The sequence below is a fragment of the Miniopterus schreibersii genome (assembly GCF_964146895.1).
Source record: "Miniopterus schreibersii genome assembly, chromosome: 14".
NCBI classification, from domain to species: Eukaryota; Metazoa; Chordata; class Mammalia; order Chiroptera; family Miniopteridae; genus Miniopterus; species Miniopterus schreibersii.
In genome coordinates, this window is record NC_138114.1 from 37,353,868 (window position 1) to 37,609,395 (window position 255,528).

A 255,528-nucleotide genomic window follows, 5' to 3' on the forward strand; every position below is an offset into this window, starting at 1 on the left:
TTTTTTTTGTTTTTTTTTCCACTTAGCATAATGTCTTCAAGATTCATCCATGCTGTGCCAGTACTACATTCCTTTTTATGGTGAATGATATTCCATTATATGAACAGACAACATTTTATTCACCCATTTATTAGCTTATGAACGTTTGGATTGTTCTGCTTTGGGGCTAATATGAATAATGCTGCTGTGAACATTTGTGTACAAATTTTTGTGTGAACACGTTTTCAATTCTCTCAGGAACGTACCTAGGAGTGGAATTGCTGGGTCATATAATAACTAACATTTTCTTATGTGTGCTTTATCATAGATCCACCTGTCTTACCCATCCTTCTATCCACATACGAATCCATCTCATTTTTGCGCACTTGAGAATAAATTGCAAACATTAGTATACCTCATCCCTACACTCATCAGCATGTCTATTAACCAGAATTTAATATTTGTTTACAGTTGTTTCCCTTCATGTAAACTTTATGTACAATAAATACAATGAGTTTTAATACATGCATATACCTGTGAAACCCAAATGAAACTACAAAGATACAGAACATTACCACCAGCCCTGAAGTTCCCTCAGGCCTGTTCTGACTCAGTCTTCGCGCTGGCTCCACCCTCTCTAAAGGCAATCAGTCTTCTGATTTTTTTCCCCACCATAAATTAATTTTTCTTGTTCTAGAACTTCATATAAACAGAATCATATGGTATGTGCTCTTTTTTCTCTGGCTTCCTTTTCTTAAGGTACTGTTTTTGAGATTCATCCATGGTATTGCCATGCAGCAGACACTCTTGTTGCTAAAGAGTATTCTGTTATCATATTATGACTGTGCCGTAGTTTATTCATTCACCTATCATGGTAAACACTTGAGCTGTTTCCAATTTATGGTTTTATGAATAAAGCTGCTATGATTATTTGCCTGTAAGCCTTGATACACATCTGTTTTTATTTCTCTTAGGAAAGGAATTGAATCACAGGACAGGTGTACATTTCGTTTTGTAAGAAACTATCAGATCTCTCTCTGAGGTGATTTTTCCCCCCACACAGTGTATGAGGCTTACAGATTTTGAACCAAAGAATAAAACACAAATCGTAAACTGCTATAATTATTTTCATCTAAAAATTTTAAATAATTAGGTTCAGCTAAGTAATATTCTAGCTAATAAATGGCTGCTTTGACCATACTTTCAAATTAACAATGATTTAAAATGAGGGAATGAGCCCAGCCGGCGTGGCTCAGCAGTTGAGCATTAACTTTTGATCCAGGAGATAGTGGTTCAATTCCCAACATGCCCAGGTTTCGGGCTTGATCCCCAGTGGGTAGCGTGCAGGAGGCAGCCGATCAATGATGACTCTCTCATCATCGATGTTTCCATCTCTGTCTCCCCTCCCTTCCTCTCTCTGAAATCAATAAAGATATATATATTTAAAAATAATAAAATGAGGGGATGACATTTGCTCAGTATTTTAAAGTAGCTAGCTCCCTACTACCTGGCTTCTGTGTTTGTGTGTGCGTGCTTTGTGGCTAGTTTTAAAAACAACTTTATTAAGGTACAATTTACATATAAAATTCACTCATTTTAAGTAAACATTAAATGATTTTTAGTAAATTTACCGAGTTGTCCAACCATCACCATAACCCAATTTTTAATATCTTCATCACCCTGCTAATATCCCTCCCCTGGTTGGCTTGTAAAAAGGCTGGTCCACCAAAAGTCTAGTGTTTAGAAGCTAGGCCTGAGGGGGTTGGGATTCTAAATAAAGGTCTAAAACCTCCAGGCAACAGGACAGGGACCGATTGAGTTTTCTGCCCCTCCGCCTTTTAAAAAATGAAGTCGGAGTTGCAGGCTTCATCGCGGGTGGGGAGGTGGGGGGCGTGGCATGGATGCTCCGCGCTCTCATTGATGTTTCTCTCTCTTCCTTCCTCTCTCTCTTAAAAAAAAAAAAAAAAAATGAAGTCTTGGTTAACCATTAAACTAATCATGATATCTGGAATGGAGATCTGGGGATCTCCATTTCCATCCAAACAGCCCACCACCCTCCCCTCCTGCTACCCTCTCAGAATACTCCCCTGGGGTGAGGCATTCCTCTTAAATGAACTTTCTAGCTCAGAGACCCGTCCCCCAAGACTGCAACCTTGTCCTCTACAGTAGTGCCAGCCCCGGTCCAAGGCCCCACACACCCATACTCTTGATCAAGAAGCATTAATTCGTGGCTTTTTTTTTTTTTTTTTTTGGCCAACTCCAACTCTGCCCTACCCATTCGCACCGAAGGGCCCCTCTTCCTTTCCTGGCAGCCTCGTTTCCCCAACCTCCAGACGAATCCCTAGCCTGAGTCCTCCTGTCTGTCCTCGCCTGCCTCGCCGGGTCGTCGCTGCCCAGACGCCGGCACCAGGGACCTCAGGAGCGCCAAAGCCAAAACCAGAGGAGCGGACGCGCTTGGGGGAGGGCAGTGTGTGGGCGTGTAAGTGTAGGTGTTGTGTGTGGAGGAAACCAACAGAGCCCACGCGGGAGTCCATCTGCTGGAAACGCCAACACGCCCGCCTAAGAAAGCGAGGGTCAACTGCCCATTGCGCCCCCGCGCACGGCCTTCGGGACCGTGGAGCTCAGAGGGAGCGAGACCCCACCCCGGACCCGGGCCCAGGGGGAGCCCCGCCCCCCCCGCGTACGGTGCACCCCCGCCCGGGCGCGGTGGTAGCGCCCCGCGGCGACGTCACCCATTGTTTACAAATCAACCCGAGCCGGTTGGATTCCGGCTACCGCGGCTGCAATGCGCGGCACGAGTGCCTGCCGGTGCCCGGCTTCCTAGTCGGCCCGGCCCCGGCCCCGGCCCCGGCCCCACCTCCGGCCTCAGCACCGCGCCCGGCTTTGCCGCGGCCCAGAGCCGCCAGCGACGCCCGCGGAGCTCCGGGTGCCCGGGCTGGGGACCATGCCGTGCCGGAGGGAAGAAGAAGAGGAAGCCGGCGGGGAAGCCGAGGGGGAGGAAGAGGAGGAGGAGGGCAGCTTCCTCCTGCTGGAGCGGTCGGTGACGCTGGGCGGCTCCGGCGAGGTGGACCGGCTGGTGGCCCAGATCGGCGAGACGCTGCAGCTGGACGCGGCGCAGGACAGCCCGGCCTCCCCGTGCGCGCCCCCCGGGCCGCCGCTGCGGCCCCCGCGGCCCCCGGCGGCGGTGCTGGCGGACAAGGCCCGGCCCCCGGTTCTGCCGCTGCTTCTGCCGCCCGCGCCGGCCGCAGAGGTGGACCCGGCGCCCCCGGGGGTCCTTCGCTGCGCCCTCGGGGACCGCGGCCGTTTGCGAGGCCGGGCTGCGCCCTACTTCGTGGCCGAGCTCGCCTCAGGTCCCAGCGCCCTGTCCCCACTGCCCCCTCCGCCCAGCCTAGATGGGCCTTCGGGAGCCGACAAGCGGGGAGCCCCAAAGCCGCTGTCGGGCCCGTGCCGGCGAGGATGGCTGCGAGGGGCCTCCCGCCGCCTGCAGCAGCGACGCGGGCCCCAGCCGGAAGTCCGCACCGGCGACGACGACCCGCACCGGCTTCTGCAGCAGCTGGTGCTCTCGGGGAACCTCATCAAGGAGGCGGTGCGGAGGCTTCATTCGCGGCGGCTGCAGCTGCACGCGAAGCTCCCCCAGCGCCCGCTCCCGAGGCCCCTGCCGGCGGCGGCGCACAAGCCCCCGTCGCCGCGCAGCCCTCGCGCGGCCTGCGGCCACCCCGGCGCGGCGGGAAGGACGGCGCAGCCCCGCGCTGGCGACGGCGTCCCGGTGCCGGGCAGCTAGTGCCTCGGGAGCGGTCCCCGCGCCTGCCTCCGCCCCGAGGACTAGGGCTTCCCCTGAGGGCCGCATCTCTGCTCAGACTGCTGAATTCGCGCTTTTGGACGCGGGGAAATAAGCTAATTAGGACGAGGAATCGAAAAATCGCGAATGTTTTCGTGGGGAACTGAGGTCAAGCGTCCTGATGTTGAAAAACAGGACTCGGTTGGCCCTATGTCAGGCAGATTACAGAGCGCACCCCAAGCCCACAGTCGGTCGGACTCTTTATTTTTGGCGTGACCATGCTCGCAGGCACGGCGTGCAGTGCCACGCAGCCTCCCCGCGCCCCGGCGACCGTGGGGCCACGGTTCCTGCTTCTCAGGATCGCCGCTCGCCCCGAGGACGACGATGATCCCAGTTACCTGTTTTTTATCTTTTCAGGGTTGGTTCCTGATTCACTTTGGGGGGAGGGGAACATGAGTAGACCATCATTTCAGGGAGTACTTCAAACTGCCAGACTTGAAAATTTACGACAATGAAAAAAAACACCATGTTGTGTCTGTTGGGGTGCTGATTCTTAAAACACACAAAGGTCCATGAAAGGCCCTTTTCTCTGCCCCGGCTTCGCGACTGGCTGCGGTCCTGCGAGTGGCCGGGCGGGCGAGCCTCGGTGCGCCCAGGGCGGGAGCGGGAGGCGGGGCGGCGAAGGGCCGGAGTCTCCTGAGGACAAGCGCGCCGCCGCGGGTGTGGGGAGGCTGGGACCCCGGCCCGCTCCTGCCGCGGGCCCCCGCACCCGGGCTTTCATGGAAACTGCCGCAGCCGGGGCCTCGGGGCCCTGCTCTCCCCCTCCGCGCTGTTCTGCTCAAGAGGGTGGTGCTGGTGCTCCTGGGGGCCCGGGCTGGGGGCTGGGAGACACCACGTGACGGGCACTCCAGGGACACAGCCTCGCACAGCAGCTTATAATGGGCTCTTCGGGGCCATTTGTAATAACAGCTGCAATTCCCTGGGTGGATGGAGTTGATTTCCTCCCTCTGCCCCTCCCCCAGCCGTGCCCGCTCGCCTTTGTAAGTGAAGGAAACCGAGTAGAAAATGTGACCTTCCGAATGGAGAAGCTGCAGACTTTGCCAGCGTGAACCGTGGTGAAGTATTTGTAACATGCTGTTCACTCACTATGAGAGATTTGAGACCGTTCAGTTGGTGTTTTAGTTTTATGAGATTCAATGGCTTCTTCATCGTCCAGATGTGGCTATTGACATATCTACACTTCGCACCGGAGTGTCTGGAATTGTGGCTGTCCTGATTATAGGATTTTAACTTAATCGAAATATCTGTTTGTAATAAATGTGTTGCGTTTCTTGTCCGGTTTTATTTTATACTTGCTGCCGGTGGGAAAGATGCACAGAACACATTTCTCTGATCTCCATAAACATGAAAACACTTGAAATCTTTGTCAGCCCAGCTTGCAGATGGTAATTAGAGTGCCTTTGTGTCTGAGCGGCTCACTAGTTAGGGTCTGCACGCCTGGATGTGGATTGGCGCTGGCATGAAATTAAATGGAAGTAAGGTCAGGTTTTGGACCAATCCCTTTTACAAAAACCCTAGATCCTTTGGATTACTAGTCAATGATGGAGATGTTTTATAAAGCTGCTTCTGACGATTTTAGCAAAGAACATCAGATCAGTCGCTGCAGACAGGGAAGCTTATCACTTTTTTTTTCTTTCTGCTGTGGTCATTCATAATGTGGACTTGTTCCACAAGGTGGCCCTAAATGTGAGCAGCTCTTGTTTAGGGGTTGCTCAGGGTGCAAGCCTGTGGTGGGAGAGCTGACTGGGAGTGCATTAAAGGATTGCTCTCTCTGCCCTTGGCATGTTTGCTGCCCTTCTCTCCCGAAGAAGTGACATAACAGCCCATCTCTGTCCCTCCACTTCTGAGTCACTTCAGTCTGTTTCCTAAAGGAAGGAGACAGGGTGTTCAGATCCAAGTTCACTTATTAAATGGGGACCTTGGACACGTTGCTCAATATGGGCTTCCATTTCCTCACCCGTACAACAGATGAGAAGTGAGATGTGAAAAAGGATTCATGGTGACTGGAGATAACACTCTTTAGTCCCTACCCCTTCTTTCCCAGGACACTCCCTAAGTGGCTAAATGATCCTCTGTTTCTCATGAAACAAGGGCATGCCATGATCCCAAAAGTCCTTTCCGGATTGATTAGAATCCTGACCTTCTCACTCCCTTTTGCACTCAATGCCTGTTGTCTATACCCCCCATTCTCTCAAATACACAGTTCTCTAAATACACAGACCCTGAGGGTCTAAGAGAAGTACCTCCAGAACACGCCAAGCCAGCCAACTACCCAGAAAGGGTTGTAAGGGGCTCAATCCAGTGCTGCCCAGCAAGGGAAGAGTGGTTATGGAGGCTCTAACACAAACTAAGGAAAGGGGCCTTCAACAGTGCAGTGGCCTATCATGCCTGGGCACTGAGCAGCAGGGGACTTGCCCTGACATTGGAGTAGCCCTGATGTCCTTGGCCTGCTTCTTAGCTGGAGTGGGATTTCCTGGAGGTCAGTGGGTTAGGAGCAATCCAGGGCCAAACTGGCCATGATTCAATGCCACTCTGAAGTCATTTCAGAGTCTAGAACCCGGGCCTCTTTCCAATAGCCTGGTATCATCATACATAGTTCAATATCATTCACTGCACAACTCCACTCATATACTACAATGTGAACAACACCCCTACAGTTGTCCAACATGGTGGCCCTGCAATTAGGGCCACCAGACCCCTAGGCTAAGTTATGGATAGCTGTAACCATTTTCTTACAAAATATTCAGCATCCTATGAAGACAGCCACAGAAAATGGCCTGGGTGAGATAAAAGGCCAAAGCTATAAACTCAATGAAAAACATACAAAATAAACAAAGAAACTAGCAAATAAGTGATTTGGAGAAAAGAATGCTACACTTCACAATGAACTCCAGAGCCTGCCACCCCAGGATTTCATTCTAAATTAGGCATAAATGCTACAATATTTGGATTCAATTTTTACCCTTTTTTGCTCTCTCGTTTTCCAGCTCAGAAGCAGAAACATGGAGTGAGGATCAGACACCACTTTCCTATCTAGCAAAGTCTGTGTTGAACCCTGTGATCCCTTCCTTCCAATCAGGAAAGAGTTACCCTGGCAACCAAATTACTAACGCACTCAATTAGCTCCCCCCTCTTCCACCAATGCTCAGTAATCACAGAATGTCAGCCCTGGGAGAGCTCAGCCTTCGGTGGTCTAGTGCTACCGCCTCATTTAGAGATGGAAGCCCAGGGACGTTTCCAAGCGGAGGTGCGCTCCATTTGAACATCGTGAAGGCTGGTGTAGGCAAAGGGGCAAAAACTCTCCTATACAGCACTTCCTCCTGGTTTTCCATCCATAACTGAAAGAACAGGTGACCTGTCCATTACAGTGTTTCCCCGGAGGCATAATAGATGAGCGTGGGCTCTGCAGGCAGCCCTCCATTGCTAGCAGTGTGATTTGGCACAGGGTCCTTCACCTCAATAATCTCAGTGAACTCATCTGCAAAATGCGGAATAAAAATAGAGCCTACCGCTCTGACCAGGTAGCTCAGTTGGTTAGAGCATCATCCCAATACCTCAAGGTTGCAAGTCCCATCCCTGGTCAAGGAACATACAAGAGACAACCAATGAATGCATAAATAAGTGAAACAACAAATTGATGTTTCTCTCTCTCAAATCAATAAATACAAGTTTTAAAAAGAGAATAGAGCCAACTTTGAAGAATTGGGTGAAGATGAAGTTAGATAATGTATGGGAAACAAAGAGCAAACAAACATTTAAATAATAAAACATCATTCCTGGAAGCTATTGCATGAAGGCCAATACTTTAAGTCCTGCCTCTTAAGGAATTCTTCAATCTGTTTCCTCTGAAGATCAGACCCGTTTCTTGAACATATACCGTGTTGTATAGGTAAGCGTTCAGGAAAGTGCGCAGGAAGGGAATCAGTCTAGAAGAGGTTTAATCAGAAAAGGGTGGAGGTCCCCTTCACGCCAAATCTTGCAGGTAGCTCAGGATTGGAACTGGTGGAGGAGAAGAAGCAGGGGATATTACAAAGGGGAGGTTGTGTGGCGAGGACTGCCTGGGGCCACAGCTCTTAACTCCTCTATTTTCCCTCAGAAAACCCATCCCCTTCTAATTCTAATTCAGTGCTCACCTGAAGTCCTGTGTGCCTTACCTGTCCACTCCTGTCTATAATTTACACTGAGAAAATCATGCAATTTCTTCGCAGGAAGGGATCTTCAAATTCATTTTGTTCTCTCACTTTATTTACTGTCATTATAGGTTTATCTCAGGAGCTCATATGTGAGTGTCTTTTTCCCCCTAAGAGATTATATATTCTTTGATGGCAGAGGAGTGACAAGATGAGGCAGATTATCAGGTGGCACAGCATGGGGGATGGACGGAGGTTGAGGGCGAACCTTTATGGTCAGCTAGATCAGTTGGATGGCTGTTAAAACATCCAGGCACCAGGTGATAAGGGCCAAAGAGGGAAGAAAGAGGAAAAGACAAGATCCACATTCTGAAAAGAAAACCGTAGGCCTCAATATAGTACAAAATGCTGGCTCTGGAGCCAGACTGCCTGGGTCACAATCCTGGCTCTTCCCTTTAAAGATCTTTCCTGTGACATTGGGCAGGTCGCTTCATCTGTCTAACCTCACATTCCTCATCCACAGAGTTTGACAATAAAGTCCCCGCCTCATAGGGTTGTGAGGATTCATTGAGCTAATACTAGTAAGAGTGCTTAGGCCACTGCCTGAAATGTAGCTGTATTTAGTAACAACCCTCGGTATTGGCATCTAGTAAATATTTGCAGAGCAAACAAATTGGGCAATTTTAACAGACTTGTGGAAGCTAAGGGTGTGGGGTGCTTGGGGCAGCGATGATGAGTTGTGGTGCCTAAAAGTTCAAAGAAGATGGAAAACAGGGCCAAAGGATTTGTTCAACCAGGAGAGACCTGTGCTTGTCTGACTGTGGATGAGAAACTCAAGGGAAGATGCTGTAAAGGACAAGGCTCCTTGAGGTGGGAGGAGGTGGGGTTCCTTGGGCTGGACAAGTTTGAAAGGCAGGGTTCAGAGGGATTGTAGGGGTGGATGTCCCACGTGACAGCATATTATGTCACAAACTGTCATACCACAGCAAGGCCTGTGGCCTGATGGTTGGCTGTTGAAAAAACCTTGTATAACCAACCCTTCATGCCTGGAATGACTATGTTTCTGTTGTTATATGAATGAATCCTTCTTCTCTGTACCTTATACTACAATAGAATAAAAACGAAATCTGATACCAAGAAATTTTTTAACTGCTCCCCCTTATCAATTAACTGACTCATAAGAGATAAAATTCACAACCCCCAACTGATAAGTTATTCAGGCAGTTTGTTTGACTTATTGATTTGGGTGGGTTAAAAAAAGTCACAAGCTGATTATCTCATCCTGTTACCTTTGCCCTGCCTTTTGCCCGTTTCTTTTTTTACGGTCTAAATCAGATTCCATAGCGTAATATAGGTGAAAAATGGTTTCCTAGGCTTCCCTAAAAATATTCCCCAGACACAGGAATCAAATCACCTTTCTCCAGATGAGCCATAAATTGTACTTTTTTTCAGGTGGGTTAAGGAGGGGAAGAACTCAGAGTTCAGATGTTCAAAGCACCCCACTTAATGGTGCTGGTAAAAGGAATTGAATAACTTTAGGGTTCAAAAAAGGCAATGAAAGTCACTGAGCAAGGTCTGATCTTAAATACCCTGGACCTGACCACAGAGGACATACAAAGAAATTATATAGATATACATAGCTCTGTGTTTGCGCCCGAGCGTGTGTAGATACACACATATCCACCATCCCTCAGTTCACTTTCCAGCCTACCTTGGTTTCTCTTGGTTCTGCTCTCACTTTCTGTCTGATACTTTTGTTTACTCTTCCTCTCACATAGATTTGATGAGCTGGTCTTTATAAAGTACTTAGAACAGTGCCTGGCACAAAATAAGCACTTGGTTCATTAGCTAGCGTTATTATTACTTCCCAACTGGCAAGGTTGCTGTCCTTGTAAATTTCCACGTGAAACTCCTAATCAACCCCCTCAGCCCCTCCACCACATACACATACACACAATGAGCCTCTCTTTACCACTTCCCTATTGCTCTGGTCCTTCTGGGCTCAAGACTTGCAGAATGTTACCAGGGAAACCCAGCCCCTTCAAAAGATGGAGTTGTCTCAACTCTGCCCACGCCACACGTCCCTAGTTCTATGTCTATCCCCTCCGAAGGGTTAACGATATCCCAGCCACAATCATTCCTGGGCCAAGTACTAGAAATATGCTATCCCAGATTGCAACACCTTAGAAAGGACCATTGCCTCCTTGACACAGAGACACTTCCCCAAGCCCAGGCCCAGGCCCAGGCCCAGGCCCAGGCCCAGGCTCTCTACAGCCTTTGCAAATGGCTGGCTGATCAGTAGCAGGGACTGGGGTAAAGAAAGAAAGGTATATACGTAGACTCAGCCTGGTGGCAAGAGGATTACCCTTCGAGCCATGAGTTCAGATCCTGCCCTACCACCAATAATTCTTACCTCTCGCCTTTGAAGATACATCTTGTGAAAGGTGCCTGCAGAGTGCTTGCCTATAACAGGGCCCAGTTCCTTTTCCCTTTCCCTCGCTTCTCAGGTCCTATAGCTCTTCCCTCCTTGTCCATAGTGTCCATTCTAACTTCATTCCTGAGTGCTCAAGAGGACTTGAGGGTCTAAAAGCAGCAGCCATATGCCATTGGTTATCTGTGCTTCTCTTATGTAATTCCTATTACCGTATATGAAGGTCTTGGCCCCAAGCCTGCTTATGGGTTCTCCCAGTATTTCTGAAACCCTGCCTCATCCCAGAAACCCATCATCTTCCACATATGTGGCTGATATACAAGAAAAGTTTGAGAATGGTGATGCTATTGTGTTGAGGTATTTAGTGGGTCAAGATTTGTGGGATGCTCTTAAGAACTTTAACAAATTCAACATGGCAGAAAATGGTGTCAAGAAAGTCTCATGTAGTTGGTACAGTATGACTGGAAGATCTGGTTGAGGGAAGGAGATCCTAGAGCCAGACTGCCTGGGATCAAATCCCAGCTTCACCACTTAAAAGATGGTAACTTCAGGCAAATCACTTAATCTCCTTGGTCTCAGTGTCCGCATCTATAAAATGAAGAAAACAGGGCCTACCTCATGGCAAATAAAGCCATGACATAATGAGACGATCTAATGATTTAAAGCACACAGAACCGTACCTGGCACATGTGCTCAGTAAATGCTACCCCCCAGAATGAAAACAGATACAGACTGTTTGGAGGGTGTATGGAGGTGGCCTTCTGGAAGGAGTTCAGGAAAAGGAACTTACAGGGCACAGAAACAAAAGGGGAAGCGACAGCTTGTGCTCAAGGTGGAAGAGAGGGGGGTGGCTGAAGTGTTAGTGAGGGTGAGTGGGGTACACTTAGGAGGCAGATATGGGCCCTCTGAAGGAGGAAGGGCCAACGGTGGTGTCAAGAATTAGCAGCTATCTGCCTGGCTGGGCGTGGCTCAGTGGTTGAGCATTGACCTAGGATTCAGGAGACCTCAGTTCAATTCTTAGTCAGGGCTCACACCCGGATTGTGGGCTAGATCCCCGGTCGGGGGCATGCAGGAGGCAGCCGATCCATGACTCTATCACTGATGTTTCTCTCTCTCTCTCTCTGCCTCTCTCTGGAATCAATATATATTAAAAAAAAAAAAAAAAAAAATTAACAGCTACCATTTTTTGAGCCCTTAAGTATCCCAGACACCTTAGATCCTGCAAACCTCCCAAGTACCCTATTAAGTATTACTGTTTTGTAAATGAGAAAGGGAAAAGCACAGGACATTGACTTGCCCCATGACACAGCTGGTGAGCAGGAGGGCTGACTCAAACCAAGTCACTGAGCCTTCCCCTGAAGCTCCAGCGTGGGAGGGTGCTGGGCAGGAAGAGGTCCCTCAGGGGACTGGTTAGCTGGGCTGTGCCAAGAAAGGCTTCCTTGAAAAGGGCAAGGAAGTAAGTAAGAAGGGGCTCCACAAGGGTTCCATTACTGGGGAAAATGGGGCTGAGGGCAGGGCAACGTGGAGGGGCCACTTCAGTTAATCTAACCCCTGACTACTAAACCCAGCCATTTCCCCTGGTGTGGCTCGGTTGGGTGTTGTCCCGTGCACTCAAAGGTTGCCAGTTCCATTCTCAGGGCACATGCCAGGGTTGCAGGCTCCATCCCTAGTAGGCAGCCTGCAGGAGGCTGCTGATCAATGTTTCTCTCTCTCTAAAAATCAATAAAAAGTCTTAAAAAAAAAATAAAGACACCCAGCCGCTTCCCTACTAAATACATTGCTGTAAAACAATTTCCTTTCCCTACGCCACAGCTCATGAACGGGTCAATCTCTTAGGGGAGCACAGGCTGGCGTTGCTGTGCCCTCATCCTTTACACGCACAAATTCAGATGAAAATGCTCCCTCAACCCCTCCAGACACAAGGAACTTGGCCTCCGCCCTCCAGCCAGAAAGTGTTTCTGGATTATGTTCTTGTTCCACAAAGGGAGTAGAAGGAGAAGCCCATCTAGCAGCTTTTAAAAACCTACACTTAGTTTTCTGATCTTGTGGCCCATCACCCCAGAAGCACTGAGGTCCTGCAGGGCTACCAGCATTCTGTGCTGAGCCTGGGTCTCCCCAAGGGCGCGCTTCATTATTAAATGTATCCCCAAGTTTTCTTCCCCCCACTCCTACCAAAAAGCCAAACCATGCTCCAGAACAAACAAAAAAAAACCCAAAAATCAAATGTATTCAGCAGACATTTTAATTAAGAAATCCTATAAATCAGGACCACCACAATTTCAGACACTCCGGTGCGAAGTGTACGTCAATAGCTACATCTGGAGGATGAGCAAGCCATTGAATCTTTTTTAAAAAAATGGGTTTAGCTACCTTAAAGTCTGGCGGTGGCACCTTACTTAAAGCGCCATCAAGTTTTACAAGGGTAAAGCCAGCGGTTTCTCCTCTCGGAGAATCACATTTTAAAAACGGTTTCAGTCACTCACAAAGAAGAGTTGGTGGTAGGAGGTCACTGTGAGGGGTAAGGACCCACGGAGGCTCAGGCCCACGGATCCACAGAGGAGCCAGGACAGAGCAGAAAACAGCCAGGGTCTCAGCCGCCCGTGCAGGAACCAGAACGGGTGGATTGAGAAAGGCGGAATGGGAGGACCGGAGATTCAAGAGTTTGTTTATGACTGTTTCTGAGAAAGCACATGGCATGGCCAAGAGTGGCCTCATGGGAGGAGGAGGAGTTCTGGAAAGAGGAAAGCACAGGAAAAAAAACAACTCTCCCCACACGTCCCTCTCCCCCCTGTCTCCTAGGGAGACACCCAAAGGTAGGAAAGCACAGACTGGGCTCTTTTTGTAACAAGAGAAAGGACATGGGGGTGAGTTAGCCCTCCCAGGAACCCCCACAGCCTTCCACCTACAGGAAACCGTGACCTTGACCACAGGTGGCAAGGTCAAGTCATTTAAGAGTTCAAATTCAACTACAACTCTACCCACTTCAAAATTCTCCACCTCCCTCCCACCCCCTAACTGGAGTTCACATCTCCCACCTCCACCAGCGGCCAATTCGGTGGGAGAAAGGGGGCGAAGGCAACCACCCACCACCAAGCTTTTACATTCTTCTTCCCTCCGGAATTTCTTTGCACAGCAATTGTAGCACCATTTTCACTAAGCTCTTCCACCGGAAAATAAAGAAAATGTATTCGTGTCATTGAGTTTTCAAGTATTGTTATAAAGCCCTCACGATTCCCGCCCCTTGGGGCCCTATCTTTAAACAATCCAAGCACACGACGCCCCCAAGGGTTAAGTCGGGTACAAGTCCGTAAAAGTAGCTGCCATAGTTCTCCCAGTTTATCCCAGGTCCTTGGCCCCAAGGTGGCCGGGGAAATTCTCACGGGGCACGGACGTTTCCTGGCCCGTGCATTTCTCCACGTTCAAGTTTTCTCCGACCCTCGCTGGGGCAGTAACTTCTCGGCTTGAGGTCTCCCCCACTCCTCCCTGCTGCCAGGCGCTCGCTCCCGGAACGGCGACGGCGGCTTCAGCTCAGGGCTGGTGAGGGCAGGACGCTGATGGGACTGCACAGCGGCCTCCTCTTCCTCCTCTGGGGCCCCGGGTCAGTGCAAGGCGCCCGAGGGCTGCAGGACCACGGGATCCGGTCCGCTGCGGCCGCCCCCAGTCCCGGAGGCGCCCCCGGGGCCTGTAGCTGCGACCGCGGCGACCGCTCTCTGGAGCCTCCGCACGGCCTCCTTGATGAGGTTCCCCGAGAGCACCAGCTGTTGCAGGAGCCGGTGCGGGTCGTCGTCGTGGGCGCGCGTCCCGGCTGGGGGCCACCGTCGCTGCTGCAGGCGGCGGGAGGTGACGGCGCCCCGCAACCATCCTCCCCTGCACGGCCCGGGCAGCGCGCTGGGGCCTGCGGCGAGTTGGGCCACAAAGTAGGGCGCAGCCCGGCCTCGCACACGGCCGCGATTCCCGAGGGCGCAGCGAAGGGCTCCCGGGGGCGCCGGGCCCACGGCCGCGGCCGGCGCGGGCGGCAGAAGCAGCGGCCGAACTGGGGACCGGGCCTTGTCCGCCAGCACCGCCGCCGGGGGCCGCGGGGGCCGCAGCGGCGGCCCGGGGGGCGCGCACGGGGAGGCCGGGCTGTCCTGCGCCGCGTCCAGCTGCAGCGTCTCGCCGATCTGGGCCACCAGCCGGTCCACCTCGCCGGAGCCGCCCAGCGTCACCGATTGCTCCAGCAGGAGGAAGCTGCCCTCCTCCTCTTCTTCCTCCCCCTCGGCTTCCCCGCCGGCTTCCTCTTCCTCTTCCCTCCGGCACGGCATGGTCCCCAGCCCGGGCACCCGGAGCTCCGCGGGCGTCGCTGGCGGCTCTGGGCCGCGGCGAAGCCGGGCGCGGTGCTGAGGCCGAAACCCGGGCCGAGGCCGGGCTGACGCGGAAGCTGGAAACCAGCCGGCACCCGAGCCGCGCGCTGCAGCCGCGGTAGCCGGAATCCTACCGGCTCGGGCTGATTTGTAAACAATGGGTGACGTCGCCGCGGGGCGCTACCACCGCGCCCGGGCGGGGGGGGCCGCGCGAGGAGGCATCGCGTCGCGGGCCGTCCGGGGCAGCGCAGGGCCGTGGCCGAGTCTTCTCTTGCCTGAGCTCGGTATCCACCTATAACGGGATCCCGGGAGCGGGGAGACCTTCGTAGGTCCCTGGGCCGATGAGCGACATAAGAAGATGCAGACTCCGAGACGACCTGAGTTGGTTCCTCCCACTCGCAGACACACCCACCCACACGCCTAACCCCTCCTCCTCCGACGCCAGCACCCTCCCCACGTGTCATCAACGCTTGGGACTGCCCCGTTCCTTCCCCGCGCGCCCGCCGGCACCCGGGCTCGGGGGCGGTGGGGGATGGGTGGGCTCGGGTCTGGCTACCGAGAAGTGGGGGCGGGGAAAGGGAGGAGAGTTGGGGGTGCCGAGGGGCCCGCGCGAAGGGGGGCGGAATCGGTTTGAGGTGGGGTTTCTGAGCTTTCTCCCTGCGCCCGGCCCTCTGGCGCGGCCGGAGAAGGACGCGCCACCGTATGGCTAGGGAAGAGTGGACTTTGTTCATTAAAAAGAGAAAAGATTCAAATAGAAATGTAGGGCGATGAAAAAAACCTCTCATAATCATCGGACTCAAACGTGGTTCACATCATAACATCCCCCCCCTTCTAGCCTTTTCTATTTGCGTTATACAAACAGCCGCATACAGTGCTGTGCCCTTCCCGCTGGGCGTTACACCATAAACGGCGTTCGTGGTGTTGCAGGCACTTTGAGAACATACAGTGATTACGTAAGAGGCCATTAAGCGGCTGTACCATAAATTATTAACCAATTCCTTCCATGTTTACCGTTTACTTAATTTCACCGTTGTAAATACGTTCGTGACTGACATTTTTGTGCGTAAGACTTTCCATATTGATGCTTTTCGTAAGAACATATTCCCAGGAATGGAATTTTAGGTCAAAGGATATGGATATTTTAAGGTTTCTGATAAATGTGCCAAATTGCTTTCCCGTTGGGTAAATTTCCTCTCCCATCATGGTGTGAGCATACATTATTCATTGCACCTTTCCTAGTATTTGAAGACTATCGTTATTTTTTTGCTGATTTCCTGGGTGTAATTGATAACTCCTTTCAGTTTTTATTTCTTTGATTTCACTAAGATACAGCAGTTTGCTAAATATTAACAAACTGTACTTCCCTTTTTTGTGACTTGTTCCCTAATCAGTTTTTCCTATTTTTTCTCAATTTGCATGACTTCTCTACATCTCAGAAGTTAACTCATTTCTTTAATATTTTGGTACAAATTTATCTTCAGGTTTTTTTGTTGGCCATGCACAGTCTTTTTTTCTTCTTCACTAAAATGTAACCAAGTTTAATGTAGTCAAACTATACAATCCCTTTCTTTGAGACTTCTAATATAGTGCTAAATTTAGAGTCTTCTTGCCTCCGGAAGGTTATTAAATACTCAGTTCAAATTTTCTTTGATTTTTCTAATGCCTTGATTTTTTTCAAATCCAGCTGGATTAATTTTGCTCTTTGGTGCAAAGAGATGATATGAATTTTTTTTTTAAATTTTCTCCCCAGAGAGCTTGACAGTTAGGGCTGTATTTTTTCATCAGGACAGAGGTGTGTGAGCAGTATAAACACAAGCTCTGTGGTGGTGAGCTCCCAACTGCTGTTAAACTGATGAATGTGAGGACTGGGTGGGGCTGGGAATATTTTGACCAGCCTGTGTGGTGTGAAATCAAAAGAACCCTGAACAGGTTGTACAAAGACCTAGATTCAAGTCTCATTCCCGCCATGTCTAGGGTGTGTGGCTTCTGGCAAATCAGTTTACAAGTGTTTTCACTTGTAAAATGGAAAAAATAATCCCTGCCCTGCCTCCCTCTGAGGATTATTTTCAGGATCAAATGAGATAATAGGAACAGGCTTTGTCAGGCATTACACAAATGTAATGTGGGATTAGATCCAATGGTTTACTAACAGAGGCCTGGCTCAGTTCCAGCGATTTCCCCAGGGAAACAGCTAATACAGTACTGATGTTCCCCCTTGCAGCCCACTAAGTAAAGCATACCCTAAAGGCATTAATTCCTTGAACTTGCCCAGTCCCGTGTATTCTGCCTCACGTCCACCCAGACCTGGGATTGTTTAAGGCCCTCTTGAAGTCAGCCCAGAAGCTCCCAAGTCCTAAGGTGTCACCACAACTAGTTCTGCAGGTTTTGGTGCGGGATCCTTTCCTGACAGGCAGCCTTCCTCCTCCATCTCCGTGGAGGGCTCTTCACACAGTTTACTGATGAGGATTGGAAACCATTCCCCCTAGAGAGAGTGATTCTCATTTTCATTCTGATGGTACTTACTGGAGAATTTCAAGGGGAATGAAAATTAGGGGAGGGCTTATGGATTTCAGCAGAGCAAAATGGTAATTTTTTTCCTCCTCTCTGTAAGATGATGCCTGCCTATAAGTAGAGAAAGGCAGTTTTATGCTCCATTGACTTTAAACATTAATGGGGCTGGTGTTATTGTCTCTAACCCAGCATCCCTGGAAGTCGTTTTTGTCTTCTTGTCAGGGTAATTCCCATAGTGTTACTATAGGAAATGGAGCTTTGGGATGGCATTCTTTTAAAAACCTTCCCTTTGTAATGTTGCTGCGTGTGGAGATTGCTATGTAAATATGCCAGGAACTTGGATATTATACTATTCATTATAGAGATGAATTCATTACCGAAGACCAACTTCTCTGGAGAGCTCTGAGAGAGGGAAGTGCTGTGTTGGACCAGTGGGAGGCAGAGAAGTGCCCTGGATTAGGAATCAAAATACAAGATGCTAGAGAGGCTCAGATGCAATTAAAAGTAATGAGAGGGTATCACAAAGGGAAGCGATGAGAACTGTGTGCCTGGCACGCTGGCTGGCTGGCTGCCTGAAAAGAGACACAGAGGGTGTTCACAGTCACTGGTGGAAGGACACAGAATTCATCAATTTTCTGCATTAGTTTACACTGCATTGGAATCCTTCGACGTGGACTTTGTTTTCAGTCATTTGCAGTCCGAGACACCGGCTGGGATGAAGAAGGATGGACACTAGGCTTGGAATCCCACCTGGATCCAGTCACTTCATTCTTTCGTGCCTCAGATTCCGAATCTGTGAAAAGGTGGGAGGGGGTGGTAATCCCTTCTTTACAAAATTGTTATATTACCTGAGATACATAATGGAAGGCTTATCATGCAGACCCAGGGGGTGATATTAGAGTTAGGTTCTAGGGAATAGAAATAGTCTTAGTGATGTTCAAGTCCAAAAAAAAGACAAATTCTATGCTGTGGTCCATCGGTGGGTAAGTGTGCAAACTGTAGTACCATCCGCCGGAATATCAGTCATAAAAAAGAAATGAAGTGCTGGTGCGCTGCAACGCTATGCTCAAAAACACTATGCTTAGTGAAAGGAGTCGGACACAAAAGGTCATGACTGTGATTCCATTCATATGAAATATCCAGAATAGGTAAATCCATAGAGTCAGAAAGCAGATTCGTGTTTGCTTAGGTCTGGGGGCCTGGGTGGGGGAGGGTGACTGCTAATGGGCATGAGGTTTTCTTTTGGAGTGTTGAAATGCTTTGGAATTTGACAGAGGTGTACAACACTCTGGGTGTACTAAATGCCACTGAATTGTACACTTACAAATGGCTAATGTTGTGTAAATTTCACCTCAATAAGAAAATACTATGCTGTATCTGGTATTTGATCCAGTTCTTTCTTTCTTTGGCCTGGCAGGGCGTGGCTCAGCGGTTGAGCATTGATCTAGGATCCAGGAGATCAAGGTTCGATTCCCAGTCAGAAGCATGCAGGAGGCAGCCGATCAATGACTCATCATTGATGTTTCTCTCCCTCTCTCCTTTTCCCTTCCTCTCTCTGAAATCAATAAAGATATATTTTTTTTAAAAAAAGTGTAGTTCTTTCTTTGTAATTGTGACTGTCATCTATTTGCTGACATGAAGTAATCCTGTCTTCACCATGCTTCCAGTGCAAGTTGCTGATCATTTTCAACTTTGAGATCACACTGAAAATGCCGGGTCACCTGGTTCACTCACTCCTGTTACATGGTTTTCTGGCTGAGGTGGATTGGATTGTTGCTTTCCCTCAGTATGGAAGTGAAGGCCGGCCCTGAGGCAGCCAGGGGACTGTGGTGGGCCTGCAGTAATCCTTCCCATCCCAGAGTTTTGTTATGTTTACGTGCCTCTCTCCTTTGGGCTAAGGAGGTAGGTTGGGGAAGTGGCTACAATATAATCCATAAAGGGAAAGGGAATCTTTTTAATGAAATTGCTACCTAGGTAATCATGATTAAAATTTGTCTTGGATAAAATTATAGGTTCAGATAATAGATCAGTGGTTGCCAAAGATTAGGGGGGTGGGGAAGGCTGTTACTACAAAGGGGAACACAGGTGAATTTGGGGGGGTGATGGAACTGTTAAGTATTCTGATTGTGGTGATAGTTACATACATCTATACAGGTCTTAAAACTCAGAACTAGACACAGGAAAAAACAACACAAACTAAACACACACACTGTATATCGATTATGGTGGTGGTTGCAGAGGTATATACATTTGTCAGAACTCAATGAACACTTATAATGGGTGAATTAATTATATGTAAATTATACCTCCATAAAGTTGATTTTTTAAAAATTTGCCTTGGAACATGAAGGACATATGCCCTATGAATTCTCTATAAATCTCATCATTTGGGGAAGTAGAAGAGATGACAAATGGGCTGCTGGCTGTGTGCCAGACCAGGCTTCATGGGGAGAGAGAAATCCTGTCAGGGACTCAGCTTAGGAGGCTGTAAATCCACCCATTCTATCACCCAACACATTGAAGAGCACCTGCACTGTCCCAGAAACTCTGCTGGCTTCTAAGGCCACAGCATACAAAGGAGGCAGTCCTCAGGGTGTATCAGTCCCTGGTGAGTAAAATAATGGCCCTCTAAAGATATTTACGGTCTAATCTTTGGAGCCTATCAACATGTTACCTTAAATGGCAAAAGGGACTTTGCAGAGGTGATTAAGTTGAAAATCTTGAGATGGGAGATGATCCTGTACTGTCCAGGTGGACCAATGTCAACACGAGGGTCCTTATAAGAGGGAGGCAGTCAGGTCAGAGAAGATGTTATGATGGAAGCAGAGGCCTTAGTGCCGTGACTGCTGGCTTTGAAGGTGAAAGGGGATACGAGCCAAGGAATGTAAGCAGCCCCTGGACACTGGAAAAGACAAGGAAACAGACTCTTCCCTTTAGCCTCCAGGGAGGAGCACGGCCCTGCTGACACCTTGACTTTAACCCAGTAAGATCCACTTCAAGCCTCTGAACCCCCAAACTGTAAGGTAATAAATTTGTGTTGTTTTAAGCCACTGTTTGTGGTAACTTTTTTTTTAATCCTCACTGTAGGATTTTTAAAATTATTTTTATTATTGATTTTAGAAAGGGAGAGAGAAACATTGCTGTGAGAAACATCAGTTGGTTGCCTCCGGTATGTGCCCAACCAGGGATCGAACCTGCAACCTGTGGTAATTTTTTACAGCAGCAATAGGAAACTAATACACGGTCTAACACAGAAAAATGTGTAAATAGGCAATTAAACATGGGTTTAATTTATAATCTTAAACATGGGCTATAAAAGGATTAGGTACCAAGTGTGGTGGTTCAACCAAGGAGCAATTAACCTAGCCATAGGAGTTAGGAAATACTTTTTGTGAAAATAACCCAGGCTGACACCTCAAGGATGGTGTAGCAAACTGTTCACAAAAACCCATCCCCTCTTCCCTGGGAACACAGCTGGAATGTTTCCCAGACTCCCTTGCAGTTAAGTCCTGCCAAGTGACTGATTTCTAGCCAGTGAAACATGAGCAGAAGTGGTGCATGCTCAGGGCAATCTTGGAAGCTATATGTAGAAGCTGGCAAACCCTCCCCCTACCACCACCATTGCACAACATCTGGGAACACCAGTACAGAGTCTTATGAGAATCTGAAAACAACTTGGAGTTAAGCACTGAAATTTTGAGATTTGTTACAGCATCTAGCATAACGCTAATACAGATGGAGAACGGTTAACAGGGAAAAGAGATGTGGAGAGGATAGCATGCCAAAGCAACTCAAAAGAGCTCAGTGTGGCTGGAGCGGTGTCTGGGGGAAGTAAAAAAGGGATGTGTGAAGGACAGGGTGAAGCCTGAGCCGCACTGTTAAACACTGGGTTGGAGTGTGAGCACAGGTGGGCATGGGGTCCTCATTTGCATTTTAAAAAGAGCAATACCCCAGGGGTACCATGGCCCAGAGGCGGCAAACCCCAAAGTAGTAAACATAGTGGCCAGGTGCCAGTTCGGACTGATGGTGACATACAGGCCTTCCTGCAGTAGAAGGGCTCCACGGTCTCATGGGTGCGTCCCTCACCATCCTTCCCACAAGCCGAGGTGGGTTGAGCTACTGCTGGCCTGGCTTCTCGGCTGTCCACAAGCGTCTCACAGGCCCTCTGCTTCACGCAATCTTAGTTGGTTTGTCCTCAGTTGCTTTAATTAGGCCATTCTGAGTTTTCCTCCCCAAGTAGCTTTGCTTCTGGTCTCTAGGGGGTGGGGACAGGTGAGTCCATGAACTTGTAGACTCTGACAAGCAAGGACACTTGGGGCCTTCTCTTTTCCATTTCAGACTCCTGCAGGCAGACACCCGGGATCTCCTTGGAGGCAGTTCTAGTGGTCTCAGCCACAGAACCACGGGACCTCATTTGGGAAAACATAAGGCCCTCCCACCTACCTGCTCATTTGGAAATGCAGAGTTGAGGACGCTGAATAGATTCATCCTTACCTATCACAGGCCTCTGGCCTTAGGCCTAGAGAGCTGTCTGTGGCCCACAGCCTCCCTGCCCAGTCCTGACCAACTTTAGAGGGGCCACCAGGTTAGGAGTTGGGTGGCCTTTGTTCTAGTCCTGGTTCCTCCAGTCCCCAGATGCCTGGAACAGCAGTCCCCGTTCTGGGCCTCAGTGTTCCCATTTGCAAAGCTGCCCTGGCTCTAAGATGCTGGTGAACAGCTTGGCTGTTATATCCAAGCCTGTAATTTCTAGCCCTTCCTAATTTCCTCTCACGCAATTAGGATGGCCATCCTGAAATAGCCGACGAGAGAACAGGGAGACCTACTCTGGTTCCGGCTCCGTAAAATGGAGCATAAAATGAGCTTCCCAGCCTCCAGTACACCATGGCTCTGCTCTCTTACTCTGGGCCCACCTATTAGTCTTGATTTGGGGACTCATTCTTTTCTCTCTTCTACTGTGTGGTTTTAATATTTTCTCTTCCAGCAGTCTTGCTGTATTTTTGGCTTTTATTACATAAATTTGTGGATGTAGATGGACTATGCATTTAAATAAATAAAAACTACTATCTCCCCCAAAGGACAAACACACCCTGCAACATTAAATTAAATAAGAATTTAGGTACTAACACCTGACATTTATTTGTAGTTATTACATGCCATGTACTAAGCCTCCCGTCAGTTCTTTGGAAGCCAAACTCTTTTTGGCTCCAGGCGTCTGCACATGCTACTTCTTACTCTAGAGCATGGCTGGCTCAAAAGCGGGTAAGAGGAGCTTCAGCAGTGCCACCCCCCCACCAACCCTGACCCCCCTCTCACACACACACAAACATACAATCTAAGTAAAAACAGTGAGCTTGGGGTGCAACAGGGTCTCAAGACAGGTCCTTGCCAGAGCACACTTTCCAACCAGATCGCTGCCCTTAGGCCCTAGGGACCCGGAAATTTTGGAGTCTTGGTTGCTTAGGTAAACAACCTAACCTAAAGCCTGCACAGCCTTCCAGTCTAGACCATCATTCGCTTCGAGAAGCCCTCCCACCATGGCCCCTTCATGGTATCTGCACTTAGACATCAAGCACCATTCCAATCACGTGTTTTGTTTCTCTATCTCCTCGTCCACCATGTGAAGGCAAAGATCCTGTCTGATTTGCTTACTACTGTGTCTCCCATGCCTCACAAAATGGTTTTTGGGAAGGAAGTCCTTTGCTCAGAATAAATGCACAATGCAAGTGTGTGTGTGTGTGGGGGGGGGGTAGGGGGGAATAAGGAATGTGGAAGAGGAAAATGACAGAAAGGAAGAAAGGAGAGACGGGCAGGCCAGCTCCACCTGCCTCCTTGAAATGGGAGAGGGAGCAATACCCAGCAAGCGGCCCCACCCCGCTGCCCAGCCCCTCAGTCCTCAAGAAAGTTAGTCCTCAAGAAAGTTAATCGTGGGACACCTCCTCCCTCCTCTCACCAAGTATGAAGAAACCTGTTCTATAATTGGTTTTAGTGCCTGTTGCAGGGCCTGCAAGGTGATGAATGAAGGGGAACAGACTCTGGTGTCCCAACTGCACCAAGCATTTTGAAATTCACAGCCAAGTCTCTTTGCAACACCATGTTCTCCAGGGCTGCCACCTAGGGTGCAACCACATGGGTTTGAACTCTGGAGGCCTGGGAGCTACCTTATGGCATCTGCTTAACTTTGCCTTTGTGTTCTCAGCTGTAAAGTGGGATCATGTTCATAAAAACCACAATCATAACATGACCATCGCGTTATGGGGATCAAGATGATGCTTGTGACCGTGTTTGTTAAATTGGAGGGCTCTGTACAGCCCGAGTTGTTATTGCTTCTGTACCTGCACAGGAGACTCAAATCTGACAGGTGTGGATCAGGTGTGACTGCACCCTCATGTGAAGTCCTGAGGGGTCCATGTGAGCCCTGTGATAGTCCTCATGTGGGCAGGAAAGGAGTTTCTTAAAATAAATACTGGATGTCAGCTTTGCTGTAACAGGTAATAATCCTGATTACTTGTTTAGGAGGTGTACCGAACCTACTTGCAAGGAACTGAACTAGCTCCTGGAATGATCAAGGCAGTCATTTTTAGGTAAGTATTATCACACAACGATCCAATCAATGTATGTGTAAAATCTGCTCAGGTAATACTGTACCTCGTCATTTTATGAGCATATTTACAACTGAGGGCTGGTCCCAGGTTATCAGCTTGGTATGTACTTCAGGCTCAATGGCCTTGATATCCAAGATGTATGGCGCAGCACCTGTTCTGGTTCAAAGCAAGACTTTTCAAGAGCTTGCAAAACCTGCAGAAGAGCCACAAGGACTGTACAGGCTATTCCTGGCACCATTCACAAATCCACCTGCCAGCCATCAGTGCCTCAGATCCTCCCTGAAATTCTGATCTAAAATCGTATCAGCTCTGTCACTGGTACCTATGGGTGATATCCCTGGAATCTGGAAATCAAGCTGCCCTCTACAAGTTAAGCCCTGCAAGTCCACACATTATGGGTAGGATGTTATCTGTACAAGGTCCCAGAGGGAGCACATCTCCCTGGTGAAAGCCAGAAGAGTAGGGCTTAGAAATTCGATCCAGGCATATCTGCATGTGAAGGAAGCAGGAGCCAAATGAAATCTCAGAAAAGCTTCTGAACAGCAAATAAGTTGCTCCCCAAAAGTCTAGAAGACAGAGAAGGATCTGGCTGGTTCTGCAGAACCAACCAGAATAGAGGGGGATCCAGTGGGCAGATGTTTTCCATCTACCTGAGAGCCATCCTACCTCAAAGACATTTTTAAAGATTTATTTATTGATTTTGAGAGAAACATCGACTTGTTGTTCCACTTATTTATGCATTCATTGGTTGATTCTTTGTGCCCTGACTGGGGACTGAACCTACAACCTTGGTGTATCAGGACGACACTCTAACTAACTGAGCCACCCGGCCAGGGCCTCAGTGACCCTTGTATGATTCCCTTTTCCCTGCTTCATGCTCACTGAAGTCTTGGATTTTGACTTCCTATGTAGGGGAGAATATGTATAGAGCAGTCACCATGACACCAACTCTTGGGCCCCTTGACGGTTATATTTCTCATTAGAAATTACCATTTTGACTAGGCCTCTTTGGAGCTATTTTTTTCCTCTCTGAACCTGACCAACTCTGATTTTAGACTCGCAAAGCTGATATCCAGATCAACCCCAGAATGACTATGTAGCCTGAATACATGGAAGCAGGGGACCATACCCTCCACCCACATTCTTAGTATCTACTGATAATTGACCACAGCCTTAAAATCCTGTTCTAGACCCTTTTGTGACCAATTAGTGGGACTTGGGAGAAAACCTTCTGCCACTGCAGCCATGGCCCTGGATGACTTGGCTAGCAGCTTGCTAAATGTTTCTGATGGCAACAGCTACATTAAGTATGATTTCAGGAAACAGCAAGCCAGCTTACATTGCCCCAAATCAAGGTTATTTTCTAGAGGACAGTTATCTATCTATTCATAATAATGTATACCAAAAATAGAACAAAGAGCAGTCATCATGTCACTTTCTAAATATTGCTTTGCACATGATCCAGCTTCTAGTGATGGCATTAAATTCCTGTGTACATCAAGGAGCAACACACAGATCCGTTGTAAATAAACTGAGCTAGGTCCACAGGGCAGATGTTTAAGCTGGGACATAGAAAACAATGTTTATGAAGTATGTACATGGGTAAAAACTTTGTGATAGTCAAACACAAATTTAGAATATAAACTTGTGTTTTAAAGCTCTTTGTATCAAAAAAAGCCCTGTGTATAGAAAAAGAAAACAGTCATGAGCAAATTGCCTTTGCATACCCAATGTTGACTGAACACAAGGGTTGCTGTTTTGGTGCAGTCAGGTGGAGTGGTCTGTCTTCCATTTCTGAGTAGAGGATGGACCCCAGAAAATAAAGCCCGAAGAAGTCTCCCAGTCTGGCATTGCCAAAAGCACAATGGAATTAAAGTGGTAAATCTGGATCTTGGTGGAGGCCCTCAACCATTGTAGTTGCCCTGGAATGAATGAGCCTTGGGTTGAACACTCTCCATTCCCTTTCACCCCCACTGTTGAAACAAGAGCAGCACTGACTTTCATAACAGAGGTTTCAAACACCTAAAGATTATGGGCCAGATTAGTTCTTGCCTCTGCATCAAGATAATTTGCACCTGAAGTCTACTTCCAAAAGAATACTTAGTTCAGCACATCACTAACACCAACCTTTTTTGGTCACCTGTCCCTCCCACCTTTGAAAGAAAACAAAGCTCCTGAGAAAATACGCTATAATAAGCAAGTTGGCTTAAAAAAAATTTAAAGACATCAGTACTGGGCAATTGGCTCATATCCGTACCTACTTACATGAAGCCCCTACTGCCTGTGGTCATACTTCCTAAAAGAAACAGTAAAGGGATGGATAGGCTTATCTGACCCACCTTGTGCCCGGAGTATAACGGTGGGGTCACGGTTAACCACCTTTGCAAACCTCTTAATACCATCCATCTCCGGTGACACCCTTCTTGCTTGCTGACCAGTTCCACTTTGGGTGAACAAGGCATGCAAACAGCGCCACCTCTGGGCAAAGTGTGGTTCCTTTAAGCTTCCTAGCCCAAAATCGGCAGCAGGAAATGTCCTAATTTGAGGTCAAGACTTGAGCATCCTCAGAGGATGAGTGGGAAGCTGCAAAGGGCCTCCTGGGAGCATCATCAAAGGAGAGGGAATTTAAGCCAGAATGAAAACTATCAAGGAGTGTTTGTGGTTTCATCTCAAATGAAGAGATTCTGAGATGAGGAAAACTATCAATCAAATGCCAGTGGACAAAGCCTTCCTCATATTTGGGGACAGGGAATAGGCTTGGGTTCTTTGCTTCTTTACTTACTTGTTTATTATTATTACTATTTTTTATCTTCACCTGAGGAATATTTTTCCATTGCTTTTCAGAGAGAGTGGAAGAAAGAGAGAGAGAAACATCAATATGAGAGAGACACATCAATTGGTTGCCTCCTGCACGAGCCCCAACCAGGGCCCGGGATTGAGCTGGCAACCGATGTAATGTGCCCTTGGCTAGAACAGAACCCAGGACCCCTCAGTCCGCGGACGATGCTCTAACCACTAAGCCAAACCCACTAGGGAGGGTTCTTTGCTTTTTGATGCCCACTGGGAAAGCACACACAAGGGGAACTGGGCTGATGGACAAGTGACCTGAGGAGCAAAGGAGGTGTGCACCCTCCCTTCTCTGCTCCAGATCAACAAAGCTGAGGCAGTAAGATTCACACTGCTCTGTGTACCACAACTGGATCCACTTGTCTGGAAAAAAGAGAGCCTGAGGGTCAGACAGGTGGGTGATCAGGCTGTGCTTGGCAGACGGAGGGGCTCATAAACACTTGATTCAGTGAACAAAGTGGCTGGGAGAAACTCGAGCCCAGGGCAGCCTGTGCTGTAGCTCCCTTTTTAGTCTGAGTCCTAGATGCTCAACCACAGCTCCACAGACTATCCCTGGAGCATTTGCTGCCCCTCCTGATCCCCCAAATGTCACCTTGACTGGGACTGTAAAGTGAAGTCAGGAGATGTCCTGAAACAGGTGGGTCTCACTGAGCAAGATCCAAAGCCTGACCTAGGGCTATCATGCTATGCATTAGACCTGATGCTGGGACTGAGAGGAAGGGGTCAAGGCACTGTTGCCAATGACCAGACACTGTTCTTGTCCCCAAAGGGGGTAGGTGATAAGACATAATGTTTCTAGGTACAATGCATGGTGGTGCATGTTTATTCTATGTCTGGTTACAGCAAATCGCACACACCTAGATGACAGCGAGGCTGAGAATGCCACATGGCTATGAGCAGCTGGAGGAAATGGGAAGCTGCCTACTCTGTTGCACATGGCCACTCTGGGAAGTGCACTGATGCTGGCCTACTCAGAGGCACGGAGGCTACAGTCCCATATCCAAGTCCCAAGGACATCTCTAAAAGGCGATTCCCATGTGGAACTTCCAAAATCCTGGGCACCTCTGGGAACAAAGCCCTGGTTCCCACAAATCATTCTGAGTCCCGGCTCTGCCAGAGATTGGGCTGCAGAACAGCCCCGGGGGCCCTGGGTTCAGGGCCGACGATCCCTTCTTCGGAGCTTGTGTCCCACCTGGGATCCCCGCTGGGCAGCTCTCACCAGGCCTTTGAACTGTCCCTGCAACTTCACCTTCTTCCTGCAGGGACAAGGAACAGAAGGGTCACATCTTACTGAGAAAAGATGGCCATCCCTCGCATAGTGTCAAAAGAAAGCTCCTCCCACAACAGCAGGAATAGGGGAGTGGCGGGAGTGCTGCCCGGCAGTGGGCAGTACATGGTCTGGGCAGACCATGAGCTACCCATCACGTTTAAAAGGGCGGTTCAAGTTAACAATACATGTAGGTACCAACTACATGAAGGTGCATGTTAAAAAGTAAAAATTAAAAATGGAAGAGATTTGAGCACTCGAGCTGAGAGTTTAAGGAGAATGAGGCCTCCAGAGCACAGCTCCCCACCCCGCACAGCACCATACCTGCGGTTGAGCTTGGTTCTGTTGAGGGGGATGTAGGCATAGGGGTCGAGCCGACCTTTCTTCTTCATGTCACCCTTTGCTTTCTGCTCACGCAGAGAAACAGAGTCAGCTAGGAGGGTGGGGTTCCCCTTCTACCCACTTCCCTTACTTAACAGACACTGCATCCCTGCCCTCATTCTGTGCCTTAGGTGACATCAGACTTTCAGTGGCTCTCGAAGGCCAACCAACAAAGGTCTGGACTTTAGATGCGAACAAGGCCTCCATGAGACCCTTAGTCTGGCTCCACAAAGGTGCCTCTCCAGGACGGTGATGGCAAAGCTCCCCAACCCTTTCCCAGATGCTCTGCCAGGAGACCCCTTGCCCCCACTAGCAGCTCTTACCTTGGCCTTGTACTCAGCCCCAGGTGTAGCCTTCTTGCCCACAGGGCGATGGATGCCAGAGCCTCCAGCTAGAGGGGAACACAGAGGCCAAAAGTCAAACAAAGCCAGGGCAGCCTCCTCCTAAAGGTAATGAGCACCTTCTTTTCAGAGAGCTGCTGGGGACACAGGTCATGGCCAGGAACCTGGCTCTGTCTCTAACAACCAAGGACAAATATTTCTCTCCAGAAGGGCAGTCCAGTGACCTCTGGGAACATATATTCTTCACTAACACAAAATACCACACACGCTCCAGAGCTAAACTAGCTCCATTTGTTCTAGGAGAAAGAACACAGGCTTCGAAGTCAGACAGATCCAGGTTCAACTCCCTGCTTAACCTCAGGCAAGTCTCTCAACTTTCTGGAGCCTCTTAACCTCATCTTTAAAATGAGGCACTATAGGCGTTCTCTCATTCAGACTTCACACTAACACTGTGAGACAGATGGCAGCTCTTAGTCCACTGTACAGATGTAAAAACTGCGGCTTAAAGAGATCAGGCTACTTCCAAGATCAGTGTCATTTCCAGCTTGCACTTTAACACAGCTGTGGATGGAATCCTACAAGGCCGACTTAGAAGGATGTATCTGTCAATTTTGCTGATGCCAACTGAGTGCCACCAGGCCATGCAACCTCGTGGCTCTGTCTGAAGCAAACCCTGCCTAATACAGGTGACAGAGAACAGAATTCAAAGAAAAAAAGAATGGAAGCCTCACCTTGGTACTGAGGGGGCATCTCTAGCTCCTCGTCGTCAGCCTCTTTCTGATGCCTGAACTTCTGGTGTTTTTTCTAAAAAGGGGAAAGCAAAGTTCGTGAACAAGGGGATGTGGTCATCCTCACTAGTGGTAATGGTAAAAACAGTCATAACCTGAATTAGCAGGAAAAGCCTCTGCCAAGCACTTGATCCCCTACTTGCAGATGAAGACACTAAGACTCAGGGAGGGTAAATAACCATGCAAGATCACATAGCTAGGTAGGGCAGAAGCAAGGTTCCAGCTCTGGTCCTCACTGCTGAGCTTGTCTCGGTTTCTCCACTGCTCTTCCTCTCCACACTGAAGTCCCCCCACAGGGCCACAAGTGCCCTTCTGGACACTTTGACCTCAGCGTAGCCCCAGTCTTCCCAGCAGGTAAATGAGGTCCTCAGCCTCTTTGGAGAGAAGAGCTTTACCAGTTCTTTGCCTCACACGAACTCCACTCTGCCCTCCCTAGGAGTCAAACACTCACTGATCCCCTACTAAGTGCCAGTCCCTGGGGACACAGGGCACAGCACCAACTTTCTATGGTCCAGGGGTTCTCAGGCAGGTGGGAGACCCCTGATCACACCAGTCATCACTGCCCTTCAACAACACTAGCATCCCAGGAGCTGTGAGCACGGGGCAACGGGACAGGTCAGCTCGCTCAATTATATCCAACAGGAAGTGACTCAGCACTTACTCCATGCCAACACTGAGTTAGGTGCTCCAAGGGGGATTGGTGGGTCTGACTACAGCCCAGCCCACTGGGAGATCTGAGCCTAGAAACTGACAATCAGGCCAGGCAGAGGAATGTTGTGTAGGAGACCTCAGATCAATAGGCTGGCTGCCATGATGTGGTCTGTGCCACAATGCCCGGAAAGCCTCTTCAAACTACAGATTCCTAGGGCTCAAGCTCTTCAAGGGATCCCCAGGCAGGGGGGCTTCAGGCCCCTACTCAGGAGCATTCACTGGCTTAAAGGCCAGGTAGAATGGAAGGTGTGTCAGGTAAAGGGAACAGGCTGGAGCACACACAGGGTGTGTCTGGGAGATGGGGGCACCAGTTCCACTCAGCAGAGTGGACTGTTAGTAGAGAAACAGAAACTGGCCAGAAATGGGACTTTGGCTGCATCAGAGGGTGACAGTTTAGCTTGTTCTTGGCTCGGCTGGCACCTGGCCACAGTTGTGCTCACTGGCAGCTGTTGTCACTTGTACCCCAGCATTTAAATGATGTCATAACTGCAGACAGAGGAGTGGGACTTAGCAATTGCCATGAGAAAAAGCCCCTGGGATCTCAATGGCAGGTGATGATTTGCCGTGAGCCAACTGTGGAGCGTGGCCACCCCAGGTCCTTCTTAGTGCTTTGAGACAAGGAGCCCCAGTCCTGCTATGCAGAACCGTGGGGCCTTCCTCAGAGGGGTGGTCAGTTCCTGTTTGCCAGGAGGAAGAGTAGGTGTGAAGGAATGTGAAGATGCGCTGAAGCAACTAGGGAGGCTTTGGCCAGACAGGACTGCCAGGAAAAATTCAATAGAAGAGCCACCACTTATTCAGCATCACTAAGTTCCACCCACTTTACAAAGAAGCCAAGATTCAGGTTCAGCCTGTGACCTTGGGCAGGGTACTCTCTTGTGGGGCCCTCAGCACCTCTCAAGGTGGATGCCCCGCCCTGTGCTGGAGAATGTAGGCCAGCTGTTGCCCTTGCAGGCTGCACAGCACTTGTCCTCATGGAGAGACAGGGCTTTATCTCTTCCTTCAGCTGGACAACCCAACAATGGAGGAAGCCCCAGGTGCTTCTGAGAGCACCAAGCCCCCTCGCAAGCTCCACAGAGGTGTCAGCTATGACACGCCCCCAGAAGATGTACACTGAGCCCAGGGACTGCCTGCTGTGCACATCCCTGAGGCTCTGCTGAGCAGCCAGGAAGCAGCACAGGTGAGACAGCAAAAGGCTGGCAGGCCCAAGGCCTCGGTTTGAGGGCTCCGACCCTCCCTTCACCCTCCCTCCGTCAGCAGGAATCACTCACATTCCTGACGCCCAAGTCTTCCATCAGGTCAGCCATCTCTTCATCCCCTCCTGGTGCCAAAAGGAAGAGAAGCCTGTGAGCACTCAGAGGGGCCCCGTTTCCCCAGAGCCCACCCACATTTCATCCTGCCCCCCCAGGCTCGTCAGACTGAGGGAGCTGTCAACCCCAGCCCCAGAAAACCTAGGTCCTTCTGTGGGAAACGAGACCCCTGAACACTGACCCCTTCTCCTTCCTGTCCTGGGTCCCAGGAACAATAGCGCTTCAAGGAAGTGGTGATCCTACTTCTGAGGTAAATAGTTTTCTCTGCAACTCTAAGGAAACCTCAGGTTTCCTGGGGAGCCAGGAGCTCCTGCAGCCCCCCATACTCCAGGACTGCTTTATTCTCCTCCTGAGAACTTTCTGTTTTTGCCCTGTATGTGCTGGGCATTGTGTGGGGAAATAAAGAAGTATGAACCAACAAACTGGTTCTACATTAAGAATTGGACTACATTAAAATTTACAAGTTTGTGTCAAAGGACACATAAACAGACTGAAAAGGAAACCTACGGAACGGAAGAAAATATTTGCAAATCATACATCTGATGAAGGGTTAATATGCCGAATATATAAAGAAGCCCTACAACTCAGCAACAAAAAACAAACAATCCAATTAGAAAATGGGCAAAAGGACTTGAGTAGACATTTCTCCAAAAAGATACACAAATGCATGGCAAATGTAAAAAGATGCTGCCCATTACTAATCATTAAGGAAATGCAAATCGAAACCACCATGAGATACTACCTCACACCATTACCATGGCTACTATCAAAAAAACAGAAAATAGCCCTAGCCAGTTTGGCTCAGCGGTTGGAGTGTTGGCCCATGGACTGAAGGGTCCGGGTTCGATTCTGTCCAAGGACACGTACCTTGGTTGCAGGCTCCATCTCCAGCCCCGGTTGAGGCACGAGCGGGAAGCAACAAATCAATGTGTCTCCCTTAGGTCAATGTTTCTCGCCACCCCCCGCAAAAGCAATGGAAAAAATATCCTCGAGTGAGGGTTAAAAAACAACAACAGAAAGTAACAAGTGCTGACACGGATGTGGAGAAATTGAAACCCTTGTGTCCTGCTGGTAGGACTATAACACGGTGCAGAGCACTGGTTGGAAGGCTGCGGTGAGTCAACAGCGCAGGAATCATGGCAGTGGGAACCAAAAAAAAGAGGAAGACAAATCTATTTTAGAAAACCTAAGCTTTTGTGATCTAATGGATGATATGTGCACAGAAGGAGCAGGAAAGACAAAACAGTTCTCCGAGATGTTACACCTGGGTGGCTCCTGGGCAACAGGAGACATGGAAGCAGAGACTCGGGAGTGTCTGAGTCTGGCTCTTTCTTCCTCTCAATGAGATTCCGGGCCTCTGCCAAGTTTACATTTTTTGGGGGGGGGAAGGAAGAAGAGGAGGAAAGAAACAGAACAAAATAAGAGACCAGCAGAGTGCAGAGCACATGGTAAGGGGAAGTACTGTGTTCTGAAAGTTTTGTCTGAATTATGTAATTGTATAAGTGGCTGCATTACAGCATAAGATTTCTTAATGTGGTCAAAAGTTTGAGAAACTCAACAAGTCTGAGAAAGTTGCCTTAGATTCAAGCTGTTTCTACCTTTGCTCCCACGACAAACAGTCTGAATGAACGAGTGAGTGAGCAAATGAGCGAGCGAATGAACGACTGACCAAGCGCGGCCCTGGCGCAGGCCAGAAGCAGCTGCATTCCCAGGCTGGGCGGCCCCACCTTTAGCGCCTTCCTCTTCCTCCGTCTTGGTGGTGGCAGCATCTTCCTCCTCCTCCCGGATGATCAGCCGGCCATCGGCGCTCACCTTGAAGCCGTGGTCCTTCCTCTTGCCGGGGCCGGTGCCAGGCTGCGTGGCTGGCAGGGCAGAGTCAGGCAGTGAGGAGAAGGCCAGTCCTAACCCTCTCGCACCCTCATCATAACCAACAAGACCAGGTCTGCGCCCCGGACAGGTGCCCAGAGCCCAGTGGCGTGCATGGGTCAAGGTGAGGGGTGCCCGCTGGCCTCCATGAAAGTCACCTCCACCCCGAACCTGACACCAAGGCAAACTTGTTTTCGGAGCTCATGGCTCAGCTGCTTCCTGCTTACCTAGGACTCGCTGGGCCACCTTGGGGTCCAGGAAGTTGAGGGGCTCGTCCCCGCCACCCTCCTTCAGCCATGCCCGGCTCCGATGACGGGTCAGCCTCCGCTGTTCCTTGCCCCGGCTCCTTTCCTCCTCACTGTCCTCGTCCTCTGAGTCGGCCAAAATCTCCTCGATGCTAAGGCAGAGGAGCCCCAAGTCAGGCGCTCCCAGGAGAGGCAGGGGCAGCTGGGCATGGCCTGGGCAGCTCCGGGCTGGGGAGACCGGGCCGCTAGGAGCCCACCATGCTTCTCACCTGTCACCTTTGCCTTGGGCAGGCTCCTCCTCCTCCTCCTCCTCTTCTTCGGCAGCCTGGTTCAGAGCACGGTGCCTCTTGGCCCGGGCCTCAGCTTTCCTGATGTTGATCAGGACTTTGTGATACTCTTCGGGGAGCAGCCCCTTCACCAGCTCAAACCTGACAGGGAAGCAAAGGGCAGGTGAGGTGCACTGGCCAGAGCATGCCACCCAGAAGCAGCAGGTGTGCAGCCAGAGCCTTTCCAGCCACAGCGGAGAGACTACTGGTCCCCCGGCCCTGCCACCTCTCTGAAGGGTCCCTGGTGGGATGAAAACCCCTCACCTCCTCCCCTGCTCCCCCCATTCAATGCACAGACCCAAACTTGCGGATGAACTTGGTGAACAGGTTCCGAAGCTTCATGCGGAAGTGCCGCCGCATGTCATCTGAGAGCTTCCCGATGGCTTCCATCTGCAGAGTGGGGCACCAGGGTTTCAGGGGGAGGGCGCCTCCCGCCCTGCCTGCCCTGCACTGCTGTCCACACCAGGGGCATGGGAGGACCAGGCCTGGCTAAGAGGTGAGGGCAAGAGTGGCCCTGTTCCTAGCTCAGCCCTTGGTCCAAACAGGCTCCACAGTCTCAGCAGCCTCCCATCTTCCCCCTAAACTCTCCTCCATGATAATCCCTGACCACTCTGCCAAGATGACAGCCTTAGAGCCTTTTGAATAGTGTTCAGAACCTTACATGCAGTATCTCATCGAATCCTTAGAACAAGCTAGTGAGGCAGATATTATCATCATCCCCAATTTACAGATGAGGAAACTGAGGCACAGAGAGTTACGTAGCTAAGTGGCCACAGAGGAAGGAGCTAGCCTAGATCTAATTCCATGGTCCATACTTCTAAAATGTAATCCTCACTCAAGGGTTATTTTTCCATTGCTTTTCAGAGTGTAAAGGGGGAGGGGGAGAGAAAGAAACATCAATGTGGTAGACACACTGACTGGTTGCCTCCTGCACGCGCCCGACCAGGGCTGGGGATGGAGTCCGCAGCAGTGGTACGTGCCATTGGCCGGAATCAAACCCGGAATCCTTCAGTCTGGAGCGAACACTCTAACCACTGAGCCAAACTGGCTAGGGCGCATGCCCCATATTTTGCCCCCAACACCAGCAGGTTTCTCTTGGTCCCATATGTCCCTTCCATTGCCCTGAGTTCATCTCTGGATGTCCTGCCTTTAAGCTTTCATGTGGCCTGGTTTGGGAAATGTAGGTGGCAAATATTATCAACAGTGTCTCTCAGTGGGCTGGGGAATAGGGCCCCATCGATCCTTTGAAGGGCTTTTGTCAATTCTAATAACTCCAGAACAGTTCCCCACTGTGGCTGTTCTCCCATCTTTGATCTTTAGTTAGCCTGATGGCTTATCCTGACTCTCATATGCCACTTCTCGCCTTGACCCAAGGCCAGATATGAAGACGACAAGCAAGATCTCCCTAGAGGTCTGATGCAACTCAACCAGCTGGAAGAGGGAAACTGAGGCAGTGGGTGCAGCAGCAAGAGGGTCTGAAAGACAGTCCCAGCTTGCTGCATGTCTTATGTCGAGCAGGACAGGGCTAGAGGACCCAATACCAGAGGGCTCTCCCAGGGCCTTCTGCAGCCCAGCAGGGGTGTCCAGTGGAGCCTCCTCACACCCAGAAGATCAAAATGCAGAGGCCCAAAAAAAGAGAGATGAGGGCCCTGCTGGGGGAGAGCCTAGAGTCTCAGTTCTGAGCTTTGGGTTCTATTCCCAGGGCTGCTCTCACTAGCACTGTGGCCTGGGGCAATCTCTGGCCTCAGCTTCCCCATCTGTAAAATGAGGGATGGCCCTGGCCCTGCCCACTGACCTTTGTCCTGTGGAGCCCTTGCTTCTGTGGAGGGGCAGAGGGGAGAGTGACAAGAGGCAGCCTGTGCACTGTACCCCTTCCTCCAACAGGCTGCCATTTCCCTACTGGTCCCTTCCAGGGCTCCTACATGACCTTCTTTTGCACAAGATAGCATGTATCTAAAAGAATACTTGAAACTTGCTGGTATTGAGGCTCACTGGTTCTGTGACAGCAGCCTGGAGGCCACATATCTACCCAGAGGGGAAAGGAGGCCCTTACCACCAGCTGCACATGCTTGGCCAGATGTATCACGTCCATGACAACCACTGCCACCTTGATGAAGCCCAGTGCTGATTTGACCACGTCACGGGTGCGGGAGGCCAGAAGCAGGCACACGTTCTCCAGCAGCTGCTCCACTGTGCTGGTCCCCATCAGACCTGTGGTGGCCAGAGGGCCACTGTCAGGGACATCCAGAACCCTACCCAGACCAGAGGCCCTGCCAGGTCACAAGAGTAAGAGCTAACACTGGGGAACTTCTGTGTGCCCGGTACAGTTCTGGTTACTTGCCATGGAGTATCCCCTGTGGTCCTTCAGCCACCCTAGGAGGAGGTGCTGTTTTTCTCCCCCATTTCAGAGGTAAGAGTCAGGTTCCAAGAGGATTGTACACTTGCTGGTAAGAGGTAGAACCAGGACTGAAATCGGGCACGGGACCCACCTCCTCCGATCCACTTTGAGAATGGGATGTGAGGCAGCTGTGGGGAGGTAGGAGGGTGGAGCTGGGCAGCAGAGATGGGAGGTGGCCAGGTTTGGCTCCAGCTTTTCACCCATCTTCTCTTGAACTTTCCCCTATCTGGTAGCCACCCCATCCTGACCTCCTGGGCATTTTCCTACTCTGAGGGCTTCTGAGGCCTTCAAGAAATAGCATTTACCTTTAAACTCGAAAAGGAGGTGAGTCAGGGCCAGGATGCTGCAGCTGACCATGGTGACAGCGCCCACGAGGCCGGGGTAGATCAGGATGAGGTAGCGCTGCAGGGCCTCTGGGAGGGCAGAGGGCAGGACAAGTTGCACCACGGCAGAGCCCAGCCCACACACTACATCTCAGGTCCACCAAGGAGGGGGATGCCCACCAGAGGGGAGCAGCCTGCCAGGTCCAGAGCCAGAGAGCGCTCCCTACCTTTTCTCTTTGACCAGGGGTTTTGAGGGGTGCTCCCCAGGCCTGGGAGCAGAGCATCCACCCCAGCCCTACGTCATCCAGGACTCACCTTCCTGGCTCGGGCCAAACCGAAGGAAAGCGTGGCCCATCTCCACCAGCAGGGCGAAGGCATTCTTCCGAGCGCCCACCGACACTTCCTTGGTACACAGGATCACCTGCCCAGATAGCCCCATAAGCACGCACTCGCAAGCTGGCCACCCTGGGGTTGGTGGCCTAAAGCAGAGTGGGCAGGTTAGGGCACCCACACTCACTGGCAGTGAACCGAGCCCATCATCACCCCCAATACCACCTTCCCCTGATCCTGACAGACCTTTAGGAGCCACACTCCCAAGGAACCCCTAAAACACACATCCAACCCCCTCCTGTACCCTCACCTCCGGGACAAGGGCAGTGATGAACTCCTCATGCTCAGCTGTGAGCTTTTTCACGATATGTATGAGGCACTTCAGACGGGGCTGCAGGGCAGGGGGACAATGATCAGGACCCCTCAGTGCCACCCCAGCCCCCGAAGCCCACTAAGCATCTCCACAGAGGTCCTCTCCCTGTGTCGGCAGAGCAGGGGTGCCCTGGAATGCTCACCCTCTTGGCAGGAGAGGAAGTGGTCCTCAGAGAGTCCAGCAGGGTCTTCTTCAGGTCATCCAGGTGGCTCTGCACGAAGCGGGCCCCAGGGCCCTGGGGGCTGGCACACACCTCTTCTAGCACGCGGTAGGCCTTCTTCTGTACCCCATGGGCCTTGCTCTGAGAGGAAACATGGGGAACAGGGATGGGTGAAGAGGGGGCACTGATGACATTCACGGAGCAGACACCATTAACTGAGGCCAGCACTGGAGGGGATTTAGAGATGCTGGCCTTGCCCTCTGGAGCTCATGAGGTCCTGCACGAGGGCCAACAGAGTATGGACAGCAAGGGGCCACTCTGCCATCCAGAGATGCTGCGGGGAGGGAAGCCAACCCAGCCTTCCAGTCCATCCCACCGACCCACCTCTACGTGACATTCACGCCAGCAGCACAAACTCAGTGCCTGGAATGCACCAGGCCTGCTGTGCCCACTCATCTTCCTACTGTCTCTCCTTCTTTGCCCGATCCCTTACATTTCCAAAGGTGCTCTCTGTCATTATCCCCACGACCCCTCTCCTGAGGTCCAGTGGCTCTGCCCTGGACTTCTGGGCCTGCCTGCATGTTCCACCCAAAGCACTCTCATGCTGTTGGGTAACTGCTTATTAAACTGTTGCAGGGTGACAGTTTTCAGGAGGTCACTGCTGGCCTGAGTGTTGCTGGTGACTGCCACAGCAAGTCAGGGAGAGGACCTAGCAAGTGCAGAGGTACAGAGGGGCCCATTATATCTGGAGCTCTTGAAACAGTTTACTGAGGCTGGAGTGGTGGTGAGAGGATAAGTGTGGGGGGGGGGGGTAAAGGAGGATAAGAGTGATTGGAATGAAGATCAGGCTGGGCTGGGATGGCCCAGTGAGCAATCCAGACAAAAGAGTACAGCCGTGTTTCTACCAGAGACACCTTGGCAGGTGAGGCCTGACCACGGCTGTGCACTTTAGTCACTGTGGCATCTAGGTGACAGATGGACTAAGCAGGGTACAAAGGGCAGCCACACCAAGAGGAAGCAGATGGAAGAAGACCTAATCTTGGGCAGCAGCAAGGAATGAAGAAGACGGGCCCCACCTTCCGAAGGAGCCCACTCCCCCAAGTGTGGCTATGTGGGGCTCCCATCCCCAGGGCTCACCTCTAGGTAAGGCCGGATGGTGGAGTACAGTTTGCTGATGGCAGCTTCGTCAGCATGGGGAGCCAAAGCCACGACCAGGTCCAGGACAGACAATCTGCTCAGGCAGGAGACCAAGGAGGGGCTTAGCGAGGGCTGGAGAAGGGAACAGACTAACAGTGTCCTTATGTCTACTGGGTTGGGGGCAGGCGGGAGAGTCAGGAGGAGAACAAGGAGCCTCGAAGGAGCCTGTGCCCGATAACCACAGCTTGCCCTAACTGAGTATTCATCAGGTACCACACTGTTCCAGGCGCTTTACAGCAACAGCAACCTGCTGCAGGTACCGTGAGCGTGTCCATTACATGGACGAAGACACAGAGGCAAAGGGGGTAACTGACTTGCCCAAAGTCACACAACCCATAGGTGGTGGAGCCGGGATTTGAACCTGGACAGTGAATTTCCAGGGTCCTCACCCTTCCCTAGTGGGCTATATTGCAGCTCCAAGAAAAAGGAGTCAGTTGGGTCTCGCAGTAGAGCTGGGACATTCAATACCTCAAGCCCTCCCTCAACCATTCCAGAGAGAATCCACAGGCTTCTGCTAGACACACCCTCTAGCTCCCTGGGCTGCCCCAGCTCAAGTGGGACATTTTACCTGGTGAAGTCAGAGCTGGCAGGGTCGAGCACCTTCTCACTGGCTTTTTCCAGAAAACCATTCACCAACTGGCAGCCCCAAGGAATGAGAAGGAGGGAGTTGTTGAAAAGAGAAATACAGAGCAGCAGCAGGTCCCAGAGCTATAGCTCCTCCCCCTCCTGTTTAGAAGCCCCAGTCCCAGCCCGGCCCAGCAGCCACAGCTGGGATCTGGTCTCCTGTCCTCCAGGTAGCACAGGCCCAAGTGAGCCCTGGTGAGTAGGGTCTTTGCCTTTCCAATACACCCAACCTAACACTCACCACCTGAGAGCTTTCCTCCCGCATCCACAAGCTCACCTGAGGCTCAGTAATGGTGAGGTAAGTTTTGATGGTTTCCAGCACAGCCCGGCGAGGGGCTGGGGTGTCCTCAGCTGCAACAGGCTGCCCATACAGGTTGAAGAGGATTGGCAGAAAGTTCTTGGCAAAACGGCTCACTTCAGCACGGTCGGCCTCTGGCAGGAGGACCCAAGTTTGCATAAAAGGGGCTGGAGATGACTCTGCAGCCCAGAGGCATCCTTTTGGGGGACCCGTGACAGGATCATGGATGTGGGGCCTCTCTATGGGACAGGAGAGGCTGAGGCCAGAGCAAAGAGAATTAGGTGCCACCATGGTCTACCCTAACTCCATGGCTCCTGTCCTGGGGGCCAGTGAAACCCTTCAACAGCAACTGGGTAACTCCCTAGCTGCCAGCACATTGGGAATAAAGAGAGAAAAGGGGTAGTTTTTGGTGTCCTAGGGTCCCCAGCAGAAGCCCCAGGTCCTTGCAAAGGATGAACTATGGCTCAGGCCGTGAGTCACAGCAGGCCAGGAGATGGGGGTTAGGGGACTTGTGCCACCGCAGCCATCCTCCCACCAGCCCCCAACCCCAGAGCCCACATACCCGCCTCACAGCCCTTGGTGATGAGAGTTCGCAGGGCCTGGCACACCGTGACCCTCAGGTCTGGACGATCACTGATGGCTGTGCCTAGGGTCCGTGCCAGCCCTTTAAAGGAGGTGGCTACATCTGTGGGCCTCGTGCAGAACCCGGGCAGAAGGGTCCAGATCTGAAGAGGGAAGGAATGGTAAAGGAGAGTAACACCCAGCAACCCACTCTGCTGCACTGTGCAACACACATCCCCCCAACTGACCCCTCACCTGCCACTGCAGTGTGTCGTAGATCTTGGACTCCACCGTGCGGCCCTCCTGGGCCAGGTCCATTGCTGGAGTGTGACAAGGGACACAGTGTAACCCTGAGCAGCCTCCTAGCCACCAGGCCTCATTTTCACCAAAACAAAAAGCCCAGTGATATGGACAATATTGGTGATTCCTTCCTCCCCACAGATTAAAACTGTTCTTTCTAAAAACCTAAAAAGACCTGTATAAAATAGAAAGCAATGTCTCCCCATAATCTTACTCCTTCAGGGAATGCGACTATCTCCTCTAACTTCCTTATGCTTCTTTAAACAGACATACACTTTAAAAAATGTAAACAGGATGTTGTATACATATATTGTTCTGAAACCTTGTTTTACTTGACAACTAAAATTAAGCTGGTAACATTTGTGGAACAATTTCTGTGTCATAGGCTGTGTAATGGGCACTTACATGATTATTTCACTTAATCCTCAGGTCACAATTATCATCCTCATTTTACAGATGGGAAGCAGACCCAAAGGAATTGAATACACTTGCCCAAAGTCAACAAAAGGGAGCAGCTAAGCTGAGATCTCAATCTGACCTGTTCAACTCGCCATCTACTAAACACATCCACGTCAGGTCTTTTTCTTTGTAATGACCACACTGTGTCCCACAGTGGGCTTTCCCATAACTAACTTCACTAGAACCCCATTGACAGATGTGTAGGTTAGTTCTTGCTAGGTACATCTCCGCATACATATAAATCGCTGCGTGCTTGTGTAATTACTTCCTTCCTTAGTGGGACAGGAGGCCAATGTCTGCCTGCCATAGGGCAGGCTCCTATAATGGGGGAAGGCCGGGCCATGCCTCAGAGCAGAGAGGAGGGACAGTCTACTGAGTATGGGACTCAAGCACTGGCTAGCCCCGTTTGGCAGAGGGAGGCTGCCAAATGTCCTAGGGCTGGGGTGCTAGACCAGGAGCCCTTCCCAGCCCCTTCCAGCTGAGCTCCAGGACTTCGGTGGGCTCCATACCTTTGCTCTTCAGGGTGGTAGCCAGGGGCAAGAAGTAGGTGGTGAAGAAACCAAGTCGTGTTTCCCGGACATGGTCCCGGATGACGGGCAGCAGCCAGCTCCGTGGGAAATCCAGAGTCTGTCTGGGAGAAGGCAGGAAGGGCTCAGTGCAGAAGAGTTGACAGCCTGGAGGGGAGCATACCCAACAGCGCGTCCTCTGCTGAGCTGAGGAGCGTGTCGAGCCCTGCTCTGGCCTCTTTCGCTGACCCCCACATGGCACACAAAGACCTCACCTGAGAGAGTGGACAACCTCCTCTTGGGGGAAGAGCAAGCTGTCTGACCTTCTGGGGTTCGTACAGAAGGCAACCAGGGTCACACTTACTCAGAGCCATCAATTTCCAGAGGCACAGCCTGTAAAACCACCTCAGGTCCCATGCTGGCCACCGCAGCCCCCACTGCCTGGTCCAGAGCTGCCGTGTGGGGGAAATGAGGGGAGAGGCGCAGGTCACACAGGGACTGGAGACACTGGAGCAAAGAGATGAGAGATTATACATCAAGACGTGCTTGCAAAGCAAGCACCCATGACTGAGTCTGAGCCAAAGTCTCTAAGAGGATGAAGTCAGGAGTGTGGGCCTCGGTTAAGCTCTGGGTCAGAGGTCACAAACCAGTAACCAAATGTAACCCAATGATGTGTTTGATCCCTCCCCAATGCTCCAGGATTAAAAAAAAATTCTGTATTTGTTAGTAACATGTAAAATTCAAGAGATTTTACATACAAATGTAGATTTCCAGTTTATCTTGAAAAATGAAAAGGTCTGGCCAAGGCAAACCTGTGTGCACCAACCAGCAAATGAGCAGGCACTGAGGAGGGGCTGCCCCTCGAGAAAGAGCTGCACCTTTGGGTTCACCACAGCCCCCAGACCCTCTATGAGCTTCACTCCTCATGGACCTCTCGAGGAAGCCAAATCTGCCAACTTCATCTATCAGAGCCCAGGCCAGGCCCCCAAGGGAGCCTGCCATCCTAGGTGAAGGGAGGAGGGGTGCCACGAGGCCAGGGGCTGCTCCACCTGCTGACGAGGTATCTGGGGCTTGTCCTCAGGTCCCACGCTCTCCCAAAGCTGAGCCCTGATCCTTAGATGGTTTATTCAGGCACCTCCCCGAGACCTAAGGCTGCTTAAAACACTATGCTCATTTAATAAAGAAAATTCACAGCCCAGTTGGGCATGGCTCAGCGGTTGAGCATTGACTTAGGATCTAGGAGATCACGGTTCAGTACCTGGTCAGGGAACATGCCCCGGTTACTGGCTCCGTCCCTGGTCGGGGGCATGCAGAAGGCAGCTGATCAATGACAACTCTCACATCATTGATGTTTCTCTCTCTCTCTCTCCCTTCCTTTCTCTAAAATCAATAAAGCCATATTTAAAAAAAAAAAATTTCAGAGAATTAAAAATTAAAAGATAACAGGTAGGCGTGAGAAAATCACACTGGTTCCCTATTCAAAACCATCAACTCCAGCCAACACTAGTCAGCAGGTGGGGGGGGCTCCTGCCCTTCTTTTTGTCCCATGATAGCCCAGTCATCTTCCTAGGGACACAGTACTGGGCGCCTGCTATGGGCACTGTGGCAGCAGGTGGAATTAAAGTGCGGAGATAACAGAGACACAGGCCCCTTCTAGGAGTTCACAGTCCAAAAGTCCAACTTCCTGCCCTGGCCCCAGCAGCTCCCCAACTCACCTTTTTCATCACAGGGTGAGCCTGCCTCCCACATGCCTCGAAGAAGACACACAGCAGCTGCAGCACAGAGCTCCAGGCCGCATGGAATTTGTAGGTCAGGCCCTCCTCCACTGCCCTGCCAAGGGAGCAGGCAGTCAGGGCCACAGCCACAGCCCTGGGGCCCCAACCAGGGTGAAAGGCTTCCACCAGGAGCTATAGACCGCCAGCTGCCACTAAGGGCAGGGCCCCAGGAAAAGCCAAGGGGGAGAATTAGCACTTACGAAGTGCCCACACTGCTCCCTGTGCTAAGAGTTTAATTTATGTAACCCTCGTACTTAAAGGAAAACATGTGAGGCAGGTTATTTGTTCAATCTTCAGATGGTGAAACTGAAGCTCGGAGAGACGAAATAACCTGCCAGGGTCACTTTGCCAGTGACCCTGGCCTCCAAAGCCCATGTTTTCTTGGCCTGACCCAACGTGGGATGGCAGGGTAAGAACAGGTGGTCTAGGCAGGATGGGGAAATGGCACTGCAGAGGGCAGGCCCAGCCACCAGCCCCTTCCCGCATGTGCACACTTGCTTGACTCCATCTCCCAAAATTTAGCCCTCTGGAGGTTTTAGGCAAGAGTGGCAAATGGAAGTCAATGTGGGGAAAGGGATGGGCTAAAGGTAGGGCAGCTCTATTTCTATTTTCCTGAAACTCCATTCCAGGTGTCCACAGGAAATGGGCCTATTTCCTCATGAGAAGTATCCAAAGCACCACACCTTGGAGCTGAGCAGAGAGACCCAAAGGAGACACCAAGGACCCTAGCCCCTTTCTTGGGGCTACTTGGTGTGCTTGGTGCTGCCAGGCTCCTCACTGCTGGCTAGGAGGGTGAGAGTGGTGCGAGGCCACCCTGTGAATGGCTCCTCTCGGAGGTATGGAGAGCAGGTGGGCACGTGATTATGAGTGGACTCTTCGGTCAGGCTGCCACTTACTAGTTGGGTGACCTCAGCTTGTCCATCTGTACAATGGGGTCAGAACCTATCTCCTAGAACCAGAACTACTAGTAGTTTCTATTTACTGAATGCCTAACTACATGCCAGGTGCTGTTCTGAGCATTTCCCACACATTACCTCATTTAATCCTCAGCTGCATTAGTCCCCTTTAACTGATGATGACCCTGAGGTATCAAGAGGAGGAGGAATTTGCCACAGATGACTGGCCCAGGAGACCACACTCATGAGCACCACACTATGGCACCCAGAACCTGGCCAGGGCTCAAATCAACAGCAGCTGCTCTGGCACTGTGCCCATGGCCCAGAGTTAGTAACAAGCAGAGACTTCTCATAATAAGGAACTTTCTACAAGGTACATCTCATCCCTTATCTCAAATGCTTTGTTCTCACCTGAACATCTTGGCGACACACTGGGCAGGGCCTGAGGCTGAAGAGGTCACAGAGCCGATGTCAGCCATGTGGGGAGCGACACATTCCTTCAAGATCTCCTGCAAAAAGAGGCCACAGTTGTCTTGGCCCAGGCGGCCCCCAGTGCCACTCAGCCCTCCTCGGTGCCTGCTTCCTGAACCTTTTAGGAAGCCTATCTCACCCCAAGAACCCCCTGCCCAGGACGCAGCTGGAGGTCTGGGGTGAGCTCTGGGAGATGCAGGCAGCTGGCAGAACCGCTTGTGCTCTCTGTTCCCCCCACAAAAAGCTAGACTCAGGGGGGTGGGTACCTGGAGGCTCTGGGTGGCAGCTGTCACCACCTGCGAGTGGGGAGAGAGGAGGCAAGTGGTCGCAGTTCCAAAAAATCGAGGGAGGTGGCCCAGCCCCAGGTCCCGCTGCAGCCTGTCAAGATAAAAGACTTCTGTGGGGCCTGCCTGGCCCTGGGCCAAAGGACTAGATGGCCCAGGGCCAACAACAGTCACTGATGTGCAGAGCTCTACAGGGCCCTTCCTACAGACAATTTCAGAAAGTGCTGTCATTCAAGTAACAGCTACAGGTGGTAAAAAATTCGAACAGGTCCTCAGGTATGAAATAAATGTCTTCCTTTCTCTACTGACCCTCAGATGCACTTCCCAGGGGAAAAGTTTCTTAAGTACTCTTCCAGACGTTTTTATACAAACATACAAAATAATAATAATTGCTAACATTTATATAACATTTATCATGTGCCAAGTACTGATGTAACATGCATTAATTCATTTAAAACCTGCAAACCGCTCCCTCCCCCCAAACAAAACAAAAACACGAAATCTTGCAAAAACTGAGATTAAGTCTTATTATTACAATTCCTATTTTATAGATGAGGAAACTGAGGCACAGTAACTTGCCCACGGCCACCCAGTTAGTGGAGGGAAGGGTCAGGATTCACACCCAGGGAGTTTGGCTCCAGAGTGTGCAAATAATCACAGCATCCATGCTGTTCTGCACCTTGCTTTCTCTCAGTATATCTCGGAGGTCTTTCCACATCAGCACGCACACATCTACTCTAATTATTTCTCATGGCACCTGTTACACTGCTTGTATGTAACCAGTTCCCTCCTGGTGCGCGGTTAGGTTGCCTCTTAGGTTTCTGTTTTGTTTTTTAAAATATCTTTATTGATTTCAAAGAGAGGAAAGGAGAGGGAGAAAGAGAGATAGAAACATCAATGATGAGAGAGTCATTGATAGGCTGCCTCCTGCACGCCCCCAACTGGGGATGGAGCCCACAACCTGGGTATGTGCCCTGACTGGGAATCAAATCGTGATCTCCTCCATCATAGACCAATGCTCAACCGCTGAGCCACGCCAGCTGGGTGCCTCTTGGTTCTCTGCCATTATCTATGGTGCTACAACAAACATCCCGGGACACAGCCTGACACAACCGTGGGAGTCCTCTAGGATAAATCCCGAGAAGCAAAGAATGAGGCTATTTTGCCATTTTCCGGCACCTCCAGGTGAAAGATTTGGTGCAGAAGGACTTAGGCTTGGCAGACCTGGCTGTGCTCCTCAACAGCCTCATGGCTAGCTGGTGCGCAGTGCTTCAGTTTCTGGCTTATGAAATGGGCTAAGGCCTTCCTCATGGGGTGGTTGTGATCGATCAGGTGAAAAACAGGTGATAGCACCCAGCATGGTGCCTGGGGGGAGCAGGCCAATGGAGGACAGACACAGCAGGGTGGAGCCTGGGGGGGGGGGCTTAGAGACCCTCCCTCCAGGCAAAATGCAAGTCACCAACTGACACATCTATTTTCTTCTCAGCTTTACTCAAGAGAAGTGGAATTATCAAGAGGCTGCTGTATTAAATGGCCAAGTTCAACTGTGAGGGCTATGACAGAGACACAAAGCAGAAAGTGGGTTCGCAGGACAGGTGGGGAGAGGAGTAGAGCTGTAGAAAGTGGCTGATATCCTCTGAGAAGGAAATCAACTGCAAAGGATGGCAGCCAGAGGTGACAAGATCAGGATGGCACTTGGGTCCCATCCCAGGCAGTACCCTCGGCCTGTCCCCGCAGCCAGTTGGTCAACGTTCTGGGAGGAAAGGCACGATCCCCAGCTAACACAGGCTGTGCTGCCCAGCCCCGTGCCTCATAAAACAGGAGGTGGTCTGCTGTACACCCAACCTGGAACTGCCACCATCTCCAGGAAGCTGGACCCCTCTCCAGCTTCCAGCTCACCTCCTTCCCATCTACACTGCAGGGCAGACAGCCTGGCGGGAGGCCCTGGGATGTCCCTCTACCTCACCTTACCTGACCAGGTTGATGTGGGCTTTCTCCATGACCTTAAGCCAGGCCAGCAGCGGTTGTAAGTCATTCTCGCTGGGAACATAGTCATACAAGGCCTAGAGATAAGACAGGAATACAGGTGTCTGAGCAAGTGTGTTCAGCAGCAGCCCAATGACCATGACCCCTTCTATCCAGAGGCCCCAGCATGTCCCAGTGACAGGCCTACACAGGTGGCCCCAGAACTCACAGCCCCCTTGGCATTCCCAGCTCCATGAAACCCTTCCAGTTCTGCTTCCATAGCAGATAAGTTTCTAGGAGCCACTGAGTATAACTTGGGTCACTCAATCCATTGGGAACCTGGCAAAAGCCACAGAGCCCTTCTCTGGAAAAATGCACTTTTTGCACATTTTGCAAACAATTTGAGGGAGTTTCCTTCCCTAAGTCCATTCACAGATCCCTGAGGTTAAGAACCCCTGCTGGAAATACCATGAGACCATGCTGAAATCATTAACTATCACTAAGTCAAGAGTTAGCTCCATCCTGTGGATGCTGATGTGGCTTTGGTGGCCAGTCCCCTCACTGCCTATCTACAGGTCTCCTGCAATGGGGCAGCCCCGCTCAGCCCATTCCACCTCACTCTGCAGACAAGTAACAGGACCACCCCATCCCACCCAACACAGTCATGCCCCTCCCCACCACCAGGCCTCACCGTGATGATCTGGGCATTGAGCTCGGCAGGCAGGGTACCAGGGCCAGGCTTGGAATGGAAGAGGCTGTGAAAGGCCTGCATGGCACAGGCTGTCACCAGCTGCAGAGGACACACAGGTTTAGTGGGAAACCTGCAAAGCCCTGGGCTCCTCAACCTCTAGCCAGTGGGCTGGGTGAAAACCGGGCCCCTGAACCTCAAACATGCCCCCCACCGGACACTCCGAGCACTGTCACTTTAGTAAACCTTGGCAGCCAGTAAAAAATTTTAAATGATTTAAACAAAGACAATCGAGAAACATAAAAAAAGTATTTTTAACACATAGGGCTAAAAGATAAAAAAATAGGCTATAAGTGGTTTGTATACTGTAATTACAGCTGTATTTCATGTTTTTATGTATGCTGATTTATCCAAAGAGAAATGTCTGAAAGGATACACAGCAAGTTGTTGGCACTATTTATCTGAGGAAATGAGACTTGGAGGGAAAACAAAAGCTTCTATTTTTTACTTTATATACTTCTGAATGATTTTTTCCTTTTAAACAGTGATCATGCTGTTTTTATAATAAATAGTTTTTAATATGTGTATAAACAAATGCTACACAAGAATACATAAAAATTAACAGATTTGTGCTAGGATGGCAGAAATGCAGGGGACCATTTTTATATATCTTTAGTCACCATACAGATGTCAGTAAGTTAGGAGAAAAAAGAGAAATAACTGTGACTGTGGCCAGAGTAGAGCTCACGGCAGGGTGGACTGACGTTTTACCATCCCCTCCATGGTTTCAACCTCACTCTGCCCTGGTCTCTGAGGCCAGCTCCCAACTGGGCCAAGACCGGGAAGATGGCCTAGCCTGTCTGACAGGGAGGAGATGGTGTCCTTGGCTGTAGCTAAGAGCAGGGTCAGGGTAAGAAGACACTCAGGTCCTGCCTTTGGCCTGACCAGGGAGTTCCCTGAGAGCCAGGACCATGTGCCTAGGGTCTGTAACTATACCCCCAGCACCCTCAGTATGCCCCCGCCTGATGGCTCTCGGGTCTGAGCTCACCACATGGCTCAAGGTCATGACCCTGAGGAGAGTCTCACTGCAGCTCTTCACCAGGCCTTCCGGGAAGCAGGGCAGTAGGTCCTTCAGCAGCGTCAGCATGTGCAGTGTGGTGGTAGCCTCCTTGGAGCCTGGCAGACCAAGGGGAGCTGAGACTCCAACCCACCTTCTGCAGCGGCCCCTGTCCTCCCCCGCAAACCCCCACCGTGGCTGCCCTCAGCCTGGCTCCCACCTCCAGACTTCTCAACCTCCTGGATGCAGAACTTGGCGGTGGAAATGGCAGCAGGGTGATGGGCAGGGGCCTTCTCACCAAACATGAATTCACTGCCCTTGATGACTGAACACACTCCATGCTGGGCAGCCTTCCGGATCTGAGGGACAAAGAAAGGGGGTGAGGGCTGGGTCAGCACTCGACCAGCAGCTGGGGTGGTTAGTACGACCACCCACAAACAAGCAGTGACCACACACCTCCCACATGGTCAATGCTATACCCTGGGCTTCAAGTGTAGATGCCCGAGCTGTGGAATGAGACAAACCCTGGCTCTAATTCCTGCTGTCCTTCTAGCTCACCAAATGGCCCTAAGGAAGCCAAACGACCTAATCTCTGAGCTTCCGTGTCCTCTTTACAGCAGGGATCCATTCACTCATTAAGTCATCAGCAATATCAAGCATCCACCAAGCTAGCACTGTTTTTATACTGTTCTCAGTGCTGGCAGTATGGCAGAGAACAGAGTAAATGACTCATGTTCTACTCAGGAGGCAGAAACAAACAACTGTAAACCAGAAGGTGAGAGTACTTTGAAGACAATAATGCAGGGCTGTTACTTTTTATACGATAGAAAAGTGTCACTCCAGCAAATGGTATTTCAGCTGAGATCTGAAGAAACTGAGGCAAACTGAGGAAACGTGGATACCCATGGAGAGGCATGAGCCACCTGAGATAACAGTGAGCGTTTACTATGACTGGTATCACTATTACATGTTCCCTGCCCTAAATGTCAGGAGGAAATTATGGCCAACCAGCACTTACTGAGCACATGCCCTAAGCAGGAACTGCACCAGGCCTGTGAGGAACAGTCTCCCGACACCTCAGAGCAAGGCTGGTATTACTAACCCTCCTTTACAGCTGGGAAGCTGAGGCTCAGAGATTAAACAATATGCCCAAGGTCACAGCACAAGCTGTGAGTCCAGTATCCAACTCAGGTCTATGTGACTCCAAAACCCCCCTCTGACCTCCCCCAACCCTCCTGCCAGTGTAACTAACATGTCACTACCCAGTGAGGCAACAGAGACTCAGAGGACCTGACAGTGAACATCCCTCCTAGAGCTACGCACATGGGGCCTCAGAGGCAAGAAACAGAACCTAGGGGCAAGAAGAACCCAGGACTCCAGGCAGGCTCCCCATCCCACTGAGCCCAGTCAGTCCCGCCCTGCCCTGCCTCCTTGAGCGGCTGATCCATTCCCATATCCTAGGGGCCCAGCAGCCTCACCTTGGGCTTGGCATGCACGGTGAAGCTCAGCAGCCCGTGGTACACCTGCAGGGTAATGGGGTAGCCCCAGGCCTCCAGGTCCTGCTTCCGCAGAAGGGTAGCCATGCACGAGAGAACCTTGAAGAGGAGAGTCAGGGTCTGTCAGCTCCACCCTCTTCAGCCAGGCAGGGAAAAAGCCCAGCTTCTCACTGACTCCAGAAAAAAACTCAAAGGGATCCATCTAAGGGTCCATAGAGTGTCCACACCCCTCTCAGGGAGCATTCAAGCTTTAGCCAAGTCAGGTGGGCTCTGGAAGACAGCAGAGGAAAAACTGAGAACCAACTACTAACCCATCGGAGGGCAGAGGTAGAGCCACTGCTGGCCTGGGCTGACATGATATCCATGAAGGCTTTGGAGGTATCGGAGAACTTCTTAATGAGCACAGGGTTGGGCACGCTGCAGGGAGAGAACAGAGGAAGTCAGAGCCCCAGAGGGGCACCAAGAACAGCTGGTAGAGCCCAGACCTGGTCTGAAGAAGGAAGCTGGACAGAGTAAGGCAGTGCTGGCCTGTCACTCAGCAAGTAAGCAATAGTTAGGACAAGAGCTCACCCTTCCTGACACCCAGTACAGTGAGATCTCCATGGCACCTGCCCTCCCTCGCCTTCTCCACTACCCATTCTCTGTACTACCCACTAGATGGGCCCGTATAAACTCACGCCAACCCTCTCCCCACCTTCCCCCTGGCTGCAGGTCCCCAGAAAGCCTGGTACCAACATTCTACCCCATCCCCTTCCTGCCCTGACTGTACCAGGGCTGCCCCCTTCCCAGGCACTAGCACTCACACTGTCTACAATTTCCCAAGCCAGCCCCAGAGCCTGACACAGAATTCCACCTGATATTCTAGTATCCTTTTGTTCTTTTTAACAATTCCTTCATCCTGTTCCTCCCGTCCATACTCCCTTCTCCTCTCCGCAACAAGCCCCGGGGTTTAGACAGAAGCAGGACTCACCGCTTCAGGACAAGGTTCAGCAGGTAAGCAACAGCGGCCAGAGACTCTGGGGATTCCACCACTTCCATTGTCGTCATCTGAGGGCCAGATCACAGGGTGAGAACAGGAAATGTGCCAGGCTGGGCAAACTGGGTGCTGGGGAACACCATGTGCCCAGGAGAACAGTTATGACCAAGAAGGTGTCAAAGGTTCAAATCCCAGCATTGCCACTGTTTGTCTTTGGGCTGGAGACTTAACCTTTCTATGACTCAGTTTCCTCATGTGTAAAACAGGGATAATAGTACTTACCTATAAGTTGTTGTGAGGTTTAACTGAATTAATATATGTGAAACAATTAGAATACTGCCTGGTGCCTGATAAAAACCCTGTATTGCTATGTAGTTTATTTCATTATTCTAGAGCAGAGTTTGGCAAGCTTTCTCTGTAAAGGGCCAGATAATATCTTAGGCTTTGCTGGCTATCTATTGTCTCTGCTGCATATTCTTCTTTGCGTGTTTTAACAATCCTTAAAAAACATAAAAACCACTCTTAGCTCTCAGGCTGTACAGAAACAGGCCATGGGTCAGAGTATGCCTTTGGGCAGTAGTATGCCAACCCCACTCTAGAGTAGTGGTTCTCAAATTTTTACACCCTTAAAAATTATTGAGGATTCCCCAAAGAGGTTTTGTTTATATTGGTTAAATTTACTGATATTTAACATAATAAAGTTAAAAGTGAGAAAATTTTAAAACACAAGGATATGCAAACACAATTCCATTAGCTGTCAAAATAATGTCATCAGACTTCATATAACTTCTGGGACACTCCATGGTACACTCATGAGAGTGACAGTGAAAGAAATAAATTATGTTCTAGTATAATTATGGAAAGAATTTTGACCCAGCCAAAGGGTCTTGGGGACACCCAGGCCACACTTTGAAAAGCATTTTTCTAGAGGGTCCCCTGAACCTTACTCAGCTTCATAGGTCAAGGGGATAAAAGCCAGAGCAGTGGATTTTTGTTTTACACAAATAAAGCAGCAAATACCACTGGCCTCATCTAGCTACCGGATAGTGACTGAAATACTTTCACCTCTTCAAGGTTGTCCTTCGCTCCCCACATGCCAGGGGCACTCGACCTCTCCATAGCCTGAATAACCTGCTGATCTGAACACCCACCCCCAAGTCACACTCACCAGTGCTGCAAAGTACTCAGTCTCTGTCTCCTTCCCTCCCTGGGAGCGAATCACCTCTGTGACAGCAGCCAGAACAGCACAGATCTGCGCATGAAGGAAAAGGTACCTATGACATCTATTTTACATCTAACCCCACCCAACAGCAGCCTCTTTTCCTTGCTCCTTCACAAATTAATCTTCTGATCACCCAGAGACTGACAAGATGAGCAGTATTCAGAGCCAGGGGTACACACCACAGGGCCTAGCACATAGGAAGCTCAGAACATGTTTGCTGAAATTCCACCCCAAGGATGCTGTCTCTTACAGAAATGGCCAAACAAATGTAGAAGTGAGCCAGCTGGGCTGCGTAGGCTCAGGAAACAAGTTACATAAGTAAGAGAAGGGCCTTGGAGCTTAGAAGAGGGAAAGGCAGAGGTAATGTCCTGGGGGGAAGAAAAGGGGGACAGGAAAGGTGAAGTGTGCTCCCTAGACAGAGAGCGTGCCAGTGTTTTTCATTTAAACAATAAAAAAGTATATACAAAATTTTAAAGTATAAACTAAAAAACCTGTTACTCAGCATGAATTTACTCCACAAATGTTTCTTGAAAATATTCTATGTAAAAAGTCCTGTGTAAGTACAGCTGAAGAGAAAAATGTTTGGAAAATATTTCTCTTGTGAAGGACTTTACACTTGAGCAGGAGATGCTGTTAGAAAAAGGAGAAAGTGGAACCTGCCCAAGGAGAAGTAATAAGTAGGGGACACATAGGATAGGAGAGGTGATGGCACTATCCAGAAATCTCAGCTGCTGTCACCAGACACCAAGAAAATAAAAAGCATGCGTGTGGCCCCTCTTCACCATCCCCCGCCCTCCTGATACTCCCCACTACCTCCTTGTGGGCAGCCGAGTTGGACTCCCAGAAGCGCTGCACTTTGCTGAAGGTGACGTTCGTGCAGTCGGAGAGGCCGCTTAGGAAGGTGGCCGAGGACTTCTCCGTGAGAGCCGGCACCTCCTCGTCTTCCATAGCCGCCTCCGGGGCTTCGCTTTGGCCCAGGCGCAGGGACCCTGACTGCAGCTCATTATGCAACTTCAGCGCATCAACTGTCAGGTCGCTCTTTCCTGAAAACCCGAGGCACAAGGTAAGACCCCCACTTCTACCCTTTCGGTCAGAAAAAAAAGAACCAGCTCTACGAAGCGAGCCGGTGGGGCCCAGGCCCCCAACCCGAGAGGCTGAATTCTGAAGGCGGCCTTCCTCATCAGCCCACTGTACGCCCAGAACTTAGAAAACCCAGAAAGGGCGCCTTCCAGGTAAATTTCTGCTTCCCTGTCCTGATGGCATAAGCGCCGGTGCGAATGGGCGGGGGCTGCACTCGGGGGCATGGAAAATAAATGAAGGTGAAAGCGCTTTGAAAAATGCCACCAGGTTAATTATAGCCACGAGTCCCAGCTGACACCCTTAGACAAGTCATTTCCCTACTGTGGATTCAGTTTACGCATCTGTTAAACAGGGAGGGTGGGCCTTCACGGCAGGCTCCAGACCCGACGGTCTAAGGGATGAAAGGTCCAAGGCCTGGGCAGAGAGGCTCAGACCCACCCGGACCCAAGCCCGCCCAGAACCGCGCCGCCGGCCGGGCCGGGTCCGGACCCTACTACCTGAGGGCCGGCTGAAGAAGCGGCTGCGGGCGGCCTGGCGGTGGCGGCAGATGGCGGGGTTGCTGTCGCTGCTATGGCCTTTCTTCCAGCGTTTCAACTTGGCGGAGACACCGGAGGGCAACTTCCCCGAGCGACCCATGTCGGCTAAGTTTAAAGGACCAGCTGCCCTGGACGCAGAAACACGCGGGGAACCCACGTGGGTTCTCCGCCTGCTTCACTTCCTCTTCCTCTGGCGCCACTTCCGGATTTGCGCCCGTTACCATGGCAAAACCGTCAACATCCGGTCGTAGGTTTCCTCCGGGCTCAAGATTCCCGAGCCGCTCAGAGGAGATCTGCCGCTGGGCAGTAAGTTGTGTGGTTTGGGATCCGGTCGGCTCCTACTCCAGCGCCCTGGCTCTTGGCAATAGGAGTGAGCCATGTAAAACAAACAAGCAAGCCTGCCTGCATTTATATTATTTTTAAAATTTTTAATTCCAAAAGTTAAGCGTAGAAACAAATTTTTTTGAAAGTTGACAGTCAAAACTGGCCAAACCTGAAAGAGTAAAAATCAGTTTGGCTGAAAAGAGAAAAAAACAGTGAGTGATGCCCTAAACCTGCTTAGCTATTTTCATTTATTATTGGGGATAGATACCCATTTCCTAAACTATCCTGATGAACAGCGCTCAATCTTCTAATTCCACTTCAGAACCAGCAACCAATCCAGAACTCATTCTCAATCCCCTGCAACCTTTCCCCCAAATTTTTGCATCCAACTTCTTTAGCCAGAACCCAAATTTTACAAAAGACGCTTCCCTCCCATCTCTTTCAATGAATTCCCTCCCTTAATATCAATAAATCTGATTTTGTCAGATTAAGGCTTGATCCTGGTGGGTTTTGACTGATTAGGCTTTAAACATTAATTTTACAGGTTTTTTTAGCTCCCATTAATAAGACACTTCGAAAGTCGAATCTTCTAAATCAGCAGTTTTAAACTGGTGTACTGTGGCACACTGGTGTGCTGCAAGAATTTTTAAAGCATGCAATACCTGACCAGTCAGGGGCACTGACCTCTTTTCCCTTAGGTTGTCAAATAAAAAAAAGACAACAGCCAACACAATGATAACTGTCTGGTGTGAACAAATCAAAATTATACCTATTTTTTTTTGTCAGATCAGCAAAAATATAACATTTTTTGGTGTGCAGCAGAATTTTAGTAATTAGTTTATGTGTGCCATGAGATGAAAAAGGTTGAAAATTTCTGTTCTAAATGAACCAGAAGTCAACAAAATTTTCACATCCAGCTTCTTTCACTTGCAATAGACTACAGCTGGGAACACAAACTAAGCTAGCCAGATGCTGGACTGGACTGTGCTTTAATATGGAGTGGTGAGTCTGGGCAGTGGCCTTAATTCTAGCCCTGCTGAAGACAAGATTGGACTTTTCCCATGGTGGGACCAATGGACATGGGACCTTGGAGGTAAACTCCCTTAATTTTACATCATCAATAAAACTTTCCACAAAACTCATGATACCCCATCCTCCCATAGGAAACTTGAAGAAATTCTTTTTCTTGAAGCACCCCAAAAGCTACACTTCCCCCAATAACACTGTGATCTAAATGTTTGTGTCACCCCAAAATTTATATGTTAAAATCCTAACTCCCCAAAATAATAGTATTAAGAGGTGGGATCTTTGGGAGGTGCTTAAGTTGTGAGGGTGGAACCCTCATGAATGGAATTGGTGCCTTATAAAAGAGAGTCCAGAGAGATCCCTAACCCCTTCCACCATGTGAAGACACAGTGAGAAGGCAATGGCCGTGAACTAGAAAATGGGTCCTTACCCAACCATGCTGGCACCCTGATCTCAGACATCCAGTCGCCAAAACTGTAAGAAATAAATTTCTGGTGTTTATAAGCTACAAAATGTCAAAACTGAAGCTGTCCTACTTCGGGCACGACCTGAGAAGGCAGGGATCTTTGGAAAAGACAATAATGCTGGGAAAAATAGAAAGCAGCAGGAAAAAGGGAAGACCAAATATGAGATGGTTTGACTCCATAAAAGATGGTCGATGTGAGAGGGTGTCACTGCAGAGAAGACAGAGCCCAGAGCTGACTCAGAGCCTTGCACCTCCAGCCGCAGGTGTCAACACCTCCACCCTCTGGTTGGGCCCCACTCCTGGAATCCAGGCTGAGACCTGGGCAGTAAAGCTGAAAAAGGGAACTGGTGGCCTGTGAAGGAAGAGGAAGTCGAGTTTGGAAACTGCTGTAAGCAAGCTGGTGTTCATGACCAGAGGTCTAGATGTGGGGACAGTTGCTGAGAGAAAGTAGAGAAACTGTTGAGTTTGAGTTTGAATTTACTTTACCGCAGGACACTGAGCAAGGGTTTAACTTCTCTGAGTTTCCATTACACATTCTTAAATAATAATAAGAATAATACTGATAATAATAATAATACTGAACCCACTGGGCTACTCTGAGGATTCAGTATGCACGACTCCAAAAATGTTGTTAGTGGTTCTCTTGCGGAGGATGCAGTGGTGCACCTTTGCCACCAGAGGGAGCTCTACAACCAACCAGTTAAGGCTAAAATTCTTCAAAGCAGCAGCAATACCAGCGAGACAGGCTGGGATTTTGCAAATCAGATGGAGAGATGACTAGGCCCATGGGCATGGCAGCCTTCCCATCCTTTTCCTAGGCAGTAGACATCTGCTGGCCTTCAAATGAGTCTGCATCACAACTAGATAGAGCCCCTGGGGGAACCACCAGTCTGGGATGGGTATTGGAGGGCCACCGGCCATCTGCTGGCCCTCCCTGCTGAGATAACTGCACAGAGCCTCCTCCAGGAAGCGTGTGGTGAGGGAACAAGAGGCACCCAGATGGCCTGAGCACAAACTCTCCCAATTCTGCATTCCAGGGTTCACCTTTTGGTGAAGAACAAACCTCTCCAACCCTGAATTCCAGCAATATCTTCCATCCAGAAGCATCAGCCATCTCCATGATTAGCCACACTACATATAAACGGCTAATGAGTAAGTATTCACATCTGTAGGATGGGTCCTGTGGTTACACCCTCTGGGTTAGAATCCAAGGACTACCACTTGCTGTGCAACCTGGAGCCAGTCACATTCCTCTCTGAGCCTCAGTTTTCCTCATCTGTCAAATGGAATTAAGAAGCCTATCCATAGAGTTTATGAGAACTAAATAAGAGAATACATATAAAGTGCTTAGCACACTGCTTGGCACATAGTGAGCAGGCAATGAGTGTGAGCTAATTATTATCCTAAAAACACTTCTTGAGATACAAAACACCTCACTTATTATCTAAGTGAGGAGGACAGAGGGAATGTCGTCATTTCACAGATCGGGAAACATGAGGTTCAGCGACACCCTCAAGGTCACACAGTTGGCCAATGGGCAGAAGCCAGGAGATCCAACTCTTAGTCCAGGAGCCCCCTCTGTAGCACTGCTCTTAAAACCATCTATGAGGCACATGTGGAGGGAACAGGGGTGCTACACTCAAAGCACTGAGCCCCCGGGGAGCAAGAAGGCCATTTTTAGGTCAGTGGGGCTGTAATCTGTTATGATACTGGGCAGGAGGAAAGGGAAGTTGGGGCCTAGCCCCTTGCCCCAAAGAGGAAGTGGATGATCTGGGTGCCCAAGCTCTGGAGGAGGGAGAAGGCCTTTATTACCCTGGGCAGCCCATCATGCCCAAGGCAGTGGAAGTACAGCTGCTCCAGAGCATTTCCCTAACTTCTAGAGCTGTGTTAAAGCTCACGTTTTGGACTTAGGCACACCTGCCTTTGGGGCCACATCTTAGGTGTGGCTGGGGGCAGATGGCTCAACTTTGTGAGCCACAGTCTCCTCATCTAAAAATGTGAAATAATGCATGCAGAATGTTTAGCACCACGCAGGGCACATCACTGCTGAAGACCAAATGTCCCTCAGCTTCTGGGGCATCAACATTCCATTTGGCCAAAGAAGAGCTTTTAGCAAAAGAGCTGGCTTCCTAGAGTAAGTCTGAGGAGCGAGCAAATGGCCTGCTGTACTAAAGAGGAAGTGTGTTTCCTTCCAAGTGTGAAACGGACTGGAACCTGGGAGTGGCAGATGTGCTCCTGCTCAAAGGTGGAGTCTACCCTTTCCTCAGCTGACAGAAGGGAGTTTGTGTGAAGAGAAACAGCATAATCACCACTCCGACCTGGCACCCTGATGCCCGAAAATTCATTCTTACCCTCAGATTAAACCTTTCTTCACTTACCACTCCAGCCCTCCGCCCCCGGTTCTGGTCAGGACCTCTGTATTGGGAAGGAATCATGTTCAGCTGGCTGTAATAGACACCTGGCTACAGTGGCCTAAATACACGGGATTAGTTCTTTCATGTTCAGGAAATAGGGAGTTGGAGGGGAAGTCCACGCTGGCATGGTGGCTCCTGAGTCTTCAGGATCCTGGGCTTCCTCTACTTTTCTGCTTCACTCTCCATGCTGCGCGACTTCCATCCTCAGTGTCACCTCATGCTCCAAAGATGGGCTGCAGGAGCTCCAACCATCACATTCACAATCCAGGCTGATGCCTGGATGTAGAAAGAAGGAGGGGAGGAAGAGCCAAAAGGCTCACATCCCAGCCAAGTCATCTCCCTTTAAGCCAGTTCCACTTACATCTGATTTGCCAGAAATTAGTAATTTGGCTGAATTTAGCTTGCAGAAATGGCTGGGAAATGTCGTCTTTCAGTTTAGTGCATTGCAGCCCTCCCCGCTCCCATCAAATGAAATCAATTCTCATTGGGGCCTTGCCTAGAAGAAAGGCTGGCCTTTTTCTAAAGCACCAATGACACCATAAAGGCTAGCAGTGGCCCTAGAAGTGAGGATAGATTACTCCCAGGAAGGCAATATTCCAGAACATGAGTGTGTCTTAGGACAAGACCACCTCTTGATATCTGAAACAAAAAGCTGAATCTATTCCTTAGGAAGGCAGAGCAATGCCCATTAGGTGCAGCCTCTGGGTGGAGCAGGAAGGTGACCTTCTATAAGGTGCTGGGCGGTGTGAAGGTCAGCGATGGGCACAGCCAGGGGAGGGAGTTCAGGGACTGGTTAAGGAGCCAGAGCATGGCTGTTGCCGGTTGGCTGGCTTAGGGAAGCGTGCCCACTGACGCAAGCTGTCATTGTTCAGGTAAAAAGGGACGAGTTGCCATTGATTAAAGGGTTTAAGAGGTGGGGGTGGTTACTTGTTGCCATGGCAACAGGACAGTCTCTCCTTGGATGTGAGAACTTTCTTTTCACTCTCAAGTGTTGGCCAGCTCAAATCATTCACCCTCCCGCTGCTACTTTAACAGCAGACCGTGTTTGCTCAAGGGGATAAACCTCAAAAGGATTTAGAGGCTGCCTGGGGCGAGGCACCTGCCTGGTCCAGGCTGTGGCAATAAGACCCTGTTTCTGTCATTTCCCTCCAGGATCCTGGGGTTAGGGGGGGTCCCAATACAGGGGTCAGGGAAATTAGTCTTATAGCAGGGGAGGGCCCTGACCCAGGTTCACATATCAAATCAGAAATGGGACTCCAGTCACTTGTCCGGGAAAGAGAGGGGAGGTGCCAACAACCAGAGTGTGGGGCCCGGTCCAGACTTCACAGTCAGTTTTTGTCGCCCCTCCACTGAGGACTCTTCTTCATCCCTCCTTCATGTCTCTGTTGGCTCAGCAAGAAGCACATGTGGCCCCGGCCAGTCTGCTCAGTGGTTAGAGCGTGGGCCCTCGGACTGAAGGGTCTTGGGTTCGATTCTGGTCAAGAGCACGTACCTCGGTTGCAGGCTCGATCCCCGGCCCCAGTTGGGGTGCATGCGGGAGGCGACCAATCAATGTTTCTCTCTCTCTCTTCCTAACACTCTCTCTGACAAGCAATGAAAAAAATATCCTCCAGTGAGGATTAAAAAAAAGCAGCACGTGTCCTTACCCAACACACCCCAGAGGTCACCCCTGGAACCGTCTGCGGAGACTTGGAGCTGCATCGGGATGAGCACTGAAAGCTGGCAGCTGCTTTTCCCCCAGGCTCTCCACCCACGCCCACTCTCTGCCGCTGAGCAATGGCTTTTGCTGGCTAGGCTCATGTGGTTTTCTGTGCCTTTTTTTTTTTTTTTTTAAGCAATTTAAAAAACCTTTTTAAAAAGCTTTATTGAGATATAATTTATATACCATCCACTTCACCCATTTCAAGTGTACAATTTAGTGGTTTCCAGTACAGTGACAGATGTGCCACCATCACCAGTCAATTTTAGAACATTTCATCACCTCACAGAGAAACGCCAGACCCTTTATTTATTATCCCCAAGCTCCCAGCCCTAGGCAGCCACTAATCTTTCTGTCCCTATGGATTTACCTATTCTGGACATATCATATAAATGAAATCATACAATATGTCACTTTTTATGCCCTATTTCTTTCACTGAGCATAATGTTTTCAAGGCGCATCCATGTGGCATGTGTCAGTACTTCATTCATCCCTTTTTCTGGCTGAATAACATACCATTGGATGGCGATAACACCACGTTTTGTTTATCAGTCAATGAGCATTTGGGTTGGTTCCACCTTTGGCCAATGTGAATAGTGCTGCTATAAACATTTGTGTACAAGTTGCTGTGTGGACGCATACACCTCTTGAGTATACACCTAGGAGTGGAGTTGCTGGGTCATACAGCAACTCTATGTTTAACCACTTGAGAGCTCCTGAGTTTCTGATGGTGGTTCTTTCTAGTCCACGTTTCTCAGGCTGGACAACCCTGAGCTCGCCCCTGTTGTCACCTCTGGGAGACAGGCATCTTCCTCCATTGCAGTCAGAAGTCTGACAGCCATCAGCACCCCTGCTCTACCCCTGGCAAAACCCTTAACAGGAATATTGGAAACCTGGTCACCTTGCTGTTGGCGGACAGGTGCCGTTAATAGCTTTCCTCAGTAAGCAGTCACTAAGTGCTGACCTAAAACCATTCTGACAAATGTATGGAATGTACTTGTGGCGGCAGTGAGATCTCATACGGCTGACTGGTCGAGGGCCCCAGCTGGGTCACTCTGAAACCCCTAAGAAGACTTTGGAACATAGATGCCCAAGCCCACACTCCATTCAGGAAGGGGACTGGACTTATTGGCCACAGTTGCTCCCTAAAGGGCAGAGAGGGAGGGCAGTGACTTAGGAGGAGTCTCAGGCTGCTCTGTGATCAGAGCCCCTTGCACTTGGTTTGTCCTCAGAATGTGTGAATGCATCCAGAATCAGCCCACGTATCCGCCCTGACAAATGTCTGTGTGCCTTGTGTTCAGTAGAGATAACAATTAAAAATTAAGAAAAAAGTACTGGCAGGCAAAACACACTGATTTATCCTTACCCTTCCTGACATTTGAGAAATCACCTTGTCTTGATAGGCTCTAAGCTTCTTCCCAGATTGGTGATGCTGTATGGATTCCCCATCTCTGCCTGGAAATCCTGAATTCCAGCTGCAAAGCCTGGACAGTCCTCTCAACAGTCCTTCCCATACCCCTCCCTCTCCGTCCATATCTCTCTGGGCTCCTGCCTCTCTCTTTCTGACACAGCAAGTCCCAGCTTGGGGACCCTTCTCCGTGGATCATCTCTAACTTCTCACTGATGAACGTGGTCCCAGTTTATCTTTTCTTTTGAATGGTTCACCTCACTTTCCTCATCTGTTACATGAGAACTGGGGATGCCAGGAGGTGGGGGCTTGTAGTTGAGGATTTTTAAGGTCACTTCCAGTTCAGACACTCAGGAATCCTGAGGGAGTCTACCAAGGGAAAGGCATCATGCTGAGTGCATGTGCCCATCCTCAGGAGTTTCTAGTGGAGTAGATCTGATGCATACATTAAAAACCCCCACAAAACTCTGATGATCAAGGTAGATATCCTGTGAGGTTTGTAAAATTATCAGAGTTCCACAGAATTCCAAGGAGATGAGAGACTCCTTCAGGAGGCAGAGGAGATTGGTGAAAGGAATAAAGTAAGATTCCTGAGGTCCTTCTCAAGGCTGTTGGTACAGATGCCCTTGGCCTCCTGTCCAAAGTATCCTAATTATCCCAGTTCCAACCCCAGTGGGCAAGCCATTCCTTACCAGGCATCTAGCTGGAATGGAAGTCTGTCCATGGACCTCCAGACTCACACCCTTTGAAATGGTGCCCTTCATTAAGTCTTTTTTGCTTCTTGATAACATTGCTAATAATATTTATTATTAATGTGTTAATATATTTATTGTTATTTATGACTATTTCCTAGGCACAGTGCTAAGTGCTTCCCATACATCATCTCTTTTCTCTCACATCAGTGCTTTAAGTGGATCTAACTATGATTATTGTCCCAGTTTACAGATGGGGAAGCTGAAGATGAGATGTTGAGTGATCCATCTTAGGTCCAACAGTTAAACAGAAACAGAGACATATTTGAACTTGGATTTCGCCCTTCTTATGCTTTCTACTCATTGCAGAAATGTGAGACCCTGGCTAGACAAAAGCACAGAAATCTTGAATAGAAGTAGAGAGCAGGGCAAGGAGAAAGGAACATGACAGGAGTTAGACTGGGAGCATGGATTTAGGGCCAAGGCAGAGGGACAAAAAGTACAGTCTGAAAAGCCAATGTTAAGCTCTCCCTGGGAGGGCCTGGCCATCAGGGTTGGGATAACCAAGCAGCAGAAATGACCAGAGGGACAGCTTCCTAAGAGGAAGTCTTTCAAGGACTCCCATTTGGGCCACACCTAGAGTTTGAACACGGAGTCCTTCCAGCACAGTTCTTACTTTGCAGCCCTGGGATTTTTGTGAGTTCCGGATACAGCTTTTAGTGCTGGATTCGTCCCGGTCACCTCTCCAGTCACCAAATCCCATCTTCTCCCAGCTGCAGAGGATAGAAGCAGTGGAGTATTGTGGTTAGAGCACATATTAGGCTGTTGGACTGCTTGGCTTTAGTTCTGGTTTCTCATCCACTCTGAGCTGTGATTTTGTACAAATTATTACTTTGGGTGTCAGTTTCCTCATCTTTGGAATGGAGCTATAACAGTACCTACATTACAGGAATTGCTGGAGGGTTGAGATAATACATTTAAAAACTTGACACACAAAGGGTGGCTATTATGATGAGTTATCTACAAGCCAGTTTTATGCTTTGGTTCATGTTGTTCCCAAAGTGCCTTTTCTCTGCCTCTCAAATCCTTCCCACTCTTCAAAGTCAACAAGTGACTAAAATGTGGAAGTCACGGGAAGTAGTAGGTAAGAGCATGCATGCATGGATTTGGAAGCCAGCCAGCCTAGGCTTGAATCCTGGCTCCTGTAACCTTGGATAAACGACCTCATCTCTGTTCCCTCATCGGTAATGGGAAAATCTGCTTCATAAGATCATTATGAGATGAGAAGTAGAAGAGTTAACGTTTGCACAGCGCTTATAACACCGCCTGGCACATACTAGTTACTTCATGAGCATGTGTTAAAAATTTTTCTACATTGTCAAAATATAGCACACAACACAATTTCATTCTGGCACCAGCAGCACAGAGCTGTCCAGATAAGCATATATATATATATATAAAATCTATCTTGTTTTGCAATATTTGACATATGTATATCACATAAGATTTAGAATTTTAAGCATTTTTAAGTGTACAATTGAATTCAGTGGCATTACGTTCATAATACCATGTAGCCATCATTACTATCCACATTCTAGTTTTATGTGGGTTTTTACCATGGCAGAGTTTTGAATTGGGTCAAAAGCCTTTTTTTCATCAATTCAGAAAATCACGTGTTTTTTCTTTCTTTAATGTAGTGTATTACTTTTTTTTTAAATTTTATTTTAAAAACATTACAGATGTCCCGTGTAGACAAGCAGGTGTTTAAAGTGCTGGCTGGGTGCAGGGCAGAGCAGGCGTGTTGGAGGGCTGCGCCTGCTCCTCTGCGGAGCTCTGCAGGCCCGGGAGGCTCGGAGGCGCGGCAGGCAGCAGGTCCAGCAGCGCGGCTTCGGAAGCAGCAGCCAGGGCCAGTCTCCTTGTGTAAAATAGATCGGTGTCCATTGAAATGACCGCAATACAACTATTTGCCGAGCATCTTCCAGGTGGATAGGCAAGAGCTAAGCATTTGTGACGTCCATTTACAGATGAGGCCGCGCGAGGTTCCAGGAACTGCCCAGACACAGAGCAAGCCAAAGATGAGGATTCGTGTGCGAATGAAATTCTGCGCGTGGCGGGGCCAAGTGCGAGTCAAACGATAAGGGCCCTTTTACTACAGTGAACTACGCCAGGCGGGCAGCGCGCCTTCCGGACACTCGGGCCGGGCCGGGCCGCCCACAGCCCCGCCGCCCCGGGCGCTTACGTGCGCTCCGTGACTGCCGCGCCGGGCGCCGGCCGGACGCGGAGACCGCATGCGCGCCGGCGCACCGTGTTCACCGCCTCCCCGCGGCGGCCGCGGCGCCGGCATGGGACGCATGCGCACACCCGGCGGGCGGACAGTGGTTCCCAGGGAGTGGAAAGATTTAGGGCGCGAACGCGCAGGCGCGGTAGGGGGTCGGGGGCCGGCCTGCAGCTTCGGAATCTCTGCGAGCCCCAGGCTGTACCGCGCTCGGAACCGCTGCCATGGCCGCCTATAAGCTGGTGCTGATCCGGCATGGCGAGAGCGCGTGGAACCTGGAGAACCGCTTCAGCGGCTGGTACGACGCGGACCTGAGCCCGGCGGGGCACGAGGAGGCGAAGCGCGGCGGGCAGGCGCTGCGAGGTACGGAGCCGGCCGCGCTGTGGGTGGGGGTGCGAAGGCTCGGGCGGCACTGCTCGGTCAGGGCCGCCCGGCTCGTCCCCGAGCCCTCTCAGAGAAGGCCGAGACCTTGGGCTTCATTTCAACAGCAGTTTATTTTGCAGTTGAGAAAATGAGCCCAGGGTGGGGAATCGACTTGCTCAAGGTCACCCAGTAGAGTGTGAGGGGCCGCGCGTCAGGAAGTGGACCCGAGGCGAACCCCTCCCCCCGCCCCGTACCCGGTTGTGCTCTTCACCGCACCGCCTTGCGAAATTCGCCTTTCTAGTCTGAGCACTTAGTAACTTGGGGACGGGTTGTTAAATTGGACGCCCGGTGTCTTCTAGCAGCTGTAACCAAGCCTTCTCAAGAGGCTGCTGCGGATCCTAGTGAAGCCACTGGTCACACGCTTATCTCCCGCTGTGGGGGGAGTGACACGGCGCTGGGGAAGGGGCGGTACAGCAGGAGGCATCAATATACCAAGAAATCCCGTTCTTGTGTAGGCCTTTGCTGCTCAGCAGCATTCCACAAATCCTGTACCCAAAATACACCTGCAGATGTATTGAGTGAATGAATGAATGATTTGACTTGATCCTTTCCACAGCCCCAGAAAGTATACAGATTTTGTGTCCTTCCTTCCCATCCCTTCCTGGCCCTCTTTTTATAGCTGGGATAGTGAGGATTGGAAAGATGACTTGTCCAAGGTCATATCTTCTTAGTCCAGTGCATTGGCCTCAGTTCTGGGTTGAGTAAGGGGTGGGTGTGAGGAGCTGGTAGGCTGCTGGCCAAGGACGCTGGGCAAAGGTGGAAGTGGCAGTGAGATAAGCTTGCGTAGCCAGGGTTGCCCCCTGTGGCAGAAAGCTCTGTGATTTTGGAATGCTAATAAGGGAGCATTCCCTGCTGCCAGCAAGCTGAAGAATCTTTGGACTGAGGAGGTGCATTGGCCAGTTCTGGCCTTGCTTCCTTCTAACCTCTGGACAAAGAAACCAGGTCACTGATGCCTGGTTGATGTGGCACAGGTATTTGGCCCCAGGTTGCTCTCTCTAGCTTCTTGCCTTCACTGTAGATACTTTTGAAATAAAGCAACGGTTTGGAAAGTCTGGGAAATGTAACTTCGCTGCCGGTGTGTGAATGCTTTGGGATGGTCTGGTGTGACCTCATACTGTTTAGGAGAGGCCGGGAAAGGGAGAGTGCTGCTAAAGGAGGCCATTTTCTCTCTTGCTGCTGGCAGGAAGAACTGTATAGGTCTGTTGTGGTTTGCTGATGATTAGCCAAGGAAAAAAAATTGTAGCTGTCCTGTAAGACTGATCAAAAGGTTAAATTTGTAATCTCCCTTGAAATAACAGACCGTTTCAGTTTTTAAGTAAATGTTGGTAGCATTAGTTTTAAAAAGTCCCATTTAAAATCTTAATACCTATTACAGGCATCGTAGATTATATTAATAAATGAAAAACTAAACAAAAACTTGGAATGATGAAGGCCATTACTAATAATCTAATAATATAAAATATCTAGAGTAAATTCATTAAATTCACCAGGGCTTTAAGTAATAGTAGGGTTTATAGATTCTTGAATCTGATTTCAGGAGGCAGCTAGTGAGAACTGAGTTTCTCAAAGCAAGCTTTCTCGGGGGGTAGGGGGTGGGGAGGGGGTGAGGTCGGGTGGGGGTGGAGTCCATACACCCCACACCAGCAAATCCATCCCTGGGAGTGTCCTAAACTATGCTTTTGCTTGATGGGCACGTTAAAGGAAGAGGCTTTCGAATTCTATTGAGTCCTAAGGGGAACTGCTTTTCTCCTTGACGACCTATTTGTGTATTCCGTTTCAAGTGGAAATAATTGCAGTGAAATAACCAGTAGCTTTTCAGCATGGGAGCTGAGGCTTGCACTCTGGGTAGTTGCTTTCCAGTGACTCAGCCTATTATTCAGCACCTTTCCTCCCCTTAAGGTTCGGGAGGAGATGGTAACCGAGTCTGCTAGGACTTGTCCTGAGGCTCAGTGGTGAGCTCTGTGCCCGCTTTCCTGGTGGGTAGTGGTGGTTTCCTAGTGGTTAACCCTCCTCCCCCATCAGTGTAGTTCCTACGGCCCCTCATTCTCAGTTGAATGACGGCAGGAAATTTCACTTCACATTTCATTAATGACTGTTGGCAACTTCAAGTTGAGGTAATACCCAGGAAAGTGTGCTGAGTTTCAAAGAGGGCCTTGTAGCCTCATGGAGGAGAACAGGACTGTTTTCCTGGCCTAGTACATTAGGAAAGGGGCCTATTCCCCCACAGTGGGAGGGAGAATAATCTTTCATGAAACATGAAGTAAGATTAATTGTTGTAACCTACTGGTTGGGCCAACATAACTCTTGACTGCCACTCCTCAATAACTGTGTGGAGGAGACTTGTTTTTAAATGAGTCAGGCAGTACCCAGCATTTGCTCTCTCCCCAATGAGTGGCTTCTAAACTTGGTTTAACAGCTGACCTACGTATGTATATTCCTCTCAGGGTACTCAGGAATAGGCTGACACTTTGTCGTAGAGAGGAACTGTGGATGAAGAGATTGTGATGCTATTTCCATACTTTATAGTGAAAATATAATTTCATGCAAAAAAGTTTTATCTGCATCGTCTAGGAGCTTTTGTTGTGTACTAATTGTTGGGAATTTAAAAATCACACTCACCCTAGACCAGAGGTTAGAGAGGACTGAAATATGTTAGTAATTATCAATCAGAAGTTAGAGTTCTAACTAAAATACAAACATCAGGATCCTTAGGGTTTAGGAAAATATAGAAATAGCTAGAGATAGTGGTTATGAGTTGGAATTTGGAGTCACACACAGCCTGGGTTTTAATCTCTCTCAGGTAATAGCTGTGACTTTGCATAATTTGCTTTACTCCTCTAGTCGTTATTTTTCTTAACTGGTAGAATAGATTTTAAGGATTGTAACCTCATAGGATTGTTATAAAGACTAAATAAATAAAATACTAAGTACTTTGTCCAGTGCCTGACAGATGGTAAGCTCTCTATAACTGTTATTTATTAAGATAGTCTAAGTTTTGCCCAGCCTGTGTGGCTCAGTGGTTGAGCATCGACCTATGAACCAGGAGGTCATGGTTCCATTCCTGGTCAGAGCACATGCCCAGGTTGTGGGCTTGATCCCTACTAGGGGGTGTGCAGGAGGCAGTTGATCAATGACTCTCATCATTGATGTTTCTCCCCCTCCCTCTTCTTCTCTCTGAAATCAACAAAAACATTAAAAAAAAAAATTCCAAGTTTTTAGGATCCTTTTCTTGAAAGAATTGAAGCCGAAATAAGTTCTTAAAATGTGGTTAATTATAGCACAGCATTCTGGGGATTAGGATAAGCAGCAAAGATGGCAGGTTAGATGAAGTACATTTAGGCCTTGGGTTAGATTCATTATTGGGAAACCACTGGAAGGTATGTAATCAATTGTAACATAAAGTCAACGAATTTTATTTTCCCCGAAGGCAAAATACTGCTTTTCCTGCTAGAGTATACAAAATTAAATATTTAGCCAAATATTCGTTTGTACTACCTGTATGGGAAATTTATATATAAGAAAATTCTGACTCCAGAGTGGACCTGATTAGCTCATCACTTTGAATTTGTAATTTCCAGATGCCGGCTATGAGTTTGACATCTGCTTCACCTCAGTGCAGAAGAGAGCAATTCGGACCCTCTGGACAGTGCTGGATGCCATTGACCAAATGTGGCTGCCTGTGGTGAGGACTTGGCGTCTCAATGAGCGGCACTATGGGGGTCTGACTGGCCTTAATAAAGCAGAAACTGCTGCCAAGCATGGCGAGGCCCAGGTAAAGATCTGGAGGCGCTCCTATGATATTCCACCACCGCCAATGGAGCCTGACCATCCCTTCTACAGCAACATCAGTAAGGTATGTACAGCCTGGCCAGTGTGGCTCAGTGGTTGAGCATCAACCCACGAACCTGGATGTCATGGTTCTGTTCCAGTCAGGGTGCATGCCCGAGTTGCAGGCTTGATCCCTGGTAGAGGGCGTGCAGGAGGCAACCAATCGATGATTCTCTCATCATTGATGTTTCTGTCTCTCTTTCCCTCTCATTCTCTCTGAAATCAATAAAAACATATTTAAAATTTTTTTTTTTAAATTGTAAGTTATGTACAAGAAGGTACAAGTTGAGGTTTGGCTCAATCTAGGACCAGGGGATTAGAATCTGGGCCTCACTCTTTAGCTTTTATTAGTGTGGCCTAATCCCATTGAGTTTATAATTTATGATAAAATAGTTCATAAATTATATGTAATCCCCCTTCTCCAAGGAATGGCCTTCACTTGTTAAAAGATTTAGTTGATTATGTTGTTTATGTAAAAACAACACATATATTTTAATATCTCTACTACCATATTTTGCAAAACCCATCTATAGGTGTAGGGCCTTCCTAAGTCAGTTTTAAGGTAAAATGAATTGGGAAGAACCTTTTCTCCTTCCTTAATGTTTCTTTGAACTATTAGTTTTCCTAGTAGAGGGTGATGGGGGAGAAAGGAGCAGGATAACTTTCCCTTTTGCAAGCTCTCAGCTGCATTCTGTGCCCTGGGGAGAGGCCTTTACCCATCACTTTGACCTCTTAGGAGCAAGGAATGGGCAGAACAGATGCAACTGCTAATGGTGAGCTTGGATTTTTTGTTGTTTAGGATCGCAGGTATGCAGACCTTACTGAAGATCAGCTACCCTCCTGTGAGAGTCTGAAGGACACTATTGCCAGAGCTCTGCCCTTTTGGAACGAAGAAATAGTTCCCCAGATCAAGGAGGGGAAACGGGTACTGATTGCAGCCCATGGCAACAGCCTTCGGGGCATTGTCAAACATCTGGAGGGTATGTACATTTTTCAGAGGGGCCCTTGAGGGATAAGCAGAACTGCCACTAATCAGGGATCTAATTACTTGGTATGAAGGAAACCTTTTGGAAAGGGCTGGACATATTGATAGCCTTAGAGAGAGTCTGGATTGATTCTTAGAGGAAACACCCTATACCCTTGTTTCTCAAAGCATTTTCTGGAGAAGCAGAGGTGGCCGGACCCCCGGGTGCTTGTTATACATGCAAAACCTCAGGTTCCACTTTAGACTTGATTCAGAAGCTGCATCTATCACCCAGGTGATTCAGATGCACATTCACGTTTGAGATGCCCACTTTTAGACTAGGATTGCCCATTGAAACTGATAAAATCCTCCTTAATCACAACATGAGTCTCAGTTTGTTTCACCTGAGGGCCTAGAGGCCAGATGTGCTGATTTTTGGCAGGCTGGATGGACTACATCAGACACTTTAGATGTATTTAAGTCCTGCTCCACTGTGGGCTTCTGGACCCCACATTGGGAGAGAGATCTGCGGTACACACCTTTCATACTTTTTTCTGCTTTTCAGTGGCTGAGAAATAAGTATTGGGGGCATTCCTTGGGAGATGGACCTATATAGTATGGATTGTTGTTATTTCAAATAGCAGAAAGCGCATCTTGCTTTATTCCTACCAAAGCCCTTTGTCACCTGGAGGATAAATAATAGACCTAAGGGGTGTTGTGGAGTCATATCTTGCTTGGCTAATCATGGTGGGTATTTTCAGGTCTTTCTGAAGAGGCTATCATGGAGCTGAACCTGCCGACTGGTATTCCCATTGTTTATGAATTGGACAAGAACTTGAAGCCCATCAAGCCCATGCAGTTCCTGGGGGATGAAGAGACCGTGCGTAAAGCCATGGAGGCTGTGGCTGCCCAGGGAAAGGCCAAGAAATGAAGGCGAGCAGGCAGACTGCTTTCCCGAGGACACCCTCCCTGCCCATCCCATTCCTCTGCATCTCTCCTGTGCACATGTCACACTGACCACATCTGTAGGCATCTTAGGTTGTAGCTGCAGATGGGGACTGGTGGCTCTCAACTTTGTTTTAGCCATTTTGTCTCTTGCACCCACTCCCTTCATGCAGTCAAGTCAGAATGGCACCTCTGGGGCATGGGTCCTCAGTCCAAGCAGAGGGAAGGCTCTTATTTAAGAGTCTAGAGGTAGTAACTCCATTTTTTTGCTAGTGCTTTATTACTAAGGACTTGCTTGAGTAGGGGGATAGGGAGGAAGCTATGCTAAGGCATGACCAATGAGGGGAGGCAAGAGAGCTTATTTGTGTCCCCAGGAGCAGTCCTGTGCTATTGTGTAGTCAGGTGACTGACTGGGGGGCTCTATTCATTCCAGTGGAAGATGAAAGCATGGTGATTCAAACCAATATTTCCTCCCTGACCCCAGAAAAGCTGGCTCCAGAAGATTGGGATCAGTCCTGAATGTTTACGTGTTGCATTTACTTTTACAAAAAAAAAGTATATCTATATAAAATAATACAAAACAAAACCCTTCTCGGGTTTTTAATGGCGGTTGAACTATTCCCACATGTGGTCATCACAAAGTAAGCCATTCCTCACACCAAGGTGGGATAAGCTCCTTGACTTGTAAGTTGTAGGAGTTATCCTGCTGTTTTAGAATCCCTTCCCTGCCTTGTTTTATGGCAGTGAAATGTCTCTTGATCATGTCCAGGTGCGTCTTTCATGTGTCTGAGTTCTGAATCCTGTTCCAGTTGCTTGGCCCTGCCACTTGGGCCCAGTATGCATTTTGAGCATAACTACTAAATCTTTTTTCCAGATCAGTATAATAAAGGAGTGATGTGCAATATTTTCTGTGTGATGTGTATTATCTCTTGTCTGAGGAAATCAGCTTGAACATTCAACCTAAAATGGCTCATTACCCAAGTCTTTGTATGACAGACTAAGAGCTTCAGGACAACCAGTCAAAATTTACATAGCCTGGTCCAAAATCGTTCATCACTAGGTTTTCCACCTCAGGTTGGTGGGTGGGGGTGGGTAGGTCTTCCTGGCTGAGCTCTCCATTCCTGTTGCCTCTACAACTCTTGCACAGTGGTGCTGGCTACCAGATACTCCTTGACTGGAAAGTCAAATTCTGAAACTGTTGTGCCCTCTTTAGAGTAAGGTAAAGGCCTGACTAGATTTTTTTTAAAAAAACCACAACAATCCTTCTCTATTAGTTACTTATAGACTTGATTCACATCCTTCCTTTTGGCCCCTAAAGATTTTTTTAAAAAGTTTTATTTACTGATTTGAGAGAGAGAAACAACTTGCTGCTCTACCTATTTATGAATTAATTGGTTGATTCTTGTATGTGCCCTGACCAGGGATTGAACCTACAACCTTGGCGTTTTTCGACAACGCTCTAACAAACTGAGCCACTAGGCCAGGGCTGGCCCCTAAAGTTAAAAAAAAAATTTTTTTTAAATCCTCATCTGAGGATATATTTTCCATTTTTTTTCCAGACAGAGTGGGAGGGAAGGGGGGGAGAGAGAGAGAGACAGACAGACAGACATTGATGTGAGAGACACACATCAAGTGGTTGCCTCCTGCTTGTGCCTGGACCAGGACCGAGCCTGCAACCAAGGTATGTGACCTTGGCTGGAATCGAACCCGGGACCCTTTAGTCTGCAGGCAGACGCTCTAACCACTGAGCCAAACTGGCTAGGGCTGGCCCCTAAAGTTTTAACACTGTCAGTGAATATCCTCAAAAATTACACATAACTTCTTAAAATGACTTGATGCAGAATAATTACATTATATACACAACTGGGGAGGGATGCTCACATTTACCTTCTCTCAGGCCTAAGGCCTTACTTACTAGGAAGTAACATCTGTTAATTTAGAATGAAGCTCCTCTGCCAGCCACTGGGTGAGGCACACTACATACAAAATCTCTAATCCCAACCACCTCTGAAAAAAGAACAGGCCAAAGGAGATGTAGAAACTTGTCAGAAGGTATTCTAAATACTGAAACCCAGGTGAAGGACGTTAGTTCAACTAAATCAAGGTTCTTATTCTAAAATTTGAATACTTTTAAACATCCTGGTTTTTAGGTTTAGTTTTTTATTTGATTGATACAGTAACCCTAGGAAGAACTTTGGTAATTTAAGTCTCCAGCAGCCTGGTGGGATGTTAGTTTTCTTAGCCTGTACTGAATCTTAGACCAAGCTGGTAATTTTGTTTGGTTAAGTGCTCTTCACCAAAGTCAGACTGGGTCATCCTGGATTAATGTTACTCTATGTCCTGACATCTCCAGTGTACAGCAGTCTCCATTCCTTGCAATGTAAAGAGGTTCTCACTAGAACTGCCTGATGGGCAGGGAAATAACAGAAAGCCAGCATCATTTACCATTACCACTAGGAGGACAACAACTACAATCCTCCCAAGACAGTGCTTCTTAGCCAGGGTAGTACATCTGAATCACCTGTGGAGCTGAAAAACACCCCCCCCCCCCCCAATACCCAACCACTTGCTCTGGGTTCATCTCATGAGATGTGAAAGCAGAGCTAGGGCACCTGTGTCTCCCGCCTGCTTCCCCCCCCTTTAAAGCTTTAGCAATTCTGATGTTTACCTAACCCAAGCCGAAAATCACTATCCCAAGGCACAGAAAGAATATCCTTATTCCTAGAACAAATTTTAGATTAGCAAATATCACCATCACTAAACATTACTGTTTGGGCACAGGTGTTCAGTCAGCTCTGAGTACACACCAACATTTTTTATTGAGTATTTGCTGTTAGTCATAGTACCAGGAACTGGAGATTCAAAGATAGACAAAAGAATCCTGCCCTAAAACCTCAGGCTGGTAGGGGAGACAGGCACATAACTAACTTGTAATACACTAGTGATGGTTGATGAGAACAGCTAACCTGGTCTGCACTAGATCAGAGAAGGCTACTATCCAATTATTTCAAATGCTCTTCTTTAGGACACTTTTCCCCATCTGAAATTAAAACATTTATTTATTTAGTTATTATCTGTCTCCCCTCACTGGAATGTAAGCTCCACAAGGAAAGGATTCTATCATGTTCACTGTTTTATCCCCTAGTCCCTGGAACAGTGCAGCGGTGGGTAGAGTAGTTCCCCTCTCTCTCCCTCTCTCTCCCTCTCTCTCTCTCTCTCTCTCTCTCTATTTATTTATTTATTTTATGTCTTTGTTGATTTCAAAGAGTGGAAGGGAGAGGGAGAGAGAAAGAGAGAGAAACATCAATGATGAGTCATTGATCAGCTGCCTCCTGCACACCCCCTACTAGGGATCGAGCCCGCAACCTGGGCATGTGCCCTGACAGGGAATTGAACAGAGATCTCCTGGATCCTAGGTTGATGCTCAACCGCTGAGCCATGCTGGCCAGGCTCAATATATATTTATTAAATGAATAAATGATGTACAACAAGCACTCATAATTAATGAAACAATGTCAATTTAGAAAGCCTCTAATTACATGCTGAAGGTTCTGTTCAACGCTTAGAAAAGGAGGTAGCATTGTACAGGAGAAAACCTGGGCTTTACAGTAAGATAGACCTGGGTTTGACTACTGTACTGCCACTTGATGTCTGTGTCATTCAGGAAAAGTTAATTTTTCTAAGCCTTAGTTAACTTCTCTTTAAAACGGAAATGACTGCTACTTTCCAGGGTCACTGTGAAGTTCTGAGATAAGTAAAATGACTAACACTGTTGTTGAGAGAATCAACTGGTAGAATCTTTCTGCAAGGCAATAGGGAGAATCTAATAAAAATTGAAAATGTGCATATTCTTTGACCCACCATTCCACTTCTAGAAATCTGTTTTGTAAAAGAATCAGGCATGCACAAAAATATAGGTGTTTTCTCTGCAGCACTGTGAAAGAAAAATCTGTAAAGTTTTAAAATACCTATCAGTAGGGAGCTGATTAAACAAATTATATCTAAGTGTCCAACATATGGCCTGACATTTAGTAGATACTTCACAGAAGGCAATCAGGTATTTTAATAACTATAAAAATACTATTGGCATGTACTGAGCACTTTTATGCATTTCTTCCTCACATAATCCTATAAGGTCACACTATTTCACATGAGGAAACAGACTTAATGAAATAAAAATAACTTGTTCAAGTATCAATATCAACATCCTTATCGTTATGGTGTAATTTTGCAAAATGTTACCATTGTGGGAACCTGGGCAAAGTGTACAAGAGATCTCTCTGTATTATTTCTTAAAACTGCATGTGGACCTACCGTTATCTTTTAAATTTAATTTTATTAAATTTATTGGGGTGACAATGGTCAATATGAACATACAGGTTTCAGGTGTGGGTTTCTATGTTATAACATCTGTATGTTGCTCTGTGTGCCCACCACCCAAAGTCGTCTTTTCTTCCATCACCATACATTAAGACCCCTTCACCACCCACCCCCTTCCCTCTGGCAATTACCACACTGCTGTTTGTGTCCACGAGCTTCAGTTTTATATCCCACATATGAGTGAAATCATATGGTTCTTAGCTTTTTCTGACTGACGTACTTAACTTAGCATAATATACTCAAGGTGGACCTACCATTATCTGAATAGAATTTTTAATTAAAAACACACACACAAAACCATCTAACATGCTCAAGGCTAGAACTAGAGGCCTGACTCCAAAGCTCACCCTCAATCACTGTTGCTACACAGAGAAGACGTGGGATCCTTGAGTAACACCTTAAGAAGTGATATCTCATAATTCACCATTCCATCCATTCCCTTTGCAACCTCTCCATACTTAACTCTCATGCCATCCCCAACTTACATGTTCATTTCTGTTTCTGCACTTTGCTTGGGATTCTCTCTGCCTTGAATATTTTCACTTCACTTATCTAAGATCTTTAATTCCTTTTACCTCATGTCACAGATCTTTTCCTGATCTCCTCACATGATAGTGTGTTGTCCCTGTTTTCAATTCAGATTTAACAAATATTCCGAGTACTCACTCTATCAGTAACACTATGATTACCAAGTAACTTCAGAACCACTCACATGCTACTTGAATCACCACATGTGTCCTATAATTTTCACTAAACCACAGTCTCTCTAAATGAGGAAATGTATATAAAGTGCTGGAACCAGTGCCTTGCACATAGTAGGTACTCAATTAGCGGAAGTACTTAAAAGGGAACATAAAAAATATAAAAAAGATTAGAGATGAGGCTTTGTCCAGAGCAAGCAAGCACTTGACACGTCAGTTAATGGATGCCACCAGGCAAACCCCTACTCCAAATGTCATGACACCGTTTAGATTCCTTTCCCTACTTAAGACAACAAAAGCCATAAAATCTTTTTAATAAAAATGTTTTCTCTGTCACAGCAAAAATACATATTTATAAGACTGTCGGAAGGAATAGGTTATTTCCAACATTATACAGTTTGTTTATGGAGCCTCCAAAAGAGAAATTTATCACTCAAGAGAATGAAATCCACTGAAAGGTTCACAAGAAAAGTGTTCTACCTACAGAGTTTCTGGCAGACTTTTCTAGAGCTGGTTGCTGGATGACCCCAGGTATTTGAATAAAGACAATGGCATTTTACTGTTACTTTCATACATGTACTCTTGGAAACAGCTTACCCCCTCCTTGGGGTAAAATGTGACTTCTTAGGTCTGCAAGAATTCAGGCTGTACTCGGGCCACTTTCCGGAATTCTTTAGTGTGGGTCTTAGGGCACTGCATCTCACACCAGCTGATGGGAATCATCTGGACACCTAAAAGGGAAAAGCTGGTGTTGGAGCTGATACCCAAAATATTTGCCTGAATTCCTTCTCTTTTCAGTTGCGTATGAACTAAAGTGTCACCAAGGTACCTAGTGAACCTTCCCTCATACAGAAAGGAACCTTGTTTATTCCACTGACTTATGGAGGGATCAGGAGTTATTGCCTTTTCCTTAGATTTATATGAGGAGCATCTTTCTAATCTCAGCAGTATCTACATTCACATTACTTCCTAAGTAATTATAAAACAAGGGAAACGAAAGAAAACAATGGATTAATCTCAAATCACAGCTTCCAGGGAAAGGTAAACATGTGGAAGCATGGACCAACTCACCTGATTCACTGTGGGCCACCACCACCCCTAGTTCATTTTCGGCAGTGGTCAGGAGGTAGTTGGACTGTGCATCACCTAGGGAGATCTAGTCACATAACATTGTGAAGGAAAATGAAGGGTTAAAAGTCTTCACTCCCATAGCCACATGAGCTGTTCCTCTAATTCCATTTCTTCTTTTGACAAATGATCACAATTCTGCTGGGAATAAAGGATACCACTTTGGCCAAGACAATGTCACCTGGGCGAAAACTCTTATAAATTTCAACCTGTAAAGAAAGAACAGGAATGTTACATGAAAGCTCTAAATTAGGCCTATAAGAAACTATTAATCCCTCTGGTAGAATCAGTCTACTTTCTAATCCCAGAGGGTAGAAGTCATCATTACTCAAGTCAACCAACAACTTTTATTGCTTCTATGGCATCATCATATAAATGAAAGATTCTGAATCCTGTAACCTGATCAGGAACCTGACTTGGGCAAAAGGTGGCTCTGAAAGAGTCCAGAGTAAGTCTGAGGAAACAGCAATGAATAAATACCTGGCTTCAAAGGCAAAGAGCAAGTCAGCCTTGCTCTGGTCAACAGAGTGAACAAAACTCATATGGAGAGGAAACGGACAGTGAGGTGAATTCCACACTTTCCAGTAGGGAACACCCTCAAATTCTTTGGACTCCACATCCCACAGGTCTTTAAAACTCACTGGAATAACTTAAAAGGATTGTCTTAAAGCCAAAAAAACCCCAAAAAAACCCCAAAGGAACCAACCAACAACCTTGTCTTTTTCAGTAGCTCGAACATCTTCCTTGCTATAAAAAAAAAACAACAACAGAAAGATTAATTATCTGTGATAAAGAATTATCCTTCAGATGCCTAGCAGACAAAAAGCTATAAGAGCAAATATCAAGTCATAATTAGGACCCAGCTGCTACTGAGAGGAGCAGGGTAGAGAAGCATCCCCAGGCCTCAGAGAGGAGAAAACCACATTTCACATTCTTGGATCACATAGAGCAGCAGGATCAATACCTCTGACTAGAAAAAAGCAGATAAGATTTGGCAAGAAAGGATAAGGAAGTTTGCTGCCTTAGGAGAGTCTGAACAGAAGCAATATAGAACTGCACAGAATGCTAAGGATAGAAAGGGGCTCAGAAAAGTTAAATCACCTGGCTCACAAGAATTGTTTGTCCCTTCTCAAAGAATCCACAGGAGAAAAAAAAAATCTACCATTTTATCCACTAACCTTTGTAATGTCCTAGAATCCTTGGGTTTAATCTATATAAAATTCAAGAAAGGAAGGTACTTCCTAAAATGCTTTCTACTTTGATATGAATCATCCCACACTGCTAATCTCTAGCTCAGCTCAGTTCTTTCTGCTTTGTTCTTAAGCCCTGTCTCATTAATATTTTCCTTTTGTCCCAACTCATATATTACAGTATTTTCTTAGGACACTATCTGGGGCGAATCAAAGTACAAAGAGGAGAGAAATAAGCAGGAGGAGGAACTGAAATTGTTCCTAAAAATTCCAATCTTATTCCAGGTGCTGAGACAAATGTGAAGACAAGAATACTTCTTGCGCGGCTGGGCGTGGCTCAGCGGTTAAGTGTCGACCTAGGATCCAGGCGATCAGGGTTTGATTCCTGGTCAGGGCACATGCCTGGGTTGTGGGCTTTAGCCGATCAATGACTCTCTCACCATTGATGTTTCTATCTCTCTCTCTCCCTCTCCTTTCCCCTCTCTGAAATCAATAAAGATATATTTAAAAAAAAAAAAGAATACTTCTTACCGGATAGTTCCTCGAAAAGAGTTCTTAAGTGGTGTGGACCCCACATACAGGATGTGTACTTTGGCAAAGCGTGAATTGATGCTAGAAACCTGTGGAACAGAGAAAAGATCAGCATCAGAGTATTAGCAGTTGTCAACTCAAGGAGGCAGCAATAAACTAGGAACTACCAGGATTTCAGTCCAAGCAATCCTACTAAGTATAGGACTTAAGGTAAGTTAACTTCTACTTATCCTTGCATAAAGTGGAATAACAGCCACTCTGGCCAATGGCGTTACCAAAGGAATCAAATAAAATAGCATAGTATATGCCCAGCCAGCATGGCTCAGTGGTTGAGTATCAACCTATGATTCAGGAGATCACGGCACATGCCTGTGTTGTGGGCTCAATCCCCAGTGGGGGGTGTGCAGGAGGCAGCCGATCAACGACTCTCTCATCACTGATGTTTCTATCTCTCTCTCTCCCTCTCCCTTCCTCTCTCTGAAATCAATAAAGACATATTTAAAAAAAAAATAGCACAGTACAGACTTTTTAAAATACAGATGTCTAACATAAATAGACACAAGGCATTATAGCAAATCTAGACCTTTAACAGGTCTTACTAAAGGCCTATAAAATGGATGGAATTTAAGTCTACATTTCAGCTGCTGCATAATTATTTGGATCACTGCCTGTCCAGTTATTTTCAGAATTATGCATAGATTTTTCTGCTGGAGCAAGTTATAAAGAGAGAGACTAAGAGCTCCAAGTGAATGTAACCTGGCAGAGGGTGGGATGATGTACTACAGTTATTGATCAGTACAGCATTAACTTGTACTTCCCATGAAACATCCTAAAAGACTTTACATTTAACAGGAATACTATAGTATAAAGTCTTTCACTTTTCTACAGAAAAAGGTCTAACTTCAGATATTCAGGAAATATTAAGGTAGGCGTCCTTACCACCCTTTGGAGCCCCTGTTTCCCACACAAACAACACTACATACTCAGGGAACCTGTTTTGTGAAAGAACCATGCAAACCTGAACTTGGCTACCTTGATCATTACCCTAGAAATCTTTACAGCAGCACAGTCCAGTAAAACTTTCTGTGATGATAGAAATGTTCTGTGTTGACCAAAATGGCAACCACTAACCACATGTGGCTATTAAGAACTTGAAATGTGGTTAGCGAAGCTGATAAATAAATTTTAAATTTTAATTTACTTAAATTTAAATGGCCATGTGTGGCTAGTGGATACCATATTGAAGAGTGCAGTTCTACAAGGATCATGATTTCAGCATTGGATGTGGGTATCCTAAGTAGTGAGAGGTAGAACTAACTTACCTTACAGGTTACAATAGCTCCCACATCTGGCAGTAACTGGGACTCTGTTTCTCTCATCACAGACACAACAGGAAGCTATGAAGAAAACAATAAAACACGAGTATCCTGGCTAAAGGTATCTGTGGCTTGACTGTAATACAGGAATGCCTTGGTCCACAGTTGAGGACATGAGGGCAGGTGGACTACAGATTCGCTTGTAACCCAGAGCAGAAAGCCTTGGAAGTTTTAGAAAATAGAAGGGTCACAGAAAGAATGCTGTTAGAAGACATAATCTAACCATTTCAAGTTAGTTCTAACAGGTTTTTCATATGTGATTTTCTTGGAATTTCTTGGTATATAATTCTTGCCTATAATCATGGATAATTTGACTCTCCAAATTTATACTGCTTCTTTCTATTTTCATTTTATTGTATAGGCTAGAATTTCCAAGTAAATGTTATAAAATAGTGGCTATACTTGTTTACTTCTGGTTTAGGGGAATACTTGTAGAGTTTTCTCTTTGAGTATAAGATAGATAGTATTTTTGAACTTCATCTTTTATGAATCTATCCCTTGCTCACTAGGCTTCGGCTCTCCTGGCCTTCTTTCAGTTTTACCAACTCATTAAATTTCTTACCATCTCAGGAGCTCTGTTCAACCTGTTCTTTTTGCCAGGACTGAGCTCTCCTTATTTGTCCTTTAGATTGGTTAAATGTCACTTGCGCTGACTAGGCTGAGTTTATTTATAACACGTTCTCATGGTATCCTGTAGTATTCTTTTAAAGCAGTCATTGCATTTGTAACCATACATTCATTTGAGCACTTATTTTGTTTACAATTTGTGTCTGTGCCCCATGATAGCAGAGACCATGTGTATTACCATATCCCTAGAGGTCAGCACTGAGCCTGGCATATGAACATGCTCAACAGGTATATATATTTATGAAATGAACAAACTTAGGAAGGTTAAGGGCATTCCCAAAACTGAATGAAAAGCCTCTCATTTTACAGATGAGGAAGAACCTAAAGCCAGAGTCTGTTTCTTACTTAAAGCAGAATCAAGGCATAGTTAGCCAGTACCTAAGCATTCCAATTCTGAATCCTCTTTCTACTATGCTACCTGTCTTTAAGCTGCTCCTTCAAAGGCTGCTTATCTGATCCTGAGTTAACACTGCCTTAGGCTCTGAACTAGAGAGGACAGTATTACGCGTTTATTCAATAAGTGTTTATTGAGCATTTACCTTGCTAGGCACTGAAAGTATGGGGGTGAGGCCTGCTTTCATGAATCTTAAAAGTCAAGTAAAGAAAGAGTCTAGTGGGAAACATACAATTCAGTGTTTAATTATATACTTAGCTAAGTGCTTGGAAGGAAAGGAACACAATTTTTTGTGTTTAACAAAACAAACAACAAACAAAAAACAAAACTAATTTCCTCAACGAGTGGGTCTAGGAGGGCTTCTCTGAGAAAGTGATACTTAGGCCATCTGAAGGATTGATAGGTAGGAATTAAATAGGCTAAGGAGGGGAAGAGCGTGTTCCAGACAGATGGTGTGCACACAAAGGCCCTGTGGCCGGAGAGAGCGTAGAGCATTAGAGATGCTGAAAGAAGCCTATATGGCTATATTGCACAGAGTGAGGTGGGGATCTGGGTGAAGCCAGAGAGGTAGGCGACATTCGGACAGGATTCAGCTCACGCAGGGCTGAGCTCGCCTCCGCTCTTCCTCCAGCATCCTTCCGAGTGTCAGCAACACAATCAAGCGTGCCCAACACAGCTGGTCTTCGCTGGCTAAGTGCCCCGCAGCAGGGACCACAGCTGGAAGAGACCAACTTTCCTCTCTTCCTGCTGAGGCACTAAAGATGCGTCGACAGTGCCCTTGCCTAAGGACCACGAAACGAAAGGCAGCCTGAGAGAAAGGCAGAGAGAGAGGAGATGGGAGGCCGCCCCCTTTACCGCGCCGTTCTCGCTGGTCTTCGTCATGCAGCCAGCAAGCGACGAAAAGATGTAGCCGTGCCGGGTGTAGGTGCCGCTGCCTGGGCTGCCCTCCTCCAAGTTACACAGACGTTCGCCTGCAAGAAAAAACGCTGCGTCAGCCACGGGTGCCCAGAAACTGTTGCCATCCAACCTTCCTGCTCTGTCCCTCTCCAGGACTCGCTATGGGCACCCCTCACTTACCCGGGATGCAGTACCTCACGGGTGGCGCCATGACTGCCACTCTCCCAAGCCCGGAGGAAAATGAAGCCGACTTCTCATTGGCCCAAATCCAGGCGGTGCCTCAATAAGAAGCTCGCCGATTGGTGGGGTTATCACGTGACCACCTCAGCACCTTTCTCTAGAGGTGAACTACTAGTCCCAGATTGCCCGGGGCGAACCCGGGGGCGGGGCTCCAAGACGCCTGTACTTGCGCTTGCGTCTGTGCTTGAGGATGGGCTGGCGGCGGTTACGGGTCTGCATGCAGGCTGTGCGGGCTGTGGGGCATGGTTGGTTGGGTTGAGCTGTGCGGGCCCGGGGCCCTGAGCTGGAGGGGGTGGCAGTGAGCTGAGGCTGCGGGCTCCACTCGGCTGACTGGGGAGTCGGCAGGACGCAGGTAAGCTGGCAGGCCTTTGTCCTCAGTCCTGTCTCTTTTTCTAGGGTCGGGCCCAGTTCCGGGGCCTTGTCGTGAGCCCGGGTTTCCTGCTGTCTCCCTGCCGAGCCCTGCAAGTCCGCGCGCTCCTCTAGTCGGGGAGAATGCACTTTCCGGGCAGCCGTAACTTGCGAAGCTGGAAGGAAACCAACCGACCCATTTCGCCCATTTCACAGATTTGCAAACTCAGATCCAGAGATAAGATTTGAATTGTCCAGTGTCTCAAAGATAGTTTAAGGTAGAGCCCAAACCGGAACCTGAGTTTTTTTACTTCCAGTCCGTCGTACTTTGACCATGTCACCCTCACTTAGAAATAAAACATTTTCCTGGTTTTTATAACTGCAGCTTCCTATCACAGTGGGATCCTCTCAAGAGCTGGATCCTATCCTTAACTTTTTCTGTTCCCACCAATTTTAGTCTGGAAGGGAAGTCTGCACATGAATATTTTAAAATGCTGCTCTTATTGATGATTGACACCTGCTGCTTGAGATTGCAAACATCCTGAGAGCAGTATCTTTGTCTGGTGAAGTTTACCAAGACTTTCATCGCAGTTTCCTTTGCCTTCTGGTGGCTTTGAAATCCGTCTTTCCCTGTGTACGACGCCCCCCCCCCCCAATCCATTTTCCCCTTTGGAAACAGATGGTGTCTTAGAGTCTTGGAAAGAGGAGAGTTCCATGGCCTGCAATCCTCTCTAATCTTGTGGCAGATGTCATTATAACCCGTGGCTACTACTACTGAGGAATCTGTTCAGGGCTTGTGCTTGGGATGATAGTGAAGTTGTGCTTTGCTCCGTTTCCTCCCCTGTTCACACTGATCACCGCCCCTCCAATTGTTTGAGTTCTGCTTTACCTCAGTTTCCTGAGATGAATGTATGTTCAGTCGTGGCCCCATGGACTACATATCTCTTCCCTGACCTCCCCATAGCCCCCAAAGCCCGCTAGCTAAAATGAGTGGAGGCTCAGCTTCAGACTTTGTTCACTCAAATCTGATCTGTGGTTCTCTGCATGTACAAGCTTTCTGCTTACATGTTTGGGTTGATTTCTGGTTGAAATTGTTTTCTAAAACACCTTCTAACTCTTAAGTGCTACGATTCTAACAATGAGGAATGATAGCAGCAGACACGTACTTAGCGTTATCACATTGGGAGGAATGCCCTTGCTATTAGTCGTAGGACAGACAGACATCTGACCAGTCTCTCCACTTCTGCATCCCAGGTCATTCATTCAACACGTATTTATTGAGCACTTCCATGAGCCAGGTATTGTGCTAAAAACGTTATAAACATCTCATTTATACCTTACCAAGTGTATATATGGAATCATAAAGGGTTAGATCTAGAAGGGACCTTAGCATTTATTTATCCTCATTGAATGTGAACATAGGGAAATTGAGTTCAGGCAGGATTCGGTGATTTGCCCAAGGTCAGAGAACCACTTAAGGGCAGAATTGAACTTTGAGTAGTTAAATTATGGGGCAGATAAAAGTTAGTTAGTTTAGTCCTTGAAGTAGGCATTTCCTGGAGGTGGTTGAGAACAATCCAAAAAGTAGAGAATCTGAGAAGGAAGTATTTTTGTAGACAGGAGAGATGGCATGTAATTAATGTTAATAAAGATGAGAAATGCATTCATCTTATTTGCAAGCTAATACATACTATTGTATTTTAGCAAATAGGAAATTCTCCATTAGTCATAGTAAGGGAATAAACAATGGTACGGACAACCATAGTCACTTGGATTTGTTGTGGGGTAAAATGTTTTGTCCCACTCTTAAATTTGATTGTGGTGGCTATATGTACTATTTGAAAATTGATGCTTTAAGCCAAATCGTGGTTCCAAACAATGGGAGTCCAGTTCAAAGGAGGTAGGAAGTTTGAGCTCTTCCTTTTTCTCCTTTCTACACCGCCTCTTAGTTCTCTAGCTCCTGGGAGGTGATATGGGAATGACCATTTCTTAATCCTGGTGCAGAGAGTAGGTCCCTACTGAATTGTCTTTCTTTTCTTTCTTTGCTGGCCTTGTCTGCTGGATTTCTTTTTCCCTTAGGTCACTGTAGGGCTTGTGGAAGGAGGTAATTAAGTGTTTTCTTTGAAAGGCTTCTTATGTTGATGAGCCAGGACGCAAGGAGAGTATCTTGCTCCAGTTACTGAACTGAAACCATCCCTATAGTAGAGCAGCCTCCTCCAGTTTCTGCTGGGTTTTTGAGCCGCCTGTTAAATAAGTCAGTGGAGTTGCTGAGGACAAAGTAGTTCTAGGGGAAAATCAGATAATTTCTTTTCTGGTAAGGACTTTAATCTGCAGAATTGATGTAACTATCATCGAAGGAATCTGTGTCTTCTGTTCTGGGTATTGCCTGGGCAGCTGACCTTTCATGGCTGTCGGATGAGGTAGAAAACACATAAAGGAGTTGAAGGCACTTGCAGAGGAGCTGTGCAAAAGGCTAAAGCTGTTTGGGAAGCTTGGGGCTAAGGGCAGCTGGCGCACATAAGGCTCTTGAATGTTCAACTAGAAGACGCAGGGAGCTCAGCAGGAGGGCAGGCCTTGTGGTCATCATAAGCCGCCAGCATGGAGGCTCCACTCCCACTGCCAGTGTCTGTCTGTCTGTGGTGGTATTCTTTGAATTCTCAAAGTTGTCTTGGCTTCTGTATCCTTGGGGTGGTGCTGGGACTGGAATTGGAGACAAAGCATCTTATGTCAAGGGGTAGCTGAGCTGTCCTTACAGGAGACAGGGACTCTTATGCTACCAGGTTGGGTCTGGTGGCCTGTAACATCAGCCCAAAGGGAGAAGGAAGGACGAGTATCTTTTGCCAAGACTCAGCACCAGGGAGGATCCAGGTGCAGGGTCCACATGCTATGCATTCACCCTCCCCACTGGCTGTTCCTTGGTGAAGAGCAGTTTTTTAGGAGGTAGGTCAGTGGGTCAGGGCAGGCAGGGACTTGGGGACCCTCTGCTACAGTGGCCACACTCACAGAGACATAGTGGGCAGCTTTGTGCATGTTGGCTGTGCTCCACCCAGTGGTCCGTCTACAGACAACTCCAAAGATCCTTCTTTGTCTTGGAGCTGCCTGCCTCTCCTTCACCCCTTACTGTGACCCTTTAGGTGTGCATCGTCATGGATTTGCTGTGTAACCATGTGGTGTAATATGATTTCTGCCTGATTAGAACCTCTAGACCCTACCCCATATAGTCTGGTTGGGACAGTGGCACCGCATATTCCGTGGAGAATTGAAGTGACTTTGCTACTGTCCACAGCTGGTAACTGGTCCATCTGAGCCTCAGTCTTAGGTCTTTGCTTCTAAACTGGTGCTTGGGGCCTCCCCACTGGTACGCTAGGGAGGGGCAGGACCCAGGCTGGCCCCTCACAATGGTGTGCTCTCCTAGGAGCCATGCGGGGCCAGCGGAGCCTGCTGCTGGGCCCCGCCCGTCTCTGCCTGCGCCTGCTTCTGCTCCTGGGCTCCAGGCGCCGCTGTCCCCCTCTGCTCCGGGGCCTGGTACAACGCTGGCGCTATGGCAAGGTCTGCCTGCGCTCCATGCTCTACAACTCCTTCGGGGGCAGTGACACCGCTGTCGATGCTGCCTTTGAGCCCATCTACTGGCTGGTGGACAACGTGATCCGCTGGTGTGGGGTGGTGAGTGATGGCTGGGGAGCAGGAAGAGGGATGTTTTGGGGTAGCAGAGGGACATGTGTCTGATGGACCCACACCAGCCCCTACCCCAGGGATATTCCTGAGTTACTCTGGGCATTGGCAAGCTCTCTCACTGCGTCTGACCTCACTGGTGTTGGCAGGTGTTTGTGGTGCTGGTGATTGTGCTGACCAGCTCCATTGTGGCCATCGCCTACCTGTGTGTTCTACCCCTCATCCTCCGAACCTACTCAGTGCCACGGCTCTGCTGGCATTTCTTCTATAGTCACTGGAATCTGATCCTCATCGTCTTCCATTACTACCAGGCCATTACCACTCCACCTGGATATCCACCCCAGGTGGGTCTCCACAGGCGGTGGGGGGAGGCAGAGGGCTGCTGGCCTCGGGAGCCAGTGCCACGAGTGGGGAGAGTGAGTGCCTTGGTATCTTTTGAAGTATGAAATTGGTGCTGCCACAGTTGCCATGATGCTTTTCTCTCTTTGCACAGGGCAGGAATGATATTGCAACAGTCTCTATCTGTAAGAAGTGCATCTACCCCAAGCCAGCCCGAACACACCACTGCAGTGTCTGCAACAGGTGGGTCTTGGCTTTGCTCTCTGTGAACCCAGCTAGTCCCTTTGGCTGTAGCCCTAGGGCAAAACCTAGACCTGGAGTTTGATAAGATGTTTATGAAGCACCCATCAGGTGCCAGACAGTGTTCCCTCTCTGTCATGACCCCTGGTCCTCAGGATGGTCCTGTGAGTTACGCATTATCACCACTTATAGAAACTGAGGTTCTGAGAGAGGAGTTACCTTGTTTAGTATCATGTAGCCAATGCAACAGGGTTTAAAGCAAGGCCTGCTGTCTTCAAAGTCTGTGCCCTTTCCACCCCAGCAGGATGCTGGTCCTTGTAGGAAAGGATTGGCACTGACATCTCAAGAACCTTGGCCACCGTAACAGAGCCTGTGTCCCTCCCTCACAGGTGTGTGCTGAAGATGGATCATCACTGTCGTATCCTTTTATTATCTCTTCTGCCTGAGGCCTCCTTCTTTAGCTTCAGAGCACTGCACAGGGCTAAGGGCCACAAACCTGAGCCTCTGGCATCACCCTGCAGAGAACATTGGGCTCATGAGAAGTCAGTGGAAGAGAAGTTGTGGGGGCTGGCCATCTCCTGGGGGAAGCAGGAAGCTTGCAGGCTCTCTGGGACAGATCTCCTTGGAGCAAGGCATCTATTCCAACAGCTCTTCCTTTTTTAAAAAAAAATATCTTTATTTCAGGGAGAGGGGGCGAGAGAGAGAGAGAAACATCAATGATGAGTCATTGATCGGCTGCCTGCTGCACGCCCCCCACTGGGGACTGAGCCTGCAACCAGGGCATGTGCCCTGACCGGGAATCGAACCTCGATCTCCTGGATCATAGGTTGATGCTCAACCGCTGAGCCACTCTGGCCGGGCCAGCTCTTCCTTTGGTAGACTGTCATGCTGACATCCTTTGGATGGAAAGATGTTTGGGGTTCAGTGGTTGTCCACTGGATATCCATATAGAACCATTGGTCCCCTTCTGCTGTCCCATACAGATGTCTGGTTAACCCAGTAGGTTGACGTATTGGCAGATTCATTTTAATGGTGGGTTTCAATTTTCATGATTTCCTCGTGGGACTTGTGAGGGCTTCGAAAAGCTTTAACACTTCACTTTCACATCAGCTTCTGGAAAGTCCCATGTTTTCCTGCCTTTGGAAAATATTTCTTGGTGACTGGAAGCCCTGGGCTTGGATGATGTCATCACAAAGCAAGGATGAACGAGAGAGGCCCAGACACACCCTAAAGTTGTTTTGTCTTGTCCTTAATCCTTTCCCCACCAGCCTGGCTGAACAACTGTGTGGGCCACTATAACCATCGGTACTTCTTCTCTTTCTGTTTTTTCATGACTCTGGGCTGTGTCTACTGCAGCTACGGAAGTTGGGACCTTTTCCGGGAGGCTTACGCTGCCATTGAGGTGAGCCCATAGTTAGGAGCCGGGCCTCTCCTTAGAGAGCACTTTGGGGTGTGGAATCTGTCCCTAAGGAGTGGGGCTGGTAGCACCTCCATGCTAGAGGCCTGAGAGTATAACCAGCACTGTTTTCCATCCCCTTAGAAAATGAAACAGCTCGACAAGAACAAACTACAGGCGGTTGCCAACCAGGTGGGCGGTCCCCACTCCACTGCCTCCTGCTGCTCAGGCCAGGGGGTATAGAGTTGCTGAGGCAACCGGGGCCCACCTGGTGGAGTTGTAGACTGGTTGAGGGGCAGCTGGAGACTGGATCAGGGGTGTTCTGGGAGGCTGTCTGCCATGCAAACTAAGTGGCCTAGGGGGCAAGTTGGAAGTCCCTGGTATGTGAGTTTTTGGCTCTCTATTCCATTATCACCGTCTTTGGGCTGAGCAAGGACTCTGCCTTGGTGATGGCCTGAGCAGCAAGGAGTCTGTGTTAGTCTGTGTACTGGGGCTCCAGGGGACAGAGGTCAGGCTGGCCAGTCCTTCGCTCCTGGTCTGCCTGCGTTGGCATCTGTATCGTCCCTTCTCCCCAGGCTTTTTGGGACTCCCTTTTCCAAGCAGATCTTGGGCTAATGATTGCACCTCTGCTGCCCTTTCAGTCCTTAGTGTAGCTTATAGTTCTCCCTGCTGCAATCATTCCATTCTGAGTATGGTCTGGTTCCTTCTCTTGGGGATTGCAGCCACAAGGTGAAGGAATTCTAGCTGGGGAGTGGAGTGGCTTCCCCTGGAGCCCCATTTGTGTTGTCAGATCTAAAGGCCCAGGGTCGGCTCCTCCTGTGCTTTGCCATCCTGTTCAGACCTGCTCTGCCCAGTGTTTGTCCACATGATGCTGCTGGGCTTGGTCCACCCATCTGGCTGCTACCCTGACTCTGTGGCTTAACCCATTATTTTTTCATCCTGGGCTTGGATCACTTCCCTGCCTGAAGGTGCTGGGGGCTCTGGTGGATTCCAGCACAGCAAATGAGCCAGACTTTGCTGTTTTCTTTTTCTAGACTTATCACCAGACCCCACCACCCACCTTCTCCTTCCGAGAAAGGATGACTCACAAGAGTCTTGTCTACCTCTGGTTCCTGTGCAGGTATCTAACTCTCCTTTTTGACAGCTTAAGAGGGGCAGCTTCAGAAAAACCTTTTTGGGTGCCCACAGGGACCCATCCCTGTGTGAACTGCTGCTCTTCTTAGTCTAATTTAGGTTGTCAAAGTCAGCATTTAATTTTCTTCAGCATTTTGGTGCAGGGAGCATAAGGATACTGGCATTGAGTGTTTGTTATGTGCCAAGGTAAGTTAAACTCCTACCTAAACAGTAGGTGGCTACATTTTATAGATGAGGAAAACTGAAAATTAGAGGGGTGAAGTGATTTGTTCTATAATACACAGCTAGGAATGAATGGTAGAGCAGAGTCTGAATTTTGTGCCATCCCATTCCAACCCTTGGTGCTTTTACTTCCCTCTACAGTCTCTCAAGTGTGGGTATTTTAATTATTTTTATTTTTAGGACACAAAGGTTTCTTTAATCATTTTTTGGGGAGAAGGGACACCACACCTTCTACCCAATTAAGAGAAACATTTTTATCAGTACAGAGGTTTGTGTTTTTTTTTAAAACACTTATCATGCCATGAATTCATAGGGAATGGGTTCCAGCAGCTCAGGCTCCTTTCCATTGGTTCTCGCAAAGTATGCTTCCGTGGGTGGAGCAGGCTGATGCTTCAGTTGAACCCAGGTGCTCAAGTGTGAGTATTTTAAGAAATACAGAACATTTTTATTAGAATACGGACTTATTCCCTCTCCTTTCCACATTAATTTATTCCTAGCCCATGTTGGAGCATTATTATTGCTTTTTATAGATATGGTTAAGTAAAAGTTTGTCTGGGATGTGTAGGCTGGGAGATAAGAAAGACAGGCAGAGGTCCCTTAGCCAGTCATCATCGCTCAGCTTAATTTCAGATATAGCTGCTAACCCTCTCTAAGCTCCTCACCAGTCTTTACCCCTTTTCTTAGTTCTGTGGCCCTGGCCCTGGGTGCCCTAACTGTATGGCATGCTGTTCTCATCAGTCGAGGTGAGACTAGTATTGAAAGGCACATCAACAAGAAGGAGAGACGTCGGCTACAGGCCAAGGGCAGAGTGAGTAGGGCTGAGGACTGGGGGTGGGTTGCTGGGTGGGTAACTGAACCTGCCATCCTGTAAACAGGCCATGGTCAGGGCCAACTAGGGCGGGCAGCCTAAAAAGCCAGAACTTGCCTAGCTGAGCCTTGGCTTGGCTTGGCTTAGGGTTGAAAATTAGAAGGGGATTAAGTCAAAGGGGTTGGTAGAAACTTGTTTTTTTCGCCCTAGGTGTTTAGGAATCATTACAACTATGGCTGCTTGGACAACTGGAAGTTATTCCTGGGTGTGGATACAGGAAGGTAAAGTAAAATACCTAGACCAGTGCTGTCTGATAGGACTCTATGATGGGAAAGGTGTTCTGTACCTATGCTGTCTAAGACATTAGCCACTAGCCAGCTACATGTGGCTACTGAGCACTTGAAATGTGGCTAATGTGAATTTTTAATTTAAATTTTCACTAATTTAAAAAGGCACATATGTGCCCTGGCCTGGTAGCTTAGCTGGTTAGAGCCGTTGTCCCAGTACACTAAGGTTGCAGTTAGGTCTCAGCACATACAAGGATCAACCAATGAATGCATAGATAAGTGGAACAAGTCAGTGTTTTTCCCCTCTTTCTCAAATCAATAAATAAAAAATAAAAACCCTCCACAAAAATGCATGTGGCTAGTGGCTACCATATTGGACAGCACAGATCTGGATTCTAGAGATCATTGCTCATTTGAGCCAACAGCGCATAAGGCCAACACTGCGGTTTAAGTAGCAGATGAGGCTTAGAGGTGACACAATGAAATCCCAAGAAAGCTGTTTTCAGGAAAGTACTTCTAGGTAGGGAAGGTGGCCACCAACTGCCTCTCATTTTTATGGGAGTGTCTGGAGTTCAAGCCAATAATTTCTGGACTGAAGTAAATGAAGCTAGCTCCTTCCGCCTGAGACATGGGAAAATCATTTTTCCAGTTGCAGTGACTGAGGCAGTAATAAGGTGACTATAGTACCTACCTGCCTCCCTTTCCCATCCCCGTTACATTTCTGGCTGTCCATGTGCTTGCAGTGGCCCCTTAGACGTTCAGCTCAAAACCTCTAAAGGCCTTCAAGGCACCAGAGGACATATTTAATGGACAAAATTAGGGCTTTTATTCCTTTGTGATTAATGCCAAGGCAGCTTCAGGATACCTTGAAGTACCTTACTAAGGAATGAGGATCAGGAAGCCCAAGAACCATTGGAACTCAGAGACATTTCTGTCTTCTCTTGCAGGCACTGGCTTACTCGGGTGCTGTTACCTTCCAGTCACCTGCCCCACGGGAATGGAATAATCTGGGACCCCCCTCCCTGGGTGACCGCTCAGTCAGCCTCTGTGATGGCAGTGTGAGCTGGATTCTGTCAGCCACAGTTTGAGCATCATCCTGCTTCCTGCATTGTCGCAAGGGCCTCCAAGATAGCTTCTCGGAATCCTTGAGCAAAAGCAGCTGCTGGGTCTGCCTTAGGGTACCACGCAGGGACAACTCAAGGACCTATCTCCTGGCCAATGCAGAAGCAAGGCGCGATGTGGAAAAATCTTAGGACTGATGTTCCTTTACTCAGGCAAACAGAAGTTCCAGCCGCAGACTGGAGATTAGGCAGCTAGCAACCTTGCAGGGTGCTGACCCCAACCTCCAGGTTATAGCACTGAAACTGGCCACCACCTCTCCCACTTGCTGTCTGAGAAAACACCTGAATGGGCATGCTGAGATTCTGGCTTCTCAACAGGGCAGATACCAAGCCTACTGCTGAGGTCACTGCCACTTCTCACATGCTGAAGGAAGCAAAAATAAAGGTATTTGATTTTTAAAGATGTGCAGCTTCTCACTCTTTGCCACTACTTTAGGGCAGCAACGGGGAAAGTCAGGGTCAAGGCCTAGTGAGTAGGTGTTCTGGTCATGCTACCTGTGCTCTATCTTGAAGGATTGTATGCCCTGAAGAATTCTTGGCTAATCTGTTATTACTGTTCTTTTTGCTTATACAGCGATGCTTCTGATTACATGCTACTGAGGCATGGTGGGGGGCAAGGGGTGGGAAGAGAATATCTGACAGCCCCATTATCAAAAGAAATCTTTATTTTCCAGCAGATATACACACATGCTCCATCCCTGGTCCTCAGGGCCATACTCATCTGCATTCATTCCTCAGCAGCATATCTCTTTTTCTGACATACAAATATGGAAGAGCCTTAAGATCTTTCTTCAAACACAAGTAGTCTTACACTCAGTTACTTCACAAATCCATTAGAAATCAGGACTCCTTTTCCTTGTACAGCTGTGCAATGGAGGCCCAGCATTTATGCTGTGTCTGTGGGAAAGGCAATCAGAGGCCAGTGGTCTCCCTGCCTTGGCAAGATGGCTCAATAGTTAGTAATTCCAGGTTAGATTGTCAGAACAGTCTAGCCAGGACTGAGGGCTCAGCTGCCAGGGCTTCCCAGCAGAAACCTGTAGGCAGAAAGAATGTTGGCAGCATTAGTGGTGAGGCTCATTTCAATCCCCTCTCTCCCCATGACCTAGGAACTCACCATTCTCCCCTGGCTGACACTGCTTCCTTGCGTACCAGCCTCTTCTTGTCATCCAGAGGTTTGGCTAAGGCCCGGATCACCTGTGGTTTGTACGGCAGCAGCTGTGGAGAGGAGTTAATCTTAGCCTGTTTAACCAAGGCAACCAAAAGAGCCACTTCTCTGACTCTACAACTAATAGAATACTATTTTCTAGTGGTTCCAGAGGATGCTAGATGGCAGGATGACCATTCTATTATAGGGTATTCAGGCAAATCCTTGCCTATCTGTACCTTGCAGTTCATATCTCAGTCACATAGCAGGGTGGCCAGTTATGCCTAAGGCAAAATTAGAAGTTCCCAGGCCAGAGAAGGACACCTGATGTACTCACCACAGGGGTGGGCAGACGAGTGAGTGCGTGCATGCACTGCAGTGCGGCAATCCGGACAGCCTGGAACACAACCATAAGGAGGTGAGGGGAGCCCCGAGAAGGAGCCAAAGATGCCAAAGCTTGCTGGGGCTCAACGTACCATGGAAGGGCTAGAGCTGAGGTTCAGGAACTTGGTAACGAGGGTATCAACGTGAAGACTCATGACTTGAGGTGCTTCTAGCAGAAGAGGCTGAAGGCAGCTGAGGGTGGAGAGCTGTACCACACAGTCGGGGCAGGACAGGGCCTCCAGCAGCAGGGAAAGCAGCTAAGGGGCCACAGGAAAGGTGGGGATGACCATATATGTGATAAGCCTGCTTTTCTTCCCCTCTCTAGCCCAGCTGGGGGACAATGGCTTGGTCTCTTGCTTTAGAGGCTCTGACTGCAAGGCTTACCGTGGGCAGCTCTGGTAAGAGCACAGGCTTAGGCAGCCTGTTAAGTACATGAGACAGACCTTTCAGGTAATTTGGCTTCACATCTGTAAAAAAAAAATGGAAAAGTTTAGGGGAGAAACTGGGCTCAGACACAGAGCTTGAGAATTCAACTCCAATCTGATGAAGCTCGGACATGAACCTACAAAAGTTAAAAAACAAACAAAAAAACCCCTCAAGCTCAGAATAGGCAAGATGTACCCATCAAGGAAAAAGAGTGGGACAGAATCTGGAAGGTTAGCCCTTTAGGTACAGACCCCACTATAGCTCTGAAGAAGCACTGAGGTCCTAAATTATTTTACAGAATGAGGCCTGAGCAAAGGAGAGGTCTATAAATTTGGGGGCTTTCTTTTAGACTCCTTACCTTGGGGAGCAGCATGGAAGCCCTGGACCAAAGCAGGCACATTATCTGTGAAGAAGCGCTGGCGGAACATGATCCGCACTTCAGCATGTCCAGCACGAGTCAATACATCAGTGCAGTCAGACATGAGCAGAGAGAAGCCATCAGCTGCTGTTGGGCCTAGTTCTGGATCACTCAGGAGGCCCATGAGCTAGAAAAAAGAGCCTCTGAGGTATATTGGGAGAAGAGTCTTAAATACCCAAGAGGAGGATGGAAGTAATTTCTGGGAGGAATAGGATCAACAGGAAATTCCAGTTTAGGTCCTAGGTTCCCTTGTCTCCAGAAAGGACTTACCCGGTCTGTAAGGCAGGAGCTGAGAGGATGATATCTGAGCACTAGGGCCTTTGTTACCTGTAATCAGAAAAGAGGATGGTCAGGGCATGACACTCAAAGCCCAGAACCCTGAGAAACATGCTTATGGTTCCAGGTCAAATGGAGAAATTTTACTTAACCAGACATAATTGTCTCTTTTTAAAGAGAATCCATTCCGACTCCTTACCCAGAGAAGCAGTGTGAAGGCCTGACTACGATAGGGCCCAGAGCCCAGCCCAGCCTCTACTTTGTCCACAGCCAGCTGTAGGAATTCATCCAGCTGTTGCCCTAAAAAGGAGGAAATGCTGATGCAAAGGCTACATATTTCTCCTTTAACAATGAAGGATATAAATCGTTTCAGTGCAGAGCTCCCTGAGGAGCCATCAGAAGGGAACAATATCACTTGGCTGTGGGCTTTGCCCACTCAACTCTGAGATGTCAGCGCGAGCGCCTGGTATCCTCATAGCACAGGGGTGCTGGCATTTGAAAACAGTTGTTTCCTTCCAATAAAAAAGATCCCTGGCAGCTCCCTGTAGGGAGCAGGATGACAGATTAGACACAGCAGTCTGCTTGTACCCCCTCATCTTATGTCCTGTAATGCTTTGTCCAACTCTGGTCTTAACTCTTGTCCCAAGGGCTGGCCCCTGGGAAACCCTATTATACGTATTAGCAAGCTCCTTTTTAAAAAAGAATGCGGACTGAACTTCAAGGTTTCGTCAGGGAGCCTTCCAGTACCTGCAGGGTGCTTGTTGAGGAGTCCTGCAAAGCACTTGGCAGCGGCGGTGGAGGAGAAGGGGCAGCTGTGGCAGCAGCTCAGCTCTAAAAGCTCCCGCATGAGTTGGTTCAACTGAGGGATTTCCACCTACAGAAAACCTGGTCATGTAATGGACCCAAAGAACACTTGAACTCAAAGAGATACCCAGAAGAAAGTGGCAGCAGGGGCCAGGATGAATGAGAACTACTTTCTTCAGTGGGGAAAGTAGATCAGCTTAGTCTGTGACAAATTTCAGCCCAGAAGTCACCTGGGATCCACCTCCCCTTGTCAGGGTTAAACTAGGGTATTCCTCAAACGTGTTCACTTACAGTTCGAGGCAGGGAGCAGACAAAGGCCATAAGCAGTGCAACCAGCCTCCTCTGTCCTGAGGAGCCATCCTATAAAGGAAGAGCTTTACCAAGCCTGCCATGCCAGCAATAGGCTTATCTGCTCCAATAACCATCCCAGATTAGCTCTAGAAATTTGAAGGACAAATCCCAGGATTCTACCTGATCTATTCCATCAGACCCTTACCTGGAATGGCTGGAATCTGCAAGGGAAGCTGTTTTCAGGCAGAAAGGAGATGTTGCCATCCAAGAACAGGGGTACAATGTGCGCAACACTCTGGGCAGCTAAGCTAGGGGTAGAGCACTAGGTATCACCAAGAAGCCAGAGTCATAAAGCAGCCCTGGAGTTCCCATTAGAGTCACTGAGTCAATGGGTCTGAGCATGATCATTCACACATTCAATAATTATTAATTCAGCACATATTATACACCAGGAACCATTCCTATTCTAGGCCCTGGTGATAAGAACAGCAAGCCAGACAGAGCAAATCCCTGTTCTGGAGCTCACAATCTAGTAAGAGAACCCAATGTATATTTAAAAATGCTCCACAGGTGATTCTTACGCACATCTGCAGCTAAGAACCATCAGGCCATGGCTCATCCACCCCACAGTCCATGCTGCTAAAAGCCCCTTCCTCTGACTTTGCCAGCAAAACTTATAAGACAAATAACTGCCTCCACATTTGATTGTGGGTAAAAGGACAACTCAGAAGGCAGCTACCTGCTTCTGCTTCCCAAGATTTCTATCCTCCCTCGGATCAAGTCACATCCATGATTATACTCACTCAGGGCTTAAGTGGGTGGTGGCAGTGCCAATGACAGACACCATGGCAGCCAAGACCTCATCCTCCAACAGCACTTTTCTCATAACTGAATGCTCCTTCTCTGCAAAATCAACACACACACACACACAAAATCATAAGGCCATGACTATGGTTTAGATGATTAGGTCCTGTTGTCATGACTGAGGCTGGAGTCTAGTCACACCAGCAGTGGTTTCTAACTTGTCCTGCAGTAATGCTGTGGAACAGAGCCATCAAGGCACCAAAGCAGGAGAAGTTTAATGTGGGCCACAGAGAGCTCTCGAGAATTTTGTGCAGTCCTTAGACTGGGCAACAGTGGAAAATAAGGCCAGCTAATATGAATATTCTTAACATCAGAAATAGTTATGTTAGCCTTTACAAAAACTTAACATGGATTTATAATACACTCATTATGATAGCAGCTAGCATATATCGAGCTACATGATACCTACTACATACATTACTGTGTTGCGAGTTACTATGCATTATCTTACTTAATCCTTAGCAATTGCCCTGTAATATAGATATTTCTCTTATCTCCCCCCTAATAAGTGAGGAAACAGGCTTAGAAAGGCTAAATATCTTTACCTAAATGAGTGATGGAGCTGAAGATGAAACCCAACCAGGTTTACTTAACTCCAGAGCAGAATTCTAACTAAACTAATTACATAACAAACAGCAAAAAGAGGTGCATCCTTTTGAGCATTGCTAACATGAATGGATTTTGGTTCCTGCAACTGGCAAGGCTAGCACCCTTTGCTTGAAGTGAAATCTTAAAATAAGCCTCTGCTGGTACAAAATGCAGTACCAGTGAAAACCTGAGGGTGGCAGTGCTGTTCAACAGTAGTGGAAGGCCAAAGTCTAGAGGAGGGGTAGGTGAGGTGGAGAAAGTTACCTGGCATGGAAGCCTGCACAGCCAAGGCAAGCAGGCAAGGTATAGCTGTCTGGTGGAAATACCAGCAGCTTTCAGGGTCCAGCTGGCATTTTTCTGCCACCCGCTGGAGGCTCTGACAGACAGCAATAACTTCACTTGGTCCTGCAACCACATTCCCTGTGTGGTGAGAAAGTATTGTCTGTAAGATTTTCCTAAAAGCACTTCTACGTATTTCAGATAGAGCAGATGGAAAGAACAATCAAAGGTGAGTGACCAGGAGTGTCTTATTAAAGAGCCAAGTCATTTTATTCTTTTGGATGCTCAACCACTAAGCCATACCAGCTGGGCTGATGGAATATATCTAAATGTTTTTATTGATTCAGAGACAGGAAGGAGAAGGGAGAGACAGAAACATCAATGATGAGAGAGGATCATCGATTGGCTGCCTCCTGCACACCCCCAACTGGGGATCAAGCCCACAACCCAGGCATGTGCCCTGACTGGGAATCGAACCGCGATCCCCTGGACCATATTTTGAGTAGCATGGCCTTACAGTGGTACTTATCAATTCTGGCTCCATAGTAAAATCACCTGGGCACTCTTAATAATTACTGTTGCCCAAGTCCCATCCTTCCTCACAGACTGATTTAGTTGGACTAAGTGAGGCCAGGCATCAGTATTTTATTTTAAGTTTCCACGTGACCTCCGTACAGCCACCATTGTAATGACTGCCTTAGAGGCATCAGCTCCAAACTTGACTACAGCTGCCCATTCGGCCCAGCTCCTTGATGATCATTCCTGGTAGTTACCTTTGTTCATCTGGCAGAGATGCTGCAGCAACAGAGGCAGGGTCTCCTTGACAATGCTGGGATGTGTTGATATAGCCGACAAGGCTTGTAGACAGCGCAGATGCCGGGAGCACTTGGTGGACCCATCCCCTCCAGCCAAATCTGACTCCTCTGAAAGCACCCAGAAGACAAGGTTTCACTGTGTGATGGCAAGCATGAAGGCTCTCAAGACTCCCTGGGAAGGGGCAGGCCACAGAAGATGAAAGACACATACCCCCACACAGCTCCTCAGCAAGCTTGGGCACTAGGTGGCTGCTGAAGGCCACAGGGTAAAGAGTGGCCAGGGTTCCTGATGCTTCCAATGCTGCCACCCTGCTGGGGACAGAGGGCAGATGAGCATTAGTTGAGCCTTGGTCCACCGTTCCCTTGCCTAGGCCCGCCATTAGGTAGATTCAGGAGTATGGTCTCCTGAGGCCACCTTGTTGAAGAGGAGAACTCAAGTACTTAGTTGGACAGGATTTCTTAATGCCCAAGAAAAGAGAGCAGTCCCACATCTCCAACCACTTGGCCACAAAGATCTAAGCACAAGGCCCACCTCCCCTAAGGAGAGCCAAGGGTGGGAAGCACAGAGCCCTGAAACAGCCTGCTCTATCTCGCTCTTTAGATTCTCACCAACTCTGGGAATCCTCCTCCAAGAAACTCAGTCTGTATAGGTGACCCACTGCCAGCTCCAAGTCCCCAGAAGACAGGAGATCTGTGTTAGAAGGGAACACGAACCACATCTTTCTTCCCCTGCAGCCACCACAGCCCTTCCAAAAGTCCCATTAGAAATCCCAAGTCAACCAGGGTTTTAGTGAGAACCAGAGAATTAAGACTTCTTTTCACTTAAGATAAAAAAATCACAAGAAAGGGATCAATACCCTTATCTTTTCTCTTTCTCTTAAGTGTACCTGGCTGGGCACCCAAGACAGTGAGAGTACGGATGCCAACAAGCTGAAGGTGGGTGTTGGGGTCTGCCAGGGCCATGAACACCAGTGAGCACAGCTGGTCCTTGAAGCCACTCAGAGGCCTTTCACCTAGGGAGAGAGAGTCCAGGTTAGAGGGAAGCCCTGACTCAGCAGTAATGCAAAGACAATTCAGGGCAGATTTAAAGAGCTTAATCCACTGAGTGTCCAGGAAGTACACTGGGGAAAAACAAAACAAAACAGGTCTCAGCTGTTAAGTGTTTTTTTTATGCTACAACCTCAGAACGACAGGTCCACTGTTCTAGACTACTAATCCATGGGACTCTGCTTGATCTGGAGGTGACCTCACCTTTGTCTTCATAGCTCCATTTCTGTTGCAGCTTCAAGAAACCCAGGATCATTTCAAGGATTGTCCGCCGCTGGTTGCTCTATAATGTTTTAAGGGATGTTAGAGTCAAAGAATACAGGGTGGGGCAAAAGTAGGTTTACAGTTGTGAGTGTTTGAAATAGTTTATTCTTGTGTTATTATTTATTAATTATTGTATTATTTTCCTTATGAACAACTGTAAGCCTACTTTTGCCCCACCCTGTATGTTAAAGGATTTCAGTCCTGCTACTCTGGAAGCGAGGTGAATTATTCTTTTACGTGTCAGGAAAAGAGTAAACAAGGGAACCAGCAGCAGCTAACAGAAGCAAAACCCAGAAACTACTATCTGGGCATAAGCTCAACGCTTAGCTCTCTCTGTGAGAAAGGGCTCCTAGCAAGGGGTCCCATCATTTCCTCAAAAGACCATGCTCCCTTACCTGACTGTGCTTGTGGAACTGTTCCAGCAGCAAAGGCAGTACGTTGCTGGTGATGTGGTCACAGGCCCGGGCAGATGCACCTGCAGCTGCCTGCAACAGTTTGGCACTAGGCCACACCAGTTTCATGTCCGGTTCACACAGATGGTGCCTGCAGTCTAGAGAGGCAGCGCATTACATACCTGGGAGTAGGCCGAATGTTGCCTGCTTCCTCTGCAGTCCATCAATGTTGGAGACTGCAACCAGGGACAGTTAGCAGTTACATTGAATTTTTTTTTTTAATTCAAAGTAGGGTTCTAGCCCCCTAATCACTGAACATGGTGGGGCTACACATGAAAGGTCCCTGGCCCTTAAGGAATCTCTCTACCGCCCTCACTCCCCTTTCTGGCTTCCAGGGCCCTGTTACCCTGCAGAATGTTGCTAAGGAAGAAGTCAAGGAGGTCTTCAGCATCAGCCCTCAGCACACAACGAGACAGACAAGCAGTCAGGGAGTGGAGTGCTGCCAGGCCCTCGGCCTCCACCCGCTCACTTGCCGTCTGGAACACCTGTGAGGGAGGGATCCCATGGCTACTGAGGTGAGCCTGCACCAAGTGAGACCCCACCCACCCACTGCCCGTTTCCTTGGGGGGTGTGGGTTAAGAACCTTTAGGGCACAGCAATGGAAATTAACCCCTCCAATGAGTTTCTTCTTAATTGGTGTACTCTCACCAAGTCCTTAGCCCCACTGGGATTCATACACATACTTTTTGAGAAAGAGAATGCCAACTGTGAGCCATCATTGGGATCCCTTATCTTATGTCTCTTCCCTCTCCTTCTATTAAGCATGGTGGCATAGGCACCATGACTATGCTCCTTATCATGGAAGGACATGAGGTGGGCACTGTGAAAAGGTGATCGATCAAGTGCCACCACCAAGTAGCTGAACCTCACATAGGGATGCTCTCCCTTGTAATTAGACTAGAAGTATGCCTCATTGCTTGCTTGAATACCCAGGCATAGCAACAGATGGAAGAGCACAGGGTACATTATTTCCCCGATGCCTGACACTGAGAGTTAAAAGTAGTGAGTTCATCTAAGTAACACTCACCTCTCTGCGGATAGAAGCCCAAAGACTGGGGAGGAAGTCCTTCAGTTCCTTCTGTCCGTACACAGCACAGCAAGCATTCTGCCAACAAAGTGCAGGTATCAGCTATCTACACACTCACATTTCGTAAGACATGCAAATACCTCAGCATAATGGCATCTAAAGAAGCCTGGCTCTCAGAAGGATTTTATAGTAGTAATACCCAGGGCAAGAAAAATAGGTGCTCACCCTCACTGATGAAAAACAAGCATCAAGAAGGAGCCCTGGTCAGCCTTTCCTTGGTGGCCACTCAGTTACTACAGGACAAGACAATATGCAGCTGGGGCCTTTATAAATGTCAACATGTAGGCCCAGATCCTGGTATCCCTCTTTTGAGGCCCACTGAACTGTTCCCTGGCTCTCCAATAATCTACAATCCTTTAGCACCCCTAATTTGTCTAAAGGCAGCTGGACCCTGGAAGAAGAAAAATCACCAGAGTCTGCAGAGAATCCAGCTTAGCACTCAGAATCTCAGAATCCACCTTCTCAATCAGCAGAGGCAGCAGGAACTGTGGGAGAGAAAGAAGAACTGAAGTCTGAGATAGGTAGTGTTGCATCCATACCAACGCCAACCATGTCCTTACTGCCACCAGTCCCCAGGGGCAGGTGCTATACCAAGGAACTATTCTTGGGTAAGGAGTTGTGGCTTTCAGCCAACCTTCCTGTCCAGATGAAGCCAGACCCCCCCATTACCTGAAAATCTATAGGACTTTAAAAGACAGCACTAGATAGGAACTGGATTACTATTTTAAAGAAGAGATGGTTGTTTTCAACATTGAAGGTCTGAAGATACTTGCCACACAAGCCTGAGGACACTTTCAGGATGTCATACCTTAAAATGTATACTGGATCTTTCTTTTTCCCCATGCTTTCACTGTTCTTTCTTCAGAGCCTCCTGTGGACTGAGGCTACATACCCTAACTGTGGCTAGACCTACCTCAGCAAATCGCGGTGTGGAAGCCAGCACAGCTCGGAGACTCAGGATGAGATCTTCTCTCTGGATACCATGAGGATCATTAGGTGGCTGGAGAAGGGAGAAGGGCCATGGGTTTGTATAAGTCTTTGGACACAGGCTTAAACCTGACAACCCAAAGAACGGTGATATTTACACCCAATTTGGTAGAACAGTATGACATAGGCTCTAGTAGGAAGACATGCTCGCTCTTACGTGTTCCTTGGGAATGTCTGTCTTTGGGGCATTTATTTTCTATCTGATCACAGAGTTTCTATCTGATCTGTCATCTCACCACTCAGAGATAAGCATCAATTTTCTGGTGCATTACTTTCTTCTCTGTATATATATTATGACTATTTGTTAGTAGACACTGTTTCCCTTTAAAATATATAATTTTAGAAAATGTGGTTGTTTTGTACATATCATTTATAATTTACTTTTTCACTGAACACATTATGAACATTAATTCCATGGTATTAAATTATTCTTTCACAGTATTAGTTTTAGTGGCTGATACTGTTCTATTGTGTGGTTGAGCCACAATTTATTTAAAAAATCCCGCTTTGATGGACATTTCTATTTATTTTTTTTTACCCTTATAAAAAGCTGTAATTCTGGCAATATAAAAATAATTGATGGTTTCTGAATCAAGACAGCAGACTGAAAACATGCACCAGATTTTTTTTCCTTTTCTTCTTTAGAAACCCCATGAAAAATACAGTTAAAGGGTTGTTTTTTTTTAATGACATCAAGTTAAAGGTTGAAGAGAACAGGAAAAGAGACATTAGCAACAAAATTTTAGAAGCTGAAAAACAGATGGGTAAGAAGAAAATGACTTAGCAGAGCCAAAAACCCAGAATCCCTCAGTAGCCTTGGGAGAAGCTGAATAACCACCCATAAACATTCCTGGGAAAGCTTAGCAACTGGCAGTACCAGGTGCCTCTGGAATTGCAGAATTCTCTCATAGAGTAACAAAAAGATAGAGGTAGAAAATATGAAAGAAAAGGTAAGAGATTCAGAGGTCTAACAAAAGATTAATAGGAGTTCCAAAAAGAAGAAAGAGAGAAAACAGAGGGGAAGAAATGCAAGAAAACTTCCCAGGACTAAAGGACATGAATTTCCAGATTGATAGGGCCTACCAAGTACTCAATACAATGCATGAAAACAGACCCATGGTAAGGCACATCATTGTAAAATTTCAATATATTGGCAGCAAAATCAAACTTAAAGGCTTCCAGAAAGGAGGAGAAGTAAATACAAAAGTTTACAAATCAGAAGGAATTTAGAATTCTCCAAGGAACTAAAACCTACAGGTAAATGCACAAATGCCTCCAAAATCTTGGGGGAAAAGAATCTCCATTCTTGAATTTTATACCCATACTATTAAAAAGTAGGAAGAAAGAATGAAGACATTTTAGATTTACAAAAATCTAAAAAAGTTTCTCTTTTTTATATACTTTCTCAGGAAGCTAACAAAGGAGGCACACCACCAAAATGAGGGAGTAAACCATAAAATGAGGCATATATAAAATAGGAAATCTGATCCAAGAAAAAGAATAAAGGAATCCCTAGGATGATGGTGAGGGAAGATTCAATATCTACTCTGTATTAGGATTAGGAAGCAACTAGTTGAGAGTGTGTGGCCAAGTTAAGTATAGTTCCATATTTTTAAAAGGTTGAAAAATAATAATATTTGTGACATGAAATTATATGGAATTTAAATTCCTATGTCCATAAATTAAGTTTTTAAAGTTTTTTTATTTTCCAATTTAGTTTACTTTCAATATTATTTTGATTTGGTTTTAGGTATACAGCATAGTGGTTAGACAATCATATACTTTACCCCAATATTTCCAGTACCCACCTGGTACCATACATAGTTATCGCAATATTACTGACCCCATAAATTAAGGTTTATTGCAATACAGCCACTGTACCATATTTGTGATTGTATCTGTGCTAGAACAGCAGAGTTGAGGAGTTGCAACAGAGACCAGATGGCCTGCAGAGTCTAAAATAGACATTATTTGGTCCTTTATAGAAAAAGTTTGCCAACCCCTGCTCTAGAGTGAGCATACAGGTATAGTGAGTCAAAGGAACTGTTACTTATACTGATGTGATCCACTATGATGATGGCATATGGCCAAAATGGGTTGATAAGACCTTAAAGAATATTTCTAACACAATTAGTTACACTAAAAGCCAGTTGTCTCCATTTTATTTGACAAGAGTTTTCTGTTTCCCATATACTGCAGTGCAGAACACACAGAAATCTCCTCCAAGGAGAGAAATTCTCCTATTATTATCTATAACCTTGTTTTGCCTAGAATATCTCGGAGAAAATATATAAACTGTTGGGATCAGTGATTACCTCTAAAGGGAAAATGTGTGGTGGCTGTAAAAGGGTATCAAGTGGCTTAATTCTCTATACTTTAAATGTGTGATCATGCCCATTTGTATTACCTTTCAAGAAAATGAATGACATACTCTTCTTTGCCCTCAATTATAAATGCATATATTCTAACAATTCCACTTTTAGGAATTTATCCTACTGTTATACCCATACATATGTGAAATGATACATGTACAGGATATGTAAATTGCAGCATTGCTTCTAACAGCAAAAGATTAGCAACCAACCTTAATCCCGTAGAGGACTAGTGAAATTAATTTAGTACTTCCATGCAAAGGAATGTTACACAACCATAAAGAACAAAGAGCTAATTTATATAATGATATAGAATATTTTCCAAAAAGGCAAAATACAGGAAAAGTGTATATGTATGTGTATATGTATGTATGTATACACACACAACCATTTTGGGGGGAGGGGAGCATAAAATATTTGCATATGGATGAACAAAGCTCTGTACAGACATAACTGATAAAAGTGGTTGATAATGGAGAAAGACACTTGATGAAAGGTAGATTTTTTTTACCTTTTGGATTTTGAATCATGTGAATGTATTATCTTTCCAAAACAAACACAAAATAAAACAAAGCAAAACCAGAGAAACCTGGTAGCCTAACCAAGAGCTTTCAAGATTTCAAAGACACACGTTCTGAGTTGGGGATAGTGATACTGATTATAAAAGAAATGAAATGAATTTCAGGAGAGAGGTGGCCCCAAGCAACATGATGTCAACTGGAAAAAGGTGGTAAGAAATTCCCTATGGCAAAGATGGCTCTGTAATTTTAAAGGCAACGGGTCAATACTCAGATGTTGTTTGGTATGCCATGATATAACTCCTTTCATTTCTTCCAAACCACTAATGCTTGCAGTGATAAGACCCTGAGTATCTGGAAATAGAAGTAAAGATGCAGAAAAGGCGGAAGGTCCAAGGAGGTCAGAGCAAACACCTCCTGTACATACTGTGCTCAAATGTATCTTCTTTGTTTTGCCAATTTGTTTCTATTGCCTGAGACACCACCTCAGACTCCAGGATCATATCCTAGGCATCCCTCAGAAATCAACTGAAATCCTATCTATCTTATCTGTGAAGTCAGTTCCTGCCTACTCTAGCTCATACTGAACTCTGTCTTCTCTGAAAAACTGTAACAGTCATTTTGGTCCATAATCTCATATTGTAATTTAAATGTTTCAACCTTCAAGGGCAGGAATCATGTTTTACAATCCTGTAGCTTCTAGCACTAAGTACACTGGTAAGGAAGTTAAGCATCCCCCTAAATGCCTGCTGAATTGAATCCTTCCTCTGTGGCAAATGCTTCTCCACCACTGTTTACTAAAATTAAGTTCCTAAAGACAGGGACTGTCTCTTTGTTCATTGCTGTACTCTCAATGCTTAGAACTGGAAGTGGTAGACAGCAGGCATTCAACGAATATTTAAATGAATGAATGAATGAACGAACAAATGAATGAAAGGTGCTACTTACAGGGGTAAAATCAATAGGGAAATAACAGGATGTCACTTCAAACAACTCCTCCACAAAGGGTCCTAAAGAAACAGAGAATAAGGTTGACTTATAAGCTTCACTCATCTGACAAGCCTCCACCAGCTAATTCAAGGCTACAAGGATGTACCCAGGCTATAGTCCCTGGAGATGAGGTCATGGACGATGCGGAAGGCCACCAGAAGATTACGGGGATCCTTTTCTCCATCCATCACCTGGATGAAGCCAAAGGTGAAGTCAGCTCCTAGGCCCTTCAGCTCTGGGGAGGAGAGAACAAGGTCACTGCCATCACATGGAACAGAAAGCTGGGCTTTCTCCTGGTCTGTGCTCTCCCTCTGCGATCACTGTCTCCCAGAGAGGACCCTTTTGCTTTCCTATTCCAAGAGAGTGCTCAGTGAAGAAGAGACGTGCAACAATATATAACTATTACAGAGGTAAGAATTTAAATAGCTACCATTCCTTTACTTTAGTGGGGAGTGAGTAGACCCCCAGTTTCCCTTTATCATTCCTCTCAGAGTGTTGGCTCTTGTATATACCCCCAGGCTAAAACGAGTCCTGGTATTGGGGGGAAAGGACGTGTTCGCTTTTCAGATTTCCCAGAGAGCCCTGCCTCTTACCTTCTTCCCGGGTTCGCATAAAGTTGGTGATAATACTGTAGACTGTGTGTCGGTCCACCTGTGGCAAGGACTTCGGGCCGGAGAGATAAGAAATAAATAAACTGCTCAAAGAATAACTCAGCTGACAAAACTACTTCCTGCTTGCAATCTCTAAGTGGACAGAGCTCTTTATACTGGTATAAGCTGAACCTAAGAGGAAATGTAGAGGAAGGACATGGCTATTAGCCCAGCACTACAGCAGTGGGGCCAATAACCAAAACCTGTCTGCTGTATGCCTTACTTTCTTTAGGTGTAAGAGGTCACAGGTCAGACATAATGGCATGCCTCCCTCTTCTTATACAGTAGCAAGGAACAGCATGTTAACATGGTCAAAGACCTGAAAGAGCTGAGAACTTCAAAGGCAATATTTTTTTGTCATCTAATTCTAGTTATGTGACGGGCTGGGAGATAGAGAATAAATACCAAAGTGACTGTTATCACTCACCTGTACATGGACCTCCTGGAAGATGGCTTTAAGCACAGAGACAGCTAGCCCTGGGGGCAGGGCCACACACAGGCTCTGGGGGAAAAGAGTGAGATATGTGAGCACTGAGGGAGTTTTCTAGCATAGCCTTCAAGACACAACCCTAGAACAGGCCTAATGAGCTACAGTGGGAATCACAACATCCAGATTCAGCAAGAAGTGAGAAACACAGTCCCTTTCTCAAGTTGATTAGTTCTTTGTAGTACCTTCCAGGTTGGGTCTGAATTCCAGTCCCCAAGGATACTCTTTTACCTTATAAAACAGACTAAAAACTGAAGTGAAGCTGGCTGAACACTAGCTTAGTCCCACATTTGGGCATCTGCTCCTCAGCACTTGAAGTCTCACCCCAAAGGGCAAAGGGAGAATTCACTGGAAAAGGGCTCCTGCAAACACCATGTGTAATGGAAAAAAACGAGAACTCACAAGTGCCCTCAATCCCCGCAAGACCGATGGGATCACAAGATGATGGTCCTTCAGCCGGTTCTCATAGAATAGGATGAGGTGTACCACTGCACAAACAAGAAATTCAGCCATTAGTCCACACAGGCTGGAGGAGGGATCACCAGGTTTGCTCCTTCTCAGAGTTTCTGAGGGCTGTTACTGCTTGGGCTTCACTACAAATTTCCTCCTTCACCAAGAGGTATGTCCCATGCCCTCTCATTTGAGGGGGACTTGATTAGTCAGGAAAATAGGTGAACATCTTTTATTATCCATTCTCACATAGGTCCACTGTCAAACCCATTCTCAATCCCAGAACTGCCTTTCCATAGAACTGGGGCTGGCACACTTTCCCAAAGGGTCAGATAGTAAATATTTGAGGCTTGCAGGACATAGTATCTGTCAAAACTACTCAACTTGGCCACTGTAACATAAATGCCGCACAAACACTAGGTAAATAAATGGGTGTGGCTATATGCTAATAAAACTTTATAAAAACAGGCCGCAGTTTGCCTACTCCTGCTACAGAAGATAAAAAAGTTGTTGGCTTTTTCCCATTAGGACTTCAAAGCACTCTGATATTTCATTACTTTTCCACTCCATCTATGAGACACTACTTTGTCCATTTTACCAAGAGGGGAGGATACACTGAAAAATAACTGTCTAAAATTCAAGGCCGTGTCTTCTGTCTCAATTCTTACCATTTGTGTGACATACACCAGTGAGGAATGGAGACCTTGAACTAGTAGTTCACAAATACCTCATGCTCTTCCTCCCTCCCTCCCTGTAAAGTTCCCTTGAATAGACAAGGAAGGCCTTGCTTGGCTAGGCAATCCAGGGAGACACTCCTATTAGTGATGCCAGTACCTTCCTTCTCCAGGAGCAAGGAGTGACACTGGAGTAGCACCTGTGACAAAAGCTGGATTCCTCGTGCCCGAGTTCGGGGTTCTGGATTCTCTAGAGAAGACCTGGGGAAAAGTAGGATAGAGAGAGCCTGACATTACCCAGTTCAAACTTTTAAAGAAGTAGATATTTTGCAATTAGTTACACTCACCCCCTGGGCATGGAAGCCAGCGGAGGAAGGTATTCTGGAGGTACTTAGTATTATAAACAACAGTAAGGCCTGAGCCTAAAGAGCCAATCCCCAGATTGATCTGGCATCATTAGAGGGACATGTGACACCACAGCCACCAGAAGTGCCCATCTCCAGGTACCGACTAGGCATTAGGCTTTCTCTTTCTCCCCAGTAGTACAAGTGTGACATTCCTCTGAAAAACAGCTTAGTGGCTATCCACAGGACTCAAGAGATGACTGGCAGCTGCAGCTTCTACCAAAACAGGAGGAGAATAAATATATTACTGCTAAAGAAAAAAAGCTGAGAACATACACCAAGGTCTTCGGGGAAGAAACAAAAGCTTTGTAACTGGAAGCTTACAAAGTAATGGCCAAAATTAAGGTTTTAACTATTTAGGATTACGGATTTGAGAGGACCTGGACTGAAATAACATGGTGATTTATCTCTGAGGTTGCTCTATAGAGATTACATTTAAACATACTAGAAAGAAGGAATCTAAGCTAGCATATGTGGGAAACAGAAGATTTCTGAAGAAGAGCTGGCCAGAATATTTCAGTGAAACCTCAAGGATAAGGATATCTGTACCTAGGGGTAAAGGGGAAAAAATAAGATGCCTCTTGACAGGATAGGAACTTGTCGAAAGGTCCCTGCTCAGAAGTAGAAAATTGCATTTAAAAATAGACCAAGGTGCACAAATGCTCATAGCAGCATTACTCAGAATAGCCAAAATGTAGAAACAACTCAATATCCATCATCTGATAAATGGTTAAAAAAAAATGTGGTATATCCATACAACAGAATATTATTCAGCAAGAAATGAAATACATGCTACAACAGGGATGGACTTTGAAAACATGATGCTATGTCAAAGAAACCAGACACAAAAGGTCACAGGTGGTGTGATTACATGTGTGAAATGTCCAGAATAGGCAAATCCAGAAAGACAGAAAATACATTAGTGGTTGCCGGGGTTGGGAAGAGGAGGGAATGAGGAATGACTGCTAATGGGCATGGGGTTTCTTTTTGGGGTAATGAAGATGTTCTAAAACTGACTGTAGTTTGGGCTGTACAAATCTGTGAATACACATTTTAAAATGGTGCAAGTTATGATAAGTGAATTATATCCCAATAGAGGTGTTATTTAAAAAAAAAAAAAGAACCATGGGCAGAATAACCTGAGTAGAAAGGCCAAATGGTCACTTACGTGGAAGAAATGCAAAATAGTGACCTACTTCCAATACCACCACCACCACCAAATGGCTATGACTGTTAATAACCTTTGCTAAGACTTGTCAATTAAATGGTCTACCAAGTATGAAATATGAGGAAAGCAGGCATTAGACTACAAGCACATACTTCCTCTGGTGCTTGGAATATCTGGTTGAAACACTGATCTTCCAGCTGTTTCCCTAAACAGCTGTTTTCCTATAGAGGGTTCTGGTGTAAGGCCAGCTTCCTGGCAACTCCCGAGGCAGGGCCCAAGGCAGGTCTGAGTCAGATCCAGGATGACTAGAATCCCAAGGGGGCAGGTGGTTCTAAAGAAGCATAGGAGGAACCCCAGCTCTAATTAAATAATAGTTGATGATGGTTCTAGCCGGTTTTGTTCAGTGGTTAGAGCATTGCACCCACGGACTGAAGGGTCAAGGGCATGTACCTCGGTTGCAGGCTTGATCCCAGGCCCAAGTTGGGGTGCATGCAGGAGGCAACCAATCAATGTGTCTCCCTCACATCGATGTTTCTCTCTCTCCCTTATGTTCTCTGAAAAGCAATAGAAAAAATATCCTCAGGTGAGGATAAATACATAAATAAATATCGATGGTTTTCAACCACCCACCTTGCCCAAACCTGTGGGCTGATCCAGGAGCTGGTGTGGCCCACAGGCTGTGTGCTCCCAGTGCTACCTTAGGAACTTTAGGTGGCATGAAATTTTTTTCAGGAGAAACTCGGGTTTAGCCTGAGGTATTGATAAGGGGTGGGTGGTTGGTTTGGGCTACAGTAGGAGAAAGTCAGGACCAATTAGTTCCAGGAAAGGAGCAGTATACAAAATAACTTTTTGAGGCCAGGCTAGAGAAGGGCTTCTGGAGCAGAGGCTCTTTCTTACCCAAGGGCTTCCACCACTTGTAACACGGTATAGCTTCCAGATTTCACATCTAGAGGAAACAAATGAAAGAAATATGAAAAAAACAAAACAAAACCCCATCCCAGGGTTCAATGGCTTTAATCACAATGTTACCTGCCCACCCTAGGGTTTACACTATGGGGCCCACTATGATTGCCAAGATCCCCTCCTACATGAGAAGCATTACTCTAACACTTTAAATATGCAGCTTCAAGTATAAAAATGAAATGGAAGTAAATATATCATTTGTAGATTGTACATGTACATGACTGTATATCTAGAAAATCCGAGAGAAAAACTGAAAAAATATTACAAATAATTTGTTAGGGTGGCTGGGTAGAAAATTAATATTATGAAATTAAGAATCTTCACACACACACAGACACACGCATGTAAAATAATATAAAGGAAAAAAAGATCCTCTTTACTATAGTCCCTCCCCCCAGAAAAAAGTAGAGAAAAACATCTGGATATAAATTTTTAAAATGTGAAGATCTGAATGGCGAAAACTAGCACTACTGAGGATCACAAAAGAAAGCTCAAACCAATACAAAGGAATGGTATATTCCTGAAAGACTCAGTATAACAAACCTCCCAAATTAATCTGTAATTTTATTTTATTTTATTATTATTTTTTTAAATGTATCTTTATTGATTTCAGAGAGAGGAAAGGAGAGAGAGAGAGAGAGAGACAGAAACATCAATGATGAGAAAGTCATTGATCGAGCCCACAACCCGGGCATGTGCCCTGACCAGGAATCGAACCCCGATCGCCTGGATCCCAGGTCGACGCTCAACCGCTGAGCCACGTCCGGCCAGGCAATCTGTACACTTAATATTATCTCTATAATTTTAAGATAACCAGTAGAATTGGGGGGGGGGGGACACACACGACTAGATAAGCTTATTCTAAAGTGAATGTGCAAAAAAATACAGAGTTAAACAGGCAAATTCTGAAAAAGAGTACTGGGAACTTCAGAAGTTAGACCTTCCAGATATTAAAAGATTATTATACTTTTAAATATGAGTTCATATTCAGACAAAGAAATCAATGGTGCAGAAATAGAATAGAAAATCCAGAAAAAGATACAAATACATATGAGAATAAGTAATTTTTAAAATAAAAATCTGTGGCCCTGGTCAGGGCGCATGTGGGAGGCAACCAATTGATTTTTAATTTTTTTTTTTTTCCTTTTTATTGAATTTATTGGGGTGACACTGCTTAACAAAATTATACAGGTTTCAGGTGCACAATTCTACAACACATCATTTGTACGCTGTATTGTGTTCACCACTCCAAGTCAAGTCTCCATCCATCACCATTTATCCCCCCTATAATCTCCTCCACTTCCCCTTAACCCTCTACTCCTGGAAGAGGAAAAATATGTTTTAAAAAACATATTTTTAAATAAACATATTTTTAAATGTTATTATTGATTTTAGAGAGAGAGGAGGAGGAGAGAGAAATGTCGATGAGAGAAGCATCCATCAGCTGCCTTCCACACACCCCCTTCTAGGGGAACGAGCCCGCAACTTGGGTACGTGCCCTGACTGGGAATCAAACCAGTGACCTCTTGCTGCATGGGATGATGCTCAACCAACTGAGTCACACCGGCCAGGGCTGTTTTATTTTATTTTTAAAAGTATTTTCTTACTTTTCACATTACAAATACAGCAGGTCCTCAAATAATGTCATTTCATTCATTCAGAGTTGTTTCATTTAATGTTCATAAAATGCCGTAGGAACTTAACCCTTGTTTATATCAATTAGCGTATATAAAATCTGGTTTCTTTATAAGTCGTTTTGCTTAAAGTCGTAGAATCTATCAATGACATTAGAGAACATACTGTACCACAGGCTCATCTTGTAATAACCCCACTCCAGCCCTAGAATTAGCCTTTTCTCCAAGAAACTCTGGTTCCTTTTAATGGAGAATGGTATTAAAAACCAAGATCTGGGCATTGCTATGCTCACGCTATTATAGTGGTCACTGCTTCTAGGCTCTCCTTAGCAGAGAGAGCTGGGAAATATATGTATGTATTCTAACCCACATATCTATCATTATTTCTGTATCTATCCATATACTGTATTAAACTAAACATAAGATCATATTAAAGAATCACAGGGTTCATTTCCCTGACAGGGAGAAACTTGGTTCCCATTTTCTATCACTTATTATTTTTTCGACCCAAGCAAAACTATAAATTACTTTCAGAATTTTCAACCTCTGTGAGAAACAAATTTATAAGTAGAGTGCAGTGTTTATGCAGTGTTGTCTTTTGCCGTATAGTTTCCAGACAAAATACTGTTTTCCAAAGTCACTTAGGTCAGCTTTTCCCCCAAACCCCTTTAATGTATTACACTAGTAATACAGCAGATCCACTGTCACAGTCTGCATTCCATCTTGGTATATGGAAGGGAGACTTCTCACTGTGTATCCTTTTGTACCTTTTGAATGTTGTATCATGAATATATTACTTATTTTAAAAAATGTAATTTTAACAGCTCAATAGTAATTCATCTATATCTAACAGAAGCATCTTAGGATATATTTTCAAGGGAGAAACAAAAAATAAAAGGTTAGCAATCTTCCTAAGGGTTTGGTTAACATAGAGGAGTTCTAGCTTGATAAGGTGTGGAATCAGGAAATTACTTTCAGCAGACTGTTCTGGGTTCCCGACCCACCCACCTCTAAATGCAGGGCCTAATTAATTAGCTCTCACCAACACTGGACTTTGGCTACAGTGAGAAACTCCTGAACTTCCAGTTCGCCTTACGTTTGTGGTCTTAGACGAGCAACAGCTATGAGGTGAGATGTGCAAAGGCCCACTCTGGTACTAGAGTACAGATAAATCTAATCAGACGGAGGAAAGGAGCACTGTAGTTGGGGCTCATAGCTCATGACTGGCACCAATTTAGACATCAGGCACTCTTAGCCCTACTTGTGCCAGGATGTAGAAGGCCCAGCTGGTGCCCCCGCTCCTAAAGAGCCAAGGGGAAAATGTGCTGGCTATAGGGTGGGGAAGGGACAGTAGCCAACAGACAGGACAAAGGAAGGAATTGATATTTAGATTCTATACCCCATTCCTTAATGGTAACAATTTAGTGAAGAGAGATACCCATTTCTGGGTAACAGACCATAAGAGTATTGCACCATTTGGGAGGGTAGAAAAGGTACTTTTTTTGAACTTTCTGGCTAGAGTTCAGGAAACTGCTGAAAGAGCCATCTAAAAACCAGTATCAGTAGCAGTTACAGAAGGAGTTGGCAATTATACATAGAAAGCTGATAACTGTTACTGGCAAAATATATCACTGAACTGAATCATCCTTCTTCAGCAACACCATTGAAGTCTTCTGTGGATGCTGGGATAGGGTCTATCTTGGGAAATAACTCAAGTGCTGTAAGACAAAGATTTACCCAATAGGCCCCACTCTATTGCCTCTAATATTTTCATTAAAAAAATTTCAGGTATAATTTACATATTGAAATACACAGATACTAATTGTAAAATGTTTTATAAAAAATATACTGTGAGCCTGGCGGGTGTGGCTCAGTGGTTGAGCATCAACCCATGAACCAGGAGGTTACCGGTTCAGTTCCCAGTCAGGGCACATGCCCAGGATGCGGACTTGAACCCCAGCAGAGGGGATGCAGGAGGCAGCTGATTGATGTTTCTCTCTCATAGATATTTCTATTTCTCTATCCCTCTCCCTTTTCCTCTCTCTCTAAAATCAATAAAAACATACTTTAAAATAATATATACCTTGAGTAACCAACACCCCAATCAAGATACAGAACACTTCTATCACCTGAGAAAGTTCCCTCATGCCCCCTACCAGTCAAATTCCACTCCTATAGATTGCCTCAAATTTTATAAATGAAAAAGACTTCTTCAACATCAGTATACATCATAAAGAAACTGGCTGCTGCTTTTCCTGTGGGAGCCACCAGGTTGAGAGGAGCGTGACCTTTCTCCTCTCCATGCCATGACATATGCTCGCCCACTGATATCGGTGTACTCCAAAAAGAGGGAGTCATTTGGCAAAAATGTCACTTTGCCTGCTGTGTTTAAGGCTCCCATTTGACCAGATACTGTGAACTTTGTTCACACCAACCTGCGCAAAAACAACAGACAGATCTGTGCGGTCAGTGAATTGGCAGGTCATCAAACCACTGCTGACTCTTGGGGTACTGGCATAGCTGTGGCTTGAATTCCCAGAGTTCGAGGTGGTGGGTCTCATTGTTCTGGCCAGGGTACTTTTGGAAATATGTGTCATGGGGGCCACATGTTGGCACCAACCAAAACCTGGCACCATTGGCACCACAGAGTGAACACAACACAGAAGTGATACGCAATCTGCTCTGCCCTGGCTGCCTCGGCCTTCCCAGCACTGGTCATGACTAAAAGTCATTGAACTGAGGAAGTTCCTGAACTTCTTTTGGTGGTTGAAGATAAAGTTGAAGACCAAGGAAGCTGTTTTGCTTCTTAAGAAATGTAAGGCCTGGAATGATATCAAAAAGGTCTATGCCTCTCAGCAAATGAGAGCTGGCAAGGGCAAAATGAGAAACCATCATTATAGCTAGTGCAGAGGACCTTGCATCATCTATTATGAGAACCATGGTATCATCAAAGTCTTCAGAAATATCCCTGGAATCACTCTGTGTAATATAAGCAAACCGAACATTTTGAAACTTGCTCCTAGTGGACATGTAGGCTGTTTCTGCACTTAAACTGAAAATGCTTTCCTCAAGTTAGATGTCACTTGGCATAAAGCTGCTTCCCTCAAGAGTAACTACAACCTTCCCATGTACAAAATATTCAGTACAGAACTGAGCATAATCTTGAAAAATCCAGAGACCCAAAGAGTCCTCCAGCACCATGCAAGAAGATTCATCACAGAGTCCTGAAGAAGAATCCACTGAAAAACCTGAGAATCTTGTAGAAGTTACACCCATATGCAAAGACCATGTGTCAAAACACCATCCTTCACCAAGCCAAGAACTACAAGCTCTGGGGTAGATAAAAAAGCAGCAGCACTAGAAGCCAAATCAGATGAGAAGGGGGTTCCAGGCAAGAAGCCTGTATAGGGAAGAAAGGAAAGGCTGTTGGAGTTAGGAAGCAAAAGCCTTTGGTGCAAAAAAAGGCTGCAGTTACCAAGAAACCAGCAGCTGAGAAGCAGCCCAGAAAAGAAACCCACCACAGAAGAAAAGAAGCCTGTGGCATAAACTTAAATTTGTTTATTCCATAAAGGTCAAATCACTTTGGACAGCTAGTTTTGAATAAAAACTTGATCAAAGGCAGTGAGAAGAAAAAGAGAAGCTGGCTGTTTATCATTACAAATATCCATTTGCATGTGATTCCTAGAATCCCAGTACAAGGTGAACTCTCCTGGCAGAGCCCTTTAGTCTTCATACCTTTCACAAGAATCCCACCTTGAATTAATGCAGCACAAAAATAAAAAGTAAAATATAAAAGTAATAAAAGATTAGGAAAAAACAAAGATATCATTTATATTGGCTTTATAGCTATCGCACAACAATGAGTAAGGAAAATGGTGAGTACGGTGGCAAAAATCTAGAAAGGTATTCTGAGGATGTTTTCAACAAAGATGAGTAAGTTTTAACACCTTATTCTAGTTCTGCTGAGTCTACCTCAGAAATGTCTTTCAAATACGACTCTTCCTTTTCATCCTTATGACCGGACTATATAGCGACAAATTTCAAAATAGCCCTCTGCTTTTTTGTGTGATGAAAATGTTCTGGAATTTTTTGATAGTGTGATGGTTGTGGAACATTGTGAATACACTAAAAGCTAATTAACTGTACACTTAAAATGATTAAAGTGGTGAATTTTACCCCAATTAAAATAAAAAGCCTTCTAATCTATCTATATTCTATCTAGAATTACCTCCCCATCCCTAACATGCACAATTACTTTGCTGCCTAAGACTTAACTCCTTGGGACGTGAAGTCCTTCACAATTTAGCCCACAAATCCCCTCTAGCCTCACCTTTCATCATGACTCCCATCATTCAGTCACATGAAATCCCAACACGTCAAATTCTTCCATATCCTTAATCCTGCAAACATTTCCTGGGTTTGGAATCCTCTTTTCTGCCCTTGTCAATCTAAGGAACTTCAACTCTCCAAGACCCATCTCAAATGTCAACTCTTTTGTGAAACCTGCCTTGATTCCCAAAACAGAATAACCTCCTCTTCTGTGTTTCCTCCAGAATTCTTTTTAAAAATTGTCATTGTGTTTCTTTTCATTTATTCGTAAAACATTTATTGAACACAAAACAGGTACTGTGCTAGAGGCAGGAGATAGAAATATAGACAGGGAGCTTTTAATAAAGAGCCCACAGCCTGCTGGGACAGAAAGACATCTAAAACAATCACAGTGTAACAAGTTCAGGATTACCATGGTGATATAAAGAGACTGGGTTAACATAAGAAAGGAGTCAAATTCCTGGGTTTGCGGACCATTCCTCACTAACTTTAACTGAGTCATTCTTTTAACACTATAAATTCTCCCAAATAAAAAATATCTGGGGCCTGGACGGGTGTGGCTCAGCGGCTGAGCATCGACCTAGGCTCCAGGACATCAGGGTTCGATTCCGGGTCAGGGCACATGACCGGGTTGCGGGCTAGGCAGCCAATCAATGACTCCCTCATCATTGATGTTTCTATCTCTCTTTCTCCCCCTCCTTTCCTCTCTCTGAAATCAATAAAGATACATTTAAAAAACAAACAAACAAAAAAACACAAAAAAAATTATCTGGAAGTGCTGTTAATTACATACTTGGACTCCTGGGATGAAAGAAGCTAATAAACAGTTAATTTAACTAAGGATAGCTTTACTGGCATTAAGGAAAAATAAGTCAAAGTTCCTTTCCCTATATAGGTAGGCCTAAGTTTTTCCAGTATGTCCCAAGATTTGTTCTCTAAAAATGGACCTATTAGCACCTCCTAACTACCCACACTTTCCTCAGCAGGGCACCAGTTCGTGTGGGGCACTGAGTGTTGTCAAAGGAGTATTTATATGAGACTGACATAGAATGCACAATCAGACCTCTGTCTGATGGAGTTGCAGCCTCTCGAGAATCTGGAGTAGCAGCCAAGGGGTGGGGGGTATGTGAAGGAGAAGGAGAAAGAAAACTTCCAATTAGGACTCAGTTCCATTCAAGCTCTCCAAATGTCCTTTCTGCTGAGGATTTCTCAGAACTATATTTTACTGTCGCCTAATAATCTAACAATCTTTTGGATTCAGGAATAGTGATCTCCTCGGGGAATCACAAATGTGGGACAATTCAATATAATAAAGACTGAAATGAAGGAAAATCCAAATAACTAAGGGGAAGAAAATTTATATCCATCACCTGTAAATTCAACATGTCCAAAAATCACACTCTTCGAAACCAGCATGGTTCCCAACTCCAGTTTTGAACAAAGTGCTTCTCTTTTGCTCATCCTCAAGCTCAAAAACTTAGGGTCATCTTAAGAGTCCTCTGTCTCCTTCAAGCCCTATAACTAATCAGGCCTCAAATTCCACAGACTCTTCCTTCTCTTATTTCCATTCACTTATGTAGTTTTTTACAGCACACCTACTTATGCTAGTCTCCAGGAGGCTCTGGCGGCAGGAACAGGATAGGATGTGGAGATGTGTACAGAAATAGCTACTAAGCAAGTCTGCTAATAAATATATGAGTGATGGAGAAATAAGCACCATAAAGATTATGAAGTGTGAGATGTCTGGCTGGAGTAATCAGGAAACACTTGGGAGGCAAGCAGTGAGCACTCAAGCTGAGCCTGGACTCCTAGGTCTAACTTGGATTAGAGAGCTAGTAGAGGGACCTGGGAAGGAAATCACTCAGGGGACAGCAAATCAAGGTGGCTGTCTGGAAACAAAGGTCCAAGAGAGGAGTGGTGAGAGTAAAGGCCGGAACCAGGTATTGGCAGCTTTTGAAAGCCTGGCTGAGAAGCCTTTAACCCTTAGATTGCCAGATCATTTACCTTCCATTATTTACACTTTTACATCTGACACCTACTTTCATCAGGAACCCAGGTAAAAAACAAAGTTGGTGGTGGCTGCCACAGGGTGTTCCTTCTGCATTTACAACTTGTAGGAGAGGCTGCGGCTGTGAGTGGCTGAATAGACGCTGACCTCTTCAGCACTAACAAAGCTTGATATTAGAAAGCACATCTGATTCTAGGGACACTTCAAAACTGTCAGTGTTCAACAACCCTAACTAGGGCTGTGGTCTAAGATTGAGAATATAAATTTAATCTTTCTCAAATTCACTCTCATTATGTGACTCCTTTGCTCAAGGAAATACAATGATTTCTATTACCTACAACAGGTGATCACATCCCTCTGCCTGGAATCCAAGGTTATGCATAATCCAGCCCACCAAACCTTTTCAACCTTACATTACTACCCGTTTCTTATGTTACTACCAATCTCCTTTCTTAGTCAGGAGGGTTAAATTACAAAAGGGTTGGTGTTACTTAGCTAAGCTGAGTTAAATTTAACTAGACAATAGTTTAGGCCATTTATTTCAGGCATAAAAATATAAATTTTACAAAGATATTTATAAGAACTTGGCATTCCTTAATCATGTCTTCTCAAGTGTGTTTTGAATTTGAAAAATTCAAAATTATTGTGCTCATAATATATAAATGTGAAAGAATAGTTACAACTAACACTGATATAACAATGTTCTTTATCTTGGTAGGGGGTAAGTATATGCATTTTTCAAAATCAGTAAACATACACTTAAAATTCATGTCCTTCACCCTAGCGGGTTTGGCTCAGTGATTAGACTGAAGGGTCTCGGGTTCAATTCCAGTCAAGGACACATACCTCAGTTGCAGGCTCGATGAAGGAGGCAACCACTCGATATGTCTCTCTCACGTCCACATTTCTGTTTCTCTCTCTCTTTTCCACTCTCTCTGAAAAGCGATGGAAAAAATATTCTCTGGTGAGGATTAAAAAATAAAAATAAAAAATTTGTGCACTTCACTGGATATAAATTTTACACTAAAATAAACTGTAAACAAACTCTAGTTAGTAATATGCCTACCAAAGTATTTAGGGGAAAGTGTACTGATATCCACAATTTAAATGGATGGATAGATAAATGATAAGCAAGTTATATTAAAATGTTAATGGTAGAATCTAGATGGTAGGAGTATGTGTTATGAAATTCTTTAGACTTTGCTGTAAGTTTGAAAATTTTCATAAAACACTGGGGAAAGTGACATTGATAAGGCACTGTACTTGTTATTTGTAAGCACTGATAATACACTATACTTCATAAAGCTGTAAGCAGTTAAACTTAGTGGAATGGCAGCATCAGGCATTTGCTCCTTCATGCTTTCATGCCACCTTGCACAGACCTCTTATAGCCCATTTCATGGTATAGTGTTGGGCACATATCTAGTCTAATTTGTATTTGCATTCCTGTTGCTTTGCACCTGTTTGGAGAACAATGTGTTCAATAATGAGGGAATGACTGAACACAAGTGGAGTTGCTCAGGACCAAAGTATTATACTTCCTGCAGATTCACTGTATTCACTTATCACATATTCTAAAAGTCAGTATGTTCCATTTAAAGAGAAATTCATCCTTTACTTTTCCCCAAGCACGAAAAATTTCCAAAAATAGACAAAACTCTATATTTATGAGGTTATTTTGTTGTCTATTACTTACCATGAGGTCTGAAGGTCTCCTAACATTCAATAACTTTGAAGATTTTTTTTTTTCCTAAAAGAGGGAAGTCTCAGAATTCCGAGGAAATCTGGAATTTGTTTTATTCAAATCTTAGATAAGCTGTCAGAACTAAGAGATCCCTGAACTGGTCAAAAGCAGGAAACTGGAAATCTTGGAAAAAAGTAAAAACAACCACCACATAAAAAAGTCATGAAGCAAATTAATCAAGAACTTTACCAAGAAACGGACGGAAAGTCTTAAGGAGGATACGCAGAACATCTTAAACTCCCCCAGACTGGCTTCTCTTCTCTCTCCAATTACAGAGATCTGGCCGCTGGGCCACTCCCAACATGCCACGCGACTGGAGCTAATGCCGCTGAATACGCTGCTTCTCATGTCAACCTCCCAGAAACAACGTGCTTTCGCGGCGTGAGCACCAGATTCTAAAGTGGAGCATCTGCGTCCGAGTCCCGGTTTCCCCACCTGCCTGATCTGCGAGTCTCTCGCCCTCGCTGGGCCTGTTTCTCGTGAAATAGGACTCTCCTAACTCGGGCCGGCGCACAGGGTAACTATAAACGAAGATGAGGGGCGTAAAGGCCTTTAAGGAAGATGCAAGGGGCTCTCAGTTTGTTACTCTTACGTACACGCGGCTCACAACCTGGCCCAGACCAATCTCTCAAAGTCACCGCTGTCCCTCTCTCCCTTCCCGCCCGGCGCCAGTGCTGAGGCCGCTCCCTCCAGTCGGCCCCCATTCGGAAGCCGCGCGGCGACATCTGCCGTACCTGCAGCCACTTGGTCAGCGGGGCCCTCCTGCTGACCCATGACGAAGTCGTGCACGAGACCCCACAGGGCACCCGTGGGCGCCACCGCCTCCAGCTCGGCGGCGGCCGCCATGACGCGAACTAGAGACCGTGGGAGGGGAAGTGGGCTGAGGCGCGGGCCGGGCCTCTCGGCGCACGCGCCTCCTGAGCCAATCGCCTGGCGAAGGCGAGGGGACCCGGCGCTCCGTGGATCACGTGCTTGCCGGCTCCCGGCCAGGCAGTTCCAGGGAGGGATGGTACGGTCCCTCCCCAAGGGGCGGGGCCTGGAGTCAGGGTGGTGGTGCTGGGAAGGGAGGTGGCCGCTGGGCACGCAGCCGGGGGCCATTGAGGGCGAGTAATTCTTGGCCCTGCTACCCGGGAGACCGGCGGCGGGGCGGGGACCCGGCTGGGTGGGGCCGAGGGGCGGTTCTCACCCTGGGGGAAACCAATGAAAAAATCAGGCCTGGCCCGAGGGGGCGGCACCGTCGGTCACATGCGCACCTGCGGCGGGCGGCCGCGGCGGCGCCCACACCGCGAGCTAGAAGCTAGGAGTGGGGCCGGGCTGGGGCGGGGTTAGGCAGGTGAGTGACAAGCTCCGGGGGGCCGGCCCCAGCTGCGAGTCCAGAACAGGCCGGGTGTAGCTGCGGCGGTGCCCGCCCCCTCTCTCCGCCCCTCCAGCGGAGCTGTTCTCGGGCCGGGCACCGTCGCGGACCCCCCTGGCCCGGCCACCTGGGACTGCGCTGGGGAGTCGGCCACCTCCGTCTCTCCCTTTGCCCTCAAAGTTTGTGGCGAAGCCGGCCTTAGGGCAGAGCGAGCCCCGGGGGGAGATCGGGGAGCGCCCGATGACGGGCGGCAGGAGCCGTTGACCCCGGACACCGCTGTCCGGGGCTGGAGCGCGCAGTAGTTGACCAGCCCGCCGCCTCCGGTGCATGGGGCCCGGCTGAGGAGCCAGCATGGGCAACTGCGTGGGGAGACAGCGCGGAGAAAGGCCGGCCGCCCCGGGACACCCCCGCAAGCGAGCAGGTAACGACGGGGGAGGGAGCAGGGCTACGGGCGCCCCGCCAGTTGTCCCCCTCCTTGCCCGAGCCCTAGGCTTCGCGAGCGACCTCCCACGGCTCCTGGCGCCTAGGTTTCCCCGAAGGCTGCTACCGAGCCAGACGCGGGGGCCCCCTCCCCAGCCCTGGTGGCTGGAGAAGCCGAGTTGTGGCAACTGGGTGCGTTGACCCGGCTTCGAGCTCAACTCGCTCCAACTGGGAAGCTCCGGTGGGGGTGGGGGCGGCGGCAGGAAATGTTTGCAGACCGCAGCGGGGCCGGCGGAGGGGAGGAGGGCCCGGGGCGGGGGCGCCGCTGGCTTGGCCCCCGGGCCGGGGTCGGACGCGGGCCCTTTGGGGCACAGCGAGGGCGTCCGGGCGTCCCCGGAACACGTAGCAAGCGAGGCGAGAATAGTCGTTCCTTCCAAAGACTGTGTCATTATCCGGCTGCAGATCGTGTTTGCCGGAATCCGACTTGCAAAAGCACCGCAGGACTCTGGGAAAGAAATCTTTCTTTTTCCCGCAGGGCTTTTTAGAGCCTCCCGGCCGTCTGGGAGCCTCGGAAAAGTGGGGTGCGGGGTGGGAATCGCCCTCGGGTTTGTTGGGATCCTTCCCAGCCATGGGAATGGGATCTGCTCACTGGTGATCCGCGAGGGCCGGGCAGCGCCTTCTCACTTTCTTGGTACACTCCTATACTGGCGCTTCGCCCCGGGAAGAAGTCTGACCGTCGTTTCCCCGGGTCTCATACTTCCTTCTCTGAGGGTGTTGCAAGGACCTTCTGAGAATGATAAAATCGTGGACTTTAGAGCTGAAAGGTACCTTCGAAACTTGTCTAGAGTCCAAATAGACCCTGTGTCCTCCTATCTATGAAAAAGGCAGATCCAGAGAGGTTGAGCAACTTGCCCAAACCCACACAGCTAGTTAGTAGTACAACCGGGGCTAGAACACAGTCTCCTCTTCCACCCAATTGCTACATAATTGCTTTATGTAAGAGGAGCCACAGGCAGAGTAGTCAGCGAAGTGGGAACTCTAGTTGGAGCTTCCTGTCTCCTTTGACACCAAAGGTGTGTTGACTGGGCTGCGGAAACTGGAAAGGAGGATGAGGGGAAACATGGGGGAAGCAGGGAAGGATGTCTGTGTGGTGGACAGGATGACTTGAGAAGAAATGTTTTTTAGGGGGGATGGGTAAAATTTAACATTGAAATCCTCTTGGCAACCCTGGCCAATCTGACTGAGGAAAGTTAATTCTCAAACCCAAGGGCTTTCTTCCATTCATTCATTCATTTAATAAATATTTATTATCTATGTGCTCAGTTCACATAATTGATTTAATCGCATTTGAAACTCATACTTGAAATTCTCCCCCTTCCCTTATTGGCATTAGACTATCTTGGTGTGTTTTTTCTCAGATCACTGCTAGGTGTGGACACACCCATGGATCAGTTTGCCATTTCATTTTTCTCTCTCATTACTCTCCTTCCCAGAGAAATGTTATTCAATACCACAACTCTTTGTCCATTGGGAAGACTCCTATGCTGTATCTTCAGCTATTCCCTCTCGAACATTAGACTTATAGCTCTAAATTCCCACTGGATGCTCTGATGTAGTTATCCTTGGATTCCACACTTCTAAAACCAAGCTCTGCATCTCTCCCCTCAGCCAGCTTCCCTTTGCTCTTCCATTCTTGCAGCTGCCTAACTTTATACTTTGAAGACCTCTCTCTGCTGACTTTCTCTGCTTTCTGCCCTCTGCCTCCTAGCCAGTCAGTCACTTGAACCTGTTGTTTCTTCCTTCAGCAGGTCTTACAAACCTGCCCCTCCCCACTCTACTTCATGCCTTTGTCACCTCAAGTGCAGCTCATCTCCCAGGCTGAAGTCAGTTCCCCTCCAAATGCAAGTTCATCTTCAGTCATTCGTCCAGTGTCTGCACATGGTGGGCCCCCCAGAAGACATTTGTTAAATTAATCTGCTCCAAACCATATAGTTCTATGTTCAGAAAAAATTTTGCACCTCCCCATGTCTATAAAAACTCAAACTCTGCAGGCTGGTCCAGTCTGGTTCAAGTCTGGTCCAGTCCTTCCATTTAAGGCGTGATTTCTTTCTTCTCCCTGACAATAAAGCCACCAGTGTTTGCTCATGTCATTTCCCTTGCTTATCAAGAGCCTTTCTTCCCTTCCAGGTCCACCTCAAATCCAATATTTTTCTAGAAGCACCTTGCCTGACAGTTTCACCCCCTCCCTAGTAGACCTGATTGCTTCTTCTGAGAACTCCTTCAGACATATTATGCCACTTACTTAACAATTATCTACTCCATATTATTAGTCATTTCTTTGATGTTTACAGTCTTATATCAGCAACTGCATTGCAAGCCTTGAAGACCTGGGTTCTGTCTTATCTGTGTGTGTGTGTGTGTGTGTGTCTTCTCACTCATGTAACCATACACACAAATGCATGCACACATATTCAGCACCTATTACAGTGACTTGTACAGAGGAAGCACTTACTACTTGTTGATTTTAGAAAGCTGGCCTGACTTCATCTTCCACCTGAATTTTTTAAAATATATCTTTATTGATTTCAGAGAGAGGAAAGGAGAGAGAGAGAAACATCAATGATGAGTCATTGATCGGCTGCCTCCTGCACGCCCCCCACTGGGGATCGAGCCTGAAACCCGGGCATGTGCCCTGACTGGGAATCGAACCATGATCTGCTGGATCATAGGTTGATGCTCAGCTACTGAGCCATGCCCTGCCGGGCACCTGAATTTTTCATGTAAACATTTTACTGAAGTATATTTCTGCATTTTTTACCTCCTTGTGTATCATTTTTGCAATTCTGTGGGTCCCACTATGAATAGCTTTATTAATAATATCCAAAGCCAAGAGGAACTCTTTAAGATGACAAATTTGGTATAAGGGAAGGAATCCTTCTTAATTTCAGTGTGCACCTGGCATTTCTGTAACATCTGCAACTTACCCTTTGATAAGGACGGTTTTATGTTGAAACACTAATGCCTAAAAGTCTTCTAGCTCCCACTGTAATGCTTACCTTTCCTTGGTCACTGGTGTAATGGAAGAAAGCCTCACAGAGAGCTAGCATATGAGCTCTAGTCCTGGGCCTGTGGCTGGGTGACCCTGGGCAAGTCATCAAACTTCTCTGGGTCACACTTTCAATATCTTACAAAGGGATGGGGGTATTATACTACCTCATTAGAGCTGTTGTGATCATCTTCACAAAGGCAACTATTCAAAACTGGAAAGTTATTGAGTTGAAATCTTGTGCCTTGTCACCCTTTGGCCTTACTTCTGTCTTCCTAGTCACTTGACAGATGAAGCAGAGACATGACACCTACTGGTCAGTGTTACATTAGCTAGAAGAATTGGGTGTTCCTCTCATCTCATCAAGTTTTGTGATTGTCACTTCTTTTTTTTTTTGACTGTTAACTCTTAATGCACACCTAGTCGTGTACTTTCTCCCCTTCAGGTGCTGGGTAGTCCTTGCATGCTTCAGAGAATACTTGGGGATTTACTTCTTTGGGGGGGCACCTGCCACCTCATACACATACCCTGGGCAGATCAATATCTCTGCACAAAAAGTGAGTGGGTGAGGCAGCCCCTCCCCTGGCCACCGTAGGATGAAATAGAGGCGGTAGAACAGGCCAATCTTTTGCCCAGCTCCACCCTTTGAGAATGTGGCAGGGCTGAAACCCAAATATCTGACTGATGTGCCAGGCGTATCCATTTACATTCTGGAATCTCAAGCTTGGGGTAGACAGACCCAGGGCCCTGTTTTGGGCTGGTTGGGCTTGGCAACAAGTCAGCTTCTTGTTGTGTGGGCTGCTGTGGCTATTCTTGAGAGTAATTGGGCAACTTCTCCATTTGCTCAGTAAATATTTACTCTGAGTGCCAGGCACCTTACTGGCTGTGAACATACCTGGTCCTTGGCCACATGAAGCTTACAGTTTAGGGGAGCAGATAATAAACATATAGTCATACAAATTACATGTGATTATACATGGAAATCTATGATTATACATACAATTACGTATTATTATATGTGCTGGAGATGCCCACATTTATCATTTCAGCCTCTCCTTTCTAGCCTTATATATTCTGCTGCCTACATAACACATCCAATGTCTAAAAGGCTTCTCAGTTTAATATGCCCAGAACAGAATGAGCTCCTTCTATACTTTCCCATCTCAGTTAATGGTGATTTTATCTTTCCAGTTGCCCAGGCCCCTAAAATGCTGAAGTCATCCCTGACTCCTCCCTTTCTTTCACATCCCACATCCACAGATTTTAATCAATAGATTTTGTTGGCTTTGCCTTAAATATATCCAGAACCTGACTCTCACCGTCTTCACCACTTTCACCCTGGTCTGAGCTACCATCGGCCTCTTAACTGACCTTCCTACTTCCTCCCTTGTCTCCCGACAGACTATTTTGAGCACAGCAACGAGAGTGATGCTGTACTGTAAACTGTAAGTCAGATTTTGTTACTCCTTTGCTCCCCATCTCATTCAGAGTCCTTGTGTTGGCCTACAAGACATGATACGATTTTCACCAGCTTAACTCTCTTAAGCCATCTCTCGCTCTTCGTCCCCTGCTCCAGTCCCTGTTAACGGAATGGGTCCCTCCCGCCCTCTCCTCCTCCGTCTCTTCAAACATTCCTTTTCAGTTGAGCCCTCCCAGGCCATTCTTTTCAAAATTGACCCCCTTCCCTCCACCACCTGTTCTCAGCATTATCTGCTGCCCTTCCCTATTTTATTTTTCTTTACAGCACTTACCATCATTTGACATTGGCTGTCTCCCCTACTGCGTGTGCCCATAGATTTTTATTTGTTCAGTCCCTGGTACTTAGAGCACTGCCTGGCATATAGTAGGTGCCTAATATTGTTGGATGAAATTAGTGTGTCTAACAGAGTTGATGAGGTTTATAGAAAAGCAGGAATGAGCAAACCTGATTGTGTTCCCATCTTAGATGGGTGTTAGGGCAGGTGTCTGATGAAGGGACTTAAGCTGCAACCTCAGAGTGGCCTTCTGTTCCTGGGACTGGCTTCTCTCTTGCCCAAGGCCTGGGGAAGATCTCAGATACCTGGGGTATAATTCCCTGTGGTTTGGGAGCCTCTTGCTAGAAGATACCAGTGCTGAAGCAGGAGAGCAAAGTGAAGCCCTCTACTAGGGTCCTAGGCAGAGAATAGCACTTTCTAGTCATTTTATATGTGCATCTATGTAAGAGTGACACCTCTCCTGGGTACACATGGTATTTATAGTCATCAACTCAAGAGGAAGTGGGGTGGTCTAACAGACTGAGGCATGGAGGAGGGTGATGTGGATTCCAGGCCTCTACCCCATTGACTTGTTGAGGAATTTTTAGAATCATAGAATTTTAGAGCTGAAAAGGAACTTAAAGATTTCTTTAACCTCTCTTTTCTTTCCCAGCTATTAAAAAAAGAGAATAAAGGTATATCTACTTCCTGCCGAGTTCACAGAAATATGGTGCAACCTATATAAAAACTGCCTGGGTTCCTTTAAGTTTCGAGTGTGCTGAGGCCAAGACAGAGTAGGGCAGTGGTCAAAGTCAAATGTGTCTCTGCCATTTTTTTGAATGGTGATCTTGGGCCAGTCATTTGTTTGTGTTCAGTTGACCCTCTGTTTGATAAATAAAAAGATGACAATATCTCCCGTTGACTTCAGGGAGATGTTATGGGGATAAAAAAAGCTGACACTGTTTTTAAAATTACTTTCATGGCTACACTGTCTACTCAGATATGAGGTCCCTACCCAGAGCCTCACCTGGCATTAATGGGAAATAAGCCTTGGTTCTCTGTTCCTTCCTAATTGTGTGTTACTTTCAACAAGACTCTTGATTTCTCTGAACTCAGTTTCCCCATTTGTACAATGGGATGACTGTTTCTCTGCCCACCTCACAGAGAGGTGGTAAGAATCAAGTGAGATCCTGGATGAAAAGAAACTTTGTGAACTTATAAAGTTTCTATTATTCAAAGCTACAGGATTTTTACGCACAAAACCATAGCCAGTGATTTTCTCTCCCACCGTATCATTGAAGCTTACTCTTTTTTAAAGAGCAAAACTATAAAAGAAATGATTAAAAACTATTTTTGGATGGGACTCTTTCTGAAATGGATGATATGCTTCCAAGCAAACTATGCTGAGTATGAATAACCTCTCTTGGCAATTTGGCAGTTTTGAGTTTGCACCTATATGTACAAAGCACTTGCTTGGTGGAGGTGGGGACCACAAAAACTTATTTCTCTCCAAATTCTTTATCTCTGAAAGAGGGGGTGGGGGTGAACTGGAGGCAGGCAGAAGGAAATTGCCGAGGTAGAGCCTGTTCAGAAGCCTGACCTCCAGGCCCTGGCAGCAGCATTTGTGTGAGGAGGCACTTGAATCCTGTTCTGGGCTGTGAATAAGAAGAGTGGGACCTGCCTGGTCAGTTCCCGTGCTTATGACAGTGTCAGGCCCCTGGGCTGCTGAGGCTCTAGGGCAATGGGCCCCAAACAAAATGGTTTCCTGCTGCTGTGCTTTTGGGGTTCATGTTTCCACCTATAATTGTTACTCTGTTTTCTCCCTGGTAGTATGTGGTCACTTTTCCCCCCAATAAAAAAATTGTGGTTAAATATACATAACATAAAGTTTGAGATTTTAATCACTTTGAGTGTTCTGTTCTCTAACATTACATTCACACTGTAGTGCAGCCATAATCACCATTCATCTGCAGAACTTGTTTAACCTTCCCAAACTAAACCTTTGGGAAGATGAAACAAGTGCCCATTAAACACGAATTCCCCATTCTCCCCTTCTCTCAGCCCCTGGCAGCTGCCATTCAACTTTCTGTCTCTATGAGTTTGACTACTTTAGGTACCTCATATAACTGGAATCATACGGCATTTGTCCTTCTGCATCTGGCTTGTTTCACTCAGCATAGCGTCTTCAAGCTTTGCGCGTGTTGCAGCATGTGTTAGAATGTCCTTTTGGGGCTGAATAATACTGTGTTGACGTATATACTTCATTTTGCTTACCCGTCATCCGTCATAGGACACGGGTTGCTTCCACCTTTTGGCTGTTATGAATAATACTGCTATGAACATGAATGTACAAATATCTGTTTGAGACCCTGCTTTCGGTTCTTTTGTATATATACCTAGAAGTGGAATGCTGGATCATATGTTAATTTCTGAGGAAAACAGCGTACTGTTTTCTTCAGCGGCTACACCATATTACATTCCCACCAGCAATGTTGAGGGTTCCAGTTTCTTCACATCCTTGCCAATAGTTATTTTTTGTTGTTTTTTTATAGTAGCCATCCTAATGGGTGTGAAATGGTATCTCATTGAAGTAGTCACTTCTTGAGATCCCATCTGCTGGGCTCAAATAGCAGCCCCTCTAATTTCTTGAGCCTGTTATTATGCTTAAAGAAAGAGTAGATGGGCTCAAAGTGAATCTGAGGGGTCCCCCAGAGAGGCAAATACAGGAGCTTGAGTGGGGAGAGTCTGTGACATTTTTCTGGTCGGTCATAATTTGGTTTCTAACTATATGGTCAGTGGTTGGGATGGGTGGGTGGATGGATGGATGGATGGATGTCTCCAGTTAAGCAAAGCATTTCTGTGTTATCATTTATCTGGCTCCCAAAGAATGTTAATGCTGTCTTACTCTGATTGAGCGCCATTTTTCTTTTTTTTTTTTTAGCTGCCTTTTGCATGTGAGAGATACAGGACTGTGGTTCAAGTGGAGAACATAGGGATGAGTGAAAGGTACAAAGTGTGACAGTGACATGGCAGCATGGTGCTTGTCTGCTGCTCGAGGCCATGTGCTTCTCTCTGAGCTGCTGGGGACAAGATCTCTCTGCTTTCTGAGCCCATAAGGAAGGGAGACCAAACACAGTGTGCTCCCACACCTCTGACCAGCCCCAGCCCCTCAACTCCTGCATCTATTGACCTTGAAAAGAGGAACCTGTCAGGAAAAGGGCTGGAGCACCTTCTTTCTGCAGGGTAATGGGTGGGGGGAGTGGGGGTGTGGGGTGTGGATGGCTTCATTTGTACCTGTCTCCTCTGGGAGGCTCGCACCAGAGCCCCAGCCTAGGCAGCCAGTGAGTCCCCAAGCAGCCTGGATCCTGGAGTCAAGTCCACGGATGGAGTTTTATTGTTTTTAGGGTTTGATGAGATGCAATAGCAACAGCTATTGCTGGGTGTTTACCACGTGCCAGGAACATCACCGTGCGGTATCTCAGTCAATCCTCAAAACCACCCTGAGTGGGTACTATAATCACCTTTTTACAGATGAAGAAGTCAAACCTTAGAAAGGTAATGGCTCGTGCCTACAGTCACACAGCTGTAAACGACAGAGCCAGGACTGGAATCCAGGTGGTCTGATCTCAGAGCCTGAGCTTTTGGCTACTGTAGTTTATTTTTGCTAGAATTTAAGATAAGAGCTTATTATTGAGTACCTTTAGGCAACATGCTAGGTCCATTCAGACAATCATCTTATTTGATTCTTCCCATTTTGCCTATGGGAACATTTTTACTCATTTTACATTTGGGAAACCTGATGATCAGGAAGGTAAAATGATTGCTGGTGGTCATGATGCTGAGAAGAGGCAGAGCTGGAACTCAGTTTAAGTACTTTGATTCAGTTTTGGTGCTCATTCAATTGTGCTGTGAGCTCCCTCCCCCAACCCCCATGAAAAGAATCTGGGAGGTCAGCTGAAATCAAGGACAGTGACCATTCTGTTCCCTTCCCATTGCTTTCACCTCCTCCTTTAATTTCCCAGCCCTAGACCCTAGCCTGCACACCTAGGTGCCACATATGCCTGGCACATAGTAGGTGCTCAATAAATAGGCATTGAATGTTGTTTGAAGGCTGAGTCTACTAGGAGCAGTAGAATCCCAGGCAAGCTTGTTCCTGAAGAGAAACAAGTAGAATGCAGACATCGTCGTTTCCTCCTCCTCCCAGAAGGAACCTCCACTTCCCAACCCCCAGGTGCCAGGGACTTGAAAAGAGTGCCCTGGCTCTGCAGACTTTGAATTACTTCCAAATTCCCAAGGGAAAGAGGCAACAGTGTCACATTAGCAAAGTGCTTGCAGGATCAGGTGTCACTCTTTGTAATTAATAAGACTAACGATCCTTTGCTCAGCATTTTACAGTTTTCAAAGTGCTTCCTCAAGTATAATATATCATTTGATCGCCACAGCCATCCTGTTAGGTAGGCAGGGCAGGTCTCATTTGTCCTGGTTTATGGATGAGTACACTGAGACTTAGAGGATGGTAAGCTGCCCAAGATTGTTGACAAATAAGTGACAGAGTGGTGAGAAAGCCTCAGGCTAGAGGCTCAGTTTTCACCATTTGTAAAATGGGGGCAAGGGTAATATAGTCAAGGATTATAGGGGATGCTGTGTGTGAAGTGATCAGCAAGATGCCCACACACAGCAGATGCTTAGCAAGCAATGGCAGTGAGTTGTTAATGACAATAACCAAAGCCAAATTCAGTGTTCCTTCAGGGACGTGTATTCTACTGACTGTTGTTCAGCCTAGAGTGTTAGGAGGAGCAGAGTGTAGCCTCCCCTACTCCACCTGGGAAATTTGGTTTTGGCCACCCTCTGGCCATTCCCCTGGAGTCAGAGTGTATAGAAAGCACTGACCATGCATTTCTTTTGATTTGTAAAATCTAAGATCTTTCAAAGAGGTTGTTTATAATATACAGTTTTCTTTTCTTTATTTTTTAAATCCTTACCCCAGGATATTTTTTCCATTGCTTTTCAGAGAGAGTGGAAGGGGGAGAGAGAGAGAAATATCCATGTGAGAGAGAAGCATCAATTGGTTGCCTTCTGCATGCACCCTGACCGGGGCCAGGGATCAAGCCTGCAACCGAGGTTTGTGCCCTTGGCCAGAATTGAACCCAGGACTCTTCATTCCACAAGCTGACGCACTCACCACTGAACCAAACTGGCCAGGGCAAGAGAACTCTTGTTAGTAACAAATCTCTTGCAACATTCCCACACTGGAATCAGTTGTTACTGATTCCAGTAACAACTAGTGGCTATTTTTCTGGGCTATCTCCCTACAGATACAAACATTACTTACCTGGTAGGTCAAGGCTTTGGAGTGCTCTCAGTTTGCTGTGGCCCATCTTCAGCTTGGCACACATCTCTGGGTTCACTGGGGATTCCTTCCTGGAGCCTCCCACATTTCTCTGATACACTGTTAATTGCAAACATCTCCTCTATGAACTTCCAAGAAACTGGCAATAAACATCCACAGAAGAATCACTTTTCCACACTTGATACATATCCCCCTGCAACTAGAATAAAACCTTTGCTTTATAATTATTATATACTGCTATTTATTGAGCTGTGACTGTGTGGCAGGCTGTACAGTAGGTACTTCATACACATCTAATCCTCTTGATAATTCACTGAGAGTGAGATTGGCCTCATTTAAGGGGAGAGGCTCAGTGATATTAACTATTATGTTTAGAATAACACAGTGAGAAATGAAAAGTTTTGGATTCCAGACCACTGTTTTGGATTCTCATCCCTGGGTTCCTTCTATGCAATATCTACCTCACTGTCAATTTCAGCTTAAGGGCTCACTGGACGCTAAACAGGTAGAGCTGGTTTACTGACGTCATTGCCACTCATGACTAGCAAATAGTCCACTTCTGCCAGTTCGCACACTACACATCCTGAGTGTGCCAGCAAGTGCACTTGGTGACAGCCTTCATAGATTTGTTCCTTCTTCAGCCTCTCCCCACCCCCCATGCAGTGTCTGGAAAACAGAGCACACTGTCATCTGTAATATGGGATATTGCACATTGTATTGGTTATTAGAGTATGCACCCTGTTCTCCACAAATGGATGGTCACGTGCCCTGAGCGTTTCATTTCCCGAGCCCTCACAGCAGCTCCAGTAATCACCATCACTGAAATCAGTACCATTTATTAATTTTCTGCCATATATGTGTTAGGCACCCTGCTATGTGTTTGACTTCAGTGTTTTCAAATTTCACATCAGCCCTGTAAGGTAGACATTATTACCTCCATTTTACAGATGAGGAAACTGAGGCTCAGGGAGGTTAAGATGCTTGTCCATGAAAGTGAAGGAACTATTGTTTGAATCCTGGTAGTTGTATCCTGAAGCCTGTACCATAACCACCATAGGAACCTGCCTCTAAATATCCACTGCATTTGCCTTATCCTGGGCACTGTGCTGCGCGCTGGGCACATCATAAAGAGTTCATTTCTTTCTTCAAGGAGCTTATGGTTTGATAGACTGAATAATACTGGAGCATCTGTGTGTTCTTTCTATTTTTTCCAAATCCACTTCCACCTAGGCACCCCTGGTGGACAGATCCATGACACAGTGCCAGGGTCTAGGGTGAGCTAAAGAGGCGGCAGTCCTAGGGAGCTGGTGATGCTCTCTGAATGCCGTGTTTCACCCCCAGGCCAACTTCTCTGGTTGCTGTTCACCCTTCTTCCCTCTGTGCTCTCATCAGACTCACAGAACCCAGAGCTGATCGCTGTCTGGCCCAGTGTGATATTCTTGTTTATGGCCCAGTCCAGGGTTGGCTGCTCAGAAGGGAACCTTATTTGGCTGGAAACTTGCTGTTGTTATGGCTTTTTGTAAGGCCCTAAATGAAATTTTAAAACCTCCACAGGCTGTGTGCACTGTTATTTGAGCCCTCTCCTTGGGAAGCAGGATGGGCTAATTTTTGGAGTCAGTAGGCAGAAGGAAAGATTCATCAGGCCCTTTAATCTGCAGCCGACTCCTGTTTGAAGCTGAGCCTAGCTCTGTCCTTCTGTGACACATGTCCTATGGAAGATCCAGGGCCTGGATGTCTGGCCCATTGTTGATCGTCAAACACTTTTCCTGCAGTCCTGGACAGAGATGCACAGCCTGCTACTTTTGACAGCACCATTTCTTGGGCATTTGTTTATACCAGGGGCCCTGGGACAGAGGAAGTGTCCAAGGAGAGACTTCAGCCTATGGACCCTGTCCTTCCTGAGTGCATCCCACCACCCAGTGCTAGTTTGGGGATGGATGGATGGATGGATGGATGGATGGATGGATGGATGGATGGAGACCTCTTTTGTAGGCTGGATCTGGGGCCTATTTTAGAGGTAAAATGATCCCTCCTTCAAAAGCTGGGAGGTTGGCAGGCTTGTTCAGAACCCATCCTTATCTTTTAGGGGAAGGAAATTGGCAATTATAAGGAATTCAGCTGAAGGAACTGGTTCAGAGAGGTCAAGCCTCTGGTCAAGCTATTAGTCTGCCCTGCGAAGTCAGAGGTAGAGCTGGTATTTGACCCAGGAAATCTCCCTCCATTTCCTGTGCCCTTCTACATCCTGCCTCATTCCTGCAAACGTGCACATATACATGTATGTCTCATCACCCATGATGGTTTTCCATCTGTCCAGGGAAGGAAGCAAAGACAAAGGTGTGACACCGTTTCAAGCAGATGGTGTGCAGACGAGTGGAGACGAAAGCAGTGTGTAGACACTTTAGAAGGAGTTGAGGTGGGATAGTGCAGGTATTGGGGGTAAGTGAGGAGAGTTTGGAGGGTAAGGTTGGAGAGAAGCAAGTTATACAATTTTCTTTATTGTAAAATTAAAGATGTGAACAATACCAGAAGGCCCAAAGACGAAAATCTTTGTACTCCCACTACCCAGAGAGAGTCTCCATTCCCCATTTACTGTTTATCTTTCTAGCCTTTTTTCTTTTTCTTTTAGGCAATAGTATCAAATTGGCTGTATACACCAAAGTAGGGAAGGTCTTGATAGTCAATGGGGTTGTTTAGGTCAAAGAGAGCCTCTGCTGGTTCCTGCAAATGGGGTGCAAATGAATGATGTGGTTTGGGAAGAGAAACCCAACATCTGTGAGCAGCGAGGACTAGAGCCTTTGAGAAAGCAGGGACTCCAGCACTGCAGACTTGGGACTCATATTTCATCACCCACTGCCCAAGTATCTCAGGTTTGCTCCTCTCTGCTGCTGCCCAAGGGGGTCAAGGGAAAGAATTTCTCCTGAGTTGTCTCAGAAGCTTGCTCTCCCACCCCCCTTGCAGACTCCCCTTTCCCATTTACCACCTGGATTCTTCAGCAGAGTTCTCCTCTGGAGTTGGGGACACTTAGCCAATTTTGCCACACCAGAAGCTTTGCTGCTGCATGAGGTCATTTCAGGGGAGAAACTATATATAGCGGAGGACTAGCATCAGGACAGCTCCATATTGTTCGGGCCGTTTAGCATTGCCCTTCCACCAATGCAGCCAGGGTCACCTCGGACTCCGTGGCCGATGGTGATGCTGCATTGTGTTTCCAGTGTCCTCTCTGTGTTCCCCAGCCAATGCTCACCCACATAAGACCAGGGTTCTGGTCCTGCACAAGTGAGCCTTTAAAGGAACAGCCTCAGGAGAGAGGCGGTAGAGAGAGTCAGGCAGCCAGAATTTTCTTTCACTCTACCACTTGACACCTGTGTGTGTGGCCTTATGCCCATCATTCCCTGGTTCCTCATCTGAGTGATGAAGGAGTTGGCCTGGAACAGGAATTTTGTACTATTTTTTTAAGCCACTAGAACCCTTAAGATGCAAGCTTACAGGGTAGCTTGATATATACAACTAAATGAGTGCTGCACTGGTTGATGCCAGGGAGATGGGCCACAAGAGGTTCCACTGAAGTCTTGGGGTCCTGCAGAGCACACAGATTGAAAACCACTAGGCTAGACCACCCTCAGGTTTCCCCTAGCTTCAGGATTCATGGATTTGGCCTTGTGATAGCCTCTGGCATAAATGACCCATCAGCAGGGTTACAAGCTTTGTCCTCTCTTAGAGACTTTGATGGTCATCTTGGGTAGACTGGGGGTGTGGCGTAGGACAGAGATCTTGGGGCAGAGGTTTTTATAAATGGGAGCGGGGGTGTGGGGGGGGGTGTGGGGGGTAGCACAGAGTTTGCAGATCCAGTTTGACTTGCTAGCCTGCACTGCCATGGGCTGTTTTTTCTGGCCTGCTCCCACTTGCTTTTCCTTTAAGTGCTGGTTTTTCCCAAAGAAGAGATGAAAATGAGCATATAGTGCATTTTAGGGAGAGAAAGTAAATTTAAGTTGCCTGGGGCTGAGTTACACATTTTATATGTGGAGTATTTGTAGAGCACGGCGGTGCCTTTGGCAGAAATCAGAAAGCCAAAATCTGGGACCAGTTTCCTTCATTCAGCAAGTTTGTTTGTTGAGCCCCTGCTTTGTATTCTTGGAGGAGCATAAGGGAGATCCCAGCTGTGTTAAGACCTCTTGATTGCAAATAACAGAAACCAACTGAACCTAGCTTTAAAAAGGTAATTTGTTAGAGGGTTTCGGGACCCCACGGCAGGATTGCTGCCTGGCTTTAAGCAGGGGATTGGAAAAACCTTGTTAGATTCTCCCTTTGTCTCTCGTCTCTGCAGCTTGGCTTCCTCCTTCCTCAGCCCACACAGTCCCAAGTGTTTTTGCTACAGTTCCAGCCACACTCAGAGAGACTTAGATCTCCTAGTCCAAAGTCTAGATTCCCAGGGGAGCGAGTTCCTTTGGCCCAGCTTGGGTCACATCTCTACCCTTGGTCCACTCTGCCCGATTGGTAAGGGGTCATGTGCAACAAAACGTGCCTGGCAGGAGCCACTGCTGACCCCGTGCAGATTGGGGGCAGCTTTAGAAGAGAACTTGTGAGCCACGTAGACAACCCCAAAGCTGTCTGCTCCTCCAGCCCTAAATGGGAGGTTCTAGTTCCAGGGAGGAAACCAGGTATATGTAGAACACTTACTAGCTATATGGGGGAGATAGGAAAAGAAGTGACACTCGGCAGAGCCCGCTTGTTGCCGAGTACGTGGCTCTTCCATTTGGGACTGTCAGAGGGCATGGCGCTCCCTGAGCTGGTGTCAACAGCGCTGACACAGAGAACCCCTCTAGATTAGCTCAGGGAAAGAGAGTTTGTTGGTAGGATTATGGCAAGGCAGCCCGGCCTCATGGGAGCTGGCCCTGGAAAGCTGTCAAGACTGGAGGCAGTTCTGTCTTTTGGGGGCTGGTGGCCTCTCTGCTTTAATCTGAGCATCTGCCTTGGCATCCCTCTCTGTAGACCCAGCCTTCTCCTCTTACTCATTGTTTTATTCCGTGGCTGAGCACACCAATGCCAAGTTCTGGCAGCCAGTGGATTGGCTTCTCTAGGTCACAGGACCACCAAGGTACAGGTAGCTAGTCAGGGGGGAAGCGGCACTCATCAGGTGGGATGTAAGGCTGTCCCTTTCAGAGCTTGGGGCAGGACAGGCATTAAGAAACAATCTCATATCCTCTACAGTCGGGATGCTTGTGGACACGGGAGCAGAGCCTTGAAGGATGGAAAAGAGGAGGGGCTCAGGAAGTGGACCAGCCTGAGCTAAAGCAAGGGTGCAGGGAGGGGCCGGGGGCATGTGTGTGCTTCAGGGAGGGGGCAATAAGGTCTGAAAGGCACCTTGATAGCTGAGTTGTGGGTCAGGGGTATGGAGGTAGATGCCGGGGACTTGAGGGTACTGCTGGACTCAAGATGAAAAGAATGGATAGGGAAGGGACAGGGCAGGACAGAAGACAAGGAGGCCAGCTAGGAGCCGGCAGTGTTCAGGCAGGAGGGAAGGGTCTGTGTTGACATTTCGGAGTAGAAGTGCAAGGGGTGTGGGAGCCCCTTTGAAGAAAGTCTACAGGATTGGATGACAGGTTGGCCAAAGCAGAGGGAGCACCAGAGATGTGGCAGGCAGGGGCAGGAGCACTGCGTGGGGTGGGGGTGGAAGGCTGGCAACACCAGGGACTTGGGGAAGGGAAGCTCTTCGAAGGAGAGAGATTGTTAGCCTCTGGAGCAGTGAGGCTGCTAGAGTGCTTGTCATTGTTTTCAGTTGGGCGAACTGTGTACATTTAGAGCAGAAAGGGAAGTCCTGGGGTAAAGGGGTAGACTGCTGGAGAACGGGTGGTGGGTGTACCAGTTCTGCTTCTCAGGAACTATGACCTTGCCCAAGTCACCTCAGCTTCCTCATCTTCAAAATGAGAACAGTATCTGCCCAGTCCCCTCCTAGAGATGTGGGAAGATCAAAGGTTATATACATGACAATGCTTTGTGTGCAGGAAAGGCAGCCTTGTTACTGTTGCAGCCTGTGTGACAGCCTGCATGGTGACCCCTCTGCGGGATCAGGGAGCCTTTCTTCCTAGACCTGCCACAATGTGACTGATGCTGGCTCTGTGCAGCCAGCCCAGCCTCCCCAATGGATGACATTGCTCTTGACTCCATGTTACCTGGGGTTATGTCAATAACAGCGCCTGCCTGGAACTTTAATCTGGGGGCACCTGAATGAATGATTAGGTCTAGGATTAGTTCATCCCCACCACCAACTTCTAGCATTCCCCTGAGGACTGCTGTGTGTGGGTAGAGCCCAGTAGGCAGGACTGAGGCTGAGATCTCCTCTGAGAGAAAGAAAAGAGCAGTTGGGGAAGGAGGCAGCTGTGGGCAGCTCAACCCATGTACGTTTCAGAGTGGAACAGGGAGGCGATTTCTCCTCCACATGGGCCCTCCTTGGCCTGTTCTCCACGGAGAATAGCACAGAGCACTTGTTCCAAAGTTCCCAGGAAAAAGGGAAATGATGAAACCCACATCCTGTTCGCTGCCAGCCTGGAAGAGTGATGGGAATACTGGCGAAATCCTGGGGCTTATGGAGTTCGGGGAACAGAGAGGGCTTGAGGAGGGGACCCAAGGTCAACCAGCAGGAGAGCCTGTGGCCCTTCTTCTCATCTGTCCTGACCTGTTTCCATCCAGCAGTGCCCAGCAGCCTGGTTCTTTCTCCCCAGCTCCCCTTCCTCAGGATGTGGCCCAGCTCGCCCCTGCTGCCCACATGCTGCTCTTCCTGGCTTCCCTGTTGCTCACCTGCAGCTTCCTCTCTCCTGGCAGGCCAGCTTCCTATGCCCACGAAGTCTTTGGTTTGGGTCTTTTCCCTGTGCTTCCTCTTCCTTCCCCTACAGCCCCTTTGGCCTCTTTTGGACTCGCCTTCTCCCTCCACCCCAAGCAAGACTTTGTATTCTCCTGCCAACTCTTTTCCAGACTCGGGCCCCTTGCAGTATTACTTTTCCTAAAACACAGCAGCTGTGCCTTTCACTGGCCTGCCCAGCTGTTCTTGTCCTCCATCACAGAGGTCATGTCATCTGTGACAATAAATAGGAAATGAGAATGAGAGGGTTGCCAGGTGCCTCTGGGCTCCAGCTGCCTGCATTCCTACTAGGAAACAATAATAGTAATAAAAATAATAAAACTAACACTTATAAATACTTTGTTTACTTATCATTTTTAGATGCTGTGCTAAACATTCTACAGTAATCTTCATATTAATTCCTTAAGGCAAGCTGTATTATTCTCATAGTTGAGGGAAACTGAGGCTCAGAGAGGTTATGTAATTTATCTTACATCTCCAGTGAGCAAGCAGCAGAACAAGACTAGAATGCATGTGGATCTGACTCCCATGTCCATCTCGTAACCATGGCAATGTATTTGCCTCCCACTGGAGGAGGAGAGTCATGGCCCAGCATCCCACCTCCCACATAAACTTCAACTTCTCCTTCCCCTCCAGTAGACTGTTGCAGCTAGTAACTAGTCCAGATAAGAAACCTTGCAGTGTCCATTCTCAGAGCTGTGCTTTGTTTCTCTTTTCTCCATACCCCCAACAATGAGAAAACCTTTGGATGCTAGGGGTCATGGTATTTCTCTTTGCTATGGACTCCCCCATATCAGTGTCCCATTTTATAGCTGGGAAAAAATGTCCTCCTAGTCTTAAGAATTTAATTGGACATTATCCTGATAAAGGAGCTTCAGAGCTAGAATAATAGCCTAATCTCTTGAGAGCTAGAATAAGACCATCCGATCGTCGTCTTAGATCATGTAGTCATTCTATTCTGAGTGCTAAAAATATGCCCCAGTGTGCCTCTTCTACACATTCTGTATTGACTTAGAACATTGCTACTCTTTGCAGTAGGCCCTTTTGTGTTCTATCTTGTGTGAGTGGTGATTGTCAATAGGAGGAGGGGGGAAATGAAAGAATATAAAAATTTCTGGGGATTGGACATATATGAAGTTTGAAAAAGTATATTTAGTGTCATAATCACATTTTAGGTTGTGAAAAATATGTTGTTTTTAAAATGTAAACCATTGAAAGTAGAGGTTAGCAAAAATCTTGCCTGATGTTACAGTAACTCTCAAGTAGGGCCTGGCACAGTTTTCGGTGGGGGGGTGTATGTGAAGCCTATGTTTATCAAATGGGGTGTGTGCTTTAAAAGGCTGAGAAACGTGGTCTTTCAACAGGAGACCATAGTGTCCTGTCATTCTGTGTCCTGCGGCCCCTCAAGTGTTGACTGGAGGTGACAAGAATGGTGCGCACTGTGTGGGGGCATCTTACCTGCCTTGTCTCAGTTGGACCAAACCTTCTTGGGGCTCTGGGTAGCCTGTCTGATGGCTTTGCCACCTACTTCCTGCTGTATACTGGATGAAAGCAATACCTCATGTAGAGGCCCAGACCTGGAGAGTTCAAGGCTAATCTGAAACATATACCTCTATAAAAGCTCAGATGTGCATTGAGTTTCTACATGCTGAGCTCCATGCTTGGCCCTGGATATGCAGCTGAACAACACAGATTTGCCCTGCCCTCATGTTACCCATAGAGTAGTGGGAAAATAGATTTTGCTCAAATAATCTAAATGTAATATGTGCTACAAAGGATAGAAGAGGGTATTGGGAGAGAATTATGGGGTAGGGGGAATAAATTATTTTGGAGTGGAGGATTAAGAAGATTTTCCTGAAAAATATACACCTGAAGGCTGAGCCTTGAGGTAGCCATGTTTGTCCATGTAGCCCCACCCCTCGCCAGGGCAACTTGCTGGCTCATGAGACACCTTTAGGTGAGTTAGAAAAAAGATTCCTGTTCTGATCAGAGGCAGCCCTGCTAGGCCCACTGCTGGTCAGTGAACATAGGCTAGGTTTCAACCTTAGCTGGCCCCTGGTCCTGACAGTCGTGTGCTGGGCACAACCTTGGGGCGGGGGCCTTGTCCAAGCTGGGTAGAAGGAATTTCATAAGTGAAGGCGTTCCAAGAAGGAAAAGAAGCCGTTGGAAGAGGCAAGTGGCCACCCATCTTTTCCCTCCCTGGTGAGGAGGCATTTTCTGTTTCAAGGAGAGAAAGAAGAGGGAGGCCAAGTCTGGAGCACTGCCTAGAGCTGGTAGGCTGGCCAGCACACACTTGGAATCTGCCTTCCATGGGGCTGTAGTTGGTGAACCTCTGCTCTGACCTTCTTGCCATAGCAGTTGTCCCTTCCACAGGGTCCTAGGAAGAGAGAAGGACCATTAGGAGGGAGTTCTGGGGAAGCTGGGTCCCAGACTGAGGCCCAGGGCCTGCCAGCTTCCATTCAGCCTCCTAGGACAAGTGCTTACTTTGTGCTGAGTTCTGTGCTAATCTTGTTCACTTGGAATATCATGGACCTTTAACCTTTTTCTTTGTCTTCTCACCTGGAACACACTTTGATCCCACAGGTAGGGATAATGGCCTCACATGCAAATGATGGCCGGTAAAGGAAGGAGACGCTGCTGGGTAGAGAGCTAAGTTCACCTTAGGGAAGGTAGCAGGGCATGCTTGAGGACATGGCATTTCTGAATTCAGTTCTAGATGCTTGGATGCACATTAACCATTAATTTATGGAGTAGACTAAACTCTAAGCTCTTGGAGGGAGGAGTCATATCATGTTGAGTAGTCAGTCTGCAGTGCTTTGCATGATGCCTGACTCATTGGAGGTGCTCGGTACAATTTGGAGATTGAATAGACCCCTCCAGCATCTCTTCAGGAAGGCTGTCCGTGTTCTAACCCACGTTTTCGGTCTCTTTGCCCAACGTCTGCCTTTATGCTGCAACTGCCTAGTGACAGGGCAACTGAAGGGTGTTTGGGGAACTTGAAATCATGTCTTAAGGAACTGGGACTGCTTAGCAAGAAAACACAAAGGCACAGGAAGATCAGGAAGGTGGTCTTTAAATCCTGAAAAACTGTTATCGTGTCATTATCACCATTTATTGAGCCCTTCCTATGTGCCAGGCACTGTGCTAGGGGCTTCATATACACGATCTCATTTAATCCTCACAGTGATCCAAAGGGGAGCATATTATCATCTCTATTTAATCAGGGAGGGAGCTGGTGCTTAGATTAGATGATCCACCCAGGGTCACCCACCCAGAGAACAGGTTCCTGACTCCCAAGCTCATAATTGCTAAGAGATTTTAACCTCCACACAGAGCTGCCTGGAGATTTTGTCATGTTGTTTCAGAAGACAGAGCTGGCACTTGTGGGCAGCCATTCCAGGAAGATAGTTTTCTGTTCCCCATAAGGGCGTTCTCTTCCTGAAGGAGAGCAGCCTGAAATCAGAAGGGGCTGCCCTCCACGAGCCCAGCTTTCCCTGTAGGATCTCCTGGCTCCAGTGGGATCTGGGTCAGCAGAAGTTGAAGTTCTCCTGCTCTAGCCTGGTTGGGGCTTTTTTCCAAATCGAGCTATGCGGGCCACCCTAAGCCAGACATGAGCAGCAGTATCCAGACTTCCTGCATGATCCCAACTCAGATCTCTGCGTTCTGTTTTCTTACTTTTCCTGAAGCCCCAACTGCAGGGCTGGGCCCAGCTTCCTTCAACAGAAGCTGGGCAGCAGTGTGTGCCTGGCCCACTTTAGAATGGACCATACAACCACCTGGCCAAGTCTCTGGACCTTGGCATGGAGGCTGGCACTCAGATGGGCTTCAAGGGAGGACAGACCGATGGGCATACCTCTTTTGGGCTCCATGGGACTGCAAAGGTTTGTATGATTGTATTGATTGTCCTTTGACTTTTGCTTTGCCTCATTGATTTCCTAAGCCCATGTGGCTGGCTCTAGAGTACAGAGGTGTGTGGTGTAGCTCTAGAGCCCCTGCCACAACATCAAATGAGTTGATGTAGGTGGGAGCCCTTTTGTAAACCACAGAAGGCTGTGGGAGCAGGTGACAACTGATTGGAATTGAGCCCTACAAGACATAGATGAGATCGCCTCTTCAACTCCAGAGCATTATGGCAGGACATGAGTGTTGGAAGAGCCCAAACTGTGATGTTGTCTAGCTGCCCACCCAGTGTGGAGTTGCTCTACTTGGCATCCTTGCTGAATCAGGTCAGCCAGGCTTTCCTTGAGCAAGGCTAGCTTTTGATGGCTCCAATAAGGAGAAGTCCTTTCTTGTAGAAGTCCCTCTACAGTGTGTTCCTGTATGCTACCCTGTTGCCCCTCACCATGGCCTGGTGTGGGTGGGGGTGGAGTTCTGCACTCAGTGAGCTTGGATGAGCCTGGCCAGGCCTTCTTTGTGTCTCCACTCCCCATTAGCAGGTCTGCTGCCCTTTGAAGAACTTTTCCTTTTCCCACTCCTGGGAATTGAGTTCGCATGAACATTGGTGACCTTACAGCATGGTGAGGGTAAAGAGAGGGCATGGGCCTTGCCCAGGTCATCCCAAATGTGTGGCCAGGCAGGAAAGAACAGCCCAGAGATGCTCAATCTTGTCCTTTTCTGCTCAGGTGTATTCTGCCTCCTCCTGACTTCTAGCATGTTTTATGGGCAAGATTCTGAAAGTCCTTTCTAAACAACAAGGCCTTCCTTCCTGTTTAGAATGTACCTGGCTCGTGGGGTCTGGTTGGGATGGACATGTAGGAGCCATATGGTGCCAGGAACAGGACATAGCAGCTGGGAGGAGGGATCTGGAGAGAGGCCAGGGTGTGATGGCTGAGCACCTTGGAGAAGGGTGGTGATTGCTGGGGGCTAGGGCTATCCTGGTGACTCCCTACTGTTTCTCCTTTAGAGGCCTTTCACCTTCCTGCCTCCTCTTTTTCTGCTTTTTTCCTTTTTCTCTTCTCGTGGGGCACCCCTGAGCTATTCTGCCTTCTAGCTCTTTAGCACCTTCTCTGCCCTCCTGGAGATTTCCAGATCTTACGATTTAGCATCTTTGGCACATCGTATTTCTTTGTAACATCTCCTCAGGGCTCTTTGGCCATGCCTGCTACTTCAGAGCAACTCCTATCTGCACCTGGAGCTTTAACATCAGCACCTCAACCAGACATTTCTGGATGCCTGCCTACTGGCCTGCCCAGAACATTTAATTGGCTCTTGCAGGAGGTAACATCTTACTCCACAGGGACGTTTCATGACAGTGCCTTAATCCTGAAGGACAGGCCCTGTATTAGGAATTTTATGTTTCATGGCAGGCCAACAAGGAGGACATTTGGGGGTAATAGAAGAAAATGAGCATTTGTGGAGCACCTTCCATACCAGGAACATACCACAGTTTCTCCTTACAGTGGCCTTGTGAGGTAGCACCATTATTTCTGTTTTACAGATTTGAGAACTCAAGCTTGCTTGAGGTCACAAGGCCAGTTAATGGGTGGGGTCAGAATGTGAATCCTCTTCTGCTTGGCTCTAGAGCATGAGCTCCTTGCCCTGGTCTGTGTGGCCTCCCTGCAGGTCACCTGTCTTCTTCACTATTCCTCACTAGCGCCGAGCCCAGCACCTGGCATGAACGTGTGGTAAGAGTTATGGAAGGTGGGATAGAGCTGTCAGGCAGGTACCAGAGTAGAGTCAGGTGGTTGGGCAGATGATTCAGGCACCTGGGAGCTAGGGAAGGCAGTGGCCATCCTCTGTCCTGTACCTTCTGGTTGAGTGTGCCTTGGGGGGCACCCAAGCTCAGAGTTGAGAGATCCAGAGTGGAGTAAAGGAGTGGTGGGGCCAGGAGTAGCAGACCCAGAGTTGAGTCAGGACTGTTATCTCTGGGTTCCCAAAGCTGAAGACACAGCTTACCTGGCTCCTGGTTCCTCCATGGGAAGTGGCATCAATGAGATGAGGCCCACCACCTCCCGGGCCAACTCCTTCCCCATTTCTCTTGTTCGCTCCCTTCTACCCCATGACAACCAGCAGGCTGAGTGTGAGGAAAACCATAGCTGGGCTAGAATAAATGTTTGGTTTTGTATCCCTTAACCCTTTCTTACCAGCAGGATTCAGGTTTTTAAATCTTTGGGAACCAGATTTGTCTTTCTGGTCCCTTCCATCGGTTCTGATGCTGCCTTTTCCCACTGTTACCACAGTGCTCTTCCACCTTGTTTGTGCCTCCTCTGAGTTCCTTAGAGTCCGCGATCTGACTTGTGTACCCCCTTCATCCTGCCTCCTCTCCTCTCCTGACACTTCTAGGTCTTAATGAGTCGGTGGGGGTGTCAGGACCCACTCTTCCCCAGTTGTCACTGAGAAAGATATATGAGGACTATGAAGACTTAGGTCTCATTGGTACCTGGCTCACCCTGTGAAGGCAAGTGCATTCATTCATGTAAAGAAAGCTACGCTGCCTGATAGAGGAACATGATGATCCAGTGGCTTCAGGAATGAAAAGTTTATTTTTCTGTCTCATGTAAGTCCCTGATGTGAACAGACCAGGCAAGAAGGGCAGCCCTGCTGCTTGCAGTTTTTCTGGGATCCAGTTCCTTTGGAGTCATTGCTGTATTACAGGACATTGTTGTCTGCATGGTTGAAGCTGGATTGCCACCATGCTTGGGTTCTGACCAGTGGAAGGGACATGAGAAGATAGAGGACAAATTCCTGCTGTCCTTAGCCCAGGTCCTCTATGGCTCATGTCCCTACAGCTTACATTCCATTGGCAAGAACATAATTACGTGGCCACCCTGAGTGCAAGGAAGGCTGGGAAATGTAGTCCAGCTGGGTTGCTGCTTGCCAAGGAGTGGAGAGAGGATTTGGGTAGACAACTAACAGCCTCACCACAAAAGACGGAGTATTTTCATTTGTGCATACTAAGAGACGAAGAATCTTTTTAAAAAAAAATATATCTTTATTGATTTCAGGGAGAGGAAAGGAGAGGGAGAGAGAGAGATAGAAACATCAGTGATGAGAGAGTCACTGATTGAGCCCGCAACCCGGGCATGTGCCCTGATCGGGAACCGAACCCCGATCTCCTGGATCCCAGGTTGACGCTCAACCGCTGAGCCATGCCCTGCCGGGCGAGAGACGAAGAATCTTTTCCTGCCAATAATATGCCCTCTCTCTTTGATAACTTGCATACACTCCTCCCTCTTTGACAAACATCTGTGTGCCAGACTCAGTGCTGCACAAACTGTGTGAACCGGAAGCTGAGTAAGGCAGTATTCCTGCCTTGTAGCAACTCGGTGTAGTCTGGAGAGAGCAAGCATGGAGACCAGCCAGTCTGTTAGTGTCCAACATAGAGATTCTTTTGTTCTTGTGTGCAAGGCACTGTAGATAGAGAGCTAAAAGACCACTCATGCCCTCAATATGCTTGCAGTCATGTGGACTAGGAGATGGAAATGAAGTGGTAGGAACAGGGCTAGGTTGGGGAACTAGGAGGGCTTCACAGAAGAGGTGATGTTCAAGCTGGGTGCAGAGGGTTCAGTTTCAACAGGTGGAGGAGGGGGTCTAACATCAAAGGCATGGAGACTTGGAATCCTTGGTGAGCTGGTGGTGGGGTGAGCTGTGGTCATAGAGAGAGAGAGTGAGAGAGATGTCTGCGTGGCTCACTCCTTGCTCTGTTCTGGCCTCTGCTCCTGTCTCCTTGCACCTGCCTTCCCTGGCTACACGTTCTAAAATTGTGACCCCCTCTCATCAGTTTAGTTTTCTGCTTTATTTTTAGCATAACGCATAACCTGGCACATCTATATTGACTGTGCATCATCTGTCTCTTCCACTAGAGTGTAAGCTCCATGAGAGCAAGGTGTTTGCTTTGTAAGTACTGCAAATAGCAGTACTCAGATACCTGTTGAATGAATAAATGAATGAATAGAATTGTGCATTGAAGATTATATTTTTGGAATACTTTGATCTCCATGATAAGGATTTGGGCTTTTATTTTATAAGCAGTGGGGAGCCATGGAAGGTTTTTGAGCAGGGGAGTGACATAATCAGTTAAGGTTACTGGCAGCAGCAGGAAGATGAGTTAGAGTAGAGAGAGCGTACCCTTTCCCTGGCCCTAGCCCAGCTCCAAAGCAATGTAACCTTCAGCCTGATGCCCTCTTGTGCAGTGTTAAAACCTATTCCTGGGCACGGTCATTTTGTTTGGGGCCAAGCAGAGGATTCAGTCTCTGGCGAGTCTTTATCCCTGGCAATGGGGTGGATGTGAACTGACCTCTGCCTTTCTTTTGGGGGCCAAAGGGGGTCTTACAAGCACTCCTGGGCACTGCTGGTGGAAGTGAAAATTGATAGTCTTTTAGGAAAGCAACTTGGCAAAGGTACCAAGAACCTAAAAATTTCCCTAACTTTAACCTAGTAATTTCACAACCAGGACTTTATCATAGGGAAATAAGCCAAAACATGTGCAAAGCTTTAATGTACGAAGACTTCCATCCCAGTGTGAAAAATTAGAAATAATCTAAATGTGTGACTCAAGTACTTCTCAAATTCATCCCCACTAAAACTCTGCCTGCCATGTACTAGACACTCAATAATATCTGAGTCCAGGCCCTTATTTTCTCTCCTGTGCTGACACAGCAGTCTCCTAACTGGTCTTTCTGCCTCCAGTCTAAGCCCCTTAAACCCGCCCTATACACGAATTCCAGAGTGAGCTATCAAAAATGCATGTTTTTCTATTGTTTCACCTTTTCAGGGGTCTCCCATCCCTTACGGGGTAGTGTCCATGCTGTTTCACAGTCCTAATGGCCCTCCATGACCTGTTCCCGCCTCCTTTTTGGCTCCATTTCTGACCACTTCCTGCCTTGCATTCTACACTCTAGCAGCATTGCTTGTGGTTCCCCAAAGTCCTCACCTCTGAGCACTGTTCACATTGTTTTTTCTACCTGTCTAAGCCCTGCTTATCACTTAGACTCCAAGCAGACTTTAGGACTTTCCACTGGCTGGGTGAGACCCCATTTCCTGTGTCCCCATGATTCTGTATATATTGCAGTTTTTACATTTGTACATTGATTTGTATTATCTCTTTATGTGTCTGTCTCCCTTAGTAGATCTGACCTTGAGGGCCTGCCTTACTGATTTTGTGTCCCTGTTCCCCAGCACAGGGCCTGGTACATAGGAGAAGCCCCATATGTGTTTCTTGAATAAGTGAATGAGTGAATGGAGAGTGATGCAAACTTTTTGTTATAGAGAAAGGTATCCTGTACAGTGCCCAGCGCTGATTGATTCCTGATTCAATTCCTGATTCAAGATTGATCCCTGAGTCTGTCTCTAGGGGTGGAACCTGGGCTTCTGCATTTTTGTGGAGCTTCCACAGGTGAATCTGATGAACAGCAAAGGTTACAATAACTGGTCTGGCATTTCGCATCAGATTTAAATAAAACTAGGGCCCTGGCTGGTGTGGCTCAGTTGGTTGGGTGTTGGCTTATGCACTGAAGGGTTTGATTCCCAGTTGGGGCACATGCCCGGGTTGTAGGCTTGATCCCCAGTGGGGGGAATGCAGGAGGGAGCCAATTGATGTTTCTCTCTCTCTCTCCCCCTCTCCCTTCCTCTTTCTCTAGAAATCAATTTAAAAACAAAACAAAAAACAGGATCACGGACATACTAATGATGGCAGCTTGGGTTGTGCACACCATGTGTCCCAGCAGCATGTGTGTGCATTGAGAAGAACAGAAAGAAAAATCCTTCAATAGATCATATTGTTGGCTATTTTAGGTGATAGGATTTGGGTGACTTAACATTTTTTCTTTTTATGTTTGTGTTATGTACTTTTTCTCCATTTAGCCATATATCAACTTTTAAACAACTTAGGTAATGAAAAGAAGGGCAGCTGGACAAGGGAATCCTGATTGTGCTCGGTACAGCGGGTCCCGGGGCCAGTCCCTAGGCTGCAGCCCTCAACCAGCCCCTGGGGCTGATCCTAGCATTGGGTCTAGAATTTGACCCATTAGCCCTTTCTGAGCATCAGCATCCTGGTGGTCTGAGAAACTGCCAGTGACCAGCGACCTTGCACACTGCTGTAGACAATTTCTAGGCTCCAAGTAGGCTGCTTTGTGGTTTCCAAATCCCGGATGAGGAATGTGATGGGATTTTAGTAAGAATTTGCCACTACAAGGTATTCTCCCATTGGGTCCAGAACAGAACAGCTGAGCTGAGTGGGATGAGGGGTGGGGCCACAGACCTAGGGGCCAAGGCCAGAGGGGCACTGTGACACTGGGGGCTGGGTAGCCAGCCAACTGGCAGGCATGAGTTGGGGAGGGGCAGTGAAGTGGGACACTGAGGGTTAGAAAGGTGGACAGGTGGGGAGCAAGTGGCAGGGGACTGACCCGGTGGAAAGCAGCCAGCTGGAGGGAGCATCTGAGCGAGGTTGTTCTCGGTCCCTGATCGCCAAACAGCTAGAGTTGTCATGGGGAGTAGGGGCTGGGGTGGGGGAGTATGTGCTTGCTTGTTTGTTGTTTAACGCCATCTTCCTCCCAAAACCTTTATGAGTCTTTTTCCCTTTATGTTCCCTATCAGGGTGGTGAACGCTTTCTTTTCTTTAAAGCCTCATTGGTCCTTGTTCATGCGTCTATGGCCTTCATCACTTTCTGATTTTTTGTTCTTGTTTCGGGCATGTCTAGGGCCCTTCCTAGGCAGGACAGGGTCTCTTGCATCTTTCTGGTCTACATAGGCCATGGTTAGGTCAGGAAAGGTGGCAGAGGGCTTTGCATCACTTTCCTAGCTGGAAAGGTCAAGGCCAGTGCTAGAGCAGGGAGGGCTCTGCTCCTGGCCTTGTGGCTGGCTTCAGCCTGGTGCTTCCCTGGGTCACCAAGACGACGAGCTCGAGATGCTCACTCACAAGCAGATTGCATCCTGCCTCGGGGCTGCCAGCCTCAGCAGTTCTTGACTTCCAGCTGAGTTGAAACTGATAGGATGAAGCCTTTCCCAGCAGCCAGGAGCCAAGCCCACAGGGCTCCCTCCGTGTCCCTTTGGTGGCTGTCCTGAAAACAGATACCTTATGCTGCACCGGGTGTACCACCACCTCCTCCTGCCCACCACCCTACTGCCAAAGTCTGTGTGGATTCATGGTGGGGAGGAGGCTTGGAGCAAAACTGGTGGTCTCCTAGTACATAGCTACCAGCCAGCTGCATCCTGTCAGCAAGGGATCCTTCCAGGGCCTTGCTTTCCCCTGGGTTTCTTTGCTCTGGAGCCTACCTTTCTCCCGTGCTCCAGGTGTGAGGAGGGTGGGGGATGGTAAGGATGCTCCTCCTACTTGGCCTCAGGCTGGGGGAGTGCACCTGAGAGAAGGAGACCTGACCTGTCTGCCCTGCCCCCTCGCAGCCTCCTCCCCCCAAGTCTGACTCAGCTCTTGCTTGACACAGATCTTAAGCTCTTGTCAGGCTGGTCTCAGGGAAGGCAGGTGATGTGGCCCATGGCCCAGCTGCCCCAGACGGCAGGCCCTGCAGCCTTCTACTCTGGAAAACCCTGCAGCCTTTCCTGGCCACTCAGCTGTCTGCCTTCCCCTGAGGCAAAGACCTAAGGATGGCTCTACTAGGAGGTCAGCTGTTATCTGCTTTTGGGCAGGTCCTCTCCATTGCCCCCTTTCCCATTCTTACCTTCACCTCTTTCCAAGAGACCTGAGTTTTCACTCCTCCACCCCCGTGATCCTTTCTTTGGTTCCTTCTCTTAGCCTTTATTGAGCACCTGTTGTGTGCCAGGCACTGACTGGCCTGAGCCCTGGGGCTCCTGAGATGGGTAAGGACCGGCCCAGCTCTTAGAGCTGCTTGTGGTACAATTCATTCAGAGCAGCTCAAATGGGAGTATTATTGGATCCAGGACAATTAGAAAGGGTCTTTCTTTAGAGACGCCTTATGCGTAGAAGACACCCAGTGTCCCGGTAGGTGAGCTGTTTCAGCCTCATCATGACAGAGATCTCTTATTGCCTTCCCCTGTGAGGTTCGTAAAGTTTTCTATGAAACCACATTTAAACAAAAGCTTAAGGAACACACGGTTATTTTTTTTTTTTTAAGTCCGTGCATGTATAAATATATATCCTAGAAAGTAAAAGGCCCATCACACAGCTCTAGTGGAAATACTGGTGTGTATTCCCCCCAGATTTTTTACTCACAGATGTTGTAAATTTGGGTTCATATGTAGCTGCCTGTTTTTTTGGGAAGCACGTAGCCTCCATGGGCCACCGTCTGACCTCTGACAGTTACTCCAGCCATAGACCCCTGCCCAGAACAGAAATGGTGTCAAGTTCACAGTCCTTCTTGCTCCCCTTACCCCCCAAATTGCACCAAGTCAGCATCTGAAGCCCAGCATTGAAAGCCTTTGATGGCCAGGATTTCAGCTGCCTCCCACCACTCTCTGCCCTTGTGTCCCAGGCTCCTGTTTCGTGGTAGAGGAGGACTGTGTGGGCAGTGGGGAAATCTCACCTGGGTCTAGAGACTGGGGACCTCTGGGTTTTCCCACCCATTCTTCCTCCCTCTGGCCATATCTCTCAGCTCCTCTGTTCCTGCCCCTTCGTCTGGCTTCCAGAAACTGAGTCACAGAGACATCCAAACCTTCCAGGTTGACCAAAACATATTTTCTGGGCTGATATTCTATCAGCTCAGTGTGAACCACTAGTTTCCATATGCTGATCAGAAGCTTTAATTGACAGATATGTCTTAGCATTTCTATTTAAAAAATTATAATCTAAATATAGTTGGAGAGAAATCCTTTTGAGACATGGGGGAGGGGAGAAGGTAATAAAAGATCTTTGTTATGACGAAATTTGGAGTTGCCCTTCAGTCCCCCAGTGGTGGCACAGATGTTTAGAATCAGAGCCGGTTAGCCAGGGCGGAGGAAACTAGAAAAAAAGAAATTAGGGCAGTCTTGTGGGGCCGCAGTTTGATTCAGAAATGACTTCTGCTCACCACATTTCAGACTTGTGTTCAAATATTTATGTAATCCTGGCTTTGTCAACAAAGAGTAAAGACCACTGTTTAGTAGGAATCCAGTAGGCCAGGGCAATGGGCACCCATCAGGCCTCTTGGGGTCCGGGTGGATTCATCGTCATCAGCCAGTCTTGCTGGCCTGCACTTGCTGTCCCAGCCTGATTCTAGGCCCTGCCTTTGAGCAACTGACATTCTAATGCAAGACAGAAAAACGAGCCAAAAAACCACAGCAGAATTGTGATACATGTTACATAGGAGAAAAGGATGGGGTGGGGGATAGGGGAGCCTACTTTAGTTAGGTTGGCAGGGAAGGCCTTTGAGGAGGTACTCTTTAAACCTTGAGACACACGGTAATTAAAATGTCATCCTCATTTTCCCAGGCCCCTGGAGTGCCTGGCAGGATCTTGAACACAGTGGGTGCTTAAGAATTGTGTTGACATGAATCTGGGCCATGACCCCTTTGTCTGGCCTCAGCACCCTGGGAGCCAGTAACCATCGCCCTCTCCTGCCTTAGAGCTCCCTAGCCCCACCTCCAGCTGTCATTTGACCGTGAAGAATTGGGTTACCTTGGGGGTGGGGTGGCAGGGTCCTGTGAACTTAGGGGTGGCCATCAGGGCTGCTTCCAGGACAAGCCAGAGTGCATCAGGGGCAGGATAGAGAGAAAGAGCAAGAGAGAGCGGGAACTGATGACCTCCAGACAACCTGGAGGCTCTGCATGTGACTGGACCTCTTGCGTCTGGATCCTCTATCAGGGAGGTTTTACCTCACATCCCCACCATTATCCCAGAGAGAATCTGAGGCCTGAGCTTGGAAGCTGCCGCTTCTAGCAGCAGCAGAAGCCAAAGTGGGGCAGGTCACTGTATATGGGGATGAGTGTAGGGCTTGCCCCAGCTTGCCCTCCCAGCCTGCTGGAGCCTGCTCATTTCCAGAGCCCTTGTCACACAGGGTCAGAGCTGGAAGTGGCACCTGTAGAGATGATCTAGTCAAGCTCCCACCCACCCCTTTGGCAGATGCATAAACGAGGCCTGGTTAGTCAGGGTGTGAGCTCCCAATACAGGCTTACCTCGTTTTATTGCACTTCTTAGATACTGCCTTTTTTACAAATTGAAAGCAAGTCTGTCAACGCTATTTTCCCGACAGGCTCAAATGATAGTTAACATTTCTTAGCAAGAAAGTATTTTTAAAATTAAGGTATGTACAATTTTTTTAGACATAATGCTACTGCACACTTAATAGACTACAGTATAGTGTAAACAAAACTTTTATATGCACTGGGAAACCAAAAACCTTGTGTGATTTGCTTTATTGCAATATTTATCTTACTGCGGTGGTGTGGAACTGAACCTGCACTGTCTCTAAGGTGTGCCTTTCCATATACCTCTTCTCTAGTGTTTAGCAGTTTGCTTCTGAGTGTGTGTTGGGGGGTGTTCTTTGAGCAGTGTGTGTGTGTGGGGGGTAGGTTCTTTGAACAAAATTTGTATGTATCATTTATTTTTTTAAATGTGCCACAGAGTAACACATTATACTAGTTTCCTAAATTATGCATTCACGTCTAGTATTGTCAAAATAGTGAGTATAAACATACTATATCACAAAACCAAAAGGACCCCCGTGAATCATTTGTGTGATTCAGCCCTGGCCCAGAGGCTGATGGAGCTTGTCGGTCAGGAACTTGCCATGTTCATCTGGGTGTCCAGGTGCCTGGCAGTGGGACATGGCTGTGTGAGACTGAGCAGATTCCACTTTAATAGGGCCCCCATGAGTGTATGAGAGTCTCTGTCCTTGAGGTCTCACAGCATTTTTTTAGCACAGAATCTCATAGCTCTGTATGTGTGTGTTTTGTGTTTGTGTTATCACACGTGTGGTTTGCCTTGCAGTATTGTGCAGGAGTGGTGAGCTTTTGGAGGGCAAGGATCTTGCCTTTAGCTGTCTTGGTGCCCCTCACAAGCTCTGCACAGGTCTTTCCATGGGTATGTTTGAACTGAGTCTTAGCGCTAGAAGGGACCCTGAATCCATTAATTTATTATTATTATTATTATTATTATTATTATTATTATTTTTAACATATCTTTATTGATTTCAGAGGGAGGAAGGGAGAGAGAGAGAGACAGCTAGAAACATCAATGATAAGAGAGTCATTGATCTGCTGCAGCCCGCAACCCGGGCATGTGCCCTGACCGGGAATCGAACCCCGATCTCCTGGATCCTAGGTCAATGCTCAGCCGCTGAGCCATGCCTGGCTAGGCTGAATCCATTAATTTAGCCTCCTCACTTTACAGATGGAAGCCCAGATGTGGAGCCTGGGGGAAATGACCTGCCCCAGGTCATAGGGGCTGAACCAGCCAGTCCTGGGCTTAGATGTCTGACCTTCATAGCTGAGTTGGGAGTTGTCCTGGAGGTGAAGGGTACCTGTTCCTGAGAGGCCTGGGTGGGCACTGTGGGTGGGAACTGAAGCTCACTTTGGAGCCTTTGGAGCCAGCTTTCAGGAAGGTGTCGGGAGGGGTAGGCATGTGATTGTTGCCCCTCCCCCATGCCCACCAGGCCCACTTTACCTGCCTCACATGGTACGTGGGCTTGTCTGAAAGCCATTCACTATTTGCTTTGAAACAAGGGTTTTGCTGCTTAGAAAAGAGCTCCCCTGGCACTGGAGACCCTCTCCTTGTTTAGTTTGGGGGCCTGCCCTTGTGGCCTGGCTGGAGGGTAGAGATGTGCTGTGTGGGAGGACTAGGGGGCCCTGCCTTCCCTGCCCTCCATGCAGATGCCATGGCCAACTCCTAGAGGCTGCTCAGGCCCTGTGAACTCCCTGCCCTCCCTATCCACCACCACCTTCACCTCAGGCGCAGCCAAAATAAACAGCTCTGGAAGAGGTTCCTGGGCAGTCCAAGGCCCTTCTATACAACCACCCCCAGTGGCACCCTGGAGGGCCATGCACAGCCAGCACCTTGGGCCATTTCCACCCCCTCTTCTGAAGGGCTGGCACCTTACATCTGGAACCTTCTCTGGGGAAGGGGGAGGGGCATGGAACTTCCAGGGTTGGGATCACTGCCTCTGGCTCCAGCAATCTGGATCCTGTTAAACTCCTGTGGAAGGGTAAGGAGGCCTCACTTTTTAAAATTTTCTTTTCTTTTTTTACTTTATATTTCACAGGAACTTCAAATAACTCAGCTAGGCTATACACAGACTAGGACCCAGTGTAAATGCTTGTGGATGGAAATGAAACTAGACCAAACGAGGCTCATTCATTGATTCATCTTAGAAATGCTTCATGAGCACCTGCTAGACTAGCTTCCATATACTGAGCACTTATGACCTTGACACTCAGGAGAGGTGGTATCTTGTGGGGGTTTCAGAGCCAGGCTGCCACCTAGCCATGTGACCTTCATATTAGGTGATGTAATACATATAAAGGTCTTAACAGTGTCTGGCATATGATAAGAACTTAATAAATGTTAGCCATTGTTAATATCATGATTATTACCATAGTTTTCATTGTAACCCTGCAGAGTAGTGACTTATTATCCCCATTTTCCAGATGAGGAAACTGAGGTTTTTAGAGGTTAAATAACATGCCCAAGTCATTCAGTGGTAGAGCCAAGGTTCCAGTTCAGTCTGGAATCTGAGGCGTTGGCAGCCTAACTGTAGTCCTTATCTGGTTCCAGGCTAGGGGTCAGGCATTCACATGCCAACACTAATGAGACCAGGTGCTGTCCTGAAGAGCCTACAGCCTGGTGTAGAGGCCCACACATACTCATGGGCATCAGTGAGTGAATTTCTGGAGGTACCACGTGGGTTAGAGTCAAGCCAGGATGGGTAGGAGGCAGGGCAGGACTGGCAGCAATACCATGCTGCACGCAGGGCTGGTCAGCAGTGTTGCCAGCTAGGCCTTCCCTCCTGTGCTGGAGGCAGAACTGGTTCTGTGCCTGTCAACTGTATGTGTTTGTGTAGGAGGTGTCACCTCCTTCCCCCACCTCCCCATCTCTGGCCAGGGGGTTCTTTTCACTGTCCCAGGGAGGTGGCCTGCAGGACAAGAGCTGGGATAAGCACTGGGCTGGGAGTGAGAGCATCTAAAACCACTCACTGGATTCCTACCACTGCCCCCAGGTCCCTGAACCTCAGTGTCCTCATCTGTAAAGTGGGAGTAATAGTACTTGCCGCGCAGGGTTGTTGTAAGGATTAACTGGAATTATGTAAAAAACACACAACTCTTTATAATACTAATTCTCGCACTTATATGCCTAGTAATCATTACCATTTTTGAGCTCCTACTTTGTGCTTCACACATTACTGGGCAATTACATACAGTAATGCATATTGTGTAATCATCACAATAGTCCTTCCAGATGCTATTATTGCTCCCATTTAATTGATGTGGAAATTGAGGTCCCGAGACTCTGCAGCCTGGCGTAGAGGCCCACCTGTGAGGAGTGGAGTAGAACGTCAGACCCAGATCCTTTCTGATTCCAAAGCCACCTCTCTGTGTTCCAAACCTTCCGAGTTCTGTCTCCCTCCCAGGTTCACCCCTCACTAGTAATCACTGGACCAGCCTCCGGCGGGTGTGGCTGTCAAGGAGCCAAGCTGAGTGAGGTGCTCCTGCTAGGCCAGCCACCCAGGCCTGGCAGCAGTGGGAGGCAGGGATGGAGAGATGGGCTTTACCTGCCCCCAGCCCCCGGTTGTGGTGAGAGCAGCAGGATTTCCTCCGTGCCAGTCTGGCAAGTAAGTTTTGTCTGCCTATGAGTCACACAGCACTATCATGAGTCAGGTTTTTCCCTTCTTCTTGCCCAGGGCAGCTGGGGAGGGGGTGGGGGTTTTCTTAGGAAATAGGACCTCCCGCTCTCCCCCCCCTTGCCTTGGAGCTGCACATCTTGGCTCAGTCCTGAAGGAAGAGTCCTTCGTGTCCTTACTGGAAAGGGCGTCTGGGTGCTGGCCACACAGGCCTAAGAGATCAGGCCTTAGGCTGAGCAGAGTAGGGAGCGGAAGGGACCTCGTCGTTAGTAAGGAGAGTAAGGTGGCTAGTCCAGGGCTATCTGACTTCAAAGCTCCTGCTCTTGGCCTCTTGGCTTGAGTCCTTTCCCTCCTTTCTGCCAAAGAGGGGCTTAGCCCTATGTCCTTTGGACAGTGCAGCCAGGTTTCCCCAGGCACAGGTCTCCTGAGCTCTCTGCTTCTTGCCTTATGACCGGCCTGGCTGAGAGCCTTGAAGGACTGTCCAGATGGCCAGCCTCAGTCAGGCCCAGGGGTTCTCCCTGAGCAACCCCCTGAGTCAGGAAGGGGAAGGCCTGAGCCAGGCTCTCTCAGAGGCCTAATTAAACACAGTTGAAGCAGCCAGCTAGGGTAGGCAGCCTAGTTCCAGATCAGTGTGTCTTAGCCCTGGCCACACGTTAGAATCATCCAGAGAGCCTTTATACCCCTCTGATGCTCAGCCCATACCCCAGAGCAATTAAGTTAGAATCCCTGGGGGTAGGTGCCAAGCAACTGTGTTTTTTGGTATACCACACTGTATGGCCTCTTGAGAGCCCGCCCTCCTGGAGGTGACAGTCAAGTTGCAAGGACAGCACAATCTGAAGGGAACACATACATGTAACTCAAGTTGGTGTGGGATGCTCATGCCCCTCAGGGGAGAGGTGTGTGTGGGCACTGACGGGAAGAGACCTTCGTCTGCATGCTAATGGATTGAGGGGGGCACCAGGCAATGCTTGGGAAGGAAACTAGCAAGGCCACTGGCCTGACAGGGCTGTGATTCACAGGCTGTAAGAAGGAAAGGGAAGGAATGAGTCAGGCACAGCTGCCTGTGAAGCTGGAGCCTGGCTTTGGAGGATAATGAACATGCTCAAATGAGTTCTCTGTTGATCCACAGACTGACTGTGTGGGTCCTGAGCTGTTCCACATGAAGAAGTGGGTAAGCCTTGAAAAGATGGGCTTCTAGATCTCATGTATATCAGGCATCTGAGTGCACTTTTTACTTGACTGAGGCACTTCTCACAGAAACTCCTGGAGCATTTCCATGTCTCTCTAAGGTGCAGTGAAGGGTGGCATTTGCGTTTGGCAGATGGGCTTAGAGAGGTTAAGTGCCATGGCCTGGGTCACACAGCAGGAGTCACACGGAACCAGACCTAGGTCTCTTGACTCCCAATTTCACCCCACTCAAGACACAGACCTGAATGACAGTAACTGAGGGCCAGCTACTAAGATGTGGACTATAAATGAGAGAATGTGGAGCCACAGCCAGGGGAAGGGTATGGGAACTTTTCTCACTCCAGCCCCAACAGTTCTGGGCAAACTTGCTGTCGTGTTTGCTGTGGAGGCAGAGGGATGGGTGCTGGGCAGACCCCACCTGGGCTGTGAGGTGAGTTAGGTTAGTTGGGAGGAGAGTGAAGGAAACAACAGGAGGGAATAGAGGTAGGAAATGTCAACCCTTGAAAGCAGCTGTGACTTGTGTTATTCCAGACAGCAGAGCCAGTGGATTCCAGGTCAGAATAGTAATGTTAATAATAACAATGGCAAAAACACTTTCAATGATAGTAATAAGTGCCTACTCTGTAGCAAGTATGGTGCTGGTGTGTGTGTCTTCAGATTGAGGAAGCGAGAGCCAGGTGAGGCTTGGTGCTAGGAGATTACACTTGGGTGTTAGGTTACTTGATTTATTGTATATAATCTTCTTGATCCTGTTAGTTAATTTAGTATATATGTAGATATCCTCAATGCTCCCAACCTCCCTAAGAAGTGAGCTGTTACTACTCGCTACTTCCCAGGAGAGGAGACTAGAAAGCTTAAGGCATTTACCCCCAAGGTCACTTAGCTGATTTATAATGAAGCTGATGTTTAAACCCAGCTCTGCCTGCCTCCAAAATCTGTTTCTCTGTTCTACTACCTGCTTCATAGCTAGTGCTCAGTGAAGGATGACTATAAGACTATTAACTTTCTAACCACTTTATCCATCTAACAGTGAAATAAGCTTCCTCATGACATAGCAAGTGCCTCCCCCCAGAAGTGCCCACAGAGGCTGAATTGCCCCTGCAAGAGGGTGGTATGGGGTGAGAGGTTGGTCTCCATCACTGAGCCCCAAACCAGCCATGTGGAATTAGAATCTTGGGCTAGTGCCCCATGTCTGTGTTTCTGTCAAACCCACAGGAGACCTGGGCACACTGTTGGGCCCAAGTGTCCTGGGAAGGCCCAGCTCATCCTATTCTTCCCTAGTGGGACCTGAAGGGTCAGGCAGACTCGTAACGTCTCCACTCTTGGTCATGCTGTGTGTTCTGCTTGCTGTTTTCCCACTGGCGTGTTCATTATCTCTGTGTCAAACTCCTAACATTCTAATATTCTAGTTATAATTCAGCTTTCACTGGCAATGGAGTGGTTTGATAGAATTTACCTCCTACCCCCAATACACACACACACAAACAGGCAAGGGCTGTGGCGTTTGGGACAGGTCACATCCCTTCTCAGAGCCTCAGTTTCCTCATCTGTAAAGTGAAGGGGCTAGGGTAAATGACTTTAATATCATTCCTGGCTTTAGGGATTCTGCCATACTCTGGGGCACCTGCCCTGATGGGGGTGGCATATATCTGAATGAAGTGCTGTGGCAGTTGACACCCAGTGGGACAGAGTCCTGGGTGTCAGAAGTCAGGCAGCTGGCTGCCAGGCTGGGACTGGCTTGGATCTTCCCCGCAGGGAGCCTCCTTGACAGCAGGCCTGTGGGAAGCACAGTGCCAGCGATGACCTGTCTCTCCTCCCTGGAGTCCTGAGGTAGCAAGGGGAGCTGGACAGATACTGGAGACCTTTCTAGCAACCTCTGGGGAGCTCTTGTTTTATTTATGAGCTGCCATCCTCTCTCTTCTGCCCCAGGAAAAGTGCTGGCCCTGTGCTGTGCAGCTGTGCAGGGAAGTGGGCATCCATCAAGCCCGCTTTTGTCCCTGTCAAACTCAACCTCACTTAACCCCTGCACCCTCCTGCACGGTGGAGAGATTAAGAGTTCTCTACAGCAGGAGTTTTCAAAGTTCCCAAATCACAGCAACTTTATGAGGAGGAGAAAAAAAGACGCTAACCCTTCATTCTTTTAATTGCATACTGGTAAGCATTATTGACTTGACATGATTGCTAATTACAATAGCTACTGTCTTTTAAGCCTTGAGCAGAGTAGTCTCTGTAATCCTTACAGCAGTCCGTGAGGTGGGACCTCCGTCCTCTTTGCAGATGGGAACAATGAGGCTCAGAATGGTTCCGTCATCCACCCGCACCCACCCTCGCTCACGCAGGTGGTTGAAGCAACCCCCCGGCCCCCCTACCCAAATCCATCTCTGAAGCCCATGTATAAGTGAGTGTCCAGATTGGAGAGAGAGGCTACGCTAATGTGTCCCTTAACTCACAATTATCTGTGAAACTGCGTGTAATCAAGGTTCCCTCTAGAGCCGGTGACCCTGGAACTGTTCACATTCAGGTCAGGTCCTTGTTGCCCCTGGGAACAAACACATTGGTACCTGCAGAAGATGGGAATGTATTCATTATAAGAAAGGAGCAGGCTGTATTTTGTTGTTAATCCTCACCTGAAGGTGCTTCTCCATTGCTTTTCAGAGCGAGTGGAAGGAGGGAGGGAGGAGAAGAGAGAGAAACATCGATGTGAGAGAGACATGCATTGACTGGTTGCCTCCTGCACGCACCCCACTGGGGGCAGGGAGCGAACCCACAACCCAGGTATGTGCCCTTGACTGAGAGTGGAATCCATGACCCTTCGGTGCACAGGGGGGCACTCTAACCACGGAGCCACACCGACCAGGGCTGTATTTTTTTTCTTTTTTAATTCATATTAACTTAAAACAAGGAGAAGTACAGGAATTTCCCAAACACCTGTGAGGTAGTATTCTCTCTCAGCCAGTCTCAGAAAGGAGCTAGCTGCTGGTTGTATGGCAGGTCAGATTTCAGCGTTGACCCTGAGGATTTGGGGGTTCTTTTGGGAGTAGAGATGAGACCAGGTCAGTTTTCAAGCAGGAAATAGGACAGGGGCGACTTGGCGAAGTCAGCTCAGGTCAGAGGAAGAGTTGGTCAGTGCCCAGCCTGGCATGCCACCTTTCACCCTGCCCAGCCACACATAGCTGGGGCCTTGGGAGGGAAGCACAGGGCAGATAGCAGCTGAAGTCCCTGCTCCCTGCAGTAAATGTGTGTGTTGTGTGCAAGCACAGAGAAAGCGCACACTGTCTCTGAGGTTCTGTGTGCCCCTTGTCCACACCCACAACCACCCAAGCAGGGGGCCTCTGGCTAGGTTTATTTTTCTTGGCTGCACTTCTGTCTCTCCAGTTGCCACGAAGGTTCCCGACCCTCACTGGGTGTGGTTGCTGACATCCCCTCCCCTCATCCTTCATAGGTTTCTTCACTGTACACCTCAGGGACTGCTTTTGTCCCTCCTAAACTTCCATCTCCACCCCCCCTTTTTTCCTCCCTCTCTTCCTTACAGGGATTTCTTCCAGGCAGCCACATCTGGTCTCTCTCCACCTCTGATCTCCCCTCTCCCCTCTCCAGCTCTTCCTACTTTTCTTACACTGCCTGCTCACTTCATTCACTCCCTCACTCACTCATTCATCCGACAAACAGTTCTTGAGTTCTGCTGCATGCCAGACTTTGAGCCTGTCTCCAGGATCCCAAAGATGAACTGGGGGTGGTCCCAGCCTCAGGGTGACAAACAAGATCATTGCACAGAGCTGCAGTTGCCCTGGGCTGGGTGTCATCACAGAGCCAAGTACAGAGCTCACAGAGGAGCCTGGAGTCGAGTCCTTCAGCCTGCCCTGGACCACCTGGGACCCTGCATGCCCCATGAGGGGATGCAGTTTTGGAAGCCTGGCTTGTCACTTAGCAACTGGCTCCACCTCTTTCCCTCCCTGAACTCAAGCTGGGCCAAAGGGAATGAATGGGGAAGAAGGGCCCACGCACTGTAGATGCCACATGGGGAGGCCCCAGCTGAGCAGAGCAGGGCCAGCACTTTTCCCTTCAAAGGCTACCTAGGCTCTGAGGGTCATCCTGGGCTAAGTCTAACTATAAATACCAGCTTCCTGAAGGGATTACCTGGGCTTCACTCCCCCTGGCTGCACTCTTCCCAGCTGGGCTGATCCTCCTAGGGCCTGCTATTCTTCCTGACCTCTTATCCCCTTTGCCAGGTGCCATCCTTCAGCCATACCTCTCAGCCTTCTGCATCCCAGCGGAGGCGACCAGGGCAGGAGGGGAAGAGGAGTGAATGGAGTTTGCATCTTGGCCGACAGGCCCATGCAGCCCGGGTTGTTAGGATGGGCAGGCCCTTGTCCCTGCCTTCACTTCCCTGGAGCCTCATCTCTCACACCAGCTAGAGCAAGCCCAGACTTGTCACATAAGCAGTACTTCTGGGGAGGACACTGTTGGCCCTATCCCTAGAGTAGGGGTCTGGGGATGGAGCTTGGTAACTGAGTGAAAACAGAGCTTAAGGATTGTTGCAGATATAAATAGGGCTGTCTCCTGGCTTGGGTGGACTAATTGTCCTGGGAAATCTCTGATTCCCTTGGCTGGTCGTAGAATTAGTGTCACATCCCAGTGGCTCAGTCATGCCAGTCCCTGAAGCCACAATAAGGATCTCTTGGGTCCAAGATCAAGAAGTGAAGGGACTGCTTGACTTCTCCCTCATGCAGACTTTCCCTTTGCCCACTTCTGCTCTCAGTTGTAATTCCTCCTCCATGCTCTCCACCCCATTCGTGGTGCCTTTGTCAGTTCCATTTTCAACTCAGCAGACAACTTGCTGAAAACCTGCATTGGGCCAGGTATGCTGTGAGGCCCTGGGATATTCAGAGGGAAGCAGCCAGGGCCTGTCGATTTCCATGGATTTTTGAGGATCCCCTCTTTTGTGTAGTCATTCTGAATTCAGCAGGTATTAGGAGTACAGGTACACACACTCACACGTGCACACATACAGACACACACATACACGTGCACACATGCATGCTCAGAGATGCACACCAGCTCTAGGCAGGTTGGAGAGGATGTTCAGTGTTCTCTCTCCCACTCTCCTTTCAGTGCCCTCCCCTGGGGATGGGATGGCCAGACACCACTCATTATCGAGGCCACACCGCAGCGCCTCCCGTCATTATCCTCCCCCGCCCCAGCCCGCGTGCCCTCTGCTGTCTTCCCTCTTTACTCTCCAAATCTGCTCTCAGCAGCCACTTTGGAGGTGAGCTGTTGAACGAACTTACGTTAACGTGTAGATGAGCCTGCCATTTCCACTTCTGCTTTGCTGTGTTTACAAGGGGGGTTTTTCAACCAGAATCTTTACATACCCCAGCCCAGCCCCTACGACTCCAGGTCAGTGAGTATGTGTGGGCCCTGGGAATCTGCCATTTTAACCGGCACTCCAGGAGACCTTCATGCAGGTGGTAATGTGGACAACCCTTCGGGCCCCAGCTTTTGCCTTTATACTCAGAAACATACATTCTCTGCTCAGTCACAAATATCTTTGCTGTTCCTTGCCCATCGCAATTACAGAAGCCCACCATTTTCGTAGGTGTTTTGTACCTCCCAGTACAGGTGTGTACCTTGACTACAAAATGATCTTTTGTTTTTTAAATCTCTCTTTTGTCAACTTCATTAGGGATAAGGACCATTTCTGTTACTCTGTCTTTGACCTGGAACTTATCTAGGACAGGTGGAGATGTAAGTAGAAGCCACTAGATGCTCCTCCTGCTGAAACCAGCAGAGCCTGTCCTGGCTCTGGACAGAGTCACTCAGAGATGCCAGCAACTGAAATCTTAGAGGCTGTTGACCTTGAGCTTTCCGGATCATCACCACCCTCAAACCCCCTAACTGGCTCTCCAAACTCTTCCTACTTTTCCATGGCTGCTCCCGGGGACTTTATGTACCCTTTTTTCTTGTTAGCAACTTTCATTGTATTATTCTTATTGTTAACAAATTATTAGTAACAAATTTGTTACTAACAATTAAATTATTAGTAACAAATGTTTGTTTTAGAAAACTTGGAAAATATAAGCCAAAAAAAATCCCTCCAAAACTTATAACTGCAATCAGATATAACCAGTTAACATTTTGGTGTAAATCCTTCCAGCCTTTTTAATATATGATTTTATATTCTTTTTTAGAAACAAAAGCTGTAGCACAAAGCACTTGCTGTTCTGTAACCTTTTTGTGCTGTATTCTGGACATCTCCTTATGTTACTCAGTATCCTTCCGCCCCACCACAGACCTTCTGCCAGGATGCACAGGTTTTACTTAGCCTTTCTCCCTGTGTGTGCAGTTTGATTGTTTCTAGCTTTCCCCTGTTTAAAACTGTTTAAAACTGTGCTGAGTTTAACACTTTTGTAGATGAAACTTCGCCACACACTTGTGATTATTTTCTTGGGATACATTCTTAGAAACCAAATAGCTGAGCCAGAGGGATGTACATTTTTAAGTTTGGGAGTACATTCTAAACGCCTTCCAGAAAGTTTGTACTGATTTGTTCAGTATATAAGAGTGTTCACACCCTTTCAAATGCCCGTATTTTATGACTCAACTAACCATAAAACGTTCTTTTTAAGTAAATGAAATTTAAAATATTCATCATCAATTTGCTTTTATGTTTGGATAAAAAGCTTCCTTTTCTTTGTTTGTATCTGTACCTAACATTGTCAGCATCATAGTGTAGGGATCCAGACATTTTGGCATGTCTCTTACACATGCTTGTCTTGGGCCTGGAGAACTTTTGCTGGATATTTTTCTGCAGAATTTGACTCACTGATGAAGGGAGCCAGCACCTGGCCCAGAGGTGCTGCAGCTGCCCCCTGCTGGCTGCGATGTGCAGAGCTGCTGCCCTTTCCTTTATTTTAAAAAGATTTTTAAACTGATTTTTAGAGAGAGAGGAAGGGACAGAGAGAGAAAGGTCAGTGTGAGAGTGGGCTGCCTCCCGCATGCTCTCTCCCACCGGGAATCAAACCGGCAACCCCTAGTGCACAGGACAGTGCCCAACTAACTGAGCCACACAGGGTTTGAAAAAGGAAGGGCCTGCTTCCTTTTTCTGCATCAACCTCTCCCCTTCCCAGCATCACCACCCCATTCTAATATTTTCTAATATTTTTCAGCCTGAAAAGACCAGAGTGCAGGATGAGGAATTTTTAAACCATTGTATCCTGGGTAGCGACAGATACTGTTAATACTTGGAGAGGCTCACTGGCATTGGGTCCATCCGTGGGTGAGAAGTGTGTCTATGACAGGAAGAGGGTGCTGCTGTCAATGTGAAAGGGAGGGGACTCTGAAGACGAGGTATTCGAGCAAAGCATCCTAAGGTACCTGTGGCCTCCTGAGATGAAGACTTTGAAAGGTGACACCACAAGGCTTTTTATTTTAAAGAGAGAACGAGATGTGTGCATACACAGTTACACTTCAGGTATCTTGGGGTCATCAGTCCAGCAACCTAATTGTTAGGAACAGAACCAAACCATGACAATTAAAGGGGGCGGGACCTGAGCAGGAGTGACAGATGTCCCGAAGCCTAGTCTCTTTCTTCTTTAGGAAGACTGTTTCTTAGAACTGGATGCTTTTGATCTCAGTGCTGACAAGCTTTCTAAACCCTCAGGAGATTAGGAGTTGCCCATTAGCTGGACCTAACCTCTATCCATAGGAGTAGCAGATAGACATAGATGGAAACCAGTAAGAGGTGACCTCTGGCAAAGAAGCAGGAAAGCTGTACAAATCAACTCGAAGTTAAGAAGCCCCCAAGGTTGGGGTCATTGAGTGGAGGGGCAGACATACTACACCTCAGAGGTCCCTGAAGGTGTCACTGCACAAAGACTGTGAATCCTACTGGATCAAAACTCTTGTTAGGGAGTCATTGGTACTAACGGACCAAAAAGAGGAGTCAGAAATCATGAAGCAGGATCCAGGCAGAAACACCTCTGGGTCAAACTTCCACACAAAAAATACGTGAATAAAGCTAATCTTCTGTTTCTCCAGTACCTCCTCTCTGTCTTTCACACTTAAGCGTTTGATTTTATCTGTTTTATGCTGTGTGTGTGTGTGTGTGTGTGGCTAGTGTGAGGTAGGGCTCTTGTTTAATGTGTTCTTATATGGAGACCCTTAGTCTCGAAACCATTCATCAGTTGTCCACATTAAGAAAGATCTTCCATGTTTCTCCTTTGCGGGTCATACAGAATACTTCCGATGCTAGTTGTGTGGGTGTTTTTCCCACACCAAGCAATTCTCCAATTCTCTGTGGACACCAACTGGTGTCCTACAATTCTCAATTCTCTTACTATGCAGAATTAGCACAGACTCCACAGGTTAACGGGCTCAGTCCCACAAGACTGCCTCCCTTCACATTACCCACAACTTCTTTTAAACTTGGCTACAAATTGGAGGTTCCCATGACCCCCTCCTTGGGTTTGATAATTTTTTGGAGCCTCTCAGAACCCAGGAAAACAGTTTACTTACTATTGCAAATTTATTACAAAGTATATTTTAAAGGGTACAAATGAACAGCCAGATGAAGAGATGCAGAGGGTGAGGATTGGAAGGGTCCTGAGCACAGGGACTTGGGGTGCACCACCCTCTCAGCACGTGGATGTGTTCCCCAGCCTGAAAGCTCTCCAAAGCCCATACTTTGGGGATTTTTGTGGAGGCTTCATAATGTAGACATCAATTATTAACTCAATTTACAGCCCCTTTCCCTGCTCCAGAGAATGGGAGGCACTGCTGAAAATTCCAAGCTTATCATGGCTTCATCTTTTTGGTGAGCAGCTCTCATCCAGGATCCCACCAAGAGTCTCCTCATTAAAACAAAGGCCACTTGTGTCACCTAGGAAATTCCAAGCAGTTTAGGAAGTCTGTATCAGACATTCCTATCACTCAGGAAATTACAAGGGTTTTAGGAGCTCAGTGTCAGGAACCGGGTCAAAGACAAAATACTAGCACAAACTGGGGACAGAGCCAATATATATATCTCTAATATTATTTCACATCCGTCACACACACAGACACACGCACACACGCACACCCCATCTGCAGTGTGCCTTCTTCCTGGGGGCACATTTCTGCATGTGCCTGGGTCTGTTCCCGGGCTCTCTATTCCATTCCACTGGCCCATTTGTATGTTCCTGTTCCAGTACTACACTCGCTGTAGCTTTATTATTAGTGTCGAAAATTGTAGTGTAAGTTTCCCCACCTCATTCTTCTCTAAGAGGATCACTGTTCTGTATAAACTTTAGAATCAGCTTGCCAAGTTCCTTGGGGGAAAAACGCCTTCCAGTTAGGAATTTTATTGGGATCTCATTAAAATAGATCAGTTTGGAGGAAAACAGGGACATTTTTATCATCTTGTTGAATACTACTTCATCCCCATTTTTCCTGTTGTATCCTCCGGAAATTCTGTTTGAAAATGTCAGACCACCTGCCCTGGCCGGGTGGCTCGGTTGGTTGGAGCATCATCCCGTACACCAAAAAGTTTCGGGTTTAATCCCTGCCAAGGCATGTACGGGGGGCAACTAATGCCCCTCTCCCTCTCCCTCCCTTTCTCTCTCTCTCTCTCTGTCTCAAAACCAGTTAAAAAAACCACATATCCTTGGGTGAAGATTTAAAAAGTATCAGACCATCTGAGTTTCAGTTATTATGTTTTTCATTTCTAGAAATTTATATGGTTCTTTTAATTTCTGCTTGGTCATTCTTTATAATCTCTTTTTCCCTGTTTATATTTTAAAGCCTTTCTTATTTCTTAAACTCCGTATTTCACAATCCGTGTCTGATAAATCCCGTATCTGAAACTTTTTGAGTCTGAGTCTTCTGTCTGCTGTTTTTGCTGGCTCTGGCTCATATTGCCTTCTTTCCTTGTATGTTGTGATTTTTTTTTTTTACTGTGACCTTATTACTTCTTTCCCTTGGAACTTTATCTTGGGAATTCTTTGAGGCCTGGTTTGAAGTTGTTTTCCTACAAAGAGAATTTGCATTTCCTTCTGCTAACCCAGGGACACTGTAAATTAAATGTCTGCCCAAGAGTTTTCTGCCTGCACAGGTATCAGCCAACCCACTGGAGGGCCACTTGCAGATCAGTCTTACCTGAGGTGGAACCCCCACGCTGTCACTTACTGCGTGACCTCAGGCAAGTCAGGCTTTAGGAAACTGCCCCCTCAAAGCTGAAGGCAGGAGGAGCCACAGGAGCGAGGTCTAAAGTACTTGGCTCCCACTCTGACTCAGCCCCTACAGAGAGACTGGACTAAAGCTGGGGCTACCGCTAGGCCACCCCCACTGGCTGGGGCAGGAAAGGGGGCTCCTCAGATGGAGAGAATGACATTCACTGCCTACCAGCTGTGTGAGAGAACCCCACGTAAGCACTTATTTATATACATTATCCCATTTCATCCTTGCAGTCGCCTTAGGTGGCAGGTATTATCCTTATTTCACAGATGATGGGACAGGCAGAGAGATTAAATGACTTTCCCGAGGTCACACAGTAAGTGACAGTGTGAGGGTTCCACCTCAGGTAAGACAATCCACAAATGCCCTCCGGTGGGTTTGCCGATACCTGTGTGGGCAGAAAGCTCTTGGGCAGACATTTCATTTACCAATGTCCCTGGGTTAGCAGAAGGAAATGCAGATCCTTTTTGTAGGGAAGCAACTTCAGCCCGGCCGGGCGTGGCTCAGCGGTTGAGCTTCGACCTAGGATCCAGGCGATCAGGGTTCGATTCCCGGTCAGGGCACATGCGCGGGTTGCAGGCTGGATCCCCAGCAGGGGGCGTGCAGGAGGCAGCCGATCGGTGACTCTCATCACTGATGTTTCTACCTCTCTCTTTCCCTCTCCCTTCCTCTCTATGAAATCAATAAACATATATTTTTTAAAAAACACTATATATACTGGAACATGAATAACAAGACATTAAAATTGTTTATCATTTTAATCATGGGAATATACATCGACAGTAATATAAATGCGAAATAAACAGAAAGGTGTATATTGGCATGAGAACATTTTAAACCTTTTGTATCACACGAACATAAAATATTTAGTAATACAGACTCAACTCTAATGGGACAAGGGGGAAAGGAGGCAAATGGAAATGTGTCTCGGGGTCAGTAGTGGTTACTTCTGAATGTGGTGGAACCCTTGAGTAATTTTTTCCGCAGTGGCAGGATGGTATAGACAGTGGTCACAGGGTGGCCTTCGGAGTCAGCAAGTCTTGCCCGAAATTGGTACCTGCGCGGCCCTAGACAAACACCCAGCTCTCTGGGCGTTAGTTTCCCCCGTTGGGCTGTTTTGGGGACCGAATGAATGATGGGTCTAAAGTGCTAGCCTGCGGTTGGCACAGCTGGCTCCATAAATGTGGCAGTTATTATTTTTACACATCTGTATTCTTTCTAGATTTTAAAAATAGTGAACATGTACTACTTTATAATCAGTTAAAACTTAAACAACAGCAACAACAACAAGGACAGTATATGCTTTGCTGGTAGAAGTATTTTATGTCCCCAGGTTGGGTGTGCGCAGTTTCCAGTTTCTTCCTTGACTCCGAGGATGGGCGCAGAGACCTCCTAAATACTTAGGAGCCACTGCGGGGGGCCGGGGGGGCCGGGCAGTGGGTCCTAGTCCTGCCTGGGCGGGGGAGGGCGAGCTGCAGCCCTGGTTTAGAGATGCTGAGCCTCTCCCTCTGCCCTGCCCAGGTCGCAATGAGCCCCTGAAGAAGGAGCGGCTGAAGTGGAAGAGCGACTACCCCATGACGGATGGGCAGCTGCGGAGCAAGCGGGATGAGTTCTGGGACACAGCCCCTGCCTTCGAGGGCCGCAAGGAGATCTGGGACGCCCTCAAGGCAGCCGCTTATGCCGCTGAGGCCAACGACCATGAGCTGGCCCAGGCCATCCTGGATGGAGCCAGCATCACCCTGCCACATGGTGAGCAGGCAGGGTAGGGGCTTGGTCCCCGGTGGAGCCAGGGGTTCATCAGCACTGTTCAGGGTGGAGGAGAGCCGGTGGCCTGCCACACCGGGAGTTGCTACCCAAGCTTGTGGGTGGCGGGTGTGGCTATTTCTTGTTCATTTAGCAGCCCTTCTGAGCATGGACCAGGAGTGAGGACACAAAGGGAAGTGGGACACGGTTCCTGTTTGCCCAGTGAGGGAATGGAAGCACAAGCCAATCTCAAAGCACTGTGATGAGGGCAGGCTAAGGATTACTCAGGGCGCTTTGGGATCTCAGAACATCTGAGGTACCAACCTTCTGTTGGGTGTTTATGTGCTGGGCACTGAACTAGAAGCTTCTGCGTCACCTCATTTACATTCATAACAGCCTGAGGGGCTGTGTAAAGAGGGGGTAACAGGAGAATTCTGTGGAGTCTTAGACCTAGGTTTAACATGAGTGTCTTTGTTTCCCTGCTCTATGACCTTGAGCTAGGAGCTTCCCAAATTGAAAACCTCAGTGACTTTAAATGGGGGTACCTATCTCGTAGGCCGGTTATTAGGATTCAACGAGATACCATCACATCATTTAGTGTAGTCCTAGCACTTTGTAGGTGCTCAAGGCACAGGAAATATATTTTTACATGCAGTACATTGTACAAGCAAGGAAATTGGGGCCCACTAGGTATATCTCCTAGGTAAGACATGAGGAGCAGGGCCTGTGCTATTTCATCCATCCTTGTAACCTTAGCACCCAGCATATATGCTCAAGAAAGAGTTGTTGAATGAACAAATGGAAAGTTAAATAATTTGCCAGGGTTGTACAAAACAGTACCTAGTGGAGCCAGAATGCCAGCCCAGGTCTTCCTGACTCCACCTTGAGGTCCTCCCAGCTCACCCAGGAACACATGACTGTAGGTAGGGTGGGTTTGTGACTGTGGGGTGGCCGTGACAAGTGTATTAGTCTGCTTGGGCTGCTATAACAAAATACCACTGACTGAGTGTCTTATTAAACAGCAGAAATTTATTTCTCAGTTTTGGAGGCTGGGAAGCTCAATACCAAGGTGCCAGCTGAATCAGGTTTAGGCAAGAGCTCTTCCTGGCTTGTAGATGGCCATCTGCTTGCTATGTCCTTACATGGTGGAGAGAGAGGGGATGCACTCTTGGTGTCTCTTCTTATAAGGACACTAACTCTGTCAGGTCAGGGCCCCACCCAAATGACGTCATTTAACTTTAATTACTCTCATATAGGCCCCTATCTCCACATACAGTGACATTGAGGATTAGAGTTTTAAAATATGGATTTTGTAGGGACATAATTCAGCCCCCAAGAACACTCTGACAAGCCCTGTCTTTCCCACAGGCACCCTCTGTGAATGCTATGATGAGCTGGGCAATCGCTACCAGCTGCCCATCTATTGCCTGTCGCCGCCCGTGAACCTGCTGCTGGAGCACACTGAGGAGGAGAGCGTGGAGCCCCCGGAGCCCACACCCAGCGTGCGCCGTGAGTTCCCACTGAAGGTGCGCCTCTCCACGGGCAAGGACGTGAGGCTCAGCGCCAGCCTGCCTGACACAGTGGGGCAGCTCAAGAGGCAGCTGCATGCCCAGGAGGGCATTGAGCCGTCCTGGCAGCGATGGTTCTTCTCTGGGAAGCTGCTCACAGACCGCACACGGCTCCAGGAAACCAAGATCCAGAAAGATTTTGTCATCCAGGTCATCATCAACCAGCCCCCACCGCCCCAGGACTGAGGAGCCCACGGACCCCTGGGAAGAGAGGCCAGGGAGGGCCTCTGTGGGGCTAAGAGGCCCCTGGGCTGTAGCACAGGCCCCCCTCACCCTGCTGCTGCCTTTGAGTGCTGATATTTTCTTCAGGGGCGCCTCCCCGCTGTATGGCTGCTGGGCAAGCCACAAAGGGACCCTGCCTCCCAGGGCCACCATGGGCCACCAGTGCCCGGCACCCAGGAAGCAGTGCTGCCACACAGGCCTTGCCAACCTTGTCAGAGAAAAAGAAAACTGGGGCCCTTCATCCTGCCTCTCCCACAGCAGGATTGAGCCATGAGGGCCAGCCCGGAGGCCCCTGAAGCCCAGATCTGTCATCTGGTGCCGCCAGCTGTGCTCACTCCGGTTTTCTGCTCAGGGTCTGAAGCAGCAGCTGTCTCCCTCCCCCGTCCCCACCCCCTGACTGCCCTGGGTACAGTGCCAGTGCCCTGGAGGGGAGGGGACCACTCATGAGCCCCAGGGGCAGGGAGCCTGAGGCCAGCCTCTGCCTCTCCCTGCCCCTAGCACAATTGGCAGAGATGAGGTGGTTGGCTGGACGGCTGGGCTGCTGTGGCAGGGGTCTGCACAGGGCCATCTCCTGGCTGTAACCCAAGCTGTGGGGTGTCTGCAGCCAGTCGGCCCCACAGTAGGTCCCTGTGTACAGACATATCTGCATATTTATCAATAAAGCCTTTTGCTCCTTCCTTCTCTCTTGCCTGGCTTTGATTTTGGGTTCCCCTGCAGCTCTGTGGAGCCCCAGGACCCAGTTCTGATGTGGGAGCAGGTGGGTGCACGGCCTCCCCAGCTACTCTGGATGCAGCAGAGTACAGTGGAGCAAACCGTGAGCTGCTAGTGTCTGGGCCCTGTGTTCTCATGTGTCCTCAGGAAAAGCCACTTAACCACTGAGTCCACTTCGTTTATCTTTAAAGTGGATGTGATGCCACCTGCCCGGCCTCCTCCCTCAGTTCCCGGGGGCAGTAAATGGGCTCACAGATGTGAAGAAGGCAACGTCTCAGGAAGGTGGTGGTAGTTACCTGCCAGTCTGGTCCTGCAGCAGGAGGGTGCTGGCTTCCTGCTCCAACCCCTGAGCCAGGCCCTCAAGACTAAGGTGTGTGCAGATCCTGAGACACTGTGTCCTTGGTGATGGTAAAGTAAAATCTCTGACAAATTGAGAGCATGTGCTGCCTTGCCAGCAAGGGGGCCAGAGGAAAAAAGGAGCTGGTCCTGTGCTTCCTTAGGGAAAAGTGTGCATATAAGCAGAGAGGGTGCTCTTGGATACCGTGGTTTAGCTCAGGTCCGGCCACGTGAGTGTTACAGAACAGTGGTGGCCGTGGTTCACTGGCAGGTGAAACATGGGTCATGGCGACCCAGGCCGGCTCCCACAGTTCCAGGTGTGGGGCTGAGCAAGTTCAGGCCCGCTTCTTCTCCAGTTGGGAGTAGTTTTCTTTCTCTGAGCATGGCTGGTCCCCAGTCAGGGTGGCCTGACAGGGAAACGGGAGAAAAGGACAATCAGTCATCTGGGCTTGGCACTGCCCTCTGTCCCTCCCACTGGCTTCCTGTGACCCCTGTTGAAGCAAGACCCTGCACCTCCCACAGAGGCCCCCTGATGAGGTTTGTCAGGGACTAATGGACATACAGCCAAACGCAGGGATGCTTTGCTAGGGGGTGCTGTGGGACCCCAGAGAGACAAAGGCCTGCATGAGTTGTGGGCAAAGAGGGAAGCAGCTGCCCTTATCCCCACCAGCCACCCTGCCACTCCAGCCCAGATGAAGCAGTCTGCCCCTTTCCAGAGCCAGCAGGGCCTGTTCAGAGGACAGCCCACAACACAGGACTATCTTGGGTCCCCACGTTTGGCTTTTAGGCCCTCTGGCTAGCACTAGCTGGGCCCCCTTGCCGGCAAGCCAGCACATGTTCTCAATTTGTCAGAGATTTTACTTTAACATCACCAAGGACACAGTGTCTCAGGATCTGCACACACCAGTTTCCAGGTGTCCAGCAGGTGGCAGTGCCATCGGGGCTAGGAGCAGCCAGTGGGCCCTACGTGCAGCCCAGCTGCCCTGGCTAAGGACCAGCTGGGCCCAAGCACTCATGACAGGCTGGGCAGGCTCCTTCCGATAGCCCCTGCTCTCGGGGTGCTGTGCCCTCCGGCTCCAATAGGCCAGGGGTTGTGGGGGGCAACTGTCCTTGCCTCCCCCTGCTCCCTGGGGCTGCCCGGGGTGAAGGTGACAGGTGGGGGAGGCAGGTGGAGATTTGAGCCGGTGAGCTCATAGCAAAGGCGCCCAGCAGGGCGGGGTGGGTTCCCTGGTCTATAAAGCCCCCGTGGCTCTTGGCCCGAGGGAGCGGGTGAGGGAGCGGGTCATGGACGGCACTATGGCGGGCCCCGAGGCGGTGCAGAGCGCCACGGCCCTCATCGAGGAGCGGCTGGCGCAGGAGGAGGCGCAGGAGGTACCGCAGAGGCGCGGGGGCGCGGGGCTTCCCAGGAGACCCAGCTCTGCTGTCAAGGGAAGGAAGAGGCTGGCTGCCACACCTGTGGCGGGAAGGGGGACAGGTGTCCCTAGAGCTCCATTCCAGCCACAGGGTGCTCCTGGTGGACAGGGTTGCTGGCGGTGGGAGACTGAGGCGTCAGCCCCAAGAACTGAGGGACCGAGGGGCAGTGGGGTGGGTGAGCCTAGCTGGGCTCCCCGAGACCCTGCCCACCTGCCTGGGCCTGAGGCAAGCCCGCTGCCTGGGAATGTGGGCCCCTGAGATCCCCCAGTTTCTGGGTGGGAGACAGTGTTTGTTACTGAAGAAGAATGGCTGGGAGCAGAGGGAGGGAGGGAGGGCTGCTGGGAAAGGAAGCGTGAGTTTTCCCAGGACTGCCAGCCACACTTGCAGGGGACTTTGGAGCATGGAGCTCTGGGCAACTGCATTTTCTCTGGAATAAGGAAATTGCGGGAGGAGCGAGAGAGCTTATCCTACTCTTCATTTTATTTAAACTAATACTTGACCTAGAATCTGTTCTGCCAAGTGCCCAGTTCTGTGAGGACTGAGAGGACCTGTAAGGCCAGCCTCTGCCTCCCTTTTACCAACCTGCATTCATTTTAGCCAACATTTGTCAGGTGCACAGTTTACTAAGAAACAGCAGAGTGAAGGAATGGTGAAATAGAGATGTTAAATCAGAAAGAAGTGAAGGAGCACAAAAGGTGGGGAGGTCATTCCAACTGTGGGCCCTCAAGGACTTTGTGGACAGGATGGCATTTGAGCTCGGCCTTCAAGAATGGTGAGTGGCGATCAGGAGTGGGGAGAGTATTCCAGGCTGAGGAAAATACAGGCGCTGAAGTTTGGGAGAGTGAAAGCATGACTGTTATGAGAAAGTCTGGTAGCAGGGGCTAAGGCTGGGAAGGGAGGCAGGACAAAAAACCAGATTGGGACATGTGAAAGATACTTATTCTGTGGGCAGTGGGGAGCCACTAAATGTTATTGAGGGAGGGAGGGTGGTGCCTTCTGACCTAGTTTAGAAGGCAGCTCTGATATTCCTGAGAAGGACTGGGAGGGGAAAGACTGGCCCTAACAGGAATGGGAAGGAGACAATAAATCAGCTTAGAGTTTGACTCCATTCAAAAGAAGAAGAGCGACTGAGTGGGGTGAGGAAGGGGGGAGGATCAGGACTCCAGTGGAAGAAGAGATGAAGGCTAGGACAGGGAAGGCAGGCTTGTCGGGGAAGAGCTTGGACTGAGCCTGCTGAGTCTTGGCCTGGGAATCCCTGGATGTCCAGGAATGCCACTGCTCATTCCCCCAAGGGCCTGTGCATCAGTGCCAGGCAGGTGAATCATGCCACTGTGCCATTTTTGGAGTGCTGGATACAGAGACCTTTAGCAAGGAGACATGGGGCAGTCCTCATCCATTCATTCATACAACAAATATAGCAGCAGGGCTCTCGGGACACTAGGTGCCCACAGAGCCAGCCTTCCCATCGAGTACCTCCAAGTGCCAGGCGCTATGCTAAGTATTGCACAGGCATTCCCCCATTCCATCTGTACAACCATCTATGAAGTAGAGTGGAAGTTTTGTTGTGTTTCACCAACTAGCATCCAATGCAATAAGCATTTATTGAGCACCTCCTGTATGCCAACCCACAGAGCCGAATCTGAAGCTGGGGCCACAGAGTCTGGGTAAGATGTGAATGAACATTAGAGTCCCCAGTTGTTCCCACCAGCCCCAAGCCCAGTAGGGTCCTCAGAGGAGAGCCTCTGTCCAGCCTGTGCCTGCTTCTTGGGATGGGAGAGGGAAAGGGATCCTGGAGACCAGCCTGGGGATGAGACTCTGTTGTGGGGCACTTACTGGGTCAGGTCATCACTGAGGACTTAGGGGCGGGCAGAGGTGCTGAGCCCACCTGCAGTCATCCATTCACTCCTTTACTTATTTATTCTCCAAACATCCCCCGAGCACCTGCCATGGGTTGGGCCCTGTCACAGGTGCTGGGGATACCAAGATGATTAAGATCCAAGCCCAGCCTGTCGCTGCTCCACGAGGAGCCCAGCCAGGCTGCCACATGCAGCAGTAGCTGCAGCCCGAGGTCAGCACTAGGGAGACTTCAAACCCTTGTAAGCCCCACGTGGAAGGGAGAAGCCAGTAGACAATAGGACCCCCCAAATAAAGACCTGGGAAATCAGCCCTCAATGACCCTTGAAAAGTGTAACACCAGAACTCAGTGGGAAGTGATAAAAAGTGAGCTGAGAGCTCTGTAAGGGTGGCCATTCCTCCCCAGCTGGCATCTTGATCAGCGCCCGCGCAGCTGGGCGACTGTTCCTGGTGGCTGGGACCTCAGAGAGGGGGGCGCCAGCTCTTCACAGAGTGGGTCCTCTAGGCGAGAGGGAGGAAGCAGCCAGGCAGGCAGAGCTGCAGGCGGAGCTGAGACTGCGAGGAGTCTCACCTGGATTTTCACAGAGGGAATAAGGTTATTAGAGTCCACTTCAAGTGAAAGCTGGGGACTTTGGGCTCCCATCTCTTGGGTTCCCTGAGAGCAACAGTTTCTACGCTTTAAGAGTTCATGGATCAGTAAAACCTGAGGGGAAAGAGTTGGTATCTGACATAGATTTGCAAATTTTTATATTAAGCCATTAAAAAAAATAATAACTATCATCTTATCACAATTATTTCATCAAAGTAAAATTTTAAGGCCGAAGAAGTTTGAAAAATAATCTGAGTGCTTGAAAAAGTGAATGTATTTAGTTTCATGAAAATTCATTCCAGTAGCTTTTAATTCTGTTTGGCTGGGGACTCAGGGCTGTCAGGGGAGTGGGGTTGGGGTTGAGAGAGGGGACTAAAACTTGCCCCCTTGGTGTGGAGAGGGCGTCTCACCAGGAGCCCTGCTCTGGCCAGGGGCCTCCAGGAACAGTCAGGAGTGGGCAGAGGAAGGGCTCTGAGGCCACGCAGGAAAAAGTCCTTGGAGTGTGTCCTCGGGGCGGTTAGGGGAGAAGCTACCTGCCTCCCCAGGCTCTGCAGACAGGCCCTAGAGCACGTCTTCTCCTTGGCTTGTCAGAAACTCCGAGGAACTGCCCACCAGAAGCTGTCCATGGACATGCTGGTGCTGGAGGACGAGAAGCACCACGGGGCTGCGAATCTGACCTTACAAAAGGTTAAGGTAAGTGGGAGGAGAGTCCAGCGTCTGTGCTTTGGCCAGGCGGCTATGGCCTCGCTCTTCCTGGTGTGGCCCTTGAACCAGCAGCTCAGCAGCCCCTGGAAGCAGGTTGGCAGTGTAGCATGTATGCCACCCTCCACCCCCTCCCCAGACCTGCTCCCCAGATCTGCACATGCTCAGATCCCAGGGGAAGCCCAGCGAGAGGAGAGCCATATGCCAGGGCACCGCGCAGGCATGAAGGGGCTCAGGGGCTGTGTGCGCTGACAGGAGAGATCACCACACTGATTGGAGAAAACCAGTTTCCAGACCACTGTGTGGAGCATGATCCCATAGGAGCGTGTCTGGGAGAAGTTACCTCTGGGAGAGAAGGACTTTCTCTTCAAAACTTTTTTGCTTCTGTATTACTTTTATTTTTAATATTAATCACGTATTACCTTTATGGTCACACACACACAAGTAGAACTGCATGGAGAGCTGAGGATTTGGACCCTGTTCTAAAGGCCTGGGCTAAGAATTGCCTCCCGAGATGCCCTCATCAACTCCCCACCCTGTGTGAGGCCTTCCAGGCAGCCCCCTCAAGCCTCCCTGCCCCCTGATCTGAGCCACCTGCGTCAGGGTCTCATCTGCTTCTCCTACTCCTGGGAAGGAGAGCTAGACTTGGATCCTTTCCCTCTTGAAAGCTTGCCCTATCCTCCCCCTCCAGCTTAGCTTAGGGGTCCCCAAGCTCCCGCTGTGGGGGTTGATGGACCATCCCCACGCAGGGCCAAGAGCGTGTGCGCAAGACATCCCTAGACCTGCGGCGGGAGATCATCGAGGTGGGCGGGATCCAGAACCTCATTGAACTACGGAAAAAACGGAAGCAGAAGAAGCGGGCCGCCCTGGCCGCCCAGGAGCAGCCTCCAGAGCCCGAGGAGATCGTAAGTGTCCTGGGACGACACCTGTGTGGGCCAAGGGAGCTGGGGAGGCCTGGATCACTGCGGGGGGGACCCTCCATGATGGCATTTATGCCCTTCAGACTGGCCCTGTGGAGGAGGAGACATTCCTGAAAGCTGCTGTGGAAGGGAAAATGAAGGTCATCGAGAAGTTTCTGGCAGATGGGGGTTCCCCGGACACCTGCGATCAGGTGATGTTCTCACCGACCCCTTCACCTGTGCCTGCCTCCTTTTCAGAGTTGCAGCCCCACCACACCCAACTGTGGGCCTGTTTGAGAGCAGGCATCCCTCAGAAGATTTGGGATGCCCCTTCCCCACACAGGAATTTATCTAAATCCTTAGACCATTTTCAACGTGAACCCCATCTGGAGTACCAAATGTCACGTAGCTCTTCGAGGGAATAAAGGAATGGAATTAAAAAACAAACAAACAAACAAAAAGACCAAAGCAGAAAGCCAACTGCAAAGGGAGGAAGTTCATTCTTTCTTTGAATCAGTAATCAGGGTGTACCTGTCCATCCTGGCCCTGGGCTAGGCACTCAGGGGAAACAGAGTCAAGAAAGACTCAGCTGGCCCTCAACTACTCTCTTGCACTGGAGGGTTGTCTGGGCCCCTGGGACAGCTCTGGCCTAGAGATTTCAAGAAGATGATAGTACTTGAGCTGCATCTTGAAGGAATAGCAAGAATTCATTAAGCGCTGAGAGTAAAATGGGCATTCTGGCACAGGCACTAGCCTGTGCAAAGGCCTGGCTTGATGGGCTTGGGGTCAGTGAGAAGGTCGGAGTCCCCAGGGCACAGGAGGGATCCAAGACTGGTCTGGATAGAATATGAGGAGCTGGCAGAACATGGAAGATATGGGGACCCAGCACAGGGGTCATAATCAATCTGGGTGAGGTAAGGCCTCAGCCTCAGCTTGCGTGGGAGATGAGCTCAGGCCTGAGGCCAGAGGTCAGGCCCTGACAGTCTCTATGGGGACAGTTCCGCAGAACAGCACTGCACCGAGCTTCCCTGGAGGGCCACCTGGAGGTCCTGGAGAAGCTTCTGGAGAGCGGGGCCACTGTGGACTTTCAGGACCGGGTGAGTGAGAGGGCAGGTATTGGCTGGGAGGCAGGAGGTGGGTCTAGACTCCCTCTCTGTATGCCAACCTGGGACACAGACAGGCTGCCTCAGGGGCCAGGCCCCATCTCTAGTGGTTGTATGACCTTGGGCAGGTCTCATCTCCTCTCTGTAAGTCTGGCTTGGACTACATGGACCCCAAGGACTCCTATGTTCTGTTTGATCACTGCCCAGGCACTAGAGTGCCCCATCTCTTCCCAGTACCTTTCTCCTGGATATCTTCCTGCCCTTTTGGCTGAGGTCCTTTCCCCCAGGGCACTTTCTTCCCTGAAGTTCTGCAATTAGGTCCCATCCTTCCCTTCTAGTTGGATTGCACAGCCATGCATTGGGCCTGCCGCGGGGGCCACTTGGAGGTGGTGAAACTCCTGCAAAGCCGAGGAGCAGACACCAATATGAGAGATAAGGTGAGGCAATAATGTTCCCAGATATTGGGGTGGCTGTGGGTGGGGAGTGGGAGGCAGAGGGCAGAACAGTGGGGAAAGCAGGAAGGTAGTGAACGAGTCTGGTTTCGGGAGTGGCCGCAGAGCCCAGGGATGGATCGTTTCCATCAACCACAGGCCCTTGGAAACCACCATCTGCGGATGGGAGCAGGAAGAACAGAGGAGAGGGAGGGAGAAGAGATTCACTATCTTGGGGGCTTTTATCCAAAAGATACAGGATTTGCTCATCAATGCAAACCTTCAACATCTTTCTATCTACTGTCTATCCATCTATCCATCTATTCATTCATCTTTCCATTCACTTATTCATCCATTCATTTATTTATTCATCCACCATCTTTTATTTATTACTTGTATGTGACCTTGAGCAAGTAACAGCCTCTGAGCCTTTATTGCTCATCTGTAAAATGTCTTGCAGAGTTGTATAGATGAGATGGGAAAATGTATGTAAATTGATTATTTATTCAAAATAAGGCTAATGTTTTATAAGCTTTTGCCATGCCCATCACATAGTCATCTCTCAATAAATGGCATCTATTACAATTATTAAAAGAAGGGCAGAGGAGTGAGCAGTTGCTCATAGCTGGGTGAGAGGGGAATCATGGAAGGCTTCCCAGAGGAGGTAGCATATAATGTTTCAGAGATAGACTATTGGATAGGATGGTGAGAATTATAGCATTCCCTGCCCCTCCAGGGCTCAGGCCTTGGCACTAGGACTTGGAGGAAGGATTAGCTGGAGTTAAGACAGCCCCCTTCCCAAAGGCACACAGTTCAGATCCCTTCAGCCAGCAATTTCTGCTTCCTCCCTACTCAGCTGCTGAGCACCCCACTGCATGTGGCAGTTCGAACTGGGCACGTGGAGATTGTGGAGTATTTTCTGTCCCTGGGCCTGGACATCAATGCCAAAGACAGAGTGAGTGTCTGGGTTCTCTCCTGCCCTGCGCCACCTTGGGGGTGCAGGCAGCCTGAGGGCTCCCATGCGCCCATGTGGGCTCTGCTGAGTGTCACACTGGCTCTAGGAAGGGGACAGTGCCCTGCATGACGCCGTGAGGCTCAACCGCTACAAAATCATCAAACTGCTGCTCCTACACGGGGCTGACATGATGACCAAGAACCTGGTAAGTGCATCCCTTTCCTGATTCAGTTATCAGTGTGCACCGCACACCCAGGCCCTGTGCTGGGCACTCAGAGGAAATGTAGAACTTTCACAGTGGAGAGTCTCTCTGGGACCCTGGGGTTTTCAGGCCCAGCCAGCTTCCCAAGTCTCTCTATGTCCTGAGGGCAAGTGCAGAGAAATAACCTGTAGGGACAGTTAGGGGGCTTCCCAAGGGCCCCTAAATAGACCAAAGGAAGTCCTAATGTCCAGCCCCAGGGAGTCCAAAGTCATGGAGGGACAGAGCTGGAATGAACCTAGGCACTTGGTTGGCATGACCATTCCTAGCACACCCTATTGGTTCCTGGTGTCCTTGAGTTCTCTTAGGATCCCATGTCCCCTAGTCCAAGCTCTTCTTTGGAACTCAGAGAAATCACAAAATGGAGGAGAATGGGGGGTCCCCCTAAATTACAAAAGGCTAAGGGGATATGGAAAAGTCAGGAAGATATGGGGAGGGTGTGTATGAGGACTTCTCAACCTTGGCATTACTGACATTTGGGGCTGGATCACTGTCATGCTGGCTGTTCTGTGCACTGTAGGATATTTAAGCAGCATCCCTGACCTCTCCTCAAGATGCCAGTAGTACCCCCCACAACCCCCCCCTCCACCCCCAGCAGTGATAAACAAAAGGTCTCCAGACATTGCCAATTGCTCCGTTGGGAGTCGCTGGTATAGAGGAGGACACCTGCTGGTACAGACTTCTGAACAGTGACCAGATCCCTTGGTTCCCCCAGGAAGGAAAGACTCCCACAGACCTGGTGAAGCTGTGGCAAGCTGACACCCGGAATGCTCTGGAGCACCCTGAGCCGGGGTCAGAGCAGAACGGGCTGGAGGGGGCTGCTGAGAGTGGGCGGGAGACCCCCCAGCCTGTGCCAGCCCAGTAAACGTCTGAATGGCCCCCAGACCTGAGCCGTTCCTCTGCAGAAGACCCAGGAGCACCCACAACCTACCACAATAAAAAAGGCATTTTGCTATGTGTGATATTAGTTTCCGTTTGTCTGAAATATTTAGGAATGCAAGATGAGCTGGGGAAGAGGGGACTTGGAGCCCTTGGGCTCCTGTGCCAGCCTTGCCGTGTTTCCCCTTCTTGCTTTCACCCTGTCGCCCCTCTTCCCAAGTCCCAGCGTGGATCAGCTTCGCCGAGCCCTCGCCCCTGATCACCCCCTCCTTGTGACCGCGCTGTCTTGGAACAGCACAGGCCTGTCACCCGGCAGCCTTAAAAGGAAGATCCCAGTTGCGAAGTGGGGCAGCCAAGGGACCCGCCACGCCTCCCACAGGGCTCCGCCAGTCAGCTCCTCCAGCCACCACGACCTGCCAGGCAGAAGCTGGCGGGCTCCTGGCTTTGGGGCTGGAAACTGTGGGAGGAGGGCCAGGCCCCACTAGACACACCCTTTAGTGTCGGGACCCCAGGAGCAAGACCTCCACCTGGCAGAGGGACATTGGGTTGTGGCATTTCTCCAGCTGTTCCCCAGGAAGAAGAGGAATACCCCCCCCCCCGGGACCTATAGGCCTGGCCTTTGACCTGGGGACACCTGGCCCAGCGTGCCCCAGGTCTGACAAGTCAGGGGCAGCGAATTTCTAACTAGACACATTGATCATTAACAGGGTTAGGAAGGGGTCCAAACTCAGCTTCCCTTAGGGACAGAGAATAGCTGGGCCTCAGGCCTCCTGTGGAGATGCTGGGCCCTCGAGTCTGGTCCTCTGTGAGGCAGGGGCTGAACAGAGGCTTGTCTAGGAATGTGGGGGGCCGGGCCTCAAAGGAGGGGAGGAAGTTGGACATCGCAGGCATCTATCCCCCTCTGACCACCCCCTTCACTGCCACCTCAGAAGTGGACTATGGGAAACTGGAGGAGAACCTGCACAAACTGGGTGCCTTCCCCTTCAAAGGTAAGTGGGCCTGTCCTCTGGGGGCTCAGGGGAGATGTGAATGACCCTGGTCTCTTCAGCCAGAGACCAGAGGAAGGGACACAGGCTCTGTCAAGCTGCTCAGGAACAGTGGAGTGCCCGGGGGTCATTTTATTATGGGAGAGGAACAGAGGGCACTGGTCTGGAGTCAGAAGACAGGTGGGAAGCTCCCGGCTGGCTTGAGACCTTGACTGAATCTCTCCTGCCTCAGTTCCTCCAGTTGGAAACTGCTAAAGCGCCATCTTAGCTCTCAGCATTATTATGGGGATCAAACTAGATACTGGGTGTGAAAGTCCTCGTCAGCTGGGCACTCTGTGCGGTGTGAGGGCAGCCAGGTGCCCAGTGGCAGCCCAGCCAGCAGGCTCACCTCCCTCAGGCTTGTTTGCACTCTCTCTTCCAGGCAAAGCCTCCCTTGGCCAGATTAATATTTGTTCTGGATTGTCTGACTCATTTTCCCTATACATGGATCTCCCCTCTCTGAGGCCAGGGACCACATCCTATTGGTGACACTGAACATACTACACAGCCACAAGCACAATAAATGAAGGTAGAAGGAGTGGAAAAGTCCCCCATCCTGCCCTGCTGGCCTTCATCCATCGCTCCTCACAGTCCCCTGAGGCGATACTCCCTATTGCACCATTTCACAGATGGGAAGGCTGGGCTCAGAATGACACGGGTACTTGCCCAAAGGCACTTGCTTGTACAGGTCCATGGCTGAGCGGGGATTTGAACACAGGTCTGACTGCACAGCCATGCTGAGTTTCACTCTACTGCACTGACTGCTGAGTTGCTAGACCAGGTGATTTCAACAGAGTCTGGTCAGCACCCGCTTTGGGAATGGAGTGGCTCCGACTGAGGCAGTGAGTGGAGCAGTTAAGAACAGGGACTCTATGTCTGGCTGGTGTTGCTCAGTGGTTGAGCATCAACCCATGAACCAAGGGTCCTCCGTTCGATTCTTGGGTGTTGGGGGCTCGATCCCTAGTAGGAGGCTTGCAGGAGGCAGCCGATCAATGCTTGTCTCTCACTGATGTTTCCATCGCTCTATGCCTCTCCCTTCCTCTTTAAAATCAATAAAAACATATATATATATTTTCAAAAGAACATGGACTCTAGATTCAAATCGCAGCTCTATTACTGACTTAGCTGTGAGCTAGTCTCTCTAAACCTCAGTCCCCCATCTGACACATGGGAATATAATGCCCGTCTCAGGATGGTTGGGAGGAAAATCTGAGGGAATGCAAGCGAAGGCATGCTCTAAGCTGTAGTGATATATTGGAAGGTATTGATACATTGTTATCCAAGGACAACAATGATTAGAATGACGGTGCTACTGGTACCGTGGGCAAAGCTGCTTTGGGACAGTGACCGCTGGCCTGAGACCCATTCATATCTCACTGCTGAGATGATGTGATCCTTTCCTAGAGGACAATGAATGCCCCGTGGACACCCACGTTGAGCTGTGTCACAAACTAAATAAATTTCTGCAGGGGCTCAGGTCACTGGGGCCTGAAAGTCTGAGCTGAGGTCTGGTTCTCCTGACGCTGAGAAGCTCCTGAAATCTCTAAGAGAAGAGAAGGCTCAGCTTCACCTTCCAGGTTCAAGGACACCTTAGTGCAGGGGGTGGGGAGGGTGGGGTTTGCACCTGACGTCTGCCTGCCACCCAGAGAATCCACAGAGACCCCCAGGTTCTTTGAACCCTCCCCTCCCAACTCCCACCGAGGGCAGGGCAGTGCCCAGGAGCACAGGCTGCTGTGGACTTGGCAGGCGGCAACCCCCCCGGCTGCCTGCTCCCACTTCTCTCTCTCACCCCAACCCAAGGTGGGGCGAGGCAGTGGACTGTGTAGAAAGAGCCCAGCACCTGAGTTAGAAGACTGGGTAGGAATCCTGGTTCCACCAGTTACAGTGACCTTGGAGAAGTCACTGAACCTCTGTTTCCTCATTTTTGGATGGGAATTGAGCCACAGGGTTCAACGCATTTCTCCCAAGGAGCTCAAACATGAGAGGCCCTGGCACAAAGAACATAGAGCCAGAGGGTCCTGTCACTGGTCCCAGGACACAGCCAGGTGCCCAGGAAGGGAGCAGTGAGCCACTTTAGCTGTAAAATCTGTGTTTCTCTTGCCCGATCCTAGCCCCGCTTTGCAGCTCCACGCTCAGGGGTAGAGGTGAGAACCATCACATTTCACATCAATAAGGTGAAGGTCCTCCAAAGCCTTTGATGAGTCGATGAACAGCTGGAGATTGTTCTGGAAGGCATTGCCTGAAACTCTGTAGGTTTTTAAAAAAATAATTTTTAATTTTTCAATTATAGTTGATGTGCACATATTATTTTAGTTGCAGGTATACAACCCAGTGATAAGACACATATAACTTATGACGTGATCACCCAATAAATCTAGTAACCATCTGACACCATATGTAGTTATTACAGTATTATTGACTATTATAGCTCTTTATATTTTTATTTTTTTCATTGTTAATTTATACTGATTATTTGGTATTATTTAAAAAGAATACTCTTTTTAAATAAAAGTTTTAACTAGAGACTGGAGGGTGGAGTTGTTGCTGAGGGGCCATTTGGTCCTGAATTCACTCTCACAAACCACCTCAGAAATGAACTTTGAACTGTTATTTCCAGATGAGGTCACTGGGCAACCACAGAGCTACTGCAGCCAGGCTGGAGAGTCGACGTTTCCATAGAACTTTAAGCTTTTGTCTTATTCCCTTGGTCTATAGACTGGACCATGGTTTCTTGTGATAATATAGAATATTTTTGTGTATATTAAAGCCATTACTGTAATAAAAGGTTTTGTTTATAATAACACAATTTTTACAACCCTATTTTGGCATTTCATTTCGTCATTTTTGAAAATGATGTTAGATGCCTCTGGGTGGGAAAATAGAGTGGCCCAGGCCTGTTTCCACCCCCAGAGGCCCTGGATATAACTTGGGATTGTGGCCCAGACTGTCCATTGTCTGTACCTTTGGAGAACCTGGCAGGCTGGCCTGCCTGCTCACAACTTGCACTGTGCCCATTTACGGGAATGGGGTGGGGTGGTGGTAAATTCTGGGTTTGCTGGTACATCACTAAGGCAAGAGGTAGCAGCCCCATCCTGGAATGGCCCCAGGGACCTGGGACCCCATGACCTCTCTTGTCCTATCTGCTCTGCTTTCTCAGCCCTGCTGGTTCCCACCCCTAACCCCCATTTGTGACCTCATGTTATTCCAGAATGAGCTCCTGGCTGGGCCCCTTTTCCCTATTCTGGACCCTGCCATGTAATGGGTCTGGGGGCTGCAAGTGGGGATGGAATGCTCTGAGTTGGCAGCAGGTGTGGGTCCTAGATGGAGGGAGACACCACCTCAGGCGGCCCGGAATGGATGCCAGCCCATCCAAGGGTGTTCTTCAGCCATGGACAGCTTGACCTAGCAGCCTCTGCCTGCTGGGGGCCCCTGGGTGGCAAGGAAGAGAAACCGAAGACTGGAAGATAAGAAGGACTGAGTTGCAGAATGGGTCACAAGAGAAGACAGAGGGGACTCAGAGTTGGGGAAGCTGCCCTTCCACTGACCTTGGGGATAGCCATCGGGGTGGGAGACAGAACCTGGGCCTCAGGCAATGCCCGCCAGGCTAGACATAAGGGATGCTGTGGCCTTTCCCCACCCAGTGAACCTCATAATGGGAGGCGGGAGGGGCAACCTAAGAAGGGTGCAGCAGGGGCCTGCCTGCCAGACACCCACAGGGAGCCTACCCTTTCCAGCATGAAACGCACCATCCGGGCTCCCCCACTCCCAGCGTGCTCTTAGCTCTGCCTGCCTGGCCTAGGGCCCTGGAGAACTTCTTGGAGCTCATCCAGCAGCCATCATGCAAGGTGGTGCTGGGGACTGTTCTCTTACTCGGAGGCGGAGGCTTCATACTGTGGCTTCAGAAGAGGAGAAGGAGGAAGCTAGCCCCCCAGTCTCCACAAGGTGAGCACGAGCCACAGGAAGGCCACAAGGCGCAGAACGAGAGCTGGATCAAATCTCACTTCAGCCGCCTTTCCGAAGAGAAGCTCTCCTCCTACAGCACCGCCGCGTCCGCCAGCAGCAGCATCGCCGCCCCCCAGCCCGAGGCAGGCCCCGGGGCGGCCAGCGCCACCATGCGCACCGACACCGCCACCTCCAGGGAGCCCTTGCCCAGCCAGCAGAGGCTGCCTGGGTCCTCAGGGGCCAGAGAGACCCACAAGGAGCCCTCATCCACAGATGAGGCCACATGGGCCGCCGTGGCTGCCAGTACTAAGGAGATTGACACCAAGGGACGGCAGGTGGCCAACTCCATGTTGCAGCGTGCCACAGTTTACCAGAACTCAGGCCACGTGGATTCCAGGGACATCAGCCAGGAGGAGCTGAAGGCCCTGGAGGAGGTGGAGATAAAGCTGAAAAACAATTTCCTCACCCAGCGGGAAACCACTGTAGCTGGTGTGAACCATACACACACCTTCCATGGCCATGGCCACCAGGATCATCCAAGCCACCAGAGCCACCAGAGCCACCAGAGCCACCAGAGCCACCAGAGCCACAGCCTGCCCAGCCGCAGCAACCAGACTTACCACCCCTTCCAAGCCACCTAACCATGGATGGAGATGCCCCTTCCCCCAACAGGGCTGGCACACAATCACAGGCCTGTTTTCTCTCTTATGGGATAACCTGTGTGGCCCAGAGTAAGATGCTATCACCCCAATCCCTTCTAACTCAGGTCCCTATAGGGGTCCTGGGCCCCTTCGACTTCATGAGTGGGGTCTGCCACAGAGGATGGCCCCTAATGAGGGAGAGCTGGGGGGGAGCAAAGCAGCTGAAACAGACTCACAGGCCCCTGTAGACCCGCCGAGAGAAGATAGATGAGGCAGATCCCAGGAAAAGCTGAGAGCCCCACACTGATGCCACATGCCTGGAACTGAGCCAATAAAGCCTTGTGCACCCTCACTCTGAGTCTGGGGGCTCTGTGGTCGGCCTCAGGGCTGGGCAGGAAGTGGGGGGAGGGTTTCTTCTCCACAGTCCTCTTGGTTTGGGCCTTGACCTGGGGCCTTTTCACTGAACTGATTTGAGACACCATACAATGGCTTCCCAGGGTCTCAGGTTCTGGGGATGAGATATATCTCCAGGGGGCTTCACACCCACCAACCTGCTTTTGTCAGGAAAAGAGGAAGCACCCAGGAATTAGGAGAAAGGAATTAGGAGAAAGAAATTTTAGAAACGAGTAAGTGAGCGATGTGGGCCGTAGGTCCCTGTCCTCTTGGTGCCATCCTCGGCTGGTCTATGGCTGCTCCAGTCCTGTGCAGCCCACACTGCAGTCCTCCCTCTGCCCGCCTGCTCCCTGGACCCACTGGGATCCACGTAGGCCCCCCCTTTAGAGCTATTGTGCTATATATTCCCTCTCCTTGTGATATTAGCATTGCCAGGCTGGGTTGCTGCTGCTGCTAGTACTACTACTACCAGCAGCTCCCTCTTTTTGAGGGTTTCCCCCCAGTTTTTAGTGTATGCCACCCATGAGGGAGGTATTACATTCTCCCCATTTTTCAGATGAGGCACCTGAGGCTCAGAGGTGTAATTCACCTGGGATGACAGACTGTGAGTGATGTCACGGGGTTAGAGCCCTGCTTTGGCTGACTCTGAAGCCCAAACCCAGACCCCCTGCCCTGTTCTGATGCCAGGCCCATGCCCACCATTCCTGGATGAGTCCACCTCTCTCAGGCTTATCTCCTGTCCTCTTCCCACATGTCCTGACACTTTCTGTGCTCTCCGGCAAGCCGGGGACTCTCCTGTTTCCTCTTCCAGGCTCCCAAGAAGCCATTTCTAGGGCAAGGAGTGACCCCATTAGGTAGTTAAAGGGAGGCAGCTGTCTCCCCCAGAGAATGTGAGAGAAGTCAGCTACACAGCACTGTCTAACCCCAAGTGACCCCTCTACATAGAAATTTCTTAACCATTTATGTCTATTATGGGGTTAGCAGTGATTCTCAACCTGTGGGCCTCAAACTCCAGGGAGAAGGTGCCCAGAATCTTGCAAAGAATGGGTAACTGTAAACATCCTAAATATTGTCTATTTTATGGTACAGAGTTGGGAGTCTTTGAATATTTTTGACATTGATAATAAGTGACTTTATATATATGCTGACATATATTTGCATATTTAAAATACTTTATAATAAAAATCTTAATTGGAAAAAATGGGGTCAGTCACACTGGAAAATGTTGGAGGCTACTTAATTAGACAAAAAAGCAAGAGTGGTGAGGTTTGGCTTCTAAAAGTGATTGTTAAAATCCATGAAGTGTATGCTTTTATCTGGAAGACCTAAATCCCTTATTAAAAGCTTATTACATAATATTTAAGATGCGCTCATCATGACTTCAGAATCTTTACTTTAAAAAAGTTGCAAACATTCAAATAAAACCTGCAGTTAGTATTGTACCAAGGTTAATTCTCTGGTTCTGGTCATTGTACTAGTAGGGTAAGATGTTATCATTGGTGGGGGCTGGGTGGGTGATGTAGGGAAATCTCCTGTACTCTTTCAGCAACTTTTCTATAAACTTAAAAGTAGTTCAGAATTAAAAGTCAAAGAAGTTTTCAGACAACTTAGTTATGAGTACGTTAAATTTTATTATAGCTGTGGGGAGGGGAATGGCTTGTTTCCCAGATCAAGGCTCAATTCCATTCAAGTTCATGGGGAAATTGCTTAAGCATTTTGTCAGGAATGTTCATTTCTTCCCTATGGGAGGTTATGAATTACATCACAGAAAAGCTCTACCCCAGACCAGGTCTGGGACAGTCTTCCTTTTACACAACATATCGCCAGCACACACCTCAGCAGGCAGTGTGCTAAGGCGTCACGTCACGGAGGAGGCCGTAAGGAGCGGGACACCGTCGCTGACCGTGATGATTCTGGGCAACATAGGACACGCGCTATGTAAGGAGAGCAAAACGCTGTGGGGAGCAAGGGGAGGGGAATGGGGGAAAGGCTGTGTCCTCTCAGCACTTGGGGCGCTGCAGCCAGGGGGTGTTCCAGGCAGAAGGGGACAGCGTGAGCAGAGGAGTAGAGGCAGGAAGGGGGCAATGTGTCTGGGGCACCTTGACGGTCGGTTTGGCTGAAGGGCAACATTTAGAGATAAACAAAAGGTAGGAGAAAAAGCCAGAAAAGGGACTGAAATTATTTTATTGTCATCCCATAAAAAGGAAATGGAAGCTCAGAGACGGGATGCCACTGGCTCAATAGCCAGAGGTAACTTGGGTCCAGGGCTTCCCTGACTCTACCACACTCCCTCTCCCCGCCTGGCATTTCTTCCCTTTGGGAGTCAGGACTGGGTCAGATGCTCCCTTAAATGACACAAGGGAGAGGCCACTAGGAGCCTTGAGCACACGGGCCTCCTTCAATCCCCCAGAGTGCAAGACCCAGCTGTCCTGCTATTGAGTCCAGGTCCGCCAGTGGGGTCCAGGGGCCTCTGGAACTGACCACCAGAATGAAGTGGATTTGGGAATGAGTGGCTATGGCTGATGAAGGGGCTGGAGCAAGAACCCACCTCAGCCCCCTTTGAGGAGGGGTGGCAGGCATGCGTGGGGAGGGAGATGTTCTTCCATTTGAATAGAGGGAGTAGCGAAGGTTTGAGTTCTAAGCCTTTGATCTCTAAATCAGGGGGTGCTGGTCCAGTCTTGGCTGGACTGAAGCCCTCCTCTAGGGTTAGCAGCCCTGCTCTAGGGGTGGCCCACTGCTATACACGGCGGCTTTACGTGCGAGACAGAAAGGCTCCCGCCGTGGGCTCCCAGCCTCACGCTCAGGAATTGCTCCTAAGGAGCCAGTCCAACGGAAGCCAAAAGCTATTTGCCTCAAGATGTTCCCTGCGATGTTAGCAAGGCAAAAGCCAAAAGAAAAAAGACAAAAAAAGCCGATTATCTAGTGAGCTATCCTGGCAATGCATTGAGTAGAATCTAACGGTGTAGTGAACAGCAAGGAAAAGGCTTGTGGTGTGACACTGACTACATCACACTGTGTCCCCTGAAGGATGACTCACAGGAACACTCTCTTGGTCCCTGTGCCAGGAAACTCTGTGTTTCTCGAGGGCAGCTGTCTTGCTTTTATCTTGAGTTCTACATATCTGTCAGCTGACCATGTTTCCCTTTTAACTTTTGAGTGTCGGGAAGCTCCGCATCAAATTCATGGCCCATTGCTCACAACTGGCTGACGGGTTTGGAAATCAATATCATTTCCAGCTTTATTTTCTTTCCTTTCTCCCAAACACTTGTATCTATTAATAACCTTGTTGTATTTTATGCTGTGTTTCTCAACTATTGAAGAAAAATATTTTTGGAATGGAATGGGCAGAGAGGAGAAAGAAAATTTTTTTAAAAAGGGAGGAAAGTGGTTTTACTAACATTCCTTTCAAGTTTCGCTGAATAGCAGCAAGTCTGCTGGTCCCTCATGGGTATAAAAGGGTTGACACCTTTAACCGTAATGTGAGAAACCATTCCAAATGCTTGATAGAACAGGAACATTAAACAGAAAAGAATGAGATGTCACTTTTCACCTAGAAGACTGGCAAAAATTCGTGCTGACAACCCCCAGTGCTGGCGTGGATGAGCCCCAACAGCCTCCTCTTTGTGCTGATGGGTAGGAACCGCTAATTAGACGTATGGCACGAGCGGTGCACATGCAGGACTTGGCAATTACACACCCAAGTGAACTGTAGGGAAACACTTAGACATGGGCGCAGAGGACCTTACAGAAAATGCTTGCTTTAGCATTTTAGCAAAAATAAGGAAACATTCGAAATGTCCTCAAAGGGGGAATGAAAAGTAAAGTGTGGGTCCTGGCTGGGTAGCTCAGTTGGTTAGAACATTGTCCCAATAGGCCAAGGTTGAGGGTTCAATCCCTGCTCAGGGCCCATACAAGAATCAACCAATGAATGCATAAATAAGTGGAACAATAAATAGATGTTTCTTTCTCTCCCTCTCTCTCTCTAAAAATCAATTTTAAACAAAGTAAATTGTAGCCCTAGCTAGTTTGGTTCAGTGGTTAGAGTGTCGGCCTGTGGACTGAAGGGTTGAGGGTTCGAGTCCGATCAAGGGCATCTTGATTGCAAGGGTACCTCTGTTGCAGGCTTGATTCCCGTGCAGGAGGCAACCAATCGATGTGTCTCTCTCACATCAATGTTTCTCTCTCTCTCCTTCTCCCTTCCATTCCCTCTAAAAAAAAAAAAAGTTAGTGGAAAAAATATTCTCAGGTGAGGATTAACAACAACAAAAAAGTAAATTGTGGCCTAAGTTCACGATGGAATATTATATAATAATGAAAAATGAATGAATCAGAGCTACATGTCCTGGTACAGACAAAGCTCAAAACACAATGTTGGGCAAAAATGGCACGCTGAGGAAGGTCTATACAAGTTTGACGTCATTTCTATAAAGCTTAAAGTGGCAAAACCCATATTATATCTTGTTTATGGGTCCAAATGTATGTCTTAATAGCATAAAGACATGAATGGGAACAATAACACCTGAGTCAGGACAGCAAGAGGAGGAAGAGGAAGGTGACCACAGGAGGGTTGCCAAGCGTGCTGGATACACACGTGGATTATGTTATTATCTGCTCTTTGGGGTGTGGCTAGATCAGTTCATTAAAACAAAGAAAAATGGTGTGAACTCTATTATTGCAACTGGGTAAAACATTCTGGCCGCATCAAGACAAAGATGGGAAGGAAACATGTGAAAAGCCATGGTTTTCAGGAGGTGGTAGCAGTAATGTCCCTGCTGTTCGTAAGAGATGGGAAGGTGTCTGTTGACGTGATGCCATCTCTCCTGTAGGCTTTGTGGTCCAGGGCTCCAATGGCGAATTCCCTCTCCTGAGCAGCAGTGAGCGCCTGGAGGTGGTGAGCCGCGTGCGCCAGGCCATGCCCAAGGACAAGCTCCTGCTAGCTGGCTCTGGCTGCGAATGTGAGGCCATAATGCCCTGGGCCCTGGGGGTGGCTTGGGGTGGGGGCAGGCTCCCTGGCCCAGGGGCTGGGTTCAGTCTACTTGTTCTGTCTTTTCTGCACCGCTTGCTTGCCTCAGGGTCCTAGCCTAGCCTTTCTTCCTCCTGCTGCTCTCGCCCTCCGTGGCATGGCCCATGGGCAAGACGCCCTCTTTCCTCCTGCAGCTACTCAAGCCACGTTGGAGATGACCGTGAGCATGGCCCAGGTCGGGGCCGATGCCGCCATGGTGGTGACCCCTTGCTACTATCGTGGCCGCATGAGCAGCGCTGCCCTCATCCACCACTACACCAAGGTGGGCGTGAGGGGTGGGCATGGGTTTGAGGTCTGGAACCAAGTGGAAGCTGCGGAGGGAGAGCCACTGCCTGAGAAGAGGAGACTGAGAAGCTGGGGATGGAGTGGCAAGCCTACTTCCCGTGAACGGCAGGGGGAAATGCCACTGTCTGCCAGCTGTGTGACATAGGGTAACTGCCCTAACCATGCTGTTTCCTCCCTTCTCAAATGGGAGGAATAAAGGCATCTTCTTCAGAGTGTTGCTGTGAGACTAACTTATATCAAAACATAAGGAACTTGGGACTGTGCTGGGCCCATAAAAAGCACTCATTAATTATTACCCACTTTTACTGCTTACAAGCAGGGCATGTGGCACTGTGACTCTGGTTCACGAGGTGGGCCTGGCCAGGGTGCACTGGCCCTGATCTTCAGGCCTGGGCAGCTGTCCTCTTCCCACTTCTCTGCGTCCCTCAGGTCGCTGACCTCTCTCCAATTCCTGTGGTGCTGTACAGTGTCCCAGCCAACACGGGGCTGGACCTGCCTGTCGACACGGTGGCCACGCTTTCCCAGCACCCGAATATCATCGGCATCAAGGACAGCGGTGGTGATGTGAGTGGCAGCAGCTCCTGGCTAGGGCACCATGCACTTCTCTTTCGTTGCCAACTTCAGGGCAGCTCTGGGACCTGCTTCAGTGTGGGTCCTCTCTGTTGTGTGGGCTCTCTGGGGTGGGGGGAGGAGGGTCTCATTCTACCCCCTGGCCCAGCCCCCACCCGGGCTAGCCTGAGGCTCTGGGCCCGGCTCACACCAGGCTTGCTGTTGCAGGTGACCAGAATCGGGCTGATGATTCACAAGACCAGGAGGCAGGATTTCCAGGTGTTGGCTGGATCAGCTGGCTTCCTGCTGGCCAGCTATGCTGTGGGTAGGCCTCCTCCTGCTCTCACACTGTGAAGGGTGACCCAGATTCACCCAGGCAGCTGGGGTCTGCTGGAAGAGACCATGAGGGCCGGGGCTGGGTCTGCAGAGGGCCTTTGTAGCTTGCCTGTTCCAAAACCTCTGAAGTCTAGCACACTGCTTGCCTGTCTGGACACTGGGTGCTTGTGAATGACCTTGTTGGGTGGAGGAGAGTGACTGTGTACAAACCGTGACCTATCATAGGGATGCCTGCAATTTGCTCTAAATCCCAGGCTCCCCGCTTAGGTGACAAATTTAGTTCCTCTAATCTCCCAGAGGCCTTGGGGCCCTCCCCTGTAGTCCAGTGGTGATTTTCCTCTCTCTGGTTGCAAGCTAGAATGGTCAGACCTGCAGGGCTGGGCAGGGACCTTCAGCTGCCTGATCAGACTCTGTGCCAGTCCAGGAACCTAGGAACGTCATCATTAGAGCAATTGTTCTTGTCTGTTTGGGGTCCTTGGGTTCAGGTTTGATTTGAGCCGGAGGGGGTGAAGGGTGGGGGGAGCATCTGCTCCTTCAGCTGACACAGATTTAAGCTGCTTTTCCAAAGCTTCAGGGTCCTATTCTCTCTGGTTTGTGCAAACTTTGGTTCACTGTCTAGGTCCTTGCACCCCCGCCCCCCCCCCCCCCCCCCGCATATCACCGTCTCTAAAGGCGAAGAAGGGGGACTCAGTTATGCCTTGTTCCTGAGAGTGGGGTAGAGGGGAAAAGCACAGACTCTGGAGGCCTAGCATTTGAGCTGGAATCTCAGCTCTGCTGTTAACTCACTGGGTATTGGTAGGCAAGGTACTCGACCCCTCTAGATGTGAGTTTCTACTCTGTAAAGCAGGGGATGTTGTGAGAGTTAGAGAGCACTGGCCCTATGTCTGCCACAGTGCTTGGCACATAATAGGGATTCAATCAAGTGGCAGCTATATTAGCTCATTCCTAGGTGCCTCCTCTCTCTCCAGGTCTGAAGCCCTCTGCTTAGGGGCACTCGTAATTAGCCTTCGCATCACACTCACAGGCTGGCAGAAGTGGCAGGGCCCTCTGCCATCTCAGCCAGTCCATTTTCATTGCCCAGATGAAAACAAAGAGGACCAGAGGGTCTATGACTTGTCCAAGTTCATGCAGCCAATGGGAGGAAACGCCTGGTGTCCTGACTGTGTCCAGAGTGCTTTCCACGCCTCACCCCATCCCCACCCGTTCCTGGCTGAATTCACCGGAGGGGGTGGAGGTGGTAAGGGGCAGATAAGTTTTCAGAAGAGCAAAGGCTTCCCATTCACTTCACCCCCTTTCAGGATGGTGAGTCAGGGGCTAGTAGAGGAACGTGGAGGTGTCAACCGACCCATAGGACTTTACTTTCTTGGGGGGGGGGGCGAGGAATGCTGGGAAGGAACCGTCCTTGAGTTAGCCTTCCGTCCCTAATCCCTGACTCTCAGCCTGCAGGGTTCTACTTCCAATATGCTGGCAGCTTTTCTCTCTGTACTCTGCAGATTCACAGAGCGTGCCTTTGACATGACCAACCAGTAGCATAGAAATCCGCATCCTAGCTCCCCAGAGCAAAGAGGGGCTGGGGACCAGGGTTTGGGATTCTCTGTGAGAAGAGGCCTGGCTGATGTTCTGCATTTTACTCTGGGTAGGAGCGGTGGGGGGCGTGTGTGCCCTGGCCAATGTCCTGGGGGCTCAGGTGTGCCAGCTGGAGCGACTCTGCCTCACAGGACAATGGGAAGATGCCAAGAAGCTACAGCACCGTCTCCTTGAGCCAAACACTGCGGTGAGCTCCCAGCCAATGGCAGCAAAGGGTTGGGGGTGGTGGGGGGTAGTTCTGTGTCCTCATTATAGTGGGAGCCAGGGCAGCCACAGGGGTCCCCACTCAGATTCTTGCCTTTTAGAAAGTCCTTTTAGAGAACATCCCAGTGTGGGAACTCCTCGTGCCTCCTCAGAAAATCTTGACTTCAGACAAAGTTGAGCCTTAACTTTAGTGTGCATTAGAATTCTTTCAGGAATCTAGTTAAAAATGTAATTCCTTAGGCCCAGGAATAGGCACTGAGACAGCATCCTGAGTGATTGTGACATAAGTCATCCTGGGACCTAACTCAAAGATGCCCTACCTAGAGAAAGGGGCCATGAGCCTTATGCCAGCTTTATAAGGGGCCACATCCTAACAGAATGAATGAGAGTAGTGAAGGAGAAGTTGGAACGCTGGAGATATTTAGAGCCCAGATTTCCCAGGAGAATTCTGTCTTCAAATAATCTATTCTGCAGGCAGACCGTATACCCCAATTCTGTGTTGGCCAAGTCAAGAAGAGCCAAGATAGAAAGCTTGCCAAGTGCCAGGCAATGCTGTGCAGGGCCATATTGGAGTCTGAAGCAAAAAGAAAAATGTGTTCCTATAGACATGTTTTTATGTATATTTTTAATTAAACTTATAATACAGGGAGATCCCATGTGCCCACTACTCAGTTTCCCCCAGTAGGAACAGTATCACAACCAGGATTGTGATACTGATATAGTCAAGATACAGAATATTTCCATCACCACAAAGATCCCTCATGCACACTTTTATAGCCACACATACCCACCTCCTGCCCTCACCCCGTTTAACCTATGGCAACCACAAATATGTTTACCAATTTTTTGATTTTGTTAGTTCAAGACTATTATATAAATGAAATAATATAGTTTATAGCCTTTCGAGATTGGCTTTTTCACTCAGACTGATTTCCTGAAGATTCATCCAGGCGCTGCATGTGCCATTAGGTGGTTCCTCGTAACTGATGAGTCGTATTTCATGATATGGCCATCCTACCACTTGTTTAACCACTCGCCTGTTGAAGGACAGCTGGGTGTTTCCAGTTTGGGCTATTCAAAACTGCTATGAGCATTCACGTACATGTTTTTGCGGGACCATAAGTTTTCATTTTTTCTAGGATAAATACACAACTGCTGGGTCATATGATGATTGCATGTTCAGTTTTTAAAGAAACTGCCAACTGTTTTTCAGAGTGGCTATACCATTTTACATTGTAAATCTATGAGTGATCTAATTTCCCTTCATCTTCACCAGCGTTTGATCTTGTGACTTTTAGCCATTCTGATAGGTGTGTAGTGATATTTCATTGTTGTTTTCTTAACCTTCACCTGAGGACATTTTTTCCATTGCTTTTCAGAGAGTGGAAGGGGGAGGGGGGAGAGACATCGATGTGAGAGAGACGCAGACACATTGACTGGTTGCCTCGCGTACAGGGCCCAACGAGGGCCAGGGGGAGAGCCTGCGACCGAGGTATGTGCCTTTGGCCGGAACTGCACCCGGGACCTTTCAATCCACAGGCCGATACTCTAACCACAGAGCAAAACTGGCTAGGGCTCGTTGTGGCTTTAATTTGGACGTCTCCTATGGCTAATGCTATAGAACATCTTTTCATGTATAGATTTGCCATCTGTATATGCTCTTAGATGAAATGCCTATTTATGTCACCTACCCATTTTCTAATTGAATTATTTGGTTTTTTACTGTTGAGTTTTGGAAGTTTATTGTATCTCCTAGATACTAGTCTTTTGTTAAATATGTGGTTTGCAAATATTTTCTCCCAATCTGTAGCTTGTCTTGTCATTCTCTTAAAATGTCTTTTGAAGAGTAAAAGTTTTTTATTTTGATAGTGTCAAGCTTATCAATATTTTGTTTATGCTTTTGATGTCTAAGAACTGTTTGCCTACCACCAAATTGTGAAGACTTTCTCCTATTTTTTTCCTAAAATTGTAGTTTTATATTTTACAAGTTTGTGGCCCATTTTGAGTTAATTTTTGTGTAAAACGTGAGACTTGAGTTCTTATTTTTTTTGCCTGTAGATATCCACTTGTTGCAGCAGCGTTTGCTGAAAAGACGATTTTCCTCCACTGAGTTGCTTTTGTGCCTTTGTCAGAAACCAGTTGGGCGTTTGTGCGAGCCTATTTCTGAATTCCCTATTCTTTCCATCGACCCATCCTTCGGCAATGCCACGTAGGCGTGATTACCGAACTATATCATGAATCTTAAAATCAGGTAGCCCCAGCTGGGTGCTCAGTGGTTGGAGCACAGGCCAGCTGACTGAAGGGTCTCGGGTCCGATTCCCCTGGCCAGGGGCATGTACCTTGGTTGCAGGCTCGCTCCCCAGCCTCTCTCCCCCCTCCACTCTCTCTGAAAAGCAGTGGAAAAAATGAGGGCAAAAAAACCCCTTAAAATCAGGTAGACTGATCCTTCCCTTTTTGTTTTTTCAATATCACTTTAGGTAACCAGATTTCTTTGCCTTCCCATGTAAATTTTAGAATAATCTTTTCTATATCTACAAATACTCTTGCTGGGATTTTGATAGGAATTATATTAAGTCTGTATACCATTTTGGGGACAATTGACATTTTCACTAGGTTGTCTCCAAAGCTTCGTGGTATGTCTCTCCATCTGTGTAGACTTCCTTTATTTCCTCAGCATTTTGTAGTTTTTGGCAAACAAATCCTGTACAAGTTTTGAGAGATTTACACCTAAGTGGCTCATTTTTAAAAAATATTATCTTTATTGATTTCAGAGAGAGGACAGGAGAGGGAGAGAGAGAGAGAAAAACATCAATGATGAGAGTCATTGGTCGGCTGCCTCCTGCACGCCCCTGACTGGGGACCGAGCCCACAACCTGGGCCTGTGCCCTGACCGGGAATCGAACCCCGACCTCCTGGATCCTAGGTCGACATTCAAGCGCTGAGCCACATGGGCCGGGGCAGCTCATATTTTTTGAATGATTATAAATGGCATTGTATTTTTAATTTCACTATTCATGTGTTCATTGTTAGCATATAGAAACGCAATTGATTTTTGTATGTTTATCTTGTATCTTATGACTTTGCTGAACTCACTTATTGGTCCTAGTTTTTTTGGTAGATTCCTTGGGATTCTCTACATAGACAATCATACCATCTACAAATAGGGGAAGTTTTATTTCTTCCTTTCTGATCTGTTTTGGTTCCTTTCTTGCCTCACTGCTGACAAGAACTTCCTGCACAACGTTGTGTAAGAGTGGCGACGATGAACTTCCTTGCCTTGCTCCTGATCTTAAGGGAAGACATTCAGCCTTCCACCACTAAGCAAATGTGAGCTGCAGGTTCCTAGAGTCACTCTTTATCAAGTCGAGGAAGATCCCCCTCTAGTCTAGTTTTCAGAGAGTTTTAAAAATCATTAATGGGTGTTGAATTTTGTCAAATGCTTTTCTACATTGATTGATATGGTCATGTGATTTTTTTTCTTCCTTTTAGCCTGTTAATATGGTGGATTACATTAATAATTTTCAAATGTTGAGCCAGACTTGCATCCCTAGAATTGAAGCCACATAGTATATAACTCTTTTTACATATTGCTGAATTCCATTTGCTAGTATTTTATTAAGTATTTTTCTTTATATTCATGAGGGATATTGGTATATAGTTCTCTCTCTGCATTTAATTTTGTACTGCTTTTGTGTGATTTTTGTATCAGGATAAAAATAGCTTCATAAATCAATCGGAAAGTATTCTTTTCTCTTCAACTTTCTGGAAGAGGTTCTATATAGAATTGCTATCAAATCTTTTTTTTCAGTTTTTGGAATTCTCCAGCGAAACTATCTAGACCTGGAGACTGCTTTAATGGGAGTTTTAAAATTTTTTCAGCTCTGCACTGGGCTCTGCATTAGGCCTCTACTGATACCTCCTGGTCTGGGAAGGGTGGGAGTTTCTCTTTATTGCTCCCAAGTGGTCTCCACTGACATCGTGAGTGTGTCTGTGGGGGATGGCCTTTTCAAGGGTGGATAGTGGTGAAACCTGTGAGTTTTCGCTAGGCCTCTCCTGAGACCATCCCTCACGGATGGGAAGGGACACTCCTGAGTTGGGGGGTAGATCTGGCTCCCCATACAGCCTTGCTGGCCTGGGTAAGGGTGGGGCCCACAGTTTTTGTTTGTTTTTGTGGGCTTTGGCTGGAGTACAGTGGTTGTTGTCTAAAAGTTTTCCATCTTCCTAGGCTGCTCCTTTCCTGGTCCTTGGCTAGAGAGAATGGCCTTTTGTTGGGGCTTTTATTGTCTGTGCCCACTGGCATTTCAGGGCTGCTGGCTCCTTCAGCTCCAAGTCTGGGCCAGTTAACCAACCACATGTTGTTCCTTGGTCCTGAGGCCCCAGCCAGTCTTCCTTCTCTCTGCCTTTCAGACTCTTTTTATGTTTATTTTTATATAACATCCAGGAATTTTTAGTTGTACTTATTGGGAAGTACAAAATAGGGAAAAGTACATCTCTTCCACTTTCTTGGAAGTAGAAGCTCTAACGAGTTTTCTAAATGATTTTTTTCAGCCCTCAGAACATTAAAAATATTGAAAAATTTTAAAGTAGGTATATTCAAGCTTACAGCATTCTTTTAGTTTTAAATACTTTATACCAAATGTTTGTTATAATTTTATAATAATTTGAATGGAAGCAAATTTATCAGAACAAATTTTCCCCAAATCTACTTCTAGAAAAAAAAATTAACCATTAAGAAATACACAAAACATGTCTATAGGGGCCTTATGGCCTTACTGACATGTTTACTTTGCCTCAGGCTACAATATGGCAGGGCATAGTTCTGTTGGATCCTGTTTTTATTTAAAACTTTGATGCTTTGTTCATTATGGACATTTTGTATCAATTTTGATTTTTTAAATTGTATTAACTATTTTCCTTGATGACTGAGTTTTTTGGCACTCCCTTAGGCTTCCCAGACTGAGCTAGGCAATGTTTTTCATTTGGGTAAAGCGATGGGCAGGCTCCAGATCTCTCTCAGTTTATGACTTTACCTCAAAGAGCAAATTAACTCAGACATAGAGAAAGGACAGCTGAGGAGGCAAGCATGAGTCTTCCTGGATATTAAAGTTCTCCTGGGATAGGATGCTCTGTAAATAGGAAGAACTGCAGAAATGAGGGCCTTTCAGCTGAGCCCCATCAGGGCACAGGCTGTACTGTACTGGGCATTCCACTGGGATGGGACCTCTGCTGTCCCACTCCCATCCACCTGCAAGAGAGAAGGTCCCAGAACCCGTGTACCACTAGGACATGAAGAGAAGCTTCTGGGGCTTTTGGGGTCTGGTATAATAGTGGCATTTTTCTCATTCAATTCATGTGACATGAGGTAGGTGTTGCTATCATGCCACCTTATAGATGAAGCAGCTTGGGCTGCTTCTTGGGAAGAGAGGATGCTTGCTGCCATCCAATGCTCTGCATGCCATCCTGCCTTACCCTGAGGAATTCCTCCTCTGCCAGCTCTGGGCACACACTCAGGAATTCCTGGAACACCTTTCTGCTGCCTGGGCTGTAGGCTCAACCACCCCCAAGAGCAGCTTGATGTCACCTTATTTCCCTGCCCTGCTTGGACACAATGTCCTTTCTAGCCTTCTCACCCAGCCAGCCTTGTGCCCTGGCTATATTTAGGACTTTCCACACTCTACCACCAAAGCATTCAACCCTTTCTCAGGGTCTGAAGAGGGGAAAATCAGAGGTCTTCAGGCACCTGTGATGAGAGAAAGCTTTTCTCTAGGTATTTCTTGTGTCTACTCTCTCCCCTAGGCCTTTCCCACCCTACTCAGGTTTTGGGTGAAATTCCCGGGTTATTAGAACACCACAGCTGGCTAGGGCCAGGCCTGAGAAGAGTCTTGCTAACACCTACTGGCCTCTAGTGGTGAATAGTTATTAGTTATAAGTCAATCTTTCATCAGGTTGCCAATCTTTTCACCCCAAACAACCTTTTTGTTTGTTTTTTAATTTTTACCCTTCATAAAGCCCATACTTCTAAGGTTTTTCCTTCCCTCCAAATAAAACTTTATTAAGTAATGATTACTTTCCTAGTTTTTTAGGAAGTCAAAGATTCATCTAACACTTCTGATCAGCATGAAATAAGCAGTTGCTATGCTAAAAGCACAGAAATTTGATGCATGATTTTCTGTAAAACTCCATGCATGACTTTAAATTGACAGTAGCCTTAGGTCCCTCATGACAATGGAAAAGATTTTAGAGATCATGTTCAGTCCTCTCATTTTTTTTAGACAAGATAACTTGCTCAGAGGTACTAAGTTAATGATGTAAGGTTATACAATGAAACAAACTTCTTTGGACAAAGATTCATTCTTTTTCCTGTGAGAGCATTTAGAACAGGCCAGTAGAGATTTTGGCTATGCCTGACTTCCCAGGCCTGCCATGCCCTGGGTCAGGTTCCAGGGAACTAAGCTGTGGACCAGTCATATTCTAAGCCCAGACCTGCAGCGTTGCTTTCTCTCCTCCCCAACTGGTGGATTTTTCTCCCCAAACCAAAGGAGGTGTCTTTCTTAATTTGAGGTTTTGGCATTGTGTTCTCTACTGCCAGCTTGCCTTCTGGTCTCTTAATCTGGATTCCCAATCTACCCTGGGTGTCACAGATTTGAGAGAGTTATTTTAATGGGAGAGAAGGGTAGAAACCCCAACTTTCTAAGAGTGACATATGTCTGGGTCCTGAGGGTATCTGTGTAGGGACTCCCCAGTCTCTTCTAACAGGCCCTGCTTCTCAGGTGACGCGGCGCTTCGGGATCCCGGGGCTGAAGAAAACCATGGACTGGTTTGGCTACTATGGAGGCCCCTGCCGGGCCCCGTTGCAGGAGCTGAGCCCTGATGAGGAGGAGGTGCTGCGCTTGGATTTCACCAACAATGGCTGGCTCTGAGGGCAAGGAAAGGACAGGCAGGAACCCATCTCAGCTCGACTTGTACCTGTAGCCAGAGAGGAACATGGGAACAAGAGGGTTCATGGCTCCCTTTCCTACTTGTCCTTCAGGTGCCTCTCACTAGGTGCCATGCATGCTCATTTCCTTTTCTTACAACCCCATGACTTCTTGAATTTGTATCCTAAACTCTGAGTCTCTAGAGACCTTCAGTCTGAGCACGAGGGAACGCTTACTGTCTCTCTACTGTAGTTTCCTATGCCCCAAGACACGTGAGCCAGGAGCAAGAGGGGAAGGGTAGAGGCAGCTGGGCACAGGAGGGCTGTGTATCTGAAGGGAGGACTACTTAGACTTGAGGATACAAACCTGATTCTAGCACAAGCAGGGGAAGCCAAGGCTACTCTAAGAATCCCCGTTCTGACTCTTTCTGGGGATGTGATCAGAAAAATGTCACTTGTCTTTGAAAGCCTTCCCCCCCCCCCCGCCCCCAAGATGCATTCCAGCCACAGTGCCCTTTCCTAAATCCATTTTGATTCATTGCATATTCTTGTCTCTAGCTTTGATCTCAAATTTCAAGTGCACAGAGACAACCCAGAATTGGTAAATAATGACACCTAGTGGATAAATGTTACATTCTAGAGGATTTTTATCAACACAGGTCTGAAACATTAGGAAAGGGGGCTTGGCCTGAGACAGGACCATCCTCTTGCCTATAGGCACTCTGCTTTTATTGTTAAAAATAATTACTTTGTTATTGCAATAAAGTTTAATAAATTAAACTAGTGTGGCTGTGTAGAGGTTGATAGTCCGCTGCTCTGTAGTTCTTAGGTTTCCTGCCCAGATGTTGAGAACCTACCTAGAAGCAATTTAGCTCTCAAGGTCTGCTTTTTCCCTGGCTCTGAGAAAGGCCCTCACAATACTGAGCAAACACAGGCATTAAATTAGTGACAACCTAGGATAAGGCTTATTGAAGTTTTAAATGGGAGAGGTAGGAAGGTTCAACTGATATTTAGAAAAACACTTAGCACATTAATCAGAAAGGCTACTTTCTCCAACATGTTTAACCTTACTCAGTGATATATGACAAATGGCAGAAAACTTGAGATGAATTTTTTTAAATTACTCTGGTTCACAGAAAGGTAAGCAGGTTTCTTGCTTAGGGCAAAGGCTAGGAGAAAATAGAAAAAGTATCAGTCTTCAACTGAAACTGGGCATCTGGCTGGCACTGAAACTTGGCACTAGAACCTGGACTCTTCTCACAGGCAACTTCTAGAGGATCTGAGCTCAGAGGAGAATCAGGTTCAGGGGTAGGCCAAAAAGTTAGGGCCAGGGAGGCAGGCTAGTGTACTGGCGAAATGCTCAACCCCTGGCCTTACAGAGGCCTGCGTTGAAGTTCTTGGATCTGCCCCTTAGTGTCTACAGGATCTTGGAAAACTACTTAACTGCCCTGAGCCTCATCTGTAGCATGGGGATAGTAATAGCACCTTTCTCCAGGACTGTAAAGACCAGGTGTGTAAAAGGGTTAGTGTGGCAGGGAAAGTACAGAGAAGGGGAAGCCCAGGCAGGACTGACTTGCCTATGGTAACCTAGCAGGTATGACAGTAACTAGTCTCAGGATCTGGGTATTCTGATGCTCAGGGAGAGGAGAGTATAGGGGAAAGTGCTTTGGAATCAGAAAGATCAGGAAACAAATCCCACCCAGCTCTGCCACTAGTTTGGGCTACTTGAGCCTGTCTGATTTTTTTTAATTGAATTTATTGAGGTGACATTAGTTAAACTGGTTTGATTTTTAAAAATGCTCCCATAGTGGAGAGGTTTTGAGAATCAGATGATATATGTAGTAAAGTGTGCAGCGTCAGTTCCAAGCCCCCATCTGTGAATCATTTTTAGAAACAGCAAATGGGTTAATATTCATGAGGACGCAGAGCAAGAAAGTCAAGAAAACTGAGAATAGGCAGTTCTGGTGATTTGTTCATTCCCCATAAACATTTGTTTCTACAGTACGATTCATAGAATAGATAGAGGCACACGGCTGATTTCTACCACCATCTGCTCTTGAGACCTTCAGTGTGAGGATAAGGGGGTGGGGTGGAGTGGGGTGTGTTTCGGTCGAAGGGTAACTGGAGGCCTCCGTGATGAATTGTGCAGGGATCCTATCAGTCAAGATCTGATCCCCAGGCCCGATGGCCAAGGCTCGTGGTGGAAGAGTTACAGTGAACCAAATGCAAGGAGCCAAATGCTTGTTTAGTTCACCACGGTTCTAGGATGGGCCCAATTCTACCTATACTACTGGTCCCTGGGGAAGGAGCTATGTCAGCCCTAAGAATTCAGTTCACTCCATGGTAGGGCTTGATATGGCCCAGAAAGGTCTGCCCTTTGCTCTGAAGTAAGTAATAAATACAAGTTATGACTGTTTACATCAGTTCCTTTCTTCACTATCCCATAAAGGGATCCTGTCCCATGTATAATGAAGGAGAGAGGCACAAATGGGGAGTATCTGCTAGAACTCAGGTAAGGAAGACAGCTTGTAAAGTCAGGGAAAGGGAAATAGCACTTTTACCTAATCCTTTACACAGGGAATATATTTGGATCATGGACCCTAAATATAAGCAGAATAAAGGAGGGATTCTGTATCACTTGGCAGAAAGGAAGTAGAAGGCAGCAACAGGTCTGCCCTGGGTAACCCAGGGTGGCAGGGACAGAGTACCAACAATGAGACAAGGGAGAGACATAACCGCTAACCACTGCTGCAGGACCTGGGGCCAGAGTCCTCAGAACTTCTCTGTGGTTGCATCCCTGACTGGCAGGTGATGGGGCACAGCACAAGGCTTCTGCTCCAAGGTCATCTCTCCTCCTCTCACCTCTGGTTCATCTGTTCACCTCGAGTGAATAATGGGGCTTCTGCTCTACTCAATACTTGTCAGCTGGTGCACAATGCCCCGTCAGGCGGTGAGATTCCTGGCTGACTTGGAGGCACTCTGGGCCCGCTGAACGACTGCAGAACACTTCTCACGACGCAGCAGCTTGTTGTTCTCAAAAAGACCTTCATTGCGGGGTATTCCATGGGACCCATCAGGGAATGTCAGCAGGCCTTGGAGGGGGACAGAAGAAATATGGGAGTGGCAACGAGATTGATGACTCAGAGATCAGCTTGACAGGTAGAGGTCAAGGAAGAGAAAACCTCGAAGCCCTTCTCAGGAGTACTCTGTCCATAAGTTCAATGAACAGACAGGCATTAGGGCACCATCACTATGGACTGCTGGGCATCCACAGAAGGATCAAAGCTAAGAAAGTGTACTTCCACCCATATTATGCTCACCTAATCTCCCATCCTGCTGGGCTGCAACTTACCAAAACCATCTACTCTGCCATTTTTAAATTCCCCCTCAAAGGTCATGTTGTCGTATCGAATGAAGACTCCAACGCCATTAAACTTGCCCTGGGCAAACTCCCCCTCATACCTGCAGAAACACAAGATGTTAGCCTTTAGAGGGGTAGTGAGCTGTCCAGGTTAACTGAGTCAAGCAGCTACTAATATGTGCCATTTATTAATTCCATTCATCTCAGAGGTCCACCTACCCCACTCCCAAGCAGCAGAGAAGGGTCAGAGAGTATGTATGATGTGAGGCCCTAATCTCAAGGAAATAACAGAACAATGGTGGGGTGGAAGGTCGCTCACTTCAAATTTTAGATCTATTTATAAAATAACCAATAAAAAACGAATGCTTACTCCTTTCATGTTTTCAGAGGGCCTGGGACAAGCCCTGGTTTGACCAGATATTTATCACTATCATTTTTAGATCAGAGTCTCCCTAGTTTAAGGCTGAGAAAAGAATGACCCAGTACCCACCTTGAGCCATCTGAGAAGGTCAGTACCCCAAAGCCACTGAAGAGCCCATTCTCAAAATGACCCAGGTAGATGCCACCATCTGCAAACATCAGTTGACCAAAACCATGTCTGCGGCCTGAGCAAAGAGAAGGACAGGTGTCAGGTTGGGATGGGGCAGCTTCCGGGTCCCCTCTCACTGTCTAACATCCCTTGCCTTCCATCACTCCACCTACAAACAAAAGCAGAGAAGCAGTGACATTACCAGGGCAGAGAACTAATACCCAGAGTAATAACCTGACTCCTGTGACCTTCCCATCTTATGTCACAACCATCAGATTTGGAGCAGGTCTCTCTAAATATGAAAGATAAGAGAGCACTTAAAGCCCAGCCGGGCATGGCTAGCAGTTGAGCACCGACCTAGGATCTAGGAGATTGTGGTTCCGTTCCTAATCAGGGCATATGCCCAGGTTGCGGGCTCGATCCCCAGTCAGTGTGCAGGAGGCAGCTGATCAATGACGACTCTCTCATCAATGATGTTTCAATCTCTCTCTTTCCCTCTCTCTTCCTTTCTGAAATCAATAAAGATATATTTAAAAAAATAAAAAAAAAGAGAGAGAGAGTACTTAAAAACAGCCCATAGTGCCTTACTATGTTCCAGGCACTCTCCTAAGCACTTTGTATTTATCATCTTATTTAATCCTCATGACAACCTTATGAAGTAGGCACAGTACTATTATTATTCCCATTTAAAAGATGTGGAAACCAAGGCAAAAAGAAGCTAAATAACTTACTCAAGATCCCAGAGCAATTAAGTGGTAGAATGAGAATGCAAACACAACAGGCAGCCTGACCTGACAGCCCTCAACACTTAACTACATTGCCACTCTGAGAAAAACAAGTCTACCGCTTAGCACCATGAAGCTACTGTACAAACTTATCAGCCAGACTGGCAACACTGGCTTGAGCTCTGTTACATCAGCAGGGCTGAGCTCATCCACTGCACTGACCAGAAAGCAGAGCAAGATGCAGGAGGAGCAGTTATGTTCTTCAAACAGAGCAGAGGTAGTTCTATTCGTGGACAGAGGCTCCCCAGCAGAGCCTCAGGAAGTCTCTCCTCTAAAGGTCATATTAAAGGGGACAGGCAGGCATTTGGGAGGCAGGAGAAAAGGCTGGAGATGTACAGAGGCAAAATCACATCCCATCTGCATAATTTCTCCTCTCAAGGCTCAAGAATTCATCAGCTGCAGGATCTACCGTGAAAAGAATGAGGCCCATGCCTGGAAACTGTAAAATGTTCTTCACTGGTACAACTGTCTCCTTGGGGTAGTTCCTGGCTTGCTAGGACTGGACCCATGGGACTTTTAAAGTGGCCAGACTGTTTCCAAACTGAACATCATTAAACTAATTCCTGTATAGTCTCAGGCTCTGAAGAATTTCACCATTCCTAAGAATAGATACTTCCAAATGTAATGAACTGTCACAGGAAACTCAAGGCAATGAATGTCACTTGCTCTTGTGTGTCTGCCCTAATTTCCTTAAATTCTTGATTCACTGGAATCGAATCCTTGCAATAAATTCTTTATTTTCTGACTTATGGGCACTAAAAATCATTCATTTTACTCTGCTGGGTACATTACTGTTTAGAAAAGCAATTTCCAAATAACATCACTAAAAGATAAAAGGGTTAAAACACAATTTAGAAGTAGAAAAATTTAACTTACTTCTGGAGGCTGAATTAACAGTATTTTTAAATTCCTTTATTTATAATTCTAAAATTGAATAAAGGAAAGGCACTATCATATTAAATCTTGCAGTTAGACCTGAAGATGCAAAAAGTTGGCTTATTTATCCTGAGGTATTGTCCTTCAGCCAATTGTTCATCACTGGATACCCTCAGGGGTCCTCTCACCCTCCTTCCACTCGCCACGATATTCCTCCCCACTGGAGTAGGTGAAGGAAGCTTTTGTCAGGGTCATGGTGGCAGCTTACAGAAGGATGAAAACTGCAGGACACAAGCAGAGGAGAACCAGTCACAGGATGGCTGGAGGAAAGGCCTGCAAAGCAACTCTGTAGATACATCCTAAAGGCTACCAGCTCGGTGAGTGTATATTACCTTGAATACATTTAACAGAACTACCCACCTCTCCAACCATCACCATCACCACCTCTGCCCAAGCAGTCTTATCTTCCTACTTGTCTTTCAAGTTTTCAGCCAGTTCCAACTTTCTATTACCTGAGATGGAAATTTAGGATTAATCTACAAATATTTGCTTGATACCTACTACATACTTAGTCAAAGTGTAAAATACAGTATCTCTCCTCAATGAGTTTATAACCTAGCTGATAAGACTAACAATCAAAACACTGAATAATATGAGAAATAATTAAGTGCCAAATTGGATGGCAGAGATTAACAAAGACAAGGAGCGGGCAGAATTTAAAACGAGCAGTGAAGAAGGCAAAGGGCAATTGCAGACTGAGAAGACGTGGAGAATGAAAGTACAAAGAGCAACATGAACACAAGATGTTCAGTAGGAAAAGAAGAAGCCAGGTCTTACTTGAGTTGAGGTATATTTAGGGAGAATAGGAAATAAATTTGTCTAAGTACACTCACCGAAACCTTAAATTTGGAAAAAAAAACACACCTTCTCAGGTTTAATCCAAACTCCTTCATTTTATAGACAGAGAAAGAAAAGCCCAGAGAGTTAAAAGCTAGTCAGTGACCAAGCTGGAACTAGTACCCAGCTAGCTCTTTTTCAAAATCATTACCATGCGCTCTGCTTTTAGGGTCAGGTGAGCGTAAGGAGACGTTTGAAAGATAGGCAAAAGAGTTTATAGCTGATAAGGTGGGTAAAGAAAAAGCTTCAGGGGGTGGGAGCGTTGAACAGGGATGTAACATGATGAAAGCAAAGTTTAAGGAAAATGAAATTGGCAGCAGGAAGCAGAATGGGTTGGAGTAGCAAAAACCTACAGCCAGAGAGGCTGGCAAGGCAGGAGTTGTGATAATTCAGGAGCTTGTGAAAAGGAGCAGAAATTTTTCTCCCTCCATCCATGCCCTTGCAATGTGTCATGGCAGATCCTCCCATTAGGAGGACCTGTGTTTACTCCTCCACCCACTGGACACGGGAGGGTTAGATAACTAATGGAACATCAGCAAAGGTGACGTAACAGAGGTTGAAGAGCACTTGTACACTGGGTTTGCCCTCTTGCTGCACTTGGAACTGTTCTGTCCCCATGTGAATAAGCCCAGGCTAGTCTGCTGGATGATGAGAGGCCACATGGAGCAGTGTCCCAGCTGACCACTGATGCCTTGGTGAGCTCAGACAAGGCCAGAGAGCTGTTCTTCTGAGCCCAGCCCCAAATTACTAGCCCACAGAATCACAGACTAAAGAAATGGTGGTTGTTTTAAGCCACTATGTTTTGGGGTGCTGCATTACTCAGCAAAAGCTAAACTAATATACCCAGACATGAGATCATAAGGCCCGAGGTAGGGGAATAACAGGGTAATGGGAGCAGAAGGAATAACTATGACAGATATGTCATAGGAAAAAGCCAACACCACCATCACCCAATACAACTGAAGACTGGCTAGGTATGACTTCACATGAGTGGTAAAAGAATGTTTATATTCAAAGATATACTATAAAAAAGGGATTTAAGATACCCCCAAAATCATTAACTATAAACAGAGATACACAGATTCATTTGACATATTTTTTAAAATGCAATCCCTATTTCCACTTTAAATCCCTAAGTCTTTTTGACTCACCCCTTCATTTTTTCCAGAATGAAGTAATACGATGTTTTCTCAAGTGACTGTGACAATGCATAGTCCTAGGCCCACACCCAGATCTACTGAATCAGGTTCTGTACAGTTAGACCTGGGAATCTGCAGTGTTAACAAGTACATCATTAGATTCTTACACACCTGAAAGTAGGTGGACTACTACTCCAACAAATGGAAAGAGTGTGTGTGAAGAGCTCTCTGATCTATAAACCACTGTTGAAAGGCCGGGCTATTAATAATTAACCTAGAGTCTGACCCTCAGGCACTTGACTAAGTTCCAACAGGACAAGTGCACCTCTTATTCAGAGCACTGAGGCCAGACCTGGAGGATAATTTTTTAAAAACCTCTATGGGCCTGATGCCAACAGCTAGCTTCCTTTTTAAATCCCTGCGGGCCTGGTGCCAACTGCCAGCATCCTTTCCTTCAAGTCGCAGAGAAGCCCAAATCGCATACAATGGTAAACACTGTAATGGTGTGTCCATCATGGAAAATCAAGATGGGGTTACAAAGAGTGGGTTCCATAGTACCAGAGGGCTCTGGCATATTTTATACAAAAATGATGCTTTAAATGTTCAACTAAAATAAGATGTACATTGTTTTCTCCAAATGGTGGTGGGGGACAGTGCTGAGTTATTTATAGTCCACGTCAGCCAACACAACCCTTTAGAACCACCTGAGCTAGCTCCAGAGAAGCTACTTGAAATACCTTCATAACAGCAATTAACATTTACTGACTCCTTAATATGTGTCATAATTGTTTTTAAAACACTTTACCTAATTTTATCTCACAACTTTATGAGGTGGGCATTATTATTATTATTTCCACTTTACAGATAAGGAAACTGAGGTGGGGAGAAGGTAAGTTAACTAAAGTCACCCAGCTAACATGTGCAAGTTAGAATCAGAACCCTGACAGTTGGCTCTAGGGTCCACATTCTTAAACACTGTCCTATCCTATCCTATCCTATCCTATCCTATCCTATCCTATCCTATCCTATCCATCTCTCAGTATAATATAGTGGTGTTGTGGACCCTTATAGCACAAGGACTTGGGTTCAGAGCCTGGTTCACTGTGTAGCCTTGAGTAACTTATTTAAGTGTCTCTGAACCTCAGTCTCCTCCTCTATAAAGTAGAGATAACATGCCTACTTCACAGAGTTGGCATGTGGATTAAATAAAATAACATACAGGAAAGTACCCAGGACACTGTGTAGCCCTGTCTTTTCAATGTTCTCCTCCTTCAAAGAGACACCTATACTCACACACTTGCTATAATGGAAATTTCTCTGAAGTCTCAGTATAAAAATGCTACCAACATAATTTGAATAGCATTTTGGAAAAAAAGTCAGCAATTTTAATTAATGAGATAAATACTATGTAGAGGAAATGCAAACTACAGTTGCCACCCATCTGTTCTTTATCAATACCCTATGGGATATTTTAATTTTGGCCTATGTCAAAATAATTTTTGATACAGATGCCGCATGCCCAGAATGGTCTGATGTGAAATCAGCCTGGCCTGAAGAGAGCAGGGCCCAGTCACATCTTCAAGGTCTGGCTCTGTCTGAGAGCTCTAGTTTCATCCCAGCTATGAGGATAGATGAGTTCTGAGACCCCCTGTGGTCTCACCCAAACACGGAGGAACATTCATTTCTACCCCCATAATGATGGCCAGCTTTGTGGAAGTGCTTCTAGAGATGTTTGGGAATCAGTCTCACAGGTTCATCAATCAGGGACTTCCTCATTTTTCTAGTTACTCAGAAACTCCATGTCCAGGGTCTTTCATGTAATAGAAGGCAGCTGAAAAAAAAAGGATCATTTTCTTCTTGTCTTAAAGCCCCTCAAACCTCTGGGGCTATTTTCTCAGAGAGGTGATTCCATCTCTGTCCCATCAATGTTCCACAAGATCAGTATCCAATTTCAGGCGCACAATCCTCTTATCGTCAGCCCAGTATCAGTGTGTGCCTGGGGTAAAGGTCAACATGATTCCGTCGCAAATGCAACATTAATGAGAGGAAGAGAAACAGTTTTCCATCAAAACTGCCAGGGAAAACTCTTTCCAGTCTGGATAGGCGTTGTGATAGCTAGAGGTCATCTTCAGCTCTTCCCAGAACAAATTAAGTCAGAGTACTAAAAATCAGCTTATGATACAAATCTGAACTATCTCATTCCTTCAAAACAAGTCAGAATCTGAAAGGCTGTATTTTCTACTAAATCTTATGAGTAAACAACTATTCCAAAATATAAACACAAAAGCATTATTTATACAGAAGATACGGGCGTTGCCTTTAAATGTTAGGCAGCAGTTAACTTGTCTTCACTCAAAACTTTGGAAGGAGTTATTGCAGGGTGATTTGAGGAGTGAGGCTGACTACACAGGGGCTCAGGGGGAGTAGCCTCTTGTTTACTCTTTCTCAAGGCCATGTGAAACTCCCAAATAGTGGCATCCCACCTTGTTTCAGAGGGACCAGTAGGAGGTCTCTGAAAGAAAGGGAACATCATCTTTCAACCTAACCCTGCCACCATCCTCTCCCATTGTTTTCAAAAGTACATACTGTACTACAAATTTCCATTCCTTTTTTTATCTAGAGAGATATAGCAAACTCCCTTCAATAACTGCTTGTCGAAATAAAGTCCATTCCCAAGAACACAATCAGAAGTGCTAATTAAAGGGAACACACCATGGTTAAACACATTTGACTAGAAACTTCTACCTATGTCCAAATAATTAATATTGTCACTGCCTGGGACAGTGTTAGGATTTTCATTTATGATTTCTGTAATTAGGCATGCTAAATAATACTCAGATGCATGGCTACTAATCCAGAAAAAAAATTTCACCAATTACCATGGTCACTGAGACAAATCTAGTTTAATAAAGTATAGTCAGTGCTAATGAGGCTGAAAAACCAATACTTTAAAAAGGATGCAAATCAGTATTTGTATTAGTTATTCAAAAAATCTTTTTACAGAAAATAGATGGCCTATGACTTTAGGCTTTGGCTATACATATAGAATCTAATAACAAAGTCAAGATCATTCATGCTTCTTCTAAACAGATACCTACCCTTTCTCATCTTGTTGGATGGATTGCAAAGAATCAATCCAAACATTTATCTAAAAGGAAATGACTCTTTTGTCCCTGTAAACTAATACACTATTAGTCTGCACAACAGACTATATCCCTGCTGTCTTTCTTTTCTCCTGACCTAGACATTTCCACATAGAAGGTGAAGAAAGGAATAACTTTTGTCTCCATTCCATTTGTCTTTTTTTAATTTTAGAAACCAAACTTGTTTAAAAAAAATATTTATGCATTCACAGTAACCTGTGTCCAAATTCAGAGGATTAAAAAAACAACAACAAAAAACCTAACATAAAGAGGAATAGATTTTCAGTTTAAGAATACTGTTTGGAGCCTGGCCGGGTAGCTCAGTTGGTTAGAGCTCATCCCAAAAGGCCAAGATTGCAGGTTCGATCCTGATCTGGGCACATATAAAAATCAACAATGAATACATAAATAAGAGGAACAAAGTGATATTTCTCTGTCTTTAAATTTTTTTTTTTATTAAAAAGAATATTGTTTGGAGGCAGCAATCCTAACTACCCACATATACCTTTAACACTGTCCCCTTCCCAAGCTACCCTCCCCAAAGTATGACAGTCTTGTCAAAGTTTCTTCAGTTATCAAGAAAGCAGTTCTTAGGCTTTTACAATCCTAGAGAAGAAAACGAAGGCTTTGATGAACAAAGAAGAAACCTAGAACAAAGAGTCAAAGTTCTTTTTTAAAGTGTTTTAAAATGAACTTGAAATAATTTTTAGTTATAAGTCAAGTCTCTTTTCCTGTAAGTCTCCCTTCCACTAGAGAAGTAAACAAATGTATTGCTAATAGATAAAGGTCTTATTTAGGAAGACTGTGGGATGGTTAGAATGAAGAACCTAAGAAGAAAATCCTGATAACAAAAAAGGTAAAAAATACAAATACAAATAAAAAGACGACTTAGGCATCATGGGGGCTGCCAGGAGAGTATTCTATTTCATGGTTAAGGAAAATGCCCGGTCCGGGTGCTAATACAGCCGGGTTCCTCCTGCTGATCCCTAAGCAGTTTGGACACGCTGGGCTGCAGGGATGCTACCTACCATCAACCAACTGAGGCATCCCATTGCTCCAAACCTCGACGTGCGGGACGTCTCTCCATCACCTTGCGGGAGAGGCGGGCCCAGAGCAAACAAAGCCCTCGGTGGCAAAAGGCAACACTTCCCGGTCGACCTCCCCTTTCCTTCAGCCCCCCGCCCCTGCCTTCCAGAACCGCCCCTGCCCTCCACCCCGGGTCTGCTCTCCCGCCCGGGCGGGACTCCGCTCGCCCCGGTCTGCCGTCCCCACGCACCCCGCTGGCTAACCCGGCTGCCGTGGGCTCTCCCAGGCCTCGGCCCCCGGCGGTGGCGACTTAGAGGCCCGAGTATGGGACCCCGGGGGAGCCGCCCTCCGGTCAGCGCGTGGGGCAAGGAACCTCGCTCTCCAGCCCCAGTCATGTCGGGCTGGGCTCCTCAGTCCCTTCCTCACCGGCCACACCCTCCCGGCGCCTTCACCTCCGCGCTGCCAGCCAACCTGGGCTCCGCCTTTTGGGATGACCGTCACGCCCCGGCGTGGGGTTCCAGCGGCCCGAACGTTCCCTCCGCTCGGTCGGGCTCGCTCCTGCCACCAGCTTCTCCGCCACCTCCACCGGCGCCTGCCCCTCTAGACGCCGCCATGCCCGGCGGCCGCACTGGGCACAATTCCCGCTGCCTATTGGCTGTTACCTAGGCAACCGGGAGCAACGCCACTCCCCATTGGCTCAGCCCGGGCTCGGCGCCATCTTTGTGAGGGGGCTAAGTGCCTCGGGAGTCCCGGGCCAAATTTCCAAAAGATGGATGGGGCTGAGCTCCGGGCTCCACCTTGGCAACCCTGACCCAACGAGAACTCAGGTCTCGCCTACCCCAAGGCTTGGCTGAAATGTGAACCCCAAACCAAACCAATCGAAACCTGCGCCAGACGCAGCGGTGACCACCAACTCGAGTGGCTCCAATCTGGCTCCGACCTCCACAGGTAAACGGCCCCGCCTGAGTGGAAGGACGGAACCTAAACGCGGCTTTTGAAGTGCAGCTTTGTCAATTGTTCGGCGCTGGAGCCGGGAAACCGTAGTTTAATTAATGCAACCCTGCGGCAGCACTGGGATGTCAAGACGCTTTTGCATTCATTGGAGGGATTTGTGTTGTCGTTGTCATTACCCAGATCCTTTGTGTTTAAAATGTGCCAAGACTGAAGCAAATCCTCCCCCAAACCGCGCACACCAACCAGTTCATCTGTATGTTTATTTCCTGAAGAACCGGAATGCAGCCTGATGCTAGGGTTCCGCCGGGCTAGGAAAGACATGGTCACTGCTCTCAGAGGACTTACTGCCTAAGTGTGGAGAAGAAAAGATTCATGCACGTAGAAAAAATCAAGACTATACTTAATTATTAAAAGAAGGCAAACTCATGAGAGTAAACAAATTGCCTCTCTGAACTGGGATTTTTCCTCATCTGCAGGATAGAAAATTATAATAATAATGATGATGGCTCCTTTCCCCAGCTGCCAGGAAGACGCTGGGTTCTTCCGAGGAAGCTAAGGCTGCGCTGGCCGGAGGCCCTCGCTTGGCCAGGCGACTGGCACCGCTCGCGGCAGCGCTCGCCCACCCCTCGCCCACACCGTGGCCTCCCTCTCGCAGCTCGCGGGTGTCTATCTGCTCGGTCCTTATCTTGCAAGACGAGGAGGTGAAGGCGACGGAGGATAAGATCAGTGCCCTCATTAAAGTAGCTGGTGTAAATACTGAACCTTTCTGGCCAGGCTTGTTTGCAAAGGCTCTGGCAATGTCAACATTGGGAGTTTTGTCTGCAATGTGGGGGCTGGTGGACCTGCCCCAGCAGCTAGTGCTGCACCAGCAGGAGGTCCTGCCCCCTCCACCACCGCTGCCCCAGCTGAGGAGAAGAAAGTGGAAGCAAAGAAAAGAATCTGAGGAGTCTGATGATGACATGGGCTTTGGTCTTTTTGATTAAGCCTTTTGTAACACATTCAATAAAAGGCTGATCTCTGTTAAAAAAAAAAAAAAAAAAGATGATGATAATGATAAAGCCTGCCCAGGACTTTTTTGAGAATACAATGTTAAAAGCTCAGTACTGTGTCTGAGACATTGTCAATGCTCTATAAACGGTAGTTTTAAATTGTTTTAAAAGACTTGGATTCTGTGTTTAGATCCCATCTCTGCCATCAACTGTGTGTGGCTTCAAGCAAGTTATTAAGCTCTCTAGGTTGTAAAATGAGATTGAACTATCAGACCTATGAGATTCAATCCAGCTCTAACACTCAATGTTAAACATGCCAAACTGTGTGGTAATGACTATAGATATAATTACAGTGGTTGAGAGAATAGAGTGTCAAGAAAATAGATCTTACATTGGAGAATGTGTGTTAGGAAACATGAAGAAATAAGATGAAATAGATTGTGGTCAAATTATGGAGAGACCTGAAAAATTAGGGAGAAGATATGGTTTGCAAAATGTAGTTTCTTGAATAGGCAAATCCATAGACACAGAAAGTAGAATAGAGGTTACCAGGTGCTAGAGGAAGAGGGAGTTATTGGTTAATGGGTAGAGTTTTTGTTGGGATGATGAAAAAGTTTTGGGTAGAGATAGTGATGATGGTTACACAACATTGTGAATGTATTTAATGTTGCTTAACTATACACTTATGAATGTTTAAAATTATAAATATTATGTATATTTTACCAAAATAAAAAAATGTAGTTTCTTGGTCAGAACCGTGACGCAATGAAACGGGTGTTTTAATAAAATTAATCTGGTAGTGATACCCAGAGATGATCAGAGAGAAATTGGAAGCAGAAAAACAAACTCAGAAGCCATTGTAATGATGTATCTAAGACATACTGGAATGTGGCATCGGTGAAGATGGATAGAAAGGGTGTAAATATAAGAAACATTTCATAAAGGTATTTGATAAGAAGCAATGTAGTGTTAAAAGCAGGGAGCTAGTCAGCCTGGATTTGGATCCAGCTCTGCCACTTACCAGCTTCATGATCACAGGCAAGTTACTTTACTCAGCTTCCAACATCATAGGGGCTGTAATGCTGGTTACATGACTCAAACCATGTAATGCACTTAAAATAATGTCTGGCACTTGCTTAGCATTTGGTAATAGGGAATGTATTGACACTCTTTTCAGTAAAAGGAAAGTCAAGTTCTAAGATGTAGATACAGAAACAAATTCTGAGGAGTTTCCATAGAGAAAACACTTAATTCAAGGGAGAACTCTAGATCTTGGAGCTTTCCTTGACCACGACTTGAGGCTTAGGAGCTAAATAAGATGAACAATACAGATCATCTCTGTGACTATGGCCCCCAGGACACAAGAGGCAAGTATTACTTAATTGATGTTTGAGTAGGAAAGGGAATCACATGTCTTGTAACTGAAAGCTGTGATTGAACCATCTGTACAGACCTTTGCTAGAATGGTTGATTTGACAAAATAAAAGTTTAAGACATCTCCATACATATACTTAAATAATTCAGCACTTCTAGTCAGCTGTGGCAATAATTTGATTCAAAAAAGAATTATCGAACGAACTTACAAAGAGTCTGGAGGCTTTGGCTGGAAATAAATGACAAAGATTTATTCAAGGGTCTTAGGGTTTGCAAACCAAAAACACAACCAGGCAAGAACCCAGAAGTGTTCCAAAGAAGAAAGAAAAGTTAAGAGTGCTTATAGTGAAAAGTACATCTTCAGAATTATCAGTTCTGCATTCTTAGCCTTAGGATTGGTCCAAGGTAGTTATCAGTTAGATGTCAGGAGATCTGAATGATGGATGCCAGGTGGTCTAGAAGATAGGCACCAGGAGTTTGGGTCACATCTGTGGTCTGGATAATAGATGTCAGGTCTATGTCAGTAGTCTGGATACATGAGTCCTTCAGGCATTATATGGAGTACTGGCGTATGTCCAGGTATTGACACAATGAATTGGAATATATCCAGGCATTGATGCAGGACTAAAAAGTTCAAATGTTTGTTTTCAGGCCAGTTAAAACAAGAATAGAATCATTTCCTCGTGCCTCAACTGACTTGATACTAGTAATTTAGCAGTTTGACTATAGTGACTCCATTTATTTCTCCACTCTATTCTTCAGAATGATTATGAAATATTGGTTACTATGTAGCTAGTCACCTTTTGTGAAAACCCACACCTCTCTCTGCTGGTTACTTTAAGCACAAAAACAAAAACATCAATAATAACCTCAGCAGTGATAAAAATCTGCCATTTGTTGACAGCTGTTTATGTACTAATAAGCACTATGCTAAGCTCTTTACATACTTATCTTGATTCTTACTTAACCAGTTGAGGAAGAGATGAATATTTCCATTTTATAGATGATAAAACTGAGGCGTAGAGAGTTAAATAACTCATACAAAATAACTAATAAGTGTGAAGCCAGGGTTCAAACTCTAAACTCTGATTCCCTCCATCCCCCATTGATTTAATTACATTCTTTCTTTAAAACTTAGCTCAAAGCACATGCCCCACTTAAGGCATTTGCTGACTCTCCAGCTTACACTCAAGTCACTAAACTTCTATTATGGAGTTTTCAACTCTGATTGTTGGCTTTTTCTCCTACTGCCTCAGAGAGTTGTATGTCTTCAGCTTGAGGGCAAGAACTATATCATTCTTCTCTTTACCACTAATAAAAATGTACTGAGCTCCCACTGTGTCTAGACACTGAGGTTTTACTGTGATAAAACACTCGCGGGGTCTTCAAATATTTTTAGTCTTTTGGGACCATATCTTTCCTCAATTAACAAACATTGAGCTCTGTGGCAGGTACGGTGTAAGCTGCATGAGGGCTGGGATTTTGAAAAACCTTTTCATTTAGGTAGAGAAGGGATTTTTGTTTCTTTGCCTCGCTGCTCTCTTTCCAGTACCTAGAACGTAGTAGGTGCTCAATAAAATGACTTAGTGTATGATTGAATGAATGCAGATACAAAGATTCTATTTCTCCAGTCTTACAGTGGTTCACAGTAGGCACTCAATAATTAGTGACCAATTAGGTAGGCTACTTTATTGAAAACCCCCAAAGATAGGTCAGCAATCGAAAGTTAAGAGCGGAGGGCGCGTCTGACACGAATTTGGCTCCCGGAGCATGCGCAGTCCTCACAAAAGGTGACGAGCAAAAATTGCGGAGCGTGATTGCGTAGGCGCTGATTCTGATTGGCTACTGCTCGAGCGCGAGGGGTCGTGCCTACTCGTCGCCAAGTAAACAGGGAAGGTAGGGGCGGGGCCAAAGAGGCACAGCGACCTGGTTGGCCAGGCGGGGGTTGGGGGTGTTGTGGATTGGTCCCGGCCGGGAGTTCAGCTGTGTGCTGCGCGCCGGGTCCCGGAGCCGGCGGCCTGAGGGATGGACGAGACGAGCCCACTAGTGTCCCCCGAGCGGGCTCAACCGCCCGACTACACCTTTCCGTCCGGCTCGGGCGCTCACTTTCCGCAGGTGCCGGGGGGCGCGATCCGAGTGGCGGCGGCGGCGGCCGGTCCGATCCCTTCTCCGCCGGGCTCGCCAGGCCATGACCGGGAGCGGCAGCCACTGCTGGATCGGGCCCGGGGTGCGGCGGCCCAGGGTCAAACCCAAACCGTGGCGGCTCAGGCCCAAGCCCTGGCCGCCCAGGCCGCGGCAGCTGCGCACGCCGCGCAGGCCCACCGGGAGCGGAACGAGTTTCCGGAGGACCCCGAGTTCGAGGCGGTGGTGCGACAGGCCGAGGTGGCCATCGAGCGCTGCATCTTCCCGGAGCGTATCTACCAAGGCTCCAGCGGAAGCTACTTCGTCAAGGACCCTCAGGGGGTGAGAGCGGGCTGGTGACCGCGGCCGCCGGCTGCGGGGTCGGTGGGCCTGTCCAGGGGAGTTTGGGGCTTCTCACAGCCAGAGAGAGAAGGGAGGCTGAAAGAAAGGCTGCAGAGGGGAGAAACTTTACAGTGCCGAGCCCCTTGGCAGGGTTTTGGAGTGCCACTGAGGACTGGAGATGGAGAAGCTCTGCGGAATGAAGAAATAAATCAGAACCTATTTGGTGGGGGAGGAGTGAGCGAAAAATGAAAAGAGGAAATTGACCAGATACAGGCGAGGGGCCCAGCGGTGTGGTGGGGCAATCTGCTTCTGGACAGAGAAGCGCCGGGAGTTGCAGCTTTCTAGTAGGTGCTGTAAAATCACAGAGACTGCTATTCGGCCATTACCCTGCAGATTTACAGGTTTGAGGTTTGGGCCCGTTTTTCTCTCTTTTGGGACCAAACCAGCGTTGTCGCTGTTAATTGAGGAGGACGTGTAACCCATCAGGAACTCTTGAGGGTTCAATTCCAGCCTTCTGTGCTTGGGGATGTCTCCTGCCACGTTCCCAACTCTTATTGGCAGACGGTGGTGATAGAGTGGGTGGAATCACCAGTTTTCATCTGTCTTAGTTATTGCTCACTTCTTTTGGGAAGTGCAAAATTTTTTATGGTTCCTCAAGCTTAGAATGGAGTTTTAGGATCACAGGACTGTCAGCTGCCTTTTAAAATTTTTTAAATTTATCTTTATTGTTGAAAATATTACAGATGTTCTCTTTTTGTCAACTGCCTTTTTACTTTTATTTCTCTCCCTGGACTATCATAGTTTGGTTTTCAGCTAAGGCAAAGTGTTTGCTGACCTTTATTTTGTCCCTTGAATTTGTATAAAGGGGGAAGGGGATGGGATGGGGCATGGAGTGATCAGGACAGCTGAGAGATGGCCTTTATTTTTTTAACATGAGAAAAACAAATTTGACTTCCTAGGCTACGAGAGCCCCATAAACATATGAGATCCAAAGGCAGTCAGGCAATTTTTTTATGCCATCTCAGCTAAAGGATGTGGGCTAAGGCTTCAAAGGGGAGGAGGGCAATTCACGGGGAAGTTAAGAAGAGCAGGTGTTTGCTCATCAGATATTTTTCCTGATATATAGGTAAGTCAGATAAAAAAAAATTCTATCTGGTAGTAGCTCTTTTTCTGGGCCAGGCCTCCTATCTAAGTTTTTTTAGGCAGTTAAGGGAGAGGTGAAAGTTTTTCCTGAGTCAGCTAGGTCTTGATTGCCTTTAGCTCAAACAATCCACATGCAAAAGTGGCACATTTTTGGGTAGCATAAGCTGCTCCCCTTTAGTCCTACCTTTGAAACTTCCCCAAGAAGTCCAGCTCAAGAAGCTGAGTTGGTAGATTGCGCCATTGTATTGAACCATCTCTTAGACTTGAGAATTCGTCAGTTAAACAGTTGTCTCATTTCAGGAGCCCATACAAATAATAGGCCTCAAAGTTAGGCCTATTATTATACAGTAAGTTATTTAATAAGAGGCAGTTTTATGGAAACAAAAGAAAAACAAAGGTTAATGATTGGAATAGACTATAATCTAATTTTCTGAGTTCTGAAGGCAGCCAGCTGAGATTTCTAGATGTCCAGCTTGAAGCAGCTAGAGTGAGGGCAGGCAGTGGCAATCTGATAGATTTTCCTGGTTTGCAGTTTGAATGTCTGGTCATCTTTCAGAGTGACCTACCTTTATTCTTTTGAGAACTGCAGAGGTGTCATTGGAATATTAGTGGGTCAAAAAATATCAAGTCTTTGCCTAACTAGTTTAGCTCAGCAGTTGAGCATCGACCTATGATCCAGGAGATCATGGTTTGATTCCTCGACTGGGTGTATGCCTATGTTGCAGGCTCGATCCCCTGAGGGGTGGGGGTGGGGGTGGGGAATGCAGAAGGCGGCAGATCAACGACTCTCGCTCATCATTGATGTTTCTCTCTCTCTCCCCCCCCCTTTCTCTCTCTGAAATAAAAAAATATGTATTAAAAAAAAAATCAAGTCTTCTCTGCCAAAGTTCTCAGATGGGCCAGAATGGTTTATTGGAAAAATATGTCATTGTTATACTTATTAGAATGATGGGTGTTAAGGCTCTTTCAAAATTTCCCTGCATCTCTCCTATGTGATCTCTTTAAATGGGTGATGTGCTATTTTGATAGGAGTGCTGAGTGGCCAGGATGGGCTGTGACTCGTAGCTCTTGGTTAGGTTCATTGAATGATCTAGTTATTCTCCCAGATGTTGTCATCCCTGAATTATCATCAAGAACCAGAGAGCAAATCTGCCATCAACTCAATTAACATACACTAAGTTGGGGAAAGCTTTGAGAGTAATAGGAATTTCCAAGTCCCTCAAATAAGGGAACAGTGAGTTAAATGGAAAGGTCAAAGGGGAACCATCACTTCTAGAAGAAAAGAGAGCTGGGACTTCTGAGATTTAAATGTTAGCAATATGCTTTCATCTTTTTTTTTGAGGAACCAGAATGACACCTAAGATATGAGTGGTTTTTATTTTAGCTTGTTGACTATCTTTGCTAGGTACAGGAGCAGGAGGGAATGTTTTGTTTTTCTGTCATAACACTGTTACAGCTCTGTTGGAAGTGCCTCAGATCAGCTGAGAAGTGATCAGGTGTTCTGACGGGTGGGCGTAATATGATCTCTCAATTCTACCTGGCAGATAAAGGACTACTACCTCTCAGTATATAGGCCACAGAGAATGACAGACTATGGGTATGTTTCTTGGTGATTTGTGGGATCCCAGTTTTTATAATTCTCTGGCCACTGTCCTTTCTTAGAGGGGATGTTGAAACACATATGCCCTGACAAAACTTAATAATGTAACCACCCTGCTCCCACTGAGGAGAATGTGGTTTAGAGCAGAGGACCACTTCCTAAATCCTGTGGTGTGTCAGTGAGGCCCACAGGCTCACTGTAGTTGGTCTAGTCACCTTTGGTGCTGCTCCAAATGTGTTTATTTTACTTGACAAATACTTAGATAGCACTTCTTATATGCCAGGTACTGTCTTAAATGCTTTACAATTAATAACTCACTGAATTCTAATAACACCTTCAGAGGTAGGTACTGTTATTATCCCCACAGATGACGATTCCAAGGCACACAGTATAAGTAATTGTCCCAGGTTGCACAGCTAGTAAGTGGGATGCAGGATACAGACCCATGAGAACTGGCTCTAGAGTTCATACTGCTAAACTCTGTTGCCTCAGAGTTAGTCATTCATCTGAATTCCTGATTTATCTTTTCAGCTACTACTTTGGTTAGGATTAAATTTGTGTGTGACAGAAAATGTAAAATAATAATGACTGGAATAAAAGTATATGTAATTCTCATAAAAGAAGTCTAGCTCGGCCGGCGTGGATCAGCAGTTGAGCACTGACCTATGATCCAGGAGATCGAGGTTCAATTCCAGGTCAGGGCACATGCCTGGTTGTGAGCTCAATCCACAATAGAGGTAGTGCAGGAGGCGGCCAATCAGTGACTCTCTCTCATCATTGATGTTTCTCTCTCTCTCCCTCTCCCTCTCTCTAAAATCAATAAAGATATATATGTATTTTAAAAGGCTATATAGGACACTCAGGGCTGGCATGGCATTTAACTTTATCAGGGAGGCAAACTTCTTCCATCCAGATGATCAGCCATCCTTAGCATGTGGCTTCCACTTCACGATACAGGATGGCTAGTCAAACTGCAGACATCTTATCTGCTTTTCAGCTGGTTGGAAGAAGAAAAGGGAGAGGGAACATATGCCCATTCCCTTTAAGGCATTTCCTAGAAGTTACCCCAGACTCTTCTTATATCCATTTTCCTGAACTTAGCTGCAGCAGTGTCTGGGAACTACTCTTTCTTTTGCCCCTCTAAAAGTCAGGAGTCCTGTGCCCAAGGAAGAAAGAGGAACAGATTAGGGGAACTTTTGGAACTAAACAGTCCAAAAGTTTTTTGAAGATAACAGTCCTGACTTCGTTTCTCAATTTAGGGTGGTTTCTCCCTCAGGGCGTGCAAGTGGGGACATGGAACAGTAAGATGGAAAATGCTACATCAGAAGTAATGGTAGAGAGTACTCCTATTACCCTCCTCAGTTACATCCTTGCACTTCAAGTCTCATACTCAAACACCTACAAAAGTATTTTTTGAGCATTTTCTGTTTTGTGAGGCCATCAATACTAGATGTTCATATTGCCAAGAATCATAGAATAGCATGTGATTCACTAATTTATTGAGAAGATCTAAGTGGGATAGCACACCTGAAAGCCCCTGGCATGGTTCCTGCTTAGTCAGAATGTTTTGTGTTTAAGTTATATGCCCATTCACTTCTGGATTAGGCTTTCTTGGATGCATTAGCATTGAGCAAGGCAAAAGTCATATGATTTTGAGAAGATGCTTTTGTGACCGTTGAGAATAGTAATCCATTAGATAGATAATCCTAATTGCTTCACAATTTTATAGATACTGCTCACATGTTTTAGGAATTTGGCCTTATATCATAATTTTCAACCTTTTAAAAATACTTTATCCACCAAGAGTTCGTCATGAAATCAGTACAATACTTTTTCCATTTTTCAAATATAAAAGTATGTTGTACTATTGAATATGTATCTTCAAGAAACTCTGATGTCCTTATATTTGGTTGAGAACCACACTGATAGCCAAATAAAGAACCCAAATAGAATTAATTTTTTTTTAACTAAAATGTTAAGAGACAGTCAACTTTGATTATCAAATATAAATGTAGTTCTTGAGATTTTAAGTATTATCTACCATCTGTTACAGGCAGCTGTCCCAGGCCACAAGTTCTGATGGATGAGGCAGGTGGGTGGGGTCAAAGACATTGGTTAAGAAAGTAAATACAGGCTAAATCTCTCCACTATATTCTATTTGGATTCCATCTTCTTTCAGGGTCTCATATATTTGAAGTAACCCCTCTCTCTCTTTTGTAAGAGTTAATATGAAAATAAGGCTTCTCTATCTAAATAGCTAAGTAGGGGGGGGCTGTTCCCCCCAAACTCTAATATAGAATACAGCAGTTCTCAGAGTGTGACCTAAGAATCCCTAGGAGTTCATTTTGGGGTCCACAGGTCAAAACTATTTTCACAATAATTTTAAGACTTTGCCTTTTCCACTCTAATTTCCTTATAAGTGTACAGTGGAGATTTCCAGAGCCTAAATGATGTGTGATATTAAACAGATTTAATATTAAGGAAGATGTGAGGATCCAGTTGTCTTTTATAAGCCACATATTAGAGAGATGTGCAAAACTATAAAAATTGCCAATCTCATCACCAAAAATTGTTGTGTTTTTTTAAAATGTTTTTATTAATTTCAGAGAGAGGAAGAGGGGAGGGGGGAGAGAGAGAGAGAGAGAGAAAGAGAAAGAAATATCAATGATGAGCGAGCCATTCGTTGGCTGCCTCATGCACGCCCCCTAGTGGGGATTGAGCCTGCAACCCGGACATGTGCCCTGACCTGGAACTGAACCATGATCTTCTGGTTTGTGGGTCAATGCTCAACCAACTGAGCGCACCAGTTGGGCACTAAAAATTGTTTTTAAAAATATAGTTATTTTTTATAAGACATGTCACTTATACTAACATGTAGTGGGTTTATTTTTATTATTAACTGAATTCATAAATAGTTTTAACATTTCAGTTTTAACTTTTACTACAGCAAATACAGGTTTTACCCATATGAACAAAAGTTTTGGAGGATCCTTACTAAGTTTTAAGAGTTTAAAGGGATCTTGAGACCAAAAGTTTGAGAACCATCCACTTCATGTTTACCAAACTTTAAAAGAAAACTTATTAAAAGTTATTTCTGTATATTTCATGTGTAATATGAGTGATTGCTTGAACTCTTAGATTTTAGGTTCCTGGAGGAAAAAGCCTCTTTAGTATAGCATACTACCCTCTTCTTTGTGGCTGGTGGGTAGATAGAGGAAACCCTTTGGGTTCCATGTCCCAGTTATTGGTTGTGGATTCTGACACCAGCCACTTAATGTCCTCTTTCTTCCTTGTGCAGTTCTGTTTTTATCCCCAACTTTGTGGATTGCTGCTACTTAAGCTACCTGTGTCTCACCACCTTTGTTACAAGGGGATTAATAAGTGGGTGTTAAGGAAAGATATTTTTAAAAGATTGCTATCAAACTGAAGCTTTTTCCTAAATGTAATAAAGGAATTGAAAGTATATTATAGGAGAGGATGGTGAAAAAAATTAGGCAGTGATCATTTTCTCAACCAAATACTGCTGGGTGTCTTTCTAATTTAAGCGGTTTTCTGTGAATAAGGAGAATATTCTTAAATATTTCAGTAATATAGTTGATTATATGAAAAGATCATTAGCTTTGGAGATTAGGCCAGGGTGGTTTTATGTATCTCTCTAGGAAACCTGCAAAGTGCTCACACAAACTAGGTACTAAGCAAATGTTAACAGAATTGAATTGGACTGAGGCCTATACTTAGTCCTGAAAGGTACTTATCTCCCCTTCTGTCTAAATGTCCTTCAGTTCCTCCATCCTTCTTACCCTACCATTGCCTCATTTGTCTAGTCTAGAAATTATTATTTAATGAACCCCTTGTTGTACTGAGATAACCATGATTGCTAATGCTTTTAGAGTTGATGAGATGCTTTCTGATTCTCCTTATGGGGGAGGGAAACTGAGAGTTTGAAAGGTTAGTCCATACATGATGCTTGGCTGCACTCTTGGCTTTCAAGTTCTGCTTTCTTTAGCTGGGAGTCCTTAAGCCTCAGCCCTGGCATTTTTTAGTCTTGCTAGCAGTAGGAATGTCTTGTTCTCCCTTTGGGGGACCAGCTTGCTGAACTCCACGTTGTGCTTCAGTTGAATTGACTGTTGGGCCGTGGGACATGCCTCACATTATCCTGTGGTTCACTGCCGAGGTTCCAGAGAGTTACAGTAGACTCATCAGTCATCCTCTGAGTGGCGAGCTATTGTGTGATTCAGAGCCCAGGAGTCCAGGGAGCAGAGATGGAGAGGAAGATTGCTAACTTAGGCCTCTTGCCAGCCACTTTGAATAAGAATGTTATTCTGGCTTATGATATGAATATATGCATTATACTTTTTCCAGTGGATAAGTTTATCTTTAAGAATAAATTGATTCTTTTGAAAGGAGGAAGAGAATTCTGCATTTTTTTAGCCCTCTCATATCCTTACAAAGCTTCTTGAAGGAACTGGCCTCATGATTGACCAAATATTGTTGAAGACATGTGCCTAGCCAATTCCTAATATGAGTACTTTCTTAATGCAGGCAAATGGGTGTATGTTTTCTGCTGTGACCTGCCATTCAGGAAGTGATACCCACAGGAAAATGTCTTATGACCCAGACTAGCTCGAGTTAGTGGTGGGGTGAGGGGAGAGGGAGTCATATGATAAGAGGAGGCGTCACATGAATAGCATATTTACTTCTCTTTCTTTGAAATGCCCAATTTGGGGACTGCAGGGAATGAGAAAAATTAAAAAACAACCTCAGAGAGCTGACTGGCCTGGGGAAGAAATCTTCGGGAGGGAGGACCATAGTTTCCAGGTTGCAGCAGCATCCCCTGTTTCCAGGACCTTTGAGGATTAAGTTACTGTCTTCTAGAGAAGATGGATTTAATCTTTGTGGCCTCTCCTGTCCTGGTCTCTTGCCTATCAGAATGACTGAAGAAAACCCCATTCTAACAAGGTGACAGATTCTTTTTTACCTCTGTGGTTTTTCTTTTCTCTTGCTTTCTTATTTTTTGTCATTTCTAAACTTTTTATTGTAAGATGTCATTACACCTAAAGGGTAGGATAGTAAGGCTGACAGAGAAAATCAACCATCGATGATGAAATTTTCTTAACCTCATTTCATTATACTTTACTAATTTCATTTCAGTTGATAACTTTTTGAGTCTTTACATTGCTGCAGAACAGGAGTGTGTATGTATGTACCTTGGAAGTTGGGGTTTGATGGTGTTACAATCTGTTGTACTACATATACCAGAATTGGCACCTTCTTTGGCCACAGCCCTTTGTTTCAGTGGGTCTCTTAGGTGCATACATGAGCTGGTGTCTTCCCCTTATAAGTTGGGAGGAAGCCAGTGTCTGACTGTAAACAGAGGTTGTCTGCCCATGCCCTCTCACTGCTTTCTATATTCCTGCCGACCTGGTCTGTGAGCAACTTTAATAATCTTACATTTAATGTCCTCTTTTTCTTTTGTCTGTGTAGAAGATCACTGCTGTTTTCAAACCCAAGAATGAAGAGCCATATGGGCACCTTAATCCTAAGTGGACCAAGTGGCTGCAGAAGCTGTGCTGTCCCTGCTGCTTTGGCCGTGATTGCCTTGTCCTCAACCAGGGCTATCTCTCAGAGGCAGGGGCCAGCCTCGTGGACCAAAAACTGGAACTCAACATTGTACCCCGTACCAAGGTCAGTGACCTGTCTCCAGGGGCCTTACTGCTTGGCCAGAGTTTTCTTGGGCCTAATCCCTGCTACATGTTAGTGAGACCATTAGGTCCAGTGAGGGTGCTTTATGCCCTGAGTTTAGGGTTCTCAGCCGTTTTTTGCAGGGGTGTGAGTGTGGGGAGCTAGATTTAAACTCATTATTTGATCATTTGATGAAAGTTATCCTGAGAAGGATACACATAAAATTTTTGCATACAATTTCAGGAAGTTTACCAACCCCCTGGTGCACATTTATGGGCTCCCTGCATCTTTGGATCCCAGATAATCTCAAGTTGGTTAAAACCTAGCGACTTTTGTGGCTTACTCTCTTAGATTTTCAAACCATTTCAGGATTTAGATACTGCCTAGAATCGACTAGCTGATGTTAGCTAAGCACTTATGAAAGGTCTGGCAGAGGGGACTAGAATGGGCTGAGGGTTAGAGTAAAGATCTGGCCTGAACCCCTATAGGGAACTGACATGGAATTCTCCTCCCTCATCTTTATGCTATGGAATTCTGGTACTTGTCTAAACATAACAAAATTGGTGTCCCAGGAGGCAAATCCACACTTAGAATGGATTTGCACACACATTGTATGTGGTATAGACTTTCTATGTGGTATAGACTTAGTTGAGGTTCTAATGAAGGGTCTGGATCATACCTCCTCAGCCCCCAAAATTGCTTAAATACAGAATTAATTGCGTACAATATCAGGAAATAGTAAATTTCCTGAGGCCAGGTTAAGAACCCCTGTACACATATTTGCAATTATTGTTTTGCATATAATTTCAGTAGATGGTTCATAGACCAGTTGAAGTCCATTAACCCAGTAGGAACCATGCCTCTAGATTAAAAACCCCTGCTTGAAGTTTTCTTCACAGGTTTAGTTAGCTGACTCTGTGGGCAAAGAGACTGATCAGGAGACAGTCTGATCAGCTTCCCCTCAAACCTGTTTTTCTGTTTTCCCAGGATATTTTATTTCATTTTATTTTAGAGGGGGGAGAGGGAAGACAGAGAGAAACATCAATGTGAGAGAGATACATTTATCGGTTGCCTCCCTTACACACCCCGACTAGAGATCGAACCTGCAACCTAGGTATGTGCCCTGACCAGGAATCAAACCTTGACCGTCTGGTGTATAGGACAATACTCCAACCAACTGAGCCACACTGGCCAGGGCTTCCCAGGGTATTTTAGAGAAAATGTGCTTGTTGTGGATATTTAATTGTGTGTGCTCCTTTGCCACCAAACTCCAAACAATAAGCCAACTAGTTTGTAAGTCTAGAAGTCAGGGACCATTTCTTGAAATACCCTTCTCCCAGTCTCAGCACCTCCCAAAGTACTATACTTATAGTAAGCATTCGGTAAAGACGAGCTGAATTGGTGAATAAAATCCAATGATGAGAAACAGTACCAGAAATCCCCTAACTTAAGGTGTCGGAGAGCCTGGCCTTGCACAGCCCATTCCTTCCCTTCAGGCTTCAGTCCTCTGTGTGTGCATATAGTTAAACAGCACACTCTGACCATCTTATATAATAATGCTCCTATGATCCCCTGCCTAACCTGAAATCCTTCTACTATAGTCCCCTCCTAAACTCTAGAAACTCTTTTAAATACTCCTTGTTCATTACTCTAATTTCCTTTCTTCACTAGGTAAATAGCAGAGGGCCCTCAGCCCTGTGCCTGCTTGCTTGCCTATTTCTGGAGTGCGGTACCTGAGAAGCAGAGGGCTTAAGTTTGAATTCTGGCTTTGCAGCTGTTTAGTGGGTGACCCTTAGGAAAGTCACTTAAGAGCCTCTCCCACCCCCATGCTCAGTTTCATCACTATAAAAATAGGGATATAAATAGTTGCTACTTTATAGGGTGGCTGTTAAGATTACACAAGATAATCCATGTAAAACACATAGCCCAGTACCTGGCACAATGTAAACACTCCATACATCTTAGCCTGTGGTATTTTTATGACTATTCTAATCATTAATGTCACCCCCTCCCCCCAATCCCGTTCTTCTCCATCTCTGGTCTTCCTCTTTCCCTATTAGAGAACCTTAATGAGGCCTAAGGAACTTTTGCATCAAAAAGTCAGCAACGACAAAAACACTTGTCTTCTCTGAGACTGAGATGAGACAGAACTTTGTAAGCTGAACAGACAGCTGCTGGAGAGAGTAAGAGGGAGCATCTCCACCCCCACCCCCACCTCCCCATCCTGTGATAGGATTCTATCCAGTTGATCAAAGCATCTGTCACTAAGGAAATGGGGCTCATGTTGCAATGGACCCTCAAATAGTAAGGCTCTAATTCTCACTTGGTTGCTGTCTCTGCTCTCTGTTTCTGTAAGGTTTCATGTTATCATGGTTTCATTAGTTATAGGGAAAAGGGGGGCTGTTAAAAAGAGTGATTGAAAATAAATCTGATGTGGGAAAAAGTGGTTTATGGCCTGAGAGAGCCAGGGTTTTACCATGGAAACAGGTAAGATAGAATAGTCTTAGGAAAGCCCTTTTTCCTCTTTATTCCTGTGCCTGAGTTTCCTGATTTGTAAGGCAGAGAGTGCCATCCTACAATACCTTGCACATACATTTTAGGTACTCCTTTAACACTGGATGATGTGTTAAAGGAGGGAGGGAGGGAAGTATTTTGCCCCTTTCTATCTCTATCTTTCATGGGCAAAATAATTAGTAATTTGTAATGAATTTTACAAGACATAGGAAAAGAATTTTCTTATAAATTTGATTTCACATATTTATATGCAAAAATCCACTTACTGTGGTCTCTGAAAGAAGCTTATAACTCATTCATTCACTTAATATTTTTGAGTACGTGCCAGGTACTATGTTAGATACTGGGAATGCTAATGTGAATAAAATGTTCTCTTCCTCCCTAATTTCATTAGTCTTAAGAGAGATGTTAGATATACATATAGATGATCACAAGACAATGTGATAAGTGTTACAGTAGGTGTACATATGGATTATGGATTATAGTGATATCATCACAATTTGACGATCAAGTATAATATTGATGGCCTGTTAAAGTTGTTTTTTTTTGAATAGGCAATGCATGCATCTAGTGCTAAAATCAGAAGGCACAAGATAGTAAACAGAGAAGAGTAATTCAGCTTCCCTCCCACCCGTCTTCCAGCCACTGAATTTACTTTCTCAGAGACAGCTGCTATTACTAGTTTCTTGTGTAATATTCCAGATATAGTTTGTATAAATATGAGTATAAATAACAATTCACTAAAAATTAAAACCAACTTTAATGTTTATTTTTTGAATGTGAATAATCACATATCATACAAAATTCAAAAGGAAATAAAGGGCATAGAGTAAATTGCAATTTGTTTTTATTTGGAAAGAAAACAGGCATTGGGCCATCTTCTCCTACAGGAGGTAGCTGTATTAGTCAGTGTAATTCATGCCAGCTGCTATAACAACTCCTGAATCACAGTGGTTTAATATAGGAGTTTATTTCTTGCTCACATCATAGGTGCATGCCAGTTAGGCAGCTGTCTTAGATCCCATGTCATTCCATGTAGTGACAAGTGTCCTCCTGTGATGTGGCTCTGCTATCTCACAGCTCTTCATTTCCAGCTGCAGAGATTGGGGAATGTGATACAGATCATGGGAGATTTTAGGGGCCAGACCTGGAAGTAGTGTACATACATCACTTTGTCAACATTCCATTGGCCCAAACTAGTCATATACTCTATCTTAGCTGCTAGGAATGCTGAGAAATGTATTCTTTCTGTGTGTCCTAGAAGAGGAACAGTATTGGTAAGTATTAAGCTATTCTCTGCCGTAGTGGGATAGTTCCTTAAACTTGACTCTAACCTAGGTATCTCTTCTCTTTCCACTATAGGTAGTACATCTGGCCAGTGAGACCTTCAACTATAGTGCCATTGACCGAGTGAAGTCCAGGGGCAAGCGGCTTGCACTAGAGAAAGTGCCAAAAGTTGGGCAGCGGTTTAACCGCATCGGGCTACCACCAAAGGTATAGACTACATTTATGTGATTTGAAGCAGGGTGCCTATAGACTCACATATGGACATGTGAACAGCCTGCCCTGAGGCTCCTGTCTTCCTCATTTCTATCAAGGGGCTAAGACTCTAATTTTCTCACTTTACTGCTCTTGACCATTTGAGTGGGCTTCTTGAACTTGGATGGGCAGTCATCGTCACAACCCTTTTCTCCTGTAATTGCAAGGAAATGAAGAAGCAAACATCGTGAAAACGTTTTCCTCCTCTGATATAAAATCCACAAGGCCTTAGTGGGTCCCTGGCTTACTCTTGGGATCTTTGAACTTGGGCTGTACCTCTTTCTTGGTTGCAGGTTGGTTCATTCCAGCTCTTTGTTGAAGGCTATAAAGATGCAGACTACTGGCTACGGCGTTTTGAAGCAGAACCTCTCCCTGAGAACACTAACCGGCAACTACTGCTGCAGTTTGAGCGGTTGGTGGTGCTGGATTACATTATTCGCAACACTGGTGAGCAGCTGTGATGGTCCTCTGCCCTGCGCCAGACTGGTGAGGCACAGGGGGAGGCCTGGAGCCACACCGGCCAGGGCCTTAATCATTCTTATAGCAGCAAGACCTATCACAGAACAGTTTTGTTAAAATCTCCAAAGTCTTCAAGAGATTTTAGAATATTTTATCCATAATTATAGTTGTTCTTAGTAGAGTGATTGGTCCACGTGTCCAAAATACCTAGTCCACCATGAAAATGAAAGTTGCTCCTGTTTCTTGTTGTTGTTTTATTTTTTGCTAACTTTATATTTCTGTTCACAGATCGTGGCAATGACAACTGGCTGATTAAATATGACTGTCCAATGGATAGTTCTAGCTCTCGGGTAAGAGGTTAATCTGTATCTTGAAGAAGAGGATGAGGTGCAGTATATGCATCCAGGAGAATTAGGGTAGTACATGTATTTAGAAGGGATAGGTTAATGTTTGGTAGCGTTTTCTACTGTCTGGTTTTTTAAGGAATGTGCTATTAAATGATGTTAATGCAAATGGAATGAAGAAAAGTTCAAGTAAATTTGGGACATACTTTATGCCTTTCACATTGCTTAGTAGCATAGCAAAGTTCTGAGGAGTTAATGAACCTGTTTAATTTTGATTGGCCCAGCGATTTCTAAACTGTTTTGACCATGGAACACTTTTTTCACAACAGACCACAGTTCCAAAGAACATCAGCTTAGAGAAAGCTGCTTAGTTTTCTTTATTCTCTCATTCTTCCCCTGGTTCAACACATTTATCTATCCTGCATATTTAAAAATTCATGGGAAGGTTACCTGGAGAAGGAGAGAGTGAGGTGGTTTTGTATTCCTCGTAATGTTTTTTCTTCCAGCTTTATTGAGATAACAGTAGCAAGCATTGTGTAAGTTTCAGGTGTACAGTATGATGATTTGATACATTATATTGTGAAATGTTTACCACAATTAGGTTAGTTAACACATCCTCATAGTGTTTTCACTTCTTTAATAGTCATTCTCAAATTTTGTACATCAGAATTACCTGAAGAACTTATTAAAAATAGTACAGATTCTTTAAGCCTTTCCCCCATTATGGTGGGTGAAACTCAGGATTCTATACTTTGAATAAGGTATCCCAGGGGATTCTGGTATAGGTGTCCTGGACCCACATTCCCTGTTCCTGTGATGTGCCTGTGAGCCTGAAGCATGGGGCCAAGCAGATAGTCATGAGTGTGTCTGATGTGGGCTGTCACAGGTAGCCTGCCCCACTCTGCATTCAGCTCCTGTCCTTTTCCTTTTTATGAGTCGCTGAAGCAGGGAACAGACTTGTGCACGAGCGACCAGTTGTTATCTTTCATGGTTCTGTTATCTCACTGGAAAAATGTCACCACCACTGAAGTGTCATTTGAGTCAAGGTCCACACAGAAGGACTTTGATCAACTGATACTGATTGTTTTTCTTTTTTTCATACCCTCAGGAATCTAATCGCCTTTCCCTAGGAGGAATGGCTTATAGTTATTTGTTATTGTCATTTCCCTTCTTACCAACGACTGTGGAAACTCTTGGGATAGTGTACCTTTTCTAAGATGAAAAAGGGACTCTGAGAACCCTAAACAAGCTAAGTTCAGGTAACAGTGTGGAAACCAGCTCAGAGGTTGACTATGGATTGGTGCCTGAGGATGATAAGATGGGATGCTTTGCTACTACTTTACAGGGCCTGAGGCACGTGGGACCCTAAGTATTTAGTCTTTCCTTGCTCTTTAGGACACAGACTGGGTAGTGGTGAAGGAGCCTGTTATCAAGGTGGCTGCCATTGACAATGGGTTGGCTTTCCCCCTGAAGCATCCTGACTCCTGGAGGGCATGTAAGTCTCAAGATCACTGTCTGGTCTGGCTCTTGCTAGGTCTGTTTTTCTGTCTGTGCAAGGTAGATAATAATACCTGTATCATAGGATTGTTCTAAGAATTAATGAAATAATGTGGTTTTTGCACTTTAGCACAATGGCTGGCACATGGCAGCAACTCCATAATGTAAGCTAATATTATAATTTTTACCTTATATTATTGCCATTAGAAGCATAGAGTTGAGTTTTCTCATCTCTGTTTTGCATTTTTCTCATTCTTTCTGAGGACTATCTTTTGTTGTTGTTGTTAATCCTCATCCAAGGATATTTTTTCCATTGATTTTTTTTTTTTTTTTTTTAATATATCTTTATTGATTTCAGAGAGAGGAAGGGAGAGGGAGAGAGAGAGATAGAAACATCAGTGATGAGTGAGTCATTGATTGGCTGCCTCCTGCATGCCCCTGACTGGGGATCGAGCCCGCAACACAGGCATGTGGCCTGACCAGAAATCGAACTGCGATCTCCTGGATCCTAGGTTGATGCTCAACCACTGAGCCATGCCCAGCTGGGCTCCATTGATTTTTTAGAGAGAGTGGAAGGGAGAAAGGGGGGGGCGGGGGAGAGGGAGAGAGAAAGAGAAACATTGATGTGAGAGAGACACATCGATGGGTTGCTTCCTACCTGCGTCCCAATGGGGGCCTGGGGTCAATTGAACCTGTAACCCAGGTTGTGCCCTTGACCGGGAATCAAACCCAGAACCCTTCAGTTCACTGGCCAATGCTCCAACTGCTGAGCCAGGGCAGGACTACTTTTTTAAAAATTTATTCTATTTGTGTTTAAATATAAACTTTTGTCAAGTGTTCTGTCTTTCTTGTTGACACCTGGAAGCCAACTCCTGCCACATTATAATTGAGAAACTTTTAGAAAGAAAGATATACAAGTAGGGGATAACTAGCCCCTTTGTAGTGCTAGTTTGTCTTTTCAGGAGTATCTCAGTGTCTTAGGGGTAAGTCATTGATTCTAGATAGGCTTGTGTCTTGGAAGATCATGTAATATCTAGGAAAGAGCACAAGCTCTGGGATTAGGCAAACCTAGGTTTGAATGGTAGTTCCTCTACTTACTGTATAACTTTTAGGGTTCACAACTCTTGTAACTTTTCTGTTGTATGTCAAGGAAGAGGGTGGACATAGATGGGCAGGGATTTTTTTTCAATACCAGCTTTGCTTTTGACCTTTCCTTTTTTCAGATCCTTTTTACTGGGCCTGGTTGCCCCAGGCAAAAGTCCCATTCTCTCAGGAGATCAAAGATCTGATTCTTCCAAAGATATCGGACCCTAACTTCGTCAAGGACTTGGAGGAGGACCTATATGAACTCTTCAAGGTTAGCCCTGGAAATGTCAGCCTTATAACCATATAGAAGAAGGAATTCTTAAAGGTTTTTCTAATTGGTCCTACTACAAGCCAAGAGAACATGGCTAACACTCTTCTGACCTGTTAACCAGTGAAGAGCAAGATTCCCACATGTGGATAGCAGGATCTAGTTTGGATTTGTTTGGGGGCGGAAATTGGCAGTTGTGATGAATCACACGGGTGGGTATCGTGTGGTTCGTGGCTGCGGTGTATCTGTAGAGCTCTCATTTTCAAATGGAGCACTGGAGCCTGGAGCTCTTTAGAGTTAATAATGAGACTCAGGACAAGATGCTTACTTGTTCTCTCTTTCCCCAACTGTGAAACAGAGTTCCTGGGGTGGTAGCTAACTTCACTAAACACTACAAGCCTTGTGTAGGTTTTCTTTATTAGCAAGTTTCTAATTGGTAGGAAAATGGGTTCTTCTGAGGGATTCATGCAGGTTCCCTCTCCTTATGCCCTTTGCAGAAGGATCCTGGTTTTGACAGAGGCCAGTTCCATAAGCAGATTGCTGTCATGCGGGGACAGGTAAGTGCAGGACATCTTAGTGTAATCCCTGGAATCTCTCTGGAAGAGTTATATGCTCTTGTTGAGTAAATATATAAAGATTGTATTTTACACTCTTTTTAGTCTATGTCCTACATATTTGTGATTCTGCATTAACACATGAGAGGAAAGGTAGCCCTCCCCAGTCTCCCACCTCCTCCAGGGTATCTGGTTGGTGATGTGCTTATTATATACTTACTTCTGTGCTAATTGCTGGATAGTTCGTTGGTAAATTTACCCAGTGACCCCTTGTGCTCCAGTTGCTCAAGGCAGACCATATGCCTTGGTGGTTAAGAGCTAGGCTCTGGAGTCAGACTGCTTTACCGTTTACATGCTCCATGGCTTTGGACAAGAGCCTGTGCTTCCTTGTTTATATAATGAGAGTAAGAATACTTTGCAGAGTTGGCTAGAGGATTACATGAGATAATAAGTATCAAGTATTTAGTAAAAACAATGCCTGGCACATGATAAGCACTCAGATACTGGCTATGGTTATAATTTTTGTTGTTATAGTTATGTCATATTATTTCCTCTCTTTCCACTTGACCTTCAAAGAGAGCTAAGGAAACCCTGGGGCATTATTGATCTTCCAAAGCACAGTAAAGAATATGCTTGAAAAGTTGTTTAAAAACTCTGTAGGACACTGACATTCTACTTATCACATTGAAGTCTTCTTAAAGAGAGCTGGGATGGCCTAGCAGTTAAGGGCACAAACTGGTCAGAGTTCCTGCATTTAAATTCTGGGTCTGCCATTTACTAGTCTTGGACAAGTTACTAAATTTCTTCATTTGTAATATGGGATTAATAACAGCATCTATCTCATAGGGTTAGTATGAAAGAAATTATTTAAAACAGAGTAGTGCCTGGCATATTGAAATACTCAATATGTGTGTTAGCTATTTTGAACACCATAAAGTTCAGTGAGCATCCGGCTCTCCCCAGCATGTAGGTGGCTAGTATGTTAGTCACATCCGTACTTGCTTACCAATCACACATCGAGGCAAAACAAGCCTCTCTGCCCTACAGAAATCTGCCATATTGCAGGAAAACGAGGTTCCAGCCCTCTGCCTACTGAAGCCCTAATCACAGAGTGGGCTGTGCAAGGGCCCTGAACTGAAGGGGAGGAGTGACGAACCCCAAGAGATGGACTTGAGTGGTGGTGGTTACTCACCATAAATAAAGGCTTCTCACTAGCAGCTGGATAATGAATTCAGGATCTGAGGTTTAAAGAGGTTATTTAAACCTCTTTAAATAACATTTTCAAATAATTCTTTACCATTATGTGCCTGCTATAAATTTCTCTTCAACTTTTTAATTTGAAAAATTTCAAACTTGAGTAAAGTTGAAAGAGTATGATCTTCTAGATTCACCAATTGTTACATTTAGTTAGCCACATTTGCTTTATCTCATATCTGTATATATTATCTATCTGAATAAAATCTATATATATCTATATTATTTATCTCTCTCTATATATATAGATTTTTTTTTGCCAAATCTTTTGAAAGCTGTAAGTTACTGACATTTTATGCCAAATGCTTCATTCATGAAAGGTGCTCCTAACCCAAAGAACCAGCGGAAGCACAGGAAGACCCAGCCAGGACAGGTTTAAAATCCTCCATCTTAAATTGGGCGATCTTTTGCACAATTCACTCCAATTCCATTTTAAGCTCCTGATCTTGTGCTCAAGGCCCTTTGAAGCAGTGTAGGATGCTGACGAGTACCAAAACATATAAATAAAAAAGGAATTAATTACTGGTAGGATCTACTTCCAACTTCTGACCTCTGTTCCAGGGGAATCTCTGCCTCTTTATGGGCAGCATTTATAGGCCAAGGGTATTTGGCTTAAGGGCTGTGTGTCTGTGTGATTTGAGGGTGCAGCCTAACTTATCCTACCATGTGTCTGTGGCCTAGATGTGAAAATCTTCAACATTTAGTGGTTTAGAGAAGGCTATCCTACCAAAGAACATAAATGGTGGTGATTCTAATTTTGACAAGGAAGAGAAAATGTGTCCCCATGGGCACGTATCTTTATTTTTATTTATTGATTTTGAGAGAGAGAGAGGAAAGGAGGGCTGGGGGGAGAGACCCCATAGGCACATATCTGAAAGATCTCTAAAATACAGACAAGAGTTGATAAGGAACTAAATGCAATGTGGATGCAATCCAGGATACAGAACTGGAAAAGCCAATTAAATCCAGAGTAAGTCTGGAGTTTGGTTCTAATGTTAATTTCCTAGTTTTGCTAAATATACCATGGTTATGTAAGATGTTAAAATTAGGAGAAACTGGATAAATCGTATACCGGAACTTTCTGTACTATCTTTGCAATTTTTCTGTTCATCTAAAATTATTCCAAAGTAAAAATTCTATTTAAATAAAAAGATGATGAAGAGACAGCATTAGAGAGAGAATCCAACTGAAATTTTGGCTTTTAAAAATACATATCTTTATAGGAAAATTAAAATAAGGATAAACAGTAATAAATAAAAATCGTCCGTAATCCCTTGACCCATATATAATCACCACCAACTTAGAGACTGTTTTTCTCTGAGGATAGGTAGATAGGAAGATAGGATTTTAGAAAATAAAGGTGAAGTCACATTATAATACTGGTTCCTTATCTCCTTTCTTTTTTACTCTAATAATATTGTAATCAGCTTTCCATGCCAATAAAATATCCTTTCTAGTTGTTTGTTTCTTATCCCTTAAATTACTAACTGATCCCATACTCTTGGGCATTTATATCATTTTCACTTTATAAACAGTACTTCATTGTATTGGTTAAAACTAAGTGTTCTGTGCATGTCCACTGTTGTTTCCTTAGTCCTAAAAATGGAAGTGCTGAGTCAGAGGGCCTGTTCACATTAAGCCTTTATTGTCCACTGGCCTTTCTGAAAGACTGTCTCACCATACAGCCCGATAGCCACGTCTCTGAACCTCTCCCCAACTCAGAGTCACCATCTTCGGTATCTTTTTTTAAAATGTTTTTTTTTAATTGACTTTTTTTTCTTCTTTTTTTAGAGAGAGGAAGGTAGAAGGGGAGAGTGAGAGAAAAACATCAGTTGGTTGCCTCCTGCACACACCCCAACCCGGGGATTGAACCCTGGGCATGTGCCCTGACTGGGAATCAAACCGGTGACCTTTCAGTGTACGGGACTACACTCACCCAACTGAGCCGCACTGACCAGGGCTCTTTTGTATCTTTTTTAACTGGACAGGCAAAATATAGGAGATATTTGTTGTAATTTTTATTTTTAAAATGACTAGAGAGGTTTCCATTTTCTATATATTTCCCACTTATATTCCTACTCTTATAAGTAGACTATTTGTACAATTTTCCATTAGCATGTTGTTTATTTTTTCATTGATTTATAGGAGTATTCTGTCTGCTAGTCTTCTTTCAGAGGCAGACCTAGTTGCCTAGGCCTTTCTTTAATTTATCTCATTTTTTCCACTGCAGATCCTAAATCTGACTCAGGCCTTGAAAGACAACAAGAGTCCCCTGCACCTGGTCCAGATGCCACCCGTGATTGTTGAGACGGCCCGTTCCCACCAGCGGTCTTCTAGCGAGTCCTACACACAGAGCTTTCAGAGTCGGAAGCCCTTCTTTTCGTGGTGGTAGCGCGAGAGGCAGAAAAGGGCGCATTGCCTGAGACTTGGGCTGGGAGGAAGCCTGGGGAGCGGGTTGCAGGAAAAGCCAGAGAAACCAATAGAGAGCAGTGCTCTTGAGAGCCCTCCCTCTCTGTTCACCAACCCCCTCAGGGCTTTCCTAAGCGCAGGGAGAAGCACAGAGGGACAGTGAGTGCTGGTGGGCTCTCCTGAGTGCTGAGGAAGGCTGCAGCTCCATGCAAGGAGTGCAGATGCCCGGGAAGGAGCATCTGCCTTCCAATATATCCTAAGGGCAGGCTGGGAAATTCCCTTTCCTCACTGACACCTTGCTCTGTTGCAATTCCTCATTATATTCTGCATCAGAAACAAACAAAACAAAAATTTAAATTATTAGCAAAACCCAGGCAGAATCCCAGATTCTTTCATATCAGAAACCTCGAATCCACACCTAGATTTGCATGGACCCAGACATTCAGGTGCCTCGAAGTTCCTCACTCCCATGGACCAAGGCAGCTGGGTGACTTGTGGTGCTGGGGCAGACAGAAGCCACACCTTTCCTTTGAGATTTTGCCAAGTCTTCTCCTCCTACCAGTGCAGTAGACTGACCAAAAGCCTCCAAATGCAATTTGTAAGGTGGGGGTACTTTTGCTCTAGACTTCCTAGCAATTTGGTATATGATCCTATAGATCAGCTCTGCTCTCTGCCCTCCTAGGGACCCAACCTCTCTAACGCAGGCCTGCAGCTTGCCTGTCACTCAGGAAAAGGCAAGAGGGAGGATATGGACTCCCCAGCATGGACAACTGATTTATGTAGCCTGAGTGTATGCTGGGATCTATAAGGGGTCGATGGGCAAACTTACCCCAGCCTTGCTTCCTGAGTCCTTGGCCCTAGCACAGGTGATAAACTCTTCCAGTCTTCTAATTTGTTCCTGTTATTTTAAATGTTCCTTTTCTCAACTCTTTGACTTAGTTCAGTTTGGGTTCTGGAGTGGGTCTCAGCTCCTAAGAGGACAGGATACTATGTCTTTGGCCGCCTTTTTATGCTACCACTGCTGCTTGGTGGAGGTAACAGGACTTGAATTCAGCCTCCTAATTGGTAGCTGCCCTTTGGTCCCTGACTTCTTGTTTCATGCCAGTTTTTCCATGGATTCTTAAGAAAGGTGGGGCCCAAAGGAGAGAGGCCTTCAAACTGTTCCCCAGTGCCTGTCCAGCTCAGTGCGCTTCCTGCTTCCATGTCTCTTTTCCCTCAGCTATCCCCTTGCCAGGTGTCCAAGCCCATTCTACACCAAAGCAAAGAATGGCCTCACGAGAGAGTAAAGAGGGTGCCATCTGTGGCTCAGGAGCAGCCCTATGCTACTGGACACCACGTTTCTGGAACCCTGCGATTGGTCAATCAGCCTTGGAAAAAAAACTATCTTGAAGGTTTGATAAACAACCAAAGAAAGGGAGCGAGGACTATGGCTTGTGCCCTCTGTTTGCCCAGCTCCCGCAATCCAGGAGGCAGAGTAGAGATGTACAGCCCTCTTGTCAGCTGGGCCAGGCTGCCCTTCCATTCCAGCCCCCAGGAGCCAGCTTATCTTGGGCTTCCATCCAGCTGAGGGGAAGAGCCTCTGGGAGCTGGATGTGCATGCCCTGAGGATGAAGGCACAGCTCCCCTGCTGGCCCCAGCCCTGACAATCCCAGTCAGCCAACCTGGAGACACTAGCCTTGGGGACCATGTTTGCAAGAATGTCTGCCCTCAGACCACAGGAGCAGCAGGGCTCCCAGAGGCTGGAAGGGGACCCAGGTGGTTTAGCTCTCCATATAGACATCTTTATACAAACATGTGGTAAAGCTCTCCACCTGGTCATCAAGAGAGCCTGAGGAGTCTAAAGAGGAACCTTATTGCTCCCTCAACCAAGCAGATCTGCACATAGCCCTCATCCAGACCAGCTCTGTGAGAAGGAAACTGGGCCAGTGTAAGAGGGGGCTGGTCCCAGTCCTGGCAAGTGAAAAGAGTGGGAGGGGCATCCCTTTCTGGCCTGTCTCTGTTCTCTTTGAAGCCTGTACTCAGGTTGCCTTGAATGTGGACTTTGGGAGAACCAGGGGCCCAGAGTGCCAGGGCAGGCTTCTGGGTGGCACTCATGGAATGGCCCAGCCCTCTGCCAGCCATAGGCCCTGTCCCCTAGTGTCAGGGAGTAGAGGCTGGGCTGTGAGAGTCCTGCTGCCTCTTATTGTACTTCTAATGCACTGTAGAAATTGTATGTAATATATTTAAATCAATGCAAATGTATGAATAACAAGTCCAGTTCTGACCTTTGTTGTTTAGTGTTTTTTGCTGGAAGGAAGACAAGGTAGAATGTAATTTTAAGGACAGAGAACCCTGCGTTTCCATGAGTTGCTAAGACATGGCTCCTGAGTCAATTTTCCTCTCTTAGGGGAAATCCAGATCCTCATTTCCAAAGTCTTAGTGCTCTGAAAACCAAACATTTTCTCATAACTCGGTTTGACACCAAAACTGACCTGGACCTACATTGAACCTGTTTGTAACTGTCATGTAGCCCTTAGTGTGAATATTTGTTGCAGAAATATTAATGTTTTGTTATGAGATGTTCCCCTACTAGGGATTATACAGTATTTGCATTGGCTACTTCTGAAAAGCTGAAAAAATTCTGAATTCCAAAATCATCTAGCCCCAAGGGTTTGGAATAAGGAATATGGACCTTCTCTTCTTGGCCACGAGGGGGCAGTCCTGCTCTGCGTGTGGTTGGAGCACTTTGAACCCTGGCTCCTTTAAAGTGATGGATAATCAGGCAGATAGGATGGGTGGGAGGGGAGTTGAATGCGAATGATCACATGGTATACTTCTTTTGAGGCTGACCTCAAGGGTTTTCAGGCTATGGGAACCTGGGATAATGCAGGAGGCTCAAGAATGATTGGTTCAGCTGTTGACCCACCTCAGGATGGCTGGCCCATGGGGGTGAAGAAGCCAGCTTAGGAGCTGGCACCCATTGCTGTGACTACAGGCTCATGGCCCACTCTGCAGAGCTGGCCAGGGCCAAGAACCCTCTCCTCTCCTGTGGTTTAGGACTGCCTGCAGAGATGCTTCCATCTCCCCATCTGACAGCGTCTGGAAGAGGAGGCTTCTGCACAGGGGCTTACAGGATGGCAGTGAGGCCAGTCCTATTTCTTCCTGGGAACTCACAGCCATCCTGCAATGAGCCCAACCCCTCACCCCCAGATCCAGAGTATCCATTTGGGGATCCTCCCCTTCTGTGACAGACTCACACAGTTCTTGATGCAAATGTGTTTATTTTGCCATTTAAACCACAGTTTCCTTGTGTGGCCTGACGGGCAGGGGTGTAGGACAGGCTGCTGGACTGTGGGTCATGATAGCAGGAGGGTTAGTAGCAGGAGTGGTGAGATGCTTAGTCTGAGTGCCCATCACTTGACTCCCAGGGGAATGTCATGCAGCCCAAGTATAGTGTTAGATGGGGGAAGGGCCAAGGCAAGAATGGTCGCTGTTTCTCCTGGTGAGGGATGGATCCCACACAATGCAGAGCTCAGTGGACACCTCCAGTCCTGTTCTGAATTGAGCAGGCCAGCAGCAGCGTGCCTCAAGTCTCTCTTCCTCCTTCATTTTCCTGGGCCCTTTGGCAAAAGTTCCTGTGATTCCTGGGGAAGATACTGCCATTCCCAGCCCCTTTCCTGGATCAGTGTCTGATCTGATGGAGGTAGCTTGTGGGGCCTGACTTCCTCCAGTTCCGGCGGATCCTGGCACTTGTCCTCCTAGTGTTCAGATACTGATCGCTGGAAGCCATCTCTGTGGCACTGCTCTGTGGGTCGGCCAGTGGATCGCGGGGCTCTGGGATTCTGCAGGGAACAAGTGTGGGATAGGCCAACATTAATAGGAAGGACAGAATGGAGACTAAAGAGATTTTGGTCATGCGGATTATTAAAACACTGGGGCAAAATGGTCTCGTCTGAGACCAATGGTCCTAGTCTCGTCTCTGCCCCCTGAGAGGTACAAGATGAGGCAAAGCTTTCAGATTTCTATAAAGGGAGTTGGACTAGATCAGGGTGTGTAACACTCAATATTTCTCCAACTTCCTCATCCTGTACTCATGGCAGACAGCATTAATCAGTCACATGAGACTGGAGGAACCAAGTATCCTTACTAAGGTGTGTTAAGTAGGGATTACTAATCAATTGGAGTTGAAATGGACCTAATGTTCTAATTTCTGATTGTGGGCCCTAGAGAAGGCAATGGAGGAATCGAGCCCAGAGTGTGCCTGAAGCGGTTGGTTTAGGCCATGTGGTTCAGCGTGATCTTAGGGGGAGAAAGGGGGTGGAAAGACTGGCAGCTCCCCATTCCTGGGCTGGCAGTGACCTGAGCAAAGAGGTGCATGACCAGGGAAAGTTAGGGTAAAGTTTCTCAACAATTGTTAAACTTTGATGCCTCTACATACCGTACTTTCCTATGCTATATTCTCTAATTCCACAGCCAAGATTTTCATCAGGCTGACTTTTAAATGTTACCTGTTCTATAATAGGTAAATAGGATTTTTTTTTCCCCCAAACACTAGTCCCTCCTAGCTGGTCAAGAATCACTGTGAAATGAGTTGGCATTGATAGGACTCTGGTACCCCTTCCCATAGGAGTTCACAGGGCCCATATAGGGCTCCAATAGAAACAGCAACCTTTAGGTGTCAGCCATGTGGTAGGCACTTTACAGTGAGGCCAGATCAGTAGCTACAGGTCCCATAGCCATGAAATGGTGGACTGGGCATCATTAGTGCTCTCTCTCCCTCAGCCCTCCAGTCCCAGGAACCTACCTGAGCCGGCTACAGTGGTGTAGCGAGTGACCCAAGGCTTTCTGCCTTGGGGGCCTCTTTCTGCGCAGCCGCCTCAAGGCCTCCGCCACACGGTGGTCCCCTGCACACTCCCAGATGATCTGTGCCCGTTCCTCGGCCAGCTGGTCCCCGCTGCGCTGAAACAGACTCTGGATCTGCAGCAGCTCGGCATCCTGGAAGATGTTGGCCGAGGCCTGTTTGCGGCCCCGGGTCTCAGTTGGGGCCTGCCAAGGGAGCGGCTCGCTCACCACAGAGGCCGGGGTGCCCATCCTGGGTGCTCTGAGGAAAGAAAGCGTGGAGGGACATCAGCTCAGCAGGCCCTTCCCAAACATGGGGTTCCTGACTAACACAAGGACTCTGTTTTTTTGTTCTTCAGGAGCCAAGGTGAAGTAAGTCTTGACTTAAAACCACTCTGATTTCCCAGGGCACCTTGGGCAAATAATGTTAATAATGACAGCCAAACTTTACTATAGAGCGCTTATGTGTCTGACACATGTTAAGAGTACAGAAACCTGTGAGGTAAGAATTGTTTATCCCCATTTTACAGATGAAGGAGTGAGACTCAGAGGTCACATGACGTTCCCACAGTCACAAAGCTCTGTGCAAGTGCAGAGCCAGGAGAACCAGGTCTGTATGGCTCTAAAGTCTGGGCAGACCCCAGGATACCCATGTCCTAATAGTAGCAGCAGCAGCTGAAATGTGGTGAGCACTTAACATGTGTCAGACACTGCCCCCTGTAAGAGCCACATTCACCTGACACCATGGAAATTGTGAGCACAGCAGCCCTATGAGGCAGGTACTTTCACCCTCCTCACTTCACTGATGAGGAAACAGAATCCAGATTTCTGATGCTGAGATCCAGGCTCTACAGCACAGAAGTAAGAGAGGGGTTGTGGAGCTGGGCTGCCTGGGTTGGAATCCCACTTCTGGCTGCCTCCACCACTTACTGGCTGGTGATCTCCATGCTCAGCTGTACTAACTAGTACCTACTTCTCAGGGTTGCTGTGAGGACTGAGTGAAGACCCAAAGCATTAAGAACAGTGCTCAATGTTCTACTATTCTGCTTTTCCATCCATAAAATTGACAAGAGTCATCCCACCTCCTGTCCTCAAGACCCTGGGGATGATCCAAGTCCATACAGGTGAGGCAAAGGTAGGTTTACAGTTGTTTGTATGGAAGATAGTACCATAATTAAGAAATAATAATACAAGAATAAACTTTCTCATACTCACAACTGTAAACCTACTTTTGCTCTACCCTGTATAATTTAGCAAATAGTATGAAATAGACCAATCAGATCTAATTAGTCCAAATGACCCCTGAGAGAAAGGGGCAGGAGAAGAGGCTACAGGGACAGAGTACTCTACCGGCAGAGGCTGAAATTTATAAGCCAATTCAATAAAAGTTAGGCTCGTGTCCATGTCCCCCCCACCATATCTAGGAAATGAAAATTAAATCATCTCTCTCAGTTCTAGATGGTTCATGTTGAATAATAAAGGCACAAGAGGCTCACCCACCTTATCCTTGTCTGTGGTACAGCTTGAAAAAGCCACGGGATTGGAAAACAAGGAGACAGGGAAGACCAAGGACTTTGGCATTATGCAGAACTGGGTTTGAATTCCAGCTGCCACTTGCCTAGCTGTGACCTTAGGCAAGTTAGTCGACCTCTCTGAGCCTGTTTGCTTAACTGTCAAATGAAGCCAAAGCCACTTCTCAGGATTGGTGTAAGGATTAAATGAGTCTAGTATGGTACCAGGTACCCAATAAGAGCTACATAAATGCGAATGCCCCTCTTTTTGGCTTCCTTGACTTTTGTACTTGGGTCAGAGGTATGATGTGGACCCTTCTTTCCTCCAAGCAGTCTAGCCGGAGCCAGCTGAGGGCCTGCCTTGCTCCCCCTGCCCAATGCAGCCCTGGGCCTAATGGGGAAGGCCTGGTTGCTAAGCCAGACCTTGTTTCACAGCTAGCTACAGAGATAGCTGTCAACCAGCAACCAGCTTCAAAAGGTGGTAGATAAAAGTTAAAATCTACATGCTCATTTAAAAAAAAAATCATAAAGCATTGCTGGTTTCCTATCCTCAGCCCACTTGCAAAAATAACCCTTATTCTCACCTGCCTTTTGTTCTCCAGAGTATTCGAACCATCTCTCCATCCCCTTCAGATTTCCCAGGTAACGGCTGTCCCTCCCTCACCCTGGCCTTACCTCCTCCTCACCTCAATAGCCACCCTCCTGATTCCAGTCATTTTTACACCCCACTGTCCCAGTTTCTAGGCCTTCTATCCTAAGAACCCACTGTCTTTTTTCAAAAGATGTAATAACTAAAATAAACCTGAAGACTTTCAGATAAATTCATAAAAATTGTACTTTTTATCTGGAAAATGGGAATTTTAAAATCTGCCTCTCCTTAGGCACTATTATGGAAATCCAGTTAAAACCTAACATGTGTGGTAAATAAACTCCCAGAGCTGGGTGATATAAATATACTGTGACCAGAAAACAACAGTCACCAAGTAATACTTTCAAGTTGATAATCAGTCACCAAGTTAACACTTTGAGGCTGACAAAGAGAAATCAAAGCTAACTATGGAGAATTTATTCTGTATCAGGCAATATGCATAATATCATTTCATCCTTAAAACAATTCTAGGAACCAGGCACTGTTATCCTCACCCCAATTCCCAGAGGAGCAAAGGGAAGCTGAGACACAGATATAAAACGGACTCAGCCAAGGCCAGAACCTAGCCTGACTGCAGCCCAGGCTTTTAAACAACTGAGTTGTCTTCACAGCCATGCAGCTCAAAGCACATTTCTTCCCATCATTTCTGTGAGGAGTGCTAATTCACAAAGGGGAAACCCTACCAGTAGCAGGAAAGAACACTGAATATCCCACATTGGAGGCAGGGAGGGGTGAGGTGTGGAATTTATTTTAATCTTTCCACTAATGTCAGGGCTGTTCCCTGGGTGACAGGTTGCCCCAACTTTGAACTCATGGCACTCTAAGGAGGAAGATCTTCAGCTTCCACAAAAGAATCTGGAACTACAACCCAACCCAGGGCACAGAGCACTGTTTTATGAGTCAGAGAACTGGGTTTGAGCCCCAGTTCTATCACTCAGTGGCTGAGAGGCCTCAGAGATTCACATGCTTCTGTGGGCCTGTTTCCCTCCTACATCTGTGAGAAGAGCAGGTTGATGCTGATGGCATCTGAAGGCCGGTGCCAGTGTTGAGAGTCAACGATTCCATGATAAGGCTAGGTCTGAAAGGAGAAGAGATGGTTTGCTTGCCTGCCAGGGCCTAGGAGCAACATGTGTGGACAGGTCTGGCTAATTAGGTGTCAGAAGACTCCCCAGCCAGTAGCTCCCCTCCTCAATCTTCCCTGGAGGCCAGACACTGTTTTGCGGCTGTGGGCTGTGGGGTTAGGGTCTGGTAGAAGACAGAGAACTCATTGCTCTAAAGCACTCTAATGAGCTAGGCTGGCTATGACCAAGCCTGGGGCATACTCCTACAGGGGCCTGGGGGTAGGAGAAGGGGTGATGTCCCCTTTCTCAAACTCAGGAAATCTCAGGGTCTCCTCCTTGAGAGAATGGGAACAGGATCAAATAGCAACAGCTGACTCAGGGAGGAAATGGCTTGGAGCTTGACTTCCCAGATAGTCCCAGCCGCCTCTGTCAGGGCTGCAAGGCCCTGCAAGGCCCTACCTCCAGCTGCCCAGTTACAGTGAGTTACAAATGCACCAATGAGAAACCATCTGGGAGAGTCTGAGCCTCCAGCCTCACCATACCCTGTGTTGAACCTCCAAGCAGGGAGTAGTACCTCCAGATTTGAGGACCCTCACTCTTGGCTCTGCCTCCCACCCTGAGATTCAGACAGCAGAGTGAGGATGAAAATAAAAATCGGTGGATATCAGGTAGGATTAGATTGTAAACTTGGGGAAAATAGAATCAAAACACTTTTGTTATCAGAAGAAATTTTTCCTGTCTCATTCAAAGTGTTCAATAGTTACTTCCCACCTCACTTCCTGGACAAGCCCTGAATCCAGGAAAGTCCACACATACTTGAACAATGGTACTTTTTAAGCTGGAAAATGAAACCACAAGGCTATTAAAAGATTACAAATGAATTTTTCATTTCAGAGCTACATAAAAAAGATAAGCATGGGTCCGTGAGCAAATGAGTAAAGACTAATTGCAAAATACTTCAATTTGACACACTCTAGGTTAAAAATGAACCCCCAAGTAAATACCAAATGTTGAAAGTGGCAAAGTTCAATTTGTTTTGAAATAGGCAATAAAGGAACTATAGAGCTCTAACAATGAAATATATTTAAAAAGTGACTCACCATACAGTGATTTGCGATTTATAAATATGGTGCACAAGTGAGCATTCGTCATAATGTATGAAGCTCAGTTTAGACACCTATCTGTGCTCACCATGTCTCAGGGACATGTAAGTAATCATGAGAGGAAAAACACACGTGTAAACTAGGCAGCAGCTGGCTCCTCACTTGGCTCATCCCCTTCAGATAAATAACCCTGTTGGTGGTAATAATCTGTAATGGGAGGCCAAGGGTCTCTTAGAAAAAGAACTGGAGGCTCTGGCCCAAGGCCCAAATCAACACTTGTGGCCCTGGCCTGCTTCCCTGGACAGACATGACACTGGACAGCAGCCAAAATCTGTGGCTCCTCAAGTGGGAGGCCCAGTCCAAATGGCTGTGTGGGCTCTCCACCCCGAAGGGCCTAGCCTCAGCCAGGCATGCCTGAGAGAACTGGACATATTTTGTCCTTCAAATCTGTGTCCCAGAAGGTGGAGAAAGGAACTGTGCCCTTCCCCCAGACCAATTCTCAGATATGACCTGGAAAAAACTCCTACTAGATCTAGGAATAACTCATTTCAAGAGTTCAAGAACCCTGAATTCTGTCTGTGCCACTGATACTGGATGACCTTGGCAAGCCTCAGTTTTCCCCTGCCTCACTTTGCTCACTGTCAAAATGGTGAGAATAAATAACCCTTAAGGGGATAAGGGAGGTAAAGTATGCTAAAAGTATCCATCCCAGCACCTTACTTTATGAATGAATTGGTATAAAGGAAAGGGCTTTTTAACCACCCATTTTCCTCATCACCATTATCACAAAACTCCCTCAAAGGGGGCCTTCGCTGTTGGGAGAAGAGGGTAAAGGAAGATGGAGCCATCTTCGGACTTTTAAATCATCGCTGCCATTGAGGCACCTTGCTCCAAGTCAAGTGCAAAATAGCACTTTCAGAAGGATAATCTCTCTAATCCTCACGACACCTCTATGAGGAGGTACTATCGCTACACCCATTTTACAGATGATAAAGCTAAGCTCAGGAAGGTTAAGTAACTTGCCCAAAGTCACACAGGCAGTAGGTGATAAGGTAGGATATGAACCCAAGTCTGACCCCAGCGCCCACGCTCTCAACCAATTATTTTCGTTCCCGCCAGATGGGTGCTGAGGTCTCAGAGGAAGGACCCAGGAGACTCTCAAACCTCTCGGAGCCTGCTATCTGCTTCTGCAGGTTTGGGAAGGCGCAGGGATCGAAAGTCAGGTCTCCCCAGCCAACCTCCGTGGCACCCGCACGCCATGGCCCCGCGAGGAATTACAGCGATTACTTACCGAGCTGAAGGGCAGCGCCGACAGACCTCAGAGGGGCACGGGGCGAGCTAAGATACGCCCACCCCAACCCCTGCCCGGCCTTTCGAAAGGGCGGGCGCAGCTCTGGGCTTCTGCCCCGGAGGTGCTCGCGAGGACCACGCGGCGTTCACCGACAGGACGGAGCTTGGGAGGGGGTATCCTGGCCGAGATCCCACGGCGACAACCCCAGCGCAGGTCGGTCCCTGGGGCTCAGACGTGGCGCTTCGCACAGCAACGGGCCTTAGGTGGGTCTGGGGGTTCGGGTCCCGGCGGCACCCCGGCTCTGACGGCTCGCACCCCGCCCGCTCGCCGCGCAGCACGAGCCGGCTGCAGACCTACGTACCTGACTGCCCGAGGCCGGCCGCCGCGGTCACGGCCGCGGATCCCCGGAGAAAGCGCTCCCGGCTCCGCAGCAGCCAATCCTCGGCCGCGCCTCGGGGTGAGCTCCGCAGCGAGCCTTCCAAAATCGAACGCGGAGACTCGGGGGGCCAATCAGCGGCCACAGAGAGGCGAGGGGCGTGGTCTGGCCCCTCCCCCTTCCCTCCGCCGGCCTCGAAACCCAAGTGCGAAGATCCCCGGGTCCAATCAGCGGCGCCGCAGCGGCGAGGGGCGTGTCCGCCCGCGTCCCTTCCCTTGGCCCCGCGCCTTCCTCGGGTCTCGCGGGGCGGCGCCCGGCCCTCATTGACGTCAGTCCCCAGGAGAACGCGGTCTTGCTGCCGCGGGACCGAGGCGGGGCCGCATTCCTGCCCCGGGGTGCGGCAGTGAGTCGTCCTGCTGCGGACACGTGACGGTCGCCCCCTCCCCAGGGCCAGCGGCCTGTGCGCCTGGCGCGGGTTCCTGGCTGCGTGGGGCCAGCAGCAAATAGACCTGCAGCTCCCAGACCTGTACTCACTTCCCAGAGCACTTATGTTCTGGCTTCAGCTTCGAGGGACAGGAAGGGACAGTCAGTGCGGTGGTCAGACCGTGGCCTTCAAAGCCAGAATGTCTTGTTACTTCCTTGGATCAGGGTGCAAAGTTGGGCCAGTTACCTAAATGAGGCGGCATTAAAAAGGGTTTATTCATTGGACCACGGTCCACCAGGGATCCACCCTGTCCGTGTTTCTTGACAGGCAGTGAACTGGAGACATCTATAAGCCCTTCTGGGGGAATTTATAGCCTAATAAGGGAGGCAGATATTAAAAAGCCTAAAACATTTCATTGTGATTACAATTGTGATAAACATTATGGCTGTAAGAGGGTAAAAGGGAGGAACCTAAGCTCTCTCTGGGAGGTGCTGCAAGGCAGAGGTAACATTTAAGCGGAGGTATGAAGTTGGTCCCATGAAGAGCGGGACTGGGAAGAGTGTTTAAGGAAGAGAGAACAGCATGTGCTAAGGCCAGCAGGTAGCTTGACTAAGGAAGACTTGCAGTGAGGCCTGGAGCAAAGCTAGCAAGGGAGAGAGGTGAGGAAGCAGAGGCAGGCCGTGAAGAAGTTTCCATTTCTTCTTCTGAAGATCCTCTGAGGGGAACAGCATTATATGTATTTATTTCATAGACATTCAATGGCAGTTAGCATGTGTAGGGAATGCCAGTCAGCACTTTACAAATATTAGCTCATTTCATCCTCGTGACAAATTTGTGTTTTTAGAAGTCGCTTTGGTTAGAGCTCGGAACTTGGACTGGAGGAGGCAGGAGAGGCTGCGAGGTATCCATCAGGAGGGCTCTTGATAAACGCTTGTTTACTTCCTGGGAAGCTGAGGGGTTGTTTGTGCACCGGCTCAGAAGCGGTCAGGAAGGCTGCCTGGGAATAGGCAGCTAGGTCTTCCCGACTTCTTTTTCACGGCAGAGCTGACCTTTGTAGTCGTTTGATTTCTCTTCTGTAAAAGTTCCACAGGGGGAAGAGTAAGAGCCAGCACACCAGGATTCATGGATCGCTTTTTGCAAGGTGGAAGGGATGTTTGGGAGCTTTTCTCCCTCAGTCCTCACTTCCTCTTTCTGTCCTTTACAAAAACATCAGCAAATCTTTGCTGTAGTTAAAAAAGGTTTGAACTGTGGTTTCTCTTTGCTTTTTCTGAAGCCCTGGGGAAATACTGAAAGAAAAAAAAAAAAGAAAAAAACACAAAGAAATCAGCAATGTTATTCTCCATTAGAAAGTAGTGCTGTAAAGCCTACCAGCCAACTGCTTGGCTAAGGAGGGGACTGTGCAGACTCGTAAACTGGGAGGCTGGGCTTCTGAACCAAGGACTCCTTTTACCCCACTCTAAGCAACAGGAAGGCCAAACTCTTGGCATATCAGTGCTTGAAAAGCCTAGGAATTCTGACACCGTGAGCTCAGGTGAGCCTACCAACGTAGGAACTGGGACCTTGTCGCTTCTGGGTCAGATGTGACTAAGGCTGGGAGAAGAATATCTGGTGTCTCCAAACATTTTTACAGGCATGTGACCATGTACTTACCACACAATGGAACCATTTCTATTGTTGCAGCTTTATGATTCAATATTTCTGAAGAGAAGATGGGGGCACTTCCATAGGTGTATGGGCCATGCAAGGAGGGGGGGATCTGGGACTCACCCCCTAATAGGGCCCTGTTTAGAGAAGGTCAGCTATGGGGATAGAGCCCTGGAGTAATTCAAGCCAAGACTTGGCTTTATCAGGAAACAAGTAAGGGTGAGGTGAATGAGAAACACTCCTTGGGCACAATATTTAAAGAGGCACCAAAAAACTCAATAATCAAGATCAATATTTTAATGTAATATTTTTAAAAATCAAAATTAATGCAAAGCATCCATGGTGAACAAAATATCAACATTTAAAATAAAGACAGGCTGTTGTTTGTTTAATGACCCTGCATCATTTTGCAATGGGAACAGTCATTTCTAATCAGCCCACAGTTCCCAGGTGGGTCACCATTGAGTCCCTCGCCAATTGGCTTTATGAGGGTTGACAATACTGTGGGAACATATTGGGCAACACAACGCTTTATATGTATGTGGTCATGCCTTTTATTTTAGAGCTTTTATGCTCTTTTTCTCTTTGGTTCAAAATATGAAAGATGTTTCAGTAAGTACATATAGTGGCTCACATTTTTCCTTTTGCCCCAAGCTCCAGTATAGCTAAGCAAGGTGCTGGTTTTTAAGAGAGTAAAGTCTAGGGAAGGGGTCTAGCTGTTCACCCTTAAGCAAATGACTTAAACTCTCTGCCTCTCTATTTTCTCTTCTATAGTACCCTTAGTGTTGCTGTGAGGATGAAGTGAGATGCTAGAGGCATAACACTTAATATACACCTTGCTAAAGACACTAAGTCAGCTTTCCACTCATTCCTCTATCCTGCAGGAGTTGTTCAAGTAGCTGGAGAGTTACAGATGGTCCCCCATCGGGGCTGAGACTTGCTCCCTTGGGTTTGTTGTTGCTATCTGTCCTTTTCTGGGGAGAGCAGAGGAAATTCAGCTGAAAAGCAACAGTGTGACTTTTGTGTCAGTTCTTTTTTCTTGATAAATGATCCTGGTCATTCTAAACTTTTTTTTTTTCAAGCGCCCTTCTGCTTAGGACATTACACACAGCAACTTACTACAACCCTCTTCTCTGAACTTACAACCCAAACAGGCCAAAAATAGCAAAGTTCTGCAGGCAAAGGGTATGTTACTGAAACACTAAAAACAAACAAAACTAACAAGCAAACAAACAAAATACCATTCATGTACATTAGAATTAAAGGTCAGGATTGCATTAGTCAGTCTGAATTGCCATAACAAAATACCACAGACCAGGTAGCTTAGCAACAGAAACTTATCTTCTCATAGTTCTGGAGGCTGGGTACCCAAGATCAAGGTGCCAACCCACTTGGTTTCTGGTGAGAGTTCTCTTCCAGGCTTGCAGATGGCCACATGCTCACTGTGTCCTCACATGGTGGAGAGAGAGAGAGCTCTCTGGTGCTTCTTATAAGGACCTGAATCCTGTCAGATCAGGGTTCCATTCTATGGACACTCTCATTTAACCTTCCTTACTTTCTTAGCCCAAATACAGTGACATTGGAACTCAGAGCTTCAACATACGAACTTTGGAGGAACACAATTCAATTTGTAGCAAGTATAAACTTGTGTTTTTTAATATATAGATAAGTAGATATAGAAATAAATCTAGCTATAAATGTATGTATATTTGTATGTGTAAATGTATACAAGAACACACAAACACGCACATTCCCCAGCTCTGTCTGCTGAGAGGGCCTAGAAGCAGTGACACTCCAAAAAGAATAAGCACATTTAGCACCCAGATATTGACTTCTCAGTGCCATCCTCCACAAAAGGAACCATGGCTCCTTGGAGAAATAATTGACTCTACCACTGGGGTTGAGGAAGTTCAAGATGGCCCCAGAACATCTCGTGCTGGAACGTAGGGAAGTACTTAAAGAATGATGGAGACAAGTCAAAAAGACTAGGAGTCAGTTTACAAGGACTCCCATTAGTCATTTGCAGAGCATCAAAATAAAATATGATAGTAGCATGTTATAGCCCAGTGAGTAAAATCAGTATACCTAGGTCCATAGTAATATAAATACATGAATAAATAAGTAAACAGAGGAGACAAGAAAGGCCTTCCTTGTAGTAGACTGTCAACTAATAAATGTAGAAGAAATGAAGCAGTTAGGAAACCATTAGTGGCTACTAAAACAGCTTTGTGGCCATTATAAAAACAGGAACTGTGGTAGTTTTGCATATTTTTTTCTCTGTTTGTTATGTATACATGGCAATTTTGTACATATTAAACTTTTTTCTTTTTCTCTCTTTCCCCATTTTGGTTTTATATGTAAGTCGTTGGAAGCTAATGTTATAATTTAGTCTGTAGGTAACAGTGCAGTCCATGGGACTATGACAATCTGAGGAGCATTTAATATAGAGTGTTGGAACCGTGGATCTCCTCCTTTTGGAGAGAGGGT

General features: G+C 47.3%; 14 protein-coding genes and 1 pseudogene across 40 annotated transcripts; 9 read left to right on the forward strand and 6 right to left on the reverse strand.

The window, feature by feature from the left end:
- Positions 1-2,752: 2,752 nt before the first annotated feature.
- FRAT1 (FRAT regulator of WNT signaling pathway 1) lies at positions 2,753-5,075 on the forward strand. The gene has a single exon (XM_081158460.1). It carries the CDS (start codon positions 2,924-2,926, stop codon positions 3,758-3,760), a length of 837 nt encoding a protein of 278 aa, XP_081014586.1. The 5' UTR covers positions 2,753-2,923; the 3' UTR covers positions 3,761-5,075.
- Positions 5,076-12,602: 7,527 nt separating this feature from the next.
- FRAT2 (FRAT regulator of WNT signaling pathway 2) lies at positions 12,603-14,845 on the reverse strand. Its single transcript, XM_081158150.1, has one exon. The coding sequence runs from the start codon at positions 14,677-14,679 to the stop codon at positions 13,978-13,980; it is 702 nt and encodes a 233-aa protein (XP_081014276.1). The 5' UTR covers positions 14,680-14,845; the 3' UTR covers positions 12,603-13,977.
- Positions 14,846-27,470: 12,625 nt separating this feature from the next.
- RRP12 (ribosomal RNA processing 12 homolog) lies at positions 27,471-54,077 on the reverse strand. Its single transcript, XM_081158915.1, has 34 exons — positions 53,847-54,077; positions 53,083-53,312; positions 52,216-52,299; positions 51,042-51,118; positions 50,383-50,488; positions 50,054-50,170; positions 48,796-48,934; positions 48,567-48,694; positions 47,522-47,620; positions 46,837-46,928; positions 44,848-44,959; positions 44,522-44,619; positions 43,155-43,269; positions 41,804-41,946; positions 41,443-41,564; positions 40,430-40,494; positions 40,176-40,338; positions 39,593-39,747; positions 39,260-39,327; positions 38,632-38,725; positions 37,477-37,635; positions 37,272-37,352; positions 36,947-37,052; positions 36,614-36,721; positions 35,964-36,121; positions 34,209-34,300; positions 33,854-34,012; positions 33,567-33,736; positions 33,201-33,335; positions 31,435-31,484; positions 29,399-29,471; positions 28,650-28,717; positions 28,270-28,352; positions 27,471-27,934 (listed from the first exon to the last, which is right to left on the reverse strand). Exons 1-34 carry the CDS (start codon positions 53,983-53,985, stop codon positions 27,832-27,834), a joined length of 3,891 nt encoding a protein of 1,296 aa, XP_081015041.1. The 5' UTR covers positions 53,986-54,077; the 3' UTR covers positions 27,471-27,831.
- A 9,665-nt stretch (positions 54,078-63,742) lies between these two features.
- On the forward strand, positions 63,743-71,254 carry PGAM1 (phosphoglycerate mutase 1). Its single transcript, XM_081157622.1, has 4 exons — positions 63,743-64,553; positions 68,192-68,466; positions 69,241-69,421; positions 70,167-71,254. The coding sequence occupies exons 1-4, from the start codon at positions 64,415-64,417 to the stop codon at positions 70,334-70,336; spliced, it is 765 nt and encodes a 254-aa protein (XP_081013748.1). The 5' UTR covers positions 63,743-64,414; the 3' UTR covers positions 70,337-71,254.
- A 4,475-nt stretch (positions 71,255-75,729) lies between these two features.
- Positions 75,730-81,827, reverse strand: EXOSC1 (exosome component 1). Its single transcript, XM_081157623.1, has 8 exons — positions 81,755-81,827; positions 81,533-81,648; positions 79,603-79,677; positions 78,281-78,369; positions 77,273-77,306; positions 76,718-76,768; positions 76,503-76,587; positions 75,730-76,162 (listed from the first exon to the last, which is right to left on the reverse strand). The coding sequence occupies exons 1-8, from the start codon at positions 81,783-81,785 to the stop codon at positions 76,056-76,058; spliced, it is 588 nt and encodes a 195-aa protein (XP_081013749.1). The 5' UTR covers positions 81,786-81,827; the 3' UTR covers positions 75,730-76,055.
- Positions 81,828-81,942: 115 nt separating this feature from the next.
- Positions 81,943-91,928, forward strand: ZDHHC16 (zDHHC palmitoyltransferase 16). Of its 12 annotated transcripts, none has more exons than XM_081158813.1 (12): positions 81,977-82,025; positions 82,211-82,440; positions 85,578-85,825; positions 85,984-86,178; positions 86,328-86,416; positions 86,803-86,831; positions 87,682-87,815; positions 87,954-88,001; positions 88,844-88,929; positions 89,850-89,973; positions 90,184-90,254; positions 91,208-91,779. In XM_081158813.1, the coding sequence occupies exons 3-12, from the start codon at positions 85,583-85,585 to the stop codon at positions 91,320-91,322; spliced, it is 1,134 nt and encodes a 377-aa protein (XP_081014939.1). In that variant the 5' UTR covers positions 81,977-82,025; positions 82,211-82,440; positions 85,578-85,582; the 3' UTR covers positions 91,323-91,779. The 12 variants fall into 12 exon arrangements, with proteins under 12 accessions (XP_081014944.1, XP_081014939.1, XP_081014942.1 ...); XM_081158812.1 differs by having other exon boundaries at positions 82,001-82,059; XM_081158818.1 differs by lacking the exon at positions 86,803-86,831 and having other exon boundaries at positions 81,943-82,025; positions 87,770-87,815.
- Positions 91,929-92,030: 102 nt separating this feature from the next.
- Positions 92,031-120,787, reverse strand: MMS19 (MMS19 homolog, cytosolic iron-sulfur assembly component). Of its 6 annotated transcripts, none has more exons than XM_081158805.1 (32): positions 120,633-120,777; positions 110,118-110,166; positions 107,996-108,268; positions 107,809-107,909; positions 106,927-107,012; positions 106,465-106,539; positions 105,981-106,050; positions 105,494-105,622; positions 105,346-105,407; positions 101,434-101,520; positions 100,931-101,005; positions 100,461-100,538; positions 99,780-99,918; positions 99,377-99,531; positions 98,922-99,000; positions 98,558-98,683; positions 98,280-98,361; positions 97,882-97,982; positions 97,629-97,778; positions 96,841-96,996; positions 95,928-96,027; positions 95,330-95,432; positions 95,125-95,193; positions 94,777-94,903; positions 94,229-94,329; positions 94,024-94,080; positions 93,694-93,880; positions 93,294-93,376; positions 93,002-93,166; positions 92,863-92,922; positions 92,496-92,596; positions 92,031-92,415 (listed from the first exon to the last, which is right to left on the reverse strand). In XM_081158805.1, exons 3-32 carry the CDS (start codon positions 108,004-108,006, stop codon positions 92,388-92,390), a joined length of 2,943 nt encoding a protein of 980 aa, XP_081014931.1. In that variant the 5' UTR covers positions 108,007-108,268; positions 110,118-110,166; positions 120,633-120,777; the 3' UTR covers positions 92,031-92,387. The 6 variants fall into 6 exon arrangements, with proteins under 6 accessions (XP_081014931.1, XP_081014932.1, XP_081014929.1 ...); XM_081158806.1 differs by having other exon boundaries at positions 97,882-97,979; positions 120,633-120,767; XM_081158803.1 differs by lacking the exon at positions 107,996-108,268 and having other exon boundaries at positions 97,882-97,979; positions 120,633-120,787.
- LOC308567182 (large ribosomal subunit protein uL4 pseudogene) lies at positions 114,112-115,363 on the forward strand (annotated as a pseudogene). The gene has a single exon. The product of its transcript is annotated as a large ribosomal subunit protein uL4 pseudogene (transcript).
- Positions 120,788-120,839: 52 nt separating the features above from the next.
- UBTD1 (ubiquitin domain containing 1) lies at positions 120,840-171,924 on the forward strand. 3 transcript variants are annotated; one of them, XM_081158785.1, is made up of 4 exons: positions 121,274-121,673; positions 126,120-126,163; positions 169,236-169,463; positions 170,826-171,924. In XM_081158785.1, the coding sequence occupies exons 3-4, from the start codon at positions 169,289-169,291 to the stop codon at positions 171,209-171,211; spliced, it is 561 nt and encodes a 186-aa protein (XP_081014911.1). In that variant the 5' UTR covers positions 121,274-121,673; positions 126,120-126,163; positions 169,236-169,288; the 3' UTR covers positions 171,212-171,924. The 3 variants fall into 3 exon arrangements, with proteins under 3 accessions (XP_081014910.1, XP_081014911.1, XP_081014912.1); XM_081158784.1 differs by lacking the exon at positions 126,120-126,163 and having other exon boundaries at positions 120,840-121,673; XM_081158786.1 differs by lacking the exons at positions 121,274-121,673; positions 126,120-126,163 and adding an exon at positions 156,108-156,308.
- A 1,635-nt stretch (positions 171,925-173,559) lies between these two features.
- On the forward strand, positions 173,560-181,461 carry ANKRD2 (ankyrin repeat domain 2). The gene is made up of 9 exons (XM_081157344.1): positions 173,560-173,665; positions 176,742-176,843; positions 177,602-177,757; positions 177,856-177,963; positions 178,750-178,848; positions 179,193-179,291; positions 180,142-180,240; positions 180,347-180,445; positions 181,215-181,461. The coding sequence occupies exons 1-9, from the start codon at positions 173,579-173,581 to the stop codon at positions 181,362-181,364; spliced, it is 999 nt and encodes a 332-aa protein (XP_081013470.1). The 5' UTR covers positions 173,560-173,578; the 3' UTR covers positions 181,365-181,461.
- A 634-nt stretch (positions 181,462-182,095) lies between these two features.
- On the forward strand, positions 182,096-203,074 carry HOGA1 (4-hydroxy-2-oxoglutarate aldolase 1). The gene is made up of 7 exons (XM_081158232.1): positions 182,096-182,367; positions 192,206-192,334; positions 192,537-192,664; positions 193,117-193,251; positions 193,465-193,561; positions 195,213-195,346; positions 202,134-203,074. The coding sequence occupies exons 1-7, from the start codon at positions 182,157-182,159 to the stop codon at positions 202,281-202,283; spliced, it is 984 nt and encodes a 327-aa protein (XP_081014358.1). The 5' UTR covers positions 182,096-182,156; the 3' UTR covers positions 202,284-203,074.
- On the forward strand, positions 185,427-186,986 carry LOC308567230 (uncharacterized protein C10orf62; the record flags this gene model as incomplete). The annotated part of the gene is made up of 2 exons (XM_081158573.1): positions 185,427-185,431; positions 186,203-186,986. The coding sequence occupies 2 exons, from the start codon at positions 185,427-185,429 to the stop codon at positions 186,984-186,986; spliced, it is 789 nt and encodes a 262-aa protein (XP_081014699.1).
- Positions 203,075-204,015: 941 nt separating the features above from the next.
- MORN4 (MORN repeat containing 4) lies at positions 204,016-215,003 on the reverse strand. Of its 7 annotated transcripts, none has more exons than XM_081158236.1 (6): positions 214,921-215,003; positions 208,251-208,342; positions 208,019-208,111; positions 206,131-206,245; positions 205,632-205,741; positions 204,016-205,371 (listed from the first exon to the last, which is right to left on the reverse strand). In XM_081158236.1, the coding sequence occupies exons 3-6, from the start codon at positions 208,083-208,085 to the stop codon at positions 205,223-205,225; spliced, it is 441 nt and encodes a 146-aa protein (XP_081014362.1). In that variant the 5' UTR covers positions 208,086-208,111; positions 208,251-208,342; positions 214,921-215,003; the 3' UTR covers positions 204,016-205,222. The 7 variants fall into 7 exon arrangements, with proteins under 7 accessions (XP_081014362.1, XP_081014359.1, XP_081014360.1 ...); XM_081158233.1 differs by lacking the exon at positions 214,921-215,003 and adding an exon at positions 214,462-214,725; XM_081158234.1 differs by lacking the exon at positions 214,921-215,003 and adding an exon at positions 214,507-214,671.
- A 4,285-nt stretch (positions 215,004-219,288) lies between these two features.
- Positions 219,289-242,428, forward strand: PI4K2A (phosphatidylinositol 4-kinase type 2 alpha). The gene is made up of 9 exons (XM_081157619.1): positions 219,289-219,815; positions 228,043-228,243; positions 232,117-232,248; positions 232,587-232,740; positions 233,041-233,102; positions 234,492-234,591; positions 235,817-235,950; positions 236,445-236,504; positions 239,986-242,428. Exons 1-9 carry the CDS (start codon positions 219,378-219,380, stop codon positions 240,145-240,147), a joined length of 1,443 nt encoding a protein of 480 aa, XP_081013745.1. The 5' UTR covers positions 219,289-219,377; the 3' UTR covers positions 240,148-242,428.
- A 980-nt stretch (positions 242,429-243,408) lies between these two features.
- AVPI1 (arginine vasopressin induced 1) lies at positions 243,409-251,692 on the reverse strand. 2 transcript variants are annotated; one of them, XM_081157621.1, is made up of 3 exons: positions 250,959-251,692; positions 244,948-245,244; positions 243,409-243,985 (listed from the first exon to the last, which is right to left on the reverse strand). In XM_081157621.1, exons 2-3 carry the CDS (start codon positions 245,232-245,234, stop codon positions 243,826-243,828), a joined length of 447 nt encoding a protein of 148 aa, XP_081013747.1. In that variant the 5' UTR covers positions 245,235-245,244; positions 250,959-251,692; the 3' UTR covers positions 243,409-243,825. The 2 variants fall into 2 exon arrangements, with proteins under 2 accessions (XP_081013747.1, XP_081013746.1); XM_081157620.1 differs by having other exon boundaries at positions 250,598-251,299.
- Positions 251,693-255,528: the final 3,836 nt, after the last annotated feature.

What these genes read in the sequence shown, in the direction of transcription:
- PI4K2A (XM_081157619.1), top strand. Translation starts at nt 219,378, where the DNA reads ATGGACGAGACGAGCCCACTAGTGTCCCCCGAGCGGGCTCAACCGCCC. An exon ending in TGGATAGTTCTAGCTCTCGG is followed by an intron (nt 233,103 to 234,491) that starts GTAAGAGGTTAA and finishes CTTGCTCTTTAG; the next exon opens with GACACAGACTGGGTAGTGGT. An exon ending in TTGCTGTCATGCGGGGACAG is followed by an intron (nt 236,505 to 239,985) that starts GTAAGTGCAGGA and finishes TTTCCACTGCAG; the next exon opens with ATCCTAAATCTGACTCAGGC.
- ANKRD2 (XM_081157344.1), top strand. Translation starts at nt 173,579, where the DNA reads ATGGACGGCACTATGGCGGGCCCCGAGGCGGTGCAGAGCGCCACGGCC. An exon ending in CTCCAGAGCCCGAGGAGATC is followed by an intron (nt 177,758 to 177,855) that starts GTAAGTGTCCTG and finishes TATGCCCTTCAG; the next exon opens with ACTGGCCCTGTGGAGGAGGA. An exon ending in ACATGATGACCAAGAACCTG is followed by an intron (nt 180,446 to 181,214) that starts GTAAGTGCATCC and finishes TGGTTCCCCCAG; the next exon opens with GAAGGAAAGACTCCCACAGA.
- ZDHHC16 (XM_081158813.1), top strand. Translation starts at nt 85,583, where the DNA reads ATGCGGGGCCAGCGGAGCCTGCTGCTGGGCCCCGCCCGTCTCTGCCTG. An exon ending in CACTGCAGTGTCTGCAACAG is followed by an intron (nt 86,417 to 86,802) that starts GTGGGTCTTGGC and finishes CCTCCCTCACAG; the next exon opens with GTGTGTGCTGAAGATGGATC. An exon ending in TACAGGCGGTTGCCAACCAG is followed by an intron (nt 88,002 to 88,843) that starts GTGGGCGGTCCC and finishes TTCTTTTTCTAG; the next exon opens with ACTTATCACCAGACCCCACC.
- HOGA1 (XM_081158232.1), top strand. Translation starts at nt 182,157, where the DNA reads ATGCTGGGCCCTCGAGTCTGGTCCTCTGTGAGGCAGGGGCTGAACAGA. An exon ending in TCATCCACCACTACACCAAG is followed by an intron (nt 192,665 to 193,116) that starts GTGGGCGTGAGG and finishes TGCGTCCCTCAG; the next exon opens with GTCGCTGACCTCTCTCCAAT. An exon ending in TCCTTGAGCCAAACACTGCG is followed by an intron (nt 195,347 to 202,133) that starts GTGAGCTCCCAG and finishes CCTGCTTCTCAG; the next exon opens with GTGACGCGGCGCTTCGGGAT.
- UBTD1 (XM_081158784.1), top strand. Translation starts at nt 121,604, where the DNA reads ATGGGCAACTGCGTGGGGAGACAGCGCGGAGAAAGGCCGGCCGCCCCG. An exon ending in ACACCCCCGCAAGCGAGCAG is followed by an intron (nt 121,674 to 169,235) that starts GTAACGACGGGG and finishes TGCCCTGCCCAG; the next exon opens with GTCGCAATGAGCCCCTGAAG. An exon ending in CAGCATCACCCTGCCACATG is followed by an intron (nt 169,464 to 170,825) that starts GTGAGCAGGCAG and finishes TCTTTCCCACAG; the next exon opens with GCACCCTCTGTGAATGCTAT.
- FRAT1 (XM_081158460.1), top strand. Translation starts at nt 2,924, where the DNA reads ATGCCGTGCCGGAGGGAAGAAGAAGAGGAAGCCGGCGGGGAAGCCGAG.
- AVPI1 (XM_081157621.1), bottom strand. Translation starts at nt 245,234, where the DNA reads ATGGGCACCCCGGCCTCTGTGGTGAGCGAGCCGCTCCCTTGGCAGGCC. An exon ending in CACCACTGTAGCCGGCTCAG is followed by an intron (nt 243,986 to 244,947) that starts GTAGGTTCCTGG and finishes TGTTCCCTGCAG; the next exon opens with AATCCCAGAGCCCCGCGATC.
- MORN4 (XM_081158236.1), bottom strand. Translation starts at nt 208,085, where the DNA reads ATGACCCTGACAAAAGCTTCCTTCACCTACTCCAGTGGGGAGGAATAT. An exon ending in TCGTGGCGAGTGGAAGGAGG is followed by an intron (nt 206,246 to 208,018) that starts GTGAGAGGACCC and finishes CTCTTTGCTCAG; the next exon opens with GCCGCAGACATGGTTTTGGT. An exon ending in ACCTTCTCAGATGGCTCAAG is followed by an intron (nt 205,742 to 206,130) that starts GTGGGTACTGGG and finishes GTGTTTCTGCAG; the next exon opens with GTATGAGGGGGAGTTTGCCC.
- EXOSC1 (XM_081157623.1), bottom strand. Translation starts at nt 81,785, where the DNA reads ATGGCGCCACCCGTGAGGTACTGCATCCCGG. An exon ending in CGTGAGGTACTGCATCCCGG is followed by an intron (nt 81,649 to 81,754) that starts GTAAGTGAGGGG and finishes TTTTTCTTGCAG; the next exon opens with GCGAACGTCTGTGTAACTTG. An exon ending in AGACCAGCGAGAACGGCGCG is followed by an intron (nt 79,678 to 81,532) that starts GTAAAGGGGGCG and finishes TTTTCTTCATAG; the next exon opens with CTTCCTGTTGTGTCTGTGAT.
- PGAM1 (XM_081157622.1), top strand. Translation starts at nt 64,415, where the DNA reads ATGGCCGCCTATAAGCTGGTGCTGATCCGGCATGGCGAGAGCGCGTGG. An exon ending in CGGCGGGCAGGCGCTGCGAG is followed by an intron (nt 64,554 to 68,191) that starts GTACGGAGCCGG and finishes TGTAATTTCCAG; the next exon opens with ATGCCGGCTATGAGTTTGAC. An exon ending in CATTGTCAAACATCTGGAGG is followed by an intron (nt 69,422 to 70,166) that starts GTATGTACATTT and finishes GGGTATTTTCAG; the next exon opens with GTCTTTCTGAAGAGGCTATC.
- MMS19 (XM_081158802.1), bottom strand. Translation starts at nt 120,744, where the DNA reads ATGGCGGCCGCCGCCGAGCTGGAGGCGGTGGCGCCCACGGGTGCCCTG. An exon ending in TATGCGAACCCGGGAAGAAG is followed by an intron (nt 105,623 to 105,980) that starts GTAAGAGGCAGG and finishes TCTCCTCCCCAG; the next exon opens with AGCTGAAGGGCCTAGGAGCT. An exon ending in ATGGAGCTATGAAGACAAAG is followed by an intron (nt 98,684 to 98,921) that starts GTGAGGTCACCT and finishes CTCTCTCCCTAG; the next exon opens with GTGAAAGGCCTCTGAGTGGC.
- FRAT2 (XM_081158150.1), bottom strand. Translation starts at nt 14,679, where the DNA reads ATGCCGTGCCGGAGGGAAGAGGAAGAGGAAGCCGGCGGGGAAGCCGAG.
- RRP12 (XM_081158915.1), bottom strand. Translation starts at nt 53,985, where the DNA reads ATGGGTCGCTCGGGGAAGTTGCCCTCCGGTGTCTCCGCCAAGTTGAAA. An exon ending in TCAATGCCCAGATCATCACG is followed by an intron (nt 46,929 to 47,521) that starts GTGAGGCCTGGT and finishes TCTTATCTCTAG; the next exon opens with GCCTTGTATGACTATGTTCC. An exon ending in GGGCTGAGTACAAGGCCAAG is followed by an intron (nt 28,353 to 28,649) that starts GTAAGAGCTGCT and finishes CTGCGTGAGCAG; the next exon opens with AAAGCAAAGGGTGACATGAA.